Source organism: Chenopodium album, chromosome 4 (genome assembly GCF_948465745.1).
Source record: "Chenopodium album chromosome 4, dcCheAlbu1.1, whole genome shotgun sequence".
NCBI lineage: Eukaryota > Viridiplantae > Streptophyta > Magnoliopsida > Caryophyllales > Amaranthaceae > Chenopodium > Chenopodium album.
Window position 1 is genome coordinate 79378447 of NC_137837.1, and position 285387 is coordinate 79663833.

Below are 285387 nucleotides of genomic sequence, written 5' to 3' on the forward strand. Positions count from 1 at the left end.
GAGCTTTCCTCCTGATTTCAAGAGATTTTTCTAGGAGATTTTGAGATCGATTTTCATCACCCCACCCTTGTGGCTCTTTAAGCACCAAAAAAAAAAAAAAAAAAAAAAAAAAAAAAAAAAAAAAAAGTTTATTTGAACTAGGCTAGTAGTTCACATTAAAGTGAAATAATTCTCCTCACTTTGCATCATAGCAATACTTCATTCTCGACTTTGTTCAATATATATATTTTGAATTGTTTGCTTTACTTTTAGCCTCTAGTTTCAGATCATTCTAGTAAAACTCATGACAAATGCATACAAAATCTCATTCATGCTTTTTATACAATCACATAAATTATGTCAACCGTTAGTCCGTTACTTTATATATATAAATCATTATTTTTTTTTTTTTACAATATGCTTAACTTTTATTAAATATGGAGTATATATTAATATAAGGTTTGATAATATTAATTACTTTAAAATTGTTTATTTATTTAGGGCCAACCTTTCTTTCTTTCTCTTTTTTTTTTTTTTGAAATATTATTTAAGCCAAATTTATATTAATCATGTCGTTTATTATAAAACTAAGTTAGTAAAATAATATTCCATAAGATTATCAGTGTTTAAGTAATTATAATTACTTTTTCCATTTTTTAAATAAAAGTATCTTTAATACATCAAACTTAATTTTTATTTGCTTAAACAGCAGGATGGTAGGGATCACCTTTTTGATAAAATTCTGAAAGACAACAAAACGTTAAAGAACTCAATTAGGTGAATTTGGCTTCTTCTAATCAAACTATATACAAATATAAATGTATGATATAATAATTTCACTTTCTTACTCATGATTACCTAAAAAGTTCCTAATCCTAGTGCTTGTAATAATGTACATATATCACCTGGCTTTTAACAATAATGTATTCAATAAATCCACTTAACTTATAACTAATCAACATGTTACTATTTATACTTGTAATCAAGATAATTTTATAGAACCTTAAATAATTAACCAAGACTACTTAACCAATCTTGCAATAATCTTATTAAAGTTTTTGTTAATAAGATTCTTGTATAAATTTACATGCATCGATTGATGTCATTAATACTCGTAAGAGTCATAATATGAGGATTGTATAGCTAATTAACACGTATATAATCAGGCAAAGTAAAAGAACCTAAAATAATCAACCAAATCTTCAATAATCTTTTTTGAATTTTCAAATTTTGAGGATCCATAATCTACAATCTACTGCATAGATGATATAATTAATATTCGTAAGAGTGGTAACAAGAGGATCGTATCTACTTGCTTAGGGCAGGGGCAGGGCAGCACAAAAGATGAAAGCTAAAAGAAAAAAAAACAATCTTTATGCTATACTTGTGGTGGAGTGTTTTATTATATTCTTTTTGTATTTTTGGGGTACTCTTTAAATTTATGGCCTTGATTTCTGTTTAAGATGCCATTTCCACGTGATTTTGAGTAGTTTTTACTGTACTTTCCGAATCCTAAATCTTTTCTTTACAGTATATTAGTCAGCTTTGTTGGTTGGAGCCTTGGAGGTTTAATTGAATTAACTACAATCTTGAATATTGATTATTAACAAAGCAAAGTTCTTGATTTATTACAGTAATTGATTATTCCATTTAATTTACTCCTTTCGTTTCGAAAAATGTATTTTATGTCATTAATAATACGCCTTTGTTGCGAAAAATGTGAAACCAAGGAAGTATAAAAATTGTTTATGCTAATTAAAACACATGGTTAGCGAATTAAAATTGATTATTCTTGGTCTAAAAAGAGTTATTGAGGACACTTGAGTAAAAGTATCACGTATGAAACTTTAGGAAATCTTTGTCCACCATCAAATGTAATGTAGTAGCCATTAATGTAAATAACTACATACTAACCTGGTTTTCGATCATACTTTCATACTTTCAATCATATTTATGTATGATTTACAAGAATAAATAAACAAAATTAAATCCCTCTATATTTAATTATGGATTTATGGTTGAAAAGGACGTGTAAATCTTTATACAAATATAATCTCACCATTGATACATTTGCTCCACATGATTGGATCATCACATGCTACAAATCTAAATCTTGACCACAATTCCCTAATTAGACACCCTTGATAGAGTAGGAACGAGTTTAACTTAGGGTCTGTTCTCATTGACTGAACTCAGCTGAACTGAACTGAGCTGAACTGAACTGAGCTGAACTGAACTGAATTTCAACGTAAGAGAACATACCCTTACTCTAAAACAACAAAAGGTAACAAATCAACCAAGTAATACAGAGTATATTAATTCTTTTTTATTTGTGATGTTTCATTTTGAAACTCTCATAACAATTATATTTTGTATGTTATTGTTAACAATTATTAGTATGATTGAATCAGCTAGGCCGCTACTGTGATACAGGAGATTCTCTCTCCCTATAAAAAGTATACACATTACATATATACGAACTTTAATTGTTATGAGTATTTAACTGTCGTATAAAAAAGTGTAGTCGATATTTCTGATTTTAAGGCTTAAACAATGGATGAAAATTGTCATTCACAATAATCATCTTGGACAGCTTGATATTATGAGAAAGTAGCATAGTTCCATTTGATAACATCCGTCATACATTACCTTTTTTCCGCACTAATTAACAATGATCAATCCACAATTTTTATATTAGCACACAAAAATCAAACCAAATCCTCCTTATAATATATACTTGGGACAATTATTCAAACCTAACCCCGACATTTGTAGTTGTCTTTCAAGTAAATGATTCAATGGCAACTTGACAATTGTTCAACTTTGACACGTTTCCTTTTCATCTGTTTTATAGAGAAAATTCCATCTAATGTAAACAAAATTAGATAATGATAAATGAATTAATCAATAACTTATGCATGTAAATGTGGGCTTCATCACTACAATTAAGTGTATAACCATTAGTCAGCTTTAATTAGTAACTAAAATTATAGAGTTTTGGATCCTAATCTAATGTCACTAGATTCTACATTCATGCAAGCTTTGTTAATGGCGTAGATTGAAGACTAAAATATAGTCATGCAAACAACTGTTAACAAGAGAGTGAATCCATTTCTTCATGAATGCTACATGCATCACTTTCTCTGTATGTATACCATGTCAGCAATACAACCATATCATAACCCTTCAAATTATTAAATAAAATAGGAGAAATTTAGAAATATAACTATATAAATCGCACGTTTAATTTAGTCATTATGATTTATCAATAGCACATGATTATAAAGTGTGTAATCAACTTTAAATAACAACTTTGGGGTATAACTACTACCTCCGTTAATTGTTATCTGCAATTTTTGGGTATTATTGAGAGATATAAAATATTCCAAAGTTGCAAATAACAATTAATGGAGGTAGTATATAAATTGCACGTTTAACTTAGTCATTTTGATTAATCGAAAGCACATGATTACAAAGTGTATAATCAACTTTAAAGAACAACTTGATGCTTCTCCCTCTCCCTATTAATCTTAGCTAGCAAATAATAAGCAAAATCTCAATAAACTAACTCATAGTGGCTGAATTAGTAATTCAACCCCAACTCCAAACCCACTTTCCATCCAACTTCACACTCACTCTAGCTAGCTCCCACACACTCTCCTACTTTACTCTCTTTGTCTCACTTCTCAACACTCCCATTTTCCAAACCTCATTCATTTCTTCCTCACCTTTTCCTCTCCACCACATTCACAAAAAAACACAACCACATTCACAATGCAAACATCCCTCTTTGGAGCATTGCTCCTCCTCCTACTAGCAACCACCTCAAATGCACACAACATCACCAAAATCCTAGCCAAATTCCCTGAATACTCCACCTTCAACCACTACCTCACCACCACCCACCTCGCTCCCGAGATCAACACTCGCCAAACAATCACCGTCCTCGCGGTCGACAATGCCGCTATGAACTCCCTCATTGCCAAACACCTCCCTATCTCCTCCCTCAAAAATGTACTCTCCCTACATGTTCTCCTAGATTACTTTGGCGCCAAGAAACTCCATCAAATAACCGATGGTACCGCCCTTGCCGCCACTATGTTCCAAGCCACTGGTTCCGCCCCCGGAACCTCTGGCTTCGTCAACATTACTGATCTCAAAGGCGGCAAAGTCGGCTTTGCCGCCACTAAAGATGCCGACGATTCCGGCTCACTTTCCCTCGACGCTACATTTGTCAAGTCAGTCAAAGAAATTCCTTATAATATATCAATCATCCAAATTTCTCACGTATTGTCTAACCCTGACGCTATGGCCCCCGCGCCAGCGCCCGAGGCGACGAACATTACCGACATTATGTCCGCGCACGGCTGCAAGGCCTTCGCCGACACACTCAAAACCTTTCCCGACGCTCTCGACGTCTTCACCTCCAACGCCGAGGGCGGCTTGACGGTGTTCTGTCCTACCGACGACGCCTTCAAGAGCTTCCTCCCCAAGTTCAAAAACCTAACCAAAGAAGAGAAATCCTCTCTCCTGCTCTTCCATGGAGTTCCGATCTACTATTCAATGGCGATGTTGAGGTCCAGCAATGGAATGATGAACACTCTGGCGACTGATGGTAAGAAGAAGTTCGATTTCGAGGTTCAAAATGAAGGTCAATCGGTGACATTGAAGACGAAGATTGTGACGGCGAAGGTTACCGGAACCCTAATTGATGAAGAACCGGTTGCGATTTATACTGTTGATAAGGTTTTGAAGCCGAAGGAGATCTTTAAGAAGGCGGAGATTTCGCCGGCGCCGGCACCGGCACCGGAAGCTGAGGCGCCGAAATCGTCGAAGCATCACCATAAGTCGCCGCCTGCGCCGCCGAGTGATGATTCGGCTGATTCGCCGGCCGATTCGCCGGCTGACTCGCCAGAATCCGATGATACGGCGGATGATTCGAGTGAAGGAGGAGAGAGAGTGAAGAAAGGGTTTTGGATGATTGTTGTGTCGGTGGTGATGGTTTCTATGTTGGTATAGAAAAGAAAGAGATAATGTTGAGATGAAACGACATCGTTTCGTTCAGGTAAAATTGAGAAAAATAATTAATTTCGGTTATTTAAAAAAAAAATAAAAAAGAGAAATTGTAAAAGTATTTGATGATTTTTAATTATGGTGTGCCCAAATTGTTGCCTTGTAATTTTTTTGGTTTTATTTAGGATTTTGTGTGCCAAAATTTGTTTGTTTTTTCTTTTTTTTTTTTTTGAGTGAATTTTTATTTGGGGTAGGAGTTTGTGTTTTTTTTTTTTTTTTTTTTGTTGGTTAATTGGTTGTAATTTGTGTTTGAGAAATTGTAAACACACATAATTGAAGATAATTTATGATGATATATTAGTTCATTTATCAATTTGTTTCTTTATTTTTCTCTTAATGTTTGAATTTGTTTTTATATATACATGTTTAGAAATTATATGAATTGAACAAAGTTTATGAGTATAATGATGTCATAGATTCATAGAGCATAATGTATCAAATTGTGTTGTGCAATGTAGTTTGATTAGCAATGTTAGTTTAATGTTTTGTTTAAAGAAATTAGGTGGAATTTTTAAATATATAGTCTTAATTGCGACAATGTCGACAGATTAGTCAAAACTTACATTGACTCATTGATTTGCAAACTTTACGTGCTGATAACTTCAGTCGCATATACAAATATACAATAGTGTTGATTGATCAGGTTATTACAAGTCATTTGAGCTTGCGAATTATAATAATATACTCGTATTAATTTCAGCCGTAAATTGTTCTCTTCTCAAGCCTTTTCAAACTACATAATATTCCGTTAGATTTCACAACTATATTATACTCCGTAATTTATATGAAGTATTATTTAAATTCGAAGTAGTATTTTAGGCGTCTGTTCATAATTACTTAATTTCAATTCAGTTTAGCTCTAATCAGTTCAGTGCAGCTTTTAATTTTCCTCTCTCATAAAATATTTATTTTAGCTCAGCTCAATATAGCTCCAAGCCTCCAATAGTACTGGTCTAAAATAAATAAATAATTGTGACAAAAAAAATAAATTAAATGATTTATTATTAGAGAGAAAAGACGAAGTTATTAGAAGGCAAAAATAATGCTGAGGTGGAGGGTGAATGGGGTGGGTAGACATAGCACGTGAAAAAGCATGTGAGATGACAAGGCAAATGAGCCCACGAGAATTGTCCATTAAATACCTTACCAAATTATATGGACCATAGTAATATCTTACTTGTATTTTTTATTTTTTAGCCATTTTTAAATAATTAAGTAGGCCATATATTTTTTTTTAATTTCATGTTTATTCATTTATAGCCGTTATAACAGTAATCATTCAACTAGTGTTAAGAGCCTGTTTTGATTGACTGAAATGAGTTGAACTGACTGAACTGAATATCTTATGAGAGAAGGAAATTAAGAATTGAACTGGACTTATTGAAGCTAAACTAAAATAAAATAAATAGAAAATTAATTGAAGAGAACAAGTCTAAAAATCTAACAATTACTTAATAATGATTTACACAAAGTACGAGTTAAGTACATTGATAAAAAGTTATTGGAAATAATAACATAAGAGTTACTCCGTATTGGATAAATTTTAATAATGATTTACACAAAAAACGTAATAATTCACCACCAAGCCCTATTTGGTAAAAGGAGTTTAATTTTGTTTGATTGAATATATATTTACATGGAGATTATTATTTTTGGTTAAAACTATACTTCACGTGTATTCATAAATCAAACGAACAATACAGATAAGATTAACATCAACCAAAAGAGCATCATAGAGAGATCATAGAGCCATAGAGGGTAGATGCATGTATGCATGAGGGGAAAGATTAAAAAATGGCAATACGTACACATATTTATTTGCATAGAAGGAGTAATTCACGGCTCAAATTGTGGAATATCTGAGCCTTGGTGAGCTACATTACATATTTAATTTTATGTAATAGTCATTTTAAATTGTTAATGTCAAATGAATTGTTGCAATATGAGATTAAAAAGAAATTCATAACATTACATTAAGGGTATGTTCACATTTACTTAATTTCAGTTCAGTTCAGTTCACTTCAGCTCCAATCAGTTCAGTTCACCTTCAATCAGTTCAGTTCAGCTCCTAATTTCCCTCTCTCATAAAATATTTATTTCAGCTCAGTTCAGCTCCAATAAGTTCAGTTCAATTTAGTTCAGTTCAGCTCTAATCAAAGTTCAGTTCAATTCAATTCTATTCATCTCAGTTCAGTAAATGTGAACAAGCCTTAATTAAACTTCATATGTATAATGTATTTATCTAATGGAGTGGGTAATTTGTTTGAATAAAGCTAATCTCCTCTAATACGAAGTATTTTCATAATTTATACTTCATAATTAAAATGAAATAAACATCCCCCCTAGTTCGAAACACACGATGCTGAGTATACCAAGTTAATCTATTTTAGTTTGTCACGCTCTTAATCCTCCATTCTTCAATTATATGCATCTTTATTTACATTCATCTTTTGACTTAAATGAAAAATTTTTAAAAACCGAGAAAGTATTACAAGAATACGCTTAAAGACCCCCGAAACATTGATAAAAAAAATAGTCACAATTAATCTAGGGGGACCATTTGCTATTTATGCACCTAATAAGCACATATGTGGATAGTGAGCATGTGACCATGCCATTTATAAGGATATGGGTTGGCCTTAGGACTTGATTCACTGTCATTTAGATGAAGCTCTATCCTACTGCCAAATAGTAAGGTAAGCATTAGCAATGTTGTTGTACATTAGCACGGGATACATTCAATTTGCGAAAAAAAATAATCTTGACAACAAATGTGGGAATATAGAGTAATGGAAAGTTATTTTCGTTTAAATTAGAGTACACAAAATTACAAGAATAAGGATTTGGAATGTCATCAACAAAAATGGCTCCTCTATTAATGTATTATTATAGCCTGTTATAGGACCAAAGCAATAGAAGACGAAGAATAATCCATGATTCGTATTGAGACTAATGACTAATGGCCTAATTTAAGCACAACCGTGTTAGTTGTTACCTTTTCTCCTTGCAAACTACCTTGTAATGGAGTACGAAACACTAGCAGACGACGAGACTATAAGACATACTCTAATTGGTCTAAACTACCAAGTACCAAGTAATGATATCCGAAACACTAGCAGAAGACGAGACATAAGACATCTCTACTTGTTATACTATCGCTCATTCTCAAACATCAATGTTCTAATACTCAAATTCTACCATCAAGTTTCATGCCAACGTGCATTGTACATCCTTGAACTGCACTATAGTGCACAGCAGACTAAGCCCCTTCACAAAACGTCAACAGAGTCGTCAGTCGTGTCACAACACCCAAGCACGAACCCCCAAGCATCAGGCCAACGTCAATGTTTTCTTCACACAACCCACAAGAGGTTACATGCTACAGCCCCTACTTACCCCCTTCATCGTTCTGTCAAATTCTCAACGTAAGCTAAGACCTACGTCAGATCAGCCACTTCTTAGCTCAAACAAAAGCCTAACCCATATAACTTAGTAAAGACCGTTCTGATCCTTCAACTTCAACTGCATGAGAAAACCCCTGATTCCAGACCGAAACTAACTGAAATCAAACACTCCTTATAATTTAATGCCCTCTTTTAACCCCCATTTACATATTATCTTTGATATACTACTATATTGCCATCAAATAGAAAATAATACAGCAAAATTCCATGAAAAAACTGTCTACAAAGTACAAAAGAGTCTAACTATCTTGCATGATTTTCTTCTGAGGGAAAAACAACAGCTCATAACAGATACGAAGTAATATTAACAAAATATGCAGTAATACACAGGTTCGATAATAACTAGTATAAAAAGTTTGAAACGTTTAATATTTATTGCATCACTAGCACAAGAATTCATATTACAGCCAGTAGCCAGTGTATCCAAACTTATTCTGAGAACAACCATTACTGCCCAGATTTGTTCTGAGAGTATTATCTTAGATTTCTCTCAGCACTCATCTCATATGAAGCCAGAGAAATATGATCATTTTCTCCGATTACATACCTGCCCTCCCGTTTTGCATCCCATCGTATCCACTAGATTTCCCAAAGAATTTCATCCAGAGCTACATCTTGCTCTAACACAAAAGCATCGAAACTCTGGGCATATGAAGCAATTAAAATGCTGTTCAATGAGTAAAACAACAATTACCCAAATAATATTGAAAGTTAAACTGTGAACGATAGATACAATACGATCCAACTCCAATGTTTCACAGTTGACTTGTGGTTGTATGACTTGACTGATGCAGATCTCTGGTGTTCATGTATAAATAAGGTGGTTTATCGTCAGAGGATGACACTGACACTGGGGAAAACCCAGCATAATTCTTGTCCAACTTGACTAGACAAAGATCAATTATGCGCTTGAAAAGTCCAGACTTCTGGGCGATAGGTTGAGCTGCGAATTCTGGAAGCGCCATCCACTACAGAAAAAAGGTAGGAATTATGTTTATGTAAGCTGTTCCATTTTAGTGCCAGCATGGGGTTTTCCGGTTTTCCTTCCCAGCTGACATTACTAAAATGATAACGCTAGAACAACCATATTTAACTCTCAATTTCATGGTGGATCAATTGGTTATAAAATTCTGGAGTAAACAAACAAGTTTGAAGCACAAAAGATGGACAGTTTTGCTGAGAAAGCTCCACATGTTGGGCAATATCAGATTTTCTCAACAAATACTCCAATATGGTCCCATAATTATAATATGGTCCCATAATTATAAAAAGTACTCTTAGAAACAGATTTTCTCAACGCAAACTCCAATATGATCCAATTAAAATTACTCTAAGAACTAGAAGTTAGAAGTGTAGAAAGGCTTTAAGGGGAATCCGGAAAACAAACAATAAAGCAGCTAGCGCACTATTAATAATACATAGAACTACTATACATGTTTAAGTTAGTACCTGAGCTGCCTCAATCTCCAATTCTTGCCTCTGAATATTGAAAGATAATGGGCGCAAGAAGCACAAAAAGAAAAAATCTGACTTTTCAAAGAATGCTTTGTGAGTTTGCCTGCAAAATGATAAAAGCCAAGAAACTATAAATGCTTAAAATGCCTGGCTGTGTGGCCTTCCTCTGATAACTCTTTCAGCTAATATATGCACAATACTGAGCTGACAAGGCATAGGATAAACCTTACATTAAAACATAATGCTTCATATTTGTAAGAATGATAAGTTTGGGCTGAAAAAATCCATTTATGTTTTACAGGTTTATTCAGTGAATCAGTGAATCACCTACATACACTATATTCAGAATGCTCCTTTACAAAAATCCAGATTAGGGCCCATTAGGCACACCATGTTTGAGAATTATAAAAAAAATTTAAAAAAATTGGAGACAAAGCCTTGGGTTATCGATTTATTCCACAATGGCCAAGTGAAGATAGCATTATACAGTTACAAGGAAGCAGAAAACCAGGGAGCCAACATTTCTGAAGCACACTCGAGACAGTATCACATATCACAAAGTTCAAAGCGTGGACCACATGCAAGTTTACAAAAGCATATGATGGACATACCTGAATGCTACTACCTCGATGAATTCTGCATCAATCTAAAAAGGCAGAATCACATTAGCAAAACATTGGATGCATCCTCTTTCATAATTGGAATAAATGACATTGAGAGACCACTTACTCCTGTTTCTTCCTTCACTTCTCTGACGGCTGCTGCACAAATATCTTCTCCCTACATAACAAAACCTATAGAAACTTACAATATGCCTAACGCAGCAATAAAAAGGAAGCGGAAAGTAAAAGTCTCTTAGAAATATACTTCATCCACAACTCCAGTAGGGATCTTCCAGATACCTAATCCTCGAAATCCGCCACTCTTTTCCTGTACTACAAGCATCTATAAATAACAATTGATCAGGCTCTGTCAAACTAACATCAATGCAAAATATGACATTCAGAAAAGGCCAAAAAAGAAAAGGCAAAGCTTAATCACAGAAAACACATTTCTAAACTATGACTTATATAAAAAGCATTCGGCACTCAGCACTTCAGCAGTTGGACATTAAACGTTTAGAACCATATTCATGGAAAAATCAAATGTGCTACATCGATGTTGACCACTCAATATCATTATAAAATCAGGGGGATGAGAAATCAATCATCCTTTTAGCACACAATACACATCATATAGACCATTTTTTTCTGGGAGATGAATTTTAAGAAAGGAACTAAATAAGGGATTGCACAATTGTAAGGGACAAAAACAACAATATATGTACCTCTCTATTTTCTGTTAAGACAATAGCACCAACTCCTACACGATGGGTAGCATTTGCAGGGATTGTACAAATAGTTTCAGGAATCCAGTAAACCAGCATAAGATAATTCGGCTCTGCATGATGGTACCAAAAGCCCTCCTATAATCAACATAACATGAATACAGAATGAAAGCTACAAATTCACAAAGTAGATTAGAAAGTTGAGTGTCATATCTATGGTAGAATAGAAAGTTATGCAGGACTAATCGATGTTAATCTAATTTTCTTTTTCTTTGTGTGTGTGTGTGTGTGTGTGTTTTGGAGTACCTTGACCACAATTTCAATGAGGTTTGCAAGTCCAATGGGCAATTTTATCCACACACCCTTCTTACCCTGCCAAAGCATAGCGTGATCATTCATCAGCACTAATAACAAACAAATTGGTACTGCAGTGACAAAGTGAGAACTAACACAAATATTCGTCGAGAAGCCAATGAAGGAAGATACCTCATGCTTCCATTGAGACATTGAAGCTCTAAGTGCACCAACAAAGACTTTGGAATCCATTGGCTCCTGCACATCCACAATGACACCTCCATGGTCGTCGTTTACTGCAGGAAGCAGCCGGATCATATCTACTGCATCTATTTGATTGGTCAACAGTGAACGGTCTAAAGCATCTGACATGGATCCAACAGCTATACTAATAGTATAGCCTGGAGAAAAAAAAAATATTCAGAGAATTAGCTTCTTAGAGTCCAAGTGAAAATACATGATAGTAGGCAATATATAGAGATTTGCCAAGGAGTTGGTGACTAATAACAGTAAAAAGCCAGTAGTATAAAATACAAACTTAAATTCAAATTAATAAAAATCGCAGTACTCCACAGTCCACACCCCCCCCCCCCTTAAGTCTTTGCGATTTTGACAGATTATTGCAATTGGTTAATATTTATTCTATTTACCATAATGGACTGCTGCCAGAACAAAGGACATGTTTCTTAAACTAGTAACAATATATGATGACCTTTCCATAGTATAAATAACTTTCAAAAGACTAACAACAATTTGCTAAAAGCCACAGGCCTACAATCCCCACTCCCACAAAAGTTGCGAAGACTGAAGAATAGCACGGTTATTTGTCTAATAGTTAGATATCTAGTAACTATATAAATGACTTCCTCAGCTTTATGCTCACTTCAACAATCTAATATTTTTCAAAGGCAGTGATAACTTTGTGTAGTGTTAGATGCCTAAAAGTTAAATCTCTACCGTTTTTCTAAAGAAGACGTCACTTTGACTCTCTAGGTCACCCAACATCGCGATTCATGAACTAAAGTCGAGGAGATCCCAAAGAACACAATTTAAATGGACATTATGTGCGATTGGGGGATAAGGTGGCTAATCAATCAATAATAGTGAGCTGTTAGCCAGTATATGATCCTCAAGATCAATCAATTCACACTAAAATATAGGTGATGGGTCAATCAATCATCCTCCCTTAGACTAATACTACTGAAAGAGCAACTTTAGTGCACACATCACTATCTTGAATTAACACTTAATACAACAAAATGGGATGATTCTCATGTTCATACTATCAAATCGATTTAGTTCTCAAGTCAAGTTTTCACACTCAAATCCAAGCTACAAAATGAACCCAAATCACTCTTCCCCCCAATTATAAAATTAAACTAAGTTCATAACACCAATTATATTATAATTGATTCCTACAAAATAAGATAATGAAATAAAGTTGCCAAATTTAACAATGATAATACATTTATATTATTCAATTTATACCCACCAAGATAACAAATAAAGCAGCAAATTTAATATATACTGTAATTTTTTAAAAAGCTAAATCATCGTTTTGGGATGAAAATGAATTAAAGTCTGCAACTTTCATCCCAATTTTATCCAATATCATATTCATTTTCAATTCGATTAATTAAAATCAAGGTAAGATGATTAAATAAAATCAAGCTTAAATTCAAAGTAAAATCAAAATTAGATGTTTTTTTTAAAAAAAAAAAAAAATCTTTCTATAACTATAATTCCTCAAGAAATAATATATACCCAGATAAATTACATCACAATTTATACCAATTTAAAAAATAAACAAATAAATAACATTCAGAACTAAAAGAGGTAGCAAAATTTGAACCTGGGATGTCGAAGAAACGAAGAACTCCAACTGGCAAACAGAAGAGAAAATAAAAGGATGAGAGGAAAAAGAAAAGGAGAGATACTACTTGTTGTTGAGTGGGGAGCGTTGAATTTATTACTTGTTCATAAATTGTCAATTTAGATGTTCGGGTCGGGTTCATAATTGGGTTTGGTCAATTTTTAAAAGTTTATATTATAAGAGAAAATAGACATAAAAAAAAGTTGTGATTTATGACAGAAGAGAGAAATTAGCAACAAGACAATAACATTAAATTTTATTAGTAATCAGCTTAATTTCAGTTCAGTTTGTTTCAAAAAAAAAAAAAAAAAAAATATCAGTTCACTTCAGCTCCAATCCATTCAGTTCAGTTCTTTTCTTTTGCTAATTTATTTCAATTGATTTAAGTTCAATTCAATTTCAATCAATTCAGTTTCAATCAGTTTAGTTATTTTATGTAAATCGGAACAACCCCGGAGTATGTAAAGTTTTCTAATTCTAGACAATATATATATTTTTGAAACAAATTCTAGACAATATCATATTATTATAAAATCTATCTTAAAATATCACAAAGATATACTCCGTACTCATATTATTTTTTCCTAGATAATCTCATAAGATCAATAGAAAATATATCCGATAATTGAATTATATATATATATATATATATTCTGATTTTCCTAACAATTTACTTACTTTATAGGTAAAATTTCATATTCCTTTCCTCAATTTTTTTTATCCTCCCTAATCCCTATACACTTGAACATACTTTATTTCCTCTTTTTAAAACTTACTATGAAGTACTTCGTATGTATTACATATTAGGTAGTTTAGCCTGATAAAAAAAAAAAAAAAAAAATTACTTTGTTTCCAAAAAAAAAAAAAAAAAAAATCAATTACTTTGAGATTGATCGAAGAGCTAGAAAAACTAGTGACCGTGATGAAGAAAGGATATTATATTCCTAAGGAGCTTATCATTGAGATACTCTCATGGCTAACCGTTAAATCTCTTGGGTGTTTTAGGTGTGTTTCCAAGTTATGGTATGGTGTAAATCCAGTAGGGGTGTCAATTCGGTTAAACAGTTCGGGTTTGGGTTGGGTTTATCAGTTTCGGGTTATAACGGGTCGGTTTATAACGGATTGAAATAATAAACGGGTCGGTTTGGGTCGGTTTTGAAAATTATCGGGTTAGTTTGGTTTGGTTTTTTTAATAGCAGTTTCTATTCGGATCGGGTCCTTATCGGGTCGGGTTCTAGTCGGTCAATGGAGGAGTGGTGAATAGTGTAAAAGTCAAAGCAGGTCAAGTAAAAAAGAACAGAGGAAGTATATATATATATATATATATATATATATATATATATATATATATATATATATATATATATATATATATATATATATATATATATATATATATATATATATATATATATATATATATATATATATAAAATTCAGTGAGAGACAATAGGTTACTAATTTACTTAATAAATAAAAGGAATATATAAGGTTATAATGTGAAATTTTATACATTAATAAAAGTTGGTTGTTACGGTAAATGTATGACGTTATACATAATATCTTAGAGGTTACAAGTTGGAATCTAGCTGAAAGCATAATTTATTTTGTTTATCAAAATAAGACAATCTAATTAAAATAAAATAAGGCTAGAGTAATACATAATAAACTAATACTACTACTACCTCCGTTACAGGTTATGTGCAACGATTAGACATTTTCCCTCTCTGCTTTATGTCAAATCGTTGCACATAACTTGTAATGGAGGTAGTATTAAAGAATGAATATCGATCTCTCAAAATTCCAGGTTTAATTAGTGATAATGCAAGGGGTCTACAAGGGATTCCGCCCAAGGTTGTTTAGATGGCAACAACAAATCATCTGGTAAGTCCGGCATATAAATCCTCTTATTAGTAGATCCAGACTCCATTTCGCAACAAATCAACCCCAAATCTTTCACTACTTTTATGAGTACTTTCCTATCACGACGAATACGTGTAGTGAGCGCTAACATAATATTGCATCCATCTCTAAAGCAAGCAACATTCAAATCATGTTTCCAATTTTGATACGCGGCATTAGAATAGACTGATGGTGATGGCCTATTTAGGTTTCGAAATATTTGAGTCCAAGATGACTTGTTGCCATACTCTTTCATTACCCATATATCTAGATAGGTCGTCACTAGACACAGTTGTCCTTGCAACAACCCCAGTTTAGGTGCATCCCTCAAAATGTTATCTGGAAGCTGCGCCATCTCATAAAACTTATGTGTGAAAAGATCGAAACACTTTATCTCTTTACACTCAGGACTCAACCAATGGAACGAGTTGTTAGCAAAGATATGGCTATGGAGGTGCAAAACATACGAATTCCAAGGGGGGTCTTCAATGATCTCCCACGAATTATTTTTCAAGCTGTAGAGCAGCGATTTTTGATCTAGTTTATCCCTCCAACTTGAAGGTCGACACAAGTCCAAAATCTTTAAAACCTTATAATCATCGGAAACACAATCATAGCCAAGTGACAACGTTCTAATGCGTTCAACAAACTTAGCTTCTAGGGTGAACTTGAATACGGGTAATAATTTGTAAGATCGAGTGGCAGGATTATAAAGACAATGGTTAATGTCATATAAACCCTTATTATGCTTATGTGCGAATGCTAGGCAAAGTAAGCCATTGCACGAGCTATATAACCAACCATCAGGACGTATAAATTCTTTAGGGTAACAAAGTTGGGTGAATTGGTAATTGTTGGGATGTTGGTAGTTAACATTTAAAGAGTAGAACTTGCTTTGGCTTCCAAGTTTACGATTATTGTTAATCATGATAAAGGTACTATTAGAGTTTGTTTTGAGGGATCGAGCAAGATGGAGCTTGATAAAATACGGGTCGTTGATTACGCCACACCATGACTTGGAAACACACTTAAAACGACCAAGAGATTTAACGGGTAGCCGTGAGAGTATATCGATAATAAGCTCGATAGGAAAGTAACAATAACAATCTGATGTATTTGTTTTCTTCATCACGTCGTTCATGGTTTCATTATCAAGTAAGTTTTAAGAAGAGGTTTGATCAAAATTTTATATATATATATATATATATAGACACGCACTTTGAGTAGGATTTGAATACTTGGTGAAGTTGTATTGTCAGGCAAGTAGTAGTTTATGATAAATTAAAGAAAATAGATAACCCATTACTCATAGGATTATTTATGCGGAAAACCAGTAAGTTTTTTTTTTTTTTTTATGCCAATAAATCAATGAAAAAAATTAATAAATTAAAATACGTTTACAGCTGCTTTCCTAAAATTTCTATTCAAAATTTATCATTTAAATTTTCAGCATGGATAAAACTTGTACTCGTATTTATTTAAGTCTTATTTTATCTCTTGTCAAAACCCAAAAAAAAAAAAAAAAAAAAAAAAAAAAGTCTTATTTTATCTCATCAAATTAGATAAAAAAATAATACTCCGATCCGTATTAGGTAAATAATACGAGTAGAAGATACATAAATAAAAGAAATACCTAATATTCCATATCGGTTCAAAATCAATCAATCTATAACTATATACTGAGGGGGCGTTTGGTTCAAACAATGGTATGGGTTTGGAATGAGAAATGAAACTTGGGTGCTATGGGGTTGGAACTTGATACTTGATTTCATGTGTTTGGTTTTTATCTAGGAATGATAGTTTTTTTTTTAATTTTAAACCTAAAGGTATGGGTATGAGCCATACCCACCTCCCCCCTTGGGTTTCAAAAACCCATACCTTGGGGGTTTGAGGTATGAGTTTGAAAAATGAAATTTCAAGAAACAAACACAAGGTATGAGTTTTGGTCATTCCAAACCCATACCTTATACCTAATATGCTTGAACCAAACTGAAAGATCCCTAGTTTTTTTTTTTTTTTTTTTAAAAAAAAAAAAGTCTATTGATTAAAGAAACAAATTATTTACAAAAATAATATTATTTATATACATATTCCATTTAATACGTGGTAACAGACAACAGACAATTTCTCTAGAAAATTCAACAGACAACTAAGGCAGAAGTATTAGGTATTAAAGAACATGGCTATTAATCAATAATGTAGATAGACTAGCATATATTTCTCTCCCTCGGTTTCCTTGAATAGAAGTAAATTCTTAGTAAAGATCAACAGGATTTACAGGTAAAAATCTTACAATAAGTGTAGAGCTGCACCATGAGTCCATGACGAAACAGCACTATAGCTAAGGGATAATAGCCATCTCTCTGAGCAGTGTTGTAATAACCAGCAGTAAGTTCAGCAGCATGCGACGCTGTTTGGTACCACCAATATATTGCACCAATCTTTGCCACTAGTAGCACAGATGTTTTATCATCTTGTTGATATTTCTTCAACATGTCTGCTACTTTTCCAAGAATTGCGTCTGCATGATGAATCACTTTACCACTGTACCATTCCTATTAAAAAAAAAAGTCTTTGTCGATAGCTCCAATCTGAGGTAAAGACAGAGAAATGAGATTCATATATTTACAATTGTGCATATGAGGAAACTAAAACCACAAGGATGAGATCACGTCCCAATTTGTAGCCACATGATCTTTGACATTACGAAAACATAATTAGACAGATCCAACACATAACAGAAACAGATAATCCATGAGAAATGAAAAAAGGGCAGTCCACAAAAGGAGGACAACACCATTACAATGTCACATTGCTAACATTTCAATATAATCTCCCACAAACTACATGACATAAAAGATGTCTTCAAAACAGCTAAAATCAAACAAAGTTCCAGTCAAGCAACATGTTAAGGATAAGAGAAACAACCTTTTGAATCCAAAGTGGGAGGCTCACAGATACTTTCTGTCGAGATGACAAGTGAACATATGAATGGAAACACAATGTGCAACTTCAGATCTGCTTCAGATACCAGTTTAAAAAGCTCATCATAAAGAGACCAGTCATAAGAATGAGGAGAAGTGTGTTCCACAACTTCCCCCCAAACCTCAACTGCAATTCCATGAACACCTCTGCCAGCTTGAGTGCTTTTAGGGAAACAGACAAGGCCTTGATTCTGTAACAAATATTGATACAATGAACATAATATACTTATGAAGGATATTTACAAGAACAAATCTGATACTATGCGCAGGGAATCATACCTTTTTATCTTTGGAGCCCCAAGAGTATTTATGCCTAAGGAATCAACGGGCATCATCACAAAAACAGGCACTCTCTTCTGTTTCGATGACTTTAGAATCAAGGATTTTGACCTCTCTCAGGCATCCAAGCCATCCATACTGTAACATGAAGATCACTGGATATAGTTAAATTTTCAACACAATTGACCAAAACAGCTTTACAAGTACCACGCACATAATATTTATATCTACTTCATCCAATTTGCAACCATAAAAACACATGTAATTACAATATCCAAACCAAAGGAAAAACATATTTCTTTTATATGACTGCTAAAACCTGTAGTGTCCATGCCTGACATTCAAGGGTACATGGGAAAAAAAAATGTAAAAAGAGAGGGAAGGAAGACGGACTGAAAGTTATATGAGATATGCCTCACAGCTTAGATTAAGAAATTTTAATGCATATTAGAGGAGGGTGGGGGATCATCTTGAAACATGTGCAAAAGTAATTGCTAACAAACAAATATTTTGTAATGTCTAGTTGCATTACCTACAAGCACATACCTGTAATTGCGTAAAATACCATATTTATTAAGCCTTAAACAGCGCTTTAGGCAACAAGACCACTTCAACCACGCCCACTATCTAGAACATGGCATCAAGCCATCTGCAAACAACTCAGGTTGAGATAACCCCTGGTCTTTAGAATCGCATTCCACCAACATTTTCAAAAGTGTCCAGCACATCAGTAGAAAAAATCAGGAAGCTATAAGCTAATTTCCTTGCTCAACATGTAAAAGGGAGGGTAAAGTGGCAGTACATGATACAACAACAGACCAAGTTAATTCTTTTTGTGGTTGCTCAGACCTCAGGACATTTACTGAAGGGAATATTTGTTCCTGGCAAAACAGGGTCAATACATTTTCTGTGTAGATCATCTCAGCTTTGTTGTTAGGCAGCTTCTACACTAGCAGCTTAATGATATAGTAGTCAACGATAGTTGTCAAAACAGTAAGTTGTCTGGTGGGGCTTGTGGAACTGACAGCAGCAATATCAATCAATCATAGCCCTAATCCCATAAGTGGGGTCGGCTACAAGAACCAAAAGTGATTATTGCATGTAGCCCTCAGCAAAAATCTTTCTCCTCCATCCCTAAGTCCTTAACGATCAAAAGCCTCATCCTATACTTCATATCCTTCCTAACTCCTTCCAACCAAGTCATTTTCGGTCTCCCTCTCCCTCGTTTAACCCCTCCATGGTCCCACAGAAGCAATATCAGAGATTCAGAATTCCTAAAAGGATCCGACAAAATAGCTACTTCACTGTAATTGAAATTTTTAACACGAATTACCATTTTTCTGTCTATGTCAATGTGCCTTAAATACCAAATGCAAGGCAAGGCGGTCATTGTTCCCCAACACAATAATCTCTAGGGTATTTGAGAACAAACTGATGCAGCATTTCACTGGCTCGAAGAAAGTCTAGGACATAGAGAGAGATATGTTACGAATAGGGTGATGATCAAAGATGGGCCTTGCTTTCTAAGAAAGATTCACATGGATGGACAATGTGATAGTTGATGAGTTAACCACCTATGCTAGTGCATTGATGGAGACATTGGTGATGGCAGCCGAAATTGCATTAATTGGGATGCTCGGCAAGAAAGTTGATGATCTGCCCACTTGAGGCAGAAGTACTGTACACGAGGAATGGCAAAAGGAGTTAGAAGCAATTAGACAGGCTAATGCCTTAATGCCCCTGACCCTTGGATATTACCAGGTTATCCTAAGCTTGAATTCCAATGATTCTCTCACTAGCATGTCACATGCTAGAAACTACTGAAAAGCACCAAAAACATGAAAGTTATTGTAACATGACATAGTAAGTAGGTTACTATGATGGCCCAGGGATGTAAAAGAGGTATATAGCCATAAGCCAATGCTCACTATGCTAATCAAATAAGAAGCACTAGGAACAGGATTTACGACTAAATGGTTGTATCCAATGAAGCTACTTTCCCCATGTAGTCTCATTATTAGGTAATTTACAAGCTTGTTTGGCTAATAGTTAAACTTCCTACAATTTTGCTAACCAAACTTCACTTTGCTACACATCCTAGGAACTTCCACTTCCTACTTATTTTGTCATTAATCAAACAATGACATCGAGGTTCAAGCAACAATGAAATATATGCATAGTTTATAAGAGGCACCAACAACACACCTCAAGTAATGATCATTCATCCAAAGGGCAATTTCTAAATTCTAATTTCTATTCATCTAATAATTTGATACAAACTCTGTAACAGAGAAGATTATAAACAACATAATTAAATAAAAACAACAATAATAATCTTAGTGAAATGAAATTCAAAGGACTTGCCTCTCAGCAGCAGAAGATCAAGAATAATTGCTTGCATTATTAAACCTCGCATATTTACTGAAAATTTGATTTCTTACAACAACAAAATACAAGGTAAAAAAGACCAAAACACCATTGAGTGGGAAGCTTTGGAAGACCTTAATATCTGGAATTAGAGGTCGGTTAATGAGTTGAAGAGGGGGTGAATTGGGTAATTACATATTTTCCATATTGAATTCCATCAAAAAGGGGGTAACAATAGCAAATTGCTGAGATTAATCGATCTGGGGCATCAATATTTTCATCATTTTTCTTGGATTTGCAAAGGATTAATCTTTTGGTGGGATTTGGGGTAGTGGGTGTTGTTGTAAAAGAGAGAAATGAGGGGTTTATGATTTGAGAGGAAGAAGAGAGGTTGAGTAATGGGTTTTGGGGGTGAATTTAAAGGATGAGTAGAGTGTGAGGAGAGTAGAAGAACCTTGGGGAGTGATGAAGCGGAAATGAAGATAAAATAAAATAAAATTTAAATTTTTTTAAAAAAGAAATACTTAGTACATTTAACGATACATGTGCATGTAGCTTTTTAAAAGTTAACACTAGATTATCAAACGACATCACTTGTGTACAAAGTATATGAGATTTGTTGTAAAGATACATACACGGGTTTGAGGTTGTGTAGCTTTTTGAAAGTTAACACTAGATTATCAAACGACATCAATTGTGTACGAAGTATATGAGATTTATTGAATACCTTAGAACAGCTGATAGTTACCTATAGAACAATTAGAGCTGTAACTACTCTTTCACTAGAGGGCTATTTAGTTTTTACATCTGTAAAAAATAAAGAATACAAGTTGATGTAGTCACCTTAGAACAGATGATAGTTACCTATAGACCAATTATAGCTGTAACTACTCTTACATTGGAGGGCTATTTAGTTTTTACATCTGTAAAAAATAAAGAATACAAGTTGATGAAGTCAGTATGTTGAAATATCATCAAACTTTTTGAGTCTTTGACATTGGAGTGTATCAGACGGCAGGAGCAGCAAAACCACCTGGAGCAGCAGCACCTGGAGCTGCTCCTGCTGCTGCGGCGGCCCCTTCTGCTGCAGCGGCGGCCCCTGCTGCGGCGGCGGCAGCCCCTGCTGCGGCGGCGGCAGCCCCTGCTGCAGCAGCGGCAGCCCCTGCCACGGCGGCTACTGCCCCTGCTTCAGCGGCTGCTCCCCCTACTTCAGCGGCTGCTACCACAGCAGCTTCAAATGCGATCTCAGCAGCTTGAAATGCGACCTCAGCAGCGTCAGCTGCAACTTCTGCTGCAACCACTGCCCCTGGAGCGGCTGCAGCAGCCTGTGCTGCGGCCTCTGCAGCCTCTGCTGCGGCCTCTGCAGCAGCTTCTGCTGCCATTGCAGCAGCTGCTGCTGCCTCTGCAGCGTTTCCTGCTGCATTTTCTGGTCCTGGAGGAGCTGCATCTTCTGGTCCTGGATGAGCTGCATCCTCTGGTTCTGGATGAGCTGCATCCTCTGGTCCTGGATGAGCTGCATCCTCTGGTCCTGGAGGAGCTGCATCCTCTGGTCCTGGATGAGCTGCATCTTCTGGTCCTGGATAAGCTGCATCCTCTGGTAGAACGCCTGGATGAGCTTCAGCTTCTGGTAGAACCGCTGGAGGAGCTTCAGCTTCTGCTGGTAGAACAGCTGGAGGAGCTTCAGCAATGAATTGTTGGTTCCATTCAGCCAGCTCATTGTACTCATAGTGTTTAATAAACTCTATGTTTGGCTGAGGGGGGGCTTCAAGGTCTTCAACACCAGCAAAAATAACTGAACAGTACACAGAATAATTTAAAACTTTTCTACATTTCTTAACTTTAGAAAGCAATAAACCACTCTATCATAGAAAATCATCAAACAATACCTTGAAGACCATCAAATTCAGCATCTTCGGCAGGAGGAACAACATCACCTTCTTCATGCCCTCCTTCAGGAACATCTTCAAGTTACATGAGTTGATGTTAGAGAGAGCATGAAAAACATACACACCCAAAAAATTGTTTTGTGTCACATGAATGATTAATACTTGAATATTTGAATTACAGAGGCAATGCAGTAATGTCTAATGTGCTGCTAGCTAGCATGTTCAAACAAAACAAGCATAAATTATATAAAAGCTTTGAAACCAATCAATAATGGCGATATTTTTGGAATTTGACGAGTTCTACATTTCCTTCCCCGCCCTCAAAATCACCGCTCTATCACACCCACACCACAGAAATTCCCACCCCTCTCCCAACCCCACCACCAAAAACACAACTCCAACAGATGCAAGAAATCAAACCCCCATAGATCCTCAAATCAAGAACTCAACAAACTCAAATATACCCATACAACACATGTTTCACAGTGCTAAAAAATCAATAAACCACTCTATCACAGAAAATCATCGAACAATACCTTGTAGATCATCAAAATCAGCATCTTCGGCAGGAGGAACAACATCACCTTCTTCATGCCCTCCTTCAGGAACATCTTCAAGTTACATGAGTTGATGATAGAGAGAGCGTTAAAAGCATACACACCCAAAAAATTGTTTGTGTCGTATAAATAATTAATATTTGAATTACAGTTAATTACTTATGTGCAGGCAATGCAGTAATGTGCTGCTAGTTAGCATGTTCAAACAAAACAAGCATAAATTATATAAAAGCTTTGAAACCAATCAACAATGGCAATATTTTTGGAATTTGACGAGTTCTACATTTCCTTCCCCACCCTCAAAATCACCACTCTATCACACCCCCACCACAGAAATTCCCACCCCTCTCCCAACCCCACCACCATAAACACAACTCCAACATATGCAGAAAATCAAACCCCCATAAATCCTCAAATCAAGAACTCAACAAACTCAAATATACCCATACAACACATGTTTCACAGTGCTAAAAAATCAAATCAATACCTGGAAGATCAAGAACAGCATCTATCATGTCAACATCGCCTTCTCCTTCACCTCCTTCGGGTATCTCTGTAACATAAACCCAAACTATCATGTCAACATACTAAAAATTGGATTGGTCCTAATGAGGTCAGTAATTTTGGACTAGACCTAATGAGGTCAGTAATTCTGACCAACATGCTCATTGTGACCAATCTTTCTCATGCAAGCGAATGACTTCATGCGGCTATAGTATTTGTAATTTGGAGGCCTAAATGATCACAACTTATTATTATAATATATTTTTATATTCATTAATAAAATAAAGCACTTCATATTCATATTAAACAACACTCAAGATCACTTACAACTTGTAAAATTTATCAAGATGAACACAGAACAAGCATTACCTTCAAGAACATCTTCAACTACCTCGTCTTCAACAATTTGTTGAACATTTTCAAAATCTACGATAAAGATTATAATTAGCAAAGAAAATTTTGGTTCAAAAAGAAAATTAAAAAAAAAAAATTTGTACCATTGTTTCTACCATCCGCCATTAGAGCTAGTTTGTTAAGAAGAGTTAGAGAAGTTAATCTGTTAGTTCAGGAAGATTTAGTTACTTAGACAGTTAGACTAGAGTATTTAGAGTATTTAATGTATTTATAATAAGCTATTTCCCGAGTACTAATATAAAATGCCTCGTGTGCATATATTTTTTAATTAAAAAAAAAAAAAAAAAAAAAAAAAAAAAAAAAAAAAAAAAAAAAAACTGGAAATGGGAAATTGTTATACACTCGGGGCCGGAAAAAAGTGGGATGTGTTATATATCCCCGAGTGTACCGTACACCCAACCCAAGTAACCCGAGGTTAGTTTTAGCTAATGGTTGTATCGGTGCACCCGGGTGTATATAACATTCTCTTGGAAAAAAGGGGACGAAACAGGTTTCACTATATTTATATACTCGTAGTAATTTTTGGTTGAACCTAATGAGGTCAGTAATTCTGACCAACATGCTCATTGTGACCGCTTATTTCTGCTAGACATTTCATCGAACACCTACCGTGCAGATTGTTATAGTTTTTCCTACACCAACCATTAGGTTTTCCTACGATATTATAGCTCAAATCATCATATATTTGGTTTTGATTCGAAATCCATTCTACCGTTTTCCGGCAATTCAAATAAAAATCATGAAGCAGGCTTAATAATCAGATTTGTGCGAAAATAGAGAGTACCTGAAGAGTTTGATCGCAGTTGGACGGCGGCCGAGGACGGTTGAAAATGAGCTCACTGTAGCTCCGGTGGCCGGAGTTTGATCGGAGTTTGGTCATAAACAGATCATATCGTGTTAGATCTAAGTAAAGATGTAATTTCTGGCTTTGCGAATTGGTTGATCTACTACTTTTTGGTCGATCTAAGGTGGTTGTTTGTGAATTTGACGGAGGATCAATCAAGGTCCACATTAGAGGAGAGAGGAGAGAGGAGAGAGGAGAGAGAAAGGGAGAAACACAGAAATGAAATGGGATGGAAATATAGAATCATAGAAAGGAGGCGTAAGTAATTATCCCTCTTTTCTCAAAAAAATAGAAAGGAGGCGTATTCGAGAGTGTGGCAAAGGTAGGAATATAAATTCACGCCTCTCCCTCTTTTTATCATTAATATTTTTAAAAAAAATAATAATTTTTTATTGTCGAAAATTATAATATTACAATAGTAATGATAAATAGTTTTGAATAATTTTGCTTTTATTTCTAATATATGTATTTATAATAGAGGTGTCAATTCGGGTAAACGGGTCAGGCTTGAGTCGGGTCATCTCGGGTCGGGTCAATACGGGTTAATGTCATAACATATGTGGGTCAGGTTTGGGTTGGGTCATGCTTGAGTCGGGTCACGTTGGGTCATACATCTATCGAGTTTAGGTCGGGTTAGTAAAAGGTCGGGTTACATTCAGGTCGAGTGAAAAATAGGTCGGGTTAAATTCGGGTCTTTACGGGTTTAAACGAGTTAGGGTCGTTATCGGGTTCGAGTCGGGTTCGGTTCAAGTCAATTATTTACGAGTTATAATCAGGTCGGGTCATTCTTGGGTTCAAGTCGAGTTAAATTCAGGTCGGGTTAGGAACAGGTCGGGTTGAATTCGGGTTTTGACAGGTTAAAACGGGTTTGGGTCAATTTCGGTTCAAGTCGGGTTGGATTGAGGTTAATTAATAATTTACGGGTTACATTCGGGTCGAGTCGTCTCTAGGTCGGTTAATGTTCGGGTTTAGGGTTGGTTTCAGGTCGGGTTCGGGTCACCATTTTTTTTTTTTTGTTCAGACGGGTCAGTTAATAGGTCGGGTTAGGGTTGGTATTTCGGGTCGGGTCAGCTTTTGACAGCTCTAATTTATATATTTATGTGCATAATAGAACAATATTAGCTTATAGCTTAGATGATAATAAGTTGGTTTTCATTCAATGAGGTCTTGTGTTCAAACCTTATTGGATACATTTTTTGTTAACCATGACATGAAACCAAAATGTGCTAGAAGTACACGTGGTATATTGAATGATGATGTGGCATTATGCTGGTGCAAGAATGAGATACACGTGGCATAAGGAGCCTCTCCAAAGTCGAAATTATAAAAGGGAATATAGTGTACTTTGTATTACTTTTTACGTATAATTTTAAACACGTTTACCATCGTATTTACTAATTTACAAACTAACTATAGTAGTATTTAGCACTTGCATCTAAACTTTCTGATAAAATGTCTTCTTTTCTTTAATCAAAGAACATCTCATTCAGGGGTTACCTATATTGGTTACTAATAAAATTTATGGAGTATTAGTAGCTCCAGACTCCATAAAATCTAAACTACAGTAGTATGCCCAAAAAATTTATTAGTAGCTCCAAAATCCATTTTACCAGAGGGAGTATAAAATTGTTGATTTTTATGCATAGCCCTTAGGGCTATGCATAGCAAAACCCATATTTATATTATTTTCATTATTTTTTTTGGTGCAAATATTATGTTCATTATAAGTATATATTTATATTGGTTACTAATAAAATTTATGGAGTATTAGTAGCTCCAGACTCCATAAAATCTAAACTACAGTGGTATGCCCAAAAAATTTATTAGTAGCTCCAAAATCCATTTTACCAGAGGGAGTATAAAATTGTTGATTTTTATGCATAGCCCTTAGGGCTATGCATAGCAAAACCCATATTTATATTATTTTCATTATTTTTTTTGGTGCAAATATTATGTTCATTATAAGTATATATTTATATTAAGATCATTAGTGCGTTTCTGGTGCGAGGCCGCACGATGCGGCAAAGGTACCCTAAAAATAACCCCTCATGTAACCCCCTAAGTAACCCCACTTAGATAACCCCTAAAGTAACCCCTCAAGCAATCCCCCAAGTAACTCCACTTAAGTAACCCCTCTAGTAACCCCTGACCGGACCAAGTAACCCCTAATCGGACCTAGTAACCCCCCCAGTAACCCCCTTAGTAACCCCTAACCAAGTAAGTAACCCCTAATCCTACACCACCTCAAAGCCTTAAACTCCACCACACCACCACCACCTCCCGTACTCACTACCCCATGCCACCCGCCCCAACGCCACCACCGCAGTACCAGCCCTCAACCTAACACTGACCTAACCCGAACCCGAACCCGAACCCACACCCAAAACCCACCCTAACCACCAGCAACTACACTGCTGCCACCAAATCCGATCCCAAAACCCACCCTAACCACCACACCACCACCAACCACGCCCAGCAACCCACACCTAGCCCCGATACGCATCCACCCTAACATTGACCAAACTCGAACCCACACCCAAAACCAACCCAACCTACCCTAACCACCACGTGCAGCAACAAATTAATCCAAATCCAAATCCAATCCACCCTAACCACCACGCGCAACAACAAACCCAAATCCAACCCACCCTAACCACCACGCGCAGCAACAAACCAAAATCCGACCAAAACACAACCAAATCGGGAAAAAAAAACTAACAAATACTTTAATTATTAACAATGGCTTCAAATTTCACTTCAAATAGGCTAAAAAGGCCAAATTCGACCATGAAAACACTAGATCTAGAGTTTTCATGGCTGAATTTGGCCTTAAAAGCCTCTAAGTTGTTTTCCGGTGACGGAGTTGAAGAGCTTCACGACAACCATGAGCTAGGTAGAAGGAAGTCAACGACGATCTGGGTTGGAGCATGAAGTGAGTGCTTCAAGGATGAAAAAATGGAGGAGAGGAGAGGAGAAAGGAGAGAGAGAAAAAAAAATAAAAAAATTGTGGCTGGCCGTACGGTGCGGCCAGTCGCATATAAAACTTTGTGTAAGATCATTAGTTATATTTATGTTAAGTTATTGCTTTCCTTTTTGTTTCCAACTTCTGCCAAAATTAAAGATAAACTTTTTTTTTTTGAAGGGATATTAAAGATAAGGGCTTATTTGACATTGTTTTTTGTTTTCAGTTTCCATTTAAAATAAAAAAAAAACCAAAAATAGGAAACAAGAAAAAGTTGTTTCCACTTTTATGTTGTCAATTTTCAAAATTATCATGATTTTAATAAGTTTGACTAATTTTTTATTCATTATATGACATATATCATATGAGTTTAAAAAACAAAAAACAAGAAATAAAACAGAAAACCACAGTAATGCCAAATGAACCCTAATTTTATTTATTTATTTTTTTTTCCGGAAGGGAAGTAATAGGAAAGTTGCTTTACAAATTTTCGGCTTTTCTTTCCTCCCAAAATTGGAGAAATTTGACTGGAAAGAGAAAATAAAATCATATGTATTTTTTTTAATCCGTTCATTACCTTTCATTAAACAAACATTCGAAATAAGTCTCCTTCCTTATTTACTACTTCCTTCGTTCTTTATACTTGACCCGCTTTGACTTTTACATTATTCACCACCCCTCCTTTGACCGTCTTTTGTGAATAATATGTAAGGAAAAATATATTCATATATGATATTTTTGGATTTGTCTCAATAAGTAATATCATAATATATAACTCTTATAATTTAGGGAGGAAGTACCTCATTTTTCTTCTTTTCCTTTTTCATATTTTCCTTTACTAACAAATTAACAATGAACCAAACAAAGCATTAGTGTATACTAGTAGAATTTCAGATTTCTTGCTAATTTCGGCTCTTGGTTTCCCCTTACAACACAATTTGCCAAACAGGCCCTCAGAAAAAAACACTCTTTTGCTTATTGTCTGATCAAATATTCTTCTCTTTAAACCCTTGATCTGCAGATAATTTTAGAGAGAGAAAGAGAGAGATTCAGTAAGAGAAAGTACAGGAGAAAAAAGGGGGTGTTTTACAACTATGTCTTTGGGGTATGCTGAGAAGCTTTCGTACATTGAAGATGTGGGCAAAGTTGGGATGGCTGAATTTTTCGAATCACCTCGCATTTTACAAGAGAAAGTAAGGGTTTTTGATAACTTAGGGTTCTATGATTTATACCCTTCTTATTTGTTTGATTTATGCATTTATTTGGTTGTTTACTTGTAAAGTTTATGACTTTGATCTGTTTTTTTAGTGCCCATTAAATGCTATTAGGTTTATGGACTTTGATTGTGCGGAATTTATGTGATATAATGAATTTTGATGATTTGGTCATTTGGGTTTTTGAGATTAGTTCTGTTTAAATGAAACGAAATGAAATTCATTAGCTTCATAACCTGCATTGTTGGAGTTTGTAAGATGATAATGATGGTTAATTTGTTTAATCAAGTGTGATTGAGGTTTGATTGTGCGCATTCTTGTGGTTCGACCACTTTGGATGAATCAAGAATGATCTATTTTGTGTCTGTCGTTGTGGTATGTATATGAATTTGATTCTTGAATGGAGGTAAAATTGTGTAAGGATATAATAGCATGTTTATGTTTTACTGAAAAAGAGTTTGTTTGCATATCGTCATAGTTAGCATTGTCATGTAAATAATAGTGAAGGCAGGATGTTGTTTTTGGTGACTGAAAATTCGCCTTTGGAGCATTTGTGAGCAAATCTTGTTTTCATCATGAAAGCAGATTGTTAATACTTTAGGATTATTGCCTGCAATGGTATGTCACCACAAATAGCATGCACTTTCAGACACGAATATCTTTTAGGCTTACATTAGCCTGACATGAACAACTGTTTCTTATGCTTCCAAAATTATCTTTTGCAAGTATATGTATCTCTTGTAATATGCAACACTCACTTTAATAATTCTGCTCTATGGTTCTGGCAGGTAGGACAACTTGCGAATATGATTCGAAAGGTCTGAGCTTCAAATCTTCTAGTATATCATATATCTTTGATGATTCTTTCTATGTTTCGTTAAATTTTCTAAGCCTCATTGGTGTTCTTGCAGAGTAAGCATATGGTTGTATTTACTGGTGCTGGTATATCTACTTCTTGTGGAATTCCTGATTTTCGAGGTCCCAAGGGAATCTGGACACTTCAGGTAATGTTATTCGTTTGTGTCATTTCTGTTTGTTGATTGCAGTGGCATAAACCTGAAGAAAAAAAAGTTTAAAAGCTATGAAGTAGCAATTTCTTTTTGGTGAATCTAGCTGGATTGATGATTATTATTATCTCATGCTTAGTGGTTTCTACGACGTTATTCTTATTCTTCTTTTGCTTAGTCATTTAGTGGTTCATAAAGTTAAGGAAGTTATATTAGGAAGTATGTGTCTTAATGATAATCTAAAACAGATTTTATATAAATCATTTTGTTAGCTGTTTTTTCTGCTTTATGACAATTTATTCGGAAGATTCTGTAAGAAGACTTTTTACAAGCTGTGTCATGGTTGTTTTGAGTGGATTTCTCATGCAGATTGTAGAGTAGATCTTTCTTTTTTCCTCTTTCAATGTTTGGGAGCTTGAGACTTTGTGATTGAAGCATCACTTTTGATGTTGATATGCAAATCTAAACCTGCGGCTGTAATAAGCTTTTGGTTTGCAGAACTCTAGGGAGCAGGGCCGGGCTATGAATTCAATAGCATAAAGAAGAGCCCAGATTTTTTCCCCTCAACTCATCTGTATATGATAATTTCAATCCTTCATTTTTATATCACGCTCCAACTTTGTTATTGAAGTCTCTTTAAGGGATTATTAGGATCAACTTTATCAATTATATACTAGTGCGACTCTATATTGTAATATTGCCCTGATATTTTGCTGGAAAAAATCCCTTAAAATGAACTTAGTTTTTTGGTTTTCTAAAGTGATGGTTATAATCGAATTTGTAGTTTCTGGCTCTGTCAATTGAAATGTACGCATTCACTTGTCTTGCCATTGTGTCTATCTGTTGAAGACTTAAGTTAGAAATTCAAAGTGCTCATCATTTGTCATGAACCCTTACAAAGTGTTATTTGGAAACACATTTTGGTTCTTGCCCTCCCAATTCCCAATTGATTTATTGGTTCATGTAGTCAATTAGTTTTGGGCATGTTGCTAGATTATATATCTTTTACAAGATTGATATTCTGTTATGTAGACTTGCCATGTAATCTGCATATTTATCATTGCTTATGAATCCTTCAGAGTGATGTTTATTATGATTTCTTCTGGTGGCAGCGTGACGGCAAGGCATTACCTAAAGCAGCTTTGCCTTTCAATCGAGCAATGCCTAGTATAACCCATATGGCTCTGGTTGAGCTAGAAAAAGCCAGTATCCTCAAATTCGTTATTAGTCAGGTTTGTTCTCTCTCCAAGATTTTATATGTGTAGAACTAATGGAAGATTTGGTACAATGAAAGCGTGAGATTGTTTATTATTGGTTCTTGCTGGATAGAGTAAACCTTTCCTATGCTTTGTAATAGGTGGCATGTAGGTTACAATACTTACAAATATTTTGCTTGGGCATCAGTCAGCATACTTGTCTTCAGAAGGACTGTTTATTACCTCAGTTATAGTGTAGTAAAGAATTGGTGCCAAATTGTAGTTTTTCCTTAACAGGGAGTTTGGTTAAAGGGATAGGGGTAGGAAGGATAAGAGGGTGGGATAAGGATAAGGATAAATTTAAGTGTGTCCTTGTTTAGTAAGAATTGAGAATAAGATTAGAATAAAGGGCAATATACTAAAATACCCTCACTAACCCTTCACTTCTCTCTTTTACCTTCCTTTTTCACTAATGGTATAATGGTCTTTTAAGATCAAAATCCTCTTATACCACCCCCCTAGGTATAGATTTTGAGGGATAAAGATTTTTTTTATTTTATTTTTTTTTATCCCTACCCTTCCTCTATTCCCTATCCACCAAAACAAACACTAAACGTCACCGATTCCTTCTTTCTTATCCCTATCCCTATACCCTTATCCCTCCTACCACACACCTTGTGAAGTTACTATTAAGGTTTAAGGGTACTGTCGACAAGCTGTAGGCTTGACAAACTAGTTTCAGAAAGAGATTCTTACCAAATGAAGTAGTAGTTGGTAACAAAATTGGTTAGTAGGTCTATTAAATCTATATTTGTCACATAATTTGCGAAATTTTCACAAGATATATATTTTTTGAGGAAAGAGAGTAATAAACAGTAAAGATATCGTCGATCTTGGGCTGGACCCTTTGCTGGATCCTTATACTTTCATCTGAAGATATAAAGACTCTGCTGGAGACTAACTATTATAGAGAAGTAATTGTCTGTACGACTGTACTCTGTAGTACTACATTTCCACTTCATGAGGTTGTCCAGCAGCTCTAGAATCCTTCTTAATTATCAGAGACATTATACTGATTGTGTAATACTCATGGATAGGCAAATGCATTGCATCTATAGCTCTATACTTGGTCAATATGACTTCTTTTTCAATTTTTTTATTTTTTATTATTTGCCTGAAAAATACTGCAGAATAATTATTTACACATGATTAATTTTCTTGTATCAATCATTATGCTAAGTGATCTCGTTTTGAAATGCTAGAATGTTGATGGTCTTCATATTCGGTCGGGGATACCACGGGAAAAACTTGCAGAGTTGCATGGGGACTCCTTTCTGGAAGTTTGCTCATCTTGTGGAGTCGAGTAAGGCTTGATACTTGATCTTATTTTTTTTTTTTTTTTGAGGTTCCTTTCTATGTATTTTCTTTTTCTATAATGTTACTTTACATTTAGTGTCAGTTGGTAGTTGAGAGGTGCATTTTTTGCCTTTCATTTCTTATTGGCTGATCTTTATTGATACAATCTCTCTGTTGAATGTAAATTGGAAGATATGTACGAGATTTTGAGATTGAAACAATCGGATTGAAGGAAACACCCCGGCGTTGTTCTGATACATCTTGTGGTGCAAGATTAAGGGATACTGTTCTTGACTGGGAGGTAGCATGCCTCTTCTGATGCCATTTTCTTTTATGATAGGTTTCAGCTGTAAAACCTAGAACTCCAATTTTAAAATAATTATTTATAGAGCTATATGCTACTATCATGTTGGAACATTGCAATTGCAACAATACTATGGTTGGAAGGGTCATCATAATATCATGGACAATGATCCATGAGCATAAGTGTATAGAACACAGTTTTTTGTAGATGTTTCTTCTGAAAGTACTAGACCTTTTTACTCATCAATCTACCTTTCAGGATGCATTACCCCGAAAGGAGATGGATGCAGCTGAAAAGCACTGTAAAATGGCTGATCTCATTTTGTGTTTAGGGACAAGGTAATTATCTACTCTTGTCAGTTTCTGTTCATTTTCTTACTTGTATTTGTTGATTTATTAGCACGTTTCATTAATGAATGAAAGACAACTTAGTGGGGCTCTCTATTAGTGTCAACAAGACAACAACCCAAGGTATCTGAAATACAGGCTAAAGTAAATTAGTGAGCTTTTCTGTTCGCATATGAGAAAATGAGGTGTCTCAAGTTATATTTGTTGCCTTTCTCTCTTATTCTCAACTTTCCTTTTGCTGCTAAGTAGTTGAGATACAGTGGCATAAGGACAGTGTGAACTTAGGCCAAAGGGTTTCAACTACATAAGCTATTTATGGTAAATGTTGAAGCCATCTTGCCTGCATATTCTTATAGCTTATTTGGTGATTGTTTTTTAGTCTATTTTATCAACAAGTCATTTGCCATCATTGTCACTTCTTGATGCAGTTTGCAGATTAAACCTGCTTGCAACCTGCCTCTCAAGTGTCTTCGTGGAGGGGGGAAGATTGTTATTGTGAATCTTCAGGTACATATCTGATCCTAATGCCCCCTGCCTTTGAAAGGAATAAGTGAAAAAATGGGTGAATGACTTTTTTTTTTTTTTTTTTGAATAGAAAATGGGTGAACGACTTCGTGCTTTCATTTTTGCAGAGAGTTAATGAATTCCTGTTAATCATTGTGTGTGTGTCATTGCCCATTTCCTTCATCATGCAAACTCTTTGCAGAGATGTTAGTTATACATATCATGTTTGTATTATTTATTTATTATATATATATATATATATATTTTATTTTTGCAGAAAACTCCTAAAGATAAGAAAGCAAGCCTTGTGATCCATGGGCTTGTAGACAAGGTATGTGTTTTGTTCATGTTGCTCTGGTTTGGCCCTCAGTAGCTTCTGTTCCAACTAATTTATAATCTGAAACAATTTACTTATACTAATCTCAGGTGATTGCTGGTGTCATGGAAAGTCTTATTCTTCACATTCCTCCATTTATTAGGATAGACCTTTTCCAGATTTTTCTTAGTCAAGCTGTTAGCTCAGGTATATTAAAAAATGATTACTATTTCTGTGAATTTATTTATTTATTTTTTTATTTCGTATAACCTGTGAATTTTCCATGTTCATTTGATGTTGCTACTAAATGCTGAGTTATGAGCTATGGACATATTTTCTCCATTCTTTTTCAATCACAACGTCGGAGATTTCATTTTCAAGATTGCCAATGCACATTTTATAACATAAATATTTAAATTTGATTTTAGTAAATGTTAAAAAAAGTTGATTATTTGAAAGTCTATTTTGAGATGAAACTAACAAGATCCCACACGACTTTTTTTTCCCCAACGTATAAATCACAAAAAATGACCAAAGAAGTGTTTGTGAATTGTGTAAAATTTCAAATGTTGCGATTAACAAAGAACGGAAGAAGTATAATATTACAATATGTAATTATATCATCCAAAACAAATTATTTAGTGTAAGAATGTATTAAACTTTGTAACTCTCATTTTAAAATTTGAAAATCAAATAACTCTTTACTGTTCGTTTTTCACAAGTAAATTTCTGATGTATTTCTAATTGTCTTATCTCATGTAAGGAGGTAGTTTATAGCTTCAAAGGAAGTGTCAGCTATACTACTTGCTTTTGACATGACTTTTGTTGCTTCTTTCTTTAATTCATGTTTATAAGGTACTTGTTAGCATAGTTATTAGGGATTGGTTGCTTGTAACTTTGTTTTAGAATAAATTAAAATAAGTAATTTTTGTTAATTGTTGTCTTGATTATGATATTCAATGTGTAATATTTTTCTTTGATAGCCATTTCTGTCCATTTGGAGCAACAATGCTGTTTTTATTGTATCTTCTTATCGTTTGTGTGTCTGTAGATAAAAGATACATGAACTGGAACCTTAAGGTTGAAAGCGTACATGGAAACAGAGCTCCACTGCCATTTGTTAAAAGTGTTGAGGTAACTGTTCTGAAATCTCTTTTATCAAAGTTCCTTCTGTAATTGATCTAAAGTTTTACATTAAGTCAACTGTTGGAGTTGTTCAATAAGCTAAGAGGCTTTTTTTTTTCCTGTTCCGTTTCTGTTTAAAGTTATGGCGAATGGCATTTAAATTTAAATTAATAGTGGTAGATTACTGTCTATTGTTTTGCTGTTGCTTTAACTGTTGCAAGTCACTTGGATATTAATCTAGTGGTCTAACGAAGATATAAGTTTTGTTCCTAATGTAGGTTCTGTCCACTGTCCAGTACTTCTCTTGTGCTTACCCAAAATGTAGTACATGGAAAAGATCAAAAGTAGTGGTGTTAAATTACAAAAGCTAGATTACTAACATGTGCAATGTAGAAAAGCATAAGAAGTGGTGTTAAACTACAAAGTTTGCACACAAAATAGATTTGTAAAGTTGAAATAGTAGGCTGATGTTTAAAACAGCTCTAGGACTACCGCAAAGAGTGATTTGATGATCTCAGGAGAATGATATAGATCTATAAAGTTTGAGTTTTAATGGAAGGGGTGGGGGGGGGGGGGGTTTGAATGGTGTTACGCACAAACTTTTAGCATGATTGAAATTTCGATGACCAGTTGTTAGGCAGTATTAGTAATGAAGTATATAATACGCATAATTTTGTACTGAAAATTACTAAATTTTAAGCTGCCATGCCAATGTCCGTAGTAATGGAACACCATCCTCAAAACAAGTATTTTCCTTCATCAATTTCCAATATATAGAGATGGACATTGGATTAGCACTACAGACATCGGCCTGACATCTTCATTACAAAGTACACAAGTTTTTTGTCATTATTTTTTCTGCCTAACAAACTGGAGTTGTATTTCTGGTTTTCTTTGTTGGGAAGTTGATAATGGGATCAGTTATCCTCTGTTATGCGCTGCCTTGATGACATTCTTAGCAGAACATCAGGCTGTCTAATTTTACTGCTGGACTAACATGTTTGGCTTTTGCATCGTAGGTCTCCTTTGTTGACAGACAAGATCTGAAAGCTGCTGTGTTAGACAAGCAGCCATTTGTGCTCAAAAGGTATGAGTATATTTGTCAAAGTGTAGTGAGTCTCTGATAATGTTTCAATGCTAAACAAATGATTTACATATTTTATTATTATGTTGTGGTGTTCAGTGATTGCCAATTTGCCATAGAAATTTCCACGACTTATTATAATTATCTTCTTATATCAGCGTTTTAAATAAGTCTGGCTGGATTGTTTGAGTAAAGCTGGCTGGTTATCAAGTGATTACTTCTAATCTTAATTGTTGTTTTGTTTGGTATGCTGCCTTTTATTCTCAAAACAGGAGGTTTGTGAGAATTGTGGAACCATTTGAAGTGGTATTGAAAATCAACTTCATTGATGCCTGCCGTTGTCACTATGCACAAATTAAAATCCCCGTCAATTTCAAAGTAAGTCTTGAATATGATTTTTTTTTTGAGGGGAATACATTAGCCACGGAAAGAGGGCCTTAGTTTACAAACTGGAAAAATATAACCATAACAAGATGAGCTGATGTTAACTCAAACTGCAATTGATAGGTTTAACCTGACTTGGAAAGTAAAATGGCTAAAATTGATAAATATGTAATACTTCACAGTAAATTGAATTACTGCAATATGAGTTATGATCCTATTGGTCCACTCGAATCCAAACTGAAATACTTATCACTTGAATGTGCCCTGATCTAAACGACTTTTTTGCCACCTCTACTCACTAGAAGTGATCAATGTGCTGCAGTGTTATTTTATGCGGTTTATCTACTTATTTTTTCTAAATCTTTTGATGTATGAAATGGGGTATATGCAGGTTTCAAGAAAATGTCCCCAATATGACAAGGAAGCAATATATCAAAATTTAAGAGAGGCAGCTGCGCAAGATTCTCGCTGTGGGCAGTACGAGGTTATTCAGAGAAAGGCAAACTTATCCCCAAAATACGACATTACAGTGTATGCCATCGTGACCAACATTGCAACCTATGATAAAGCTGTGGCCAAAGCATCATCTGAAGGAGTCGTGTGTAATGGAGATGCGAAAATAAAGAGCGAAAGCTTGATGAATAACAGCTCAGAAACTGATAACAAACCACTGAGATTTCTCAAAAGGAAACACAGGCTTACTCACAGTCCCAAAACTGCTAACAAGCAACTGAGACTTCTTCAACCGAAAAGTAGGCTTTAAACTTCTGTTATCCCCAGAACTTCTGTAAATAAGATATCTTTCTTTCCCCTACTATCTTAGCGTCGTAAAAAGCATAGCTTTATTTAATGACAGTGATAAAGATAAGTTATTATGGTGGATATTATACAGAATTAGCGTTGCACATAGGAGGCTGAGTGAATTTTGTTCAATGTAACTCTCAGCCTTACCGGTTTTCGGATAGGTGTAAATTGGTGGTGATCGGTGTAAACTCTATCTCATGTACAGGCATTGCTCTAACAGTTTAACAGTTTAAGATTATCTTCACAAGTCACAACTATCATGAGTTTGTTTCCTGGTTTTTAGACACAGTCTAAGCTTTAACATAACCTTCCACTACACAATAATCTTATTGTCTCATTGGCCCTTTGATGTGGGACCCGTATTCTGGTACATGAAAATTTCTTTTTATACGGAGTATTTTTTTTTCAAAAATTTTCAAGTAGTTTGTAATTTGTATGATGACTATGATCCTATGGATTTTTTTATGCGCTATGTATAAGCTTTACCTTGAAAGATAACCATCATAATGTAACAGCTGCATGAAAATTTTGAACTATTTGGTGTTTGAAAATATGCACCAAGGATCTTACTAATTATGGTTAGTTTTTCTCCCAGATTTAATTAAACTTAGGGCCTGTTCTCATTCACTGAAGCCAGCTGAACAGAACTGAAATGAATATTTTATAAGAGAAGGAAATTAAGAGCTGAACTGAGATGAACTGAATTGAACTGAATTTCAACGTTTGAGAACTGACCCTTAGTAGTAACATGTTGGAAACTTTTGCAAATCTACCTAATCAAAAGGGATAGCTTGAACTATTTGCTAAATTAAGCATTAATATAATAGGTGTAACATTGAATTTCGGTGATAGACATTAGAAATGGATCATTACATAGATTTAATTGAAGCCAATAGCTCAAATGAATAGATAATAGGAATGAAATGAATATGATATTTGTATTGAACACTTGGCACCAAGATTCATAATATTAGAAAGAAAAATTAGACTTTCAATTTGTGAAAACACAAGAGTATAAACAAATTGATTCATAGTTATATTATTTTCAACATATTTTGAAAGAAAAATTAAATGCCTAATCTATACATATAGAGTAATCAATGTTCATTTTCCTCACGTGGAAGAATATAGCGTGTTATAGCTTTATTTTCTCACGTGGGACTCATTTTTTTTTTTTTACTGTTGCACACACTAAGCCATACTGATGCTGATCACACTAACGATACTATTCTATTTTCTTTCTTTCGTTTTACTTTTTAGTTTCCATAGATTCTCTCGCAAGTCAAATTAGAATGTGGAACTTTAAAATTTTCAAGTGATATTGATTAACTAATACAGTAATACCGAATACATAATTGCTATAATATCGTTTACCTAATTCGTAATTGAAATACGAATGAGTAACGAATATGAATTTTAGGATTAAATAACGAGAATCCTCATTACTTTATCCTACAAACGAAAATAAATCAAGATATTAGAAGGATAAAAACCTAGACTAGAGCCTAGAAGGAAAGAATTGAGCTGGAAAATAGAGCCTAGATAACGCTAAATTACTTCATGTACAAATCATTATTTACCATTACACTTATCGACTTGTACAAATCATAAAAATAACATTTTTATTCTCTCTTTCCTTTTGGTTGGCTTAGCTTACTAGCTAGATTATTGCCTTAACTCGATGTCTTGCATGTCGGATTAATTGAGGAATTTTTATAAAATATCAAGAAGCTAAGCATTAAATTGTTAATAACAAAATCGTCAAAAAGTAGTATATTTTCTTTTGATTAATAACTACGGAATAGGATATAAATGAATTCGAAATTTAAGATTTAATTACAAGAGATCTCATTACCTTAATGTGCAAATCAAAAGGAAATCACAGCATTTATACAATAAAAACAATTTGGTTTCCAAACTTTCAAAATATACAAACTTAAACAGATTGATTTGATTATAATACTTATTTCGTCTTATTTTTATATTATTTGAAATTTAAAAAAATAAATAAAAATAAAATAAAAATAAATAAATTCACACACACAAGCATTGAATTTATAATTTATATCAATCCCTCCATTTCTTAATACACAATGTATAGATTATCGACCTTCTTAAGTTATAACTCCGATAAGGCGTTAACCTCAATTTTGTTTGATTTGTAACTAAAACAAGTACTACATGTTTTTTTTTTTTTCCTTCTTCCTGGTTTTAGTGCATGGTTTTGGGTGGGGTCATGCATAAAATGACATTAAATCACAAGAATAACCCCTCGCACCCCTTTTGAAATTAAAGGACCATATAACGTTAGTTGCCACTTGCAAGATAATACAATGATATAAAACGTTTTATTGCGTAGTAACACACACACACTTCATAATAAATACCCCTTTTACGATTAAGTCATTCATGATTCATTCAAAAAAAAAAAGGTGTGTAGTAGAGTTGGTAAAAACTGACACGACACGTGATTCAACACACCTCAAAATAAATAACCAATACTTCACATAAATGGTGATATATTTTGAACGTTTCAATAAGACATTATACATTATACGAGTATTAATTAGGTAAAGTCAAGGCGTTAGGGCCTGCTCACTTCACCTTTCAAATTTGTAAATTAAAAATAATTTTAATTCAATAAAAATAAATTCAGTGCAGTAAAAGTTCAATAAAAATAAATTAAGTTCAGTAAATTAAAATCAGCATACCTATAAAGAAGAATTATAATAGAGAATATGTAAAAAAAAATAATATAAGCTCAGTAAAAATAATTTTACTACTTAAGTAAATTAATTTCAATTCATTAAAAATATTTTATGTTCAGCAAAAATAACTTCATTTCAGTAAAAGTAATTTCAATTTAACAAAAATAAGGTGAAGCGAATATAAATATTGTAAGAGTTAAGGTAATATGTTTATTTTACAAAAACAAAGGATCATAATAAAAAATATTAAAGTTTAATAATAACAAAGGGATTATTATGTACGTGCAACTTTGGAGTTTCTTATATCTCACAAATAATATCCAAAACTTGTACATAATAATTAACGGAGGTAGTATAACACTAAACTCAAAATATCAAACTTGAACAAAATAAATTACCATAGTGGCACTCACTACACTTTTTTTTTTAAAAAAAAAAAATTGTAACTAATAACAAAAATATTAAAAGATATATAAAAGAGGAAAGGTAAAAGATAATCAAATTTTCGAAGAATTTTGACTATTTATTTTCCTATTAAACACTAATTTTGATGAACCCTAGTGAAAAAGGAAGAGAGATTGAGGAGCTAGATATGGTGGTGGCTAGGGTTTTATAATTAAATTAGCATATACTTAAATAAATGTTCAACAATTTTCTCATGAAAAAAAAAGTATGACCAAGTTTCTATTTCCTCACGTGGGCCTCATATTTTACCGTTACACACGTTAAATTAAATCTAGGTCATACTGATCTCGTAAATGACACGTCTCTTAGCTATAGTCTTACTTTTAGTTAACTTTCTAGTTTCTTATCTTGCAAGTCAAATTAAGATGCGAAAGTTTATAGAAAATCCAAATTATTTCAATTCATCACTAACGAACTCATAACTACTAGATCATTCTATACCTAATTAGTAACCGGCAAAATGCATATTAAGATTAAATTACGAGAGTTCTCATTACTTTTATTTAGCAAAATATAATCATCATATATAAAATCAAGCTTTTAATCTTGAAATAAATATATTAGAATTAACCTATTCATTTTTAGTTTATAATATAATCTTCTCAATATTTTAAAGAAAGAATAATACGATTAATTAAATACTATCAATGCTATTACATTTTATAAAATACTTCAATTCATCCTTTTCTAAAAACTTGGACGTTCGTTTTAACCTAGCTTTTGCATTTCACATACGTAGTATTTATTATTTATTGGCATCATCGACATGTTAGTTATCTCTCATATATAACAAGGGATGCATATCTAAAATTATTATTTACATGGCCTAAACTTATTGGCCTGGCCTTGAATATTATACGGAGTATTATTTATAAAAACCTGTTATATTTGTGAATTGAACTTGGTAACTCTTATTAGTTAATGTCACTATTGAACTTGGTAAATTTAAAACTCGTGAAAATAAGACAGGAGATAGAGCCTTGATAATACTATATACTCCGTATATGAATATATCCCCTCATATGGATTACTGTTTAGTATTATCAAGACAGGAAATAGAGCCTTGATTAAATGATTGCAGGCAGCACCTCCAGCAGCTAAATGAAGTCGGATTGCTCTATGGAGAAAGGGGAAAGAACCAGGTAGCAGATGTCATGGCAAAGGAAGCAAGGAAAAATTTACATGTCATGAACCAAGTTTGCTGGCTGCAATCAGCACCAGACTTTTGTAATAGTTATCTAGCTACTGACATTGCAAATATGACTATTAATAGAAACGACTGTGATGTAATTTTTGGGCTATCCCAAGGGATGCCACAACACTTTATTCCTGCTACCTAATTAAATTTATCCCTTTTTCTTCAAAAAAAATAGAGCCTTGATAACACTCTATTGCACGTTAAATTAATGGATGAATTTTTTAATAAAATCTCAAGAAAAATTTGTTAATAAAACCAGAATAATATAAATTATTTTTAAGATTTAATTATTAGAGTTCTCATTACTTTAATAGGTAAACAGGAAGAACTTATAACATTTATAGAAAAATAATAGTCTGGTTTTCATACATTCAATATATACTTCGTATTAGCTTCAATTCATTCAATAATACTCCGTGTATAATACGAAGTAATTATTAAATTTATATTGTTTTAGATGAAAGAAATAATTAGCCAACCTTTTAATACACATATTTCAATTCCTCCGTTTATTAATACATTACTTAGGACCTGTTCACATTTTCTTAATTTCAGTTCAGTTTAGGTCAGTTCAGCTCCAATCAATTCAGTTCAGTTCAGTTCAGCTCCAATCAGTTCAGTTTAGTTTAGTTCAGCTCCAATCAGTTCAGTTCAGTTCAGCTCAGCTCCTAATTTTCTCTCTCATAAAATATTCAGTTCATTTCAGCTCCAATCAGTTTAGTTCATCTCAGTTCAGTTAATGTGAACAAACCCTTATTATTGACCCTTTCAATTTCTCTATTTCTTAAGACGTTTTTTTTTAAGTGCATGATATTGTTTAGGCTCATATGTAAAAGATGAGCACATATCACAAGAATAATCCCCATTCCGCCCTTTTAAGAAACGGCCAAATAGTGTAGCTGCCAGATTTCGTGTTTCCTTAACACAAACACACTCCATAAATACTCCCCCTCTAACAACTATTTCATTCACACCAAAAATAGATAAAAAAAAAAAAAAATTAGAGAAGAAAAAAGCTATGGAAGAAGGAAACTCAAGCAACAAGAATAACCTCACATCATCCATGAAAAACAAGTCTAGAGTATCAAAACTTGCAACTGGTAACAAAGTTTAAAGTTATTATTAAGTTTAAAGTTATTAAATAATTAGTTCATTAAATTTGATTTCTTTTTTTGTTTCGATCTTATATATGTGCATGTTTTTTGTTGTTTGCTTTTCTTGCTTTAATTTGATAGTAACAATTTTTACTATGTCAAAATGATATTTCATGATGTCTAACAAGCATCCAATCGTATACATTTGCACATACTGATGCACGAGCGCGATGAACACTCGGATTGTGACAAGTGCACCTAGTGTGACAGAATTTTAATTTCAAAGATTTGAAGTTAAGGTTATAACTTAAAATTATTCGGAGTATCTCTATAGTTTTGGATTCATCCGAGTGTACGTTATTTCTGTTTATTTAATTATTTATTTTTGAGGGTTCGGATTTGTTGGTAGATTGTGTAAATGATTTTTGTGGGGTTTTTTTTTCATTATTTTGAAACAAATAAAATAGAGTTGATGTCACATATTTGCTTGTGAAAAAAAATCCTACTGGTCTCTTATTATAGTCTTTTCATTTACTCTACAAATCTTATAACTCACCCTAAAATTAAACAACCAATAAGACACCTTATTCACAATTCCATTTTAAACAATTTGCATGGTAAATCATACATAAAATTTTGGTTACACGAATCTTTCTTAATTTAAAATAATCTTAGCATAATTTGTCGGGAGATATTAAATATCAATGCTTATAATTATCGAAATTAAGCATTTAAATTATTGCACCTTCTTGTCGTTGATTAGTTGTTAAAATCAGTTATACCTCGTTCAATTCTATTTCTCTAGATTCCTTTCTTTGCTTCATTTTGTGTCCAACATTGAATGTATGTAGATTAAGCAACATATTGCATGGCTATCAAGTCCAAATATGGCATTACATTATAAAAGAGGGGAGGGAGTGTGTAACTAATAGAATAAATCCAAAGTAAAGAGTAATTAATAAAGAATGAGATGCATGTGACATAACACTTATAACAGAATAATTAATTTCTTAAAAAAAAAATTCAAATTTTAAATGCGGAATTCACTTAGTTTGTAACTTATTAATTGTACGCGACATCTAACTCTTTAACACTAAACCAAGATACATACGTACCACTAGTAATGGTACTTAGCTACTCGTAGTTGTAGTTTATAATTTTATATACATGGATAGATTATGTTTTTTTAATTTTATGATTATTAATTAATAATTTCTTTTATGTTTTCAACCACCACAGGAAGTAACATACCATCACCACCTAATGGGAGCAACCCTCCTCCTCCTCCTCCTCCTAGGTCAAGATTAGGCCGCCCTCCGCTTCATCCGTCATCATTGACAAACGCAGCAGCTCCACGCCGCCGTCGTGAACAAGATCAACACATACCTATCTCCAATATAATCCGTGTGATGAGACAAATCCTACCCGCATCTGCCAATATATGTGACGAGGCCAAAGAAACCATTCAAGAGTGTATCTCCAAGTTCATCAATCATATAACAGAAGAGGCCAACAAGATACGTTCGGAGGAACAACGTAAGGTGCTCACGGCTGATGACATAGTAGCAGCCATGTTTAAGAAAAGGTTTGAATCGTATGCGGATCTCCTCTCGACTTACCTTTATAGGTACCGTGAGGCCGAGGGTAAGGACGACTTTATCCAGGTCCTACGATTGAGGTTGCTTAGGCCCGATGCCGGTATGGTCCCGCCCCCTGTCATGGCGGATCCCTATTTTTACCCTCATGATGCCGGTACTGTTAATAGTACTATGACGAACTTTGATGCTGGGAGTTCTAGCTTTGGTAGTACATTTAATAGTACTATGCCGAACTTTGATGCTGGGAGTTCTAGCTTTGGTAGTACATTTAATAGTATTATGCCGAACTTTGATGCTGGGAGTTCTAGCTTTGGTAGTACATTTAATAGTACTATGCCGAACTTTGATGCCGGGAGTTCTAGCTTTGGTAGTACTGTTAATAGTACTACGACAAACTTTGATGCTGGGAGTTCTAGGTGTGGTAGTACTGTTAATAGTACTATGATGAACTTTGATGCTGAGAGTTTTGGTAGTACATTTAATAGTACTATGACGAAATTTGATGTTGGGAGTTCTAGCTTTGGTAGTACTGTTAATAGTACTATGACAAACTTTGATGCTGGGAGTTCTAGCTATGGTAGTACTGTTAATAGTACTATGACGAACTTTGATGCTGGGAGTTCTAGCTTTGGTAAGACTGTTAATAGTACTATGACGAACTTTGATGCTGGGAGTTCTAGCTTTGGTAGTACATTTAATAGTACTATGATGAACTTTGATGCTGGGAGTTCTAGCTTTGGTAGTACATTTAATAGTACTATGATGAACTTTGATGCTGGGAGTTCTTGCAACAGCATTGGTGGTGGTTGTAATGAATATGATGGTCATTGGTATGGAGTAACCGGAATTGGTGGTGGTCGCCGCAGTGAATATACTGGGCAAGGTTATGATAGTACAATCAATCCTATGATGACGAACTTTGTTGGGAGTTATAACAATAACTTTGGTGGTTATACTGGCCAGGGGTATGATAGTACAATCAATCCTATGGCCGTCATTGATGGTGGCCGCGGAGGAAATGCTGACCATGGCTATGGAGTGGACATTGGTGGTGGTGGAGCCGGCGAAAATGTTGATCAGGGCTATGCTAGTACAACTAATAATTCTATGATGAGCTTTGGTGTTCTTGAGAGTTCTCATTATAATTATAATGCTAATAATGTACTATTAGAGTATAATGATGTATTTGATGGTCTTCTGGCTCCTAATAGTACTCAAAATGTTGAGTCAATTGATGAGCTTCAAGTGATGAAGTGATCATTTACAAACCTTATATTAAACATTGTAATGAATTTGATTGTTTGGAATTTTAATTCCTTTGAATTGAGTTCAATTTGATTTATACTGTTGTGTTTTATGTGTATTTGAATTCATACATTGAGGTTCTCTAGCTAAAATGCATAAAATAAATAAAAATAAAATGATTGCGTAAAGTACTTGGCTAAGATCTATGGTGCTTTTGGTATGCGAAGGAAGAGAAGCCCAAAGGTATGATGCTAGTCTGCGAGACGAAGGGTGGATTGGCCTTGGTGCTGTGGCAAGGAACGCAAGGGGAGAGGTGCTGTTTGCGGGGACTCGTAGAACACGAGGCAGTTGGCCCCCAGAAATAGCAAAATTTTCAATTTAGATAAATACAAAGTACTTCTTTTGTTCTTAATTTTTTGCTGTACGTACTTGGAAAAAGGCCTTAAAACATAGATATATCTAACAAGAACATAAATTTTGACAATTTTGATTTTTATTATTAAATTGTTAAAATAAATTGAATTACACTTGTTGTAAAATATATACGTAATCAATTTTGACCAATATTCGAAATCAATAAAAGTGCTCTGTAATACAGAGTAAGTTTAAACGATAGTAGAATAGGGCATACACTATTACTTTAGACACTGTAGTGACTGTTAAGTCGTGCAACGACTAAAAACACAAAAACAAGAATATTTGATTCAATACACACAAGTACACGTATTAGTCGTATATGTTAGACTTACTTTGTACTCCGTATGAGTTTCATACTCAATAAATAAATACTTCTTACAAACTTTTTTGTTTTTGTTTTATCAACTTTAAACATCAATTTTATTATATTAGAAAAAAATCACAAAAATGTAATTTTTTTTTTGTAAAATAAAAGAAATCTACTACGGAGTACTCTAGTAAATTACGAAGTAAATTTTTATTCATCAAATTTACCGATAATGTTGTAATGATAAAAAAATAAGTCCACCATTTGTTGATGCTCCGTAAAAAATTTGAAATCCTTGTCCGCGCTTCTATCCTTCACTTTCTCTCTCCTCCACACCAACGAATTGAGCCCTAAACATTCAAAAAATTTCCCCCAAATTCATGGAATTTCACTGAATAAACCCTAAAATGTCGACGATTGAGAAGCTGTTCGTGCAAATTTTCGACCGAAAGAGGCAGATTATCGACAAATTGAACCACCAGAAGCAACTCTATGACCAACATCTTCTTTCCAAGCTCTTAATTCAAGGCATTCCTCCTCCTTCTTGGCTCCTCAATTCCGATAATCAATCTTCAACTTCAGATCTCACTGGTATTTCATTTTTTTCCTCTATTTTTGGCGAATTTTATGGTTTTTTTTTTTTTTTTTTTTCCGTAATTTTGAGGTTTTATGCTCAAAATTTGGGGGTTTATGGTTTGCCGGAAGTGTAGTTCATAAATTAGGGCTTGAAATTTATTTATTCTTTAGCAATTTTAATGAAATTGTGTTAATTGTATGGTTCTAGCTTTGATGTTGCATTTGTTGCTGATTAATTAGGTTTTGATTGATTGTTCAATTGGCATCACTTTGTCGCCATTTCTTCAGTTTATTGAATCGCCTGTTTTAGTAAGTTTGAATAGGAAATTGGAAATGTAGATAGATTTATGAGTAATTAGCTAGGAATTTGTAGTCAATGCGACTGTTAAGCAGAGAAATAGCACTACATCAGTAAAAGGTGTCATTTTGAATGTTCTTTAGTCGTTTTCACTTCAAGGCTAGTTTCGGGTGTGATTGATATGAGTTATAAGAATACATAAATTCTTTCTCGAATCTCCGGTTTTATGGTTTTATACAATTGCATGGGAATTAGAGATATGAGTAGAGTTTTCATATACTAATGATAATATATAATATCGATCTCAAAACCTAATTAGCACCAGTCTTTTTTATTAGCTTAACACTTTAATCTGTTCCAAATATATACTAAAGTTTGTAGATGGTTCTTAAACAAATCATTAACAATGGTTTTCCTCAAAAAAAAAAAAAAATCATTAGCAATGGTTTATTTTAATTCATATTTATAAACCAAAAACTAGCTTATTAATTTAGTTCCCGTTTGAATTAGGAAATAAAATTAAGCTTCGGATTCAAGTAATTAAAGGTAACCGACTACACTAGAAAACTATTTTTGTAGCTCTATAGTACAACTTAATTCTAGAGGATAACTGAGCTCCATTTTGAATGTTTCCTGGTTTTATGTTTGTGTTTATGCAAATTAACCTGCATCAAGAAAAGCAATTCACATTATGTAGTTGATTTTGCGGAGTATGTATCAGGTTAGTTTGAATCAAAATCTGATGTTTAGTTACCAAATGCAAATATGTAAGCTCCTTATAAGTGTTATAACAGTTTCGGACTTTTCGTTATAATTGACTTACAAAATCATTTAGAAGCACTTTTCACTTGTTTTGAGAAGTTTTGGTGAAATTGATAACCTAAATTGAAGTGGAAAAATTGTTCCGTAATGGTGTATGATTGCTCTCATAGAACAACTTGTGTTCTACACTTCTATCGTGATAATTGAAGTTTGAAATTTTTTTATTGAAGAATGAAATTGTAGCAGATGTGTTATTATTGTTATTGGAAGATCGGGTTCTAATTAGATCAATTGCTTTCTAAATGAAGAACTTTTGGTTGTTTATCTTACTTTGCTTAATTATTTTTCAGCATTGAACAAGGAAGAGCTTATTTCAGGACTGTTGCTTCCAAGACAGGGACCTTTTGCGTCTTATACCAGTGGTCCTAGATTTTTATATGACCAGCCAGTTGTAGCAGAAGCAAATAGTGGTATACCAGATGAAACTTGTGCTGGAAAATGTGCCTCTAGCAATGGATTTGATGAAGATAGTGTTGCTCCTCCACATCATGTTGATGGCACTGAAGTCATGTATGGCATTGTTCCTCAGAGTCATGTTGATGGTGCTGAAGATATGGCTGACACTGTTCCTCCTTGTCATGTTGATGGCACTGAAGATAGGGCCGGCATTGTTCCTCCGTGTCATGTTGATGATACTGAAGATACAGCTGACATTGTTCCTCAATCTCATGTTGATGATGGTATGGACACATTCAGTTATGTCCCTATGTCTCCTGACGATCAGATTGATACGAGATTATCAAATGTATGTAAACCTGAGCAATCTCTTGCAAGAATACAGAGATCCAAGTCCCGTCAAAAGGCACTGGAGCTTCGGAATAGTGCAAAAGCAAGTACTAAAAGCCGTTTAGGGATGGAGAATGATGTTGGTTCTTTTCATGATGGAAAAATTTGTAGATATGATGAACAATTTGATTTGAAGAGATCTCTTGAATTGGAGGAGCCTTCTGCATCACCAACTGAAATTTGCTCCAATGAAAAAGTAGCAATTGGAAATTGCTCAAACAAAGAGGGTAGTGTTGATGCTTGTGGTGGCTTTTTGGCACAAGCTACAGGATTTGATCCTCTTATTTGCTCCAAAGAAGAAGCAGTAACTGGAAATTCTACACACAAGGAGAAAAGTGATAATGCCTTATATGGTCCCTTTACACATTCAGCAGTAAGCGAGGCAAAGGAAGTAGAATTGGAAGACAATCAGAAGATTGAAGAATGCAGCAACATTTATGGCAATAGGATTACTAGATCCAAAGGCAGTTGCCAACAATTAGATGGTTCTTTTTCTAATTCAACAGATTATGGGGCTAAGGAGGTAGAATTGGGAGACAATCAGAAGATCGAAGAACACAACATTGTTTATGGTGGTAGGATTACAAGATCCAGAAGCAGTTCCCAACAAACCTGTGATGGAGCTCACCCTCTTAATATAAAGAATGTTGATGTTTGTGTTGGTCGAATAACTAGATCCAAGAGTGGCCTGACACAGCAGGTGGAAACTTCCATTGGAAACAGCAACAAGCCTTGCAGTGGTGAAATTACAAGCTCTAAAAATAATGAAACAGAAGAAAAAGAAACAAGGTTTTGGAGAAGCATGTCTGGGGAGATGTCTGTAAAACCCAAGCAACTTGATTTTGATGAAGTTGAAGAAGGCAATTTAGGCGACATCCCCAGCAATTTGTCAGATTCTGTTAGTCAGGAGTCTCAGGACATATTAGAAGAGAGAACCAGAGCTCACACAATTGAGAATTCTAGCACTTATCCCGGTGAATCTTCTTCTGGAGCATGTCTTGAGTCATTAGAGTACGAAGCCCATGGGGTTCTAGATAGTGAAATTGCACATCAAGTTAATTCTAAAAGTGACAAAACACCCGGACAGACCTTGATCTTGCCACATTGTGTAGATGTGTTACAATCTTCTTTTGACACCGATGCTGAAGAAGTTGCTCAGCCAAGTCCTGGCAGAACCCCAGTTGGATCATTGAAACCAGTGACTGATGTTGCTCCTACTGTAGAGATGGTGAAATCAGGGAGCCTTTCTAATATTGCAGCTGTACGAGCTTTCTCCTCAAGCCATGAGAAGCAGGTTGGTGGCTCTAAACTATTTGAGCTTGGAGCTGAAGTAAACATGCTTCCTAACTTCAGTTGTAGAGATGACATGGATAATTCTTGGCCATGTTATAAGCGGAGGAAAATCGAATATCAGAACCCCAACAAATCTTCCAGCCCAACTTTTAGGACAAGTTCCTACAATGCTATCAGTGAAAGTATATCTGCTTGGGGTGAGAAAGAAAACATCTGTCCTATGCCTCAGGAACCATCAATTTCTCATAATTCAGGCACTGCTTTATCAGATTGTGCTTTCCTTATCAAGGTGACTGATCAGAGTGTCCCTTCTTTATCGAGCACAGAACAAGTGTTGACTCCTCAGGTGGGGTGTGGAAAGGTACTGCTTCACTCATGCTATCTATTGTTAACCTTCTAATATGAGATAGTACTTCATCACAACATGTTTGACATGAAGCATGTTCCATGCGTTATTATTATTATTTTTTTTTTTACCCTGATTCTGTTTGTATGAAATACACCCATCCCAAAATATATTTCTCACAAGTATGTACACTTATAAAGTGGATAGTTATTGTATTGATTTTTACACTTAACAAATACTGTTGCACTGGAATTCTAAAGTGATGCATTGATGTTTCAAGCATTAAATAAGATGAAAAAGTTCAGGTACTTAAGAGGGATAATTTTTTTTATAATGGAGTATGTAGTAAATACCTCTATCCCTACAATAGAATAGAGTTGACATTTTGTCTAACGTTATTTTACCTTGCCATGAGATTAATCTCTTAGTGTTTCATCTGGCAGGATAAAGCTAGCTTAGGAAGAATTGATCCGTCCTACACACATGATCACCAAAAACTTTCAAAATCTGATGCTTCAAATGTGAATCAAAGTATTATTGCACAGCCATCTGATTTGACTTGGGATGGAAAAGTGAAAACAAATGCATCAAGTGCTGAAACTTGCAGTGGAAGGGTGTCTGGTGGTTTGGTGAATGATCAAAATCTAGTTGATAGTGACACTATAGTGAAGTTGATGGATACGAAAATGGCTGTGGATCATAGAAACTCTCATCACAAAGTGCATGAATTTAAGTTATCTATTGGTTCTCCTCTAATGGAATGTATGAATGTGGCTGAAGTGGATCAAACTATACCGGAGTTTATGAAAGTGACTGAAGTGGATCAAACTATACCGGAGTTTATGAAAGTGACTGAAGTCGATCAAACTATACCGGAGTTTGATCGTTTTGTTATAGGTGAGAACACAGTTGATGCACAAAGTTACAGAGAGAAATTTACCCATGAAGAAGCTCCCATTCTGGATAACATAGTGGATAGGAACAGCTTGTCTGAGATAATTTGCAAATCTGCTACTTTTGGCACCCCTGTGTCTCCCTTTCCTAGTGGATGCAAAATGTACTTAGCACCAGGTATATACTCTTCAGTACCTAATGGGCTGCTAGAGAACATTGACCTACCAAGTAATCTGCTGCCCAGTGGAAGTGCTTTTCTTGGGAAGTCTCATTCCGATCTCTTTTCTTTTCCTGGTAGGCAATATGGATGGGAAATCAAGAAACCTTTTCTGTCACCAGTTGGGAAGGGCTTTGAAGGCGCTACATCAAAATCTGCTAGTTCAGATAAGCTAGGTAGCAGTAATCTGGAGCTTACTTGCTTCCCCATTCAGGAGGATCCTGAAAGTGGTGAGGAAGAAGTGAATGATGCTGTTAACACTGGTGTGGAAAAGAACACATCAACTATGAAAAATAGCACCAACATTGAACCACCTCTTGATGTTACGTTGCAGTCTACTAGTTCACTGGCTCCAGATCATGCGGATGAGAGAGATTGTTTAGAATCTGTGAGCACAGATGTCAAGAGAACTGATTCAAGGACAAGAAGTGGTGTGTACAAGGACTCATCTTGTGATATAGCTTTGCAGAATGAAAGCTTTCTGGCTCCAGATGATGCAGACAAAAGATGTAGTCAAGTATCTGGTAGCACAGAAATCGACACTTTCGAAACACATAATGATAGCAAGAAAAGTAGCATGGGTCAGAAAAGAAGCATGCAGACAAGGTTTGGGAAGGAGAACAATGGTTTTTCAGTTGGTGCTTACAGCAGCAAGAAGCACTCAAAACCACACAGTAGCAGGTTCAGCAAACCAAAATTATCAGGAAAATCGAGTTTAAGAAGCAGAGGACAAAGTTTGTCAGAGAAGGAACAGAAGCGCAATAATATTGTCTCTAACATAAAATCCTTTGTGCCACTTGTTCAACAAAAACAAGCAGCTACTATTGTACCTGGTAATACATCCATCCGTGTCCTTTTCATCGTCTTAATCCTTTTTAATGGCTTAGAAGTTGGAACTTCTTGTCCATATGTTAGTGCCAAAGTATTTACCCCATTATCCTTCTAAAAGTATTTACTAGAGAGGTGATTGGTTTTGGTCTTTTATCTTACATCTGGTCTTTTATCTTTTATCTTACAACTGATTGTATTGAAAGTATTTACCCCATTATCCTTCTGAAAGTGTTTTCTTTTCAGTTTGGTGCTATTATGAAGCATTCTGTTATGCTTAGTTCATTCATATGCTCTAGGGATCTAAATTCTAATGAGTATATTGAATTGTTAAACATTCTGACATAGGCTATTTGCTATTTTTAATGCTGATACATTGATCTCTTTGTATTGATGTGCAGAAAAGAGAGATGTAAAAGTTAAGGCTCTTCAAGCTGCTGAAGCTGCCAAACGTGCTGCTGAAATAAGAGAAAATGAACGCAATCAGAAGAAAGAGGCGATGAAGCTTGAACGAGCACGAGTGGAGCAAAAAAATATGAAGGAAATGGAACTAAAAAGAAAACTTAAAGAGGAACAAAGAAAGAAAAGGGAGGCTGAAAATGCAGCTAAGAAAAGACAGAGAGAAGAAGAAGAAAAGAAAGAAAAGGAAAGGAAAAAACAGCGTATTGAAGAAGCACGGTTACAACACAAGCAAGCAGAGGATAAACTTCAAGCTTGGAAGGAGGATTCAAGATGTGCACCAGAGGTTTGGCCTTGTCCTTGTATAGTCTCAAGCATTATTCATCTGTCAATCTGTCATTGTTGGCATAAATATTGTGATCATTATAGGAAGGAAGAGCTCATCAGAGAAAGGACTTTAATGAGAAAACGGAAGAACAACTTGACAAACGATATGAAGGAGAAGATTCAGAGAAGGCAGTGAATAAATTGGTCATTGTTGGGAGTGATATAAGAGAAACTGATGGTGTACTTTCAACCTTAATTGATCACAAGATGTCAACGGGATCTTCTGCCGTTGGAAAGGTTAAATCATTTTTCTGTTGCACTATGAACTGTTTTAAATGGTTTTATGTAATGTAGTAGAAAGAGTGGGGGACAGGGGGGATGCATACAGCATTAGGTTCCAAGTAGCATAATTTTTTGGGCTTATATGAATAGATATATATGGCTCATCTACCTTTTAGACAGCTTGGTTTGTGGTGAATCTCCCTTTTTATAAGCTGTAATGGTCTTTACAGGTAAGTGCCGTTGACGTGGTTGAAAGTTCAACACCTAATGTTGATTGTGATAAGCCAACACATAGAACCAGTGTGCCACAGTCATATGATATATCACCATACCAGTGCTCAGATGATGAAGAGGACGAAGTGGATAGAATACAAAACAAGAAGTTTGTGCCTGCATGGGCCAGGTTTGTATCTCAATTAAGTTCCTTGAAGTTGGTTCTCTTTATTGTAAGCTTTTTTATTCCTCTTTCTTAATGGTAGAGGTAATATCAATGTTTGGGGAGTTATCTGGTTAATCTGCTGCAGGTTGGGTTTTGGTTTGTTGCTATGGTAGTTGTTACATTTCACACATCTCCTATCATGTTTTCATGATATGATCAGTAGTCAAATCAGCTTCCATTCTGAATCTTGATCTGTTGCTTGTTATCTTCAGTAAAAGCTGCGTATCATTGGCCATATCATCTTTGCAACACGTAGATCCAGATGTGATTTTTCCTCCTGGATGTTTTTGTAGCTTGGAAGAAGGTAAAGTTCTTTATGTGCCTAATTAGTGATATACTTAATTAAACTGAACTATATCACACACCAAATAAGTTCTATTTTCCTCTCCCAGTTCTTATGCCCAGAAGATTACCACAGAAATAGAAGGGAGAACTGAGTTGGCAGAGAGTTGATTTTGGTTTGCGAGCAGGTAAATCCCCCTTCTCCGCTCTGGCCTTCTTTCCCTGTTAATATTCCTGATCAATTAACCCTTATTCAAATATTATAACTCTAGACCACAGAGGTCTTTCCTTATATTAGCCACAACTTCAATGAGTAGCAAATTAGCAATACTTGAATCTCTGGTACTTGGCCCAATGTAGTTTTATTTTTACACCCTTTTTTACTGTAAATTGTTGATTGGAGTTTGGGCATACATATAATCTAGTCAATTTTTAGATGTTTGATATAGTTATCTTTACTCATCACTTAATCTTGTTACAACAATATGCTGTTTTCCCTTTCTGCTATAGAAATCTGTTAGTAGGCTTTTTATCGTTCCTCTCAGTTATACTTAACCACTTGTGTGGTTCAGCAGATTTTTGAAGGGGCAATATACACCACTACCTCCACTCGTCAGCTGAAAGAAGACTTCTCACAGTCATAAATGCATTAAGAGACTCTTGGATAAAAGCTGTATATATTTCTGATATTTTACACTGGTAATTTTTTTTAACAACCCTTAGTATCTTAGTAGCTTAATTCTAAGTTAGGAATGATTGCCAGAGTCCACTGGCGTATGTAATATTTTAGATTTGAAGAGTTGAAGGAGCTTTCGAATTTCAGAGGAAGCCAATAGCTCAGATATTGATTAAGGTCTTAGGCGTCAAACTTTCACCAGTCTGATTAGCAACTCATGATATTCTTGCTGGATTAGAATAGTGAATATTGCCAGTCATCCAAGATTGTTTGGATGGAGGGATAAGAATAGTGCATCGCCTTTTGTTGTAGGAATTAATATGCCCTTGTGTTATTTATTTAATTTCTCTAACAGCATAAATTAGCAGTATGTAAATTCAAGGTTATGCAAAGTGATATTTTTTATCGAGATTAGCAACCTGTAATTGTTGATTTAGCGTCGGACATTTATAATCTATCTATGTCCTTTGCTTTGGGAGTTGCCTGGCTCTTTCCTTAAGTATAAGGGTTTAAAAAAGAGCAAGTTTCTAGATTTTCTGAGGAAAAAAAAGAAGGCATATTTGTGGATTTGAAGTTTTCATATTGCAACGGCTAGTTGTATCTGTGTAGACTGTAGTGTGTATGAAAAATGGTGGGCCTTACGTTTGGACTTTAACCTGTGTGGAGTGTGGGTCACATACTCTGATACTCACATGACCCTTTTACATTTTTACCCTTGTCAGAATTTTGAAAGTTTATTTTAGTATTTACTTCGTGTTTGACAGTCAGAAATTTAAATTGTTGACTACTTAATGTTTCCATATTGCTAATCTCTTACATTAAGCTCGAATTCCAAAGGCATCTCAGATTCTCTGTGTTTTTGATACTCTAGGTCTTACTTACAGACACTTACAATGATCAATTTGGTAGAGATACAAAATTCTATAATAGGGTAAAAGAAGTTTTAAGTTAACCTTAAAAACGATAATTGAACACTAAAAACTGATGCACACGTGATGTATTGAAATTTTGTTGTTCAACTTAAGTACTCGGTTTGTAGACTTTATAAAAGTGTTTTAAATAATAAATGTCACCTAATTGAATTTCTTGGTACTAATGATTTGTTCAATTTAGATTTTATTTATACTACAAAGTATTAGGTAGGATTTTCTTTAATACTATGATCCCCATAAACCTTGTATTTTTTCTCTTCTTATTATAAGTCGTATGAACCGTGTTGTTAATCTATATTATGAACCAAGATTGGTATGAATACCTCAATTAGAAGAATGGAGATCAAATAAAAAGATTTGCATAAATCTGATTAAAGTTGTGATTTTATAATTTTTTAAATGATCAGCTAGTGTGGCTAAGCCTAGTAGATCAATAATAAGGCCTTATCTATTCTCTACATGTTAAAAAAGGTGACATAAATAACTTTTTTAAGTTTATATTTTTTCGGATTGTATGTCGTCATAAAGTAATATTGTATTACATGAAAATGAGATTAGTTAGAATTAAAACTTATTTAAGTATAAAAAAACATTATAATTATGCTTTCAAAAAAAAAAAAAAAAAAAAAAAAACATTATAATTACATGCTATATATCTTTTCTCATGTTACATATTATTTTATCCTCCATATTAAATTCCCTAAATTTTACTCTTTTCATTTTTAAAAACTTTAGGGTTATGAAAACTTGCTACCTAATGCCAAATTCCCTACTTGATATTGTAGTACTTCGTTGTGGAGTGAGTGGCTGATATAATTAACATGGAAGCTCCTCCCATTAATTAATTTGGTCAAACCAAGACATTTTCAATCATTAATGTTAAATTTCATAATTTCCAAAATTTTATGTTACATTATTTGGACCCACCCACCCTCCTTATGACATCACCTATCAATAACACTAGTGCTAACAATCATATTAAAACGTCATTTTCACTCATAATAACAAAGATTAACCCTAAAAAGTTCTTAAATAACCGTTATACAATCCACCTACAAATATCACCTTTTTATTTTTTATAATTTTGTCCAAAAATTAAAAAAAAAAATAAGTAAATTTTTTGTAACCGACAACCCACGCGCCCATTTTCCAACGGTTTAAACCCCATTTTCTCCCTCCTTATTTCCCACTCTCTCTTTCTCTCTCTTAAAAATACAACTACTCTGTTTTCCCCTGTTTTTTCAATCTCTTTGAAATGCTAAAATTCTCCAAGAAATCCAATTTTTTTCGCAAAATTCAACCAAATTCTTCCATTTCTTGACCAATTTCCAAAAACCCACTTCGAATTTCATACCAAATAACCATGAATTCATCTTCAAGAACCTCAATTTTTCGCCTTGCCTTCGCAATCACCATCTTCTTCCTCCTTACAATCTCAACCTCTGCTTCTTCAATTAGCTTCCATTTCACATCGTTTAATCCCAGAAACTTCACTTTATTGGGTGATTCATATCTCAAAGATGGAGTTGTTGGTCTTACAAGAGATGCTACAGTTCCAACTACAAGTTCTGGATCAATCATTTACAATAACCCAATTCAATTCTTTGATTCTGAAGCTAATATTACTGCTTCTTTTTCTGTAAAATTCTCTTTTTCAATCAGTAATGTTAATCCTACTTCATCTTCTGGTGATGGGTTAGCCTTTTTTCTGTCTCCTGATAATCAGACTCTTGGAAGTCCTGGTGGGTATTTGGGTCTTGTAAACTCCTCTGAGTTAACCAAGAATCGGTTTATCGGGTTCGAGTTCGATACGAAACTTGATCCTCATTTCAATGATCCGAATGATAATCATGTGGGTTTGGATGTTAATAGTTTACAATCAATTAAAACTGCCAATTTGCTGTCAAAAGGGATTGATCTGAAAAGTGGGGATTTGATCAATGTTTGGATTGATTACAAGAATGAGAAAAAATTGGTGAAAATTTACATGAGTTATTCGAATACCAAGCCCACAAACCCGGTTTTAGATGTCGAAATCGATCTTTCGGAGAATTTGAAGGAGTTTGTGTATTTGGGGTTTTCCGGATCAAGTGAAGGAAGTACTGAAGTTCATCTGATTGAAAGTTTTGGTTTTCAGACTTTTGGATTTTTGCCTGTCAGACCTCATTTCAGGACTCATAATGTTTCTGACAGTACTGTGACAATCACTCCTGCTCCGAGGCTCGAATCGAGCTCAAAGAATCGTCGAAAGAGGATTGGATTAGGCCTTGTGATCGCTGGTCCGGTATTCTGCTGCATTGTTTTGGTTGTTCTTGGTTTTGTTTTCTCCAAGAAATGGGTGAAAATCAGGAAACAGAAGAGTTTTAAGGCTGAAATGGTAACTGGTCCTAGAGAGTTTAGTTATAGAGAGCTGAAGTTTGCTACAAAGGGGTTTCATTCGAGTAGGATTCTTGGAAACGGCGCGTTTGGGACTGTGTACAAGGCTTATTTCCTGTCTTCAGGAGTTATTGCAGCAGTGAAGAGATCAAAGCATAATCATGAAAATAAGGCTGAATTTCTTGCTGAGTTATCGATCATTGCTTGTTTGAGGCATAAAAACTTGGTTCAATTACAAGGTTGGTGTGCAGAAAAAGGTGAATTGTTGCTTGTTTATGATTATATGCCTAATGGAAGCCTTGATAAACTGCTGTATCCCGATACAAAAATCGACAATAACCTGCTTCCATGGCCTCAAAGATACAATGTTGTGGTGGGTTTAGCCTCAGTTCTGACATACTTGCACCAAGAGTGTGAGCAGCAGGTTATACATAGAGATATCAAGACTAGTAATGTGTTGTTAGATGGGAATTTTAACCCAAAGCTGGGTGATTTCGGGTTAGCTAGGCTTATGGATCATGATAAAAGCCCGGTTTCAACTCTGACAGCCGGAACAATGGGGTACTTGGCTCCTGAGTATCTGCAGTATGGAAAAGCTACTGAAAAAACTGATGTTTTTAGCTATGGTGTTGTGGTGCTTGAAGTGGCTTGTGGAAGGCAGCCAATAGAACGAGTCACGGGTGATCAGAATGTGGTTAATTTGGTGGATTGGGTTTGGAGGTTGCATTCTCAAGGAAGGCTCCTTGAAGCTGCTGACCCTAGGTTGAAAAGGGAGTTTGATGAGGCACAAATGAAGAAGCTTCTGCTTGTTGGGTTGAGCTGCGCGAATCCTGATTGCTTAGAGAGGCCTAACATGAGGAGGGTGCTTCAGATTCTTAACAATGAGGCCGGTCCTGTACTCGTTCCCAAATCGAAGCCCACCTTGATTTTCTCAAGCAGCCTTCCCCTCAGTATAGAAGACATTGTTTCTGATTATGAAGTTGAGAGCAAAGCGTCAGAAGATCTGTTTCAGGATACAGTTCAGTCTAGTCAGGATTTTAAAGAGATTTGTTGAACAGTTTTTACCACTTCTAGTTTCATTTCATTCTTTCATTTGTTTGTTTGATTTTTTTTTCTTTCATTCTTTCTGCACAGTGTGACATATTCTGTAAGTCTTGCAATCAATTATTAATATTGTGAGTTCAAGGTTTTAGTTGAACTATGTTGCACATCTCCCTAGTTTAGGCAGTATGAACTCTCACTTAGGTACATTACACAACAAATGTAGTTGCTGTAACTCAATTAAATGAATACACAAATTCCTTCCTTGGCATTCTTTCACTTTTCTCTTCAGACATGTATTATTACAAATAACAACAATGAAAGCAACTTACATGATTGCGCACTTGTGCTCAGATTTGACTATGCTGTGATGTATCTAATACTCGAAACTGCTTGGTCTGATAAGCTTGTCCACCTGGTTGCTTTTCTTCATTGCAATTTATAGTACTACTATAGAAATATATGACCCTATGAAATCTAAGTAAAATGCATGACACCTGATAACTTTTCATTAGATTAAAAAAAAATGATTAGTTCCTCTGAAATCAACATCTCTGCATAATTTAGATTTTTGAAGTAAATACTACCTGTAGTTCTTTCAGGAGTTAAAGCAGATCATAGAATTTTACCATTCTATTGTTATTTATAGGTTTATAGCTATATGTATATGATCTATCCAAGTGGTGCATACTGTTTTCCTATGACTCCTACTCTTACTCCATTAGTCCAAATCATGATATAAAGGTTTGCTTCTTTCTTGTAAAACTGTGTCAGAATTCAGAATGATGAACAAAGATTATAACAGTAGATTTTTATAATAAATTTAATTGTTTGAATTTTTACCTCTAATCAAATTGTGGACTGCTATTAAATAGGGACGAAAAGAGTATGAGATAAGAAGGACATACATTCACATGTATAAGACGAATATGATTTTGTTGACAGAAGAAGAGAAAGCACACTCCCAACACAGGTAAAGGCTTTTCTTTAGCAAATGATGGGTTGTGCTCTCTCTCTTCTGTCAACACTTCCATCATGCAAAATTGATCAAATGGACATGAATAGCCTTGTTCCTCGAGTCATTGCGACGATTAGAATGAACTACAAACAAGGCAGCAAAATGTACATTAGAATTACACTTTTATTAAGCATCACAGTATCACAAATATATCTATATTATGAACAAAAGAGAATATGCAAACACATAAACACACATTATGACAGAAACTTTAGTTAAATTTATTATAATATGGAAGAAAGTAATGGGATAAAGATTATCTATTGGATACATAGACTCTTTCATTTCACCAGAAAAACTCATGAGGTAAGTCGAATTCATGGAAATTTCAACTTAGGCCAAAATATGCAAAATTATAGATTTATAGGAAAAAAAACACTTGCAAATGTATCAACACAGAAAAATTGTAGTCGTGACACTCGTGTCCATGTAACATATAACATGCCAGAAGACATTTGAAGTTGCTTATGGCTAATCGATCTTAACTACAACCAAGAACAAAAAAACATAACCAAAATCGCGAAAGAAAGGATGAACTAACCTTCTCTAGCTAATGTTAGACATTTGAAGTTGCTTATGGCTAAATGTTTTTCAACATGTATAAATGAGTTCGAAGTTTAGCACATACATACAAACATACATACATCTACAGGATATGCTGAAATCAACAATATCTACTGTAATTTTTACCAAATTGATGGCTTACAACACTATGATACCAATCAAAATCAACAAAGATTCGAGAATATATACAAGTATTTGAATAATCAGAGAAAAATCTTTATGATAACATATACAATTACATAGGGAAGGAGAAAGATTTGCTGTTTTACAAAGGTTTTTGTAAGTCAACTGTATCAAGGTGTCTAAGGTCATCTATCTATATCAAAATATTTTAAGTCTATATTCATTTAAGTCAAGGGAATATTGTTATGAAGATACTCTATCATGTAATAACAAAAAGATCTATCAACAATTTAAGAATCTCAAGTTTAATGTTTTTTTTTTTAAAAAAAAGGCCTAGTCAAACTGTCTAAGTCTAGGATATATTGTTGGTACATACCCGCTACATTACTTGGATTATCCATGGTCCGTTCTTAATATTACATATTGCTTGATTATCTGGGGGGTATTTGTTAGCAAGATCCTTGTTATGAAATGTTCTTTCTTTAATTACATCGGATATTCAAATTTTTTTTTTTTTTTTTTTTTGAAAGAAGTATTCAAATAATTTTTACACGTATGTTATGTGTGATTTTTGCCAAAAAAATCAATAACTTTTGTTCATAATATACATACGGGTTATCCTAATATTTATGTTCAATAAATCACACATAAATTCTTTTAATTTTATCAATTAACATTAAGTAACAAATAAATTTTGTTTAAAAAAAAAAAAGTAACAAATAAATTTCACTTTTATTTTTAAAATAAGTAATAAATATATCCATATAAAAAAAAAAAAAAAAATCATTACGGAGTATAATTCTCCACCATCAACTTCATAATTCCTGAAAGTTCTATTATGTATTTTTTTTTTTAAACAAGTTCTGTTATGTTGTCCTTATGAAGTTACAATTTCTAGTGAAAAAATTAAAATTATTTCTCAAGTTTTATCTTAATAGAAAATAATTTATTTTTTTTAAAAAAGAGAGAAAATAATTTATTTATTTTCTTAAAATTTAAAATATAACAAAATTGCATTTTGACTGAAAATCAAATTCAACCCACTATTTAATTAATGAGCTAAAAACTTCCCTCAATCTTTCCCCACTTTTCCCTCCACTTCTCCTTACTTTGACCAACACTTAAAGTAACTACCTTAACTGCCACTTTTACTCTTCTATATAAACTGCAAAACTCGAAGTACTTACACTTACATTTGCTTCATTCTTTGCACTTCTTTTACTTTCTCTGCATAAACATATTCTGATTTCATCAACAAGAAAAGAAAATGACCGCGTTTTCTGCAAACAAAGCTTCAAACTTTTCTCTGATTTTCGCCGTCCTCTTTATCTCCTTGGCTGTCTTCCATGTTTCCTGCTTTCAGCTTCAGGTAGGAGGTGACAGCGGATGGGTTAAGCCTGATGGAAGCGAGTTCGAGACTTACAATGAGTGGGCTGAGCAACACAGGTTTCACATTGGAGATACTATCAGTATGTTTTCTTGCATATGAATGTTATAAAACAATCTTACTTATTTGAGTTTTGTATGTTAGGCTTGTTTAATTGTTGGATTTGGTAATTTTGTAGTGCTTATTATCTGACATTGTACTGTAAGTCAGTTTCTGACAATCTGTTTGTTTGTTTTTTACTGATAGATTTCAAGTATAAAAAAGACTCAGTGCTCCTGGTTGAAAGAGCTGACTATGAGAACTGTGATGTGAGCAACCCAATCTTGAAATTTGATGATGGGGATACTGTCTTTGAGTTTGATCGTTCGGGTTTTGTATACTTTATCAGTGGTGAACCAGATCACTGTCTAGCAGGTCAGAAGATGATCATCCGCGTCATGGTGCAAGCTGCTGCTCATCAGCCCACTGCCGCTTCCCCTGCCCCTGCACCCTCGGCTGAGGGACCAACTGGGGGTCGTGATGGCGGAGATGGGTTCATAACTGATTCATGGGGTCCTACCCCTACCAATGCCAGTGATATTCTGTCTGTCACGTCTTATTTTATGACGCTGTTCATGGGTGTCGTGATCGTGCTTTATCTGTTCATGGATTAAGGAAGTTCTTTGAAGTTAGGAATGTTTTTTTTTTTATTTATCGCTTTAGAGTTTAGACCTTTAGGGCAGAGTTCTATTAATCTATTTTAGTTGACTCATGTTGTTCTCCTCTGCTGTTTGAGGAATATTTGTTTTAATTTAGTACTATTGGACTTTGATTATGATTTTAGTATTAATATGAATTAGTGAATTTATTTTACTGCATGTCTGCATCCTTTTTCTGCAACTTCAGCTGTTCTATACTTCTGCTTACTTTTCCTGCAACAAGTGATGGTTTTTATGATGGACAAAATTAAGCCACAAAATCCATCTGAAAAATACCAAATTACATGAATAGTTTGCTGAATCTCAAATTTCAAGAGACTAAAAATTGAAAGTCAAGTCACAGACATCGATATAGAACCATCAAAATTTCCCTATATTATTTCCAAGATGTCTTACACTGAAATGATACAGGTTTATCTTTACTATCAAGTATGAAATTCAGAAATCTAATCAATTTGCTGAGATTCAAATGATTACACTAAATGGCCTATGAGCTACAAGAACTTGTGACTTTCAACTCTCTGTCGGCTTCAGAATCAGGAGAGTACAAAATCTTGTCAAATACATTCTGATCAGATATGCACTTATGAACATCTATCTTTGATTTGGTTGCTTTGCAAATCTCTGGTGATAGACTTGACCTTTCAGTTTTCTCAGTAATTTTCTCTGGTTCTAGGTTCTGGCAATCTGTTTCAATATCTATTAATTTGGTCTTCCAATTAATTCCAGTTGCCATTGCTTGCTCTGCAAACAAGACCTTTGAAATTGGGGAACTGCAGATATCCTTGTAAACTTCATATCCAGCAGCGCGGGTTTTTCCACCTTCCAACAACTTTGATAAAGGATGTAGGACAGAGATGGAATCATCACTTGTTTCTAAACCTTCCTTTAAGGCGAGAAAGCTAGCAGCCAAGTCTGCCGTACTAAACTGAACAAACACTGCAGTTTCATCCAAGTTATAGATGCAAGCAACTGAGTGTATACCAAACACTTTACAGATGCAATTTTTTATCTGACTTGCCCTGAGTTTTGGGCGAAATCCCCAGATCAATACGATGCTAGGATGCATTATGTTGAGAAACCTCCTTTTAACAGAATTGATAACGGGAATTTCATTCACATCACCAGTGCTTAGATTGATTACATCTCCTGAACTCCAACTGAGATAAAGCTGATTGACATATTTTTGAAGATTCTCACTGTTTAATACCTTCTCAGAAGAGAAATCAACACCCAGATGACTGCAAGCTTGAGCAAAGATACACCCGGTCATGAATGCGTCATAACCAGCTTCATGCCTTGCCCCAGAGTTCCAATTTGAGGACCTGGGAAAAGACTTTGGAATAAATTGGTTTCACATACAAAAAAGTAAAGTAGAAAGTAGCTATCAGAAACAATGTGAATAATTGCAATTGACACTGTCACACTGGTGCAAACAATGTCTTACTGAAAAAATGAAAAATTATCTACAATAAAAAGTCCATCTCCAGTTTGATTTACAGATTGCCCTCGAGAATCAAGACAGACATGTTGAAAACTTAAAAGAAGCATTTTATGGAAAATTAGATACAAGGCAGTTCAGGTGACAAACCTCATGTCATCCACTTGAACCTCCACCTTCACACAAGGCTGTATGCCCAAAACAGAGGATTTTCCGGAGGCTATCTCAGGGCACATCAGAGAAAATGAGGAGGCTAACGATGTGCTGGCTTTATTCATACATTTTTGAAGGCTTGCGTCCGCATTCAACAGTACTTTCGTGTCAACAATTTGTGAAAAAGAATTGTGGATGTTCAACACAAACTCTTCAACGGTTGATGGAAGAGGACCAAAGAATTTATGGTAAATGTGAGCCATATCTGCCACAATTACAATATGCCATATCTCAGATGACAAGAAATGACACTTGTAAGGACTTTAAGTGCAAACATTATAATATGGTGTAGGAATAATGCTCCCACCTCTCACAAAGTCACAATTAAAGTGGGGATGGTTACCAATTTTTTTTTTAATGAGAGGTGGGCTGTGGGGGTGTTGGTCCCAGACTGCCTGAGCATGTAAGCAAGAAAAATATACCTAAAAAGCAATTGTGACCTACAATTAGCTTATTTTCAGCACAGAGGAGGTCAATGACATGCCGGAATCCTGCAGCTGCTTTTACTTTTCGCCTTGCGTGCTGGTGAGACTCATCCTTTATCTCCTCCTGCAAAAGAAGGAAAATTTATAAATGTGGCAAGCAGAAAAGGCTGCACAAAGCTAGTTATGGGCTTACTTCAATAAACAAAAGCGATATCGTTTAGTAAGACGGCTAAGACCTAATCATGCCAAGCAGATTCAAAAAGAAACAAACAATCCTAATACAATGTCTGCAACAACCAACACCATCCCCGCATGTATCTCATCATGACAGGCTATACTGACCTACTAATTAAGATGGGCCAAGGAAAAGTAATTAATGTAGTAATTATCAGTGTAATTGACATTTTTCTCACCATAAGTTTAATCTTGTCATCGTCGGACTCTACATAAACAACAAGCTTCTGCAAGATGGAACTTTCATCATGAGCACGAACTAAAACAAGATCCTTAAAGTGCTTCCTTATGACCTGCGATTGCAGTGCTAAATTAGTGGAATTTCAAAATATAACCCAAAAAACAAAAAAAAAAAACTGTATGTAAGACTATGCAAGCTCATTTACATAATACTCCAATAGAAACAAAGTCTTCAAGAGAAGATCATCAGGATTCAATGTGCCAACTGTTACAGGAAGACAAAATAAAAGTACTCAACAAGAAACCAGGCATACTAGCTATGACTAAGGCATTAAGTTCTATGAAATGAACAATAGATGTCATCACACAAGTTACTATTGTATTAGCATCCCAAAGTTCAAAATCTGGTGCAACTTGATCAATATCAGTGTACTAACACTACTGCAGACAAGATATTCAACCTGAAAATTGAAATAAAAAGGCATGATGCATGTAAAAACTGTGATTAAAAGATTACCAATTCCATCAACTTCAACTGATGAGAGGTGAACCCGTTCAATCTAAGAGCAGGACGCATATTAAAAAATATGGTTTCAAATTGTTGTTTAGATTTTACAGCACTTGGAAGCACAGCATTTGCATTTCTGTTGAGTAGCAACATATCATGCCAACCGCTGAGCCGATTTTTCATCCGTTCTGAGAACAGAACATCAGCTACATTGCTCAAAGGTATATCTCTAACTTCATTAACATTTTGCCATTTCCCGTTATATATTGAATTCAAGCGACTCAAGGCCTCATCTTCCTGTCCTCTGGATAAATAAGACACTCCTGAGATTATGCAACGTGTAAATTTACCACAAAAAGTTGACATCATTGTGACTATAATTTTCTATGAATATAAGTCTGAATGATGAAACTGGCATGCTTGCATCCACCCAAAACCGGAACTAACACATACGTAAGAATCAAAAGAGTGATGAATCGCATATGTTACCTTCATGTATACATGTATTGAAGTCAAACTGATATTGTGCCAAAAAGTCAATCGAACTCGTCTGGCACAAAAATTCATATGACGGGCCATCAGTGGGAAGCTCTTGACGTGGAAATATGTAAAAATTATGCCTGCCAATGAGACGATATGACATTATTAGATGAAGTAACCCTTCATGTGCCTTTCAAATGATTGAGATTAACTTATTATTTTCATAATAACATTTGGAATAATAACATTTGGACTTAATTCTGATGCACTTGATTACCCATGTTCCAAATCACTTTGATTTATGTATGTCCAGCAATTTACAATAAAATTAACACCTACCTACCAAGCAGAGATATCAAATATAGGTAAATTAAAGCATGACAAACATCCTTACAAAATTGCAAGATTTAAGCACAAATAGCAGGAACAATAACCGCAGTTAGGACAATAACTATCTCAAGACCTTGATATTCAACAGCTATACTCGCTATTATCATGCAATGATGAGCACCATACCTAGCAGACAGACGAACTCGAGTTAGGGAGGGGGTCCAGATTTCCCTCCATCCGTAATAGCTATCACTCTTATCACTAATCCGGTTGTTACAAGCTTCCAATTTACCATTATTTAATAAGGTACCACATAATTTCCAATTTGTTATCCTCACACTCTCTCATCAATTCATCATTCAATTCAAGAAGGGGCATCCTAAAATATTCAATCACAAACCATTACCATTCGAGAAAAAGCAACATTTTTTCTCAAACATCCGAAAATTACGCAGTGTTAGCATAACCATAACCAATACCAGGGCGACGCATTCGACAAAACAAAGCTGCTAAAATACACTACTACATCCTCCATTGCAGCACAACACTGATCAAAAGAAGTCAGCATTTTTTGGAGCTCCTCTTCAACTAATATTCAAAGATTATCATCAATCCCAATACACTATACTTCTTCATTCAATCAGTTCAGCTAAAATTTACTACTAATTTCAAAATTTATGCACAAATTAATAACATTCCTAAATTAAAACTTCAAAAAACACTATAAATTAACAAATTCAATAGAAAATGAACAAGATAGAGAGATTACTAACGGATGAGCAATGAAGGAGTTTTTGAAGGAATCCCAGCGAAAGGGGCAAACACCAAACTGAACAACAGCAAATTTCTCAGCAGAATCCTTAATTTTAAGGTACCGGACATCGTACCGATCGAACTCGAACGATTCGCGCCAAGGAGAACTCGTAACTCCAGTCATCTCCAAATCAATGGCGACGAAATCAGCAGCTTTGACATGGGTAGTAAGGTCGACTAGGGTTTCTTCAAAATTGGATTTTGTTACATTTTTCAATGAGAAATTTGTTGTTGAAATTGAAGAAGAAGAAGAAGTTAGGGTTCGAATTAGGGCGGAGGAGAGAGAAATTGGGGAAACTCTAGTGAGCTTCTTCATTTCTTTTGTGTCTCTGTTTCAGCTCACTGCATTTCTTCTTGTTACTCCGTACTTTGTTTATACAAAATCTCACCTTTTGGTTATTTGTAAAACTTTGACTTTTATGTTTGACCATGTACAATTTCCAAATCGAAACCAACACGACAAAAAAACGAAGTTACTACTCCCTCCGTCCCTTTATTAGATTCTTATTTCTAACATTTATTCCTCACATAATAGAGAGAAGTAGGAATCTAATTAAGGGACAGAGGGAGTCAGAGAAAACATGAAGTTGATACTACACGATTTGAAACCAACCCGAACACGACCTATTAAGACAAAGTGGTCAAATTATGCAATTATCCTATACTTTAGTGGTCAAATTATGCAATTATCCTATACTTTACATAGTTTTAAATAGATTTTGTGAGCAACACGAAATTGACACGAGACTAAACATGAGCACCACACAACACAACTTTTAATCAGCTCTAATTGTAACTATATGTTCTTATTATAATGGGGTGAAGCCATGAAAGCGGTGCACCTGTCAGATACTTCATAGTTCCATGCACTATAAGACTATGAGAAGTTTGTAGTGGGAGGGGGAGATTTTACCATCAGGGTCAGATGTCACTTTGTCAGAATTCAGACATTCCAATAAAGCAGCAAAAATCTTCAAAAATTGATGAAGAATTAAGCTACAATGCTACATGAATGAATGTTGAGCGTTTTCTAATGCATAATCAACCATTCGTGTTGTATACACAATGAGTTTGACAAATCAGGTGTTATATATACCATAATCAGTGGTGCAGCTAAATGGGAGCCCAATCTAACTAACAGTACACCCCCCACCCCCTCCCCTCTATTTGTCTCTCTCTCCCAATCGTGTGCAATTTCATGCTACCAAATTAGCACCTATTTTCCCCATCGGTGGTTGTTCAGCAAGGTCTTGGATTGTTGACACGAGACACCCATATATGACAAGGGTAGAATTGATGTTCAATATTCCTGTCTCTGTCGCCTGACCTTCAAATCAGGACCAACAGCCTGCTAAATCTTCAGGCCTACCAGGATGTGCAGCTTGTTTAACTCGTTCTGGGACAAGTATTTGACATCATCCTGTATCAAAAAGGACAAAGCAATTGGCACGCCAGCTAACTTATCAGTAAAAAATTCATCATTATCCTACTGCTCAAAGTTAACAATTAAAGGAGAAAAGGTTGCATATTAGATGCAATAGAATAACTTTCAAGTTAACTGATTGAAGATAAATAGCAAGAGACTGCTTAGAAATGAAAAAAAATTGCACATAAGATTTTGTAAGTGTGGCATGCCTTCAAGAATACCTCATCAGCTGGTTTTCCTTAATTTTTTTTCATAAGTCAGTCTCTGGAGCTGCCACATCAGATGGCTTCTCCCATGCTTACTGTGATTGAATTAGACGTGCAGCAAATGCACCATCCATTGAATGCTTCACTGGACACGAGCGAAAGAATCCTTGTTCAGTTGAAAAGTCAGATGGAACATATCTGTGAACAGGGTCTATTTGGAATTCCTGTCACCCAGCAAATAACAAATTAACATAGAGACGGACATCCAGCCAACAATTATATAAAATGGAAAATACAAATTTTATAATTTACAGCTAATAAGAAAAACAGCTCCTACCGGATGTCTAATAAGAAATGCAGATACCCTGTCTTCATTTTCTTCAGGATCAATGGAGCAGGTACTGTACACAAGCACACCGCCTGGTTTGACTAGCCTGTGGATGTTAAACCAGACCGACAAAAGGAAAAAATGGAATATTATGAGTCCACTATTAGGAAAAAGAGCCATTTAGGACATGCTTGAATTGGGATTAATAAAAGTCAAACTTAGCAAATAAATACAAGGAAGGTGGAGATAGTGATGGTGTGATTGTAAGGAGATTTATGTAGTGGTAGTGAAGTGATAGGTGAAGAAAGGGGAACAATTACCCTCATTTTGGGGGTAATAATTACACTAGGGGAGGGTGGGTAACTATTACCCTTATTTTGGGGGTAATGATTTCCACCTCTCTTTCTTATGTTGTTCATTAACATCTTATCTCCCTACAATAATACCTCTAATCACCATTTTACCCTATTTTGACTTTTATTACCCCCTTAATCTATTACCCCCAAATCCCCAATCCAAGCATGGCCTATTTGAAAAGAGTCAATTATATGCACTTTCAGAGGCAGGGTTAATTTTGATCTCACTTGCAGGCAGCATCCAACAGCTCATCCTGCAACGACTTTAGCTCTTCCATATCCTCCAGCTTTCTATTCCAACGCAAATCTGGCCTCTTCCGAGAGAAAATAAAATAAAATAGATCAACGATTTGATCTCAAAAATAGTTTTGAATGGAAGAAAAGCAGTACCACTTACTTTAGATAGTACACCAAGGCCAGAACATGGAGCATCTAGCAGAACTTTATCAAACTTCAATTTGTTGCTGTCCTGATGCAAATAGAAAAAATTGCGGAAGTATTTTCTATAAGAAACAAGAGGGAGACAGCAAAGCTAGTATCGCACATTACAATGACTTACTGCAAAGGAGCGAAGATCAGCATGGATGCAATTGATCACACTATCAACTGACTGCAACTTGGCTGTTTCTTCAAGAATTCGTAGACGACCTTTATTTATGTCAACTGCTGATATCATACCTGAAAAGCTAGAGATTTAGAATCCAAAACCAGCATCAACAGTAATTAAACTGTTGCTAAAGATAAATGCCTACTTGCTCATGATATACCTCGGCCATTCAAGCGAGATGCCATGAAGAGTGTCTTCCCCCCAGGAGCAGCACAACAATCAATAATGCAATCATCAGGCTGTGGATCCAGAACAGAAACAGCTAGACCTGCAGCAAAGCAAAGATGTATAATAGTATTACGCTTAACGATTGTGTGAGATGATAAGGTCATACATTTTTCAGACATCTTATCTTCCTTTATATTCTTTTAAAGAATTAGAGAATAGAATGAATTATCTATCAATATGAGAACAATGGCATCAGATAAGATGGTCTTGATCCAAGGAAAATAAAATACAAGTATGAAACGACGAGATGTGCACAGTATGAACTGAATTGTGAATGTTTTCAGTGTCAGCTTATCAAATTACTAAAAGATCTAGAAGGCATTGTTTATGAAGCAATAAAAATAATTTTAAATACACTGACCTGCACTCTCATCCTGAACTGAGCATAAACCTTCTTTTAGGAATCCATTTTGTATCACACTCTGAGATATGAGAAAAAATCAGGATATAAATTGGTCCTAAGATATTAAACATTTCACAATAAACATAAGTTATTATGACAAGAGTCACAAGACAGCACCTGCATCCCTCTTCTGATGCGCACAAAATCATCCAAGTGCAAGGAAGGTTCATGTGGTACCTAAAGACAAAGTATTATGAATTGAAATAGGATGTCCAGTATATAAGAGGGAAGAGTCATTAACCTTCAGCACATTAAGCTTCATAACAAGGTCTTCTCGAGTTAATCCTTTTGCAATATTGGCCCTTGCACCAAGAAAAACAGATGCAGAAACAAGTAAATAGCGGGATTAGTATCACAACAAAGCCATAAGGAAATCATGACTAGGAGGATAATAAAAAAGCCAACCGCAAGCTGAAACTTGGATCAGTGTTATTCCATATCATTAATTTGATAGCTGCTTCTTGTCCAAGGTACTTGGTCCACCGTCTTACCATCCACTGGTGGGGAAGGAGGGGTTATGAGGAAAAGAGAGACTAGTCAGCATTAACGTACAATGGTTGTAATACCCTGAAAGCATATAGCACCGCTTCCAGGTCAACATATACAACTATCACACTCACAACTGGATTCATGCTGCTTTTTTTTTTTTTTTATGTGGTGGTGGGGGAGGGGGGAGGTGAGCAGGGAAAGCATAATATAAAACTACCATGAATATTGCCCCATATTCTCAAGTATACAAGCATAAAAAGTTTCAGCTGCTGTTTTAATATATTCATTGTGAACTCACCACTGGATGGGAATGAGTAGTAGCAAGGGCACGTGCTTGTGCACGGTCATTACCATCCAATTTAGGTACAGGAAGGGAATCTTTATCCTGTAAAGAGAAAAAACTTAAATGTTTTAAAATATATCAAGGATGAACAACTTAATTATAAACATCCACTCCCAGAAAAGAATGGTGGCTTTTTACTGGTTTGCCTCTCCAATCTCATTAAATTGCAAAGATTGATTTGATATCAAGAAATTTAAACCTTAAGAGAAACTAGTTTTCGGAGGATCCCATTCACCATGTTTCCTGCGCCTGGTCTAAGTGCAAACTTGGCAAGATTCACATTCTGCAATAAAACCCAGTGGTAAGAGTACGTATCTGAACCTAAAGAACAAATAAAATAAGCCTCCAAAATCTCAGAAATATTGATTTGGGAATATTAAATAATGCAACAGAATATTAAATAATGCAACCCTCTTCAGTTGCATACAATAGCACAAGTGTGCTCAAGTCACTGCAAATAAAGCCACTGGGAATCAACCATTCACCCTGCTAGGTATTAACATGCATCAAGTGACCATAAATATAGCAATATTTACATGCAAATGCTAGCTAGAAGGAAACAACAACAAAGAGAATTATAGCAAATAACTATGTACAGCAGTATGAAATCATGTGTATTTCATATTAATCCATAACAAGTATAAACTATATCTACGAGACATGACTCATGTAGCAAAGATGAGCAAAAACTAACCTCGTCAACAACAGCATATGGAGGCATCTCCCGTTTAAGAATCTCATAAAATCCAATCCTAAGGATCTAGAAAAAAAAAATAAGTTAGTATACGTCTCATAGAATTCTACAATGAATAATATAATTATCACTTTTTAAGGTCAAAGCTATCCAACATAACAGTATAACAACTACACCTTAATAAACCAGATAACAGCTTTTGAAACAATAAGGCATTTGGATATTTACTTACCAAATTAACCAAATTTTATATCTTTAGCTTAAAAGTGATACTTGCATCACTGATTTCCAGGGGAAAAAAAAATAGATTAAGCCTTAGCAGAAGCACTTTCGAGTGATATACCTGTAGCAGCAGAGGTTCCATGCTCCTAAAAGAGCCTTCATCATGACACAACGAAAGAATCAGATAGTCCAGATATTTTCTCCAGCGAATTGCACCGCCAACAATGTCAGTAACCTAAATATCAAGATAAACAGTTAGAAGCAATAATGCACTTCTATAGAACAATACAAAAAGTTTCATGCACACGTCTTTTATTTAGATTTATTTAGAATAAGTATCTACAAACCCTGGATGGAAAGTTGGTTAGAACATGTTCACTAAAGGAACTTATTTTAGTCCTAGAACCACTTTTTCAGTGCCATATCTGCATATCATTAACCTAAGTTTTTGTGAGCACTTGTACGAATACCACAATATTCAGAAGTACTCATTATGAGTCCAAGACTCACAACAAAAGGTCCTATACTTTCTTTACTCACCACCAAAGAATAAACATCATGAAGATACAAATATTCTGCAGATGAAAGATCACACATTTCCCACCATATTCCTAGTGGAGGGGTGTCCACCAATGGAGGAGGCATCCATGAAGGTGCCTCCAAGCAATAGGAGTAACTGTGAAATTATACCTATACATTTGCTCTTGTTTGCTAAGTTGCATCAAACTCAAGTCACAAAAGAGCAAAAAGAAAATAAGCAGCATCTCAACTATATTCAGGATATATTTGCTCTTAAAATTTAGCAATTGCCTTAAAGGGTCTAAACTCTAAAGTAGCTTTAAGACTCAACTTCTGCCATTAATGCAATAGAAAAAGATAGGATATGAACTATGAAATTTAGGAAGACAGAGAATAGAATAGAAGACCAATCTGAGATCTCTTTCTTCAAGGTCTCTGGTGCGAAATCCAAGAGTCCTTTCAACGTATTCCATCTCGTTGTTCCCTGAACCCTTGCCTCTCTCATTTAGAAGATCAGCGAAAGCACCACCAAACTCAATCCGCATCAACCTCACAGCAGCCACTGAATTTACACACAAAACCAAACCAAAAGACTCTTAAAAATCGAAACAATCTTCCCCATGACCAACATCACTTGCATAACCTATTGTGCTCAATATATATGAGCATTTGGATAATTAGACACGACGGCAACACTTGCATAACCTTGGCACATAAATGCCTTCCAAGTGTACCAACAAAGCATTAAAATTCCATTACTTTTCAACTCAATAATTTAGAATAGCAAGCTGAAAATTTTAACAAATCAGATGACAGTCCAGAAGAACTTTTACTTAAGTGTATTATAGCAAAGACGGCAAACTTGGTTAAACAAAAGGTTCAGCCCAAGTTTGATGAGAGTACAAGATATGCTATATTCTTATTTATGAAGAATACCAACATGTTGCCAGATGATATGGAGGGTAAATTAAAGGTAACCAGGTATTTCAAGTTTTCAACACTCTATAATTGAACTATGATTGTGATAATATTGAAAGTTTGAAACATAATTCAAACCACCCTATGGACTAAATCAAACTATAAAAGAATCACATGAATCATAAAATATTCCACCCACATTTTATAAATGCAGAATAGTCAAAATCATGTCAACTAAAACAGCTTAAAAAAAGTAACAGCAAAATTTGCAAGATGTATTAAGAAAAAATTCTCTAATAAACAAAAATTGAATAAACTTAAATACCAGCTCTATGGGGTGAAACCTCCAAATTCAGCTTCTGGGTTTTCATTGGAGAATCAAGAACACCTGAAAACCAGTCATTTAGAAGAAAATTTCAAAAAGTAGAAATGCCCATTTCTTCAATTGAGATTGAAATTGTTAAAATTGATGAAAATAAACTTAAATTTCTGAAAATTTGACCTGTCTTTTTAATCTTGGGTTTAGAAGAAGAAGAAAAAGGAGGGTTATTCTGATTATGAGCATGGTTGATAATTGCAGGATATGAAAGTGGGGAAGTAATGAATGAGGTTCTTGTGAAGTTGGGTTTAGTGGGATTGAAAGGGAAACAAAGATCAGTTTCAGAGAAGAGAGAGAATGGATGAAAGTTGGTGATGGTTGCCGCCATTGTTGGCGGTTAAGCAAAGCTTTTTTACAAAAAATTTAGTCGACTAGAACAGATAAGCTACAAAGAAGAAATCCAAAGGGTGCACTGATTTTTTTTTTTTTTTTTTTTTTTTTTTTTTTTTTTTTTTTTTTTTTAACTATTGCAAATTGATGCACCGGATGATCCGAGTTCGATTAGTTTGGACACGATGATTTAACAGAAGTTAAATTAAAATTAGACTTGACTAGATTTTATTGACCCCGACCAATAATCTAATTAATGATCCTAACCAACTAAGAGCATGTTCACATTTACTGAACTAAGCTGAACTGAATTGAACTGAACTGATTGGAGCTGAACTGAAGCTGAAATGAACATTTTATGAGAGAAGGAGATTAAGAGCTGAACTGAACTGATTGAAGCTGAACTGATTGGAGCTGAACTGAAGCTGAAATGAACATTTTATGAGAGAAGGAAATTAAGAGCTGAACTGAACTGATTGAAGCTGAACTGAACTGATTGAAGCTGAACTGAACTGAAATTAAGTAAATGTGAACAGGCCCTAAGCTAAAATTACTTATAGGTTTTTTAACATGATCGAAATAAAATACATACATAATCAACCCATAAACTTGTATACGTAAAAAAATCGTACAATCTAATATATATATATATAAAGGGGAGTTTTTTCCCGAATTTTTAGAGAGTCACGTAGGATCTAATTTTCTCAACGCGCCACGTAGGATTATAAATCTTAGTAATAGCTAATTAAATAAGAGATTATTAATTTCTTTTAGAATTAAATAATTTAAATGCCATGTAAGCAAAATTGGCGAATGAGATTTTTAAGTTTAAATTAAATAAATATTATATATTATCTTTTAATATTAGGAATTTTATCTAAATATATAACAAATTTTAGGCTCAAAAAAAAAAAAATTATTAAAAAAAAAATCAAACAAACCGTGCATCGCACGGGCTTCATCTAATTATATGTAATTTACTATGAACTTAAAAATTTCAGGGGTAAATAATGAAATTATCAACCCTTAACCTTGGTATATTTTAATCCCGCAAAGGTAAAACTCTAGGAGCTACATCATGTTTTAGATTGGGTCAATTTTACTTTACTGTAAATTGATTATATGCTTTTGTAATTCGGTTTTCTTAAATGTCATTGGTTTCAATGAACATAAGAAGTGATACTAATTCTTAAATCAAGAATTACAATTAATCCCCCTAATCAGACGAAATTTTGCTAAAATTAAAATTGTTAGATGATCTTTCAAATGAATTGGCCATTTATAAACCAATTTAAAGTGATTTTTTTTTATACGTATATTAGTTGGGCGCCTTATTTTAAGTCCTAATCTTAAAAATGAAGTTTGGACATCGGAGAGTAAATCCATATGAAAAGAAGAATAGATCCAGGCCCAAACAAAGAAAAAAGAATGCAGAAAAAAGCATCAAAATTTGAAATGAAGTTTGTTACGATAAAAATCCAAGTCAACATAAAGTTTGTTAGAAGAAATGTATATTAGGTGTGTTAGCATGAATACACTCCATTTATGATAATTATTCAACTTATTCAAAAATAATAATAATAATAATAATAATAATAATAATAATAATAATTTTTTTGATGCAAAAAATAATAATAATAATAATAATAATAATAATAATAATAATAATAATTCCACCCCCACAACAACAATCGGAAGGGGACTGAAAGCTAACCACCCAAACTAATCCTCGAATCCGGATTAGCCCTAAGGGTGAGCCGGGTGAAACACCCAAAAATAAAGCTATGCTTATTCTGATAATTTTATTTTAACTCATTACCGCAACATATCTTAAATTAATTACAACCTACAATAATTTTATCTTTCAAGATTACACATTAATGGAGCACTAATCATAGATCCCTTTTGCAAATAGGGATGTGCAAATCCAACCTTAATGTCCAAGCAATTATTAATCATAGCCTCTTTTTTATCAGTCATTGAATCAATATCCCATCTTTGACCTTGAACAATAATAGTGAACACCAAAGCATGATGTCTTTCTACATCTCTAGCAATTAAATCAGTAGTTAACTTATTTTCTATTGGTACCCTTAACACTTGAATTTCCTTGGTGTACGTCTTCTGGTTCTCCAGATAGAATGACTCTAGCTCAATTGTGGACAATATTTCTTGTTGATACTTAACCAAAACTACGACCGACTCGAATGCTTTGGCTCCTCTCAAGGCCTTCACGGAGAGGGCTAGCTTCAAATCCATGTTCACTGATGTACCCAAAAAGTTGTGGTCAATCCTTATTGAATCGATGTCAAAAGAATCGACTTGGAATTTGAAAGGAGGGGTTTTCGCATTCACGTAGATTATCCAACTAGTAATTAATAATGATGAGGTATACAAAAGAAAGAAGAAAAAAACACAATAATTAACATTATTTTTATGGTTTTTGACATAAGTTTGGGCATTCCTTGGAGGATTTGTTTCATCTCCAACATATGACATGGTAACAATTATTCTATATTAAATTAAAGGCTAGCTAGGTTTAGGGTTTTGTTCAATGATTCAATCTCACTGAATTATTTAGGAGTCATGGATTGGTGTAATAATTAATCAATCATCTCTATTTATATAAGGAAGAAGAAAGGAGGTGTTAAGATTTGAGATATATTTCAGAAATATTCTTGGTATATAATGAGATTATCCTTTTTTTATTTTGTATTTTTTTTTATTTTTTAGATAGCCACGACAAGGGCGAGAGGTGAGAGAATCTCCTAGAATCGGGAGGAAAACTCTAACCACTTGAGTTATCCCTCACATAGAGATAACACACAAACTCAAATTTCGATTTGTTTGGTCACAATGATTTAGCAGAAGTTAAATAAAAAATAGACTTGACTTGACCTGACCTTATTGCCCCTGCCCAAGTATAACACACGTAGAGTCTTGGTGCACTTGGTCAAATCAACAAACTATTCCCTAGTTAACTACGGAATATATGTTTTTATTTATTTAATACAATTTGTACACATGCACTATCCATCACTCACAGAAGAAGAGAGACTGTGTGAGTCAGTGAGTGTGTACAAACTGTATTAAATTTCGAGAAAATATCTCCTTAACAATCCTATCCAACTAAGCTATAATTAAGATGTAAAAGTTTCTCGGTATTTTAGAAATAATAATTGTAATTACGTAAATGAAGTGATCAACCCTTATCCCGTTACATATTTCAAAACCGCACAAATAAATATCTTATTTCGTATCAATTCAGCTAATAAAAAAAAATTATTATAAATAAATAAATAACCTCACGGGAAAGAGAGTATTGTATAATAAGTAAATTAAAAGCGCCAACTTTTAATAAGTTAATATAAAATACAAAAATTATACATTTGATGATGAAAGGCGTTTGGTGTCTGAAGATGGTTCAGTCGTTCTTCCGGCCGATACTACGATGTGGGTTCCCGATAAAATTCCTGTAAAAGTTGTAATGGTTATTGAATACGATAATTCAAGTGAAAAACCTATATTCCAACAACGAACACTATTGAAAATATTTGGATGATGCTGTTCATGGGAATTCAGCTTATTTTCTATTTAGAAAAAACCTTGTCTTTCTTCAGGTTATTTTCTATTTAATTTACACTGCATTTTTATTGTTATTTTTTTCAGAAAATGTTATGGGTTAGTGTTGAAATATTTTATTTAATTAATTTATTATGGGGTTGTGATTTTGTTGAAAGATGCTGAAATTCTATGTTTATTTTTGTAAGTAATTTTAAAATGGGTGAAAGGGGTTGTGTTTTTGTTGTAATTCATGTGAAAATCTGTAAGAAAAACTATATTAGTTTTTTTTTGTGGGTTTTACCTATATTTGTTTGATTTATGTGTAATATTATTAGTGAGAGAAGATACAAGTTTATCATGGAAAATGTTTCGCTTTTGATTGATGCTGATAATAATATTTTAGTAGGATGTGGAGGAGTGTATGTTGTTTGGACATAAAGTAAACCTTTAATACTCATAGATAATTCCTTAAAATTGATTGAAGTGTTGAATTGAAGTGCATGTCCATATCTATATGCTAATAGAGTGTTGAGGATCTGACACGAACACTGTTAGAATTTAGGTGAGTGGAAGTAGTGGTGGGATTAAATTGTAATGGCTTTATATTATTGCATGGGTTAATCTTACATTTGCATGGCAAATTGCTAGTATAGTGGTATATGTTGGTTTACTTGCTCCACCGACATACTACTCTACTCCTAATTTACTAGCTTTCTCTTTACTTTCTTACATAAACTAGAGTTTTCAAGATACTAGCCTATTCTAGAAATATCTAGCTAATTGTAGATATAACTAATTAGATTTTTCTAGATTACATTTTTAACAAACACATGACTACAGGTCCTTGAATTGAAGCTTCTAGCCTTTTAGGGACTTAGGTGAAGAACCCTTCCTCGAATGTGGCTTCACCTCTTGGATCAATGTGCTTGCATCGACGTATGTAAAGATGAATGTACATTGAACATGGGAACTTACAAGAATCATATAAAAAAAACGATTGTAGATATATTTTATTTAAGTTTATATAGTAACTTATCTTCAAAAGGCTTGTATATAACTCATGTTGCTGTGATTTACAATGAAGGTGTCTAAACAAAGAAATCTAACTTACACTTTTCGGGTTCTGAATACTTCTTGCATTGCCTACTGCTAGAGATTATGTCACTAATGTGTACGCGAAAATATATCACACATATATTTTTTGATATCGACCATATCTCATTCAGTCATTCTAATAGTTTGTATAAAGTAAATCCTTTCTACAATTTCAAAGTAAAATACTAGTAGTAAAAATTATGCAAATGCACAAAATTTTAATTTTAAGAGAATATATAGTTATATATAAGTATATAAGCATGCTTTCAAAAAAAAAAAAAAATATATATATATATATAACAAATACTGTAAACTATTAATGTTCAAATATCTTAGATTTTTGATCTTTTACCTTAATTCCAAGTTGAACATGAACATGGCGATTTTTTGCTTGTTTCTGATCTTGTCATCGATTAAGAATCAGTGCAAAGGGACAAGCGATTCGACCCAAGGTTGTACAACAGGCAGCATCAATGGATCATTTGGTAGTAAGCCAGACATGCTAATCTTCCTTATTGTCTCACTTTCTAAATCACAACAAATCAAAAATCTCCTTAGATTTTGTAAATAATCACTACTTGCTAAAATGATGTTATCACTATTATTGCTTCCATCTTTTAAGCAAGCAAAATTCAAGTATCTCCAATCTTCTAAGTCATCGATAATATTCAACCACCCACATTGGGTGTGAAAGATACGAGTCCATGAATAATGCTCGTGTTCGTGTTCGTGCTCGTGCTCGTTTAATATCCATATGTCCAAATAGAACGTCACTAGACACAATTGTCCTTTCAAAGTCGTCAATTTTAGTCTATTTATTGAAATTTCTTCGGGGAGAGGCATCGTGTAATACCTTTGAGTAAAGAGATCGAAACATTTTATGCGTTTACACTCGTGTTTGAGCCAATGAAAGGAGTTATTCGCGAAAATGGTACTTGTTCCTAGTACACTCCAATCCCACTCCCAAGGCGGGTTTTCGATTATCTCCCAAACATTACTTTTTAATCGATACACCAACGATTTTCGGTCTAGTCTTCGTGTCTCATCACTATTCCATAACTCCGTAAACTTTAAAATCTTATAATCATCGGATTTACGGTCATAACCAAGTGCTACCATCTTAACAATCTCGATATACTTAGTTTTGTAGGTGAAGTTAACTACCTCAAAAACCTCACTATACTTGGTTTTCAAGTCGAAATTAAATTGTGGTAACTTTTTAAGTACATTGGTAACAGGATTATAAAGTGAAAGGAATTTTTCAAATGGATGATGATTTGGAAGTGTATACAAGAAACAAAGTAAGCCATTGCACGAGGCGACTATCTTAGCGTTACGTGCAATGTCTTTAGGGCACGGAAATTGGGTCACGAGACGTTGGCACTTGTGGTGAATGTCTATAGAGTATATATTAATAGTCTCTTTTTGAATAGATTCGAGAACGAGGGTACTAGCATTGGATATTGTTTTGAGATGAGATCGACGACGAAATCGGAGTTGAATGAAATATGGATCGTCGATTAACTCGTACCATGACTTTGAAACACACTTGAATCGTGCAAGGGATTTAACGGGTAACCACGAGAGTATCTCGGAGATTATCTCCAAAGAAAAATAATTATGATATCTAGTCTTACCCTGATTCATCATACTTGCAACTAATTTTTGAACTCTCAATTCCGATCCTTGACAAAAAAATTTGTAAAGAAGGAATCGAATTGATAGAAATAAAAAATAAGTTTGTTTGAGAGATGTAACGTAACTCTTTCTCTTGTATTCATATATATAGGGAAGATTAATAGATTATTAATAGGAAAAGATATGCTACAATATTATTGTTAGGCAAAATATATTTATTTGTTATATTGTTAATCTTTATTTTAGGATAGTTTGATAGCGTTTCCTATTATTAATATGAAAAGATATGCTACAATAGGAAAGCTTGATAATTTCCAACAAGATATCTAGTTGCATATAAATAGGTGAATACTCAGGTTAGCTAAAGTCCTAGGGCATATTAACAAGCTAAAAGATATATACTTTGACTAAGTTAATGATAGTCTTGATAGACTATTAACAATTGATTTGGATTAAGTGCATAAAGGCTCAAAATTGAATATATTAATTTTGTGACGTATACAAAAGTAATCAAATTAACCGTTTAAAGGCAAAATAGATTTTTTCAACCACTCAAATGGTCTCTCGGGGTGTTATGAGGTCTTTGGAAAAAACAACAGCATATATGTGTTTTTTGCTTGGTCTGAAAAGGTCCAAAATCAATCAGCCAATTTTGAAATTTGTATCCACTGTTTTTGGGCAATTTTCGTAAAAGAATAAATATTTAAAATGAATACAAGTTGGTTAGGAACAAAAAAAAAAAAAAAAAAAATAAATAAATAAAAAAAAAAAAAAAAATTATATTCTTGGGTTTATAAAGACCGATAATAAGTATTTTTCAAATATGTGTTGTATAACAAAAGTTATAATACAGTTTAATTGACTGTTTAAAAGAAAATTAAATGGTTCTAGGCCTTCTAGCTACTTAAATGGCCTCAGATCATGGGGTGTTATGAGGTCCATGGGAACAACCCATACATTCCTTTTGGAGTTCGAAAAAAATGTCCAAAATTGGCCAATTTTGAAGTTTATAATCCATCATTTTTGGTCAATTTTTGTATTTTTTTTTTAAAAATTAACCTGAAAAGTCTCACAAAGTCATATAAGTTGGTTTGTAAGTTGTAACAAATGAAATTCTATTTATAGGTATATAAAGATATGTTGCGTATACCTAAACAGCTAAATTGATCGTTTAAAAGCAAAATATATGGTTCTAACCTCTCAAATGGGATTGACGAGCGACCATGGCACATTTTTTTTTTCTAGGTCTAAAAAAGGTTCAAAATCAGTTAATTTTACCTCTCACTCAAAATTAATCATTACATTCCAATATTTTGTAAGTAAAATAAAATTACTCCCTCAGTTAATAGTTATTTGTAATAAAGGGGATTAGCACAGACTCTTAAGCAAAACTAACATTAAAATTAATTAATTTACTAGAGGCCTGACTCGAACTTGACCCGATAAAAAATTCCTTCGATTATTTTAATATTATCCAAAAACCCTAAAAAATCGATGTGACATTCATTTTTGGAAAGGACTCCTATAAATACACACGTAATAAAGAGGCGGCACATCACTCACTACAAGCATCCTCCATTTTCCTCTCTTGAATCATCAAAAATGGCGGGTCTTGGTAAGAAGAAGCTTCAAAGGAAGGCAAAACAAGCTGAAAAACGAGCATCAAAGAAGGAAAACAATCAAGGAGAAGAAGAACAACAACCTTCATCTTCTTCCTCAAATCCTGGAAATAACAGTAGTATCAGTAAGAAGAAGCTTCAAAGGAAGGCAAAACAAGCTGAAAAGCGAGCAGCAAAAAAGGAAAACAATCAAGGGGAAGAAGAACAACCTTCATCTTCTTCCTCAAATCCTGGAAATGTTCAAGTTCTGCCACCTGATGAATGGTTTTCAATGCTGAAGAATGATGTTCTTGATTGTGGGCCCATTGGAAATGTTTTGGATGGTATCTTAAGAAATACTGTTCGTATGACTGTTGAATTACGAGCTCCTAGATTTGGTTCTCTTCCCTTACTTCTTGGCAAGAATCTCGTTTATATTCAGGTCCATCTTTCTTTTTCATCATGTTTTTGTCTTGATTATATTATATTATATCATATCATATGTGGGTATAATATTGAAGTTTTGAATCATTTTTTTTAGTGATTTTTGTTGGGGTTTTAGCTGATGTTACTATGGATTTTAGTGTTAATGCTCTGTTTTATTTACTATATATAGAAGAATGTTGAAATATTTTATAAGATTGATGTTATTAAAATATTGAAGTTTTATATTATATACGTATTAATTGTTAAGTGGGGTTTGATTTTGGTATAGTGGTTTATCTTTATCTTGGGGTTTTAACTAGTGATATTAAAAAAAAAAAAAATGGTGTTCTGGTTTGTGGGGTTTTAGAAAAATAGGTTTTGGGAAGTTGGCTAGGTAAATATTGATGTTTTGAATGATTTATCTTGGGTTTTAGCTGTTTTTGCAAAATGTTCTCTTGATTTATGTTGAAATTTGCTATAAAAAAAAAAAGGGTTTTGGCCCTTTTGAGGGGGTTGGTTTATATATTGTAGAGATTTTATATGATATTTAAAGTGGGTTTTGTTTTGGTATATTTTTAATTAAATTGGTTTTGTTCAAGCATGTTTTTCTGGGTTATATTTAGTCAAGATTGTAGTTGAATAGGGTCAGTTGGCAGGTGTTTGTAAAGATTATCAAATCAAATGCATATTTTGTTTTCCATTACATTGTTGCTAGAAAGTTGGAGATTAATAAAATAAAAACAAATCATCTTGCTGGTTTGGTAACTTCTTTATGTTTCTATAGTTGTGCAATGTGGAAAGTTTTGTTGTGATAAGAGTCATAAGAATGATAACAGCCAATCAAGGCTTAAATTTTTGGTTATGTTTATTGATTGGAAAAACTTGATCCTTGTTAAAGATTTCGCATACCTAGCATAGTAGTGTCTTGGTTGATATTTCACAAATTCGGAGCACATACTGCATAATGTGCAATTGTGCACTACTCAAAACCAATGTTGGTATACGTGGTGTGTGAGGATTATCAAGTCATTTACACTGGTTTTGACACTAGTGAATAACTTAATAATCATGCCAAAACAGAAGCAGCATCTTGATGATATATTAAAATCTATGTACTTTAAGTTCAATGTGAAGGAAGTGTGTCCTCGACTTTAGTGCAATTACTTAATATAATCATGGATCATATTACGGAGATAGTAATTCGTTTATTTGGGTTGTCTATACGTCTTGCTAGAGAATGCTATAGAACTTTGGGTTAGTAAGTAACAAACCCGAAGCCCGCCTAAACGGATCCTACAAGGTCACACATTAGGATTGGATCAATAAAGAAACCCGAAGCCCAAAGTGGGCCTTAGGGTGACTGGCCAAATAGGGAAAGGGGAGAGAAAACCCTAACCTAATTAATAATAATATGATTATATATTAATTAGTTAGGGATAATTAAAATACACTGTATTCAGTTTTCTGAAAAACAACGTAAGTTTTCTCTCAATATTTTCTCTCTAAAATTGGTTCTCAACTCCAAGAAAGGTGAAAGGTTTTCCCGTCCAACTAGCATTGGTGGAGTGTTGATTCAATCCGGTGGACCGAATAGAGGAGTTACAATTGAGGCTCTTTATCTCCGATAGAGAAGAAGATTGCTAAGAGGATTCACGCTTCAAAGGTTATTTCTAAACTGTTATGTGATCTTTATTTGTATATGCATGAGATCCTGTTTAGGTGCGTATGAATGTGATTCATGAAATTTCGCTTAGAGTACCTAAAACCTTTCAGTGGTATCAGTTAGCCCCTTGCATATAATTTATTGATCACAATAATATGATTATTTTGATGTGTGAATTAGGCTAATTTTAATTTGATTAAGGGGAGGAATTGAATTATGGATTAAAATAACCTTATTAGAATATGATTTTAATTGATTGGAATTGATTAATTTGTGAATTTAATTGCTCAATAGCCTCTAACTATTTTTTTAGGAACCCTAAAGCCCCAAAAAATTTCGAATTTAATGGTTATGAACCCTAATTTTCGATTTTAATTGTTAAATTTATATAATACAATCTATTTTTCATATTAAAAATTGTTTTGATATGATTAATTAATTCATGAAAATTGATTTTACATGAATTGGGGATTATTTTATATGAAAAGCCCTAAATTAATTAAAATGGAGATTTTGATTAATTTTTCTGAAATTATGCATAAAGGAGTTTGTGTTTAATTATAATTAGATCACCAAAATTAATTTTGCAAAAGTTGTGAAATTAATTTAACTCAAAAAAAAAAAAAAGGAAAATTAAATTGATGGTTGAGAGGAGCAGCCACGGCTGGGTGGCAGAACAGCCACGGTGGCTGCTCCGGTGGTCGGAGAGGGCGCAGGGGCAGCGGCAGGTGGTCGTGAGAGCAGCAGCAGAGCTGAACCTGCAACTGTTGCACGGTTTCAGCTCTGCTCGAGCTGATAGGGGAGCTGGGCAGTAGCCTGGTGCGCCGCTGTGGCTGGGCGGTTGCCTGGCTGCGGCGGGCAGCTGCTGCGGTGGCTGGGCTTCGGCCTGGCTGCTGCAGTGGCTGTGACGTGGCTGGGCAGCAGCTCAGTCACGCAGCTCTGTTTTTCTTTTTTAAAAAAAAAATAAAAAAAAAAAAAAAAAAAAAAAAAAGAAAAGAAATTCTGATTTTATTTTTTGGATAATATTGAAAAACTGATTTTAAGGGGATATTGAGCAATTCCAATTAAGGTTGTTTTGAATTGATTATAAGATAATTACATAATTTGATTTTTTAATCTAATTAAAATTAGTTGGTTAGCTTAATTTTAGGATAAAATCCTTTAGGTGGTTAGGATTTCAGTTTATCAAATATGATTTATATTCTAGGATTTCCTAATTAATTGATTTATCCACTTGACATAATTAAGAATATCTGATATTTTAATTATTGGCAAGTATAATATGTGATATTATTATGTAGCATTTTTAAATATATGATATATTATTGCTATAAATGACTAGTATGGCCCTAGATTTAAATTATAATTAATTACGATCTGCGTATCGTTATGTATTTTTGTAATTTAAATACGATCTGCGTATCGTTAAGTATTTTTGTAATTTTATTTAATTAGGAATTAGTTTAATTATTTAAATTCTTTATTAATCTAAGGAAGAGCCCAGATGAGAAGGCCCATGATGAAGGTGGATGGAGATCCATGAAAAGTCCAAGGAGGTGCCCTTTCAGGCTTAGTTCTTAGTATTAGGGGCCATACTAGCTCATATTTAATTTTGCATTTTATTATTATTCTTAAAATGCTTATAAGTTTATTGTATGTATGTTATCAATGCGCTAGAGTTCACTAATTAATAACGACATAATAAACTTAGGTCCCGCAAATATTGAGGTTTGCTTTTCCAAATATAAAGTACTTATTAACTCTTAATTAATAGTAATAGGTTATGCCTCCGCAGGGTATTGTTATTAATTTTGGGAAGTGAGGTAAAATTCCGAATTTTGCACACTTAATTTGGTTAACCTCAACAAAATCATCAAAAGCGTTTTGGATTTTGAAGCAAAGGGACAGTTAAGCATGAGATGTTTTTCTGTCTAACCAAGAATTACAAATGTTGTAATTAGTAAAGAGTTTACTTACCTTGAAAATGTAATTTTAAGAAAAGGCCTCCATCTGCTTAACGTTGCATGTTGATAGGATCTTGGAATCACTTATTCAAATAGGGACATTAAAATTGAATAGAGTGCTAAGTAACCTAGAAACTATTGCATGTTTTAGGTGCTTTTATAAACATAAAATTGAACTTTACCTTTTTTCTGTCTGTAGATATCATGACTAATAACATCAACAACTCGATTTTTAGCGTCCGTCCCTTCCTTGAGAAGGATAGGCTGAACGGAGAAAACTTCATCACTTGGGAAAGGACCCTAAGGCTTCTTTTGAAGTCGGAGGGTAAAGAGGATGTCTTAGAAAACCCACTTCCAGTAGTGACTAATGAATCTTCTGATGCTGATAAACGTCGTGCTAAGCAGGCTAATGATAGGTCTACTCCAATCACTTGCTTCATGGTGGCGGCTATGGAACCAGACCTCCAAAGAAGGTTTGAGACCAAAGATGCTTACACCATTATGCAAGAGCTTAAGGCAATGTTTCAGAAACAGGCCAGGATTGAGAGATATGAGATCAATAAGGAGATTTTGGAGTGCAAGATGGAAAATGGTGAATCTGTTCGCCAACATGCTTTCAAAATGATGGGTCCTTTTGAAAGCATGGAACGTCTTGGATTCCCTTATAGCCAACAGTTGGCTACTGATATCATTCTCCATTCATTGCCTGACAGCTTTAATCAGTTCAGGATGACTTTCAACATGAATGAGTCTGAAAAGACTTTGACTCAATTGCATGGGATGCTTGTCAATGCTGAAAGGAACATTCCCAAAGAACCAAAGAAAGAGGTTTTGATGGTTCAAAAGGGAAAGGGTTTCAAAAAGAAAGGGGCAGGCAAGAAAAACAAAGGCAAGCAAGTTGTCAAAAGTTCTGAAAAGCCTAAGCAGACCGCTAAACCAAAAGTTGCTGCGGAAAGCAAATGTTTCCACTGTGAGAAGATAGGTCACTGGAAGAGAAACTGCCCCACGTACTTGGAGGATAAGAAGTCAGGTGCTTCTACTTCAGGTATTTATGTTATAGAAGTTAATTTGACTTCTACTTCTTTATGGGTATTTGATACCGGTTGTGGTTCTCACATAGTTAATGATGTGCAGGGACTAAAAAGAAGTAGAAAACTAGCAAAAGGCGAGGTGGAGCTTCGCGTCGGAAATGGAGCAAGAGTTGCTGCACTTGCCGTCGGAAGTTATAGTCTGCATTTACCGTCTGGATTAATTTTAGAACTTAATAATTGTTATTTCGTTCCGTCAATTACTAAGAACATTATTTCTGTTTCTGTTTTGGATAATGAAGGTTTTTGTTTTGAGATTAAGAACAAATGTTGTTCCATTTCTTACAATAACATGTTCTATGCTAGTGCAAAATTGATTAATGGCTTATATGTACTTGATAGAACAGTACAAGTCTATAACATAAATAGCAAGAAACAAAAGTCGAATGATTTAAACCCAACATATCTATGGCATTGCCGGATGGGTCATATAAACCAAAAGCGCATCCAAAAGTTACAGAAGGATGGAATCCTTACATCATTCGATTATGAATCATTTGATGTATGTGAATCATGCTTGTTGGGGAAAATGACAAAGTCACCTTTTACTGGAAAGGGTGAAAGAGCCAATGATCTCTTGGCACTTATACATACAGATGTTTGTGGGCCTATGAGTTCAAAGGCAAGAGGTGGGTTTAGTTACTTCATTACTTTTACTGATGATTTAAGTCGATATGGGTATATCTACTTAATGAAGCATAAGTCGGAATCATTTGAAAAGTTCAAAGAATTCCAAAATGAAGTACAGAATCAACTTGGTAAAACAATAAAAGCATTACGATCTGATCGTGGTGGCGAATATTTGACCCAAGAATTCGATGATCATCTAAAGGATTGTGGAATAGTTTCACAGCTAACTCCTCCAGGGACGCCACAGTTAAACGGTGTGTCTGAAAGGAGGAATCGAACTTTACTGGATATGGTTCGATCAATGATGAATCTTGCTAATCTTCCAATTTCTTTTTGGGGATATGCTCTAGAAACAGCTGCACACACACTAAATAGAAGCCCGTCGAAGGCTGTAGAAAAGACTCCATATGAGATGTGGAATGGAAAAGTTCCAAACTTATCTTTTCTTAAAATCTGGGGTTGTGAGGTCTTTGTAAAACGTTTACTGTCAGACAAACTTGCACCCAAATCAGATAAATGTCTCTTTGTGGGATACCCAAAAGAGACAAGGGGTTACTACTTCTATAACCGTCAACAGAACAAAGTGTTTGTTGCTCGTGATGGTGTCTTTCTTGAAAAGGAGTTTATTTCCAGAAAGACAAGTGGGAGTAAAATAGTTCTCGAAGAAATTCGAGATGAGCAACAAATGGATGTGGATCAAACCACGTCAGAGGCGAGGGCGCATGACTCTGCTATGACAGGTCAAGTGTCGGAGCAAGCTAATTCATTAAGCGAAACTCCTGTCGTCCCACTTGAATCTAATTCATGCGAAAATCTTCAAGATGTTGAAGAGAATATTTCTATTGATGCTCAAGCCCCACGTAGGTCGAGTAGAACAAGGATCCCAAACAAGCAGTTGGTTGATTTCCTCTTAACAGAAGACTCTGAAATATTGATTTTGGAAAATTCTGAGCCTACTACCTACAAACAAGCTTTGACGAGCCCAGACTCTGAGAAATGGCTTGAGGCCATGAAATCTGAAATGGACTCCATGTCTGAGAACAAAGTTTGGACCCTAGTCGACTTGCCTGATGGGGTTAAACCTATTGGATTCAAGTGGGTGTTCAAAATAAAAACAGACAAGAATGGAAATGTCTATATCTATAAAGCAAGACTGGTTGCAAAAGGATTCAAACAAATACATGGTATAGACTATGATGAAACCTTTTCTCCAGTGGCAAAGATTAAGTCAATTTGGATACTTTTGGCGATTGCTGCACATTACAATTATGAAATTTGGCAGATGGATGTCAAAACCGCCTTCTTGAATGGGTTCTTGATGGAGGATGTGTACATGACACAACCTGAGGGTTTTGAGGATCCAGAAAATCCCAAAAGAGTTTGCAAGCTTCAGAGATCCATTTATGGATTGAAGCAGGCGTCTCGGAGCTGGAATCTTCGATTTGATGAGGCAATCAAACAGTTTGGTTTTCTCAAGAGTGAAGAAGAATCTTGTGTCTACAAGAAATTTAGTGGGAGTAGCTTAGTCTTCTTGGTTTTGTATGTAGATGACATACTACTCATAGGAAATGACATACCAATGCTTGAGTCAGTCAAGGAATGGTTGAGAAGTTGTTTTTCTATGAAAGACCTTGGAGAAGCTGAGTACATTTTGGGAATCAAAATCCATAGAGATAGGTCTCGAAGGATGCTTGGACTGAGCCAAGAGACTTATATTGATAAGGTTCTTGCAAGGTTCAATATGGAAAACTCTAAGAGAGGATTCATTCCCATGTCACATGGCATTTCGCTTAGCAAGAGTCAGTGCCCTTCGGAGCCTGATGAGTTAAAGCGAATGAGTAGCATACCTTACGCCTCGGCTTTAGGATCTATCATGTATGCCATGATATGCACTCGACCGGATGTTGCATTTGCTCTGAGCTTATGCAGCAGATTCCAAGCAAATCCAGGTGAAGCACACTGGACTGCGGCTAAGAACATCCTAAAGTACTTGAGAAGGACTAAAGGAATGTTTTTGGTCTATGGAGGAATAGATGAGTTGGTTGTTAAAGGTTATACTGATGCAAGTTTCCAAACCGACAGAGATGATTACCGCTCGCAATCAGGGTACATCTTTTGTCTGAATGGAGGAGCAGTGAGCTGGAAGAGTTCAAAGCAAGGCACTGTAGCAGACTCTACGACAGAATCAGAATATTTAGCGGCGGTAGAAGCAGCTAAGGAAGCTGTTTGGATAAAGAAGTTCCTAACAGAGCTAGGGATCGTACCTAGTGTTCTAGAAGGAATTGAATTGTTTTGTGATAATAATGGAGCTATTGCGCAAGCAAAAGAACCAAGATCAAACGACAAATCCAAGCATGTAATGAGGAAGTATTACCTCACTCGCGAGATTGTAGACAGGAATGATGTCAAGATCTGCAAAGTTCACACGGATGAGAATGTTGCTGATCCACTCACTAAACCTCTCCCTCAACCCAAGCATGAACGTCACGCTAGGGCTATAGGGTTGAAGCAAGTGTTAGAATGGCTTTAAATTGTTTTTGTTTAGAGAAACTTGTTACAAGTTAAAGACATGATTTCATGTTTTATGTTTATATAGTATGAATTTTTCATCTTATTTAATTTTGGTTTAGTATTAAATAAAATGTCCAACATATTTATTGAATTTAATGGGCTTGTCAAATATGTGATTTGATGAATGAAACCCCATAAGTGAACTGGATTCATAAAATATTTAAGTTCCTAATCTGAGTTGTTAATTTGGACATAAATGACTCAATAAAATGATTAGCATATAAGATTGATTGATGGTGCCGTTTCATGCGCTATAGAAACATGGAGATGTTTAGTCAATCATATGGATATGTATAGTCGATACATGATCGAACAGACCTACTTAGAAGTTTTAAAACTTCGCGAATTATATTAGCGGATTCCTTAGACATGAGTGGAACACTACTCAATTCAATGATTAGTGTAACCTTGATGTTGTCAAACGTCATGCCGTAAAAGGGGACTATAAAGGCGACACTCGGGTTGTGCTAAAAGTTGAGTGGGAGTTTTGGTTGCCACAAGATTGAATAGGTCCTCCTTTGTTAGATAGGATGGGTGTCTTGGCCTCTTGAAGAGTAAGAATTGAAAATGCATGGCCGTGCTCAAATGGATCATAAGATGATCATTTGTTTAGCAATTCAAACTCGGATTTCAAGAAATAATTTGAACGCTGGTATAGATAACATGGAGATGTGATCATACTATCAAATTAGACACTAAGAGACTTAAGGAATTTGAATATTGCATACTTGTCTCGGACAAGTGGGAGATTGAAGGAAGTGTGTCCTCGACTTTAGTGCAATTACTTAATATAATCATGGATCATATTACGGAGATAGTAATTCGTTTATTTGGGTTGTCTATACGTCTTGCTAGAGAATGCTATAGAACTTTGGGTTAGTAAGTAACAAACCCGAAGCCCGCCTAAACGGATCCTACAAGGTCACACATTAGGATTGGATCAATAAAGAAACCCGAAGCCCAAAGTGGGCCTTAGGGTGACTGGCCAAATAGGGAAAGGGGAGAGAAAACCCTAACCTAATTAATAATAATATGATTATATATTAATTAGTTAGGGATAATTAAAATACACTGTATTCAGTTTTCTGAAAAACAACGTAAGTTTTCTCTCAATATTTTCTCTCTAAAATTGGTTCTCAACTCCAAGAAAGGTGAAAGGTTTTCCCGTCCAACTAGCATTGGTGGAGTGTTGATTCAATCCGGTGGACCGAATAGAGGAGTTACAATTGAGGCTCTTTATCTCCGATAGAGAAGAAGATTGCTAAGAGGATTCACGCTTCAAAGGTTATTTCTAAACTGTTATGTGATCTTTATTTGTATATGCATGAGATCCTGTTTAGGTGCGTATGAATGTGATTCATGAAATTTCGCTTAGAGTACCTAAAACCTTTCACAATGGACATGCAAATCAATTCTGCTTGGAGGAATTTAGCTATGTGAATTTCATGCAATTCAGCTTCTTTGAATGCATTAGTATATCAACATGGTTATAAGTGCATTAGTATACATAATTGTTGAATTGAGTTGCTGTTTTAGTCTTATATCATAACTTCCTGCAAGTCAAAGAAGGAATTATAGGATAAAAATTGTTGCATTGAGTTACTCTTTGGCTTTCTTTGTGGTTTTGGTACTTTAGCAGCTTGATTCTCATATCACGAATGCATATTTAGATGTTTAATATGATAACTTTCTAGTTTAATAATCCTTTAAGAGAGAAGAAAAAAACAAATTCGAGTAACTTTTTTTTTACTTTTCTTGTAGCTTGTGGTGATAGATACTGATAGAAGCATTCAAGGGAAGCTGTATACAACAGGAGCAGAAGTAGAACCTTATGCTGTAAATGTCAGTGCACATTCCAGAAAGTTGTTCAAAGGTTTTGTAGCAAGACTCATGTAGTTTGCTGGCATTGCTATCTATTTGATTATGTGCTTATGTCTTATTTATTTGTCACAGATGCTGTTCCATACTTGCTGAAGGATACTGACCAATGGTTGTTCTCCCGTTCTTTGGTAAGGCATCGAATAATTTACTTAATGGTTCTGCCTGGAATATCGTTCTCATCAACACTGCTACACTATGTTTTCCCTATCCCTATAGAGTGATAGATATTAATGAATTTTAAAAGTAAAACTTTGAATCATAGCATGTAAACACCCCCACCCCCACGCAAAACCCTCAGTGATCTGCATATCATCTCTTGGTTATCACATAGTTCCTAGTAGACTAGTAGTGTTGCATAGATAGATGCCGTCCTTAACTCAACTGAACTTATTTTGTTAGTACTTTTGTGTTAGGAGTTAAGAAATTCCTTCCTTCCTTATAGAATCCTTTTAGAAGTATAGATCTTAAGCAGTTCATGTATAACTTGAATCATAGCATAGCTCCCCTCCCCCCAAAATAACCTTAGAGACTCGCATATCATCTCCTAGTTATCACATTGTTACTAGTAGTGTTGCATAGTGTCAGATAATATCAACTCCTTAATCAGAGTGATTTCCATTGATCAATATTTATAGGGTTACAATGAGAAACCTAATCATATTAGGTAACTATAAGATATGTACAGATATCAAAGATAATCTTATACAAAATATATCCTAAACCTAAGATGAGAATATTCTATAGATATTCTCTATCATACCCCCGCAGTCAGAGCGGGAGAAAATCGGATGCTCAGACTGGATCTGAATCACGCATCGAGCGGTAAGGATAGTATGGTAACCCATGATCAAAAGAGAAGTAGTAGACATGTGTCGGTGATGACGATGAGAAGCAACAGCCACGACCTACATAGAGTAGAGATAAGCACTGCTAGGCCGGAGGAGAAGGAGAAGGAGAAGAGCCGCACACAGACTTGGGCTAAGTTGCAGATCCAGAGAAGAAGAAGCTAAGGGATCAAACCATCATCGGGGAGAAGACACTATACTACTACGTGAAATCACAATTGAATAAAAACAAATAAAATAGCGCAAGATAAGATTAAATTCCACCGCTTGAAAATAATCCAAAAGAGAAACCCAGGTAGCAAGAATCAATACTCCACAAAGATTCCAAGTGCTGCAACAATAAGAGGAGCCAACTTGATAGCAAAAGAGATGTGCAAAAGTAGTTGACCTTCTTTTGATATACGACCACCAAAACAAAATCTATGTGATTATGTGTAGAAAAACCAATGGAACAATGTAAGAATCATTGTTGGTCATGAGGAGGTGGAAATAGAGTGCGGCACATGGAGAAGGTTGGCAGATTTGGTTACTGCCAGTAGTGGGAGGCGGTAGTATGCGATTGCCACCAATGATGGAGGCGGCTTTCGCGGTTGCTACTATCGGTGGGAGGCGCAAGGTTACATAAAGATTCTAAAAAAAACTTTGAGAAAAGGAAAAAAAAAAAAAATCTATATGTGTGTGTTTGCGGAAGCATAAAAAGTTTGTGTATATCCCGCCGGTGGGTTTAATTTTCCAACCCACCGGCAGGGTGAGAATTTTTATATATGATCCCAAGATCTCACCTAAGCTGTGATACCATGTCAGATAATATCAACTCCTTAATCAGAGTGATTTCCATTGATCAATATTTATAGGGTTACAATGAGAAACCTAATCATATTAGGTAACTATAAGATATGTACAGATATCAAAGATAATCTTATACAAAATATATCCTAAACCTAAGATGAGAATATCTATAGATATTCTCTATCAATAAATTTATATATAATATGGTTTGTTATAATATAATTAGATCATAATTTTCATTTGTTTGTGTTGTATTTCAGATGGGTATGACCCGCTTGATGTGAGGGGGAACGTAACGATTCAATGGGATGTCACACAGATAGATTCCGGCACTTACAATGTAAGTTGTGTCGATAATCGATAAGGAGTTTTTATTTTATTAATTTAGTCTCGATGTTTTCACTGTAGGTAAAATCTTGTATGAGACGATGTTGAATTTTCTCTCTTACTTTTTCTAGTTATAATTTTTCACTGGTAAAATAACTTATTATAGAAAACCGTGTCCTAAAGACAAATATAAAGATCCCAAAAAGTGTGATCAAGATCAGAAAGTTTACAAATCTCTGTATTGTTTTTTTTGTTTGGTAGGGTTTTGAGGTCAATTTTGTTGATTGATTAGTTTTGGGGTCCACTTTATTGGTTGTTGGATTATTAAATCATTTTCCTATGTCATCAATTTACTAGATAAATTTGTTAATGTAGAGTGACAAGATTTTGATTTGGTATTGATTTTATGCATGAATATAACCTTTTGGAGTTTATGTTAGGGACTAGATTTTGTTTGTGTTGGAGGGTTTGATGATTTCCTGAATGAAAGAGTAAATTTTCGATGTTATGATCGAGTTTAAGACTAGACAAGCTTGTAAGAATTTCGAGTTCTGTTGCAGGCAGACGTAACAATATATAATTATCAACAATATCGACACATTGAATGGCCTCCGGGTTGGAGACTAAGTTGGGAGTGGCAGGAGCGCGAAGTTATATGGAATATGCAAGGAGCAGAAGCCAAGGAGCAAGGAGTGTGTAACAAATCGTTAGGCACACCGCCTCCTCATTGCTGCTTGAGGCGGCCTGTGATCATTGATCTTCAACCGGGAGCTAAGCTTAATAAACAGGCAGCTAATTGCTGCAGAGGAGGAGTGTTAACTTCTATGACTCAAGACCCTACTAAGTATGCTGCACATTTTCAGATGAGTGTAGGGCTTACCTTGAGTGAGGACTCGAATCCAAAAATGCCAAATAATTTTAGATTTGGTACTCCTGGTTATACATGTGGTGATCCTGAGCTGGTTGTTCCTTCTACTAGATACCCTGAGGATGGTGGACGTCGATGGAGGCAAGCACTTAGTAAGTACTAATGTTTTTTCATCAGGTTTTGAACCAAGAAATACTATTTTTTGTTATTGTTTTTCTGGATTTGTACTTTCATAGACCAGTATAAGGTTAAAGTTTCTGTGATTTCGATTTTAGTCAGTGGTATAGATATATTTTGCAGTTGTTTGATCTAAATTTGTTCTGAAACTACATGCTGACTTATTGCCTTACTAGTGTATACTTGCAGAATAACCATTTTGATTTTTATGGGATTGATTGCAGGTACACACAAGGTCATCTGTACCTATTCTCAATTTAAAGCAGCACCTGCCCCTTCTTGTTGTGTTTCGCTCTCTGCATTTTACAGCCCAACCATATCATTCTGTCCTAACTGTAGCTGCGGCTGCCAAGAACAACCTGGCTTACTATGCGTCAAGTAATTCCTATTAAGTTCTTTTCACTGGGTTTTTATACTTGTTTCTTTTTGTCCATGATTCAATTTTCTGCTAATTTTGCAGGTTTAAAACATGTATATTATTTCTCTTTTGTTACTGTGAGAAAATTTTGCTAGATTTCGATCACTGACGCTTCATCATAGAAAGCAGCTAACATGTGCTCTTTTTTTGTGTGTATTATTCTGTTAGTCTTTTGACTGAATTCTGTATTCCTGAATTGGATCAATTTAATGTATCATTTGCAGGAAAGGGCAGACACCTCTAATTTTGCCAAAATCACAGGATCCAGATTATGTACCACCACCTCAGGTGAATTGCACTAGCCATATGTGCCCGATTCATGTGCATTGGCATATTAAGGAGAGCTATAAAGAATATTGGAGGGTCAAGATTACGATCATAAATCTTAATGTACGTAAGAACTACACCACATGGAACTTAGCCGTTGAGCATCCAAACCTCCATGATCTGGTGCAGGTTTTCAGCTTCAATTATGTGCCCCTTACTCAGGATCGCCCAACCAGTAAGTCAAATAAAATGTTCTTCTCTTAATGTTTACAAATATGAACCGTGCAACCAAATGTGTATAGAAAAATTAACAGCGTTTGCCAATTAACAGCATACTGGTAATGCAAATTACTGAATGGTCTGTAATCTGTAGAATTGGAACTATGGTAAAAATTGTAAAGCCAAGTTTCTGAGAGTTATTGCTAAACCTATAACTCTGAGTTTAGATTTGTGCTTTTTTTTTTTTTGTTGTTTCAACTGTGCCTTCTGATTTTCAGATGACACCGGACTGTTCTGGGGGGTACAGTACTACAATGATGTGTTGCTGCAATCAGGACTAAGCGGTAATGTGCAGACTGAGATGCTGCTGAGGAAAGTACCAGGGACCTTTACCTTTGATGCCGGTTGGGCATTCCCGAAGAGAATTTATTTCAATGGAGAAAATTGTGTTATGCCTCCCCCCAGTGATTTTCCCAGACTGCCTAAAGAGAGTCAGCCTGTCAGGCAATAGACAAGTCTAACTAATGTACATCAGTAGTGCCATACATCCAAATTTTTACTTCTCATGTCACATTTGTTTTTAGAATAGCCACATTCTATTTGTGCTAGTATTAAGAGATAGTTCTTAGCTTTTAATCATGATGTTTTTTATGTTCTTGTTACATTAGTGTGTAATCTCAGGTAATATGCAGGCTGTTTTAAACTGTAACAATCATGTTTGGAGGCCTGATATTTGGTTTATGACTTCATCAGCATGGACTTGTTTTTATATATGCCAACACCAGCCATCTTCATTTTGCAGAATGCCTAGTGTTAACAACTTTCAAAAGAACACCATTGGTTGACCTAACAAATACTCAATTAAGTGGGCATATTCTTAATATATAGTAGCAATATACAACATAAACAAACATCAAAACCATAATGACACAGATCTATTAGCCTGCTTCAACCCATCACACACTCGCACACCCACAGAAAGAGAGGGGGGGAGGGGGTGAATACAATTCCGAGGCTACAAAAGTTGCCATTTCTCTTAATTCTATGCATTTGTTGAATAGAAGAAACAAACTCAAGTACTGAGACTGAAGATTAAACCAAAGAACACAGTAAACTTACAAAGAGTCACTGTAGACTCCAGCATTACACAGGTCCCTAGCACAAAATTCTGTCAATGATCAAAATATAAACACCTTTTCATCTACCAAGTTCAGCTCCAATTCTTGTTTCTCTCTTTCCAACCAGCTACGTCAAAAATCAACGCCCTCAAGTCAATCTTAGAAGGCATTGCAGATTGCTGCAACGAAGCACATTATGTTTGGACTGGTACAATTTAATCAGTCAAATAAAGTATACCACACCAAAAGCTCACAATTCTCTTCAAGAAGCTGCAGTTCTTTGCATTGCAAGTTCCTCTAAATTTGTGCATTCCAGACACCAAGGAAATCCTACAAAGCGATGACCAAAAGGTTGCTTCCCCCATCAAAGTTGTAACTATGGTTTAGCCGCCTCTATAAGTAGCATGTGCAAAATAGATGCCATTAGGCTATTGCTGGTACATCACAAAATTGCAATAGCAGGTCCACTATATTGCAGAAATATCTCCTTTAGATTCTTTCAGTCATTGTTGTTCAATTCAAAAATCAAACTTCGAATAATTGACCCATCATCTGAATTCCAGAACTTTTTACCCTTGGACAAAGAGGATCTTTGAGAGCTCCCAAGATTATTTGAGGCCACTACTAATCGTTGACCAACCTCAGATCTTTCATAATTGCTTTTCAGGCTAGCAGAATTTGAGTCTTCTGTCAAAAGTGAGGGCAAGAATCTCTGGCATTTTGTTACAGAATTTTGCTTGTTGGAGCATTTCTTACCAAAGGAAATTTTCTCTGTATCACATTTTCCGGTTCTTGTGGCAACTACTGAGCTGGGAGAGCTTCCATTGTGATCAACCTCGATAAAATTTGTGAAGTACTTATCAATGATGCCAGACACTGATACTGCTTCAGATAAGCTTCCATGAGGACTTTCAGCTGTAACATTGAAGTCTGATGCATTACTCTGATGCAGTACTTCTTGTAGACCACTCCGTTTTCTCTCTACCTCACTGGAAATGTTTCCTTTTGGCTCTTGATCAAGTCTTTCATGACTAAATCTTTTAGGAAATTTCTTAACATTGGGTTTTCTTTTCCTCTTTTTCTTCTTCTTCGAAGGGAAAGCAGTTTTCGAGCCTTGATTCTGTTTGTTGCTCTTGATTTCAGACAAGTTCCGACGAAGTTTTGCACTGTTATTAAAATCTGGCAAAATTTTCAATCGACTGACATTTACATGGAGGAGCCAGGAATCTTGAAATCCCAGAAAAACATGCTTCAGGGGCAGCAAATCAGGCAGGTGGTAATAATAAGGATCCCGCTTCACCTACCAGAACCAGAGATGGAGGAAACTATTACAAACAATTTTAAAACATATAAGAGTCTACAGGAAAACAAGAGAAGTTAAGCAAGACAGGATACATTTACTCATAAGGTATATGGATGTGAGAAAAGAATTACGGGGATACCATCACCGCATCAATAGAGAGAAATCCTAGTTCAGGAAAACAACCAATGTGTGCTCTCTCAAATTCCCCTACAGAGAAAATTTGCATCCCGTTACTAGAGTGAAACAAGTCAAACAACCAATATTCATCAACCTCTATTTTTCTCAAGGCAGGCATTCAATTGATATTGATAGTATATATCCCAAAATACACAACCAAACTCCTGCCTTGCATCACGACACAAATTTTAGTAAGGATTGACTGCAAAGAGGGCGCACAAAAATAGTTTACTGGTCAGATAACTAGTCATTGGCCTAGCAATAGCAATTCCTATCGAAGTGCCAGAAAACGATCTCCACATTATAACACTTCAAGTTGTTCATCCTAATTGGTCTAAATAGGTTGGAAATACTTAGCTTTTGATACATGAACATTATATAGTTACCAAAGATAAATAACTTGAAAAACTAGATACTCTATATTTGCTAGAATTATGACCAGTAGTTGCACACTTAATAGTTAATATCAATATAGAGGCAATGCTTACTCACAGGTTAGCACCAAAAGACCAGTACAAAACAGAAACATTGCTCAAACAACTATGTTGTTATTCGAGCGTTTCATTCCACACCAGAGAACCTATAAGGTAATATCCCATCACCGAAGATTCGAATTCAAAACAACAATTGCGCAATCCGAATTCGATCAACACACTACATACATGTCAACATGTCATCAATAAATCCGAAATAAGCAAACCCAAATATCAAAGCTTGGCTAGAAATAACCAATAATCCTGTCAAGACTAAAGAGTACACAAATTCACATGGAATTCAATTCTCATTATCCTCTTCTGGACATCCAAATCTAATTATCTAAGGCATGCAACAAAATTTCAATTTTACAGAAGTTGAAAGTTCAATGTTAAATTTAGAATGGGATTAATTCCATACATCAAGCAAAAAAATTCAAAATTTTTAGTTCCCATTACTAATTACAAAGAAAATCAAAGAATTACAGTGAACATTAACAACACAGAAATTCAAGATTTCAACTTTATCATTCAGTTTGAAATTCTCTCCTTCAGACCAACAGCAAATTAAGTGCTTAATTACATTTTTATACAAGGTAGTTTCTCAAACAATCTCAATTTTATAGGATAATTTTGGAAAAAAATTCCCAAAAAAAACCCCGCAATATTTAAACAGGAATAGTAATTTTCTCTTGAATTATGAAAAGAATAAGAACCCAGAAAAAAAAAATTTAAAAAAAATTTAAAGTGGTAATTTATACCTTTGAATTTTCCGGCAGTAATCTCCGGTGAAACGGCGACAACAATCCGAGTACCAAGATTAGTTTGGGTGAAAACTGGGAGTTGTTCTTTAGACCCCATTTTTCGAGATGTTGAGAAGTTGTATAAGCCAAGAATAACAATGGAATTCAATTCAATAGAGGAAATGAAAAGACATGTTATATGCCAAGTTTTCCGTTGATCTTTTGTGATTTACTATTACAATAAATAAAAAAAAATTAATTAAAAAAAAAAGAAAAAAAAAAAAGAAAGAAAGAAAAATAGCGGTGTCCACTTCAGCTTAATTTTAGTTTAGTTCAGCTCTAATCAGTTTAGTTCCAATTAGTTCAATTTCAATCAATTTAGTTCCAATCAGTTCAATTCAGCTCCTAATTTCCTTCTCTCATAAATCATTCATTTCAGCTATATTCACTTTAACTCCAATCAGTTCAGCTCCAATCACCTCAGTAAACCCTTAGTCTTTTATAATATTATTACAATACTAAATAAAAAAAAAGGGTAATACTTCAATACAAACATTGATTTTTTTTTTATACATGTAAGTTTCATCCATTGATAATTAAACATGTTAACGTTAAACTTGTGCACTTGACAAATTAAAAATAAAAAATTCTAAGTCAACTAAAAAAAAGCGGAGGAAATATATTCCTCTATAGATATATTCGATATTAATTTTACGTATGATATCTTAGGAAGTACATCTTATACATAATCGCATACATTTATCATTTATGGTCTAATTAGTTCATTGATGCATATTGCATATGCACGTCAAATTATAGTAATCATAAACAAAAGTATATTATACGATAATAATACTAGTTCATTTACTCGAATAAATTGAAGCTCCTGCATAGTCTAGTGACTTAGTGAGGATGTCCTGTTCACTTGGATGATTACAAAGTTTTCTTGTAGCTTCATAAGCAATTGAATTTACTCCTATCTGATTAATCGTATCAGCACGAAAGTCTATCTGATTAATCGTATCAGCACGAAAGTCCCCCCTTTGCTCATTATAGGTACATCATTTTATGAACAATGCTCTACTATGGAGAATATGCAGGGAAAGTAGTTCATGTAGCATCATCAGAATTTGATTACAAACCATAGAGTAGAGAAGAGTAAATGACCGGAAAAATAGAAAAATGTCAAGCAGCCGACATGTACAACAGTCGAATATCACCAGAGGAAAGAGTTCCATCCCTGCACAAGTGCACATAGCACATTTCCACCACCTAGTCAACCAACAAATTCTTCACATAGTGTTCACCAATTTTCATTACAAAAAAGGAGCAATGCGCAAACAAATTTGTTACTAGAAACCAATTACACCGCTTCTCATGAAGTCATATGCTGATATGCATGTTTTTTAGTACAGCCAACTTCTCGGGGCTCACTTTGGCACTCCCAGACACCAAATAGAATCCCTGCATTGCATTGAGAAGAAAAAGTTACTGTAATCAAGAACGAGCCTTGGACAAATCCTGTACTAGAGTGGATAGGTAGTATTCGACGAGTATAAGCTATTTACATGTATTTTACGTATGCCCTCTGCAGTATTGAGCTCGTATAGAAGTCTTTGAACTGCCTCGCGACTGCTCAAGCCCCTTTCTTCTACAGCATAATCTCCAGCAATAAACATGAAGACCTGAATCAAAGTTCAATGTTGGGTAAAAAGTATTCAAGAAACCAAAAACCTTTGTTACTAGTTTAACAATTTAAAAGCCAAAAAAAACATAATCAACCACAACAACAAATGTGCCATCCCAAACTCTTGAGCGAATACAATAGCATAATTTTAACGAGTTACACTACACTCACCAAACCTTTGAATACAATGTGAGGCTCTACAAGTAATCAAACAGCTCATGCAAAAAATTCATGGAGTAAGGTTCGGCAGTGCCACAATAAACTAGCATAGAAGCAACAGCTACCTCAAACTAATGAGCTATAATTGCAACAAATGAACAAGTTGTCAACTAACAGCCCACCACCCCAACACCCAGTTGCTTAAATGCTTAGTAAGAAGGAAATTCCTAGGCAAAGGGACAAAGGGGTAACGAGGACAATTGTTGGTAATCTTGGTATGGTGCTATTAAACTGATAGAAGTAAAAGGATTCAGTAATTCAGTTGTCTCAACCATTTTTTCTACAGGCCATTCTGAAAATTTTATCTGGCCCAATAACATCAGTATGATTCTGGAAAGTTGGCTTGGGTGTTGGTGGCCAAAACCATCTCATTCATGCCTTAGCCCACCCCTCCTTAATCATTATCACGGCTTAAGATGGACTGCCTTGGCTTGGCCTTGTGTTTACTCGTGTGCTTCCTTGCAAATAAGTTTTAATTTAAGTATTACCTCACTCAATACTCAAGTATATCGAGCATAAGCAATTATAGCTATAGAACAACTTTGCACATGAAACTTGAATATGCGTGAGCAACATGCTGGTTAAGTGATTAGTGAATAATTGAATATCATCAACCAAAGGTTCCATGAGTCCCATAGAATTATAATAAAGTTTAACATTACCTCGGTACAACGAATGTCATATGGCATGTCAACATGAAGTTTATCCAAACCACCCAAAGGATCATAACCAGGAAACTCCAGTGCTTCTTCATGGATTGTACCGTTGTACTCCTTGAGAACCTTCACAGGAAACACAACATCAATTCAGAAATTTGCTTAGTAATTTTTGATAACCTTGCTTGAAACTTGAAAGTACTAGTATACGGCCCAACTAAGTAGTAACAAGTCATAGTTCAATTGATGAGGTAAGCCTTTAATATTGTCTCAAAATTGGACTAACTTAAATGGTAAGACAACAAAAACACTCCTCTTAACTCTGATCATAGGACATAACCAAGTTAAGAAAAGTCGAAGGTGCATTCATCTATACGATTACCATCATTATAAGTTTATAATCATTAATAATACAAACAATTAGTCTGCCTGCTGTAGTGTGTCTAAGAGAATAAAAGACTGGCATAAATTTTTCCACAAGTCTCAAAAACATAAAAGAAATATTTTGCAAATAAAATCATTAAAGTGATTCTCTTAAATTTTCAAAAACTCACAAAAGAGCGAGAGAAGACCCATTGTTCTGTATCATGCAGGAAATACGGAGCAGCCTCTGCAATAAACATATGAAATGTTACGGGTAAATTAGACAAGTATCATTGCTGAAACAAAATAGACTCTTTATGTCATAAAACCTCTGAACAGTTGTCTCGAATTTTCAGCAACATATAGGCTATTTGGGAACACTCTAGCAGCAACACTGTATAGATTCCCCTGGATGGATCTCTTATCATCTACCAAGACAAGCTACAAATAAGAAGAAAAGTAGGGTAAGTCGATTATCCTTTTCCATATTCATTTAGAGTTAGCTTAAAACATATCACCAAATACAGAAAATATGCACGATAATTGAATCAAGAAAGTGTCCACAGAACAAAGTAAAAGCTACAATGAAATAGGAGACATGTAAATTGGAATAATATAAAAAGACACTTACAAAACGCTAGTGATAAAAATATGAAAAATGTCTCAAATTCCATATTTATCAATAGGAAAAGTGACTTTCCAGCATAATAATTTATTGAAGCCTTTCTATCAATTCCAAACACATAAAACCATTAACAGCCCCATTTATTTAGCAGCAAAATTTTATTTATCCGTAATTATATAAGGAAAGTAACTAGTCAATGTCCATGGTATTATGGTAATGCTTATCACCTCCAAAAGGTCTTGCCTTCTTCATAATTTCTATTATTATCCACTCATTAGACTTAATTCTCCGACGTGGACATTAACATGGATGTGAACGCTTGACACTACACAAACAAGCTAAATTTCATTAGTTGACCAAGACTTACCCTCAGAAACAAACAATTTTGTAACTGAAAATACATCCAATTCACTAATGGATTGAGGCACCCCAATCTAAAGGAAACACATCATAATAATAGACCTGGAGATTATAACTTCCCATATGTACTGGTTGTATTCGGATTATGCAGCTCAAAACTTCATAGAATTACGTACATAAATTTTTTGTTATGAAAATGTACTAGGTGCACTTTTGAGCATATGTACAGCCAAGTGCCAACTATAACGGCTACCAATATTCTACGGATGGATGTTGTTAATATGTTATCTAGCGGGTGTACACACTAAGGTCCAATTCTATTGAAGCGCGACATTATCTAATAAACCAATTCTTCTACCAAATAACATATTAATAAAAGGGACCTTAGAATAGATACTCTAAAATGCCACCATGAAATTAGAGGTGTAAATTTTCACAATTAATAACAGTTATTGCCAATGATTTAAGCTACAAATTTATGTTAAAGCTAATTTATTACCAAAGAAAAGCTTAGATCCACTTGTTTCACTACACTCACAAACAATGTAGGAGTAAGACCACAACACATCAACACACTAATGGAAGTAAAACACCAAGTAAATACCCATTATTTTCACATAGATCTCAACAAAATCTTACAGAAATAAAAAAATAAAAAAAATTAACCCCACAAATTTATACACGTTTTCACATGATATTCACATAAATCTTGACAGACAAAATTAAAAAACAATATTCATACACGTTTTTCACATAGATCTTGATTAAAAATTAACAAAACCTAAAATTTCAAACACGTTTTTCTCAAGGTAATTAGACCATCCACATCAAAATTACACAAAATAGACTTACCTCACATAAATTAACTCAAAATAAACTAACCCCACAAAAATTAAGTCAAGATAAACTAACCCCACATAAAATTACTCAAAAAAATCATGAAATTTTAAAACTATTTTCATGCAAAATCACTAATTTATACCTGAAGCCAAGTAAGATTCTTTCCTAGAAGAGAATCAAGAGCAGCAAATTCATGAGTTCGTTGATCAGCAGTGAGTCTCATCGCATTCCTCATGAAACCATCCATAGCATTCTCATACTTTGAATTATCAAGATAATCTTCCTTAAATTTCCAGAACCATTTTTCAAGAGGTACAACTTCAACTACTTGTTCTTGTTCTTCTCCACTTTCATCATTTCTCTCTCCTACCACCACTTTAAAGCCTCGTTTCTGTTCAAAAAAGTTGCCATTTTTGAAAATTTGACTGGTTTTCCTTAAATCTGAGCTTAGAAAAGAGGGAAATGAGCTTACTTTAAATGGGTAAATTGGTTTAGTATTGAGTTTTGAACGGAGGTTTCTTGCTACTGAGAGAAGAAATGCCATTTTTGAGTAAGGTTAAGGTAGGAATGTTGCCGTCTTTCTCTTGTTATTACAAACTCTCGAGGTCTTCTGGCTTTTATTTATAGAAAAATCTCCCAAATTTCCAAAAAATAATGTCACCCTACATGTAAGTTTTAGGTCGTTTTCTCTCTATCTGAAATGAATAAGGTAATATTGAACGGATTTCTAACCAGTAATCGTGAATATTAGGATCATTAGGTTAAGTCTAGTTGGAATTTAAATGATGCTAAATTATTGTGTTCATATAATCTTAATCAGGTTACTTTAGACTAAGGTAGAACCGAATTGGTTGAAATTTCAACACCTCTAATAATAAGGGCACAATTGTCATTTAATTACTAAAATTGATTTTAGCAACTAACATCTCATATTTACATTATAACCACCTTATTTGCATAGTTTATTTTGGCGATTAACATATTTTTTTTTAGTGTTTATAAGCAAAAGTATGGAAGTATTATCTTCCCCTAACATTCAATACAATGTTGTAAATTTGTACCCCTCTAGTATAAGAAAAGAGCACATTATGCATTCAAGCCTAAAGTGCACAAACAAGACGCTTACCAATTCTCATACATTGAAATGCACATTATATACGTCATAGGTGTATGTTTTATGAAGCACAGGTTTAGTTTGTTAGTTGATGCTGCCTTACACAAAGAGGAACATGAGATTCATAATCGTAACTTGTAAGCTTCAAAACACTATAGGCTAGTGATGGCTGATAAGTGTGGGTATGTTGTCATGTTGAACCTATTATTAGCTTAGAGAATAGAAACAGACCCTGTGCTTATGTGCGTGTGGGTGTGCGCGTGTGGTGCATTCCTGTGCTTCAGTGCGTGTACATGTAGAAAAGTAACAAATACAGTTCGGAGTAAATAGACATCAAGCTGAAAACATCTCAGCACATTTTTGCATCACCTACCAAAGTTCCAAGTACCAAGCCCAAGCCCAAGCCATCCAGTCACAGTTAACAAGTTGCTTAAACACTAGTTATATTACACCACATCTGATATATTAGCAAACAAGTTTGTGTTAAAATTTAGTTACGGATGTTTCAAGCAATCAAACTCAGATGCACATCCTTCAGTCCCTCCAACTTTTCTTTAGAAACGACGACACTTGCAGCCACCACATCAAAGGCCTGCAGTAGCAGAAACAGAAACAAAAACATCAGGAATGGATACAAATAAATTTCACACTAGTTTTATGGGGAATATTATCCACAATATACACATATTGGAAACATACAAGTAGTTTGGAGATGCCCTCTTTCGAATTCAGTTCATGCAGAAGTTCCTTCAAAGCATCACGGGAGCACAAGCCATCCTCTTTCACATCGAAATCCCCAGCAACGAACAAGAAGACCTGGAAAACAGAAGTTGTTTCATGTTGGGTAATGACGAAAGCCCTTTTTTTTACTGTTTACAACTATAGATGTTGTTCATATGCTTTCTTTTGTTGTTTGGCTACAATGAGTCAATGATCTAAAGGAGTCGGTTTTGCTAAGACCCTTAAAATAAACTAAATAAAACAAAGCAAAAAGGTATAATCTTGCAATGACTCTAGGTAAAGAACCAATAATAATGTTGTGCATAGATTCATTCGAAAGGAGTGTAGATACAAGGCAACCAACAAGAGCTACTCAGTATCTGAGTAAGCAGCAACACGAAAGTTGGCTTATATGATATAAACGCACTACATAAGTAAATAACACGAAAGTAAATTAATCCAAGGCAAACTTAAATTGCGTTCTTTTAACAATGTAGTGATTTTCCTACACTTTAGGGTAACTTAAATTTGTTTCAAAACTTAAAAGGTTTAGCGTTTTTTTCTATTTTATTTATCTGAAAAGAAGAGAATTATTCATGAATCTAAGGCAATTACGTAAAATGTGTGATATAAAACGTGCTGTCACAAGAAGAAAACAATATATGCTTCACCAAGGCTTGCTAAAGCACCAAATTTAAGCCTATAACAAGTTGTGATAGTCCATTAAACATAATCTCCTGGCTCCTTATTTATTTCTAACCACCAAGAATCTAATTTTCCTAAATACATGCGCTATAGCTGAACAAGCTAGTTCATCCCTTTCATATACATAGTCTTATTCTCCTAATAACCGTCTGAAACTGCATCAGCCATCAGCTCATTCTATTTAACAACTGCTACAACAATGTTAATAAACTCAGTAAAGAGTATGCAGTTGCTCATTAGCCTCATTGCTATATCTATCCTGTCTTGTATCTAACATATTATTCCACCAATTCAAGCTAAATGAAAGAGTGGCATTATGATGAAATAGCTAAGAACATTAACACGAAGGCCACAGAAGATGCATGCAGGAATCTGATATAGTTGCACATTGGCGATAATAGTCTATAGAATACTATGACTGCACTAGGAACAGAACCCACCCTGACAAATAAAAATCTAAGCACCAATTTTGATAACATAGAAATTCTACGGAGCTAACTATGATACTTGGATAGAATAGCTCATTTTGATCATAGGCTTTGTGGCCTAAGAAAATAATAACTGCTCCATTGATACCATTGCCAACCATATACTGGCAATACAATCATTCCTTAAACCCGAAACCACATAGTACAATGACCTTAAAGCTGGTATACCACCCGGAACCTCCTTAGTGTGTCATCAATAGCGATATACCACCTAATCTTACAAACTCTGCACAAATGTATATAGCTAGTTTAATATTCAACCCTATGATAGTTTGATGTCACCCCAATGATACCATTAGCTTTTCTTTCATTCTGTTGCATACCAATATTTCCTCAAATTTTACAACACCCCCAGTTATCTTTTCTTCACAATAATATGATACTTGCATAAGATCAGTGTAAGTAGTAAAGAATTAAGCTACGAAATTCACAGTTCATGTATCACAGAATACCAAAGTAAATAGAAAAATCAATGAGACATCTCATAACCTTTCACTAAACTAATGAAATGGAGGATTAAGGATGTTATAAGACAGGTAAGGATGTAGGTCTGTAGGTCGTAGAAAGATCAAGGTCTTCAAGGAACTTCATTCATACTACAGAAGTATGGATTTATAATTGAGATAAGCAATTTAGCAGCTATACACAGTTACACACTACACACACAACAGTCAAACAGAGAAAGCTAGAGAGTACAGAGACATATAGCCTGTGCAGATACAATAGCATTCATAGCAATGACAGCAAAAAAAAACATCTGAAAACCTACTGGTCTAATAAAATTTAATCAACTCATAGAAACATAAGAAATTTACGAAGAGTACCTCTGCACAACGAATACCGGATAGATTCTTGGGTAGTTCTAGTAGGTCATCAGTAGGATCATAAGATGGGAACTGGACTGCTTTTTCAATCACACCATTATATCCTTTGAAAACCTGTAAAAGGACAAATAAGATGTTATTTTACAAATAGTTATTAGATATAACTAGTAATCACTTTTCTTTTCTTTTTTTTTTTTTTTTTCTTTTTTTAAAAAAAAGGGGGTTATCACTTATCAGTGATCTGGAACAAAAATTATTAATTCGGAGTCTAGATCCAAACAGCATAAATATACACATACGACTATACCAGTCAGGAACACCAAGTTATTAAAGCAAACATGTAACTCAGACGTGATGAAAGGGGGTGAACTAGAATGAATTAGCATCCTAGCACAAAAGTATTAACCAATTAAGTTCAGCTGAGGCAAGGGTCGCACCTATCTATGTGATAGAGAATATCTATAGATATTCTCTATCAATATTCTCTATCATTTATAACATCAAATATAAATAAGAAATAAGATCAATAAAAAAAATTAAAACTTTGTATTAAAAATAGAATGGAGATACTTACAACTGAGATTATACGTAAGACTAGTAAAGAAGATGAACAGACAAATATTTATCATAATAATATATAATTATGAAAATCAAAATTAATGACAAATTATGATATAAAATGAAAGGGAATAAAAAAGTTTTCCCTTTCTTTTTTTTTTGTTTTGGAAAAATCATAAAATTGAAAGAATTATTGGGTTTTGGAGATTATGGCTGGCTTTCTCATTTCTCACTACTATTATGGTAAGTATGAACGGAAATGAGTAAGCTAATTAAAAGCTTAAAAAGGTATTAAATGGTAATAAATGATATTGTTATATCTTCAAGATTGTTTACCATTTATGATGATTCTCTCCCAATAATTTTTATTAAAAAAATAAAAATTATAGGGGATTAATAGTTTTTTCTGTGTAAAATGAAGGGTTTAGTGAATTTATATTTTCAAGACATAATCCAAATTTCTAGGATCTTTGAATTTTTTCATCAATTAGTTTGATTTTTATTTTTATTTAAAATTATATACACCATGCAATATATTTTCTCCTAATTTTTAATTATTTAAACATTTTAAACAATTCACATTTTAATTATTTAATTTAATATAAACACAAGATAAATATGGGAATGTTGAATCTTGTTTTGTCTCATTATTTTATTTAAAAATAATATCAAGTATTCAAGTGTATATTTCCTAAAAAAAAAAAAAAATATTCATGCGTATATAATTGAGTCACTTATCAAAAGTTATAGTTATTAGTGGTGCAATTATGCATGTAAGCTATGCATGATAAGTATGTCGAGTCAATAATGGTACAAGTGTACAACCAAAACATACTTCATAACATGTGAAGTATTGTACTCGTATTATGTTGAACTAAAATAAAAGTAAAGAACCATACTCATAAGGACTAAAGGTAAACGTGTTGCATCAAATACATATACGAAATTCATATCATCTATCCCTGCATTGAATTATAATTAATTTCTCGTTTCTCAAATTGGGCCTAATTTTCAGTTTGAAGAGAGGTGCTTACAAAACTTGGCAATTAGAGATAAAAATGGACGGTTTTAATTCTAACCACTCAAATTCCATCCGTGGTTTCATGGAATTCATGAGAGGCACCCTTAGCCTTTTTTCTTTAGGGTTTACAAAGTAAAATAAAAAACTTGTTGAATAACAAAGGCTATCCACGCTTTCGGACTAATTTCGAAAAAAAAAAAAATTGAATTGAACATATAAGATATCCCTGAAAGTATATAATTTGGCTTGAATCTTAATAAGCCTACCAATAAAAGTCTATAAATCAATAAAGCCAGATAGTCAAACTAGTTAATACACTCGATAGCGGATAATACAATCAGCTAATCAACTCGATAACCGAGCCGATAAGAACCAAATACACGTCATTAACTACTTTGTATTATCTTTCTCTCTCCCGCCACCTGCGACAGACCAAAATTTTCACCAACTTACAAAAAATTTAATTTATTTTTTTCCAGATTTTTGGAAATTCGAATCCAAAATTCTTCCTTTGATCAATTGAAGTTTCCGCAATTCTGGTATGTTGAATTTCAAATCAATCCACTTAATTTTCTGTTTAAATTCATCCAATTTTTGTTTTCTTCTGCAAATTTTTAGCTTCATTTAATTTCTGGGAAAAATGACTCATGTTTCTGATGATCTTTTGCTTTTATTTGAAAATTTTGATTGAATTTCTTTTCTTTCTTGTGATTATTATGTGTACTTTGGAAAAAAAATTGTTATTTTTTTTTTGACATAACATGCAGGTTAAATATGGATCAGATTTCAGAAATGCAGTACAAATCAACAAAACCTCGAGGTCTGATTTTGGATTTTTGTTTTTCTACTTTGTTTTTGTTTGAATTTGGTATTTTATTGATTATTGTTGAAAATTGGTTTAATTTTTAGTTTCACCTCTTGCGCTGATAATTCGAGTTAGGGTTATCATCATCATATTTGATAGGGTTATCATCATCATATTTGATACTCCTGGATAGTTGAAGCTATTAGGCAATTATTACACTCTTAACAGTTAATTATATATTAGTATAGTAGTATGCTTAAGCCCGGGACAGATTTCGAAGTCTAATTATGAACCGATTTTAGGAAAGATGACAACTTTTTCCGAGTATATCAATTTAGTGAATTGACTATTCTTTAGGGTGGATGCTTGGGGGTTGTATCGATATGGTTTGATGAACATCAATTATTTTTGGTTAATGATGCTATATTAGGTGAAGATTGGACAGTTTTACTTTTGCCCCATTTATCGATGACAATAACAATTTGATTTGGGAATGGTGTATATTGGTGGGATTAATTTTGTTAATATTGTTGAATATGAAGATGCACTATTACTTGCTGAACTATTTATTATTCAATTGCTGATACAAGTAATATGCAATTTTAGAGTATGTAATAAAATCTCACATTTGGTTGGAAACAGATGTTTGCATTGTTGGTGTTGCACGTACGCCAATGGGTGGGCTTCTTGGTTCCTTGTCAACTCTATCTGCCACCAAGCTTGGTTCTATTGCTATTGAGTGTAAGGCCAGAAATTATTTGTGTTGGAACTATCATCATATGTGCAGTATAATAGTCCTATGTGTTGTTCGACAACTCCATGATGTGCAGTAATTATGTAGGTGCTCTTAAAAGGGCAAGAGTGGATCCATCATTAGTACAAGAAGTGTTCTTTGGGAACGTTCTTAGTGCCAATTTGGGACAGGCTCCTGCTAGACAGGCTGCTTTAGGCGCAGGAATCCCTAACTCAGTAATCTGCACGACCATTAACAAAGTATGTTCTTCAGGAATGAAAGGTGCGTACCTTCCCCCCCCCCCCCCCCTCCCGCAGCATATTTCCCTAATAAAGTGATTTGAAATATTCCTTTGAGATCTTTAATGAAATGGTACAGCAACCATGCTTGCTGCTCAAAGTATCCACTTGGGTGTCAATGATGTTGTTGTGGCCGGGGGAATGGAGAGCATGTCTAATGCGCCGAAATACCTAGCTATGGCCAGGTTAGCTCCTTGTTTTTAAATAATGATCTTTGATTCAAAGATAAGTTTATTAACTCAACTATATTGTCAAGTTAATCTATGCATGGGAGCTATATAAATCTTGTATCATCTTGTTCTAAGGCCTATAGAATTTTGATAGCTTCCATGTTGGCTTAGAGAGTCTGCAATTCATATCATATGTTCATGTTGATGCAATACAAGCTTTGTGATTTCTCTTTTTCATATGAGTCAAAACTCTTAAAGCATGTTCAATGAGAAGATATTAAGGACTGGAAAGTGGAAATTAACTGAAGAATTTCTAATATAGGCTGTTTGGTATGATGGGTATGGTAACAATGACCTTAAATACTTGATGGTAATAGACTCCACTCACTTGCTACTCTTTCCATTCAGTGATAACTGGTACATCATAACGTTAAGTCCTCAATCTCCCTCTGCCACTCATTTGATTTTATGTTATTTTAATTGTTATATCATATGATCAATACAAGTAATGGCTATCATTAACTTTTCCCTCTCTCATTTAATACCAATCTACATGCCAAACACATCATTACAATATCAGAAGAGGTTGGGTGGATAATCTTGCAGTTGCTGTTCTGCAGTTCACCAAGTGTTGAAGGCCCAGGAATGCTTATGTTTGTATTTGTGGCTGCTGCATCACTCTATGTAGCTTCCTGAATTTTGCTTGACGAAAACTTTTGAGCAAATTTCTTGTTATTCTCTATTCAATTGGAGCTCTTGAAGAACTATATGCTTATAGTTGCCCTATATTAATCATTAGTGATATATTGCTAGTATCAATCTATTGGAGGATACCAACTGCAAAATAGACTAGTAGAACTTTTACGCGACCTCCAGTATTATTAAGTATTTATATTGCATAATACTTTAAAAGTTGCTTACTTGATATTTTATTTTTCTTATAATATAGTTATTTCCATGTCTAATGTAATAGAGTTTTTGAGAAAATCCACAAATCCCCTTCTTGGACCGATAACTTACACCTTACCATGACATTACTCTATGCCTTGGTTAATAAGGGTCCTTTTAGGGTAGCTTGTCAAGCCACTATTATATACAAATTAGATCTATATGTACTACATGCACACATACATTAATTACTATATAAGTTAATGAATTATGGCCATAGACTCATTCAGAAATGCGTTAATGGGGTTTGTTTCACTTCTTTTATCTTTCCTTTCTAGTAGAAGAATTACGTTAAGAGAGTGTTTTCATATTATCTTGAATTCTATGATAATTTTAGGTTTAAATTGAATAAATAAAAATTTTGTATTAAAATGGTTATAAATCTTAGAATGAGTGCTTTACTACTTTTAAAATATGACTAATCAAGCTCAGTTAAGAATTTATGCTCCTGTTATATATTTCATAGAACTTGTTTTGTCATTATAATTTACGTTATGAAGTATTTTTACTTATTGGCAAAAGTGCCATAAAGACATGGATAAGGTATAATGGGATAGAGAGTTATAGATAATGACAATTTCCATACAAAAATGAATAAATAAATAGATAAAACTTTTCAGTTGGGCACTTGGTGCTCGAATTATCTAGCATAGTTGCTCATCTTGGTTTCCACAAAAACACTTCTGATTTACACAGTTATGCGAAATTGTCACAATCAGATGTGCTTTCCTTGCTTATATGATGTTATTTTACTATCCTGTTCTTTCCCTGTTATGAATTCTGAATATTAGCTGCTCTCACTTCATTCCATTCAGATAAAGATTTTGCCTTTTTGTGTAGTATACTTTAATGTCACTTAACCAATTGCAATATTTGTAGAGTAATAAGATGCCTCCACTAGAGTACTTTGTTTGACTCTTTCCTTGCTTATATGATGTTATTTTACTATCCTGTTCTTTCCCTGTTATGAATTCTGAAGATTAGCTGCTCTCACTTCATTCCATTCAGATAAAGATTTTGCCTTTTTGTGTAGTATACTTTAATGTCACTTAACCAATTGCAATATTTGTAGAGTAATAAGATGCCTCTACTAGAGTACTTTGTTTGACTTATATGATGTAGTGTAGTCAATTGCAATGTTTGTTCTCGTTTGTGGACAAAGTGAAAATGCACTTAACGACTTGTCAAATAACATTGCATGAGCTTGGATATAGTTTGTGTAAAACTAAACTGCAATGTTGATGGTAATTATAATAATCACTCTATTTAAATGTTTTGAAGAACCAATGTTTAAAATCCTTCATTATTTGCAGAACCGGATCGAGGCTTGGACATGACACCATTATTGATGGAATGCTGAAGGATGGACTTTGGGATGTTTACAATGATTTTGGAATGGGAATCTGTGCAGAAATATGTGCTGATAATTATAGATTTTCAAGAGAAGAACAGGTACGGTACATGTTGTATTGTTGTTTTATAGATTTTCTGTCGTTTGATAGAAATTACGTGGTAGGAGTGGTCTTTCAGTCACCTCCGTATGTGTGTGTACGCGTGCATGCATGTCTTTCCATTTAATTTCTTGCTAGTCTTTTAAAACTGCTATCTCAGCCTTAATATTTTGTAACAATAATTACAAAAATAATAAACAATTAATTATATAATTTAAGGAAACCAGATTTAGAAGATTTTAGGTGGATCAGAACTAATGTGTGTCATACGTAAATTTGTACAGTTGTGCTCTGTATCTAAATCACTATGAGCCATTTCAAAGGCGGTTGGGAACCTGTGCTCGAGTAATGATGCTCTTGCTCAATGTCTTAGTGACGAATGAGGACCTCTATATAAAAACCATCAATATAACTTTGTTTGATACGCTTGAATTGGGCATTATAAGTGCACTTATTCCAGTAGATGATTAGTACTTGCTCTGAAAAATTTCAATTAGTTTGATAACTTATGCTGGACTTAGTGTATTCTCATATTACCTTTCTGCCTGTTTCATATTGAGTTATAATGTAGCCTTAAAAGATTGAGAATGTAGCTTTTTTCTTCCTCGAAGTTGCGATTTGTGTAGATTGCATGGTTGATAATTTTTGTAATAGGTAGTTTACGGTTTTCAGCTTTATCCTGACAAATTCATCGTCTTCACAAATGAGTTTAACCAGTAAAATTTAGTCCTTTGGTTTCTTTGCACCTTTTAGAAGTTGATTTTATCAAATCAGACATGGAAAATTATTGAATCACAAGATATCTTTAAGTTTTTGCATTCTCTCTATAATACACTCCTTTTAGGTATTCCAAGAAGTCAAGAACCACAATACATATATTTAGAATTTTTTTAATTTTATCCATTTTGGGAAAAGAGCACCTCATATTTTTGGGTTCGTTGAGTTTAACCCATAATGAAACGATTACTTGAGTGTAGAGCTATCAATTCAGGTAAACGGGTCGGGTTTAAATCGGGTAAGAGTGGGTCGGGTCAACTCGGGTTGGGTCAATTCGGATTAAATCCATAACCTATGCGGGTCGGGTTTGGGTTGGGTCATGCTTGAGTCGGGTCATGTCGAGTCATACTTCTTATCGGGTTTGGGTCGGGTTAATAACAGGTTGGGTTACATTCCGGGTGAACAATAGGTCGGGTTTAATTCGGGTTAAAACAGGTTAAGGTAATTCTCGACTTCTCGTGTTCGAGCCGGGTTCGATTCAAGTCAATAATTTATGGGTTATAATCAGGTCGGGTCATTTTCGGGTTTGAGTCGAGTTTGGTTCAAGTCAATAATTTGCGGGTTATAATCAGGTCGGGTCATTTTCAAGTCGGGTCATTCTCGGGTTTAAGTCAGGTTCGGTTCAAGTCAATAATTTGCGGCTTATAATAAGGTTGGATCATTTCCAAGTCGTGTTATTCTCAGATTCAAGTTGGGTTATGTTCAAGTCAATAATTTGCAGGTTACAATCAGGTCGGGTCATTTCCAAGTCAGGTCATATTCGGGTTCAACTAAATATAAATAGATAATTATCATTTTTATCAAGCTAATTATTTCCTTTGACTATAATATATAATTTAGGAAGATAATTATCTCCTTTGACCATACAACAAATATATTATATTATTATATTTAACTCTTAAATTTCAGGATGATGCTCCTTTGTTTTTGCTGGCGTGGACCGACTTGGTCTCCCTAGACAAAATGCTTTGATCAACAATAATAAGATGGTCTAAATTGCATTTAAGGTGATTTGAAATTGGGTCAGGAACAATTTGGGTTGAATTTAGGTCGGATCAATAACAAGTCGTGTTGATTTCGAGTCGGGTTAGTAATAGATCGGGTTGAATTTTTGATTTGGTTAAGTAATAGGTTTGGTAAAATTCGGGTCGGGTCGGGTCAATAACAAGTCGAGTGAATTTGGTCAGGTCAATAACAAGTCGGGTTGATTTCGGGTCGAGTTTGTAACAGGTTGGGTTAAATTCGGGTCGAGTTAGGAACGAGTCGGGTTGAAATCAAGTCAGGTTAGTAACAAGTCGGGTTTTGACGGGTTAGGGTCAATTTCGGTTCAAGTCGGGTTCAATGCAGTTTAATTAATTGGCTGTTGTAAACCGGTTAATCGGTGTAAGTTGTAAACCAGTACATTGGCCATTTAACAACAAATTGGATGGTTCCACACACCCAATTGGACTCCCGTAAAAATTTCGGCAATTTTTATTAAAGGGTAAAAAAAGGTCAAAAAATTCCAAAATTGAAGGCTAATATCCACGCTTTTTAGAACTTTTGGATGTTTCGGGGAACGGTGTCGAAAAGTCTTGAAATTTTTTGGGATACATCTCGGGGTAATATAATGCCGTTTGGAACCATATATGATCAGTATTTGTTGTCATAAATGTTCGTGGTAGGCTTGCATTAATGAAATTGTTGCAAGTTGTAAACTAGTAAATTGGTCGTTTAAAGGCATATTGGATAGTTCCACCCACCCAATTGGACTCCTGGAGAGTATTAGGGACCATGGTAAACATTTCGGCAAGATTTATTTCCTGGCCAAAAAAAGTCAAAAAATTCCAAAATTGAAGACTAGTATCCACGTTTTTTTAAAAAATTTGGAGGTTTTAGGGCCCAGTGTAGAAAAGTCTTGATATTTTAGGGGATACATATGAGGTCAAATAATGCCGTTTGGAACCATATATGATCATTATATGTGATCATAAATGTTTGTAGTATGCTTGAGTTAATGAAATTCGTGCAAGTTGTAAACTAAAAAATTGGCCGTTTAAAGGCAATTGGATGGTTCCACTAACCCAATTGCACTCCCGGAGGGTATTAGGGACCATGGTAAACATTTCGGCAAATTTTATTTTCAGGCGTAAAAAAGGCAAAAAATTCCAAAATCGAAGACTAATATCCACGTTTTTTGAAAAATTTTTAAGTTTCGGAGTTCGGTGTCGAAAAAGTATTGAAATTCTAGGGGATACATCTCAGGGTCATATAATGCCGTTTGGAACCATATATGATCATTATTTGTTGTCATAAATGTTCGTGGTAGGCTCGAGTTAATGAAATCGGTGCAAGTTGTAAACCGGTAAATTGGTCGTTTAAAGGCAAATTGGATGGTTCCACCTACCCAATGGGACTCGTGGATGGTATAAGGGATCATGGTAAAGATTTCGGCAATTTTTATTTTCGGGCGAAATAAGTAAAAAATTACAAAATTGAAGGCTAATATCCACGCTTTTTGAAAAATTTTGGAGAATTCGAGACCCGGTGTCGAAATGTCTTGAAATTCTAGGGGATAAATCATGGGATCATATAATGCCGTTTGGAACCATTTATGATCATTATATGTTGTCATAAATGTTCGTGCTAGACTTGATTTAATGAAATTGATTCAAGTTGTAAACCGGTAAATTGGTTGTTTAAAGGCAAATTGGATAATTTTACCCACCCAATTGGACTCCCAGAGGGTATTAGGGACCATGTTAAAAATTTCGGCAATTTTTATTTCCAGGCGAAAAAGTAAAAAAATTCCAAAATTGAAGGCTTATATCCACGTTTTTTGAGAAATTTTAGAGGTTTCGTGGCACGGTGTTGAAAAGCCTTGAGATTTCAAGGAATACATCTCGAGGTCATATAATGGTGTTTGGAACCATAAATGATCATTATATGTTGTCATAAATGTTCGTGGTAGGCTTGATTTATTGAAATCGGTGCAAGTTAAAAATCAGTAAATTGGTCGTTTAAAGGAAATATAGATGGTTCCATCCACCCAATTGGACTCCTGGAGGGTATTAGGGACCATAGTAAACATTTCGGCAATTTTTATTTCCGGGAGAAAAAAAAGTAAAAAAATTTCAAAATTGAAGACTAATATCCACACTTTTGAGAAATTTTTGAGGTTCCAGGACATAGAGTCGAAAAGTTTTGAAATTCTAGGGGATACATTTCCGTGTCATATAATACCATTTTGAACCATATAGGATCATTATTTGTTGTTATAAATGTTCGTGGTAGGGTTTAGTTTATGAAATCGGTGCAAATTATAAATTAAAAAATTGGTCGTTGCAAATTGGATAGTTACAACCACCCAATTGATTGCCCGGAGTGTATTAGAGACCATGGTAAACATTTCAGAGATTTTTATTTTCGGGCGAAAATAAGTCAAAAAATTCCAAAATTGAAGTCTAATATCCACGCTTTTTGAGTAATTTTGGAGGTTTCGGGGCTCGGTGTCGAAAAGCCTTAAGATTTTAGGGGATATATCTCGCAGTTATATAATGCCGTTTGGAACCACATATGATCATTATATGTTGTCATAAATGTTCGTGGTAGGCTTGTGTCAATGAAATCAGTGAAAATTTGTGAATTGGTAAATTGGCCGTTTACATGCAAAATGGATGGTTCCACCCACCTAATTGGACTCCTGGAGGGTATTAGTGACCATGGTAAACATTTCGGCAATTTTTATTTTCGGGCGAAAAAAAGTCAGAAAAATCCAAAATTGAAGTCTAATATCCACGCTCTTTGATAAATTTTGGAGGTTTCGAGGCCCAGTGTTGAAAAGTCTTGGAATTTTAGGGAATACATCTCGGGGTCATATAATGTCGTTTGGAACCATATATGATCATTATTTGTTGTCATAAATGTTCATGTTAGGCTTGAGTAAATGAAATCGTTGCAAGTTGTAAACCAGTAAATTGGTCGTTTAAAGGCAAATTGGATGGTTCCACCTTGTCAATTGGACTCTCGGAGGGTGTTAAGGACCATGGTAAGCATTTCAGCAATTTTTATTTATGGGCAAAAAAGTCAAAAAATTCCAAAATTAAAGGCTAATATCCACGCTATTTGAGAAATTTTGTTAGGTTTCGGGGCTCGGTGTCGAAAAGGCTTGAGATTTTAGAGGATAAATCTCGGGGTCATATAATGTTGTTTGGAACTATATATGATCTTTATATGTTGTCATAAATGTTCGTGGTATGCTTGAGTTAATGAAATCGGTGCAAGATGTAAACCGGTAAATTGGTCGTTTAAAGGCAAATTGGATGGTTACACCCACTCAATTGGACTCCCGTAGGGTATTAGGGACCATGGTAACCATTTCGGCAATTTTTATTTACGGGCGAAAAATAGTCAGAAAATTCCAAAATTAAGGCTAATATCCACGCTTTTTGAGAAATTTTGGAGTTTCAAGGCGACGGGGCCCGGTGTAAAAAATTCTTTAGATTTTTTTGGATACATCTTGGGGTCATATAATGTCGTTTTAAACCATATATGATCATTATATGTTGTCATAAATGTTCGTGGTATGCTTTAAGTTAATGAAAATGGTGCAAGTTGTAAACCGGTAAATAATTAGTCGTTTAAAGGCAAATTGGATGGTTTCACCTACCCAATTGGACTCCCGGAGGATATTAGTGACCATGGTAAACATTTCGGAGGCAACTATTATTTCCGTGCGAAAAGTCAGAAAATTCCAAAATTGAAAGCTAATCCACGTTTTTTGAGAAATTTTGGAGGTTTCAAGGCCCGGTGTCGAAAAGACTTTAAATTTTAGGGGATACATCTCGAGGTCATATAATGTCGTTTGGAACCATCTATGATCATTATATGTTGTTGTAAATGTTCGTGGTAGGCTTGATTTAATGAAATCGGTGCAAGTTGTAAACCAGTAAATTGGTCGTTTAAATGTAAATTAGATAGTTCAACTCGCCCAATTAGACTCCCGAAGGGTATTAGGGACCATGGTGAAAATTTCGGCAATTTTTATTTGCGAGCGAAAAAAAGTTAAAAAATTCCAAAATAGAAGGCTAATATCCACGCTTTTTGAGAAATTTCGAATGTTTCGGGGCCTAGTATCGTAAAGCATTGAGATTTTGAGGGATATATCTCGGGGTCATATAATGCCGTTTGGAACCATATATGATCATTATAAGTTGTCATAAATGTTCGTGGTAGGCTTGAATTAATGAAATCGTTGCAAGTTGTAAACCGGTAAATTGGTTGTTTAAAGTCAAATTGGATGGTTCCACCCAGCCAATTGGACTCCGGGGGGGTATTAGGGACCATGGTAAACATTTCGGCAATTTTTATTTCCGGATGAAAAAAGTCAAAAAAAAATTCCAAAATTGAAGGCTAATATCCACGCTTTTTGAGAAATTTTGGGGTTTCAGTAGAGCTATCAATTTGGGTAAATGGGTCGGGTTTGGGCCGGTAAGAGTGGGTTGGGTCAACTCAGTTTGGGTCAATTTTGATTAATTCCATAACCTATGCGGGTCGAGTCATGCTTTATTCGGGTCACGTCAGGTCATACTTCTTATCGGGTTTAGGTTGGGTGAATAATTGGTCGGGTTACATTCGGGTAGGGTGAACAATAGGTCGGGTTTAATTCGGGTTTTCACGGGTAAGGGTAATTCTCAGGTTCGAGTCGGGTTTGGTTCGAGTCGGGTTTGGTTCAAGTCAATAATTTGTGGGTTATAATCAGGTCGGGTCATTTTCGGGTTTGAGTCGGGTTTGGTTCAAGTTAATAATTTGCGGGTTATAATCAGGTCAGGTCATTTTCAAGTCGGGTCATTCTCGGGTTTAGGTCAGGTTCGGTTCAAGTCAATAATTTGCGGGTTATAATAAGGTTGGGTCATTTCCAAGTCGTGTTATTCTCAGATTCAAGTTGGGTTATGTTCAAGTCAATAATTTGCAGGTTACAATCAGGTCGGGTCATTTCCAAGTCAGGTCATATTCGGGTTTAACTAATTGTAAATAGATAATTATCATTTTTATCAAGCTAATTATTTCCTTTAACTATCATATATATGGCATTATACTAGGGAACTATAGTCTATAATTTAGGAAGATAATTATCTCCTTTGACCATACAACAAATATATACTATATTTAAAACTTAAATTTGAGGATGATGCTCCTTTCTTTTGCTGACCTAGACCGACTTGGTCTCCCTAGACAAAATGTTTTGATCAACAATAATAAGGTGGTTTAAATTGCATTTAAGGTGATTTGAAATCGAGTCAGGAACAATTTGGGTTGAATTTAGGTTGGATCAATAACAAGTCGTGTTGATTTTAAGTCGAGTTAGTAACAGATCGGGTTGAATTTTTTGGTCGGGTTAGTAATAGTTCTGGCGAAATCCGGGTTAATAACAAGTCGGGTTTAATTTAGGTCAAGTCAATAACAAGTCAGATTGATTTCGAGTCGGGTTTGTAACAGGTTGGGTTAAATTCGGGTCGGGTTATGAACGGGTCGGGTTGAATTCAGGTTAGGTTGGTAATGAGTCGGGTTAAATTCGGGTTTGGGTCAATTTCGGTTCAAGTCGGGTTCGGTTCAGGTCAATAATTTACGGGTTACATTCGGGTCGGGTCGCCTCTAGGTCAGTTCATGTTCGGGTTCGGATCTCACATACTCGAGTCAAATCGGGTCTAGGGTTGGTTTCAGGTCGGGTTTGGGTCACCATTTTTTCGGGTTCAGATGGGTCAGTTAATAATTGTGTTTGAGTCGGTATTTCGGGTCGGGTCAACTTTTGACAGCTCTACTTGAGTGTGGAGACTGGTTATTGGTTTATTTATGTGGTGGTGTACCTTTCTTTTGTAGGATTTTAGCATCTTTTATCCATTAGTAGCATGGGAAAAAAAATAAATGATCATTTCTTTTTATTTGTTTTGAGAAAAAGAGAGTGCTTGAGCCTCTAATTGTGCAGGGTTAAAATTCACTTATGTAGTTTATTGCCTTAACAAAAACCAACATAAAATAAACCATTCAAATTCTGTGCTGAATATTATTGCCATGCTGCTAATTTGTTCTTGCTTCCCCAGGATTCTTTTGCTATAAGGAGCTATGAGCGTGGTATTGCTGCAAAGAACAGTGGCGCGTTTTCTTGGGAAATAGCTCCGGCAAGATTTGACTCTGTTTTAGATGCATATTTGAACCAGAAAATTTTCTTTGTACTTACTAGAAAGCATGAAAAGCCAATCCAAAAAAAAAAAGAAACAAACTTTTAGTGTTTAGGTTGCAGGAGGCTAATGAATTTTTGTATGCAGGTGAAGATTTCTGGAAATAGGGGAAGACAAACCACGATTATTGACAAGGATGATGGTCTCGAGAAGGTACAGCAAATTCTCCTTATCATGTCAGCCTTCTATCGGTGTTTTACTTAATCACTTTGTGATCTCGGTTTTGATGGGCATGTTGACAGTTTGATCCTGCCAAACTTAAGAAACTTCCTCCCAGCTTTAAAAAGAATGGAGGCTCTGTCACTGCTGGAAATTCTTCGCTTATAAGGTAATGAAATCTAAGGCTTCTCTTTTCTTTTCTCTGATCCCACCCCTTCCCCTTGCCCCAAGTAATTCAGAAGACGGGGGTCAGGGGGGTCATAACATACTAACAAAATATACGATTTAGATGTTTTTTTTTTTTTTAATGATGTTAAACTGGTTATTCTAAAGCATTTATATTAATGAAAGAGAATTAGAGATAGATGTGAACATCCTATTTATCCCAAGTTATTTATTAGATGAAGAAACCTCTACATTCATTTTTCATTTTGCTTAATGTTGTACGCTTCCTTTTATAAGAGCTCTGAGATTGTCTGAACTTGCTACAAACAGTGATGGTGCTGCTGCATTAGTATTGGTCAGTGGAGAAATGGCCAAAAAACTTGGACTCCAAGTGATTGCAAGGATCAAAGGTTTTGCTGATGCAGCTCAGGTTTAGGAATTTCTACTGCTGGCCTATTTACATCCAAATTTTTTAAATGCTCATTGAGAAAAATATTATTTTTTATCCCGCAATTGAATTCTTATTAACATTGGCCAGGCCCCTGAATGGTTTACTACTGCTCCTGCCCTTGCAATCCCAAAAGCTATTTCAAATGCTGGTTTGGAGCCTTCTCAAATTGACTTCTATGAAATAAATGAAGCCTTCTCTGTAATATTCTTAGCCTTAATCTTAATTTATTTAATTTTTCCACTTACCTTTCACATACATGATCCTCCTTATCTACCATTTTTGACTTTTTGGATCGATTCTAGCTTAACTTAATTTTTTCCATCCATCCACTTACCATTTATCTTATAATTTTCCTTATCTGCCATTCATACTCGTTTTCTGCAGGTCGTTGCTCTTGCTAATCAGAAACTCTTAGGGCTTGATCCAGTAAGTTCTGTCATTTCTTGCTCTGCTCCTTCTCAGATTACAATACTATTAGTACAATTCATTTTGCTGATTACCCTTCCCTTCTAACACTTGTTTGTGAAGGAAAATGTCAACGTGCATGGTGGAGCTGTGTCCCTGGGACATCCATTAGGTTGCAGTGGAGCTCGAATTTTGGTCACATTGCTTGGTGTATGTTAAATTTTCACCTTTTTGAATTTTCTGAACTTCAGTCTGATTTCCTCTGTATGTAGCGAAGACCCTTTCTTATGCATTACTATACTTTATTCTCAATCTCTTATCTTATTGCTGATGCACTGGCATCCTCATTCCTCAATATCACATCTTTCTTTCATGGAGACATGTAAACAAATGTTCAGTTCTCTTCAATTTACAGAGATCATAACTTTGTTTAAATTTGTAGGTTCTAAGGCAGAAGAGAGGAAGATATGGTGTTGCTGGCATCTGCAATGGAGGAGGCGGCGCATCTGCTCTTGTCTTAGAGCTCATGTAAGCCTCTCAACTTCAGGGTGATATTGCTTTAGGAGCTACTAATGATTTAAACCTGTCCTTTTCTGTCCTGCTGCAGATCAACATCAGGGAGTGTTCATTCAAGACTTTGAAAGTTTCTAACTGGAGTAAGACATTATGGTGGAAATCCCAGGCAATCATTCAAAACTATAAATTCAGTTCTTTGAGAAGTTCCTTCAGCTGCAAATTCATCGAGATGTCATCTTGCCATTTTATACATCATGAGACAGATAAGAGGCACACTGCTATCCGGAAATCAATTAGATATTTGGGTGATTTATGTATAATATATACTAGTGGAAATGAGTAGGCAATACTCCTGGGCATATCTGCAACACTGGTGGTTGATGTATGACTATATACTTGTAGAAATTAGTAGGCAATACACCTTGAACATATTTGCTCGTGTTTAGTGACATAAGTAGGCATGTATATGCTTGCGCTGGTCCATGATATATAACCTGTACTATGCAAATAATTTGGGGCTACTGTATTTGTTTAAAGTTCTGCACTAGGCAAGTGTGTAAAACCTGTGATCTTTGCAGAGCTTAATTATTCAATATATTGTTTTTCTGCTTATCTTAGGGTGTTTATTGAAATTTGGGAATACTACGAAACAAATATTGTATAGAAAAAAAAGTGGTTTTTTTGCCCAAAAAAAAATGATTTTTGAAAGTTATACAAGATCCCAGGATGAAGATTGATGACTTTTAATCGGCCTGACCTTGATTCTTGTCTCTGTTTCAAAGTTTCTCCTCGAAAAGTTAACTGGAGCATTTTTATTTTTATTTTTATCATTTTTTGCTTGATTAATTTCCCCAAAAGCCTTCTCCAAATTTACTTTGAATTGAAGCCTGTTGCCAAGTGTAATACAATCAAATTAACTGCAAATTAACATATGGTGCACACTTCAAATGAACTGCAAATTATATATGCATAATTTATATATATTCTTCAAGAGCCAATTAATTCTACAGCCCAGAGAAATTTATTTGAAACCCAATAGCCAATTGGCCATATACACTATTTTCTAAACAATATTACTGGCGGGGTAAAAAAAATCTGCCTAATTGCCTACTATAGACAAAATTAACCCCTTAAAAAATATGAACATCTATCCGAAAAAAAGAAAGAAAAAAAAAAAATCAAAAAGCTAGTTATGTATATTCATGGCCTTCCAAGTTCCAAGCTCCAAGTATCTGAGGACAAAAAGGTGATGATAAATCCCACAGCTCAGCAAGGCTACAATTCCAGAAAGGCATCAGCTTAATAGAGCTGAAGCGAAGTTCTTATGTATATCCCTGAATTATGCCCTTCCAATTTCAAAGTACCCAAGGACAGGTGAAGTTCACCCCACAGCTCGGCAAGGCTACAACTCCAGACATACGTCAGCTGATAAAGCCAAAGTAAACTTCCAACGCCAACCATCATCAACCATTCAGCCTTTCAGATTATGAGCTTTACTGGTAAATCTGCATCCAATGTCATAAATAAAGCTTTTCTTCAGATGACCGAGCAAAACACTCCAATTCTAGGTTTACATGAATTGCAATAATATTTTGTGTGAAAAGATGACACAACTAAGCCAGGCCAAAGCCTTTTTTCATGACTTGGAATTTAAGTATTTGGCAAAGTAACAGCTAAGACGGCACAATTTTTACAAGTGCTTTCATCTGATTACATAAAAGTCCATACCATCTATACCATGCAGGTAATGTGAACACAAGTCAGGCACAAATTTTCAATTAATTTATAGTATAGAACATAACAAAAGGAGATTTGAAACTAGCAGCAAAAGAAAAACCAACTGTTCTAATATAGCTCAAGTATAATATAGCTAATAGCAATAAATGAAGTGACAAGCAAACTGATAATATAAGCCAGCACAAAAAACTAGCCGTTTTATTGTAAAGATGGAATTCATGTAGACTTACATGTACAAAAATATTAGATGGGAACTTGAAGGTGCTTCTTTCAGGCTATATGATGCAATAAACAGGATCAGCCAAAGCCAAAGCCTTCACTAGCTTCATGAATAGCAAGCAGCAATCTTTCTCGAAGCTGCTCCTTTGTAGAATATTCAGGAAGGTCCAATTGATTGAAACTAAAAAGCATAACAAACCAATCAATGACAGTTGATAACAAGTCTATTTGTTTGCCTACTATGACAAAGACTTGTCTGTATCCTCACCATGTATGGGCAGATGGAAGCCGCTCCGGAGCTCCATATGCTTTGTGTATCTGGAATTTTTGAGGGCCAGAGATACCTTGCAATGCTTTGAAACCCTCCAACGGTACCTACAGCCACAGAAACCAGGGACTTATGAATCAACACCAAATCGGGTTTTTTTTCGTTCTTTTTTCGAAAAAGAGTCGAATCCTGTTCTACAGCACATGAAGACCAAAGTACGAGATTATAGCAGTGTAATGCTAAAAATTGCATGCTGGAATCATCCTACCAATTTTATCAAAGTAAAGCTTTCATTAAGACAATTATAAGGAGATGGAAGGAAAGATTTCGCACCAATAAGATCTACTCCCTCCATTCCTTTTTATTCTTTACATTTAATCATGCACGGTGATTAAAGAATTTTTAAAGTGGGACCTAATATTTTATTTTATGTTTTAATTTATAAATGATATGGAGCACATTCTATTTTGGGAAATTCTCAATGGAAACACTAAACTTTTTAATTTTCTAGTGGTAAATTGCAAAAATTCTTATTATCATTGATAAACTTTAATTTATTATAATTTTCAATGGTGAACTTAATGAAGCAATTTAGTTAATATTAAACCATGGTTAACATCTTTTTGGTTAAAATCATAAACCATGGTTAGTTTTTTTTATTTTTTTAATAATTAACTTAAATTTAAAAATTATAAAAAAAAAAACCCCACCCCCTTCCCCGAACAACATTCACCACGCCGGCGCCGGCAACCTACCTCATGCCCCAACCCATTCCGACGCCCAACCACCTCCCTGACCGGCGCCTCGGCCTCCCCAGCCCGCCGCGCCTATCCCCTATCCCTGAAACCCACCTCCCTTTTCCCCGAAAACCCTAGAAACCACCCTCGAAATCCCCCATCCGACTAATACCTCACCATCAAAAACGTTAATCGGGCTTTTCCCACCTTCGAAACCGATTGGTTTCAAAAACCACGGCCTTTGTCTCGAAGCAGCGTCGTTGAATTTCGCCACAAAAACCGATGATTTTGTCCTGATTTTCGCCGGTGAGATGGTGGTTTGGGTCGTGAGTTTGGGTCCGATTTGGCGAAGGAGAGGGAATTGGGAAATCAGGGAAGGGGAGTCCGATAGGAGAGGGGTTCCAGGTGTGGTTGCGGATTTCAGGGATAAGGAATGAAAGGCTGGCGAATTTCAGGAGTGGGGGATGAGCGGCTGGCGGTTTTCAGAGGTGAGGGATGAAAGGTTGGTGGTTTTCGAGGGTGGAGGGTGAGCGGCTAGTGGTTTTCGGGGGTGGGGGGATGAGCGGCTGGCGGTTTCCAGAGATGAGGGATGGTCGCCGGCGTTATGGGGTTTGGGTGCCGGCAACGGTGGGTGGAGTCGGCAATGAAGTGCGGTGGCGCTGGCGGAGGGGAGGGGGCTGGGGTTGGCTGGGGTTGGGTTTTTTTTTTAAATAAAAATAATTTAATTATTTACAAAAATATAAAAACTAACTATGGTTAATGTGTTTGAATTAAAATAAGTATTATCTTTGGTAATCAAAACTTAGGTTTACCAAAGATAATAAAATTTTTTGTAATTCAGCACTGAGAAAAGTAAAAAGTATGGTGTTACCAAAGAGAATTTCCCTTCTATTTTTATCATTATTCTTCAATAAATGAGAACCTTGGGAGATGCAACAATAATATTGGATGAATATAAAGTTGATGACAGGCACAATTTTATTTTATTTTTGGAAAAAATAGAGACAAAGTAGGAATATTAAGTATTTTATTCAAGGAAACATCAAAAATAAAGGGGGTACGCCCAAACAGAATACGTAAAGAATAAAACGGAACAGATAAGATAGGCTAACAGCACTCGTATTTAGTCCATATGAATATAGGAGCAAACAGCATTAACTCATGACACAAGTATTACGAGAAAAGTAGAACTCAATCGTGGACCCAAAATGGACAAAAAATTGAAGAGAGGAAAAGCATGTTGGCTAAATTTAAATCATGTACCTTCGACGTTCCAGTAACAAATTGTAGGAGCCTCGCCATGTCTTCCTTGCTGAAACTACTCGAAACCTCCCAGAACCACTGAATGACATTGGAAGCAACTGTGTAGCCAGTATACTCTGTGTTGACCTTCAAATCATCCACTGAAACACATACAAACATATAAGTATCCAATAGTGGAAAAAATGCTACAAATGGAGTAACAGTGAATACATGATCAAGCTCACTCACAGTCAATTTCTGGAAGTCCACTTATAAGGAGTTCAAGCTCTTTATCATTGAAAATAGAAATCAACTCCCGAGGCACCAATTCATTAAAACCTTCAAGGAACGAATTAATTTGGGGACGGATAGCATTGGTCAAAATATGGTCAGCAACAAGATCAACATACTCGTGCTTTGTTTCCTCTGTAACCCTTATATTTCTGCCTCCAGGTTTAAGCTCGTAATCAGTGACCTTTAACAGCCAACAGAAAAAGATTGATTAAGAAAAAGAATTAGTTTAAGCACATCAAATTATATTTCAATTTAAGTAGCCAGGTATTGGAGTATAGGTTTGTACTTCATCAATACAGCAAAAGAGCAAAAATTACAGTTCCTAAGACCAATTATACTGGGAGCATAACAGAAAACAAAAGTCTGTACCTGTGTTTTCTCATACAGAATAAGTTTCTCCTCATCTGCGTCCATGCTAAAAGTAAGGTCTAGAATATCATTTACATCATTCTGCAAAACCAATAGATAAAGTGAGAAACACAAAGCCCAATCAAACAAAATAACCATAACGATGACCGAGTAAAAGCAAGGCAGAACACATTATAAAATACTAACCTCCAGCAACCACTTCAAATTTTTATAGTAATCTGGATCAACTGCCTCAATATCATGATAGGTCACCTTCACGCCCAAAATATGCTTGTAGAAGGAACGGGTGAAATACACATCTAAAAGTTGCCCGTCGAATAAGGCCTTGGCAACCTATACATTTCTCAAGAGATGTTAAAGAAGGAATGAACCAATATAAGACATGAAATACATTCCAGTTCTTCCCCGTTGTTGCCTGGAAAATTAAAGAATCAATATAAACTAGGGTGTTCAAGAAAAATTACCACACGACCAACAAATTTGAAGTAAGATAGATGTTCAGTCTGGTAGACAGAATTAGGATTCGGCTGGAAGGTTGCATTATTCCCAACTGTGGTGAAAAGTAGCGCTCCCTTATCAAAGATAACCCTTGACAACAACTGGTACCACTCTCTTGTGAGACCACCAGCATCAATTCCCTCTTCACCTTGAAACTGCACGTTCAAACGCCCCTTCAGATCCTGATTTGACCTCATTCGCAGCTGATTATATGAGTCTTCAAGAACATACGCTCGACGAACACTGATTCTGAGTGGCCCGGCAAGGTGTTGCTCATGCTGATGTCTGATTCTAGAACGAAAGTATGCCCTCTTGTTATCAAAATCAATAAGACGAGGAGCTTTCAGCATCATAGAGAGTGACTTTTCCAACAACCCAGGATTTTGCCTGATAAATGCATTCAAGAGTCGCCGATGCTTGTCAGCAAACCTTGAAAATATGACTGCGCTATCATATCTTCTCTGAGAATCAGCACCACACTTCGACAGGGTTGAGGAAGAAGCGTCAGCTGATTCTTTTACTTCTTGAGCAGTTACATTGTTTTGATCCTGCTGAACAAAAGAACTGCTTGACTGCAACTTTTCACACAGAACAAAGAAAGACTCGATGAAAGGCAAGAGCCTTTGTGTCCCAGGAGGAAGGGGAGGGGATGAGAGAGTGGATCCAACACCATCCTCGGAATTCATAGAAGCCTCAATTGGTGGTAAAGTGCTTTGTCCTAGCTCTAACTCAGTTGTGCTAATACAGTTGCTAAGCTCCTGCCACAGCGGCTCCAGAGCAGAATTCAACTTCAGCAATATGGCTTGCTCTTCTTCCTCACAACTCCCTTGACAGCTAGAGCCATCAACACCTTGAGATATTAATGAGCTAAGTGCTTGCAGTACTCGAAGCATGGCAGCACCAGCCATAGAACCAGCACCAAGACCCATCATCCGCGTATTCTTCAGAGTATTGAGCTCAGACACGGCAGCACTGCTCAAATCCTGAGCAAGATCTGAAAGCTCTTGCGTAAAAAATTTACGGTGAGAGGCAATCACAGAAGCCAACTTCTTTAGCACCTCACCAGCAAGCATGTACACTTTGTCTGATAGCCTACAGTATAAGTAAAATACGTAAATCAGTCAAGACTGTTAGCCAGAGAATATGCTGCATAATAGAGCAATATGGGTCCAGATAGAAGTGATGAAAAGTATAGGAACCGGGGGGAAGAACACCCTATAAGTTGGTTTTACTATATAGCATGTTGATAAGCATAGAACCAAATTTGTAGACATAATGACATGAAGCAAATTATACATAAAAACATAAGTAAATTAAAAAAGTATTAATTATACCCCTCATAGCCAAGAAGACGGGAAAGATTCCGCAAATCAGATCTTGGCAGCTGCGTGAAGATATCATAGACGTTATGACCTCCTGTCTTCTTATCAGATATAGAGGTTTCCCCATTTTCAACTTCATTCTGTTGGCTAGTCTCTGTTTCCACCACGGTAACATCTTTTTCTACCTCATCAGAAGCTTTATCAGTCAAATTCTGAGAAGCATCCATGACCTGCTCAGGGGGAGTCAGGCTCTCTAATCTTGAAGCTGCAGTATAGACCACAACTTGAAGCAGACCCATAACCTGTTTTACAATAATAAATATATAAGATTATACATACTCATTATGAAGTAATGTTAGCATAACTGTATCAAAGTTCATCAGACCTACCTGCTCAACATGAGCAATGCTACGCCGGAAAAGGGGACGATTCAAAAGCTTCAGCAACAATATTAAAGGAGTACACCCTTCCTCATATTCCTGAACAGAGTTAGAAGACGCTCCAGGTTCCCCTACTTTTTCTTTTCCCTTTCCCTTTTTGGCTTCTGCAATCTTCTGGGAGGAATCAGGCAAAAGCGATGGCTCAAAGTAGAACAATGTATTCGCAACAGAAGAATGATTGGTAGCCAAATAATTCAATATCTCAAGAACACGACGCAAAACCAAGGGTGGAAGACCTGTGAAATAGTTTTGTCAGAAGAACATTAAATATGCAAAACACAACACCGTGCTGGGAAAGTGCATACCCTCTAACAACTGAGATTGACCATGGACCATATTTGGGGAGCAGCCATAGAGCCTCTGGGGATTAATCATTGAAAGATTTCCAGCTACACCTTCAGCCTCAGGCTTGATCATCTCGAGCAATAGATAAATTAAGGTTGCTCTAGTGACACTATGAGCACACAGGTTTAACAGAAGCCTCTGCAAAAGGCCTTTACCAAGAGGCTACCATGAAGAACAAAAATGAATCAGATTAAAGGAAAAAAAAAAGTTACATCTTTTTGCAATGTAATATTAACCAAGACAGGGTCAATTTTGTCCTGCGGTTACAATATAGGATAATGCATAGATTCACAGCAAAAGGCAATCCTGAATTATTATTTAAATGAAGAAACTTCTACACCAACAATCACACAAGATCACACTAAATTCAAATAGCTAATCATAATACCTGTGCTAAGCGTAAGAGCCTTATCAGTGCCTTCAGCGCATTTCCATCCAGAAGCGGCTCACCTTCAACTTCTTTCACTTTCAAGACATCTGAAAGGGCAGCACCTGTTCTGCGTCCAATGGTTACTCCAACACCACGGTCCATGACAGACTGTCGATCAAAGCCCAAACCATTCCTGCGATTAGGCAGTCTATGGCTGCTTCCAAAAAGGCTGCGAGCCTGATAGTGACTCATTGCTCTATCCCTAAGCATTTGAGCTTCAGCGAGTAATGGAGAAGGCAAAGCTGATAAAACTGCTTCAGATGATGTCAACAGCACCTATCACAAATGAAACATATATACATAAATAAAATCATAATATTACCCAACAAATGTTCTGCATGAATTTCAGAACCAAACCTCCTCACGCAAATCAGCTGGAAGAGTAGCTATTATAGAAGCATTATCCATGTCAACTGGTTGTCCTTCACTCTGCTGAGCCAGCCTCTGTACTCGTTGCTGGGCCAAAACTTCAGCTTGAATCTCAGGAGGCAATGCAGCAAGAAACTCGGGATCAATGTCTTCCATTGAAGGTGGAGTATATGTAGGCGGTTGAGTTGGCTGTGATTGCTGAGAAGCTAATACTTCAGCTCGCAAGTCTTCAGGAAGCGCTTCCAAGAAGGTTGGATCAATTGCGTTGGGCCCAGAGGGCTCAGCATTAGCTTCAACATGTTCAGATTCCATTGAATTTCCATTAACAGGAGCATTCTGATCAGCTACTGGCTCATTACTCTCAGCAGGCAGGAGTTGATTGATTTGAACAGGCTCCTCATTTGTCCCAGCCATCACAATATCAGGGTTAGCATGTTCAGATTGATTTAACATCGCAAGATCAGGATTATTCACATCATTATTAAGCTGGCTATCAGTTCCTGAAGATACATCAGCCACACGAACCTCCATTTGATCATCACGTAGATTATCTAGGTCACCAATATCTGCTCCATGCTGCAGATCACTAACAGGGTCTGCTGATGGCAAAGGCTCTTGTTCTATTCTCATCAAGTCATCAGAAAGGTCGTTGCCATCCTCAGATTCCATGCTATGATGTGCTGTATTACTTGACAAGGGTTCACTCTCATGGACTGCTGCTACCTCTGTCACAGCCTGTGCATTGATACTATCCTGATTAGAAACAATGTCCTGTGAATTTGTTTGCTGAGGTTCAGTTTCACCATTTTCTAGCTGCACCTCACCCTGCCCATGGACATCGCACGAGGGATTTCCCTCCATTTCCAAATTACTATCGCAGTTTTGTCCAGCATCCAACTGTTGTTCCGGTTGACTCGTATTCTGAGACTGTATTCCAACTGGAGTCTCAGTCGTAGATGCACCATGTAAAACAGAAACAAAAACTTCTTCTACAGCCTGTGCAATGGCAGATGCTTGATTCCCTGCTTGTGGCTGACCATCATCAGCCCATCGACCATCACCAGGTCCTCTTCGCCCAACTAGCTGCGACGAGTCCATACCAACCGAGTAATCAGTCAATGGTGGTGGTGCTGTTCCACCTGAACGGTCACCAATTACACTACCTGGTCCAAAATCATATAGAAAAGGAGGAGTATCAAACATGTAAAATTGAGATACATCAACGCCCGCTCCTGACAAGGATTCTGAATCCCTAGATACGTTGCCAGCTGATGACCACAATGAAGCATCACCTGATTGAGGTGGCCTCGAGAGCAGAGGATGCTGGAGACCACCATCTGTATTATTTCGATCAAAGGATCTACTAGTCTGTCGACGTCTATCAAAACCTAAGGTTCTTCGAAGCCCAAAAAGGTCATCCACATTCACCCCTTCAAAGGGCTCTGAAGGAACATCTATGAGGCCACTTCCAGATTGGGCAACCTGGAGATGATGAAATCCACCCAAGGCCTCTCTCCACCTTACCTCTATAACTCGGTTCTCATGATAATCATCCTCCTCATCATCAATCATCTCATCATTGTAATCATCTCCAAATCCTGCATCTTCATGGTCATCAACATCAGTATCTGCGAGAGACATCAGAGCAGTACCATCTTCAGCAATATCCTCATCTTCGTCCTCACCATCATCATCTTCTTCATCCTCCTCCTCCTCGCCTTCACCCCCCATGTCATCATCTTCATCACCAACACCCTCATCAGCTCGATGTTCAATATGGAATTCCATACCAATCCGGTTGCTGTTATGAATTAGATCACCTTCTTCCATCTCATCACCTGGAAACTCCATAGCAAGCTCCACAGTTGCATTTGTAACTTGCATTCCTTCTCCCTCAGCCCTCACATCTTGATTATCTGATCTAACCACATCAGTTCCATGAGTATTTTCTGTGAATCCAGCACCTTCATGAGGGTTGGCTCCATCAACCTGTGCATTCCCTGCTTCCTGCTCACTGATTCGGTTGTCATTGTGCTGAGTATTATCATTGACTACTGCATTTGTTGTCTGATCATCAGATCTTCCTTGTGAACCATTAGACTTCTTTTTGTTCTGGACATCAGATTTATATGATTGCTCACTTGCATTAGCAGCCCGAGTTAAGCTTTCCAAAGCCTTAAGAATGAGATTTGCAATTTTAGAAGCATCTGGATGGTCCAAATCAATAGCTTGAAGAATGCTGGACAAACATGGCACAATTCCTCCATCTATCAAGCCTCGTGCTATGTCTGGTGAATAGCCAGAGACAGATAAGCTACTTGAGGAAGCATTCTTTGACAAGACAGAATATGCCAATTCCACAAATGCTGAAACCTTTCTATCTGGTAGCAAACTGCTTTGAAGAGAGTTGCTGTCCAAATTAGTGTACAATGATAAGGCCTTCACAAGCTCACTGATGACACGTCTGCGCCCTTCACTTGAACGTCCACATAAAACTACCAAAAACCATGAAGCCTTTTCAGATAACTTTGCCCTCAAATCACCAGGCTTACTAGATTTATCAGAAGAAAAAGGAAGAAGTTTATGTAACACATGGTGGACAATGCCACCCTGCCCAGGAGAATCAAGCTGAGAAGAAACCCGCAACTGACAAATCTCTGAATCCCGTTTTAACACAACACTAATTGCATGAACATACATCAAAAGAATATCGCTCAACAATTTCAAGACAAATATAACCTTAGCAAGAGCTGCTGAACTTTCAGGTAGGACAACAGAATCTCCCTTAGTTGCCTCATCAATCTTTGATTTACCTTTCACACTTGTACCAGGTTCATCTACCTCCATAGCAGCTTGGTAGCTTGAACAATCTTCCTGGCTGTTTGAACAAGGGAATTGCAAAATTATTTCAAGAAGCTGGTCTATTACTTGAGCAAGATTTACAGGAATCTTTTTATGACCTTTTGAACCTTTTCCTGGCCCATCCTGAACCTTCATTTCAGGAATACGAATAGGCTCGTTGGAAGACAATGCACCCTCAGTGGCACCAGTGACTTTAGACCTCTCCTTTTCCTTCTCTTTTTCCTTTGACAAAACAACAACAGTCCTCCCAGCAGATGACTCCAACTGACAAACTGCTGCAGCAGCCTTGGTGAATATTACAGGATCTCTAGAGATGACAGGTGCCATCGATGTCAAAAATATGCGAGTAGGAATACGTCCAGCATGACGACCTCCACTCAATGTTTGCCTAATTTCTAATTCCATGGCAGTTTGCAGAGTTTGAGGGTCTTCAAGCAAATGCCTGACAATTGCAGAAGCTAGAGTATCATAACCAGCAAAGAAACAACTTCTTGGCAAATCAAACAGAGCAGCCATGCCTCCATTTTCAAGAAATTGCAAGGCTAATGCATGCGTTTTGGTCAACCGAGCACATAGTTGTAACACCGCCTGCATAATTACCGCCGGAACCTGTTGTTTTAGCATATCACATGCAATCTCAAGTACAGAATGACACTCATTCATGGAAAGGTGACCGGTTGATTTTCCAAATATTTTCTCAAAAGCAAAGACAGACTCCTCCTCGCAAGCACCTGATTTTAACTTTTCCTCATTCTCAGGAACTGAAGCTTCCACAGAAGCATGCTCTTCAGATGAATCAGGTAGTGGATCAGTCGAAGCTACCCCTGAATTTGCAGAGGAAAATTTGGGCCTGGATTGTAACAAGTTATCCAATATAAGCAGCAAAGCACTAGTGTTTTTAGTGCTCAAAACATCCTTCCCAAGCTGATCACTTCTCGAATTCTTCAAGATATTAATAGCAACTGAGACGATACCATTTTGAGCAGCAATTTCTCGAGCATCTGCATCTTCAGAGAGAAGCAATGCCAAAATATGTGATATAGACGACACGGCACTAGAATCCTTTGACAAATCAGAAGAACAAATTTTCAGCTGCTGAATTAGATAAGATGCAACTTTAAGACGATCTTCACCCTTGTTTCGATTGCAAAGGGTTGCAAGCAAATCAGTCAAGGGAAAAGCCAAAGAATCTCCACTCTGAAACAACTTCATTGCTGCTCCAAGTATATCATCAACAGGAGGGACCTTCATTTGTCCCTCTTCAGCCTGAACATCAACTGACTTATCATTGTTATCAGACTTAGAGGTTTCTGCTGAACTCCCTAACGACAATGCAAGAGCCTGTGCCAGTTCATCCTCCTCGTGCACAGGATCTTCAGCATGAGTGCACAACCAATCCATTGCCATCTCCACGCTATTACTCTCCACTCTTCTCAGAGCTTCTTCTGCTCTTGCCCTTGAAAATCCCATCTCAACAATGGTAGATATAGTAGCTTCATCAGGTGGTGGAGCTACACGCTGATTAGAACTCCCTGTAACACCACTGCGATTCCGTTTTAGGTCCCCAACTCCAGAATATATGTGTGTAACAAGTGAAAGAACAGAAGTAATAAAAGAAGCGCTGCAATGAGGAAACATGGGGTGGTTCCACACAGGAAGTATCACATCAAGAACCTGAGACTGGAGCATGCGGACAAACACTTCTGGATCTCTTGGAACAGGAAACAACCCGATTGACAGACCAACAGCAACTGGCTGAACAAGCAGCTGAGCCTGGGATGGAGAGGTTGGCGAGAGAAGTAGGGAAGAATTCACAAAGTACTCTAGCAGACGACAATAGCACTGCAATGTATCAAGCAACCAAGAGTTATGATCCAGTTTGCTTCCTTCACCTACCTTACCTGGGTCTACACCAGATATTGGAATTGAGTGCGGTAGTGACCATAACAATTGACTGGTGGCTTCAAAAGTTGTCAGGAGTTCCTTGAAGGAACCATTAACATAGCAATTATTCACCATTGCTGTGTGACATATACGACGCCTGCTGTCAAATGTGAGAGCTGACATATCATGTACAACTTTTCCAAGATAACGACATTTAACTGACAATGACATTTCAAGTCCTGTCGGACTAGAATATCCAGAGAAACTAAGGGCCTCCAGAAATATTTTGGCAAGAACAGTTCCAACGTTCTTTGCAACAGAACTCACCACTCCTGAGTCAGCTCTACGTCGATTTGGTGAACTGATACCCTTTATGAGTGCAGTGTAGAATGAACGCATGGTAGCAGAAAGCTTAGAGAGGATATCAGATGCAAGAACATCAGGGCTTTTCTTTTTGTGTTCCAGTGAGGAGGATGGCTCCTGCACATTTGCTGAAACGTCTGAATCCATGTTAAAAGAATCTAAATGCCTGCCAGTCCTCCCACCTCTTATACGTGTCAAACCATGTCGATTACGACGACTTAATCCCTCACCAGAGCGAATGACCGACAAAAAATCACGCTCTCCAGGCCACTGAGATTGAGAACCACTCCGGATACTAACAGGATTCATATATCTGACCACTGGAATGCCAGCATCTTCATCACTTTCTCTCCCAGCTGCAGTGGATGAAGCTGCTTCCGCATTTTCAGTTTCTACTTCAACATTTTGTTTCTGTTCTGCCTTTGTATCGCATGATAAAGAGATTTGCCAGAGCACTTCCCTATACACCCTACCAATATCTTTCAGCACATCAGCATCTCCAGCTCCCAGCTCTGAGACAAGTGTTGTAGTCCCTTTTAACAAGGAATTTGAAAGGGATAAAAGGCCTTCCAAACTAGAAAGACATCTCGTGACTTTGGTCTGTTTTGCAGATTCCAGAGAAGCAATAGGAGTTCCCTCGATTGAGTCTATCACTTCAATTGTTGTATTCAAATGCTCCTTCAGAAATGCACACACAGCCTTTGCCAGAGAAGCAGAATGCTGTGCTGAAAAGTTTTTAAAAGCAGTGGAAACACTCTGACCAACCGAAACTGAAACAGGCAACAATGGCAACGTAAACATCTGCAGAACAGCTTCAACTCCTTTCTTATCAATGAATAGGCGACATGCATCAGAATTCTGAAGAATGGTCTCAAGAAGACGACAAGCATTACTAACACAATCTGGAAGATACGACTCCAAATTGACAACAGTAGCATCAGATGACAGATCAATTAGATCAGTACTTCCTGTCTTCTGTGATTCCCTCTCATCAGGTGAAGACAAGCTCCTAACATCTGAATCTGTATCCATTGGAACGGGAGCTGGGCAGGGTAAAGAATCAACCGAGGGTGAAGAATCATCTGCAGATCCAAGTTTTAAGATTGTATTCAATATCTCAATCAGTATATCAACCCCCGGCTCACGCAGTGTGGCAGCATGGCGCATAAGTTCATCCAGTCCGCTGGACAAGGCCCCTGGAGCATCCCCAGCTAGGGCACGTAAATATGCCTTTGAAGTAAATATTTTAACAAAACAACTCAAAGCATTGCGATCTTTAACTGCCTGAAGACCATTGTTGTTTAGGCATAAGGCATCAAGGCATTGAGGTATGCATGTTATGGCATCTGCAGAGCAAACTACACCATCCATTATAGCATCCATAAAAGCAGATGGTAGGCCAGCAGCATCTAAAACAGAAAAACAGGTAGGATCCTTATGAATCAAATCACTCATAACAGTGGCAGCAAGTGAGAACACCCCACCACCAAAATCTTTTGCTTTTCGAAAAATAATGCATAAGCATTGGGGTAACAGGCTTTCCTCGGAACCATAGATACGATCAGTACTCCCAGGAGCATAGGTTCCAAGATTAATAGCACGAAGCAGAGCTTTCATTAGCAGACGTCTATGATGAGCGAGCAAAGACTCTGAGTAAAGGGGTTGAATGTCATCTAGAACAGCTGAAGTACCTACTATAACCTCAGTACTCGTCCTGCTACTATCAGAATTTCCACATGATTGCTGTAAACCATTTTCTATCACAGACACCTCTACCTTTAGGCGATTAATAGTTTCATCTAAGCCCCCCAAGTCTCTAAACAACGCTGCAGCTGGATTACTATAATCCATGAAAGCCTCGAGAACATGTACAGCAGTACCAACTAAATGCAGGTGTTGAGGATCTGTATCCTTAAGAAGGGGCAGAAGAGTTGGTATAAATCCAGCTTCACGCATTGCAGAACAACCAGATGACGAGGAGACTAAAATAGTGACAAGTGACAAGAGAGCCTCAGCAAAAACAACAGACCACTTTGAAGAGCCATTGGAGACTGAGTCAATTGCCTTTTGCATGAGGCTGGAAAGGATTCCACGCTGTCCGCCAGAGGTCACAGCAGCAAGAACAGTAGGCTGGCGGGTCCTATCTTGAGAAAGAGCAACTAAAGAACGCAGACTCAATGTTCGGATTTTCTCCGGAATCAAATCCTCATAACTTAATAATGAGACCAACTCGTTGGTGAATTCAGGTTCAGTGTTGAAAAAGGACGTCAAATCATCAGCATCACTGCTTGCTTGAATGAGAACCACAAAAGCATACAATCGAATGCATGTATATTGCTGCCGTGATGCCAGAGACCCAAATGCCCTCGCAAACCGCAGTCTGGTGAATAAAGAAAATCTTAAGTTTGAAGGAACTCCATATTCTTTAACTAACATGTTCAAAAGCTCAAGATCACTTTCTATGCGGCTAATAACATCAGGTACATGAATAATTTGAAGCCCTCCTGTAGCTTCGTACTCTGTAGATGATTCAGCCACTCTATAGAATTCAAAATGAAGGGTACGCCCTAACTCATATGCAACAGTATCACATCCATTTTCCAACGTACATGCAGTTAGCCCAAGTCCTTCTTCCTTGCAACCCCATCCTTGTGCAAAAGAAAGCAACCTAGAACTTAGAGAAGCATCTCTAATTGCATACTTGCCTACTGTCTTTTTTAAAAAAGTTGCTAGAGTCTGCAGGCTAGCTTCAACAACATCAGCATCAGCAGAAGCCATCAAAGATGATAGATGCTGCTATGTTAACAGAGAAGTTGATCAATAAGTCGCAATTAAGATAAGTTAATAGACAATGTAAAGATATTAAACAGAAATATAAACTGCAGGAATAAAAATTACCTCATAACAACTAAGAAAATGTTTATTAGTGCAATTCTCCAAAATGATCCTCATAACCCGGAGTATCTGAAGAACAGCTTCTCTAGGGAATGGAGGATCACACTCCAAAAAATCATCCTCAAAGCATAAATCTTTCCTAGGTTTTATGTGCTTCTCAAAATATGAGTCAAAATGATTAAAAAGATCCACCCAGTGGTGGAAATCCCCCTGAAGCACCAAAGCAGCAAAGATCAGTGAAAGACAGAAAACAGCATAATAAAACGTGATTTAAAGACTTCGAAAACACACCTTATCAAAGTCCCATACAAAACCTTTCAGGGGCTCCTGAATATTCTCAAGGGGAGTAGATGTAACACTGTTAATGAACAATCTGATCTTTGGAGGCTGCATTTGGCATAGTGTACAGAGAGCAAAAGTTACCATCACAAACAAATAAAATATTCAGCATATAAAAGAGTTTCAAATAAAATAAAGGATTCAACAACTATAGAAATGAAACTACCATTACTAACACTACCAAGACATGATGCATGCATTTCCAACGTATTGATTTTAACTAAACATGGAAGACAAGGTGAGAGAGCCTAACTGCCTACTAAAGAAAAAGTGTGTAACAATCATATGGACCAAGATAAAATCTAGAATACGAGCCAGAAAATAGACAACAATCTGAACTTTATAACATAAAGACAGGGGTAAGACTGCATCCCACTATCCATACAGGATTTCACACTAGCCACGGTTTTGACTCTTTATTGGACTCTGATCTGCTCATCACAGATCAAAGCCCCTCAAGGTCATATAAATAGGCATCTAGCTTAAAGTGCCCATCAAATATTAATGTCCTTTGCTGGTACATCTTGATAGGTATATAACATGTTAACTAGCAAGCCATTCTGAAACTATAACAATAACACTATTGACTTTCCTAACACACGCACACACCTACAACAACTTTGAGTTGCTAACCTATAGGTCCAAAATAGGAAGGGAAAAAAAAAAGTGTTTCGTTCAACGGCAAAGAAACACTAACTGCTGATAAGGAGACGTAATGATAAGTTGCTTGTTAAAATACAAAGTAGATCAAGCTGTGGCAGGGTGTAGGAACGTCAAAATGAACACCAACTCCAAGAGGAAGATTTTATTAAAAAGATCTTCATTAATAAAATAAACAATTTCAAATCAGTCTTGAAGTACACTATAATGATCATATCATCATTCCTTCACTGCCATTAACGTGATAGTATTCAATTGTGGAGGGTGATTGATCAAGTGTGCCATCGCTACAATGTCTCCCAAACCACAAGGTGGATATACAATGAAATTCCGCTAAAAGAGAATATCTAACATCGAAGAAGTAGATAATCTAAGGAAAAAAGTAATAGCATAGCACTTAGCATATAACATTGTGACAAATGAATAATGCAAATGCAATATTGCTTGAAAATCAAAAGCTTTCCTTTTACAGTTGTCCAAGTACTTCTCAATTTATATCCAATTTCTAAAGATAATCTGATACAGATAACACAGATGTATGAAATGCATCAAAACAGAAAATATTAGACATCTCATTATAGAATCAACATGGAAACCAAAATCATAATTATCCCATCAATCACAGTAAATCATTACATAGCACTATTTACATCCTAAGTCAATAAGATGTATAATGCCACAGATGCCTCTCTTTTTTTTTTTTTTTTTTTTTTTTGACAGGGCACTCCTTGTTCGATACTACATTTTACAACTTCCTAAACTGTACAATTCTTGCATTTATGATTCCAAAACTTCATAACAAAAAGCAACAAGCCAAAGAACATGCGATAAAGGTGCAACTTTCATGGTGCCAAGGCAAACGACCATACCATCATTGATCGAGAATCGAAAAAATACAGCTCAACACAAAAATTTCTACCCTACTAATTTAATCAACAACTATCTATAATTATTTGTGCTGTCCAATTCGAATGTCTGGAAAGGAGATAATTAAGAGCACAACAGAATCAAACTTTTCGCATACTTACAACAATCAAATACAAACATTCAATTTCAAAAAAAAAAAAATCATAAACAATCCTTCCCAATTCCATAGAAGATGTCAATAATGCAATTTGAATTTTAACTGCATGAAATAATTTTCTTGAAAAAATAAAAAAAAAAATTAAACATATTAATTGAAACAAGAAACCCTAGAGCACGATTAATTGAAGAAACGTCATACTAAATTCAACGAAAAATTAAAAATCAAAGATAGTATGAACTAACCACTTCAGAAGCCCTCCTTCTTTTAAGCTTCATATTGAATTGAACTTCACGCTAACCATTTACCAGCAAAAATTGCAAAAAATTAATCAAAGTATTCCAGAAACTAAAACCCTAACAAAAATTGAATTGAAATTCAATAAAAATCTCAATTCAAGTGTTGCGGATTATGTATGTAAATTGAAAAAATCAGCAGAAAAAGAAAAGGAAAAGATTATAAGAATTAGAGAAGTTACTCAGAAATCATCAAAATCAGATAAAATTTAATTAAATTTGATTAAAATTGATAGTATTTGCGATCAAAAGGTCTAGGGTTTTCGGGTGAGGTTTTCTGGAAAGAGATGAGATCGCAAAAAATATTGAGAGTTTAGAAAGAGAGAGAAAGATGAGGATTCTTTAGTAAGGTTGTGCTAATAATATGTGTATATATACGTGTGACATATTTGGGTTATGAAACATAGGAATTTGATTTGATTTTATCAGATTTTGCAAAAAGATTTATCTTAGAAATTAGAATTAGAATTAGAATTAGAATTAGAATCTAATCTAATATATATATATATATATATATATATATAAAGGGTTCCCCGAGTTTTTAGAGAGGATTTAATTTTCTTAGCGCGCATGTAGGATTATAAATTTAAGTTGTAGCCAATTAAATAAGAGATTTTTAATTTCTTTTACAATTAAATAATTCAAATGTCACGTAAGCAAAATTAACGAATGAGATTTTTTAAAACTAATATAATAACAATTTTAATCACATATATAAGAAAAATATTTTTTTTAACAAAAAAACTAACAAACCGTGCATCGCACGGGCTTCATCTAGTATCTTTGAAATTTGAACTGATATCATACTCGTAATATTTATCTTCTTAAAATAAAAGATTTTTAAAAATCTCAAATATATCAATATTTATGCGTAGTCGTAGTACAATACAATTAGTACTGCACATTACAACAATATAAATATATACTCTCAACACCATGAAGAACTAAAATTTCACCAAATAGCTTTGAATTTTTTTCTCCATTATTTTTTAGTTGATCAAGATGAGTTCACATGTCAAGGAGATATTACCAAGTATGTCTTTTTGTCTCTCCTTTTTAACTATATTTTCTGTATTGTATTGTTGAATTTCTTCTTACTTTTTCGTGTTATTGTTGAATATTTTCTTTTATTATCAGAAATAGACACTAATGAAAAAGGTAACACCAATGAAGAGGCCGTACGTAAATCCAAATTATTTTGGTTTTTCATTCTCAAGGTATAAACATAAATCTCTCTTTTATCTTGAAATTTATTTCAACAACGAATTACATTTAACAACACTATTATTATAACCTGATAAAAAGTACTCCGTATTATATATTGTTTTGGTTGAGTCAAACAAACACCCGTTGAAGTGTCGAAGTATATACTAACATGACCCGATCTTATATTTCATTCGGTTTCTTAGTTGACACACTTTAATTTGATTTTTGCACTATTTATAAATTATACTTTGCATAGCTTTTATGATTTATAGTTCTGGTGCTATATAGTTAGGTGAAATTAGAGCTTTTATGATTTATAGTTTCGGTGCAATCGTTTCAAAAGTTAACCTCCAAACTAACCCGAAGACCCATTCGATTTGCGTGTTGACCCACTTAATTAAGCGTAGTAGAAATCTTTGACATTAACCCGCTTTTTCGTGTTGTATGAAAAATTTATAATTACACAAACTCAATTTTTTCGTATCCAATTCGTATTGTATATTGTCATGTCATCTTTTGCAAAATCTTGATAATTTTATTTATTTGTGTCTTCCAATTTGTACGTAGGGTTATTAATTTCGAATATGAATTTTGATATGGTCTTGCAGAGATTCATTCGAGCGACGATTGCTGTAGTTATTAAACAACGTGTCTTGTCCAAAAAAAAAAGAAAAACCCAACGTTATGGTGCTGATGTGTTTTTACTTTTATCTATCAGCATTCTCGAAGTTCTTGCTATGGTTCTTGGAGAAAAAGGTGAGTATGCTTTTTTTTTTTTTATTGTGAATTTGACATTTTTTTTTTTTTTTTTTTTACATTTTTCTATGTAATATAAATTATATAATCAGTGATTCATTATGAAAATTATATAGTACAATACAATTAGGGTTACACATTACAAAGATTAATATAAATAACCCTTTTTCTCTCTTTTTTTTTTATTGTTGAATTTCTTCTTACTTTCGTGTTATTGTTGATAACTTTCTTTTATTATCAGAAAGCGACACTCCGTTAAAAAAAAAAAGAAAGCGACACTAATGAAGAAGGTGACACCAATAAAGTGGCCAAATATAAATCAATATTGTTTCGGGTTTTCTTAGTCCAGGTATAAACATAAATCCCTCTTTTATCTTGAATTTTATTTCAACAACGAATTACATTAAACAACACTATTATTACAGCCATAATAAGTATCATACATTGTTTTGGTTGAGTCAAACAAACAATACCCGTACAATAATATTGTAAATCCTATGTATACTAATATGATCCGACCTTATAATTCATTCGTTTTCTTAGTTGACAAACTTTGATTTTTACTCTTTATCTAGATTTTATGATCAATAGTTCCAATGAAATATAGTTACGTGAAATTAGAGTTGGCAATCGTGTCGAAAATTAAATTAGTTAACCTCAAAACTAACCCGACTCATTCAATGGGCTTGTTGACCCATTTGATTAAGCATGTTAGAAATCCTTGACATTAACCCACAATTTTTCGTGTCCGGGTTGTGTTATTTTGTCTGAAGAAGTATTAATAACACTAACTTGATTTTTTCGTTCTGATTTGTATTGTATTCTTATGTCATGTCCGCTTGTGTTAGGTTTAGGTGAAAAAAAATGATTTTGTTTTATAATTTTATGTACTATGGGTCTGTTCAATTCAATTCTTATAAGATTATTTTCAGTTTAGTTCATTTCAGCTTTAATAAGTTAAGTTTAATTCAGTTCATTTCAGTTCAGTTCCTAATTTCCTTCTCTTATAAAATATTCAATTCAATTCACCTCAGTTTAGTCAATGAGAACAAGCCCTACGTATGTCTTTTTGTAGGTTTATTGTTTCCCAATATGAATTTTGATATGATCTTGCAGATTGGCCTTCTAGCGCTGATTAATGTAGATGCTATAAAATTAATCCAACGACATGGTTATTGTGCTGATGCGTTTTTACTTTTATTCATCACCATTCTCGGTGTTCTTGCTGTGGTTCTTGGACATATAGGTGAGTATGCTTAGTGAACCTGACCTTTTTTTTTTGGACATGTTTCTATGCAATATAAATTATATAATCAGTGGTTGATTATAAATAATTTGATTGATTGCTTAATTCATGTTTGGTTTATTATGAATAATGTGATGTTTTGAAGGTTCTAGTCAAAATCGAACACTTTACTTGAAGATATACTTGATCTTGACGATAATATCAATGTCCATTCGTTTTGTAACGACAGACGATAAACTATCAGAGGTAAGAGTAATTTCCAAGCTTTTCTTTTCTTTTATTGATCAAATGTCGAGCCATAATAGTTAGACTCAGTATACATTATTTTTGTGCAGGTTTTTTATAATGAGGATGTACAGACATACAAAATTTATAAAGCGATCTTAGGTATCTATTTTACACCGTCCTTGTTACTTGTTTATACAACTTGTTTACTCACTATACAGGCAAATAAAATTGCCAGAATTTCTTACTCCCTTAACTTTTCCTCCCTCTTTACTGCCAATCCAGGCAACACCTTATATTATTTATATACTACTGATTATCCTTATACTTGGTTTAATGATACAGAAACATTGATGCCAATTTTGGCTACAATATTCACATTACCTCTGATTCGCAAACTGTCGTCTTCATCAATCTGCCACTACTACAAGAATGAATGAATGGTACAACAGAGGCCGAATGATACAAGAAAATAAAAGAAAAACTCATTTGAGTGCTCTTCTTGATCTACAAGAAATTTCCAGCCGTCAATTCCACTAGCTTTCGTATGAGACATGAAGTCCAGGTTCCTCATTAAAGAAAATTAATTTGCTTTTTAAAGCTTTCAACTTTTCTTATTGTAAAATCTTAATCTCAAAGGAAAAATAAAATAAATTTTTAAAAAAACTCCTGCTTTTCTTGTGATGAAAAGTGTACTAGGTGCAGCACTAGAAAGCTCATCATAGCAAAGTTATTCCTTTCTTAGAGCTCTATAGTACGGAGTATGAATTTTGTTTCACTATATACAGTTTATGGGCGACTTTTAATTATTGTTAATATAACTTTCGATTACCAATTTACTATTAATCGACTTTTAACCGTTGACTAGATAAATATTCATCTTTTATACTACGTATAATAATAATGATAATGATATATATCATTGGTTACTATATGTTTTATACAATACACCCGTTATATTCTATACTTTAAAACTTTATGCTGCATATTAAATTGTAGGCTAATGCATTATACTTGTATATGATTAATATATGGACATTTGAGACCAATCAAATAATAATAAAAAAAAAAGTCAACCTAGAAGTTTCCTCAAACAAATAATTGTATAATGGAGTCAATTTTTGGTTATAATATACAAGGAAGTACTTTGTAGTTGCCAGAATGCCAGATGATGAATTCTACCATATAATACAGTCCTAGGAACTTTAAAAACATAGTATAGTATGAAATGATTTCATCACTAAACTTAACGATCAGCTTAATGATTGCGGCAAATATTTTATTAAGAATCGGCTTTGTCTCTAATCATTCAGTCTATTTCCGCATGGTTGGGTAAAATCTTGCTTCCTGTCAAGCCACGTTCAACGAGGTTTTTGACGTTAAGGACAGCTAAAGCTTCTAACTGAGCGGCTGAAACACTCAAGATAGTACAGATCCTTGCTTGGCAATTACTTAGCTTGTTGCTGCTGATCTGATTATACATACTATCCTTTCTCAGCTGGAACCAAGACTGAAATTACTAGGTTTCCCAGAAGTATTAACTTCCTGTATTGAAGCCAAAGTACTAGCACTTGAATCCATGAATTGTAGGCATGTAGCAAAGGCGAATTCCTCTATAGCTTGGCACTGACGCTGGGCTGCATTGCGACAAAAAAGCTCAATTGTCAACAAACAGTAAGCAACTCTATTATGTACAATGAATCAACATTTAACCTTAAAACAACACGAGCTGCATAATATGCTAATTTTATACTACGTTCTTTTAAAAAAGAGAACTACATACAGAAGGTTAATTATAACATGAATAAGTTGGTAACCTTACTATTTTTGGCAGTCAATGGGAAGTTGGGAAGTCAGAAGTCAATATACCAACTGGCATAAGATACAGCAAAACCAGTGCACACCTGCCATCAACAAAAAAAATAAATTGACTTAACTTACGATCAGATTAGATCAAATACAGTTGATTGCTTTAACTATATTGTGGCTATAATGTTATAAGCATTCTTCCAAGCACCTAGTTCACTTCAATGAAATACAATGGACTAAAATTGTGTCTCACTAAACTGTCATATTTCTGCTAAGTAGCAGGCCGATTTATTCCTTTATTTTTTTCCCGGATAAAGGGTCTAACAGAAATGGAGAGGTAATGAAATTGGATCCCCTTTGGAACTGTAGGGGTAAGATCTATACATGGTACATCGATACTCCATCCTAACCAACTTGGTCCTAACTCCTAAGCATGAACCTCATTATACACTTCAACTTTTCAAAGTGAAATTTACAAGCAGGTTTTCATAACAGACTATATAGCATTCATAGTCTTACCAGGACTTGATAATGTACCAATCCCATATGAATATAGGAGCAAACATACTCATTTAATCCCATATGAATATAGGAGCAAACAGCACTAATTCAAAAGTCATGACACAAGTATTTTTGAAAGACATTTTTGCCTTGAATAATACGAGAAAGTAGAACTCAATCGTGGATAAACTGCCTAAACCAAAATGGATCCAAGATTAATGAGAGGAAAAGCATGGTGGCTAAAAAATAATCATGTACCTTTGACGTTCCAGTAACAAATTGTTGCAGCCTCGCCATGTCTTCCTTGCTGAAAGCCTGAAACTGCTTGCAACCTCACAGAACCACTGAATGACATTGGAAGGAACAGTGTAGCCAGTATACTCTGTGTTGACCTTCAAATCATCCACTGGAATGCATATGAACGAATCAATATCCAAGAGTGGAAGCAATATTACAAATGGAGTAACAGTGATCAAGCTCACTCACAGTCAATTTCTGGAAGTCCACCTATAAGGAGTTCAGGCTCTTTATCATTGAAAATAGAAATCAACTCCCGAGGCACAAAATCATAAAAACCTTCAAGGAATGAAGTGATTTGGGGATGGATATCATTCGTCAAAATATGGTCAGCAACAAGATAAACATACTTGTGCTTTGTTTCCTCTGTAACACTATTACATTTCTCCCCTCAGATTGAAGCTCATAATCAGCGACCTTTAACAGCCAACAGAAAAAGACAGATTAAACGAAAGAATTAGTTCGAGCAGATCCAATTATATTTGGATTTATAAAGCGGACAAGTATTAGGGTATAGGTTATCATTTACCAATACAGCATAAGAAGAAATTCTTCAATTCCAAAGTTCAATTATACTGGGAGCATAATAGAGAGAGCTCAAGTCTGTTATAAGTTTCTCCCCATCTGCATACATGCTAAAAGTAAGGTCTAGAACTATCATAAACATCATTCTGCAAAGCCAATCAGAGATGACGTGAGAAACACAAAAAACCCAATCATACAAAATGACCATAATGATGTCTGCGTAAAAGCAAGGCAGAACATATAATAAATTACTAAACTCCAGCAACCACTTCAATTTTTTATTGCAATCTGGAATCAACAGCCTCAAGAATCAAACAAAGTACATGGTGTTCTAAAAATTACCATGCTTCCAACATAGATGATGTAAGATAGATTTTCAGTCTGGGAGACAGAATTAGGATTTCGCTGGAAGGTTATATCATGCAAGACGCCAAGAGCCAGAGTAAAGCATATTGGAAGAATGTCATCTAACAGAAGGTATCTGTCAAGTCTTCAAGCCATCATATAGCCATCATATTGTAGCAGTGCTGTCTCCACCTGAACCGTACAAAGCAGAAGATTAAGTACCTAAATTGTAGCTCCATTATACATTAAGTTAACAAGCCAATTGACATATACACACATGATTAACGCACCGCAAGAAAACCAATATGGAAAGAAAGCCTGATCAGCTTGAACTCTTGAAGAGAACCAATATGAACTTGGACAAATATTTGTAATCAGGCATCCTGTTACTTAATTTGCCCAAGCCTGATTGTTAATAAACCTAGCCAATATTTGCCTTTTTTCGCAGCATTTTCAGGGTGTCCAGAGCAGATATCAAAAGCTGCTGCATGTCATCTGAGCTTCCAATTTGAGATATGAATCCCCTTTCTAGCATATCCATCAAAAGAGTTTCACCCTTTTCAAGATCCTTACTAGCAAGAACGGCACTGATGAGAATCTCAAAAGTAGTAATGTTAGCCCAAAGACCCTTTTGTTTCAACTCTTTATACAATTCAAAAGCCTCATCATTATCACCATTAGCATGAAGACCTGAAATAAGCACATTGTACAAAATCACATCAGGTTTTAGTTTATATTGTTCCATAATTTCCCGAAATTTTAGAGCCTCTGTGACCCTGGCCTCTTTGCAAAGCCCATGCATCAAAGTTGTAAAAGTGAGAGCAGATGGAACCAAATTGTTCCGTAGTATGCTATCAAAAATCAATTTTGCATCATCAATCTTTCCACATTTCACAAGTCCCCTAACCATAGCACTATCAGCTACATCAGAGGAGCTCACGCCAAGGGCCTCCATCTCATCTCTGAGCCTGAATGCACCCGCTATATCTCTTGCTCTAAGTAAACCTTTCATCAATGTTGTATATTGTCTGCGTGTAGGAACATAACTCTTTCCCAGCATTTCATGAAAAACCATATGCACTTCCTGGAAAGCTGACTTTTTAGTGAGTCCAATGATGACATTATCATAGGTAGTTCTATCAGTTTGCACTCCTATTTTCAGCATCACATCAGTCAGTTCGAATACCTTCTCCATCTCACTACTTTCACAAAATTTCCTGATAAGCATGTTAAATGTCGACTGATCAGGTATACTTCCCTCCAATATCATCTTCCTCAAACATTTCACAGCAAGCTCCACTGCTTGTGTCTCACAGAGTCCTAGAATGAGGGAATGCTGTGTTAAATTATCAGGAAGAAATCCCTTGCTTTTTAGAGAATTGTACAAAATGAAGCATTTTGATAGTTCCTGCATCTTTGAATACCCATGTAAAAGGATGTTATAAGAAGCCAAATTTGGAAAAGAGTTTCCACTCATCCACTGCAGAACTTCATGTGCCTTAACCATTTGTCCCTTCCTAGAATATCCATCTATAATAGCATTTGCAGCAACTACATCAGGGTAGACCTCTTCCCTCACCATATTATCATATAAATAGGAAGCAGCGTCTAGATGGCCAGCCTTAAATGAAGCATCAATCAGTATTGTATATACCACTTGGCAAGGATATAAAATTCCTCTACTAGTCAAATTTCCAAGAAAGAGAAGTGCAGCAACAACTTTCCCCTTTTTACACAAACCACTCAGAAGAGTAACATATGTGTGATTATCAGGAAGAATATCATTTCGGATCATTTCATTGCAGAGGTCTACTGCTTCTGCCAATCTGCCTGATTCACACATGGCAGCGATCAATGTATTGTAGGCAAAAGCATCGGGCATACCAGAAATATTACGCAGCAACTGGAAAAATCTTTTCCCTATCTTGAAGTTTCCACCCCTACAAATTCCTTTCAGAAGACTTCCATACGTGGAAGGGCTTGGATCATGACCAAGATTAATCATCTCATCAAAGCAAGAAAATGCTTTGGACACTTTGCCTAAATTTGAATAACCATCAATCATACAATCAAAGGTTACAGAATTAGGTCTGGCACTTGGTTTAGTCATATGTTGCACGAAATCCTCAGCCTCCTGAAACATTTTACTGTTGCAAAGAGAGGAAACCAACAAATTGCAAGTTTGAAGATCAGCTTCGTGCCCATCAAAGTTCATGGCTGCATAATGTTTCAAGGCCTCATTAACTCTTCCTTGTTTGCAAGCATTATAAATCATTGTTGCATATATGACCCTGTTAGGTCGGATTCCTGTTTTGTACATCTTACATAATATTTCCTTCGCATTATGCATCTTTCCTAGCCTATAGAATCCATTGATTAGCACAGAATATGTGATCACATCAGCACAAGCGCCGTCCTTTGAAATTGCGGCTAGCAAATCTACAGCTTCAGTGAGCATCCCATTTTTACAAAACCCATCCATCATCATTGTGTACATGGTGCAACTAACAGTGATACCTTTTGATTTCATGCTCTCTAATACACTTCTTGCAAGTTCAAATTTGGCATGCTTGCATAGCCCATTCAACAAAGTCCCATAGCTGACTTCGTTAGGTGCAAGCCCCACAGCGTCCATTTTACAAAGAACTTTGAAGGCTTCCTGAAAACTGCCATGACTGCAATGCCCATCAAGCAATGTATTATAGGTGATATGGTTCGGGTTAAGATCAAGCCTCGCCATATCCTCAAAAACTTTATCAGCAACTTCAAGCTTCCCTTCCTTGACAAACCCATTAACAAGAGTATTATAAGTCACCTCATTGGGTAGTATCTTCTTCTTCCTCATCCTTTTCAACAGTAGATACCCCTTCGCACTCCTATTATTTCTACATAAACTATTGATAAGCATATTATACGTATATGTGTCAGCTTCAATACCTTTACAAGTCATCTGATCCATAAGGTCACAGACAGCTTTATACCTTCCATTCTTACAATACCAACCAAGCATAGTGTTATACGTAACCACATTTGGGACGTAACCAGATTCTTCCATCCTCCTGAGGAGATACTCAGCTTTCTTAAGCTGCCCCTCAGCACATAAAATGTTCAAGAGCACATTAAAGGTACTAACATCAGGGCAAATCCTTCTCGCAAGCATTTTTTTAAAGAAGGCCCAAGCCACCTGATGCTGCCGTATTGCAGCTAAGATCACATTGCAAGTATGAACTGATGGAATAAATCCCCGAGAAGCCATCAAATGAAATGTCTCCAGAGCATTATCTACTTGTCCCAATTTCAAATAAATTCTCATTAAGAGATCAAAGACTGAAGGATTTGAACGGCAAAGTCGATATGTTCCCATAAGAGCTCCAAAAATGAAACTTACATCAACATCCAAACAAGATACACGCTTTAAGAGTGACTTTGCGTAGTCATACATCCTAGCTCTAACTAGTATGTGAATTGTAATACTATACATATGGAGCATGTGATTCAACTCCAAACCCGGCCTTTTAATGACCCAATCGAGAAATTTTAAAGCTAATTTTCCATGAACTGGTCTAAGTGAAGCTAATCTATATTCCATGTGGTTCAGTGACTCCCACCGATCAAGCGTGAGAATAGCACAAATGCTATCTTCCAAACCTCCTGTAATCATCAAATGATAATAACATCACTACAGTATAAAGCAGGCACTTCAAACACTTCATTCAGAATATAATCAGACCATCAACTCCGGTCAAACAACAATTGGTTCATCCCATAAGCCATACTCCATGATTTGATGAATAGTATAATCAGGAAAATTGGAAAATATTCTTTTTTGCATATTCTTTACCCCCATTACCTAAAATTTTTGAAATTTAACAACAGCACAAAATGGGTATTTTTTTAACTTTTGGAAAAATGCAACACCATGAATTTTTCAGGCCCTATGAAATTACTATACAAATTACAGGCAACCCAATATTGTACCATAAAAGGAATACAACAAACAATAATCAAAAGTTACAAACTTTAACAGAAATATGATATTTTGCATACTCTTAGCACATAAGAAATTCAATACCATGACGAAAATTCAAGAAATTTCAGTAAGTCCCATCAAATTACAAATAGGATAAAAGCAATTTCTACATGAAATAATAACAAACTTGTCATATTTTCAAGCAATTTGAAGAAAGAAAATTACCAGGAAATTTGGAGTTGGTGCATGTTGTGGTGGAAGTAACAGCAGTTTGAGAGCTTGAATTATTTCCCAGAAAATGGGAAGAATTTAAGCTCGAAAAACCTCGAAAGGTTGAGAAAATTCTGGGAATTAAAGTGGGTTTCTTGATTGTTAATGAAACTAAATATGAAAACATTTTTTAATTTATAAGTAAAATTCTAACCATCTGATTTCTGGGCAGTTTGCAGAGGTTGAAGACCAAAGTCAGGTGAAGAAATTGAAATGGGGTTTTGGTCTAGAACTCTAGAAGGTACAACAAAATATTTATTTACTGGAGTACGTACTAGTATTTTTTTTAATTCTTTTTTACAAAAATTAATTCTTTCCCTCTGTTTTTGGAAATTATTCTGATCAAACCCAGTCAAGATCAATATAGGATTAAAGTAAACTTCACGTTTAGGTTTGGTTCTTGTCAATTTCAATTTTGTTGTGTAGTATTGTTTACTACGAAGTAGCTATTTTCGTATTTCGGATATGAGTTGGGGTTTATTAACGTCAGATTCAATTTTAAGTTTAGGCATATACCGATTAGGTAAGGGGTGGGATTATTGAAGTAAGTTGAAACTTGGTCGGTAATTTATTGGGTCTAATCAACATTAGGTCGAGTTATTCTTACGCTCAGGTCAAGTTTAATGTCATGATTGTTTCATACCAAAGTAGATCAAAAATATTGTTTCTTACCCTAAACCGTTTCCAACACCCGAAACCGTTGGAACCGAGATTAAAACAGTTTTTATCGAACCATTAACTAACTGCAACCCGTTTGCACCGAATCATTTACTATCCGAATTGTTTACACGCCAAACTGAATTTAAACCGCTAAGGAATATCGAAACTGAAAATTATTTCAACCGAACTAAAATGACCCGTAAGACACTGAAATCGATTTTAAACCATTCCGTTTTTAAATCGAACCAAAATCGAACTGTCAAATCGTTTTGACAGTAATACAAATTGCCAATGTTACACATTTAGGGGTTGTTTGGTTCATCAAGGAAGTGTAAATTCCCATGAAATTTAAATTTGTGGGAAATAAATTCCATCATCAAATCATGGGAATTTAACAAATTTGTTTGGTTTAGAATGGAGGAAGTAAATTCCCATCAGAATTTCAACTTACCAAGGGGGGGTAAGGTAAGTGAATTCCCATGTTTTGTGGGAAGTCAAAATTCCCATGAATTCTCATTACCCCCATTTTCACTTTTTTGTGTTAACTAAACAAGAGGGTGAAAATGAAATTCATGGGAATTTTGACTTCCCACAAAATATTTAGCCAACCAAACAAGGCCTTAGGGCCTGTTCTGTTCCGTTGAAATTCTGTTCAGTTCAGTTCAGTTCAGCTCAACTCAGCTCAGCTCAGTTCAGTTCAGTTCAGCTCAGCTCTTAATTTATGTCTAATGATATTGCTAATGATATAAAACCAAATTTCATTATTTTAAACTCTTATTACAACGACAACATCAACAAAAACAATAATAATAATAATAATAATAATAATAATAATAATAATAATAACAATAATAATAATAATAATAACAATAATAATTGAAATAATAATACAAATAATAATAATCATCATCAATAAATAATAATAATAAATAGTATATGTGTTTAAAATGTTTAGAGGTTTCAAGTTTTTAATATATTTTCCATACATTTTATAATATATTTTCCATACATTTTATAATTATAATTATATAGTATATTTTTCGTAAATATTTTAATATGTACATTTGTATATACACATATGTATAGTAATAAATAATCAATAAATAATCAAAGATTACTAATCCATAGTTAAAAATCATTAATTAATAAGTTCAGTTTAGTTCAGTTCAACTCAGTTCAGTTCAGTTCAGCTGAGTTCAGTCAATCGAAACAGGCCCTTACTAGTACTTTACCAAAGTTTTTTAAACATGCACATAAGTGACATAACTATTACGGAGTACAATATTCCAATTCACATTAGACACTCCCAAAATCATGGTCCCCACCTTCAATTGAAACAAATAAATATTCCAACTAGTTGCATAAAAATAATTTTAATAAAATAAATAAATAAATAATGGTAATACTATGTACAACGGTACAAGTAAAAGACTACAAAGAAAAAGACGTTAATTCTCCTTTCAATCAACAAATAATTATTATCCAAGTACTGTAGTGTTTTATGTTTCGTACTCGTTAATACGCTAATCACTTAGGGAGTGTTCCACAAAATATATTTGTGAAATGTGAAGTTATTTCTTAGCTCTGTAGGAATAATCTATTAACTAAGGAGATAGATGATTTAAGTATGAGTATTCGATAAAATAATTGTTGATTAGTTATTACATATAAAAATATTTCTCAATTTAAATAAAAGTTACCTCCACTATCAAAAGCTCTGGGACCGAGAGGGAAGCTCTAACCACTTGAGCTGCTATCCCTCACTCTCACTATTGTTCGTAGCTACTCGTATGATAGTTAGTTGTTACAGTAGTTGTTAGCGGTGAAAATAAATAAACGGCGTTAAAAACAGCAAGCAAACGGCGTTGTAAGAGAGAGAGAATGAGCTCTGAAAAGTCCCCACGTTCACATGCCTATTTCTGGCTTTTCATACAAAAATTCTCTCTCCTCCCCATTTCACATTCACAAAACTTCGTCATCATCAAAACCCCATTTTCTCTCTCCTCTTTCTCTCTCTACTTCTTTCATCTTCTTTCTCCCCTTTTCTTTTACCCCCTTTTTTTTTTGTTTGTTCTTCATTTCATTCGAATCTCTCTCTTCTTTCTCTCTCTTCCCCCTGTTTCTTCCTTTCCTCTCTGTATTCATGACGGTAAGTCAAAATTCAATTATTTATTTTATTATTATTATTATTGAAATTTATCATTTTTTGTTGATTGTTGTTGTTGTTGTTGTTTGTAACCCTAGATTCATCGCAATTCAGCTTGATTTTTTGTGTTTTTCATGTTTTGTTTGATTTGATCTGGTTTTGTTATTGGGTTTAATTCTTCTGTTTTTCTGGGTTTTCTTGATTGATTTGATTTCTTGTTTGACTCTTCTTTTTTACAATTCATCTTCTTTAATTTCCCAATTGATTGATTTTTCTTTTTTTAATTGATATGTGTATTTAGCAGAATTATCATATTTAGCTTCCTGATTCAGTCTAGATGATTTTTGATTGTTATCATTTAAAAAATTTTAACCCTAGAAATCTCTTTAGAATAGGAGTTGATAGTTTTGAATTGGGATTTTTTTTTTTTGAATTTTTGGTTTTTTTTTTTTTTTTCCTTCTCATTTTATGGAAGTTTGATGGGTTGGGTTGGTTTTACACAATTTGAACAATTGTATTTTTTTTGGGAATTTTGTTTTCTCTTAGCTTTCAACTTGAAGTATTGTTTTTTTTTTGGGTATTTTGTTTTCTCTTAGCTTTCAATTGTGGTTTTATTGGAAATATCATTGTCTAGAAGTGATTAGAAGATGTTGACTTAAAACTTTTTGTGAAAGCTGTAAGGCACTGATATATTTTAGCTTAACTTGGCATTTTCAAGAATCCTTGTTTGAAAGCTAAGTCATTGCCAACCATGGATTTGTTTTGTTTTACTTGTGTTTTCGACATGTCATAAACATAAATATTTTTTCATGGCATGAGTTCGAAGGAGTGTAAGATTGACCTAGTTATCCAAAAGTATTTCAGCTGCCTGTAGCTGATTGATAACTTCATTGAGTGGATTTTAGGCCATTTATCATCCTACCTTGAGTGGTTATATAGATATTTCTGAATTCCGATGATCGAACACTTAAAGTGTGAGTTCTTGAGATTAAATTAAAGATAGGACTTCAAATTTTTTTTTTTTGGATAACTTTTTACTACAGCTTATTTAGAGTGTTCTGGTGATGGATATTTAGGAGTGGTGGATGATTTCATAGCCCATGATATACGAATGTGTGAGCATCTTGGTTTATTTTGGCACCCTTTGGGTCCATTTGATGAACGATGCTAGCTTGTGTCTTTTCTTATGCCGCGTTGCAGGGTTGGCTTATGGTTGATAAAGGGATAGTATGTAGTAGAGATTTGAGTATGCAGCTAGTCTGTGGAAGCGGAATTGTCAGCTGGCAGCTACCTTGCTGCTGTCATCCTAGCTGAGCTTAGCCTTAATACAACTTCTGCTTGCTTTTGCTTGGGCTGGCTTTATCATATGCTAAGTCAGAGTCTATGTGCAATTGCAGGCAATATCAGAAATGTTCTTAGACCCGGCAAAATGGATCCTTGCTTGTTGAGCACTGGTTTGAATCTAGTTTAGCACTTGCAGTTTATATAAAAGCATGAGCTGAGGTGAGGTGCTGAGGGTGATAGGCTCTCGGACATAATCCTTGAGGGCCTTAGAGGCGCCTTTTTATTTTTATTAAAATTACTGTTTGTAGGTTCCCTTTTTCTGAATCTTTATTGTTCCCATTTTCTACAAGCCATAGAATATGACGTGCTACTATTAAGCATCCAGTGATTTTATAGCTTCTTGTTAATATGTGTGGTTCTGGGTTGAATGCGTTTTTTCCCCTTTATTTAGTTTTTTAAAAGTATACATAGACCAATGATGGTTGTCCTGCATATAGTATACATTCACTATTCAACTGTTCAATAAGCTTTGCTGAGCTTCTGGATTAATCTTGCTTCTTATCTTAATTTTGGCTTTTCACCCACTCATGAGTTCACCTACTTTGTCGATCCTTAATCTCCACGCCCTTACCCATTTTACTATAAGCTATAAACATGTAATGGCTTGCTTCACTTTGTCTTCCTTTAATAGCTACCCCGGATATCAAGATGTCCCTCAACTAACTGAGGGCGCCTCATGCCTTTGAAACACTAAGTAGGAAAAAATCTAAGTAGAAATAGTTGCATATTATGTGTTTATCCTGTTTACTATTTTTTCAAATTTGGTGATGATTTGACTGAATTTGTACAATTAATCCGGATTAACTTTTTCTAATTTTCTTAGCTTAAGAATTGCATAATTGGAGGTTTAATTATGCTGTGACCAGCTTTCTTAATTTTGCTAGAGATTCAAGTCTCAACCTCTTTGAATTTTGGGAATATTGTCTTGTAGGCTTGCACACTGACAAGAAAAAGCCAATCGAAGCTATTTCAAGCGACGTGGGGTCAGAAATTTGTTACCTTTTGTTGCTGTTATGTCTTTTAGGGCCATAGAGTTTTGAAGTTATTTTCCAACTTCTTTCATTTCTTTCGTGCATTATGAAATTTTATTCTTGTTTTTGCCTTATTTTAAAATAATTTTTTTCCAGTGATCTTTTACTGTGTAAAATTTCTGTCAATGTGTGCACAGACCTATATTACTGATTTAGTGAGCTCCCTAATCTGATTTTGCTGACTTGGTATGGTGGTCTGTTTACGAGTAGCTGTGCTTGTACTTCCTTTGCAAAGTGTATCTACAATGTTGGTGAAAACAGAAATTTTATTTCTATGATAATAATTAGAACTTCTATATCCAGCTGCTGTTTTTATTGCTATAGCAAAATTTTCTCGTATTGTGATTTAGATCTGGGGATGAGATGTGGGATATCATATGCAAAGTTGAATTATGATTTTTAGTTGATGTCAATGTTGCATGGTAAGCTTTGAATAAAGATGTATGCAAATGCTTTTGACTTTTATTTGGGTAGTGAGGGAGGTTGGTAGGGTTTGTCCAGCAGGACTTGGAAATGAACTCTGGTGGTCAACATCCTGATCAGAGGATTATTTATGTTTTTCCCTCATTGGATATTTACTTTTCTCCGGTTCCTCATGGGAAGAATGCATCACACAAATTCTTGACCCTATTCTTGGCAATTGTCAGGACAAGGGAAGGCCACTGCCCAAATTTGGTGAATGGGATGTCAATGATCCAGCTTCAGCGGAGGGATTCACTGTGATTTTTAATAAAGCCAGGGATGAAAAGAAGACAGGTGGGAAACCTGAGTCCCCTGCGAAGAACCAGCCCACATCTAGGCCTGGAATGGAGCCCACCAAGTCTCAGCCTGTAAGTTTTCTTTTCCTCTTTCTGATTTGACCACTGTCGCATCTGCATCATTTTGGCTGTCTTTAATTGCTTGTTTGAGAGAGCACATTACGTACGTGTTCCTTCTCATTTTCTAGTCAGTAGCTAACTTGGTTGTTGGCCTTGTGGCCAATTCATTTGGAGGTTTTTTGAGACACAGAAAATGCTACATGCCTGTTGCTTTACTAATCTGTCATATCCTTTGTTTTCTGCTTTTTGGGTGTCATCTTTTGTTTTTCATGGTTGAAATGGTGAATGGCTGATAGAAGTATGTGTACAAGATCTATAGTAACTTGTGCATTCTATTGCAACCCATCTGTTTGTTTGACTCCCAGTAAAATATTAGAATATTTGCTGATTAATCATATACTCCCTCTGTTTCAATGGAGAAAGTAGGGTTGGTGGGTATGGGTAGATGATTAAATAAGCAAACACAGAGATTTTAATTAGCTTTGAGATATTGTTGAGTTTTAACTAGCTTTGAGGTAGTATATTAGGTATTTAGGTAAAACTTTGTCATGATCATAGGAAAATAGCTTTTTGAGGATTGATATCTTTCTTTTCTATGACATTTCCATTTTGAAAGCTGAAATCTACGACTGCCATTTGCCATAGAGACTAGAGAGCATATGCTATCATGTACAAATGGCATTGTTTCAATACTTTAAGAATTATGTCAACTGTTTAACCATACTTTATTGACAAGAAAAAATTGAGGTCGCCTCAATTCAGATGATTAAACCTGGACTTAGAAACTAATTTGATTTCATGTCCGACTTATTTCTTGAATTTCTTGGACTCTGCAGAAAAAATGGCTATGCTGTGTACAAGCCCCAGATGTTCATTCTTAAGGAGAGTCTCTTCTCGATAGACTTGATATGGAAAGGGATATTTGGCTGAGATCCCACTCCAACACGTTTCTCCCAAAAGAACAAAAAATGTAAGAGTTGTGATAGGGTGCTTCAAAACCTGGAACAACACAATTTTTTTTCTTTTCTCTTGTGCTGTTGGAATGAGTTGGTGTGGGAAGGAAACATGGAAAGAAGACTCTTATATTGTATTTATATGTACTGAATTGTGTGGGTCATTATTAAGAAAACCAAAAGTTTTCCTTTCTTACTATCCATTTCTTGTGCTTTTGAGTTGTAAAGCTTTTTCATTTGTGATATAACTTTTGGTTTTTGTATCCATTAAGTTATAATGGAGTGGTTGTGGTTTACTTGGTGATTTTGCTTCATGTTTGCCTTTGATATGTTACTTGGTCACTATTGACATTGAAGTAAAGCACTACCTCTCCGTATTGAATTATTTGCATAGTTGCACAGTTTCTAGAAAAAAAAAATCATAAAAGATCATTAGCAAAAAGAAGAATAGGTGATTAAGGGTAAGAGAGAAAATGGGATCATTAAATTAAGTCACTCACCCTAATAAGAGTATACTGTCAAGAGACAGAACCTTATACTTCCTTACAAAATCCACATCAACACTATGTCTTACAAGGTGATCAACACCAAGCATACTCTCATAATATCATAGCTTAATTCATTCATTTACCTAGTCTACAGTCTAAACGTGATGAATATTGTGTAATTGCAAGTATTAAAAAATCGAGGAAATATTTTACAAAAAAATTTAACTCTTTCTCTAAATTATCGATAATCAGGATTGAAGAATAAAAACACAAATAAAAATTAGAACAATCGGAAGTCAAATTATTTAAAGTAAATTAGGCAAGATGGGATTACATATTACTAATTACTAATTACTAAAGTGTATTTTTTTTCTATATTTTTATCAGCTTTATCAATGTAGTCAGAATTGAATCCATTTTTTTTTTTTAAATTTCCTCGATTCTTCAATGATGTAGATTTGTTCTGTTTCTTATGGATTTCATCTGTGATTCATAGAAATTAAATATATTAGTATGATTCAAAAAATACTGATAAATTTGTGATGATGTTGAAGTTTATGGTTACCCTTTTGATGAATATGGGCTGATTGGAAATTTTGATAGGTTTTTTGGATTTCTTAAAAAAGGCATGATTTTTATGTTTTAAAAAGTTCTTTTCCAATAATTGAATGCTTTATATTTTTATGACATTTAGAATCCAAAATTTAAGGGTTCGTTTGGCATTGTTGTGGTTTTCTGTTTTTTGGTTTTTTGTTTTCTAAAAGTATATGATATGAATCTCATAATTAATCAAAAATTATATAAACTTATTAAAATTATAATAATTTTGAAAACTGACAACAGAAAAGTGGAAACACCTTTTTCTTGTTTCCTGTTTTTGGTTTTTGGTTTTCAAAAAAATAGGAAACTAAAAACCAAAACAAATGCCAAACAAGCCCTAAATAATCTGAATAGAGAAATTGTTGAATTCGATTGGTTACAACCTTACAGGCATTCTTCAAAGAGAAAAAGCTCCTGACATTAGAAATTAGAAATATATTGATGGCTTATATTGATGGCTGGTTGATACTTGTTTAGTGCAACTTTTTCTCTGAAATTTTAAGAGTTTTCCCAGTCACTGCGCAATATAAAATTCCTTGTTAGTTGGCGATGATATGTAGTTATTGTGATCATTTGAACAAGTAGAATTTTAATCTGCATATTACAGTCAATCAATACTGGCTAATATATATTCCAAAACCACAAATCTATACTCTGCATCTCTAAATCTAGTACCCATTTTTATGTGGTTTTTTTTATTTCTTTAGCTGATTTTGATGCTTCTGGCAATACTATGGACATTGAGAAGCTCTATGAATATGGTGAGCATCTTATTGATGCCAAAGACAAGTCTCAGGTTGCTCACCATTTTCTCTCTTTTCATTTTTAAGCGCACACTATATATATATATATATATATATATATATATATATATATATATATATATATATATATATATATACACGAATTGCTTTGATAAACAGAACTGTCACGAAATGATTTTCCGTAGTTTTCATTAGAGTATAGTCGAAGTGGTAGCAGCGGCCGTAGGGAAGGGTCGCGGGATATCCCTGCGGCTTGGCAAATTTGTCTGGCTTGTAGCAGTGCCCGCGGGATAGGGCCGCAGGCTGTTCCCGTGGCCTGGCGAATGGTGCGGCAGTGAAAGCGACGAAGCTGCAGTAGTAGAAGAAAGAGAGACAGCAGGCAAAGAAGCGGCAGCAACACACTTCGGGGAAGCAATAGACGAAGATGACAATCGGCCTTTATTCCCATATTTTTCCAGCCACCAATCGGGTAGCCCGTGGACAAGAAAGCAACCACCATAGTCATGACCCGATCGATTGCAGTGGGTACACCATAATTGTGACTTAGCATTCACCATTGTTGATAAAGAATTGTAGAGTAGAAATTCAGTATGGTAGAGTAGCAATTTAGCAATAGGAAGTCAGAGTAAAATTGCAGAAGTTTAGAGTTGAATTGGTAGAAATTTCAGAAAACAGGGTCGCGATTTCAAACTAAAAAAAATAAATAATTCAGCAATTTAGAGGAGAAATTCGGGTTTAGCAATTTAGAATAGGAATTTAGAGTAGAAATTCAGATTAAAAAATTCAGAAAATTAGGGATTAGAATTGGATTGGCTCTGATACCATGTCACGAAATGATTTTCCGTAGTTTTCATTAGAGTATAGCAAGCGTATATATACAACCTAGCAAATAGATTAGGGCTCATGAGATAGGCCCGATAACTATACACTATACACAATAATAGGCCCTAACAAGAACATATATAGAACTGGTAGACAATATCTATATATGCTGATACATGTACTCTAGTTAATGGTGACTCTATTCAATTCATTGGATGTTGAGGGTAGGAAATAAATAATAGGGTATAACAGAAGCGCTGTTATAGGAAGGAGATATGTGGGATTGATTGATGCTAAGAGGTAAAAGGCACATGCAAGACTAGTGTGAGTGTAGAAAGCAGTTGATTTGTTAATTAGATGGGAATCGGAAAGAATATATACAGGGGAAGTGTTTGTAAAATGTAAAATAGCAGACTAGGGTGAGACTGAACTTGTTGGAAAACTAATGCTTCCATTAACACTCATCTGTTTGGAATACTAAACAATTTTTGTATGGCCATAACAATAGATGATGTGTTTAGTTGGTTTAAAGTCTACATATCAAGTTTAAGGATAATGAAGCTTGAACTGTTTGATATTAGGATCTATTATACTGCCACAGCCTTGTAGTTCTTGTAAAATTAATAAATTCTGAAATTCAATTCTATAAATTGTGAAATTTAATTCTATATTACTATACATGAATAAATACAATTGAAGGCTCAAGTGATTTCCCACCATCTATTACGATCTTGCTCGTTGCTGGAAACAACAGACTGGAGTCAACTGATACCCTATCAGTCAAATCGTAACAAAATTCCAGTTCTTTTACGAAGAAACCATGTTGACCGTTCTTTGATTTCTTTGAAAAGATTCTCAATATTGGAATAAATCCGTAGACTTCATGTAGTCTTCTAAGCAGCTCAGCTCCCAAAATAGTGTACCAAGTATTGCCTAAGTCATCTCCTCATCACTGATTTTGTAGCAATTATCATAAATTGCCGACTTAACTCCCAAATCCAACTCATCTTCTGGTAAATGGAAAGTCCGATAGCGAGATCTAGGAATCTACGGGTGCAGACGCAACCCGTGAATTGACATGTAATTAACGTTTCAATAGTTTTGCCAAAATTGGTATGCAGCATGAATCTTGTTGTGCTTAAGGATACATCCTTTAGCAATATGATCTGCAGCATTTTCATGTCACATAAACATGATAATCGGATATTAGTGTTATTAAAAAGATTAAATTTCATGTCTCACATCTAAAGTAATGCTAACAATACTCCTTATTAAAAAAAACATGACAAATATCATGTCAAATTTGTTGTTAGTATTATGTTATTGATGCCTTTTGAGAATATAATTATCATTTTATAATTATTTATCCTTAGTGGCTAAGCTTTTAGACGTACGACCTATAGAACAGATTCTATAACTATGGTTGTAAATAGCTAAATAATATAAAGACTTTTAAATATGAGGATATATATTACGAAGGACATTCGGGATATCGTCTGAGGTTGGTACTAGTAATTATATGTGTCAGTGATGTGCAATATAATATATACATAATTTCATGTAATTTGTTAATTTATAAATAATTTTAATATAATTTATTTGATTTTGATTTAATTTGAACCCCTGATGAATCGTATTTATATAGGTTTTCTAGGCATGTTCATGCTAGTTTTATAGCTTTTTCTTAGTCTTCTTGGTCGTTTAGGGTCGTGTATGCATAAATTACCATATGTCGCTTTTATTACGTTCCGTTTGTGATTTTCTTAGTGCAGGTGATTTAATAGTCATTTGGACGCTTTAATTTCAAAGTATTTGGAGATGGTTCAAATGATATTCAAATGGAAATCGATGGATCGAGTACATTAATAGAGGGATTTATGCTCGTGGATGTTGCTTCAAGCTAGGGGTAAGACAATAAGACATGAACAAAGTGAAGCAAATCATCACATGTTTAAAGGTTATAGTAAAATGGGTTAGGACGTATAGGTTAAGGATAGAGAAGCATTAGACATGAGAGTCCATTGGAAAGAGGACATGAGAGTCCATTGGGCCACTGTCACTCAAATCAAAGCAGAATTTGATTTCTTTCAAAAAGAAACCATGTCGATGCTTCTTCTGGAAAACGATCAGAGTTGGTGTGAAATCACTACAAGAAAATAACCTTTTCGTAGCGATTATTTTAACCTTTAGTATCGATTGTAATTGCAACAATAAGCTTTCCCAACGAATGGTCATTCGATACAATATCCCCCATTGCCTTAGCCTTTAGTAGTGGTTTTCAATATCGCTGGGGTTGGCCTCAATAATCGATACGAAAAACTACATCCAATCGTGGTTATTATTGTAGCGATTACAATCGCTATAAATGTTTAACTCATTTTCTATAAAAAAATAATAAAAAAAAACATGCGTATGATCTTTACAAGATTCGAACATGCAACCTCAAACTCTTATATTTAATGTTTCACCAATAAGCTATGACATATTTTATGTATTCTTTGTCAAACAATATTTATATATCTAGTGTTAAAAAGGCTTTTCGTATCGATTTTTAGGATTTAGTGGCGATTGTAAATGTTACGAATTCTCAAAATTATATCAATGTGTAAAAATAGTGTTGATATGTATTATTATGTTTTCCGTATCGATTTTATATGGGAAAACCATGGCGATTATAAAAATGATAAGACATCCTTAATTATTTCACAAACATACTTGCATATTGTAGCGAATGTACAATCGCTACGAAAAGACATTTTTCTTATAGTGAATTGTCTAAAGATTAGGTAAAAGCATACTTATCTCCATCAATCAGGACATTAGTAATTGATGCTGGCGACACTGAGTTGTTGTTGTCACTTGGTCGAATATCACCAACTCATGATTTTTGTGGACGACCGCTACCACGATGTTGGGATGACATATAGTTTTTAAATGGATGTAGATATAGCTTGATGATGGGAATGTGTTTGAATGTGTTTGGAAAGGAACTTTTGTAGGGTTGATATTTCAATCTAGTTGTAGCCCCACGGTGGGCACCAAATTGTTTATGCTAAATTTTGTCAAGTAGGATTTGATGTGGGATACGGGCTACGGATCAACTAAATTAAAATAAGGAATGTTGGATGCGGAAAATAAATGACGGAAAAATAAAGAAAGAGAGGGGAGACATGATATGGTGACGCGGAAAACCCCAATGAAGGTGGGTAAAAACCGCGGGTGGCAATGAGGCCACCAATTAGGGCTGGCAAATGGATCAGGTCAGGTCGGGTTCGTGTTCGGGTCAGTTTAATTTCGGGTCGAATACCCCTAACCTGAACCTGATCCATTTAACTTTTCGGGTCAAAAAGCTCAACCCTAACCTGATTTTTTCGGGTTCGGGTCAACCCGAATCTGACCTGATTTTTTTAGATCATTTTTTTTTCCGATTCTGAATCTACTTAAAATTTCAGATCTAATATTTCCCATTTCATTTTAAATATTAAATCTTAATTTTATAAAGAAAATCATTGATAAATAATCAAATTGATACCAAACAAATTAAAAGTGTAGATCATAAATAGTCTTGGATGATAAAATACCAAATTAAATTACATTACATAAGATCTAAAATTAAAAAAACATAAACATGTCTCCAATTTCAATGATTTGCGGAGAGGTTGATGCTTGCTGTTGCTAGATCGATCGAGCGGCAACGATGAGGTGAGGCCGATGAAGCAAAGAAAGAGTGATGCGATGGTGGTGGAAAAACGCCGAGGGATTAACACAACTACTGCCATTAAAAATTACACAACCATCATTTAACACAAACAATTATTTAACACAAACATGTAAAACAAAATTTAACAAAAGAAATCAGCAACAACAAATCTACAACCAAATAACAATTCAACATAAATTAACAACCGTAATTAGCATGTAAAATTGTATTCTAACATGAACAAACTGTATTTTCAGAAAACTAATACATAAAAATAAATAAAAAAAAAAAACCTTGAATTGATGAAGGAGAGGTTGAGATGACGTGAGGAAGTGTAGATTGATGAAAATAATTCAAGGATTAAATCGAAAATAAGGGTTTGAAAAAGGTTGGAGAGGGTTTTATGGAATGAAAAGAGAGAAAATTTAAGAGAGAGAATGGAGGAGAACTGAGAACGACTGAGTGAAAGTGAGAAAGAATAGAGGAGTTTAGGGTTTTTGATGTTATAAGGTGGGCTCATTTCGAATTTGGGCTGGGCTTATGATTTATGTAGGCTTTTTTTTTATTATTTTTTTTTGGGTTATGTGGGTCAATTTCGGGTTGGGATTTTCAACCTTAACCTAACCCATTTAAATTTCAGGTCGGGTTCATGTCAACCCATTTAAGTTTTTGGGTCAAAAACCTCAACCCTAACCCGCTATTTTTTCAGGTCGGGTTCGGGTCGGGTCAGCTTTTGCCAGCCCTACCACCAATCCACTATAATATGGGCATGAAGCCAAACATTACAGTTACAATGTATACGATAATTATAGAAATATACAAAGCTAATTACAAGTAAATAAGAAGTATGGACTTTGTACGTAGTATGGAAGGGTGTATATGGCGTAATAAGCTAAGTAGTATTGTGGAAATACATTGCAGTAGTGGTCTTTTAGGAGAGTGGTATTAGGATTAAAATATAGTAGTTGAGCAATGGCACTTTTAGTGGAAGGTACATGTGGATGGAAGTTGGAGAAATTGCATGGGAATAAAGGAGTAGTATGTTTAGGAGGAGGTTATGTACGTGGGATATGTCGATCTCTTAACAAGAGGAGGTTTTTCCCTATTTATAGAACTTCAAGCAGTAGCTAATAGACGGTTGGAGAAGGATGAGGATGCCCTCCATAAAAATAGGAGATAGTGGTTATTCACTCTTTACTTGGTCTTCCGGTGAATGTAGACGACTTGGAGTACACATACGTGTAACAACTTCAATGGACTTGTTCTTAGTGGTAAATATTTTCTCCATAACTTTAGAGAGCATCCATAACCATCTTGACTCGGTGTTGTATATCTTGGTCTTGAATGTCAACGTCGGTCAACAGTTGTACAAAATGTCCCATAACAAGTATCATACTCATTCTGTAAAAATTCCAATATAAAAAAAAAATAATAAAGATTAACACCATTTTAGATGAACCTGAAGATCTGTAGAAGTTAAGAAATCGACGCCAACACAATATAAAGTTCAAAAACAGAGGATGACCTAGTTAAACCTAGCTAGAAAAATAAATTTCAAATAATCAATCAAAAGCATTAATCGATGAATAAAAGCTAAAATTGAAGGCTCAACGAAGTTGCAGAGATAATGTTAGAGAAAAATGTTACCATATCTATTCAAGTGGAGCTTTTCGAGCAAGCAGTTGATGAGAGTGGAAAATTGTTGCTAAATCCAGTTTTAGTTCATCATAAGAGAGAAGAAGATAAAGATGGAGGAGGTGACCAGCTTTAGAGGAGCTTAATCGGAGCTTTAATGGCGGAAAGAAGAGAGAGAAATTGGAGAGAGAAAAGAAGGAATGTGTGTCAGAATAGTACGTAGCAGAATCCCCGCCAAGAGGCCAACGGTGGAAATTTGAGTGGGAGTGGTTTTTATTTTCACTTTTTTCAGTGTTAGCAAATGCATTTGCATATGGTTTATACTTTGCAGCTTCATTTTTGTGTAACTTGTTTATATCAAAATCAATAAAATATGCAAGTACGATTGTACGAAGTACGATGATACAAATACCGTTAATTTCTAATACAATTAAAGATTGTACGAAGTATGGTGATATAAAGACCGTTAATTTCTAATACAAATTATACGTGTATCAGAGTTGGTTTGTTTGCTAGCAAATGTATAATATGAGGTTCTTAAAGTAAAATGAGATTTCTATACGCATTGTATAGCTTAAATGAATAACTTCCTATGTGAATTGTGTAGCTTAAATGAATAGCTTCGTATGTGGTTGGTTGGTTGCGCTTCATGTTGTGCTCCTAGTCAAATATATTGACTATTATTATAGATATTGTTAATCTGTTATACTGTACCACATTACCCATCTACCAGGAATTCTAGTTGGTGCAAGTTTGCAACATTGCAAGTAAAAAATGTTTATCTTTTAATATGTTATACTATACCACATTACCCTTCTAACTTTTAGGAGAATTATGATTTGCAGTAATATTTATGATTTACGATTTTCTAATAAAGATAAAAATAAAAAAATGTCATTCGTGAAATATTTTGAGAAATTAAATTAAAATACGGAGTAGTATCCGTACTTGCTAATAAAATTGGTCTACAATTAATATGTGACAAAAGCCTTAGAAAAAACCCCAAATTAAAAAAATAATACTTTGTAGTCCATTCTACTTGCTAACTAAATTGGTCTAGAATTGAATTGTAACACTACACAATAATTAACCTTAGGAAAAAAAAGCCTATTTATAAAGCTTTACAATATTTATACTACTACTAAAGCTATGCAAATAGGGGAGGTTCTGAGGCCTTAATTGCTATTTGTACAATTTACTACTAGTGTTATTGTCTTCTTCTAAAATTACTACAGTAAAAGGTTAATAAGCCAAAGATGTTTGACTGCAACTTTCAAGTATCCCCTTACTTGGCCATGTAGTGGGAAAGTGCTGCTGTTGCCCTGCTGCCTTTGTATTCTGCAGTTTTGCTGTAGTAAAAACTTAGGATGATTGTGTTGAGGATAAACACACCTCTTGCGGAATAATCAAACGACCAAACAAACAAACCACAAGCACACACAAGCTACTAGTTTGTTCAAAGGTCACACTTAAACCAAGCTATATGATATATCTCCAAGATCAACACACAACCAGCAATATTAACACACCAAAGGCAGAAATATATGGCAAATAATGAGCATAATTGTAGACACCCATTTGTGTCTCCCCAAAACCAAACCTGGTGATGAGTACCTTTCACGTTGAATCATAATCAAATGAAACGAAAGTGTGGAAAGGTCTAGTGTTGCGGAAAGTTTTATTTCTTTTCTCTTCTCCCTGTTTTGGAAAACTTTATTTTAAGAAAACAGCCAATCCAGTTTGTTTGGTCCATGATATGGGTCCAATAGTGGTGTAGTTGGATGAGGCTTGCAAAGACCTTTCCGACGATATATTATAAGCCCAATTCCGATGAATATTGGGGAAATTATGGCCAATTTACTAAACTGGGCCCGGTTTGAGCTTTATGTACGGCCCAATGATCTAGGGGAGGGCCTAATATGATTTATCATTCCTAATGCAATTAGAAATGGTTTTGGTCTTCTAGAATCTTCTAGAAGGTTCTTTTCATTCCTAATTCAATTAGCATTGATAAGTTGACTTTGTTGACTTTTCAAAGTTTTAATCAAGATCAAATAGCATTTTCAAAGGAATTATATTATTTTATCTTCCAGTACGGGAAATTTATCAGATTTTCGAAAACGCGTTGAAATCCAGTTTGGCGTCCAACCCCAGGCCTTGGCGCCAGGCGCTAGCCACTGGTGCCTGGCGCCAGCTAGCCAGGGTTGGCGCCAATCCTGTTTTGCGATCTTCAGACTCTGTTTTGTTAAATTATCTTTTTTGGCTGATTTTCTCTATAAATATCGTATCAAAAACTCCGTATTCATGGATCATCTACATCTACCAATTCACCAATTCTCTCATTCTCAAGTATTCTTTTCTTCAATTCTTTCTTGCTTTTTCATACAAAATTTCGCATTCACAAGATCTGGAAACACCTAGCCATATTCGAAGTTGCCTTCGCCCTAGACGTGAAAGGTTTTAATTTCTGAGGGTTTGGTCTCAAATCTCTCTTTCAATTATTTAATTTAATTGTTTTGATTATTATTTTCCTTGAAGTTACTAACGTGTGTATTTTGTTATTAGAAAGAGGTACGAAGCATCAAAGTAAGTACTTTAATTGATTAATTGATTTATGATGTAGATATCATGTTTAGATTGTTATTATGATTCCTAGTATCATATCTAGGGTAATTTTAATATTAAATATGATTGTTATGATGCTTCCTATGTTCTTCCTAATATTTATGATTGTTAGTATCATGTTAGGGTTAAAGATTTGATTTTTATTGTTTAGTGACATGATAGGGTTTGTTATTAATCTTGTTAGTATCATGCCTAGGATCTTGCTATTATTATTATGCTTTAACATGATCTATGATTATTTTTATAATTGTTTTGATTATGATTATAATTTTATTATTGTTATAATTATTATATTGATTATTTATTCTTTGTTGCTTGATACATTATTTATTATTTATTGCTTGATCACCTTTATTGCATGTTTAAAGGGAATTTGTACTTGTAATCACGCTTAATAAGATAATTAATAATCTTGTTTAGGATTAATGTGATTATAATTCAAGTGATCGCCAATAATAGTTTGTTTGTGCATTAAATTCAACCAACATAGATTAAACAGGTTTAGGGTTAAACCTATTGATTGCATGTTAATAAAAAAGCGCACATGAATACGATCAGAATAAAGTAGAGGCCTATTATTAGGGCAGGTTCAATCTCTTTTAGGTTGGATTTGTACCTTCATCCCCGAACCCTTATTTGATTCTAGACCTTATGAAGTTGACGATCTCTTGGATCGTTAAGGGGTGTAACCTTCACCCTGTGAACGGTTTACAAGTTCCTAAAACTTGTTGGCGACTCTTTTGCTCTATCTTCTTCCCGTTTGGACGCCACCGTACTTTAGTGTATGATCACAGTGGGGTTCAAGGTAGTGGGATTTTAAAGGCTTGAAATTATTCCCTACAATAATCAACCAAGCAAGGACACACGATCTTTACGTGGAAAACCTCTTCGATGTGAAGAGTAAAAACTACGGGACTTTAGGAGTCCACCCAAATTGTTCTTATTATGATCAAAGGAATGTTACACAAACACAATTCCAAGTCTAAAAGATGGGTACTCAATTACCCAACAACAACAATCATAAGAACAAAACAATTGAGGAAGAAATTGAGAGATATACCAGAAAATGGAGCTTCTGTCCTGAGGCCTTATCTCACGAACCAGAGCATAAAATGACAATCCAGCCGTTGAAAATAAAGCCCTAGATGTCCCGGACAAGCTGTCAAAATTTGAGCTAAATCGAACCACGGATGAGCTTTGATCGGGGCTGATTTCTGAGGCTGCGCAGTGAAAACCGTGAGCTAGGCTACTCTTGTGAACTCTCTGTATTTTTTTTTCACACTCTCAACTAATTTGCTTCCCTCATTTTACTCCTTATGCTGGCAGCAAGTGATTAAGTCCCCAAAGACTTTGTTGTCCCAAAGGCTTCTACCGTAAGACACCCACAAAGTCAAGAAAGGAAGCTTCTCTTAGAAGACTTCACATATGGACCTTAACTACACTACTTGCCCTAAAACTAACACAACATCAAATGGGCTTTCTCCACATAGGAAGGGACCCATAGCCCAACAGATTGGTGGTTGGTTTATTCCATAATAATAACAAATTCTACATATCGGAGGTACAAAAAAAAACGTGTTCATTAATTTTATTTTTTTGAAAAGCAACGTGTTCATTAATTTAGTTTAATTTACATTACTTAACATTAATAATTAAACAATTCCTTCTCTCCCCTGCATACTACTGCCTGCCACCACCATCATCATTGCCCACCGCACCGGACCACGACCTCCCAACACCAAGTAGACCTTCGACATAAGCCAATCAAAATTAAGGCCACCATTACAACACCATCTTCTTCATTTAGGTTTATCGATTGTCGCCGCCATTACCATCGTTGGGTGGTGGGGTTTTGGTGGGGTGGGCGCGGTGCGCCGGGGGTGCATGGGTAGCTCGCTGGGACAATCTGCGGTGGTGTGGGTAGTCTAGTGGCCTGGTGGGTGGTTTGTGGGATGAATTAGTTAATTTTGTACCATGTTCACTTTATTAATTTTTTTTTTAATTTTGTTTTTTTGGTTTTATTTTAATTTTTTGTATTTAGGATTTTTTTTAAGTTGGAAAATTTAACAACATACGGAGGACAAATATACTAATTTTTTCGTCTAGATCGTATCAATTAAATTTGGAATTTTAAGTAGTATTGTTATATCTACACTATCGCAAATTTATACAATGATAATTGATAAGGGTTTTTAAGGTATTGTTCAGTGTTTTTTTCATACCTATTAATTGTATATTCTCTGTTAATGTCAACTTTTTGAATATTTTTTTGAGTTTAATGTGTATAATAGATCAAATTTAAACATAGTTATGTGATATATAATGGTAGACAAAGCTATTTTTTTTTTTATTTATTTATTTATTTATTTTTTTGGAACTTTGGAACAATTTTTTGATTTTTTTTTTTGGCCTATTTTTTTTTTTTTTTTTAAAATGCTAATGCTTGCACCTTTGAACAAAGTAGAGTCTCTAGAGAATTGTTGCAACTATATTATGTTGAATGTTATTTTCCAAATTAATGGGATATCTTTTTTTGGTGCAAAAGTGGGGGAGAACCGGAGAACCCCTAGCTAACAAAAGAAAAACACACTAACAAAAATTAAAACAAAGAAAATAAAACAAACAAAACATAAAACTAAAGCACACCTTACAAAAAACAAGCTAGCTACCCTCTCATCATTGGATATCTTAAACTATGGCATTAGAATCCCCCCCCCCCCAAAAAAAAAGGAAAAAAAACTAAAATTTTTTAAAAAATCAAAAAATACCCATAAAGTGAACCAAACTAGTTCAAAGAAAAATAAGAAATAAATAATTTTCTTCCAACTTAAAAAGTTAGCTAGTTTTGGACTTAATATTGATAAGTAGCCTCCCGTAACAAAAAAAAAATATTGATAAGTAGCCGTTTTAGTAAATAGTTTTGTAAAAGTAGCCATTTTGGTAAAAGATCCTTTTTTTTTCTTGGAAATATACACACCTCTTTGTTGCACATAATGTGTAACAGAGAAAGTACATACTACCTCCGTTAAGTTTTATTTGCAACTTTTATTATTTTCGGATACTTAGTATTATTTGCAACTTTTCCAAATATTTCCATTTATAGTAAGTAATTTTAGTGAAAATGTCAATATTGTCCTTACTTAATAGATTAAACACTCACTTAGACAATTAGCTAAAACACATTATCATGCTAATCTAATTTCATTAATTTAATAACTCTCACCAAAAATTAAATCATTCTCCCACCTACCACATTAAATGGCCTAGATTATATCATCAATTCATCAGATCTAATGAATTGAAACCCTAGTTCTTGAAGTTTCTTCATCTTCCTCATTTGGGTGTTTCTCTCTCCTCTTTGAATCGACATCTCCTTTCTCTTTTCTCTTCTTCATTCTCTTTCTTCTCTCTCATCTGCTCTCTACCCCCTACAAAACAAAGTCCATTGAGAATGGATTTAACCTCACTACACGAAGCTCTATCCGCGACTGATGATGAAATCGAAAAGGGTTTCATAGATGCTCTGATCGAAGCTTTTGAACAACGGGCGTCGTGGCCTAATTTGTTCTTTATGTCGGGCAAAGGTGGCGAAATTTTCAGCCAACAAACCTTCGATGTGATTGGTAAATAGCTTAGATCTATTGAAGATGAGGAAGCCGCCCAAAAATTAAGTACTGTCAGCACGAATGTTGGGGAAGGGGAAGTGAAAACCAAACATATTGGGGAAGGGGAAGTAAAATGCAAACCTGTTGGGGAAGGGGAAGTAAGATATGACTCTGAGGGTGGTGGATGGTTCGACACAATCCAGATGTGTTTCTGAGATGGGTGGAAAGTTAAGGTCGGGTCGTGGAAAAAAACCCAAAACGCAGCTTCGTACCAAACCTAACTACTATCCTAAGATGATACCCAGGGTCTCTGCGGGCAAGGATGAGAAGAATGTATGGGTTTGGTGCTAAGATCACACCAATTTACGATGATGATGACAAACATGAGTCCCCCCCCCCCCCTATTGTTGGTGAATCTGATGCTGAATCTGCAAGTAAACGACTGAAATTTGGCCTTCCCACTGATTGACCTGTTCAAGGTAACAATTTTTTATCCCTAATGTATATGATACCTCAAAATTTCCTCAAAAAGCGTGGATTGTAGCCTTCAATTTTGTAACTCTTTGACATTTTTTCGCCCGAAAATTAAAATTGCCGAGATGTTTACCATGGTCCCTAATACCCTCCAAGAGTCCAATAGGGTCGGTGGAACCATCCAATATGCTCTTAAACGGTCATTTTCCCGTTCAGTACTTGTATTGATTTCGTAAACTCAAGCCTACAACAGACGTTTATGACAACATATAATGATCATATATGGTTTCAAACGGCATTATATGACCCCAAGATGTATCCCCTAGGATCTCAAGGCTTTTCTTCATCGAGCCCCGAAACCACAAAATTTCCTCAAAAACGTGGATTATAGCCTTTAATTTTGTAATTTTAGAACTTTTTCGCTCGGAAATAAAAATTGCCAAAATTTTTACCATGGTCCCTAATACCCTCTGGGAGTCCAATTGAGTCGGTGGAACCATCCAATATGCCCTTAAACGGTCATTTTATTCGTTTACTACTTGTAGTGATTTCGTAAACTCAAGCCTACCACGGACGTTTATGACAACATATAATGATCATATATGGTTTCAAACGGCATTATATGACCCCGTGATGTATCCCTTAGGGTCTCAAGGCTTTTCACCACCGGGCCTTCAATTTTGTAATTTTTCGACCTTTTTTCGCCTGGAAATTAAAATTACCTAGATGTTTACCGTGGTCTCTAATACCCTGCAGGAGTCCAATTGCGTCGGTGGAACCATCCAATATGCCCTTAAACGGTCATTTTACCCGTTCACAACTTGAAGTGATTTCGTAAACTCAAGCCTACCACGGACATTTATGAAAACATATAATGATCATATATTGTTGTAAACGACATTATATGACCTCGAGATGTATCTCTTAGGGTCTCAAGGCTTTTCGTCATCGGGCCCCGAAACCACAAAATTTCCTAAAAAAGCGTGGATTATAGCCTTCAATATTGTAGTTTTTTGACCTTTTTTCGCCCAGAAATAAAAATTGTCGAGTTGTTTACCATGGTCCCTAATACCCTCCAGAAGTCCAATTGGTACGGTGGAACCGCCCAATATGCCCTTAAATGGTCATTTTACCCGTTCCCAACTTGTAGTGATTTCGTAAACTCAAACCTACCACGGACGTTTATGACAACATATAATGATCATATATGGTTTCAAACGACATTATATGACCTCGAGATGTATCCCTTAGGATCTCAAGGCTTTCCGTCAACGGGCCCCAAAACCTCAAAATTCCTCAAAAACGTGGATTATAAGCTTCAACTTTGTAATATTTTGACCTTTTTTGCCCGGAAATAAAAATTGCCGAGATTTTTTATTATGGTCCTTAATACCCTCCGAGAGTCCGATTGGGTCGGTTGAGCTATCCAATATGCCCTTAAACGGTCATTTTACTCATTCACTACTTGTAGTGATTTCGTAAACTCATGCCTACCACAGACGTTTATGACAACATATAATGATCATATATGGTTTCAAACGGCATTATATGACCCGTGATGTATCCCTTAGGGTCTCAAGGCTTTTCGCCACCGAGCCCCGAAACCAAAAAATTTCCTCAAAAAGCGTGGATTATAGCCTCCAATTTTGTAATTTTTTGACCTTTTTTTGCCTGGAAATTAAAATTGCCGAGATGTTTACCATGGTCCCTAATACCCTCCCGGAGTCCAATTGGGTTAGTGGAACCGCCCAATATGCCATTAAACGGTCATTTTACCCGTTCACAACTTGTAGTTTTTTCGTAAACTCGTACTCAAGCCTACCACGGACGTTTATGATAATATACAATGATTATATATGGTTTCAAACGAGATTATATGACCCTGAGATTTATCCCCTAGGGTCTCAAGGCTTTTCGCCACCGGGCTCCGAAACCTTAAAATTTCCTAAAAAAGCGTGGATTGTAGCCTTCAATATTGTAATTTTAGACCTTTTTTCGCTTGGAAATAAAAATTACCGAGGAGTTTACCATGGTATCTAATATCTTCCAGGAATCCAACACGGTCGGTGGAACCATCCAATATGCCCTTAAACGATCATTTTCCCGTTCAGTACTTGTATTGATTTCGTAAACTCAAGCCTACAACGGACATTTATGACAACATATAATGATCATATATGGTTTCAAACGACATTATATGACCCTGATATGTATCCTTTAGGATCTCAAGGCTTTTCGTCACCAGGCCCCGAAACCACAAAATTTCCTCAAAAACATGGATTTTAGCCTTTACTTTTGTAACTTTTGATCTTTTTCACCCGGAAATAAAATTTGCCGAAATTTTTACCATGGTCCCTAATATCCTCCGGGAGTCCAATTGGGTCGGTGGAACCATCCAATATGCACTTAAACGGCCATTTTACCCGTTTACTACTTGTAGGGATTTCGTAAACTCAAGCCTACCACGGACCTTTATGATAACATATAATGATTATATATGGTTTCAAACGCCATTATATGACTCCGAGATTTATCCCTTAGGGTATCAAGACTTTTCGCTACCAGGCCCCGTAACCTTAAAATTTCCTAAAAAAGCGTGGATTATAGCCTTCAATTTTGTAATTTTTCGACCTTTTCCGGAAATTAAAATTACCTTTATGTTTACTATGGTCTCTAATACCCTGCGGGAGTCCAATTGGGTCGGTGGAACCATCCAATATGCCCTTAAACGGTCATTTTACCCGTTTACATTTTTGTAAACTCAAGCCTACCATGGACGTTTATGACAACATATAAGGATCATATATTGTTGTAAAAGACATTATATGACTCCGATATGTATCTTTTAGGGTCTTAAGGCTTTTCGGCATCGGGCCCCGAAACCACAAAATTTCCTCAAAAACATGGATTATTTCCTAAAAAAGCGTGATGTTAGAGATATCGGAAAATATATGTGATATATTTTCCGTATAGATATTGTTATGATAATAATATATTTAGTATTATCTTATGTTAAGATATTATTTAGAGAATATATCATTAGGTTATATGGTATATCTTGTAGGAATATTGTTTCCTATCTTATGTTCGTAAGTTTTGTATAAATACTCACCTATTGATGAATAATAGACAAGTCATTCTATTCTCTAGCTTCCCTCTAATTTGTCATGTTATCAAGAGCAGGTTAAATCTTGGGACCGTTCATAAAAAATTTCCCCCCTACCGGTGGGTTAGAAATTAAACCCACCGGTGGGATGATCCTTAAGCAAAAATTACCAAATTTTTTTTTTAGTTTATTCCGATGTGCAAGTTAGTGTTGGTGCAGAGTTTGAGTTGATGACTTGATGTATACATTACATCATGCGTGGCTTTTCTAAGCATTGAGATCAAAATAAAGTTGCTGGTGTGTCTTTGACTCTCAAAGATGAAAAAAAAAAAAAAAGTTTTCGGCTCTCTTGTGTCGTGAGACAAGAAATTGGTTCTCCTTGTGCCGCGAGACAAGGTTTGTGAGTTGATTCGAGCATAATTTTGCTCCTTTGGATTTGAGTGTGGTTTACTCTGAAAGACCAATAAGAAATTTGAGTGTGGTTTACTCTAAAAACCAATAAGAAATTTGAGTGTGGTTTACTCTGAAAGACTAATAAGAAATTTGAGTGTGGATTACTCTGACAAACCAATATTTGATTGGAGCTCGGTTTTTCTCTGGAAAAACCAAAAATTGTTATATTTGCAGGTTCGAAAAGAATGACGTTCCTGTTTGATTGATGACTGATGAGTTCAAAAAGATGAACGTTCTCATCGTTGAAATTAAAAAGAAGAGACAAAAATTGAAGGCGACATCACAAGAGTGTGCATCTCGGCTTCAACAAAGTGAAGAATTTCCAATCGCAACGTTCGTGTTACTGCCGATACGATTGCGGGAGGGTGTTAGAGATATCGAAAAATATATGTGATATATTTTTCGTATAGATATTGTTATGATAATAATATATTTAGTATTATCTTATGTTAAGATATTATTTAGAGAATATATCATTAGGTTATATGGTATATCTTTTAGGAATATTGTTTCCTATCTTATGTTCGTAGGTTTTGTATAAATACTCACCTATTGATGAATAATAGACAAGCCATTCTATTCTCTAGCTTCTCTCTAATTTGTCACGTGGATTATAGCATTCAATTTTGTAATGTTTTGACCTTTTTTCGCCCGAAAATTAAAATTGCCGAGATGTTTACCATGGTCCCTAATACCCTGGGTCGGTGGAACCATCCAATATGCCCTTAAACGGTCATTTTCCCGTCCAGTGCTTGTACTGATTTCGTAAACTCAAGCCTACCACGGACGTTTATGACAACATATAATGATCATATATGATTTAAAACGAAATTATATAACCCAGAGATGTATCTCTTGGGATCTCAAGGCTTTTCGTCACCGGGCTCTGAAACCTCAAAATTTCCTCAAAAACGTGGATGCTTTAATTTTGTAATTTTTGACCTTTTTCGCCCGGAAATAAAAATTGCCGAGATTTTTACCATGGTCCCTAATATCCTTCGGGAGTCCAATTGGTCGGTGGAACCATCCAATATGCCCTTAAACGGTCATTTTACCCGTTTACAACTGGTAGTGATTTCGTAAACTCAAGTCTACCACGGACGTTTATTACAACAGATAATGATCAGATCATATATTCATATATGGTTTCAAATGGGATTTTATGACCCCGTGATTTATCCTTAGGGTCTCAAAGCTTTTCGTCACCGGGCCCCGAAACCTTAAAATTTAGTCAAAAACTTGGATTATAGCCTTTAATTTTGTAATTTTTTGACCTTTTTTCGCCTGAAATTAAAAATTGTCGAGATGTTTACCATGGTCCCTAATATCCTCCGGGAGTCCAATTGTGTCGATGGAACCGCCCAATATGCCCTTAAACGGTCATTTACCCGTTTACAACTTGTAGTGATTTCGTAAACTCAAGCCTACCACGGACGTTTATGACAACATATAATGATCATATATGGTTTCAAACGACATTATATGACCCTGAAATGTATCCCTTAGGATCTCAAGGCTTTTCGTCAATGGGCCCCGAAACCTCAAAATTTCCTCAAAAGTGTGGATTATAGCCTACAACTTTGTAATTTTTTGATCTTTTTTCGCGCATAAATAAAAATTGCCGAGATTTTACTATGGTCCTTAACACCCTCCAAGAGTCCAATTGGGTTGGTGGAACCATCCAATATGCTCTTAAACAGTCATTTTACCCGTTCACTACTTGTAGTGATTTCGTAAACTCAAGCCTACCACGGACGTTTATGACAACATATAATGATCATATATGGTTTCAAACGACATTATATGAGCCCGAGATGTATCCTTTAGGGTCTCAAGGCTTTTAGCCACCGAGCCACGAAACCTCAAAATTGGGTTATAGTCTTCAATTTTGTAATTTTTTGACCTTTTTCCGCCCGAAAATTAAAATTACCGAGATGTACCATGGTCCCTAATACACTGCGGGAGTGCAATTGGGTCGTGGAATCGCTCAATATGCCATAAAACGGTCATTTTACCCGTTCACTACTAGTAGTGATTTCGTAATCTCAAACATACCACAGACGTTTATGACAACATATAATGATTATATATGATTTTAAACGACACTATATGACCCCGAGATGTATCCCTTAGGGTCTCAAGGCTTTTCACCACCGAGCCCCGAAACCTCAAAATTTCCTCAAAAAGCGTGGATTAGAGCCTTCAATTTTGTAATTTTTTGACTTTTTTTCGCTTGGAAATAAAAATTGTCGAGATGTTTACCATGGTCCCTAATACCCTCCGGGAGTCCAATTGGGTCGAAACGCCCAATATGCCCTTAAACGGTCATTTATCCGTTTACAACTTGTAGTGATTTCGTAAGCTCAAGCCTACCACAGACGTTTATGACATTATATAATGATTATATATGGTTTCAAACGACATTATATGACCCCGAGATGTATCCCTTATGATCTCAAGGCTTTTCGTCAATGGGCCCCAAAACCTCAAAATTTCCTCAAAGTGGAATATATAGCCTTTAATTTTGTAATTTTTTTTGACCTTTTTTCGCCCGAAAATAAAAATTACCAAGATGTTTACCATGGTCCATAATACCCTCCAGGAGTCCAATGGTTCAGTGGAAGCATCCAATACGCCCTTAAACTGTCATTTTACCCGTTCACAACTTGAAGTGATTTCGTAAACTCAAGCCTAACACGGACGCTTATGACATCATATAATGATTATACTTCCTCCGCCCACGATTATCTGCACCAAACGTCCTTTTTGCTAACTCCTAGACAAAACTTTTAGTGTAGTTTAATTAAGTTTAGTTGTGTTTAATTTAGTTGTAAAAAGGAGGGAAATAGGAGAGAGAAAGTGGTTCAATATATTTAAAGTTTGTTAGTGGGTTAAAGTGAATGAAAAAGGAGAGAGAAAGTGATCCCATATGTTTAAGTTTGGTAAAATGATCTTTTTACACTTCAAAATTTACTAAAAGAGGAAAAATAAAAAATTGTTGCACATAATAGAGAGCACCCATTTATAGCAAATGTTGTAGATAATTGTGGGTGGAGGGAGTATATAATATACCAAATTTAATAATTTCTTTGATTCACCCAATTAAAAACCTATACTTCAAAGATTCTTTGTTACACACACACAAAAAAAAAAAAAAAAAAAAAAGGAAAATCCATTAATATCCTCTTTTAAAAAAACACAATAGAAAGATCCTAAAGCAAAACTAAGCTATTTCCCAAAACAGTGAAACACAAAGATTATGAGATGTTAACAAATCACTAATGTGATGAATATTTTAGACTCTTGAAGTCCCAAGCTTCCTTTCAAATAATCGCCGCAATAAGTATATCTGCAACACGCTTGCACCAACTAGAGCAAATGATTCCATAACGGCTTTATGGATTGCTCTCTTGCTCATAGCTTCATTCACTGCATTGTCATACAGATACGAGACACAATCAACACAATAAGAGTTTATAACGACACTTGAGAGATATTACTACTTATGGCAAACCATTTTTAGGCCCTCTAACAGATGAATTCAACGTCATGTAGAAGTGACTACAAGGAGAGTTGGTATTAGAAAGTACTCTAAAATTCAAGAAGGCATCTGAAATGGTTGAATTCTAAACTCGAGAGGAGATTAATAAAGTACCTAGTGCTTGTCGATCAGTCTGTGCCTCTAGCCAATGCTGTTCAAACTGAATGTTGTAAAGAGATTGACCGAGCTTTTCAATCTGCTCTACCAAGGGTTTCACATGCTCTGCAAACATGTACATAAATTTGACAAACAGCTATCTCACCTTATATCAATATATTAGAAACCTCTTATGAAGCTAAGATAGGGAAAACTGTTGTCTTACCATCCTTTGCATGCTGGTCATAGTATGTAAAATGTCCGACTTGTACATCGAAATCAATGGTTTCATGATAAGGTGACTTATTGGTGAAGCAGAAACTGAAAGGTCCTTTTTTATGAGCAGTAAAGTCGAATTTTTCACTGATCTTATCATGGGTGTCATGGATCTGATCGCCTTCAGGTCCCTTCACCTGTAAAATACAGCAATAAAAATGTTCCATTCATATTAATCATATTGTATGGGTACTTATCACAAAATAATAGGAGTAATAAACCTAACCCCTAGTACAATTCAACCAATGGAACCACCAAGAGTTCCATGTTCCACGTTCCAGTAAACTTATAGATCAGTCAAAGACTTTGCGTATTATGAAACAAGAAAGTTTTTACTAGAAAGCAACATGTTCTTCAATGCTTTAACACTAGAAGAAGGCTACAAAATTCCAATTAAAGGCAATGCAAACTGCCCAGAGATGAAGAATAATGAACCAACATTACACAACTACCGTCCAATTCATTTCAGAAATCATCTAATAACTTAAATTTTTTTATTATCGAGCTGTTTCATCATCCGCATTCAACCAAATATTACCATTAGACTCAACAATGGCATCAGGAATCCAAAGTGGCCCAATTAGACCCCTAAACAAGAAATATTACAATATGGTCCAAGACATATTGGTCTTTCAAAAAAAAAAAACATTTTCTTTTGAGTTTCCAGAGGTTTCTGAGTAAGGACCAGAATATCCTAAATGTTGTTTTACCATGGGAGAAGGAACACAGATGATATGGTGTTCATAGACCATTGAATACATTAATCCCTACGCACGAACGAGTAGGGAAAATTCTTCCTATCCGAACTTCACCATATTATACCACAATCAGATCATATGTTGTGTTAGTTCTGACCACATTTACATTCCCCCCCCCCCCCCCCCCCCCCTTTTAGCGTTGGTCTGTACATGTTGTGGAGACTATCGCGTATATATATAAGCCAAGAGAAGGTGATATGGATAGACCATCAATATTACTTGAGTCAGGTTTGTTCAGAACTTAAACTATGCAATTTAAACAAAGGACAAGTGGTACATTATGAAAGCCTTTAATCCAAAACCTTAAGCATATAGGAGAAAGTGATCATAGAATGTCGACCAGAGCAAATAGCAATACAAGTAGTTTGTTAACTGAAAGAAAAGCATAAATAACTAAATATTATGCTGGAGCAGTTTCAACTCACCACTAGATCAACACCATCGTCTGAGCGCCAAGGAGATTCGGACTTAATCACAACAAATGAGACATGGACTGTATCCCATTCAAACTGAACATTATGGGAAAAACACTCTGCTCTATCAATTACAAACCTAAGGCCAATTGCCGGTTGCAAGCTGGATAGAGCCAGTAGCAGGATAGATATTAATGTTGTCCAGCAAGAGATTTTCATCTGTATTTCCAATCAAGTATAGAGTGTGTCATAGGCCGTAAAGAGCAAAACCCCAACGAAACGACAAAAACTATGAAACCAATAAAACTCTTTTGGTTGACAATCAATGGAAGTAACACATGCTATGTCACTTGGACATTACGTTAACTTTGATAAGCTTGTTCGGTGTATAGCAATAGATGAATAATCAGTAATTTAATTTGTGCATGCTAAAGAAACTACATGAGATTGAAGCTAAAGAGAAATGATATGCACCGTTTCATGCCATAAGGAGAGCAGAAAAAATAGTAATTCTGAGAAATCTTATAAAGTTATAATTCACTCTAACCAAAAAAATCACAGAAAACATAGTTTGCCACAAAATTTGCAGCCTTATGTTTCCCAACTTTCATAAAGATCTAAACCGGCTAAATCCAAGATACTGAAAACCTGTGCCAGAGATAAGCTTCCATATCACGATGCAAGAACTAGCGAATAAGGAGACATTGACAAGTAAAGATCTTCAAAGAGCCGAACAATCAGAGTCTCCTAATCTGGGAGGACAACAAATGAATAAACACAAGGATACACAACGAGCTACTGTAGTACGCTTCTACAACTCCAACCTAAGCTCTTGAAGGTAAAGTTTCAAGAAGAATTAACCCAAATGCCCACTAACAGGATGAGATAGAAGTGAGCTATGGAACATCAGTAGATAAAGGGTACTACAGGGTTCTATCCTGCCTAAGAATCCTTTTCAGTAGATAGAGGATCCCCATTACCTACCTTGAAATTAATTGACGGGAAAAAGAGCAATATTTGAAATAAACTTCCTAGAGCTAGAGTAGACAGTCAGTGTAAAATTACTATCTCTACTATATCGTTTCAATTTGTTACCTCGTGGAATCGAGCCTTCAACTACTTATGTCAAATACTTTAAATCAAGATGAGTAAGGCCACTTGGATTTGCATACACTTCAATAGTCCATGTTATCTTTTTATCTACAAAGCTAAACAAATCCTTCGATCATCAAACAATCAATCAATCAAACCCTAAATCCTTCAATCATAACAAAGTATATGTCTGTCTCAAGAAACAAGTCAATCCAAAAACTATAATCTAAGCCACATTTTTGACCTTTTACTTTCACAAACCAAGCTCATCATTGCTCAACCTATGAACTCAAGAAGACACTTTGATGATACATTAGTAACATTACTAGTTTAAATTACGCTCCAACTTCCACTCTTATAATCCGGAACAACAATTTGAGAACGAAGGGAGTATAATTCGTGCTTAAAACAACGAATTTACCATTAGTTTCATCACCCAATTATAATTTACAAGCCAACCATATCTTCGTTAAATTACAGCATATATCAATCATAAGAATCATATAATCATCCAAAAACAATAAAGCTTGAATATTTCCTCATCATACTAGCATAAATTCAGTTTTAAAATCTGAAAATAGTATTCAGCATCGAAAATGTAATTTTTAAATTAAAAAAAAAATTGATATCCCATGAACAGAAATTATTAAATCTAATTAGTAAATTACCCCTGATTTACCAAGCCAAATTCCCAATTCCTACAAAATTTCAATTAAATAAAGAATTTGCAGCAAACAAATTAACTAGATCTTTGGGCATAACATAAATTAATTTCACAAATTATTAAACACACAAACAAAAAAAGTATATAAACAAAACCCAGAAAAAAATTAATTGAAATTAACGATTGCAGAGAAAAGAGATTACCTTTACCAGAAGAAGTTGATGTTGATAGATTAATCCAAGATAATCATGAAAAGTATGAGAAAAAAAAAAAATAGATAGGCAGATTTTTTTTTTTTTTTAAAAAAAAAAATTTATTTATTTAATTGAATACGAATAAAGTAAATTTACAGTAGTCAACAAAAATTCGAATGAAAAGTCGTACGATGATGGAAGTTGTAGTTTTGGGTTTTGATCTACTGTTTCATAGGAGACCAACTAATTAACTGACCCATGTCACTTACTTTGCTGCTCACGTGAGGGCCCACTGGTATAAACTCCACGTACTTTAACCAATCTCTGACTTCCACGTAGGCAACCATTTTTTTTAATTCTTATTTTTGATGTAGTAAAAAGAGTATCTGGGTTATAGACGATTTTAATTAAAATTTTGTAAGTTAAATTCGGGATAAATTCAATTAACTTAAGACAAGTTCAGTTAATAAAAAAAAGTTTGATAAGGGTTAGTCAAATATAAATTACAACTAAAATAAATTTAGTTAAATTTATACTTGTATAAGTTCATATAAGTGAAAATCCGATGAATAGAATACGGGTCTATTCACATTTACTTAATTTCAGTTCAGTTCAGCTCCAATTAGTTCAGTTCAGTTCAATTCTAATCAGTTCAGCTCCTAATTTCTCTCTCTCATAAAATATTCATTTCAGCTCAGTTCAGTTCAGCTCTAATTAATTCAGTTCAGTTCAGCTCCAATCAGTTCATTTCGGTTTAGTTTAGTTCAATAAATGTGAACATGCCCTACATCTGAATTCATAAGGAAACTTCGTTGTTTTCATATAAAAATTGGTGATTTTGTTTGAAATTTCCAAAGTCTAATACGTATGATTTATTTCTTTATTAATTTTGGTTTAATATGTTTGTCTTAATTGACTGAAATTTAATGTATAATTAGTACATTATCAAGCGGAATTTTGTTAAAAAAAACTTTATATCTTATTTTATAAGTTTTTCTAACCTAGTCTAATATGATCAAATCTAATTTTAATAAGAATTAAGTATTATTAGGTAATACAAGTAATAATTTAATAAAGTAAAGAAAAAAGCATAATATAAGGCTGACAATTTCAACCTAAGTTGATAGTAGTCTAACCTACTTGAACTAATAAGGATTCTAATTATTTGATTGGTGAAGCCTAATATCAATATATAAATATACTTTTAAAGTTAAGTGCAAGTATCACTAAAGTACAGAAAGGTTAAGATAAATATGTTACATGACTAGATTAATCGATCATACGTGTACTCTTAACTCAATTAGAGCTTAAAGACTTTAAAAGTAAGGAAACGATATCTTCAAACTTTAGCAAGTTGGAATTGAGCTCATGACCTCAATTCAAAAGCTCAACCTCAAAACTTGATAATAAGTACAACTAAAAGTGTAATAAAAATTGATTTTATGGTAACAGAGGTGGGTACCTTACCCTTATCCTTCCTAATCAAGATACCTTTGTACAATGGTAGATTAACAAGAACCAAAACTACACATAGTAAAATTTGCAAGCCCAACTTATTAATGATTCCATATCCCATCTTCAAAGTAAAGATAAGGGTAAACAAATTCATCAATGCTAGGGTTTCCAAGATAACAAACATGGGAGAAGCAACTCCAAATTCCATTATCTCCTTTTCATATCTTTGGGACACATCCTCATCAACTACTTTGGATGTAATCACAAACTTCATGTTTGATATTCCACATAGCTTTAGAAGAGTATCGATGGAGGCGAGGAGGTAGGCCGATGTTCGCTTGTAGAGCCACATCCTTTGTTCATTCCACCAGCCTAAGGCCGTGCCACCATTAGATATGAATTCTCCTAAGCTATAGGAGTACTTGGCAATTATAACATAAACAAAGAACAGAAACCATGTGCTTGTCACCTAAGACAAAAAAGGAAAAAATATCATTAGAAAAAATGAATCGATCATTTATCATCACGTGAAACATGCAATTGAATTTTTTACATCTCACAAAAAAACAACAAAGGAATGAAGTGGCGAGAATTGATTACAATAATAATAAAAAAAAAATCATAAAATTAAAATTACCTTTGGAAATAAGGAAATTCCTTTGAGCATATAAAGAGAAGGAATAACACAATAATAGAGGGTTGACCAGCAATTGCAAGCCCAAAGGCAGAAGTGACAATAACCCAATCGATGACCCAAGTTCATTCTTGGATGTCCATAAATCAAAGGACAATTATATAGCATGATTTGAAGCCAACCTTCTGACCATCTATTGTGTTGGACTAATGTATCGATTAATGTAGTTGGTGCCATTCCTATGAAAGCTTTCCTTTTTGGGTTCAAGAACACTGATTTCCAACCTCGACTATGGATTGACAATCCTGTTAGTATATCTTCAACGGCGCAACCATATCTTAAACCCATCTACAATATGACAAAATATACTATCACTATAAAATAAAAATATTTTAGATCTATATATACGTAATGCATTTGTGCCTTAAAATTCAAAACACATGTATGATACTCGATATTGGTGTGCTCAAAGATCTTCTTATGCTACATAATTAATTGTGGTAGATTGAAATAAAAGAATAAAGAGTAAGAAAAATTTACCTCTTTTCCCCATTGAGAGTTCATTTCACAAGTGCAACTAGCAAGAACCTTGGCTTTCTCTTCCAATTCTTCCACATTTTCTTGCTCCTTTGCTACATTATTATCTTGCATCTTCCAATTAGCCTTATAGTCTAAACTATACTTCTTCCCACACAAGATCTCTCTTTGGTGGAAACAACCGGTTCCGATATAGCACGTACCTCCTAGGGCATCCAAGCCAGGTGACTCCACCTTCATGTATACATACATACATATTATTGTGAATATGTGACATAACATAATCGATCATAATCGAAATAAAAACAAAATTATTAGAGTACGTTTAGTAGATCGAATATATCTTAATTTTTGAAGATTTTTATATACATCACCCAGGTGCAAGGGGCATTTAAGGGTATTTTTTTGCTCATTTAATGTTTTTTGCTCATTAAAATTCAAATGAGAAAAAAATATATTAAATGAGCAAAAAACTTCCCTTAGGTGCAACTATATGCAACTACCTCTATATGAACACGGGGTATATAAAAGGTTTTCTTATAGGTTTGAGTCTTTGTTTGGGAAAAAAATATAAGTTAAGTTAATTGGTAATAACATATAAAATCTTACATCAGAGATCACTCTAAGAGAGGCACCATATATATCATTCTTGGTAACGTTTTCGAAAGCTTGAGGAAATTGTACAAAAGCAATGTCTTGACTCTTCTTCTCATCCATGAAGCAACAAAGTGCATCTCGAATTGATTGTGGATTGTTTGAGTACATATCACAATCCACGTTCAGGATTATCGGTCCATTGCTAATTTTTGATGACACCCTAATCTGCATGTTACATAGTATAATTTTTCATGAAATCACTGAATAAAAATTTATGGAAGTTCAAATTAATTATATACATCCCAAAGTAGCTATAGTCATTCTAGTGTTCAAATCGTGAAGCACACATCGCATGCATTTAGATCAATCTGTATATGTTACATAGATCGACGAAGAATTCTTAATAATAAAGCATTTAAAAGTATTAAGTAAAATTTAGATAGCTTACCAATGCATTCATAGCTCCAGCTTTGAAGTTATGAAAATGTTGAGGTCTCTTCTCCCGGGCTAAGTAAACAAGAGTAGGTAAAATACACCCCTTAACATTTTTTGCCTTTGAATCTCTTCCATCAATTAATATCTACACCCATGAAAAACTAAGTTAAGCTAGTAAAATACTAGATTACTAGTAATATAAAGTAGAAATAAGTACGTAATTATCATTAAAGCATGATTTAATTTAAATACTTTTGGTATCAAGCTTTAGGATAAATAATCATGTCTCATGAGTGTTCGTTGATTTACTTGACTTGTTTGACAAACTGATAGTTTATCTTATCTTATTTATTTATATACCTAGCTAGTGATATATATGTTGCTTTTGTCCGTTAAATGTTAGCAATAATTGTGTATAAAGATGTTTGGCAACAATTTTTGAATGTTAATATAATACTTGAAAACAAAATTTCTTTAAATTATAAGCTAGTTAAATCAGCAAGCAAATAAAAGAGTGATATATGTATAATAATAACCTGAAGGATAGTGTCATGATCATCTTTAGAAGTGTATGAACTTTTCCATTCAGAAAACCCTTTATGTTGATCATGCACTTCCCCCGGGATTCGACCAAGTTTAGTTGATGTCACAATCCGATGTTGCATTTCTTCAAACCTTTCCTACGAAATGTACTTGTGAAATTGTTAGTAAATGCAAATAATTCTACAGTGGTCGTTTGAAATATGTTTATGTATTTCATAATTGTTTAAATCTCACGAATATAATTAATACTCGGTGATTTTCCACTATTTTCCTAACAATTAACTTTTAGAGAACTGAAGAGTAATCAATAATTAAACTCACCTTAATAAATGCAAAATCACTAGAATGATAGTGATTAGCATCTATAGGCTTATGCATGGAGCTAAAATAAGCAGCGGGTGACCGAGACTCAACATTATATTTTCTACAATAAGGCAACCAATATTTAGAGAATTGGAAGGCCTCAAAGAGAGAATAAAATGTTATGATTGAGCAACCATCGTCGGATAAATAAATGCTGAGCTTCTCCGGTGGGTAGTCGTAGGCCATGACCGATAAAACCGTGTTAATCACCATTATTGGTGGCTCTCTCACTGGATCAGCCGTACATACAAAAATGTCCACCTTAGGTAATTCAGCCTCATACCTATAAAATTCAGAAAAATAAAAGTGTACCTTGAAAAAAATGGTATAAGTTAGGAATTATGATGATTATGTTAATTAAATTATCTCAATCTCAATAAATTATCGTACATTTTTTTTGGAGGAAATTATCCTTGTACATATTTATGCAATAGCAAGGCTAAAACATCAATAAAGAAATAAGAGGACTATATTGCTAATAAGCTCCTGTATGTATTGTTTACCTAATCAATCAATATATAATCATCATTTACTACTTCGAAAAATTAAAGTAGTAAGATCTAATCGATAGTTCTAATAAGAGTTAATAAGTTAAGATACTTTAGGAAAGTAAGTTTTGATAAATGGTTAATAAATTAAAGGCTGATCAAGTTTAATTTATAATTAAAATAATTTCATTATAAGTGAAAATTAGCTAAGTAGAAATTCCACAACTACTTGTTTTTCGTATATAAAAGGTAATAAAAGGTGACAATAAAATGAATTTGTTTCTGTAAAAAAAAAAAAAAAAAAGAATTTGTTATGATGTAAACTCATACTTCTATAGTCCTATTTAGAAACTAGAAATTTAAGTTAGATTAGCTTGGCTTAAAATAAAACCCGACCCAATAATTAAACACCCGACCCAACAATTCATGTCAAAAATATGTGAAATTGTTCAAAAATAATTATTAACGGAGTTTATTTTCATAAAATTCGAGGAGTAAATTATCAACAAACATGTCCATATTGACCATATATACAACCTGACCACAAATTAACCAAAAACAAACAACCCAATAACAATAGAGTTGTATTAACAAAAGATTGAATAAAAATTACAAAGTGAGCAAATAGAGTTTACCTATTTGAAAGCCGATTTTTGTAAGTATGACGATAAATAATATTCCAACGAAGAAGTTGAGTAAGAATCCAATAAAAACTAAACCAAATTTCAGCACCAAATAATCCAATCCAAGCCCATCTTCCTTGGTCATTCTTTTGGGGTATATGAGTTGCTCTATAAACCAATATCATACATATAGCCATTAAAATTGACCCTGAAAATGCCCTATATATGAACCTTCCCTTAGCTTGCCTCGTTTCAAACAAAGGTACATACCCTTCATTTTCCATCTTTCTTTACAATTTGGGTCTAAATTATTGTAATAAGATAACAAAAATTGAACCCTTAAGCTAAGAATGGCTCAATATTTAGTTAGTTGAGTTACTATTAAATTGTGTGAACCAAAATCATTTGTAAAGATGGTATATCCTAATTTGGCATGAACCAATAAGACAAAGTCGTCAATGAACTTTCTCATTAACTATTACTCTTTTAGTTATATATGTATATAAAGTGTAGATGCCAATTAGTTTAATTAAATTTTAACGATAATATATATTTTAAGATAATTTGAAACCGAATTTTATCTTTACAAATCTCAAATTCTACATTAACATAGAATATAACTAGATGAAGTCCGTGCGATGCACGGTTTGTTTGAATTTTTTAAAACATTTTTTTTTATTTATTTATGTGTTAAAATTTGTTACATATTTAAATAAAATTTCTAATATCAAAAGATAATATTCTATATTTAATTAGTTTAAATTAAAAAATCTCATTCGCCAATTTTGCTTGGCATTTGAATTATTTAATTCTAAAAGAAAATAATAATCTCTTATTTGATTGGCTATAACTAATATTTATTATCCTACATGGCGCGCTAAGAAAATTAAATCCTACGTGGCTCTCTAAAAACTCGGGAAAAAACTCCCTTTTATATATATATATACTAGTTTTGTGCCCCGGCGATACCCGGGTAGTTTATGGACTTTAAAGATAAAATTATATTACTTCCTCCGTTAACTATTATTTGCAACATATACAATAAATGGATGCTAAGTATTATGTGCAAGAAATGTTTTATTTCTTTTTTAGGTTATCATCTCTCTCTATCTCTCTCCTCATCACATGCACCAACTTTTTCTCTCTCTATTTTGCACTCACAAACAAATTTTTCTTAGGAGTCCGCAAACATCCCCTTTGTTGCAAATAATATTTAACGGAGGTAGTATTATAATTCAATTTGATTGAAAATAGAATTCTAAATTAACTATTTTTGCTACAAAGTCAATCTATATATATCCAACGTGGTACGATATTTGGTGAAAAATTAAAACACTAAATGATGTTGTCTTGTGGCCTAATTATAAATTTATTATTTGATATTTTATCGAAGAAATAACTCTAAACTAATAATCTTATTCTAAAATTCTATCATGATTTGATTGAAAATAGAATTCTTACCTAATTTTTTTTTATCTTATGAAATCTAACCAAGGTGGTGCGACACTTGACGGTTTTTTTTTATCACATGAAGTCTATTTAAATTTATCCAAGGTGGCGCGACACTTAGCGAAAAGTTAGAATGCCAAGTGTCGCTATTTCGTGATCTGGCTAAAAGTTTAGCTTTATATATTAGTTATATGATATGATATGATTAGATTGCATGCACACATAAGGATGTCCATGTGAAACAAAATAACATTAAAATTTTTTGGATTATAGCATGATATGATATCTCTAGAAATCATGATGCTGTTATGAAATATATAGAAATTAGAGGATTAAGAGAAGAAGGTAATAAGAGAAGTATTACTACTTTTATGTATTACTCTTGGTAATATTTTTGTGCATCATACAAGTGAAATTACATGGCTATTTATAGTAGTAAGAACCACTATTACATTGTGGGCTATAACCTTAGAGGGTGGCAATTAGGGTTGGCTACTACATTAAATGCAATGAAGAATTGGAGTGTGGACATTCACACCTTGACTAATTTAATTAACTCTTAACACTCCCCCTTGAATGTCCATACAGAATAGGGTATATGTTGCCTCGTTAAAACCTTGCTAGGTAAAACCCTTTAGGATAAAAGCCATAGCTAAGGGAAAAGAGTACAACAATACATTACTATATGCTTTAGTGTACTGCCTCATTAAAAACCTTGTCAGGAAAAACCCATTGGGATAAAAACCTGATCGAAGGGAAAAAGAGTGCAGTGCATATAATGCTCCCCCTGATTTTAACATAGTTTATGAAGACGACGCATCCCAATCTTGTGGACCAACCGCTCAACACTCTTCGAAGGTAGGGACTTTGTAAACAAGTCTGCAAGATTATCAGATGATTGGATCTGTTGGACATTTATCTTCCTTTCCTTCTGCAAATCGTGTGTAAAGAACAGTTTTGGGGATATATGTTTAGTCCTATCACCTTTAATATATCCTTCAGTTACTTGTGCGATACATGCAGTATTATCTTCATAAATGATGGTTGGACTTTCAGTTACTTCTTTCATCCCACATTCTTCTTGGATATTGCCGATCATTGACCTTAGCCATACACACTCACGTCCTGCTTCATAAAGGGCAATCAACTCAGCATGATTTGATGATGTCGCAGTTAAGGTTTGCTTTGTTGATTTCCAAGAAATTGCAGTTCCACCATAGGTGAACAGATATCCAGTTTGTGACTTGGCGTTTTGTGGGTCTGATAGATATCCAGCATCTGCATATCCGATGAGGGTGGCATCTTGCCTTGATTGATAAAACAAACCAAGATCTTTTGTTCCTCGTAGATATCGTAGTAAGTGTCTTACTCCTTTCCAGTGTCTCTTCGTTGGTGCGTTGCTAAACCTGGCTAACAAATTCACAGAAAAAGCTATGTCTGGTCTAGTATTGTTAGCTAGATACATTAGAGCCCCAATTGCACTTAGATATGGTACTTCAGGACCAAGGACATCCTCGTTTTCCTCTCGAGGTCTAAATGGATCATATTTCATAGTCAAAGACCGAACAATCATCGGGGTGTTTGTTGGGGTCGCTTTGTCCATGAAAAAACGTTTTAACACTCTTTCGGTGTAGTTAGACTGATGGACGAAAATACCATTATTTAAGTGCTCAATTTGCAATCCAAGGCAAAATTTAGTTTGTCCAAGGTCTTTCATCTCAAATTCTTTCATCAAGTATTTTGCAGTTCTTTCAAGTTCATTTGGGGTTCCAATGATATTCAAGTCATCAACATAAACTGCAACAATTGCAAACCCTGATTGTGATCTCTTAATGAAAACACAAGGACTGATTTGATTATTCTTGAACCCTTCTTTCATAAGGTATTCACTAAGACGATTATACCACATCCTCCCAGACTGTTTCAATCCATAAAGTGACCTTTTTAATTTTATGGAAAGTAAATGTCTAGGCTTGTGGTTTTCTGGTAATTTTAGTCCATCTGGGACTTTCATATAAATATCTGTATCGAGTGACCCATATAAATATGCGGTTACTACATCCATTAATCGCATCTTTAGTCCTTCTGAGACTGTCAAGCTTACCAAAAATCTTAACGTAGTTGCATCAACTACGGGAGAATATGTCTCCTCATAATCAATCCCTGGAATTTGAGAAAAACCTTGGGCTACAAGTCTTGCCTTGTATCTTACAATTTCATTTTTCTCATTTCGTTTTCTCACAAATACCCACTTGTATCCAACTGGCTTTACACCTTCTGGTGTAAGGGTTATTTTTCCAAACACTTCTCGTTTTTCGAGTGACTTTAACTCTGTCTGCATTGCCTCTTTCCATTTTGGCCAATCATGCCTGCAACGACATTCTTCCACTGTTCTTGGTTCACTATCATTTTCGTCAGATGCCATTTCAATTGCAATGGAATATGCAAATATTTCATTTACGATAACATCATTTCTATTCCAATAATTCCTGGTAGAAACAAAATTTATTGAAGTTTCATTGTTATCGATGTTATGGTCATCTTGTTCATCCCCTTTCGGATTATCATCTTTTTCTCTATTCTTATCTGTACTTTGTCTTTCTTGACCTTCTGTAAGGGGAATATTGTCGATCTCATCAGGTCTTTTTAATTTTCTTGGTTTAGAGTCTTTTGAACCAAGTGGTCTTCCACGCTTTCGGCGTGCTAGAGATTCATTTTCAATGATCTTATCACCAGAAGGAATTTCAATTCGTGCAGGGGCATTTTCAGCTGGTATATGTGATTTTGTCACTTTCTTTGCATCTATAAATGCATCAGGCAGCTGATTTGCAATGCTTTGTAAATGAACAATTTTCTGAACTTCTTGTTCACACATATTTGTTCGTGGATCAAACATTGACAATTGTGTTGCATTCCAAATGATTTCTATTTCTTTCTTTCGTGGGTCCACTTTCTCTCCCCCTAAGGCTGGGAATACTGTCTCATTGAAATGACAGTCGGCAAATCTGGCCGTAAATAAATCACCGGTCATTGGTTCAAGATATTTAATTATGGAGGGTGATTCAAACCCAACATAAATTCCCAGCCTTCTTTGTGGACCCATCTTTGTTCGTTGGGGTGGAGCAATAGGAACATACACCGCACAACCAAAAATTTTTAGATGTGAGATATTAGGTTCTCGACCAAAAACTAATTGTAGTGGTGAGAACTTATGATAAGCAGTTGGTCTCAACCTAATTAGAGTTGCCGCATGTATTATGGCATGACCCCAAGCAGATGAAGGCAATTTTGATCTCATCAATAATGGCCTTGCAATCAATTGTAGTCTCTTAATTAATGACTCAGCAAGTCCATTTTGTGTATGAACATGAGCTACAGGATGTTCTACAACAATTCCAATCGACATACAATAATCATTAAATGTTTGGGATGTAAATTCCCCTGCATTGTCAAGCCTTATTCTTTTTATTGTATGGTCTGGAAATTGTGCTCTTAGTTTAATAATTTGAGCAAGGAGTTTTGCAAAAGCAACATTTCTACTGGATAAGAGACTTACATGTGACCATCGAGTTGAGGCATCAATTAATACCATAAAATATCGGAATGGTCCACATGCAGGATTAATTGGTCCACAAATGTCTCCTTGAATCCTCTCTAAAAATGTTGGAGATTCAGTAGCAATTTTGTTCATAGATGGTCTTATTATTAATTTGCCAAGTGAACATGCAGAGCATGTTAATTCATCTGATCGAGGGATTTTAACATTCCTAATTGAATGTCCTACTGAATTTGCTATAATCTTGTGCATCATTCCTGTACCAGGATGACCCAAACGATCATGCCATAAATTTAGCAGATTCTTATTATCTAACTTCTGGTTAGATATCAAATTTATTTCAACTGGTCGTATATCTATATGATATAACCCTGAAGAATATGCTGGCAATTTCTCATACACATGTTTCTTGCCATGTTTTTCTGCCGTGAGGCATAAATATTCTTTTTGATCCACTATCATTGTTTCTAAATGAAAACCATTTTGACGCACATCTTTAAAACTTATAAGATTTCTTCGAGATTTACTCGAATATAAAGCGTCAATAATGATTAATTTTGTTCCATTTGGGAGTATTATGCAAGCTTTTCCAGAACCTTCTATTAGCTTGGCTGACCCAGAAATGGTATTAACATTTGCTTGAAATAATTTTAACTTTAAAAAATATTTTCTATCCTTCAGAATAGTGTATGTTGTTCCACTGTCCAAAAGGCATTGAAATTTGGAACCAACTTCGGGCAGATCCATATCTTCATAAAATAATAAGTATAAGATTAGTTTAAGATAATTAAACTGGACGTACTTTATTAATAATGAATAATTAAGAGTACATAACTTGAACATGAAAAAAAAACATACAAGAAAAGTACATAATGAAAACATAATACATATCATAGTAATTGATGAATTATCTAAACATGATTATTCTCTCCAAAGATAAATTCACCACTAGCTTCACCATTGTCTATGTGGAAATCAGACACATCAAGGCTAATTCCAGGGACATTTTCTTCATTAACATAATTTGTTTCGGCATGTTTTTCTTTCCCTTTAATGGAAGCCTGGTATAGTTCTACCAGATGTTTGGCCGTACGACAAGTACGTCCCCAATGTCCAGTCATGCCACATCTATAACATGTGTCTTTTCCTTTTGTGGTGGCTTGATTTTTGTTTCCTTGTTGATGCCCCCTTTGAGTGTTGTTTCTAGGGGGAAATTGGCCTCTACCACGGCCATAACCACGTCCACGGCCACGTCCGCGGAAATTTCCACGACCTCTGCCACGGTTATTATATTTTCCACGTCCACCTCTATGAGCAACATTTGTCTCGGGTGGATTTGAGCTTTCTACAGCATTTGTTTCATTGAATGCTTGAGACCCAGTTGGTCTTAGGTTGTGATTCTTCAACAGAAGATCATTATTCTTTTCAGCAACCAATAATGTAGAAATAAGCTCAGAATATTTTGCAAAGCCTCTTTCACGGTATTGCTGTTGCAATACAATGTTGTTAGCATGGAAAGTAGAGAGTGTTTTCTCTATCATTTGTACTTCAGTGACTGGTTGATCACAATATCTCAATATTGATACGATTTTATATAATGATGAATTATAATCACTGACAGATTTAAAGTCCTGAAATCTCAGGTTTGTCCACTCAAATTGTGCTGAAGGAAGGAGTACCCTTTTATGGTGGTCATATCTTCCTTTCAAGCTATCCCATAGTTCTCTGGGATTTTCCACCATTAAATACTCAGTTTTCAAACTGTTATGTAAATGATGCCTTAAGAGAACTATAGCTTTTGCTTTCTCTTGATCAGTTGGAACTTTAACTTGAGCAGGGGCATCTTTTTCGTTTCCTGGGATGGTAATTTCTTTGATTGTATGTTCCAATCCCTGAGCCTTCAAATTCATTTGGGCATCAACTGTCCATTCAAGATAATTATGTCCAGACAAGTCTAATACGTCAAATTGTCTTTTCATCAAGTCTCCCATTTTAACTACAATCAAATAGGTAATTATTATTAAGCCAATTAAGCAAGTGATAATTAAAGTAATCAAATTGTAATCATAATAATAATCCATTTAAAACATATTTGCTTCTCCCCCTTGGGTTATTATTATGATTTACATAAAGTTAAGCTAAAATTAAACATGATAATTACGTTAGTTAAACAATGACAACAACAATAATAACAATAACAATGATAATAATAACAATAACAATAAATACTACTACTATCACTACATCACCGACAACGACAACAACAATAATAATAATAATAATAATAATAATAATAATATTAATGACATACATTAATGATAAGACAAAAGAAATATTTATTATAACAAAATGCACTTATAATCTACCTAGAAGACAAAAAAAACTTGAAGTACTACGGAGATTACATGCATGAATTCTCTTTGTCGAAAAATCGAGCGCTACTTATGTAAAATGATGAAAATCATCATTGCCATTAATAAAACTACTAGGGCCATAATTAAAACTAAATATAGTTTTAATTTCCTTAAATCTTCTTCGAAAGTAAAGGGGTGTGGTGGTTGTCGGTTGTCGACGGGGAACATGGTGTATGACCGGTGTAAATGGAGGAAGAAGAAGAGGAGATAATTTGGGTAAAGTTTAAGGAGGGGATAAGGTTTGTATGGTGAAATAAGGGGGTGTAATCCGCCTTTTATAGGGGGGTAAATTATCCGTTTCAGCTTTACACTACTGTAAAAATATCATACAATGTTCTAGTAGACTGGTAAAATAATCGTAATCAAACTATTAATATTTACAAACGTAAATAAGTATCACACTGGGATGCAAGCCGTAGTGGTCCGAGAACCCTAATCTATTCATGAGGTCAAGGGTTCGAAAACTGAAAGAAACATAAAAGTGTGTAATCTAAAAAATTAAATAAATATAAAGGCTGCATCATTTTTTTCATTTTAGTAATTATGCACAAGTAAGTAAGTATAAACATGATTTGTGTGACCATGAAATTTACTCTATTAACATGCATACAACAAATATTTCCACATGCAAAAGTAATTATATATTACTTTCTATAACCATGCATGAGAGTTACCAAACTAAGTATCATAAATAAGGTATGTATTGATATCCTCATTTTTAATCAACATGGCTAATAATGTGGAGTAATTTTGTGGAGAAATATATTGTGAGTTTCTGGTATAGAGGATCCCATATGGGCAACTATAGAGCATACTCCTCAAAATATATTTTGTGAAGGAAATTGAATCTTTGTAAAAATTGGATAATCGGTATAAGTATACCTGATTGAAGATGGTGCTGATAACGTGTTATGAAATATATAGAAATTAGAGGATTAAGAGAAGAAGGTAATAAGAGAAGTATTACTACTTTTATGTATTACTCTTGGTAATATTTTTGTGCATCATACAAGTGAAATTACATGGCTATTTATAGTAGTAAGAACCACTATTACATTGTGGGCTATAACCTTAGAGGGTGGCAATTAGGGTTGGCTACTACATTAAATGCAATGAAGAATTGGAGTGTGGACATTCACACCTTGACTAATTTAATTAACTCTTAACAGATGCCAAAATATGGAGAAACGTGGCATCTTGTTTGTCATATTTTGGGAGTATTGATTATTTATTGAGGGATTGATTGATCTCAATAATTTTGGAACTTAGTCTGCCTACTTTTATTTGCCGACATCCGGAGTACATTATATACACATAAAAAATAGGGAAGTTGAGCTTGTATTATGATTTATGATTTTATGAACCTATACAAATTCACAATAAAACACAAAATATGTACCCAAACTGTTTATGGTTCTTCCCTTTTTCTCCTCCTTTCGGAATATATTTTTCTGTACTAAATTAGATGATATGTTTTAACTTTTGATATTATTTACAAACTCTACTTTAATCGTGTTTTGTAATTTATAAATAAGAAAATAAAAAATATAATGTGATAAAAAAAATGAATTATCTTATTTGAAAGGAGGTAGTATGTTTTTTCCCATACCCTTATAATCTTATATAGTAAATCTCTTTTCCTCATTTTAGGAATGAAAAGACTAAATAAAATAATAATGAAAAAAGCAAAATTATTATTATGCATTAAAAAGACAAGTCCACTGAAATTTTTTTTAGAATAGAAACCATATGCAAGAAAATAAAAAGTGCTTTATTTATTCCTATTATCCCCTATTTTACAACAAATTCCTTCAAATTAAAGAGAAAAAAAAACCCTAGTAACAAAAATAAAGCACAATTATAACAGATACAACGGAAGCCTTTATAGTGACAGAACTAGGCATCTTACCTTTGTCCTTCCTTATAAAAACAGCCTTAAACAATGGATAATTAATTAAAATCAATACAAAACATAACAAAATCTGCAAGCTTAATCTTTCAATAATCATTCCCCTAATTATTTCCCCTCCTACTAATAACTTTTTAATTAGGACAACAAAGGTGAACAAATTTATGAATGCAAGAGATGTTAGCATGGTGAACATGGGAGAAGTTACACCAAATTCCATGATCTCTTTCTCATATCTTTTAGACACGGCTTCATCGGCCACCTTATTCGTGATCACGAATTTCATTTTCGAAAATCCGATGAGGTTCAACATTGTATCAATGAGGGCAAATAAGTACGAGGATATTCGCCTATAGAGCCAAATCCTTTGTTCATTCCACCACCCTAAAATCGTGCCTCCGGTGTATACGAATTCTACTAAGTTGTATGTGTACGTGACAATTATAACGTAGACAAATGGAAAAAACCACGGGCTTGGCAACTACAACACCAAAAAAAAAAAAAAAAAAAAAAAAAAAAAAAAAAAAAAAAAAAAAAAAATCATGTAAGATTATTATATTATTTGTACGTCGTAGCATAAAAAAAACTTCAACTCGAAAGTGATGAAAATACCTTAGGGAACAAGGAAATGTCTCCGAGCATGTATAGAGAAGGTACGGTACAATAACACAAGGTCGCGATGGAGTTAACTGCCCAAAGACTATAGTAACAATAACCCGATTGAAGGCCGAGGTGGATCCTTTTATGGCCGTACCATAAAGGACAATGTGTTAGCATGATATGAAGCTGACCTTCACTCCATCTTTTATGTTGCACTAGTGTATCATCCAAAGTTGTAGCTGCTAAACCTAAGAATGCACTCCTTTTTGGATTCATGTACACTGATTTCCATCCTCGACATTGTATTGCCAACCCTGTTATCACATCTTCGATTGGACACCCGTATTTCAATCCCATCTAAAAACTCGAATTTATTATTCAATTTCAAATAGATATAATTAATAGACGCGATTTGAAATATAAATGATTGAAACAGATGTACAATATATGATATACTAGTATAGTTCCTATATTATTAATCATCAATTATACAATTAAGGGCATAAATTATATTACCTCTTTTCCCCATTGAGAGTTTAGCTCATATGTGCAGCTAGCAAGTGATTTGGCACTCTCTTCCAACTCGTCGATTGTTCCAACCACATTCGAGTTCTTCCAATCGATCTTGTAATCCTTAGAGTACCTCCTTCCACATAATATTTCTCTTTGATGGAAGCAACCAGTTCCAATATATAATGGACCTCCAAAGCCATCCAAACCATGAAATTCCACCTATTTATAATTCAAAGAAAACGTGCATTTTAAAACTATGTATTTTTCAAACAACAACTTGTTCAATTTAGGAAGTTATTATGATGTACTTCCTTTGTTTTTTTTTTTACTTGACCTGTTTCTTTTATCACGTTTGCCAATGCAAAACTTTAATGGTCAATAACTTTAATTCTCCATGGTTGAAAAATATAAAAGTTATATATTATGATAGTACTTATTGAGACGAATTCAAAATGATCCAACATGAATATGTTTTTCTTTACATATTATTCACAAAATACGGTCAAAGGAGAGGTGGTGAATAGTGTAAAAGTCAAAGCGGGTCAAGTAAAAAAGAACGGAGGAAGTATATACTAGTAACTTACCTCATAGCTCGTTTGAAGGGCAGAACCATATATATCATTCTTGGTGGTATTTTCAAATCTTTGCGGAAATTGCACAAAAGCAATGTCTTGGCTCATCTTCTCATCCATGAAGAAACAAAGAGCATCGCGAATAGATTGTGAATCATTCGAGTACATATCACAATCAACGTTGAGGATAACCGGTCCATTGCTAATTTTAGATGATACCCTTAGCTGCATAACATGATGTATATATATCCCAAGATCATACAATTAAACTTATATTATATAATGAACAAAATTAATTAGGCATTGACCTAACTAAAAATATTTCATATAGAAGTTTGATCGATTTACCAATGCATTCATAGCTCCGGCTTTGAAGTTGTGAAAAAATTGAGGCCTCTTCTCGCGAGCTAAGTACACAAGTGTAGGCATTTGACAACCTTCAACATCTATAGTCGTTTTATCTCTTCCATCAATCAATATCTACAATTGTACTCGTGTAAAAAGAAATTTTAAGAATACGAAAACAATAATTTATACAACCATACATATATATATGTACACACAATTACAATTTATTGTTCAAATTAAGGATCAAGAACAAAGATTAGGCCGAAATAGTTGCTACATACTTGCTAGGAAGTATGAAAAATAGATTAACCTGAAGAATGGTATCGTGGTCACGTTTAGAAGTATAGCTATCGTTCCATGTGAAAAATCCTTTGTGTTGATCGCGTACTTCCTCTGGAATCTGGCTAAGATTTGATGCCATCTCAATCCTGGTTTGCATTTCTTCATACAATTTCTTTGATTGGTTTGCATGAAAAAGAATGTACCAAATGAATTTTGCAAATTAGTAAACTTTTTAATTAGAATGAAGTATGTGCAATCAATTAGTAACATAATATATACTTCCTAACATTGTTTGTGGTCGAGTTATATCTTAAGTGTATTAATTATCAGCAATAAATATATAATCAACAAATCATATACTCAAAAAGAGTTGTAATTGTACAGTCATATAACCAAGAATTGGGTTTTGGTTTAGTACCTTGATAGATGTGAAATGGCTAGAATGAGTAGCATTAGTAGGCTCAAGCATTGATCTAAAATAAGAAGCAGGGGATCTTGGTTCAACCTTATACTTTTTGCAGTAAGGTAGCCAATTCTTAGAGAATTGAGAGGCCTCAAAAAGAGCATAAAATGTTAAAATCGAGCCACCATCATCGGATAAGTAGATGCTAAGCTTTTCCGGTGGGTAGTCATAAGCCATGACCGATAAAACAGTGTTGATCACCATAAGTGGTGGCTCGATTAATGGATCCGCCGTGCATACGAATATGTCCACCTTAGGCAAGTCATTCTCATACCTTGTTCATAAATTAACCAAGAATATTAGTGAGAATTCTTTAAAGGGTCAATTAATAAGGGCTAAGGTGCAATAGAACAGTGGCGAAACCAGAAATTTATCATTAGAGTCTATTGTGAATATATTGCTAAAGTCGATTAAGAGTTTTAAGATAAATAGGAAATACTTTGCTACACCATGCATTTCAACATCCTACATTTAGGGTGACAAAGTGACAAATTAAATAATGAAGTTACATAAATTTGATGCTATATCAATTTATTTTCAAGTCTTGATTGACATATGGTTTTTATGCAACTACACATTAGAACTAGACATAGGAAAGACAAAGTATATGACAACAATTATCAACTTCCAGCAAAAAAAATAAAAATTGTTAACTTAGTGGGCCACTTTCCCATAAAATGTCTAACAAATAATGGCTGTAATTTTTTTTTTTTTTTTTGGACAAGTACAATCGTATCATTGCTTTTCAAAATGGCCATGTTTTAGCACGTGATCATAATATTTAACACATGTTTGTTGAAAGTAGAGGTGTCAAACCCGAACCGACCCGAAAAAATTATCCGTTTCGAACTGTAACCGATCCGATTTTATCCGAGAAATTCAAGACCCAAACCCGAACTGTAACCGAACTGAACTCAACCCGAATCCGAACTTGACCCGATCTGAACTTAACCCGACACCGATTTGATCCGACCTGAACTCAACCCGAATCCGATTTGACCCGACCTGAACTCAACCCGAACCGATTTGACCCGACCTGAGCTCAACCCGATCCGAAATTGACCCAACAAATAACCGATCAGATTCGATCTGTTTTGACCCGAACTGATATTAACCCGACCCGATTTTAACTCGATTTGATTTTACCCGATCCAAATTTAACCCGACCATAATTGATTATTGACCTTTTTATTCAAGTTCTTATAAAATATATTTACTAATTATTAATAAGTTAACTTTTTTACTAAAAAAAAATAGTCTGAAGTCTTAAATTTACTACAAACCCATCACGTGAGAATTATAGGCATTATACATCGTACGGTTATATACACACTACATACATATGCAATAATTTATGCTCAAATAAAAAGAATGTACATAGTAACAATTAACTATCAATATGTATAATGTCAAGTTTTTAATATAAAAATTGAATTAGTAATAAAGTAATTCTAACAACTCTAACAAATATCTTATACAAATTGAACTAGTAATAAACTAAACTAATAGTACAGTACTCATAACCTCGTAAGATTGTACAATTGATGAAGAGTTGTAACCTTATAATAACCTTAAAAAATTGATATTCTTTTTTGTATATATCACCATATGTAACTATTACTCGTTAATAACTTAATATATCACTAGCTTGGTCTCACTTATATAAGTATGATAAGTTATCAATAATTATTCAATCTCAATTTTTCTTTAAGATAAAAATTATACATAACTTGATCAAATGAGAAAACTAAAACTTCGTGCTTCGTAATTAATAATCATATTGAATCAATAATAAGGTAAAAACTCAATAATATCTCTAGATTAAAAATAACCTTATATGGATATGAATTTGGTCAGCTCGACCAAAATCCAGCCAAACACAAAAAGGAATTGAATTGAAACTGACCATTTAATGAATCAACGGATCAACCTTATCTTAATCAAACCGAACTTGACCGAACCGAAATCATCCGAACCGTAATCAACCCGACCCAAATTCATCCGACCCGAAGTTATCCGGTTAAACCCGTTTTAAACCCGATCCAAATTTATCCGATCCGAAAGTGAACCGATCTGGAGTTGACCCGACCCATATCCGACCCGGACTCGATAGACCATGACCCGAATTTGACCCGACCCGAATTTGATCTGATCCGACCCGACCCGAGTTAAAAGGATAATTTTGATCCGAACATATCCGACCCGAACAGACCTGACCCAAACTCCATCCGGTTATCCGAATTGACACCTCTAGTTGAAAGCAGTGCTAGTTTGATCATTATCAACATTTCACGAGAAATAAAATGAATAGGAGTAAATGATACGGAGTACTAAATAATTATTAGATTGGTTATAACTCTTATAAGGTCTATTTTTGTACCAGTAATATTCTAGTATTTTTTTCACAATTTTTACTATGGAGTAATAGAAATTAAAGTCATCACTAATCAATATTATAGGAAAAACAAAACAATCATTAATAATAATTTGCTTCTATAAGCTACTCTACTCCAACACTTTAATATATTGACCCATTTATAGATATCAAAATTTCTATTTCTATATGAATTAGATTATTATATCACGATCTTTACAAGAAAGCATTCCTAATTTTCGAATATAAATTTTTTTTCAAATATGAAATTTTTTTATATGATTTAATTTCTGAATTTAACCAAACTTTAACTTTATTTGTACGATAATCTGTTAAATAAAATTGTTTGTTATTGTATTTGTATCAATATGTACTTTTCGAATATAAATTTTTCATAATTTTTAACAAGTAAAGAACAACGATATTTAATGATAAATAAATACAAATAATCTGATTTATTTATGAAATAAGCTAATATAAACTTAGATAAGTTAAACTGAACATGTCTAGACTAAATTTTGGTTGGTTAGGGAGAAGGACCCTCCTAAAAAGCAAAATTTAGACAATTTTTTTCTATAATGAGCCCGGTGAGATTCAATTTATAACCTCGTGCCGAAAGATCGAAGAACTAGCCAGCTACTCTATCCAATTATCTTGTTTAGAACCATGCTTGATACACTACTACTACTACTTAATTAGTTAACATATGACTAACTCTATTAAAGGAGGGGAAACATTAAAAAAAAGTACCTGTTGGAGAGTCTATCTTTGAAAGAGTAACGATAGATGCAATTCCATCGAAAAACTTGAGAAAGAATCCAATAAAAACCAAACCAAATTTCAGCCATAAACAAAGCAACCCAACCTAATCTTCCCTCCCCAACTGTCTTGGGTATGTAAGAACATCTATAAACCCAAATTACACAAATTGTAACTAATATAGATGTTGCAAATACCCTGTAAATTAATCTTCCCTTTGCTTGCTTCGTCTCAAATAAAGGAAAGTATTCATCTTTCCCCATTTTTTCTCTCATCTGTTTTGGTAATTATTGAACCAATTTTTTTAAAGGGTTTAAGCTAGTTTTCTTCTTCAGTTGGCTGTTTATCTTCTTTCTTTTTTTTTTTTTTTTGATGCAAACCTTCTTTCTTTATCTTTAAATCTTAATGTCTTGTCATATTATCTCCTTTGTTTTTTAGTTGACACACCTCTTATTATGCAATGTACGCATAAGTATAAAATCAATATAGTATACGTTTATAAATACAAGTATAAAATCGTTAATAATTTTAATTGATTACGAATTTATTCAGTGATATAAATTTAATATCTTGGAACTACAATAGACTTAGGGGGCATCTAATTTGAATATTAGAAATGGAATGGAAATGAAACAGATAAGGAGAAGGAAATGAATTAGGCCCTATTCTCTTCACCTTAAAAAAATAATATTAAGTAAAAATAATTTCAGTTCAGTAAAAATAAGTTCAGTTCAGTAAAATTAATTTCAGTTCAGTAAAAATAATTTCAGTTCAGTAAAAATAAGTTCAGTTCAGTAAAATTCAGTTTTCTTATTGAAGAATTATAATAGAAAATCAGTAAAAATAATTTCAGTTCAGTAAAAATAATTTCAGTTCAGTAAAATTAAGTTCAGTTCTGTAAAAATAAGTTCAGTTCAGTAAAAATAATTTCAGTTTAGCAAAATTAAGGTGAATCAATCAGGGCCTTATTTAATCGTTACCTTTTCATTTGTTTGGTTTAAATATGAAAAGGAATCACCTAAACCTAGTTCAATTTATTTTTGTTAGAGGAGGGTAAAGGTAATTGTTGCTCTATGAGAGGAAACCATTATCCTAAGGTAATGATAATTATTACCCAAACCTTGATAACGGTAATGGTTTAATTGAATCCATTTTCAACCAAATACTCTTATTAAATGACAAAAAAAATCTACCACCACACGGTCCCAATATGTATACAAATATGTACGGGTTTAGCCAACTTTCATGGGCCCAAATTTGTGCTCATGCTTGATCAATTATATTGATTTTAATTTTTTGTGGGATGATAGCAGCTTAAATTTTAATTTTAAGTGCAAGTTTCGCTCGGCCTAAAAAACCCACTATTTTTAACACAAAATAGAGAGTTTGGGACAAATAAACCACTCCAAACTTGGACCCACCCTAATCCAACAGGAAGCTATATTGGTGATTGGAATCATCTTTTGCTTGTCTTTATTTAATTTCAAGTAAATTCGTATAAAATAAAATAAGTTTGGATAAAACAATATCAGATTTGATTTTTTTCCCCTCTTTTTTTCCTTGGTGTAGAGAGAGCGACAAATGGTGTAGACGGAATTTGATCCCAAGCCATAACTACCACCTTGTTTATGATCGATAATGTAGTACGAGCAAATGAACTACCATCTTTTTACATTGATCGAAAATGTAATAATTAAGAGCGAATGTTATAACTAATTGAACAAAATGGATCAAGAAAAGAATTTTCCTTGTGATGAACTTTATAAATTTGGTATAGTCACATATAAATACTTTCTATATAATCATTTAGGGAAGGAAGGAATAATTCAATACTAACAACAATAAATAAAGGCTAAGTCATATGTCACCCCAAAAGACAAGTCAAATGCATGTACTATTTCTCCTTTTATTACTCTCTTATAAATTACAATCAATCTTTAAAATTAAAGGTCCTAATGACAAAAATAAAGTACAATAATAAAAGATACAACTATTGCTTTCATAATCACAGAATTTGGCATCTTGCCTTTGTCTTTCCTAATAAAAACAGCTTTAAACAATGGAAAATTGATTAAAACTAACACACTACATAGCAAAATTTGCAAGCTTAATCCTTCAATCATCAATCTAACCTCTTTTCTTACTAACAAATTTTTTATTATGACAACAAAAGTAAATAAATTTATCAATGCAAGAGAAGTTAGCAAAGTGAACATGGGAGAAGGGGCTCCAAATTCCATAATCTCTTTCTCATATCTTTGATACACATCTTCATCGGCTACCTTGTTCGTGATCACAAATTTCATTTCCGAAAACCCAATGAGTTTCAAAATCGTGTCAACGAGGGCAAACAAGTATGATGATGTTCGCTTATAGAGCCAAATCCTTTGTTCATTCCACCACCCTAAAATTGTACCTCCGGTGTATACGAATTCTATTAAGTTGTACGTGTACGTGGCAATGATAACGTAGGCAAATGGAAGAAACCATGAACTTGATAACTAACATAACAAAATTTTCACGTATAAGAATTGTTTATGTCATAATAGATAGCATAAAACTTCAACTCGAAAATGATAAAAATTACTCCGTACCTTAGGAAACACGGAAATGCCTCCGATCATGTATAGAGAAGGGACGGTACAATAACACAAGGTTGCAAGGGAGTTGACTGCCCAAAAACAGTAGTGACAATAGCCCAATTGAAGGCCTAGGCCAATACTTTTATGGCCGTACCATAAAGGACAATGTGTTAGCATGATTTGAAGATCACCTTCACTCCATCTTTTATGTTGCACTAGTGTATCTTCTAAAGTTGTAGCTGCTAAACCTAAAAAAGCACTTCTCTTCGGATTCAAGTATATTGATTTCCATCCTCGACATTGGATTGCCAACCCGGTTATTACATCTTCAACTGGACACCCATATTTCAATCCCCGCTGAAATTAATTTCCACAATATTTAATTATAAGAGAGAATTATTGGGGTGTTACATATAAGATCATTTTTTATTTTTATTTTTACCTCTATTCCCCATTGAGAGTTTAGCTCATATACGCAGCTAGCAAGCGATTTTGCTTTTTCTTCCAACTCGTCGATTGTTCCATCCACATTCGAGGTCTTCCTATCGATCTTGTAATCCTTAGAGTATTTCCTACCACATAATATTTCTCTTTGATGGAAGCAACCAGTTCCTATATATAATGGACCTCCTAAGCCATCCAAACCATGAAATTCGACCTACGTTTGGAAAATAATTTAAGTCGAATAAAATGTACATTATTTAAACCACTAGTACATGTAATTTGTAATCAAAACTTGGAAAATTATGATGTACTTACTTGACTGATAACTTGAAGGGTTGAACCATATATATCATTCTTAGTAGTATTTTCAAAGTTTTGTGGAAATTGTACAAACCCAATGTCCTGGCTCTTCTTCTCATCCATGAAGAAACAGAGTGCATCGCGAATAGACTCTGAGTTATTCGAATACATGTCACAATCAACGTTGAGGATTACCGGTCCATTGCTTATTTCTGATGATACCCTTAGCTGCATAAAAACATCATAACAACTAATCGCTTTTTACCAAACACTTTTACACCAACAACTAATCCCAACCAACTAGTCAAAATAATTACAGTAATACAAACAACTAAAAGTTAATTGTCAAACAGGACCAACGACATGTTTATCAAATAACAAAACTGTAAATAAAAGGTGATCGATTTACCAATGAATTCATAGCTCCAGCTTTGAAGTTGTGGAGATATTGAGGCCTTTTCTCACGAGCTAAGTAAACAAGTGTGGGCAATTGATAACCTTCAACATCTACTGCCTCTTCATTTCTTCCATCAATCAATATCTACAAACGTACACATAACAAAAAAATTAACATTATACAAATATGAACAAGTACAAATTCATTCACATAACATATACTTGTAATTCATAGAGCAAACTAGGCCAAAATTGTACAAAACCCGAAAAATTAATGGATAAAATGTTATAGTAATCAAGTAGTTGAGAAGGCAATTAACCTTAAGAATGGTATCATGATCATGTTTAGAAGTATAGCCATCATCCCATATAGAAAACCCTTTGTGTTGATCGCGTACTTCTTCTGGAATTTGACAAAGGTTTGTTGCTATCTCAACTCTGTTTCGCATTTCTTCGTACAATTTCTTTGGTTTGAATAGAAAATGAAATTACAAATTAAAATGATACTTCATATTTGCAAGTAAATAAGTAACTTTTAGCTTTGTTGTTCTACAATGATCAAGAACGAATATTCAATACCTATACTTCCTTTGTTTTCTTTTAAATGCAACACATCTTCTTGACACGCTTTTTTAATTAGGGATTAATTGCCAAAAATAATACAACCTGTGGCCCATTTTTTTTAATAATACAACCTTTGAATTATTTTGTAATAATATAAAGTTTAAGGTGTGTTAATTTTAAACAAGACAAAATTGAATTTTTAGTGGATTTAGAAGTAGGAGAAGGGGAGGGGATATTCCCCCTTTCCCCATCCCCACCACCAAAACTCATCCCCTCCCCTTTCCTAACCTTAAAATCCACCAAAAAATCGATTTTGTCTTGTTTAAAATTAACACCCCTTAAAGGTTGTATTATTACAAAATAATCCAAAAATTGTATTATTAAAAAAGAACAAGCCAAAAGTTGTATTATTTTTGACAATTTTTCCTAAATAATTTTATACTACTAGCTAGTATAAATTATTTTAAATAATATGTCCATTAACATGGCTTAATCCCTTTCTTAAAGCGTTTATAGGAATTATTAAATTAGATAAAGTAATTTCAGATGAATAAACAAATCTTATACTCCGTACAATACTTTAAATATATATGCATAACAAGGGTACCTTGATAGACGCCAAATGGGTAGAATGAGTAGCATCAAAAGGTTTAGGCATAGATCTAAAATAAGCAGCAGGTGACCTTGGTTCAACCTTGTACTTTTTGCAATAAGGTAGCCAATTCTTAGAAAAAAGGGAGGCCTCAAAAAGAGCATAAAATGTGAAAATCGAGCCACCATCATCGGATAAGTAGATGCTGAGCTTTTCCGGTGGGTAGTCGTAGGCCATGACCGATAAAACAGTGTTGATCACCATTAGTGGTGGCTCGATTAATGGGTCCGCAGTGCATACGAATATGTCCACCTTAGGCAAGTTATTCTCATACCTTGTAACAATTCAATTAAGCAAGAATAAATATTAGCAAGGATGCAAATTGGTCACATTGCTAATTTATTATTCGGAATAATACTTTAAAGGGTCTTTTAGTCGGGGTAACTAAGTAAGTAAGGGGTAATAAAACAGTGGGGAATTCGGGAATACTAGCAAGTCATTAGCTCATTACCTTAGGCAAGTCACTCATACATTGTACAATTCCATCATGCACACAAGAATATTAACAAAGATGCAAATTAGTCACTACCTCTGACCTCACTACCACTATTCTAAAGGGACACTCAACAAGTCAATATAATTATTACTCTTTTGACCCATTATATATTTAATTTAAAACAAAAATAAATTTTGATAAAATTAACCAAATACAATATTTTGAGCTTTAAAAAACAAAATAATCCTTACAGTTAATTAAGCATGAGATGCAAGACAGCATAAATGAACATAAAAATTGGTTAAAAAAAGAGAGTTACCTTTTGGAGAGGCTATCTTTGAAAGAATAACGATAGATGCAATTCCATCGAAGAAGTTGAGAAAGAATCCAATAAAAAGTAAACCAAATTTCAGCCACAAACAAAAGAAGCCAACCCAATCTTCCCTCCCCATTTTTGCTGGGTAAGTGAGAACCTCTATATATCAAAATTACACAAATTGCAACAAATATAGATGTTGCAAATACCCTGTAAACCAATCTTCCCTTTGCTTGCTTCGTTTCAAACAGAGGAAAGTATTCATCTTTTCCCATTTTTTCTCTCTCCTCTCTTTTGATAATTGAGCAATCTAAATAAAATATGGTATAGGCTATAATCTTCTTGTTGGGTTGGTTGTTTTATTTTGTTTCTTTCCTTATTTTTAAATATTTTTTTTGTAACAAACTCTCTACTCAATAATTACTGAAGAGCCGTCATTTTGGACATTGTTAAATGGATGTCACAATAATGGCACTGCTAATACTCCCTGAGTCCATCTGTATTTAAGTAAGTGAGACGCTTCTCTTGTGTACGTATGTCGATACAAAATTTTAATTGATACTCGTAATATATTTAATTAGCAAAAGGAAATTTTTTTTATAATTACCCCTTAAATCATCTAAAATTGATTATACCACTTCTATTTTTTGATTCACTTAGATAACCACCCTTAAAATAAAAAATTAAAAATGAAATCACGGCCACAAACTACATCGTTTTTATTGGAAAAAATAACTCAATCCGTTAGTTTTTAGTTTTAATAAAATAATATTTTATATCCAACAAATAATGCCTTTGATGTAACTAACTAACTACATTCTTTTACAAAATTACAATTAATGGAGGTGGTATTAGGTACTAAAACTATTTTGAAATATCAAATTAGATATTTAACCCTCTAAAAAACTTGGCCCATCACTTAAAGTCCATCTTCTTCAACCCAGCACAAAACCCATTTTAGGCGTTACAAGTTTATTAGGTGTTACAAGTTTAAACTTTAAAGTGTACTTTCTGACTTTCTTGTGTGTCACTCACTTACTCGTACCTAATAATCTTATGAGTTTTGTAGGTGTGTAGTGTGTTGATGTTTTTGAATTTTGATGATGGTTTGGAATTAGAGTTGTGGATGTAGGAAGACTGGACATTTTTGTTAATATATTTACAAGTACAATTTATTCACTTAATAAATAATTTGTTTTTTTTATCAGGGAGATAAATTGGGGCTCCCACTGATTAGTTATGTTTTAATCCATAAGAATTTTTGAAGAAGAGACAACAGGTAGTTCTATATATAGCTGCCACAAAATTGAGATGATAATCCTTAAATATGAATTCTTCATTGAATATAAGTAAAAAAACAAAAACAAAAATTGTTATATGATACTCCCTTCATTTAAGTGTTCCCTCTAAAAGTTACATTTCAATAGATCAATGAAAATTGTTTTACACATTTCTCCTCATACATGCCTAATAGCCTACTTCCAATGCAACTATTTGTCTATTCGGCTATTCCCATACATTACTAAAATAGTTATCTATTTCCAATGCAACTATTTCTATATACATAAATATTTACCTCTTTATTAAAGTAAATATTTACCTATTTTCAACGCAAATAATTATTCTTATTTCCAATGTTAAATAATTGTCTTAATCAATTTTCACATACTCATGTGATATCTAACTATTCACTATCTTATTTTTTTAATAACCTCGTAAAATCACCAAATATAGCTTGAATTTAATCTACTTATTTTTGGCCTTGACCATAATAGGACTTCTAACAACATGTTTAGCATCGGACCATACCAAGCTTCCAAAAATGTAATCGGTTGAGAGATGATTGATATCCGCTGTAAAGATAAGTTTAAACATAATGGTTTGATCTTTTTGGGAGAACACCAAAGTTTTAGGCTCCACCACAATTGAGACCCCGGGTGGTGGCTCAATGCGTGGAACGTAGGTTCCTGGTTGTCCAACATTCTTCAACTTCCGAGTAACTATCGCATTGCCGGTAAAATTCACGATAGATATAGAAGGATAATTGAAATCCAAGATGTTGAAGGAGCGCGGGCATTTGTAAGAATGTTGTTGGCTGAATTCTTTAACAGTTGTACTATTATGACGATATGCACATAGGAAATTTAGGTAATCATATTGGTTCATGTCATAAACCAACCCAGGATCCATTGCTGCATTGGGTTTAACGTGGTCCGACCCGTATGCAAATGGGGTAGCATCACTTATCTTGTCACTGTCACGTATAGGCATCCCTTCATTATCAAGGGGACTTGCTGCATTATAATTATTACATGGTACACAATAAAATGTTAGGTTGCTTACACATACAATATACCAAGTATAAGGCCAGGTGTCAAAAAATCACCCTACCCGACTTAATCCAATTCAACCTGATCTACTAAAATATTATGGATTCAAATTTTGACCTAGCAGATGCATAAAGCGTAATTGCTACCTTATAAATATATTTTATATTTATATATATGTGGTTCGTGTACACAACATACCTGTAGTCATGATTGCAGATTTAATAGCTGCAGTACTCCAATCAGGATGTAGCTTCTTAATAAGAGCCGCAATACCAGTAACATGAGGAGTTGCCATTGATGTTCCGGTCAACATGCAAAACGGATTTTTATAGATATTTGGGGGACATGCAGCGAGAATATCTACCCCAGGAGCTGTAACATCAGGCTATAATAGATGAATAAGTACAAGGTAAAATTGCTTTAATTAACTATATTGTGCGTGGAAGGAATCCATTTTATGACTGAATTTATTATTGAATCCTTTTTTCTCTACTTGTTTGCCCCGTATTCAATTCCTTTCTAAGATGGCCTTTAAAGATTTCTCTGTTTCCACCAATAACCCCACTTGTATACATTAATAAAAGTATAAAAGACAAAGATACTCTTACCTACTTCCTAGATTTTGGTTCAATCCTTAATAAAATACATTTCGAAGAGACAAACAAATAAGGATAAAGAACTACTAATTAGATAAAAAAAAAAAATGACTATGCATACCTTTAAAATACCAGGGTTATTCTGGTTTGGACCCCTCAATGAGAAAAAGCCCATGATTGGAGATGGCTTTACTCCTAATGTATTCGTTACGCCACTGATTAACGCGGTTGGAGTCCTATTACAAATTGCAATCTTTATTTCTAAGATATTGTTATGTTATTTACAAAACTAACACTACTACAAAAAGCGTAATTTTTAGACGCTTTTCAGCCTTTTTTTTGACACATAAAAGCGTCACAAAAAATTTTCCCGACGCTTCTTAAAAGCGTCGAAAAATCGTGAGTCGAAAATTTTGCTAGACACCAAAAAGCGTCGCGAATTTCGACGCTTTATTGTGTCCAAATTTTTATACGAAGCGTCGCAATTTGCCACAATTGGCGCACTTTCTTAACTTTGGCGACGCTTTTTCACGTCAAAAATCTTAAAATTGGTGACGCTTTTCTATGTCTAAATTTTCATACATTTGCTATTTAACATTTTGGCAACGCTTTTTCCTATCCATATTTTCCAATTTTGGGACGCCTTTTCTTGTCCAATTTTTTAATTTTTTTTTTAAATGTCAAGAATACCAAAAAACAAAATATGTCATTCACTAATAATTATTTCTAATATACTAATATTACCCAAAAAAATAAAATACATGTACAACAATTATGCCAAATTTTTTTATTACATATAAATAATAAATTATAGCATATGTACAATATCTCATACTAATGGATTTTCTATTACAACTAGTACCATTCCAACTCCCCTAAAAAAAAAAGTAAAGTACAATTCCAACTTTAATAGCTTAAATATATCTTTCTTTCATCCTTGAAATATTGCAGCATTAGTTGTCAGCCCTTTTTTACCGTTTCTCAGTACTTATACATTTATGTCTACATAATCTTTTAACCCTGCAACATATTTCAGCATAAGCATCGATTAATACATCAACAAGATACTAGGGAGCCATCTGCCAAAAAATACAAAGAATACAATCTCTGAAAAATATTTTCCACCTAAAAATTTAAGCAAACCAAAATCACAACCAACCTTCATAACAATTTATGGAGTAAAAAACTTTCAAAAAGTAAGGGTTTCCATACACTCAAAAGAAAAGACGTTCATTTGGATGTGTGATTGCACGTAGTAGTGGACCTATAGAAGAAATGTGATGCAAATAAGAAATAATTATAGTATTATATACAAGAGTAACAAAGTATAGAAGTTAAAAGCAGAGAGATCCTTTTAAGCCAAGCAATATGTTTTGAACAATCACAACATTACGCCTTTTTTGGCCAAACAGACAAGATTTTTCCCTACCATTCCAAGCAGCATGCCCGAGTGTGGTGTCAAATGAGCAAGGGCGTGCCATTGGGGCGTTCCCTACTGAGCGACGCGCTGCACTTCCCAGACCCGGGTGCAGTGATAAGTATGTAAGGGTTGCTAGGTCGTCGCCCAGAAGCGACGCGCCATATTGCCCAATTGTGGTGTCAAATAATCAAGGGCTTGGAGTTGGGATCAGGAGGGAGCGTGGGAGAAAAGAATTTAGTTTGCGGATTGGTTCTTGGAATGTGGGGTCTCTTACGGGAAAATCAGCAGAATTGGTAGAAGTAATGAAAAGACGACGCGTGAACATCATGTGCCTCCAAGAGACAAGATGGACAGGAGAAGGAGCTCGAGGCTTGGTTTTGGGGTATAAGGTATGGTATGTTGGGCAAGAAACGAGCCACAGAACAAGGAATGGTGGAGCTAGGAACGGAGTTGGTGTGGTTCTCGATGAGAGGTTGGCAAAAGAGGTGATCGAGGTCTATCGGAAGAACGATAGGTTGATAAGGCTGAAGTTGCTATGTGGCAAGGAGATTGTGAATGTTATCAGTGCTTATGCTCCCCAAGTGGGTTTAGATGCAGAAGAGAAACGACAATTTTGGGAGGACCTAGACGAGGTGGTGCAGGGTGTCCACCACTCAGAGAAGTTATATATTGGAGGGGATCTAAATGGGCACGTTGGGGCGAGCCGAGATGGCTATGAGAGTGTCCATGGAGGCTTTGGGTATGGGCAGAGGGACGCCGGTGGTGAAGCTATTATGGATTTTGCCCAATCATATGATTTAATTTTGGCTAATACTTGGTTTAAGAAGAGGGATTCACACTTGATAACTTTTCGGAATGGAGCAAATGCAACTCAAATAGACTTCCTGCTCACAAGGAGCATAGATAGACAAAGTTGCATAAACTGTAAGGTTATCCCAGGGGAGAGTGTGGTCACCCAACACCGGCTATTGGTAATGACTATTCGTCTGAAAGAGAAGGCGAAGAAAAAAGTTAGACAAGAAGAACCAAGGATAAGATGGTGGACCCTAAGGGATGCAAAAGCTAAGGTTTTTACAGAAAAGGTAATTGAAGAAGCGGATTGGGATGGAGAGGTGGATCCGGACATGACTTGGTTACGAATGAAGAACTGTTTCCTAAGAGTGGCCAAAGAGGTCTTAGGGGAAGTAAGGGGAAGAACTTCGGTACAGAGAGATACTTCGTGGTGGAATGAAGAGGTGAAAGCAGTAATTAAGCAAAAAAGGGAATGCTATCAAGCCTTAGGAAAATGTAGGAGTGATGAAACCTTTGCAGCGTATAAGGAGGCTAAGAGTAAGGCAAAGGCAGCTGTTCGCCAAGCAAAAGAAAAGGCATATCAGGAGGTTTATGAAAAGCTTGATTCCAAGGAGGGAGAAAGGATCATTTATAAGATGGCAAAGAGAAGACAAGAGGCAAGGAAGGATATTGGCATGGTGAAGTGTGTCAAAGATAAGAACCAAATGGTCCTAGTGCAAGAGGAGGGCATCAAGGACAGGTGGAAGGGGTACTTCGATGAATTATTTAATGGAAGTAATGGAGTTGTGATAGGAGATACCTCTATGAGTGATGAAGAAATCAACATGGAGTATGTGCGAAGGATTAGGAGAGTAGAGGTGGAGATTGCACTGAGGAAGATGAAACCTAAGAAGGCGGTTGGCCCTGATGGGGTACCGATAGAGGTGTGGAGGTGTTTGGGTAAGATTGGTATTGATTGGTTAACAAACCTTTTCAACAAGATATGGACGGCTACAAGGATCCCACAAGATTGGAGGAAGAGCACCTTGGTCCCGGTTTATAAAAACAAAGGAGACGCTCAAGATTGTTCTAACTATCGAGGAATTAAGCTTATGAGCCATACTATGAAGTTGTGGGAAAGGGTGATTGAACAAAGGTTGAGGGCATGCACAAGCATTTCAGATAACCAATTTGGTTTTATGCCTGGGAGATCTACTATGGAGGCAATCCATTTGATAAGACAAATGATGGAGTTTTATAGGGTAAAGAAGAAAGATCTTCATATGGTCTTTATTGATTTAGAGAAGGCATATGACAAGGTGCCAAGAGAGATACTTTGGTGGGCAATGTTGAAGAAAGGTATCCCACGAAGGTATGTAGACCTAGTTAAGGATATGTATCGGGATGTGTCAACAAATGTGAGGACATGCGGAGGGTTGACAAAAGATTTCCCTATTACAATCGGATTGCATCAAGGGTCTGCATTAAGCCCTTTTCTTTTTGCAACGGTTCTAGATGAAGTAACTAGACCAATTCAAGATGAGGTTCCATGGTGTATGTTGTTCGCAGATGATATCGTTTTGGTGGATGAGACTAAGGATGGGGTTAATGTCAAGTTGGAGCAATGGAGGCAAAGGTTGGAATCTAGAGGGTTTAAGCTAAGTCGGAGTAAGACTGAATATTTGGTATGTCGTTTTGGCACTCAGAGGGGGACAAGCAATGAAGTGGTGAGTTTGGATGGAAAGGATTTGACCATGAGTGAATGTTTTAAGTACCTAGGGTCGATCATCCAGAAGAATGGTGACATTGATCAAGACGTGACCCACAGGATTAAGTCAGGGTGGCTTAAATGGAGAGCGGCCACGGGAGTGTTATGCGACCGCAGCATTCCCTTAAAGTTGAAGGGAAAATTCTACAGGACTGCCATAAGACCAGTGTTGCTCTATGGTACAGAATGTTGGGCTTCTAAGAAAGAGCATATTAAAAAGATGGAGGTTACGGAAATGCGCATGTTAAGGTGGATGTGTGGAAACACTTTAAGAGATAGAATCAGAAATGAGGTTATTCGCAAGAAAGTAGGTGTGGCGGGCATTGTAGATAAATTAAGGGAAAATCGTCTGCGTTGGTTTGGACATGTAAGACGGAGACCCGAGGGTGCACCGGTGCGAAGAGTGGAAGAGTGGGACCATGGAGGGATTAAACGAGGAAGAGGGAGACCAAAGATGACTTGGTTGGAAGGAGTGAGGAAGGATATGAAGTGCATGGATTTACGTGAGGATGAAGTTTTGGATCGTAAGGGATGGAGGAGAAAGATTTATGTTGATGACTACACGGAATAATCAAATTTGGTTCATGTTAGCCGACCCCACTTTTGGGATTAAGGCTTTGATTGATTGATTGATTGATTGATTCCAAGCAGCATGCCATGGCAAGAAACAAAGAACCTATCCAGGAATACCTAATCTTACGATCAATCATCAGTAATTTAGAACAGTTTAGTGAAGCTACAAAAAAAAAAAAAAAAAAAAAAAACTGCCGGACTGCCCGTGGAACATCTTGTGTTTCTAATCTCAGTGACTAATAACTCAATTCAACTATATACATCAATGACTCTACCAGGGAAAACAGAGTTAATCCAGAACATTAAAATAGCCAAAGTCCCAAACCATGAAGCATTAATCATCCACGAAATTAAATCAGTCTAATGAAGCTACACACAAGACAATAGCCCATGGGACATCTTGATCGCAGTTCAATTATTTAATTAAGTGTCGAAATTCAATTCTTTTTTTTTTTTTTTAATTTTTTTTCTTTGTAATTATCGTAATGCAATAGTTGACACTGCAAGAAAAAAGATACATATAACGCAACTCAATCCCCTAATTATCATTCAACACACTTTCTAAATGGTTAAAAGGGCCAAAAAGTGATTAACTTATGGATGCTTTGTCATATGTACTATGCCCCACACCGACAACAATAACAGGAATACCCTAATAAACAAATAAACCACCTTCAGATCATCAGTTGAAATAATATAATTGCAATTATGTATTGAGCAGTACCAGAAGCCAAATGCACCAAGAGGATATAGATGAAGGTAGTTTACCTCTTTTGAGGTGCTTGAAAGTCATACTGTCTACACCTTACCAAGATCAGCCTACAATCAGACTCAAGAATGAGCTTGTTAAAGCCCGAGTCAATAGCAATAACAACCAAGTGTCTAGCAGCTAGGCTTCAGCAACATCAACCCCCATCTCGCCTTGGATCTTCAAGCAAGTAGCAACCAACCTGTTGTCATTACAGCCACGGACAACTCCTCCAAGCCCCGTAACTCCATCACCACAGCAGGAGGCGTCAGAATTCAACTTGAAAAGACCCACAGAAGGAGCAGCCCACTTGTGACGAGTAGTCAACCTATCACAAAGTCTCAGAGGGAAGCTGAGCATTTGCTTTCCCAAACTCCCCAACACAGGGGAAATTAAGCCAAGCTAAACAATTAATGAAAAAACCTTTACCTTAGGCTGAGAAAATTTAGAATATCCAAACAAACAAGCCATATAAATTGCCATAAAACAAACAAACGACCCATTTATAAGTAAGATTAATTAAATACAAGCCGAGAAACAAAAATTATAAAATACGAAAATTGTAGTAGTGAATTGAAATACAAAAATTGTAGTAGTGAATTGAAAGTAAGACTAATTAAATACAAGCCGGGAAACAAAATTATAACAAAGTAGTCTAACTTAAAATGAGACATAAAAAACTCAAAATCATACTACATACTATGTATAAGATAGAAACACCATTGCACGACAAGAATATGGTTTGAAAAAAAGTTATAACGTTCTATATAGTGAAACTAAATAAAAAAATAAATAGAGATTGAAATTGAGAAAGAAAAACAAGAAAATATCCACATGGTCATAATCAAAGGCAAAGAAGTGATTTGGATCCTAATCATATATTCTAGCAACTAGGTTAAATCCACCCGTACTTTTTTCAAATGGTTTAGCGTTGAATTAAGCTTGGTATCTGAACAACCATTCAACCATAATGGTGAGGCTTCATTCCTCATAGTACACATGCATCCTAATTGTACATCAAAATGAAGTACATAACAAGTCAGCAAACATATCACTTTCATCACCATTAATCCAAAAATGACCATACATAGGCAATAAGATTGCAAAAAGAAGATATAAAAATCTCAAACAATATTAGAATGCAATAATTAGCTTTTGTTTAATAATCAATTTTAACTCATGAAAATCTGAGAAAAAGAAGCTCGTCTAAATTAAGACTGACAAAATTTTAGACATAATTAGCTTGCAAGCCCAAGGCAGCAATATGAGATGATTGGAAATAGATCATAAAATGTTTAATTTATAAAAAAAACCCATAATCATAATAACCCATTTGATAATAACCACAATCATAGCAGCCTAAGAGACCGAATCACGATTGGGATTTTGTCGAATAACAAAATTACCCACTCCCAATTTCCCCCCTTTAGCATACCCTAATACAACAGTGTTTCAAGAAAACATATTTTTTTACGGGCATTTCATCAAACAGTTGGTGGGCAATTGCTGTTAACTCGCATTTAAGATACACATTAAGGAGATTATTTGCAAGCTAGTTTGAAGTAAAGTAGCATAGTAATTAGAGGAGAGGTTAGATAATGTGGAGCTGAACTCATGGTTAGAGTGAATCCCAAGAAGTTTAGAGAAACCAAAATATACCTGAAATCTGTGGACATTGAGCAAATTGGGATTAGTCGTCACAGATTTAAACCATTGAGCACGGCGAATTGCAAGCCTAAACACAATTTCAAGAAAAAAATCCCCAAATGGATTATGCCCAAATGCTAAGATAAATCTTAATGAATAACATTAAAATTACCCGAAAAATGGTATCAACATCAAAATTTAACTAATCACCTGATTCAATTCGTGATCTTCAATTAGGAATCTTCTACTGCTCCAAAATTTTGACTCAAAAAAAAATCAATATCCCAATTCAATTTCAATGAAAAAGAAACGAAATTTTGATGAGATGATGGAAACGAAACGAAAATCCCAAAATAATTAATAAAATCGATGGAAAAGTAGAGAAATTTCAACAATTCAAAGCCGGATTTGATGAATCTATTGCGGTTTTGGGAGATGAGATTATGGAGGACGAAAAAAATTAGGGTTGGCTGACAAGTGGTGTTGAGATTCTTCAGAACTTCAGTTTATACGGGCTGTCCATCAGGTCACGTGCTTGGCAAGTGGAACTCTCGACGCTTTTACCTGTCGAAATCTTATTTCGACAAATAAAAGCGTCGACAAAACACGGGATTAAAATTATCATGTTGACGGCTTGGGCACAGCGTCGAACATAAAGCGTCGAAAAAACAAGGAATTTGTAGTAGTGTAAATATAATCGTCACCTTCTTAATTATTAATTCTTTATTTTTATTTACTTGCAATACAGCCTTGTTGCATGCATTTTTAGGCCAAAATTATATAATGTAAACAAACAAATTAAATCAATATAATTTTTACACAAGGTACCTAACCCTTCACTATTCTCCCTATTAAAATGATTATTTTGATTAAAATCATATGTTTACCTTCATTAGTCACCTCCTAAAAGTGTCTTACTATAAGGTAAAATATATCATGCATGATCTTCATTCCACCGTACTAGCATCAATTACATACATATCCAAGAGCTAACTTACCTCATGGCTCGATTTGATGTAAATCTAAAGTGAAATAAACATATATAGCTTAAGTTGTAACACCATATCTTTGCACAAAAACAAGAAATGAGGTAGGCGTTATAAATTGATCTTACCTTGTAGAGTTAATATAAGAAAAAATAGTTTCGCCGTCTTTATAGTTAAGAACTATAGTGTTGAGTGCATGAAATTGGTGAAAGACATCTCCATCTCCTCTCTTCTCTTCATATACAAAGATCATCCCAACAGCCCCAGCATCTTTAGCTACAATACTAGCCAATGTTTCATCTACTTTTCCAGCCATTCTTCCATCGTTGCGACACACCAAAATCTTTCCCGTCACCTTCGCAACATCGATACTTCCTTCTTGACATAATGATCTACATCCAACGTCACATGAATATCATATCGATCATAAAAAGAAATAACATATGCTTTTTATTAGCAATTTTAATAAGTTTGTTGTAATCTAGCTTAACAATAATCCATTAATTATACAATGTGATACAGTATAAAATCCATTACATGCTAGGCCTCAACCATCAGATTAAGTTTTTGATTGAGATTATCCTTTAACAAAGTGTCAAAAATAATGTAACAAGAAGGTTACAAACTCGAGTCTCATCCACCACCTCTTTTCAAAATGAAATGTTAAGCAATTGGTATGTTAGGGACTCAACCAACAACTTTTTTTTTTTTTTTTTTGTTTTTTTGTTTTTTTGTTTTTTTTTTTTTGTTTTTTTTTTTTTGTTTTTGATGTGGTTTTAACATAATTATTCAAAATTATAGAAAAAAATAAGGAGATTAATTAAACTTACGCATTGATAACATTAGCACTAGATATGCGAGCATCTACACCAGTAATTAGTGGGTGCAGTTTACTAGGATCGTCGACTTTTTCTACAAAATCATAAAACCGTGTACCCTGCAGTAAATAGTTTAATATTAATTTATTAGTCCATACTAAATTTTGGGAAAAGGAGTTTAGAATAATTATATTAACCACTTGATACTATGATTCTATGATTGTCAAAGCAAGTTAGGTAATAAGAGGCTTAGAATTTTATTTTATTTTTAAGTTGACACGTTTTTTTTTATCATGTTTTTCTACGGGTAAGTTTAACCATCACATCAATGAGTATATAGCATATTATGTGCATATATATACATACACACCTTGATCTTTTGATGGTTGCCGAGTAAAACGTGAGCAGAAAAAACACGATCAGTAGTAGACGCACCAACAGATAGCACCCATGGATAATTATTTGCAGTAGTCCCGGCATTCGGCCCACTATTTCCTGCACCAACAATAGTGAGAATGCCATTCTTCATGGCATGGAAGGTAGCAATTCCAGTACCATCATCAAGTAAAGCACTATTATTTGATGCTTGAGAAAAATTAATAACATCAACGCCATCATCAATAGCAGCTTCGAAAGCAGCCATTATATCTATATCATTGCTTCCCGTGATTTTAAATGTAGGGCATTGAACGTTCCACATCGTTTTGTAGGCCACCAATCGAGCTTTGGGTGCCATTCCTTTAGCTGTCCCATTCGCGAGTCCTCCCCAGCTCGCGAATGGGACGATACTCCCTCCCGCCGTTGATAGGGTGTGGGTACCATGCCCATTTTTGTCATCTCTAGGGCTCAACTTTTCATTGAAGGTACAATTTTTTTGTAAATTACTATCCTTCTCCATGGCTTTGTAAAAATATCTAGCCCCTATAAGCTTCCTGGATTTACATGAAATTTTTTTAAAAAATATAAATTCAAAATGAGACATTATTTAAAAAACGAAAGGAGTAAAAAGTGAAGTTGATGATATAATAACCTATTGCACTTGAATGTCGGATCATATTTATTTTCGCAGGCTCCTTTGAACTTTTTGGGAATCAAGCCATAGCTTTCATCATCAGAAAAGCTTTGAATTTCCGGCCACACACCTATCTCAAATTTCAATACATAGTACATAATTACTAGAAGTAAAAATAAAGTGTCATGTATATTGTTAACAAGCGGAACTTTTACCAAAATGGCTAATTTTACAAAAGTATTTACCAAAATAAATAACTGTAAATTTTAATTCCAAAACTAGCTAAAATGTTGACATGGAGGAAAATTATTTATTTCTTATTTCCCTTTGAACCAATTTGGTTCACCTTTGTTTTTTTGGGTATTTTTTAATTTTTTTTTTTTGGGTTTTTTAGGTTTGAAAATTCTAAAGCTATATACATATATAAGTAAAGTTGGTCATAGGAACCCTAGTTTCAAGATCACTAAAAAGACCAATTTTTTGTCTTGATCTACGTGATCGTATCACAAAAAATGAAAATTTAAAATACTATTGTTCTATACTTCTATCAACACAACTGTAAATTTATACGACAATAAGTGATTTTAAGGTATTGTTCATCTTTTTCGTATTTGCTAATTGTATGCCCTTTGTTAATGTCGGCTAATTTTTGTTAATTGGAACTTTGGAATAATTTTTCGAGTGATTTATTTATTTTATAAGGCATTTTTTTATATTTTGTGTAACTTTAAAAAAAAATTGAGAATTGTTGCAAATATTTTATGTTTATGTTATTTCCCAAATTAATGGATATTTTAAACTATGACTTTAAATTTCCCAAAAAAAATCAAAATAATTTTTTTTTAAAAATCCAAAAAAGGGGAAATGTTGGCAAATCGGAATTTAAAGACCATATACTACGTAACGTACAAAATTACTTGCCCTTAAATTTTCCAACTAAAAAAAGAGCAAATTTAAAATAAATCCAAAAAAAATAATTAAAAAAAAACCCCAAAAAATTGAACCTTTTTGGTTAAAGGAAAATAAGAAATAGACAATTTCCTACCAAGTAAATAATTTAGCTAGTTTTGGAATTAAAATCTATAATTAGCCGTTTTGGGAAATACTTTTGTTAAATTATCCATTTTGATAAATGATCCTTAACAAGCGCTCTCAATAATATACTTCCTACTAATTAAAATGGTATTAATTTTAAAATAATATATATTAAAATTACTCGTCAATCGCTGTAATTAATGTTTCTTCACATACGTTAATATTTCTACTTTTAGTAATCTTATCTAACGCCCTTGTGCATTCATTAGATTTTGCCTATGATTTTATTTATTATTGCAAAAATAGTTATGGTATTTATTACTTTATACTTGTATTTAATTATGCAAAATAGTTATGGTATTTACTTTACGCTAATATTATTGCTATCAGTTTTTTTTTTTTTTTTGACTTGTATTTACATATTTTACAAATTAAAGTTGTACTGTGTTGCACTTCCAAAATCAATGATTACAAAACGAATCATGTAATATCAATCAAATATTTCTTTAGAAACTTTTTTTCATATGCTCTCAAAACAAAAAAAAAAAAAAAAAAAAAAAAATTTGGATCAACACAAAACATACCGGAATCTATGTTTGCTAAAATGATATCATCTCCTAAGTTTGCCTTATGCCATATTGAATCTTCAAGGTTGGAAGGTGGATAATGTAATCCTAAGAAATCCGCTGATCGAGTCGTTGTCGATTCAAGAATTCGACTTTCAAATATTGATACAACACTTGGATGCTCTACATGAAAGTTAAACCATGCATTAATAAATTAGATGAAAAATATTTTTAGAATGAGCTTAAATTAAATAATTTCTATTTTTTTTTTTTTAATTTTACTATCTCTGTTTGATTTGATGTAAAACATTTTCAATGATAAATTAATTTTTATGGAAAACACATTTTTAAGGAAAAAAAAAATTGTAAATTAGTTTTCCTTTATTTAGTTGCATACAAGAAAAGTTCAAGGAAAAAAAAATAGGAGTAGGAATTTTAGGATAGATGAGAGGGAAATAAAAAAGATGTATAAGGAGGGATAAGGGAGGAAAATGTGGCTTCCCTTGTTTTGTAAAGGAAATATTTTCCATCATTAAGAATACAATTTTCCACCATTGAAAAAATTGTTTTTCACCCCTTCACAAATCAAAAGAAAATGGAAAAAATATAGGAAAATATTTTACATCAAACCAAATGGGGCTTTAATATACCAATAGAAACAAGGGGAGTAAGGCGTGAGGAGAAAAGAGAGAACTATTAGATTTAAAGCAAAAGTAGGATGATAAAAAAAAAAAAAAAACTTTTTAAAAAAAAAAAAAAAATACAAACGGATGTTGTATGCATTTAGATTCATCTATGCCTTACTTGCGAGTTCATTGGCCTCTTCTTCGTGTAATGTTGTAGCAAAGCCATTATATATCTTATTATAAGAATAAATTATCCTTTCTGAAGATGATTCAGAATCACTGTTCCATGTACGCAAACATAATCAACCAAAGGATAATTAATTGAAGTTCAAAAAAAATTTCAAGTACATAAAAGATATAAGGCAAGATACAACTAATAAATATGACACATTTAAATTATACGGAGTACCTCCTTAATACAGAAGAAATCAAGTCATGATGGGACTTTGTAATAGTCTCGGGACTGGCTGATAAACGAGGTTCTGCGTGGTGAGAGCCCAAGTAGACTATATAGTGCTACATGCAAAAAAGAATATAATAATGATCAAAATTAAATTTACATTTTTCTTTAATCGTCACACTTTTCTTTTACGTATGTCTCAGTTTGAATTCAATCGATATGCTTAGTCAAAGATCGAAGATGAAGATGATTGATCAAGGCAAATTGATGACTTACCTTAGGGGCAGCATAGGTAGGTAATTGTTGTAATGAAAAAAGAAGTGACGATAATAAGAGACAATGTTGTAAAAGCATTGGAATTTGCATTGTTGAACAAAATCCTTGTTTCTCTTCTTTCCCTTTCTTTTTCAATCGATCTAAAACAAATGAGGATGATTAATATTTGTACCTCGTTTAAATTAAATTTCTCTTTAAAGTTTTGTTTAGATAGTAAGGAGCATATTAATTTATAGATAGCTTACCAATGCTACCTTCATTACATTGCATAGAAATTAGCAATGAATGGGTGGAGAAATTCTTAGCTATTCTAAATTATTACAAGTGGGTGATTATATTGACAAATTATATTATAAAGACATTTTCAACTAAATTTGCAATTTTTATCCACATTTTTCTCCTCAACATTCTATATGTGGTTGGTGTAATCGTGTAATTATATGAATAAACTAGTTTGTGATCAATTGATAAAAAAAAAAAATAAAAAATAAAAAAAATAAAAAAAATAGATTTTGTATATATAAGGCCAATGATTTGCATTGGACGTTATAAAGGAAAGAAATTTGAAGGACTTGAAATGAGGTATACCGTACGTCTATACAATGCAACATTATGAAAATTACGAGTAAACCCGGCTCAAGATAATACATACATGACAATTGTCATTGTGACTTAACAAGCCACGCCATGCCATGCGCACGCATATCCAATATTTCCCAATATTGTTTAAAGCATGTGCTTTCATGTCGTCCTTTTAATATGTCAAAAGAATTTATACCCAAATGTATATTTATTGAGAAAATATTTATGATAAATAAAAATTCTTAATTATTCTTCATTATTACCGCTCTTTTCGTTGTCATCATATTTTAAACTTTGAAATTAGACAAAATCAAGAATAATAAAAAATTAAAAAATAAAGTTGCACTACTTTTAGTAGCTAACCAATCGAGTATATATATACGATGAGTAATTTGTAGTTTCAAAAATATTCTTATACGGAGTATTAATTATACAAATCAAGTTTCAGTCCCCCTATACCCCATGCATGTTTCAATATTCTATTTGAAAGCAGCAGTAGATAAGATTTGAGCCCGTAATTTTTGTGTTACGCTAAGTTGAGACTTTTGTGTTACGCTAAGTTGAGCTGGTCCTTTAACATCATCTGCTAATTAATCTTATATGATTATTGCATATGTACGTACGTCGAGCCACCTTCAAGCTGTGCATAACACTGCCTAATGAGAACAAAGTTAAATCTCGACAACACTTGAACATGTAGCATGCACCTTTGATGACCAAATTCCCTACAAAAATGCAATAATAGAGTATTAATGAGGGTGAGAACACTTCAATTCATACATTGTTAAATTATTACTCAAAAACACTACTTGCTAAAAAAAACTTGTGTTTTCAATATCCGAGTTCCTACCATCTTTTTTTCGCTAAGATCTTTCAAAAACTTCTTAAGTTGCTGACTATCAGAGATGAGTTTATCATCAATTTGACCTTCAACGAGTGCAAAAAAAACCACCTGAAGTTCAAATAAAGAAAAGGCTCTCATCATATCATCTTGTTATATAATGAGTCCAAACTAAAAAAAGAACGAAGAAACGAAGTATATAATCACCTCTGCATAGCCACTGCTTGATTGATTGCTTTCTTCTGAATTTCTACCACAAAGATTTAAAAAGGGTGTCTTCTCATCCGATGAATTTACGGGTTCATCGGTTAGTACCTACGTTACAAAAACCAAGCCTTAACGTCTTTAAATTTGCATTATAAATGATGCATAATAAACTTTAGCCTTTAGGTATACAAAATGCGTCAATGTTATTCAAACGGTGCAATAATTTCTTAAATTTACTCTATTAAGCTATTGTATCAAGTATATGGATCATCAACCTTTTCAATATATTATCAAATCTATTGACCATAAAACTTGAGTTATTATAGTAAGTCATAAACGTGCCTATTTACGTGTCATAAACTTGATGTTGGTTGATTAATTCAAACTTAGTTGGAGTATTTTTAGGAATATTGTTTTTAGTGTTTTTGGTTATGTACGTAGTGGAGTAATGTTACTATGTTAGTGGGATAATGATCCTAAATTATAGGACCCATTAGTTAGGTTTTTCATTCTATTTAAATGCATTATGTAAGTTGATTTCATTGTGTGAATATATCAAATTATCAGTTTTTATCTCTCTCTTTAGTTTCAACACTTGAGTTATTGACCATAAACATGCCTATTTACTGTTTGTATTCTTTTTTTTTTTTTTTTTTTTTTTTACAGTAAGGAAGATCTATCTTGACCTGACCTCAACCCTTATTTTTGGTTCAGTATTTGCGAATTAGGCACTTGGAAGTTGGGAGTAGAGGGGAGGATAAGAGTTGATTACCCTACCCGACCCCAAACACCCTCAGCTCACTAAGTAAGATTCAAACTCCTACCTTTAGTTAACACTTTATTGGTACGTGCCTTTGAGTTAGTTTACTATGCAATGGCCACTATATATCTATGAGTTATTATGTGTTGATGAACCTATAGGTACGTATACGAAATATTTAATTAAGAGCGAGATTTAATGTTTAAACCCAAAAATAACGGAAAATTAAACCTAATAAATTAAATGTGGACAAAATCTTCAACCAAAATCAAATTACATAAAGCTCAACTTACAGAGGAGCAACTATATATCCAAAATCCTGCATAGTCCAAAATTAATCCAATTGCATCTGCAAGCAACAACAAATAAATATAATTGAAATCCTTCTACGCACACCTTTTATTTAATTGCCCCTTTTTCTTTTAAGTTTGCCTAATAACATATTGTGTAAATAAAAATACGGGGTCACAGAAAATTCTACAAGCTAAAATACGACTATCACAATTTTTAAAATTAAACGGTTGTGATTTAATGATTTTGAATTATTTATTAATGTTAAAAAAAATTAGACGAGATCACGACTTTACGTACTCTTAAAAAATAACAAAACTCCAATGTGATGATCGAACTGAGGATGCCCAAATTTCTCATAGTAAGAAACTCTACACATGGCATTTTCGTAAATAAGCCAATAATTTTTTTCAACTTTTTCAACTTTATACAATTGTGAAACCCACGATAATGAAAAAGTTATTGATTTATTCACAGAAATGTCATCATGAGAAACAATATATTTACGGGTTCATCGGTTAGAGAATTTCCCCTAATAAAAGAGATAGAGGTACTAGCATTTAGAATTTTTAGATCGAACCTTCGGCTTCCAATTTATATGTTGGAGATTCATCGCAAGGTGTTGCTTTGGCTGAATCTTCAAGTTCCTCTTGAATTTGTTCATGATCAATCTCCAATATAACCTATAATTAGTTGTTTCGCATTTTAAAGAACTCAAGTCAAATCTCGTATATGAATAGTGTAAATGTCAAATGGCGATCAATTACAATAACAAAAAATTTACCTTTATTCCAAGAGAGGTATATTGACTTTTGTCATCAACTTCAGAAATTAAGAGCTGAAAACCAGCTTTCATGATATTAACCAACTTTGTCCTTTCATATTCATCATCAAACTTACGGGCGATAGAATCAGACTCAGACTCAGACTTGGACTCGCACTTAGACTGATCAATAGTCGAGGGATCAGTCGACTTAGAAGAAGGTGCGGTAGGTGTGATGAAGAAAGGTAAACATCTTGAAAAGGAAGACAAAATGGATGTATTAACAGAAGTAGCCATAACCAAGTTCGGAGAACAAGCATTAATAGCATATGCTGTTGTATTTTCGACGTCGGTCGAGATCAGATTCTGGTAGAGATCAGAGTCTGAAGCCATTTGAATGATGCTGGTCTAAGGAAATTCCCAGAGTATAGTAGGTAGAACTAGAAGGAATATAATGAATGTGTGTTGAGAAAAAAAAAAATTAATATAAATTGTCTTAGTTAATTTTTTTTTTTTTTTTTTTGACAAGAAATTGTCTTAGTTAATTAATACTCCGTACATATGCTAATTAATCTATGGTAATTAGAGAAAATAAATAAGTTAATTATTGTTGTATTATTAAAGATCTAATTTTTCATCCAAAATTTTCAAGAGAAAAAGTCGTGCATGTGAATGCAACAACCATGCAAGTACAGTACATGTTTAATATATTGCCTGATAATAATGGAAGGGTTTTTTTTTGTTTTTTTTTTTTTTTTTTTTGAAGGATAATAATGTTATTTAAAATGTCTAATTTTAACACATTAATGAATTTAGCTTCATTAAGAAGTCAACTAAAATAAACAATTCCAACTAGGCTACTAATTCCCCACCCGGAACGGATTAAGGATCTAGGTCGGGATTATGGGGCACCTTGGCTAAGAAATTTTCAAAAATCAAAAAAAATAAGTTCATAAAAAAAAATTTAAAAAATTGCCTCTACTGTTTCAATTAGGGGTATTTATATTAAAATCGGTTCATACCGGAAAGTTGAACATTGACAAATGTATTAATTAAAGTAACGTACGTATGTACTTATCAAAAAAAAATCAAAAAAAAAATGTCCAAAATGCTTTAATTTTGTATGTTTCTTTGGATTTAGTTTAATTAAAACTCATGTGTCTCAAGTACCAAAAACCTAATGAAATGACCATACACAAGCAATCAAATATGCGAGAGGTTTTAGGTTTATGATGTCATAAACTCAGTAAATATATGAGTGGTTTTAGTTATCATCAGTGGCAGAACCAAGGGGGGTTGGCGTAGCTCATGACCTCCCCCTTGCTGGCTGTTTTTATTTCTTAGAAGTAGCAATAAATTTACATGTTAAGTTGTACAGAGTAGTAGATTTAGTTTGCAAAATTCATACTTTATTTTTCTCATCGTGGGATTCGAATCTATTGCATTGCAATTTTTTTAATACAAATTTGTTTTAGCGCACTCAGTAAAAGCATTTGTCACCCTAGCTCGCTCGCTATTTATTTATATATTGTACTTAACTCAATTATTGATTTTTGTTTTAATAATTGGGTCTCAGTCTGGAGATTTTAATAAATATTACAACGAAATATAAATAATCGTTTTTATGTTTTTTAACGAGATACAAGGTAAAAAAGTAAATAAATAAATTATGGTTCCACCACTGAGTTTATGACGTCATATATCAACTTACTCGAGACCTCTAAATACCGACAACCTTAAGAGTACTAGAGTAGTCATACCAACCAAACACAAAACAAAAAAGTCAGGCCAAATAGGTACTTCCCGGAATCTGTTCCACCTTATCTTGTAGATCTAATCACAAATAAAATATTGCTACTTCTTACAAATTGATGATAATTTTAAGGTTGTTGAAGTCATCTTAAACCAACCCCCCCCCCCCCCCCCCCCCCCCCCCAAAAAAAAAGGAAGAATACAATAACACCTAGTCATCTTTAACACACCAACCCCCCCCCCCCCCCCAAATAAATAAATAGTCATCTTAAAATATTACTTGTAAAATCTAGAAGAATTCAATAATACCTAGTCATCTAGCTAGCTAGATGCCCTTAAAAGACTTTTACTTCATTGACCATTGTATTAATTTAAAGATCTTGATAACGAAGGTCTACAGAGTGTCAGATAATAGGTCGGGATTATGGGGCACCTTGGCTAAGAAATTTTCAAAAATAAAAAAAAATAAGTTCATAAAAAAAATTTAAAAAATTGCCTCTACTGTTTCAATTAGGGGTATTTATATTAAAATCGGTTCAGGCCGGAAAGTTGAACATTGACAAATGTATTAATTAAAGTAACGTACGTATGTACTTATCAAAAAAAAATCAAAAAAAAAAATGTCCAAAATGCTTTAATTTTGTATGTTTCTTTGGATTTAGTTTAATTAAAACTCATGTGTCTCAAGTACCAAAAACCTAATGAAATGACCATACACAAGCAATCAAATATGCGAGAGGTTTTAGGTTTATGATGTCATAAACTCAGTAAATATATGAGTGGTTTTAGTTATCATCAGTGGCAGAACCAAGGGGGGTGGCGTAGCTCATGACCTCCCCCTTGCTAGCTGTTTTTATTTCTTAGAAGTAGCAATAAATTTACATGTTAAGTTGTACAGAGTAGTAGATTTAGTTTGCAAAATTCGTACTTTATTTTTCTCATCGTGGGATTCGAATCTATTGCATTGCAATTTTTTTAATACAAATTTGTTTTAGCGCACTCAGTAAAAGCATTTGTCACCCTAGCTCGCTCGCTATTTATTTATTTATTGTACTTAACTCAATTATTGATTTTTGTTTTAATAATTGGGTCTCAGTCTGGAGATTTTAATAAATATTACAACGAAATATAAATAATCGTTTTTATGTTTTTTAACGAGATACAAGGTAAAAAAGTAAATAAATGAATTATGGTTCCACCACTGAGTTTATGACGTCATATATCAACTTACTCGAGACCTCTAAATACCGACAACCTTAAGAGTACTAGAGTAGTCATACCAACCAAACACAAAACAAAAAAGTCAGGCCAAATAGGTACTTCCCGGAATCTGTTCCACCTTATCTTGTAGATCTAATCACAAACAAAATATTGCTACTTCTTACAAATTGATGATAATTTTAAGGTTGTTGAAGTCATCTTAAACCAACCCCCCCCCCCCCCCCAAAAAAAAAAGGAAGAATACAATAACACCTAGTCATCTTTAACACACCAACCCCCCCCCCCCCCCCCAAATAAATAAATAGTCATCTTAAAATATTACTTGTAAAATCTAGAAGAATTCAATAATACCTAGTCATCTAGCTAGCTAGATGCCCTTAAAAGACTTTTACTTCATTGACCATTGTATTAATTTAAAGATCTTGATAACGAAGGTCTACAGAGTGTCAGATAATAATTAATTTTAAAATTTTCCTAACATATTATTTTTCAAAATTATGAGTTAATTAGTGTAATTAATATTTATTTTAATTTAATATTTTTCTTCTTGTCAAAAAAAATTTAATAATTTATTTTAATTATCTTATCTAACACCACATTTGTTGATGTTTGCATTAATTAAATGTAAAGTAGTACGGATTGAAAATTTTTAATTATTTTTTACTATTCTATTTAAATTTTAAACAGGCTATTTTGTCTCATGTCGTGCATTAAAGACATCCTATTATAATAAGTTATCTATTTCACAACCTTTGGAAGTACTCCACAACTCCATAGTTTTTAACCTTTGCAAATCTTGTAACAGTTAGTTGTTGGTTGCTATAGATTTGGCAAACATATGAAAAAGATAGCTAGGTATATAGTTTGTTTTACCAATACATTAGATTAAATGATTTGTTAAATTTGACTTGAAATATATTCTCAATTTTCTAGATTTTTAACTCGTATTATACATTATTAAATGTATACGTGGTAAAAAAATGTGTGAACTGTAAAATTTAAGCGTAAATAAAAATTAAAAAAAAAATGGATGAGGGTTTTTATTTTTTCCGAAGAATGGATGAATTTTATTAAAGAGAGTTTACTAAATCAGATTTTCCGCCAAATACACTTACTAATTACATCTACGTTTTATAAACTATAAGGAGTAATATTTTTATACCCTTAATCACGGTGGCTTAGGATATACGAAGTGCTAGTTAATTAAATAATTAATAAATGAAGAGCTTTAGGTTTTTTTTTTTTTTTAATTGAAGAGCTTTAGGTATATAATTGTAAACTTAGGCATAATTTATTTATTTATCCCAAGGAAGGTTTTAATTTGGTTACCTTTGGATTTGGGTAGATGTTATTTTTTTAATCAATATTGAATAAGCAACTTTTAGAGGAGAGTCATGTTAAATTCTTCGTAAAAATCAATTATAGTTAGTTGAAATTTATGAAAGTACGTAAAATAGGAATAATTCTTCATTTTCAATAGATGGATCACATTCACATATGCATTTCCCTCTTATAGACATTATTTTTTTAACCATTGACTAATTTTTATATATAGAGTATATACTTAATAAAAAGAATAATTATTTACAAAGCCCTAATTTAAAAACTACGGAATACATAAAAACAGTTAAAATTGAAAAAGATTATTGAAACAATCATTCATCACTAAAAAGTAAAAACTACATACAAAGAGTAAAATTGAATTTATAATGAACCTTTTTTTTTTTTTTTTTTTTTTTTTTGTACAAGACAAGAAATTAATGCTAGTTGTGAGATGACAAACAAAGTTTGACTTTAAAAACTAGATTAATTCTAATTAGATGCTTCATACTTTTTTTTTTGATGCAAATTAGATGCTTCATACTTTTTTTTTTATGCAAATTAGATGCTTCATACTAATTCAACTAGTTGTATATAAAATTTTAAAAACTCAACTAGTGTATTTATAATGTCTTATACTTTTTAATTCCAAGTTACAAATACAATACAACTACTACTCCAAGGCTCCCCAAACCTAACTAGCTAGAGTAGTATGTAGCTAGTTTATAAATGCTTCTTTTGTCAAAAAAAAAAAAAAGTTTATAAATGCTTCTATGCAATTAAAAACATATACAAGTATATATATACATACAACCAACTCAAGATCGATCCAAAATCTGATCTACTCTCTCACTAAGCTAGCAAGCTTAGCTTCCGATCAACTGGCCGACGAACCGGTTTAGCCCGGTTTAAACGACATACGAAGTATATATTATACATCTACAAATTTCCCAGGTATATTTTCTTTCTTTCCTCATCTATTAATCTTATTTAAAATATGAATATTTTTTATACTACATTTTTAATAATGAACTGCTTGATCTTCATCCTAATGCCTTAAAATTTTCAAGAATATAGATAAGATTCAAATTGTGCTAGTAGATTGTAAGTTAGATCTTTTTTCGTGTTGATTGAAACTCAATTTTTTAGGAGTACATGATATATATAGATTGCAACGTGAAGTCTAGGAATGTCGTATGCTAAATTTGATATGATGAATGTATTTTATTTTAATTTCAAGTCTAAGAAAAATTAGATTATAAGGCCATAAACTATACCAAATTTTTATGTAATAAATTGTACATAACTCACAAGAAATACAAAAACATATAAATTTCATAATACTATGTGAAGCAAAAACATATAAATTTCAGAAAATTTTCACATTTGCTACCACCTAAAATGCCTTGCTTCAGATTTGCTACCTATTTAAATTTTTTTTTCCTTTGCTACCACCTAAATCAGACTTTGTTAAAAATCACTACCACTTAACGGAATCCGTAAGGATTTCCATTAAGTTTATTTAAAAAAAAAATTAAAAAGATTTTAAAAAAATTAAAAAAAAAAAAAAACCAGCAACCCCACCCACCACCTCCCCTAATCTGCCACCCTCTCCCTCCCCCCTTCCGGCGGCCGGCACCTAAAGATTCGGCCGGCGCTGGCGACCTCACCCCCTCCCTTTTCCCCACCCAAAATTGACAATCCTAATCCTAAGCCGACACCCCCAAACCCAGACCACCACCGCCACTGTAACCCCCAAAACCCATACCAACACCACCGTAACCCCCTTTCCCCTTCCCTCCACCAAAAATCGGCCCCCCTCCCCTGATTCCCCCACCGAAATCGACCCCCCTCCCCTTCCCCTACCCTTTTCGGCCGTCCCTAACCCTAAACCACCACCCCAAAACCACCACAACCGAAACCCTAAAATTCATTTGGGGTGGTGGTTTAGGGTTAGGGACGGCCGAAAAGGGTAGGGGAAGGGGAGGGGGTTGATTTCGGTGGGGGAATCAGGGGAGGGGGCCGATTTTCGGTGGAGGGAAGGGGAAAGGGGGTGGTTTTCGTTCGGGGTGGGGGTCGGAGCTCAAGAACGGGAAAGGGAAAGGGGGGATTCGATGCGCATAAGGTGGGGGAAAGGGAGGGGGTGGGTTGGCGCGGCGGCGCCGACGCCGGCAGGGGGAGGGGGGAGGTGAGGGGTGGCAGTGAGGAGGAGGGGTGGCTACAAGGTGGTTGGAGGGGTGGCTAAACGGTGGAGTGGGCCCACTAACGGAAATAGTAACAGAATAAGGCATGTGGTAGTGATTTTTAACAAACTCTGTTTTAGGTGGTAGTAAAATAAAAAAAAAATTAAAACAGGTAACAAATGTGAAGCGTGGTGTTTTTAGTGGTAGCAAATGTGAAAATTTCCTAAATTTCATATTGGAAATAGGAGTGGTGCAAACAAAAACTTAGGTACTTAAAAGGTGGTTTTTTAAAAATAAAAAAGGTGGATTTTTCAAAAAAAAAGTTTGACAAAAAAAGGTGATTTATACCAATTTTACCTTTTATAAATTTTGATGGTGTCAAAGGATATCATGCAAAATGAAATAGACACCATATATTTTGGGATAGAGGAAGCCCAATAAAAAGGCCAAATAGGTCTCACAATACATCTCATTTCCACAATTTCATTTGCAATTCAAATTAAAGTTTTAAAAGAGAAAGAAAGAAAAATAAAATAAAATAAAAGCTAATAAACATCCGAAGAACGTTGGATAAGATAACTAAAAGTGAAAATATTAAGTTGAAATATAATTTATTAATTACAATCCAATACCAAGAAAATTGCTAAGTATCCTCTAGAATGTGTTTAAATTATATGAAAGTTTGTAATATTTTTATATGTTTGCAGAGAAAGTTATGGCTCTAGCAATACCAATACCAGAGAAATTGCTGAGTTTTCTGATGGAGAAGGTTGTCCCTGTACTACAGGCCGAGACGCGAAAGTTTCAGAGTGTCCCGGAATTAGTAAGTGACATCAAAAATGAAATGGAGATCGCTAAAGATTACTTGAAGAAAGTCGAGGTAAAGGTAGACAGAATAGAAGACAGATCAAAAGATAAGCTCAAGCAAGTGAGTAAGTTAAGGTCATTGGTGTTTAAGATTGAAGATATCATAGATGACTGCGAGCTGATTGACCAACAACAATCAGGCCACCAACGCGAAGGAGATGACAAAGGGTGCATGACCGGAATGTGGAAATTATTAGATAAAGGTTCTAAAGATGTCGAGGGTTACAAGGACAAACGTGGGATTGCTTGCTCGATTGTAAGGATTAAAAATGCAATGGAGAAGATAAAAGGAAATGGAAAAGGTTATGAGGAAACGATTTTTGCTCTTGGTGAGGAAGATTCGGGGGAAAAGAAGCTTGACCCTGGAACTTGTCCGCTTTATAAGGATGAGGAAAATTTCGTAGGGTTTAAGGAACGTGAATCGATTGTAAAGAAGAAATTACGTTTGGAGGATGAGGAGTATGACAGTAAACAGTTTGTGTTAGCAGTTTGGGGTCAGCCGGGACTTGGGAAGACAACGCTTGTTCAAAAAGTGTACGAGAATGAAAGGAAGAATTTCTCATACTATGCTTGGATCACAGCAACCAAGCCTTACTCAAGTGTTGCTCTACTTAAGTGTTTGTTTAAACAGTTCATACATAGTTATTCTTCTGCAGACAATGTTTCTGCTGACAGTATTTCTGTAGACGAAGTGCAGAAATTACCAGATAATGAGGCGACGATCACTGATCGTTTAAGGAGATACCTAATGATAAACGATGCCAAAAAAGGGTAATAATTTTTGCAGACTTGATTCATAATTCTATTCATGAACATGATTGCTGATTCTTTGATATTCAGTTCTTACTCGTATGTATTTGACAGGAATAATCCTAACTATTGTTACTCTGCTAATAAAAATGTCAGCTGTATATACCTGATAATCAAAATAATGATCCAGGGACTTGCATCAAGCAGTTCAGTAAATCATTCGAGTCACTTGTCGCATTGCAATGTGTAAAACATACTATTACAGCTTATATAAGTCGGGTTACTATGTCTGAACAATAGATAAATATGCAACGTTACTCGTTTATAGATGTACTGTGTTAACTATATACCTTCATTGATTCAAACAATAAGGTTTGGAAAAAATAGCTGAATAAGTACCGATGTTTGTTTCTGTTTACAGGTACTTGGTGGTTCTTGATGATGTTTCGGAAATGGAGGAGCTGTCTAAGATCATTCAGGCTACTCTGATACCTAGTTACAGCAAAGGAGGTCGAATACTGATGACAATGAAAAGTGAACACATTGCAAATTATTGGAAGACTTCAAGTACTTACGGTGAAGCCTACAATCTGCAAGTTTTATCTGAAGAAGAGGCCAAGCGTCTCTTCAATAAGAAGGCATTTGGGAACGAAGGAAAGTGCCCTCGGAAGCTAACAAGTTTACGGGACAAAATTGTGAAAGAATGTGATGGTTTGCCCTTCCTGATAGAGAAACTAGGGGCAATTTTCTCAACCACGGATAAGTGGATTGAGTTGTATCAGAATTTCCAAATCAACCCTGTACGGCCGGAATGGAGCAAGAACAATCTACTCTTCAGCGGCTACCACGAGATGCCTTATCATCTTAAGCCTTGTTTCCTGTATTTATGCATGTTTCCTAAAAGTTGCAAATTCAAAAGAACGAGAGTAGTTCGTCTATGGATTGCTGAAGGTTTTGTGGAAGCCAAGGATCATAGCACTCTCGAAGAAGCTGCAGAAGAATATCTTAATGAACTAGTTGAAAGAGGTATGGTTTCGAAACAGAATATGTACTTAGGTTCCATTCTTCCATATCAAATCTAAATAACTCTAGGATATAAGGCTCTATTCTATTTTACTTATGAAATTAAGTTCTAACAAAACAAGTTAAATGTTAGAACTCCTTCTGACATACAAATATGTATCTTATAGGTATGCTTCATCTCTTGAAAAGCGACGAAACAGGAAGAAACAGGACATTAATACTTCCCTGTATGTGGCAACATGTAATGTTCCAAAAGTTGGCAGACTTGAGTTTTTGTCAAGTGTTAACGCAAAACAGGTTAAGCACAAACAATCAATGTCGAAGGCTTTCGATTCACAAGGATGCACCAAATACAGTCATTGCCTCAAGTGTCCGCTCAATCCTTTCATTTGTCCAACTTGAAAAATTTCCGATTGCATGGTCATCGCCATTCCAGGAAGCTGAATTCCGGCTAAAAGTACTTGACCTTCAAAATGCCAAGTTTGTTGATGTCCCGAGAGTGGTGGGAAAGCTGCATAACTTGCGTTATCTAAGCATGAGAAATACCAAGGTTAATAAACTGCCGGAAACTATAGGTGGACTCTGGAACCTTCAAACCTTGGATCTCAAAAACACTGATGTAAAGGAGCTACCAATAGGAATAAATCGCCTTCACAAGCTCCGACATCTTCTTGTATGCCATTATAATGAAGACGAGAAGATGGTGCCAGTAAAGATACCCGAAGGGGTATTCAGTAACTTCAAGGACCTGCAAAAGCTAGCATTTGTGGATGGAAGTCTCTATTTGCCAAAGGAGGATCCTCAAAAGGAGGAATTACAAGAAGAAAATTCACAGAAGGAGGATGGCAGTTCCAAACCTATTGTTGGTTTAGTGCCTGGTTTGGACAAGCTAACACAATTGAGAAGGTTGGCAATCGTAAATATGAAGAAGGAGAACATAAAAACTTTGTGCAAGGCATTAGAAAATATGAAACAGCTCCGATCATTGAGTGTAAGAATGCTAAGTGATGAAGATGTTCTTGATTTGAGCCACATCAAATCTCCTCCTGAATTTCTAGAGCGGCTTTACTTAATAGGGCCTTTGAAGCAAAAACAATTGCCAATATGGATACATAAACTCAAGCATTTGGTTAGGTTGCTGTTGAAAAACTCAGGTTTTGAGAGCGATCCGCTCGAAAAGCTCAAGGTGATGCAAGAATTGCTAGTGCTTGAACTTGATAATGCATATGACGGTAAGGTCTTGGATTTTGGTTACAAGGGGCTGAGGAAACTACAAGTGTTACGTATCAGACGGTTAACAAATTTGAGGACAGTAAAAGCCGGAAAAAATGCTCTACTTCAGCTCCGTCTGGCAGTACATAGAGATTGCCCGACGTTGAAGTACATTTCCCTTCCATCTCAAATAAATGAAGTTATTCAAGAGTTTAAACCAAGTAAGTCTCCCAAGCAAAGGGTCAATTGATTTATCTTCCAAGCTTTTTTTTTATTTTTTTTTATTTTTTTATTTTTTTATTTTTTTATATACTTTGTTAAGTATATAGTATTACAAAAGATTGAATTCTAACCTTCTAATTCATAGGACGGTATCATGATTCTTATATTTAATACTTCCTCCACTTTTTTTTTTTTATTACTTGCAACATTTCTCTAATGTAAACTATTTACATACTTTACTTCAATTACACAAGAAAATGTGATATTTTATTTTTGATTATATACATTTGAGTATAAATCCAACAGCATTTATAGATTAGTAAAGTAATAAAAAAAAATTAAAAAATATATTAAAAAAAATTAAAAATTAGTTTATGAACAATACAAATAGTCATGAACTCAGGAAGATGCATTATCATTGACATTGACATGAGAATAGGGGGTATTTAGAACCTCAATAAAGAAAAAAGCCAACTACGCAAGGGACATACATTATTAATTAGTTACGAACACTACATAGTATTAGGGTACTCAGAAACCACACGTGACATCATCTTGAGGCTACTCGTAGATTCAACAGATTAACAGGTTGTCTCACAAACAATCATAATTAGAATTGATTTATGTTCCTTATGTCTCTATCAACGGTTCATATATCATAAATCACAATAAGGCCGACAAAAACAGGGGAGACCTATAAGATATATTCATATATATGCAAAGAGAGTACTCCGTATGTACTGATCTAGATTAAGAGCTTCAATAAATCAAGAAATGGCTTCATGTAAACTAATTTCATAATTACAGAAGATGTGATAACTTATCTGACGTGCACTCCAACCAACATGTGCAAGCCGAAGCATATAAAGGGCATTACAATATTTTCAAAAGCTGCACCTCAAAGATCAAAGGCTCATTTGCATGGGACAGAAGGCTACGTCGAGGGCCAAACTGCAATAAACTACCATAATGAGTTACATGTCTAGAAACATCTTAGGCATATATGAAGGAGAAAAGGAGAAATAGACAACAAGTCTACTCCATCTAAGAGAAAAATAACCTCCTCTGGGATGGGTTTCAAACTTTCATTTACATATCCTGTTGATGGCGGAATCAAGGCTCTTCTCTTCCCTAAAAGTATTCAATGAAGCATATACTCCAGTTAGTTGACCAAAGGAAGAGAAGCCAAAAAAAAAAAGGAAATATAACGTGCAACAAGATCAAACCACATCAGATGCAATAAAGAAAAATCAACAGGGGAAAGTCTGCAGTATTATATCAAGAAATAAAAACTAGCAGGCCCATAGATAAGGGTTACAGCTTAACAACAAAGTGATAGCAAACATCTACAGACTCAACAGTGAATCCACGTACCAAACTATTAAAAATGAAATTTCACAAGCAGCAGTAAAATTATGTTGCAGGGATTTTTATAGTTGCACCAAAAACCTTGGAATTTCACCTGGGACTCTTTAATTATTCCTTTTTAGTAGGCACTTTGGGGTAGAATTTAACATGGAAAATCTCAATCTAAAATAGAGTGCTGTATCTGTACTATTTTGGTAGAATTGACATGGAAATTCAAGAATCCTCAAAAGTTCAACTAATATCATATTATTTTCTGCCACTACAAAAACCATGAGCAAACATCGTAACCAGTCACTGTTACTCTTATGAGACTCAATAGGATGATTCGAGTCACTGTAGAAGCATGAGAAAGGTAACTATGGTCTCTGAAGAAGCCTGTTATTCACACTTTCTTCTATTAGGCTTTTTAGGAACATGTGGCCTAGCTGCTAAACAGGCCTATGAAATTGAATTTACGTGATGAACCTGTATTTTATTCCTTGAATTACGGTAGGCTCACACAGCTATTTCCATTTCTTGGCCAGCAACAAGAGATTAGAACTGAAGGGATGCAAAAATCTAGGAGGATGAAATAAGAAAAGAGATGTGGAAACCTAGGCAACATGAAGCAGATATCATAGATTGAGTTGCAACTTTTCCAGAAGAACGACAGAGGTTTATACAGCAAACCACCTAAAGCTTAAGATTAGCCCCGTACTAAATCATTTGCAATTTCAAGATTCAACCTAGGATACGATGATACGAATAGATGCTTCACATATGCTCAGTAATCAACCTTTAGGAATTAGGATTTCTCTAATTACATACGGAGCATGTCACTACCAAGATTTAGATCTAATTAAAGCAATATGTCAATCTGTCACATGGAATTCCCCTTTAGATAAAAAAGAGTGAATCGTTTTGATAAGAGAAAAGAGGAGTGAAACTGATCCAGGATCACAGACTAAACTGTGTAGTACACCTTTTGGAATATCCATCCATCCAGGTATTACAGTATAGTATCACCTTCAGCAATTTAAATACATGCACCAAAATAAACATCCAAGTGAATATAATCAGCTTCGAAAGGGGTCTCAAAACATTTAAATAGTTTGACACACTAATAAGTAGTACCACATGTGGCTGTTTTGGTATTAGGTGCTCAAGGCTCAAGCAATAATACAGAAGCCTAATACTAGACAAGTAACACATCTTCATTAAACAATGCAGATATTCACCCAAATGCCATTCAAAATTTACCTCCAACTTTCATGCCAATTAATACATCCTTCAAGCCTTTTATGATCTGTTTACACAACACGATATTAGTTACTTACTTACTTACACATCTCAAAATTATAACTATTTTCCAAAAGCAATCATAGATGCTCACGCTACCCAAGATGTATACAATACGTCCTTGAGCATCAAGAAGCACCACACTGTACCATGACCCCATACCTCTCAAGAGGCTTCTGCCTATGAAGAGGTTAAGTGTGTAGTATATATACATATCTAAGTCCCAAGAGGCACAAATTAAGAGAAAATGTTCTTAAGCAATAACCCACATTGAAAAAAAGGCATTGGATGTTTATTAGTTCACAAGAAAATTTAAATTAGACAGGATCCGTTCGATATCACTGTAATTTTTTGTTTTTGAAAGTCATAAGATATATGCCATATAAAGAATCAATGCCTAACCTATTGATATCATGATTATTTAGAAAATTGAGAACAGAAAAGTGAAAACCACTTTTTCTGATTTTTCTGTATTTGTTTCATTGCTTTCAAAAAAAGAAGGAAAAAAAAAAAAAAAAAAAAAAAAAAGGGAAACAAAAACCAATAATGAACAGGCCTTTAAAGAGACTATTTATTGACTCATTGCAATTTAAAGCAGAAAAACAATGCACCAACAAGCCATTGCATCAATATAAGAGTTAGGAGTTACTATTAAAGGAGCAATCAGAATGAAACTATTTCCTAGAATTATGTCCTTACTTTTTAGAGCTCTATTTGCACGGGTTATTTACCTGTTTTTCATCCAGAGTTAGTGTAACAGGCATGGCTTCTCCAGTAAATTGATCTACTGTGCTGAATCATATGCATCAAATAGAATAAGCCTGGGAACATAAAGGTGATTTGCACAAATATGGGAGAAGGGAAGTGACACAACAAAGCGTAGCCAGAACTTGATAAAGAATAAGATTAAAGAAAGAGATTAAAAATTATAGTAATGGGAATCAATAAGCCAAAGTTATTCCAAAAAGAATAATAGGCGATGAAATCATGGCATAGCAGTATAGCACAAAGATTAGAAAAGAAGGAACATGCTGGAGGGTGTGGGGGATGAATTATGTAATTCGCAATTTCGCATACCTGTAAACAAAATACCCATTTGATCGCCGACAAACATAATTAAATGCTACAACATCACCTTCCTCAGCTGCTGGTCCCTCTCCATCAACAATATCTGAAATAGACCACAATCAACTCAGAAAATTTCTATGATTGAACCATGCACAGAGCATAGCCATTATACATGAGTGATGGCATAGATGATATCTACAAGTTATAGGGCTGTATAGATTTCACCTGAGGGTCAAGGATTGATGCTAGTGTGAATCTTCATCCTACTTGAATGTATTTAGGAGTTATTTAACTTAGTCTAGAATTTTCACCATGTTATCAGTACTTCATGCTCAAAGAAAAAGAGCTTGCAAACATAATAGGTTGGAATAGTCCATCCCCTGCCTCCATCTTCTAATTTTTGACAAAAACTAACACTATGCTTAAAATTCTAAATAGCTATAGTGGAAGGAAAGGGGAGGGAAGGAGAGAGAAAGGAAAGGGAGGGAAGAAGTGATCTTGCCTTTTCCTCTCTTTTAACATTGAAAGGATTTGGCTTATTAGAAAGGAAGGAAAATTAATCCCTCCAATTTCCAATTCCAATCCCTTCCCTCTTCACCAATTTTATCCAAACAAGGCAGTTTCTCTTCCCTCCCCCTTCTCTTAATATTACCCTATCCAAACACATAATAACCGATTGAGTCAAGACAATGAACAGGTATTGTACCTCTGCTGATGGTACCAATCATCAGCAAATAATGGACTTACTTAGTGCTACACACCCTTCATTCTCTCACAAACTTCTATGCTGCTGTTATCTCTTTGGAGTACACTGGATGGGCAGCACATAAATTACTCTAGACAGAAAGAATGCACATCTTGTCTGAAGGGAAAGGTAGCATACAAAAAGGCAAAAAGCCAACAGACCATAAGGGTGATACTCTAGGAATATGAAAGCTACTCTTTGCAGCAGAAATTTTCAGTATAAAGACTATGAACAAGTTAAATGTTATAATACATTAATACACGGGGAAACATCAAGTTCAGGACCATAATTAAACCAGCAACCTTGCAAGAGAGAATGATGTCCAATGACAAATATACCTTGAACCCTTACTCCACTGGGAAGCTTCCTGGTACTGGATACTTCAAACATCAAATGTCATTCGCACAGAAGATGAGTTGAGTAGCATGCCAGTTATAGAAAAAGAGAAATGCTAGAAAAACTTGGCAATTTACCGAAGTATTTCAGGCTCCTCCATCTGAGGGATTGGTGCACCAAGAGCAAGATTTACATTATACAAGATAGGTACAGCTCCCATGGAAAGTAACATCCTCCTTGAAAGGTTTCTAGCAGTCAAAGAAGCAAAATCGGAAACAGAGTAATTTGCAGTAACATTCAGTTTTCTAGCTGTACCACTGTAAAAGACAACAGAGATTATAAGTTAGACTGTAAAAGTGTTGAATTACACAGTAATTTTCAAATTATAAAAAAACGTACTCAAATTAACTAACAAATAAAACTGTCACTGAGCTAAAAAGCTTCTGATTTCAGCAAAGTCATAATTAGTTTAATATGTTGGGATGTTTTCACAATTTAAACGAGAGAGACAGAGAGTATAAGTATTGTAAGGAAACTGTTGGCAGCAAATGAACAAGAAATTTCTTTGCAAAAGAATGGTGCAATATTCTCAAACAAATCTCAACCTCATGTTTCATCAATTAATGCATGAATTTTGAGAGAAATTTCTCAAGGTTGTATTAGATTTAAGGAAGTTTTTTTATTTGTATATTATGTTTTATAGAACTTTAATCGGCTTTTAAACTACTTTGTATTTTATACATAGGTTCCTTGCTTTAGTGAGATGGAGAAAACTAGGGAAAGAGAGAAGAAAGTAAACACAAAATGATTAAAATGCAACATTTATTTCTAGAGTAGATTCTTCTCCTGTCTCCGTATCTACAAGAGAACGGAGAAGAATAGGAAACTAACTTCTTGCGGAGAGGATAATTCCACCCTTTCTTACCCCGAAAAACAAATTATAGCATGACATTGGCAATTCTTATACTAGCAAATTCCTTATAAAACAGCTTTATACTCTAGGTGTATAAATGTATATCATATCACATTTTCCCATTATTTAGGCCAACTAAGCAGCTACAAATTATCGCCCGTTCTAACAAAGGACATGAGTTAATGTATGACAATTGACAACTACATATCATTGCCAACTAACAAGGATTTTAATATTGCTAAGTGACTAGCAAGCTATTATGATTTCAAAGAATAAGTTGCATTATAGCAAAGTGTTAGCCAGCCATCAAATATTATGTCCTAATTTCTAATGTCAAGTAACTTTCTTTTCTGTGAATGACTGTATTTTCCAATCATATGCAACAATTTCTCTAACCAAATATTTAGTTTTTGATTCTAAATGTCATAAAGCAACTATCGACACAAAAAAAATCATTTCTTTTTCATGGAATCCAAAAAACCATATCAAGATTTTTATATAACCCAAGTTCAATATGGTAAACAATTCACATTCAAAGCATTACATATTCATATATATAATCCTATCAAATTAGCCATAATCCATAAAATTCTCAAATTGCCTTCAATTTGTTAAGACTTCACTCCAAATTGTAAACAATTATTTCAACTAGCAACATTCGGAAAAAAAAAATTATATACTTCTTAATAAAAATAAATATAATAAAAAGAAAAAATAGATGATATTGAACACTGAAACAAGCTTAAATTTGATTGGGAATCAAGAAAAAAGAGTAACCTAAATTAAATAAATGTAGAGTTTTGAATAAAATATTACCGTGGTAGCAATGAAGGGCGAGGAAGAGAAATTGAAAGTTGCGGCAAAGAGACAGGTGTGAACGCCATTGTTATGCAGGCTCAATTTTTGTTGAGCTTTAAAATGATGAATTGATGAGTGTGACCAAAAGTATACTACAGTAGGAAGTAAGTATAAAGGAAATCAGAATGAAAGGAACTAAAATAGTAGTAGTTTTTTGAGTAAGGATATCTCAAGAGAGTGTGGGATTGCTCAAGTGGTTAGAGTTTCCCTCCCGGTTTAAGGGGATCTGGGATTGATTCTCTCCCCCGCCCTTGTGGCTCTCTAAACACCAAAAAAAAGTAAGGATACCTCAAGTGGTTAGAACTTTTCTGCCGATTTGATGCTCGTTGCTGTCCTAACACCAACCAAAAAAAATAAAAAATTACCCCATCTTATCACAGGAATGGGGGCTATGAAGAATCGAACCTACATCACTTTCGGAAAGATGGAGGGACTAACCATTCTTTTATTCACCTGTTTAAACTAACTTCCACCTTAATTGCTTACCCGAAAACATACCCAAAAAAATCCAACACCACAAAGGTGTTGGAGGTCGTCATTGGAGGCTTGGAGCCACCACCATGCTAGAAGACTAGAAGGCTCAAAATATTCTTGTAAACGACTACTAGTACTTTTAATATCTCAATTTTTTTATGACTTTCTGAATGTTTACTCTTGCATGACCTAGATTTATCCTTATTTAAGTTTATTATAACATTATACCAAAAAAAAGAGGCGACTCCATTGATCTTATAGATAAACGGGGAGTAAGTATAGACCACTACCAGGTATGGATAGTTGGAGTCCATACCACAATAAAAAAAATACGTAAAAAAAATTGTAAAATTTTAAAAGCTAAAACAAAATGGAAAAGGAAGAAGGATTATAGGGTGAAAAAAACAGGAACTCAAAAAACTACTACTCACGAGAAAAAGCTCCGGTGGTCGGAAAATTAGTCCCACAAAAACCCCATCAAAGTTGCAGTAATCTTCCCTTCAAGGAGCGGTGCTCGATGTACTGAAGGTGAGAATTTTGTGGCTGATTCAAATTAAAGGAGTTATTCGAAGTTTGGTTGATGAAAGATGATAGTCGAAGGTTGACGAAGAATGTTCAAGGTCTATACTTACAATTGCAGCCATGAAACGGTGGGTTCAATTCCCAGAGATCGAAAGATTTTGGATATGAGGGGGTAGAGGTTGGTTGTCGGTGCTCCGTTATTATTGACTTGTATACTGTTATTATTGAATTGTATACTGTTATGGTTAATTTTAATACAGTTATCATAGAGTTGAATACTGTTATTGTAGAATTGTGAGAGGAGAGAGAATATTTTTTTTACACCATAGCACAATCTGATGACTTACCATGGAAATATTGTGCAAAATTACATATTTGCCCCTGGTATGGACCCAATGAGTCCATACCTGGTAGTGGTCTATCACTACCCGATAAACGGGTAATGTTTATCTATTGGCTTTGTTTTTTTTTTTTCATCAACAATGTTTTTGACATGTCATATGCTAGCTGAAGAATGATGTCCATGTCCAGTCATACTAAATGTAACGTTACTATGGAGCAACGCATATAAATGGAAGGACACCCACACCACCATTAAAGCTTCCTCATCGTCATAGTTATTAGTAATTGCAATGGAATCGGTTTGTCAAATGAGTTCATTGAGTTGCTCAATGTTAGTTTTCATCACAACGAATGTATGAAATATAGTTAAAAATAACCAAATAACAAGTATAGCATATGAAGCTAGCTATGAACAAAACCTATGACCGGGCAAAAATTAGTACATGAAATATAGTAAAAATAACCAAATAACAAGTATAGCATATGAAGCTAGCTATGAACAAAACCTATGATCGGCAAAAATCAGTACATGAAGATTGACAAAACATTGAACAAGGAATTTCCTTCTAAACTCGAACAGATAAAGAGCTTAATGTCTGTCAACTACGAGTACAAAATTCAAACAAGCAATATACAATCAAAAAAGATGGTAAAACATAAGCTATCTGTAGATGGACCTGGTCTTTATACATCCAACTTGAAGATATGGTAAACAGGACGACCATGCATACCGATGAGGAAGACTTGATAGATGATAGAGGACCTCTCACCTCTGTTCATCTGTTGATTCCGTTTGAAAAAATCATCTTCATAATAATGAGTTAATACAATTTAATGCAGGATACATTTTTCTATCTACTACTGGTAAATTTAAAATGGCTGGTAGGACTGTAGGAGAGATCATATCATCCTTTGGCCAACTTCACATGCCACTCCTGTAATTGCAGTTATGATGAGGCACACAAATTTCTGCAAACAAAAAAGATCAAGTTATAATGTAGCCTAGCGTGATGAATTTCCTTTTACCCTGTTTCTGAACCTTATACCCTCTTTATATGTTATCCTAGAGAAGGCTTTTGTCTTGCAATCCATCTTCCAATCCTCAAAAGAGGTGCAACTGTTGGAACTTATTTGGCAGATTCTAGATTTTGGATCTAGAACAACCACAATGCTATCGCCAACACTTCAAGGTTAATGGATCAGTTTTGGTTCAGTTGATCTTGGCGCAACAAGTTAGGCACTAACCTCAGGTATGAATGCTTTTTAGATTATAAATTACTATTGCTACCTGTGTAGTTGAAATGAGTTGGGTAAAGGCATGATTTTGGTTTAGATTCTTTTAGCGTGCAGAGGTAAAGACCGGGCTAACTTAGAAGGTAATCCTTTATGGGACAACTATCAATAGACATTTTTATTGCAGTGGGAAAAGCTTTACCTCAAACACCAGATAAATCATTATACTGCCAAGGGTTGAACTCCTTGGTTTTCACATCTTCAAGCTCAACAATATCGGAGCTATCTATAGCTGCCTGATGCTCAGTGTATTTACCATTGTACTGGTAAATCTCCATATCACCCCAGGGGGTAGTTGCAACATCTTCGGTCAAATCAAACCATCTTGGAGTGAATTTGTCGCCCTTGGTTTCTCGATTTCTCTTTTCTGCTCTTTGTCTCTCCTCCAAACTGAAATAGAATATAATCCAAAACCTTAACGTAAAAGGACATAAGCACATAGCAGCACAAAATTTATTTTACCATAGAACAGGAACAAGGATTTTTCTGTATTAAGGTACAAAAGCTTCTCAAACATGTTTTCTTTTCTCTTTGTATTAAGTTTGCGTTGTACAGCTTGTACACTAGAAAGCTCATGCAAAATTGACAAATCACTAATTTATGTGTGTTGTATATGTCAGGTGATGGCCATAATAAAAAAAATATCCTTGCTAACTGTTCTTCATCATCACATGAATATAATAACACTGAATGAGTGTCAAAGCAGGACACTAACATGAATGTTAAATAATGTAACATCATCAAGACTTGTGATACTTCTATCTTCTTGCAAGAAAAGACATGTACAAGGGTAAGACCAAAAGCAACAGCACAGGATCAGTCTGACACCAGCCAAGATAGAAACATAGGATGGAAAATGAAGCGGACATTTATATTTTTTACAACCTGCTGAAGCAGCAATATTCAGACACTCCCAAACAATCAACATTGTTTAAAATATCATAGTTACCATATAGTCAAGATTAGAATAGAGGCTATTTCTCAAACTTACAGCACAAAAAACAATGTTCAGATCTTGATTAAATGGTTCATAGCTTTAATGACACATCAGGGAAATACCTCCACATTATTGGAAAATTTCAGAATAGAGTTCAGCACAAAGATTAAGAGTAGTTATTATGAAAATGGGGGATGGAGATAGGAAAAAGAGTACAGGTAAGTGTTGTGATTCTTGTGAAAAGAAATTAATTGCAGTGGAGAGAGAATAGGCAAAGCAATTATATTTTTTTTACAGAGTAGTGTACTTGAAAAAGGAAAGGTGGAGATCATTTCTGAGCATCTAAAAATAGTATCTGCAAAATATCTTTTAATTTGGAACAGAAAAGGTAAAAAAAAATCCCAAAATATGAACAGGCACTGATCATATTTGCAGGCTTGCAGCATAATGCCATATCCATCAGCCAACTTTCACATTGGTCACTCATTTCATGGAACAGTCCAAAAATGTAGAAACACGGCCATATTTTCAGCACCAGACTTGGATAAATCGCCCATCTCAAGAGCATATCTATCAGGCCGTAAACGTGAATCTGATGCCAGTAACTTCTTGGGGGCTGTATCAAAACTGTTTATCTTGTGGGCAAAGTATGTATATTGATATTTGTCATTTTTCGGAGTATCAAGATGACAAGCCTGCAAAATGTATACATAAACAACAGTCATGATGAGGGTGTGAAAACTGAAACCAAATTTAGCAGAAATTGAAGATTACATAAAGGCGCGTAATTTGCTGATGAACTACTGACCTTATATTATTTCAAACCAATTAAGTTTAAATAAGTTTAATGAGTTCAGATAATTTCAGACAAGTTAAAGCAAATAAGCTCATATAAAATAATTTTAGACATAATAAGTTCAAACAACATGAAAAGAATAGAACAGACCCTTAGTTTTGAGACTTTAATACTTTATACTAGATATCATGCAGAATAGAAGAATCCTATCTTTTTTTTTTTTTTTTTACCCATAGAAGAATCCTATCACTGAAAGAGAATTAAGCATCATTTTTTATTTTTTTAAATTTCATCAGATATTCATAGACTATTATAAATCCATTAAGTAAGATATACTCATACATTCATAGATTTATTATAGGAAAGATAAAGAAACACCAAAACTGACACATCTAAGTTCTAACAGTCATAAGGCTTAAGAATAAGCCAGTCATCATGTTCAATTCCATCCGCGTATCCACCCTTATGCTCAAAATATTTCATTGAATGGTTCAAGGAGATTAAAGCCATAAAGACATATCAGAGAAAAACTGAAGTTTTTTTAGATATGAACCTCTTTCAGTTCTGTGCCAGGTAGAGGTTCCCCTTCCACATCACATGGTTGATAACTCATTGACTCGTTCCATTTTCCGGTCATCAATATTTTAGGCTCCTCATTAGCATCATATACATAACCATCCACCTCATATCGACTAGCTCTACAAGAAAATACAACCTTAAATAAGCCAGAATAAACCTTAAAGAAAAATGAGTGCAGGGAAATAAAATAGTCTTCAAGCCTGCAGACTTGAAATAGAGTTGCCACTTGCCAATCTAATGACATATAAAAACAAGCAACACTGGATAAGCCATGTCAAATACCCATCTAACTATTCTAAGCCAAAATAGGTAAGAATTATATAAAAAAATAAATAATAAATAATAAAAATAAGTAATAAATTAGACTTATAGCAGAAAGCCAGAAACAGGAAGTGCACGTAACAAGTGCACTCTGCATGGGCTTAGGGCTAACAAATGGTACTGGCAAATCAAACTTGGAGACACACATTTGACTACAGAATGCCATGGACTAAGCCAAATGTCTTACTAAACAATCCTCTACTTATTGGCTGAGAGCTAGCATGTTAATTGTCTTTCAAACATTCTAATGCAAGTCTTATTAGACACTATGATGATGGTATTGTATGTCAAAACAAAGGAATAATAATAAAGAAATTAATAATAATAATAATAATAATAATAATAATAATAATAATAATAAAACAAGAAGATAATCAAGCAGAGAAAATACTAAGCGCATCATTGTCTGGAATAAAAATTTTGTAATTAAACAAAATCACTACAAACCCAAACCAACCACATGGTTGAAAATACAGCACAACTTTATCTCCAGTAGTTAAATTGGTCAGTATCATCTCGCCAGGTGAATCCACCCAAGTTCGGCCAAATATTAGGTTATGAACTTTTGTAGGAGGTGGGACCAAATCCAACACTACACCACTTCTTTTGAGAGTGACACGTGTCCTGCATTCAAGATAACCATGATTAATAACACGGCAAACTAAAACATTATGATGTAGTAAGCTTCACTGCCATATACTATCGGACTATCCATCACAGCACTAATTCACATGAAAATAAATGTGTCAAGAATCAAGAGATATAGAATTATTTTTTAACATAGAGTAATAGTAATAGTGATGTCAAAGCACCCACTTTGGATAGAGATAAAACAGAAATGAGAGTCATGGGTCTAAGTTCTGGTTGTTTTCTGGTCATGCTAGGCATGACTCCTACATGCCTAAATAAAAAGCTTCTAGATCATACCAGGGGCTGCACAGCCGTCATACGAGCTCACACTACTCTGTTCATTAAAGTCCAGGAAATAAAGAGCCCCAGAATGAGGCAAGAAGCAAGCAACACCACTTCTACAATCCACACTGAGCTAGCACAACCATTTCATGTCCCCTGATGCTCTTGTGCTGTAGCTTTCATCAAGCATTAGCAATAGAATTCTTTTGATTTTACTCATTAGTGATGCAAGCATGATGCTGATAATAGTTAACGCCAGGAAATATGTGCTTCCACATAGGGTTCAACAAAAGAGAGAGATAGAGAGAGAGTGAGTTCTTTAGCTTGTTAATGATATTGCCTTAGTGATTACATTTTTCCTTTTGTGACTTTGATGCTTCGTTAATCCAAGCTTGTTGCTAGTTCATTGGAGTATTTTTACTTCCTTGTTTAACTGCTTTAGCTTTTCTTTCTCTAATGTGAGTTCATATCTCTATTTTCCCGTTCAATGTCAGAACAAATAACCCTGAAAATATTTTCTTTTAAACATTAATTTTGGAAGATTTTGATTCAAATCATCAGAATTCCAAGGGGTCTGTACACATCAACTTTTGGTATGCATGTCAAGGATACATATATCATCAAAGCTGACATCTGAGCAAAAATCTTATTGGGTTAGCAAAAGCTTGAAATTTTAAACCCCCCAATCATTTTACGTCCTCCCTTTCTTTCTCCACAGTACACCTCAACGCATATTCTGAAATTATCCTTTTCTGCCTATAGTTTTTCAAAATCCTCAATTGTCAAACTCTAAATCCACATATGTAATTCCTCAGCTTAAACTGAGGAAGATAAAAAGAACTCATTTCATGATATATCCAATTCCAACTTCCAAAGGAACATGTCAATGAAGCCAACGTCTTAAACAAGTCTTGGGTAAAAATTAAATTGGCAAGCTAAAGATAAAGTGGCATACCTACCCCAAAGAAAATTTGAAGATGGCAGAGCTTTTGGAGATGAAAGAAAGATTCCAATGAAGCAATAAAGGTACAACAGAGATGATGATTAGGATATCAATCATCAAAACAGAGCTTCTATACTTGGAAGGTAACTATAACCCTCTTGCATCCTTTGAATGGATTGAGGAAAATAACATCTTGACAACAAAGATTGCAATGATACTAATGTAAATTGGCCATTCTCTAGTTTATGAATTACAGAAATGTGCTTAGCAGAACGAAAGGGAAACCTGTAACTTGAAAGGTGCTTGCACCAAAAACAATTCATTAAAGTAAAGGCTCAAGCTCCATGTCAATTGCACAATGCACTAAGGAACTTGAAAAACTAATGTTGATGATATTTAACTTGAATGGTATCTTTTGAGCACAAAACAATCAGGTAAATCGTTGGTTTTGACCCTAATATAAGGCAGACGATTGCCATGAAACCACCTCACTTTTTGAGGATGTAGTACAATTGGCTTAATGTGTGAGAAACATAGCATGACTAAAGGATACTTTTTGCTCTTGTAGTTCACTAAAGCTAATTTCAAGGCCTCTAGAATGGGGTCTATCAAAGAAATTACTGACCGACAACTATGAGCAAGACTCACATACAGTTTTCATTTAAAAATGATCACCACAAGTCTAAAAGAAATTACAATTTTCCCAACCAATGTATCTTCAAAAACCTATTTTATGATCATTTTAAATTGGCATCACACCACAAAAAGGCTAGGCATACTTTGCACCGCATACATCAAGTGCAACCTTAACCACAAACACCTACTAGGAAATTAGATAGCACCATAAAAGATTAAAATAAATACATTACTTACCTTCCCATGGGATAAACATCAAGGGAGTTGCCTAAAAATTTAGTCTTCAGCTTTGATGTCAGATCATATGTAAAATGCTCATTCTCACAATGTCCAACACTCATAGGAGGATGATGACTCACCTAAAATATACAGAAAATGCAAATCATCAACACTACCTAATTAAATGCAAGAATAGCAGTCATGGTAAAATTGCTAGATTAGGTAGAAAGAGAAATTAATGTCCAGATTTATTTCAAAGTCCTGTTCCAAAAGAAGCTACAAACATGTGTTGGTTAAACAGAAGTTCAAAGACAGACAGACCTGCTCTGAAATAAAAGTAATCCCATTATGATTGACCATTTCATAGGTTTCACCAAGGATGGGATTAAAAGGCTTCCAGGTGCGCTGTAAAGCATAGTACGTACACAGATATTGCCCAAGATGCTGCAACCAATACATGTATAGATTTTCATATCAAATGAAACATGAATTTGCCTCAGATTCTATCAGAGAGTCTGCTCAGTTGCTCACCAGCATAAACCAATCGCAGATAAGGATCTTCACATTCATCAGCCTGATCTAACAGGTAACTGTACTCCATTATCTGTAACAACCATACACCATTTCCAAAGTTAAACCCAAATCACAACATCTATATACTGGTAAGCAAAAATATCACTGCACATGCATCAATGGTAAACAAGAGACGACACAAACCTCTGCCATTTTCTGCAGCATAGTCATAGGCTCGAAGATTATAACTGGTAGAGTTACCATTGATGTCACATCTGACCCTATGTAGTTCTGCATCATTTTCCAGTAGCTATCTCTCTCCTGTAATCACAGAATTTAAACAAATGAAGTAAGCAATATTAATATTGATTTAGAACAGGCCTGAAAGCTTTTGAGATCAATCACTCCAAGGTTTCTTATGGTGAAGGTCAACTTATACCAAAAATAAGCATACTCAAAAGTCTGAGTTATCGAAGCAACCATACATTGTTACATGAACTATCCCCAAAAGCTACTTAGTAACATGTATAATAGGTAAATTATACTAGAAAGATTCTAATATAAGTATGAAGTTTCTTAATTTGAAACAATCTGATCTTAGTACAAACATAAACATCAAACATAACTTCCATGATTCCATCCCAATAAAATACAAACAAAAATTCATAATTTAGTACACCCAAAGCTATTTTCTGTTCACGGAAGCTCTTCCATTCCGCATAGGTACACCCGGGTGTATAACGAAAATTGTGCGACAACAAGTCGAATTTTGATAAATTCAATCACATAAATAGCAGATATACAAACCTCTTGTTTCCACCTTCCTCTCTGTGCTTCTTCTTCAGCATCATCCTTACCTCCCTCAGGATTTACGACTTCCAGATTTTCATACCCTATAAACCTAAAGATCACATAAAAATTCATAACCAATACTTAATAAAAGGAGAAAATATTCACCAAAAATCAAGCATTAAATTACATTTTTAAAAATGGTTTGATTGAAAACAATCATCATAAAAAATTGAAAATAACCAAACAAAAAAATTATCATCAAAAAGAAAAAATAGTGGAGTAATTCACTAATTAACATTAAAATAATCAGAATATAGAACAACATTCAAAAGCGTAGAAATCAAAAAAATGCTTGAAAAAGAGGAAATACCCATTGACAGATCTATGCATGGCGTTACTGAACATGGATAAGCTGGAAGTCATAGAAGAGAAAAATCCCTTATTTTCCATATTCTTCTTGGGGCTTGGCATAATTGATTGAAAATTTGTGATCAAATTGAATGATTAAGATTCAAATCGGAAACCCTAATTTATGAAATTCGAAGCAGATAAATTTATGGGATCGAAGGAGTGAGCATGACAAAGTAGACTATGCAGGAGTCAGCCAATATTGGTCGTGTTTATTTGACTTTTTTTTTAAACGGGTATTTATTAGACTTTTCATTACCTAACTTCCCCATCAAATATGTTACTCCGTCCAAATTTTATTTTTATTTTTCCTATGTGATGCACGGTTTATAAAAAAATTACTATGTATTTTTATAATTTATACAAAAAAAAAAAAAAAAAAAAAAGAATATACGTAGTATATAAATAAAAATTATGCACTATGTATAAATATTTTTGTAATTTCAAAATTTAGATTTTCATTAAAGTTATGATAGGATACTTGTTTAACGTAGTCTAATACGGAGTATATATTTCAATTCAATGTAGGAGTCTACTTATTAGTGTGCTATTTACAATTATTTTATTTTTATGATAAATTAATAGATTGTGGACTTGTGGTTGTGGTTGTAATGTAGAAGCTTCTAATAGTGAAATTTCAAAATTGTTAAATATGGTAGATGTACAAAAAAAAATGACATCATTCAATTCTTTCATTTATGCGAAAACTTTTTTTTTAGAGCGGCATGTGGACAATAATAACGTCAGCAATTAGTTGTGCAGATTTGAACCCACAACCTGAAAAATTGATAGGAATAATCTCAATTTTGCCTGATTCGCTGAAAATAATCCCAACTATCGATTATTTATAAATAATCCCAACTTTATACCCCGATCTTTTTTAACGATCTCGAGTGACTTAAAACCTATTAAAACGGTGAAGTCTTCATTTGTTGACTGTTGGACTTTAATATCTCTCCTAATTAATGCCACATCATCTCTTTCTCCCTCCCAAGTCCCAACTACCTCAAAGATTACCTCGCCAAAATTTCTCACGAAATGCAAAAAAAAAAAAAAAAAAAAAAAAAGGCAGCCATAATTTGTTTCAACCATAATTGTACTTCCTCATACATCACAAGGTCTAATTACTAGATTACGGTGGTCTAGGAGGCAAAAGTTGTCAACTTTTGAGTGGAAACTAGTGTGCACCCCGGGCGATGCCCGGGTTGCTATTTTGTGTACTTCTTGCTTTAACTTAGCAATTTTGTTCGACTATTTGTATAGTAAGTGTGTGAGTGGTTCGGGCGTTGCCTCGGATGTCACTTTTTTTTTTTACATTATATATTTTTATATTCTAATCTTGTGAAAAATAAATAAATTATATTTACCTTTATTTTACTTAATAAATGAAAGGAGTATATAATATTATGTGCAGCTTCAAACATTAATAATAGTTTGTTGAGATGGTGAATGTATTACTTCTATGTCTTTGAGGTTATGGGTTCGAATCTTGTAGCACACATACTTTAATTTGAAGAGTGCCACGTGGCACCGTTCCTTTAAAAGGAACGCCTTTTAATATATAGTATAGAAGATTACTTCTTTAGGTAAGTAATAATCCACTAAAAATTTCACAATTAGTCTCTTGCACATTAAATGCCCCAAATCAATTGCAAACATAAACCCTAGTTTTAACCCAATTCAATTTTTTATGGTCAAATAAATACTTAATTAATTCAATTATTTAACTATAATTAAGAACAAAAAACACACTTATCGGCAATTCTAGACAATCGTAGAACTTCATTCTAATATTTACACCATTTTTCACAGTTCGAACTTCAGCGTCATGTCCACAATTGCAGTTCAAATTTGGTGAAAACCCCCCAACAATTCTTGAGGAAGAAGAGCCACTAGAACATGAATGCCTCCTATATAATTGATTAGGAAAAAGAAAAACAAAAACAAAGAAAAAGAAAAGGAGAACATAGCAAAAATGCAAAAGGTTGGAGCAAACAGAGAGTCTGAGCAAATAAAACAAATAGGGGGGTTGGTTTTTCCCAACTAACGTGTAATTAAAGGGAAATTAATCTAGGTTTCAAAAAAAAAGGGAAATTAATCTAAATTCCCCGGGTCATTTTTTGTATATAAAAAAATTATAATAAATTAAAGTGAAATTTATTGGTGGTTTTATAATTTTTAAAAAATAATTTTTTTTGATAAATATTATTAAACGTTATCAAAATTCATTAAGAAATACGAAGTATGCAGTAACCTAACTTTTGTACTTCATTTTAGTTTGTTTTATTTGTTAAAGGAATTTTATCTATCATTAAAAATTTCTTCAAGGTAAACACATGTTGTGGTTTTGAAATTGCTATGTACTTTTGTGTTACATATTTTAAATATATAAAAGTTGTATGAATTATGGATGGGTAAATAAAAGAATGAGATTATATTGAAGTATATACATACATTATTTATCAAATCATGATGACACGTGACAAGAATAACGACACGTGGCATGATGACAATTCTTGTCGTGACTTTTAATAGATATATAGATATAGATATAGATATAGATTCTGTTTCGGGTATATTTTGGATTTCCTGGGATACTGGTCACGCTCTTCTGGCAACGAGACATTCCAACCTGCGCCTCCGATGATCAAGTTAGTGATCGGAACGGAAAAGGCTAGAGAGAGAAAGTAGAGAGAAGTTGGAGCTATTTAATGCTCTGTTGTTTGTAAATGTCTTATTCCACCCCTCCCATCATAAATGATTGGGGTATTTATAGGGGTGGGACTCGTGCCCCTTTCTAGGGTTTGTACCCTAGATCTATCTGACGTGATTGGTTACGCAATAAGCAGATGCCACGTGTTACTTTGGGGGCGCCGCTTTGCGGCTTTCATTGATATCTCTCGGGATTTGGGCCCTGACGTTGTTAGGCCTCTTTGGCGTGCTGATAAAAAGGGAACATATGCCCTAAACACGTGGCGTCTTCTCATGATGACACGTGTCACCCTCTTACTGGGCCACGTGTCACTACGAGATTGGCCTGAAAACCTTGGGTGCTCTTGAGCTGAATGCGTGACATCTTCCTGTGGTGACATGTGTCACCCTATAACTGGGCCACGTGTCACTACGGGATTGGTCCACGTATACGAGGTATTTTTTCCCTCAACAGATTCAACTTCTTATAATTGTTGGGTTCCACGTCAGCTACAAACAGACTATAATAGATGCATTAACTTGTTGGGACCAATAAAAAAGATCGGGGTATAAAGTTGGGATTGTTTAAAAATAATTAATAGTTGGGATTATTTTGAGCGAATCGAACAAAATTGAGATTATTCTTGTCAATTTTTCCTTAAAATTAAATATAAATAACGATTTCAGTTATGGAATTAATGCATTACCTCGAAGCATCGCTCGAGCCTTAAAACTAGTTCAACTATTAAAAGTCACCCCCACTATTACTTTTTTTTTTTACCAAATAGAGCCTTAGTTTAATTTTGCATGGTTAATGTTTTTATTTTTGTTTTTATTTATTTTTAATAAAACCCACAAAGGGGAAAGCTCAATTACTTAAATCAGAAATAGCAAGTTCAAGCACCTGAGGTGGAATTACATCATGCCACATTCTTTGGTCAATCACCCATGGTTAACAATGAACCAAATAGTGAGCAATTTTATTCCATCATATCCTCTTCTCACAAAAGACCACTTAACATAATTAAAACTACTGCTAAGAGCTAAGATATCATCTACAACTAAATTAAAAGATCCAGACCCTGACAACTCATCTCGCAAAGCTTGAATAACTACCAAACAATCACTTTTCTATAACCAGCTGCTGCACACCATGATCATTCGCCAACCTCAACCCTGCAAGAACAGCCATAGCCTCCGTAATATTTGGCTCCTAAGTGATTGGGTAGTCGAACACGCACTAACAACCCCATTATCATTCCTTAGCACTGCACCCAAACCAGCCCCCAAGCCATGCATACTACCTGCACCAACATTAACTTTAAGGTACTAGCAGCAGGGGGTAGCCACGCATCAGACCCAGACAACACAACATAATTCGCCTTATTTGACAGCCCACTAAGCTCTTCAATCACCTCACCACAAGTTTTCATCGCATAATTGGTAGAAGGAATAATCGGTCGTTGGACAATCACCCTAAAACCAAACAATATTTCTACCTAAACTAACCTAAGACAAGTCTAGGGTAAGTAGAGGATCGTATCCACAGGAAATGGGTAAGTACACCGAGAGTATGAAACGGTTGCAATCTAGTTTGGTCACAAATTGGGGGTTTTGATTAGGTAACTACTATGGAGACAAACACTAGGGGGAAATGGGGATCGACTCCAACCAAACCAACGAATCAAAACAATAGGCAAGCATGAACACAAATTGGGTGATAGAGAGAGCACTCAACATTGCCTTCTTTCGAAGCCACAACACTAAGCATTCCTAAACCAAACTCAACTAACAAGATAGGCCAACCAAGTCTTAACAATGAGAAGTAGACTACTAACTCGGGTTTGTCTTTCGATCGGTCCAAGAAAGCATTAAGGCACAAGCAATTGGGATTTCTCACCTAATTGTTGCAACTAATACTACCACATCATTCAAACAAGGAACCATAATCAAGAGGAATTTAGCATAATCATATAAGAAAAGGCTCACAACTAGACTCCATCTCTCAATGCAAGCATAAAAGTGAATACATGAGCAATAAGTGGCCATCCAATTACACATGCAATTAACCAATTCTTTAACAATCAATCATCAACCCAAAATGAACATGCAAGCACAAACATCAATCAACCCATGGCTTGGTTGGGTCTTCACCCAACCCCTAGCTAATTAACTACTCACTAAACATGGTGAAGGACATCAAAACAACAAGTTCCAATTCAAACATTAAATTAACAAGTTGAGAGGAGTAGTAGGAATAAGGTAGATTGGACATGCAACAACAATTAAGCAAGATCAAGAGAGGAATTTAACAATTCAAAGTAAATAAAAACTGAAATTAAAGAGTAAAAGATAGAGGAAAGAGATTACTTAAAATGCTTCAAAGTTGAGAAATTGTTGAATTCAAGAGAACAATCTTCAATTAATCTACTACAATGATTGAGTTTGAGAAGATCTAAGCTAATTAATGAGGGTTGAGAAAAACTAAGGGCCTAAGAGAACTAAAAGGGAAAGAAGATGCCAAAATCTAAAGTCAAGCGTCCTATTTATATGCCCAGAAATTACATCGTAAAATCCGTCAAAGTCGGGCTTCAGAACAGGAGGAGCTCCCGCTCCTGGATGTGGAGCGCCCGCTCCTGGGCTCTCTGCATGCCCTCTCCTCTTGCAGCAGTTTGGGGCAGAATGTAGGAAAACAGGGAGGAGCGCCCGCTCCTTGAAGGCTGCACGCCCGCTTCTCTATTTGCAGGGGGAGGCAGATTGCGGTGTTGGGATGAGGAGCGGCCGCTCCTCTAAGGGTGCACGCCCGCTCTTGCCTGATAATGCTCCCTCGAGAAAGTCTTCATGCTCATGCTACTTAACCATAATCTCATTGCACCTACAAACACGAGCACACACATAAACAGAAACGGGGAAGCCAAAAGATGCAAGTGTGTACAAAAAGAGTTAGAAAAAGGGATTGAAGTGGGGAAAGAGTACAGAATCGTGTTTAAAATGCCATGATAAGTGGACAAATAAAACACTTATCAATAATTCACTATATTCTACAGCATAGGTTCAAGACCTTCCATCATATACGAGTTCCTGCCACTCCAAATTGCCCAACATAGAGTAACAATAACAACAGTCTCTACCTCATCAAACTCAGCAAAGCCCCCTCCCACCAATCAATAATGTTGTTCGTCCTAGACTTGACCACATGAGCAAAATTTTACTCCTCTTCCAGACCTCTTTAGCAAGCTTACAGTCCCTGAGTGCGTGGATAGTAGTTTCATAATCCCGAAGACAAATGGTACAATCTGGATCATACTCCTTTACTCGATACTGTATATTATGCCTAGTTGGAAGCGCATTAGCCCTCCAGACAAAGATTTTAATTTGACCCGAAGAAGGACTTGAAACTTCCAAAGTCTTTTCCAGATAGTACGAGCATCAGACGATGCAGCCTCCTCAATATTCCAATTATATCAAAAATCAAACGGTAGGCTGATCTTACAGAGTACACACCATTCTTTTCTAGATCCCAACACAAGCTGTCATCAGGATGCCTAAAACTGAGGGGAATATTGAGTATTCTGTCTCATTTAGATGGCAAGAAAAATTGACAAAGCTTATCCACATTCCAACAAATAGCCGAAGGGCTAGAAGAAATAAACTCACTCATCTTCATATCAGCAAGAACATCACCACGCACGGAGATAACCATATGTGATTGAGTATTAGGCATCCATGGGTCATATCATACTCGAATTGACACCACATTTCCAACCCTCCACCTCATGCCTAATCTAACCACCCACCTAGCCTATGCAATTCCCCTCTAGGTATAACTCGGATTAGCCCCTATATCCGCCTCCATGAAAGTAGAGTTTGGATAGTATCGACTCTGCAAAATCTGCTCCACTAAGGTACCCGGTTGCATCATTAATCTCCAAGCCTAGCTACTTACCCAAGAGAGCCCAGTTAAACAACTTGAAGTCTCATAAACCTAAATCTCTTTTTTTCTTTGGTCGACAAAGTTTCTTCCACGCAAGCCAATGAATCTTTCTTTTCCCTTGTTTTTGATCCCACCAAAATTGCACCACAAGAGATCTTAACTCCTCACAAAAAGAAGATGGTAACTTAAACACACTCATCGCATAGGTAGGGAGAAATTGGACCACCGCCTTTATCATAACCTCCCTACCCGCCTTAGACAGTACCATCCCTTTTCATCCTTGAAGTTTCTTCCACAACTTCTCTTTCACACCTTTTGTTATCACTTTTTTTAAATGGTTAGCATTTGTTTAACAATCATCAACAAAAAGGCTAAGATTATGGATTAAGGACCAATTTAATACCCAAAAAATGTTGTATACATATAAAAGTATATATACATATACATATATATACACGAGATTAAATCAAATTAATATATTAATTGTATATAATATGAATTAAAAATTGTGAAATGGAGGAACTCTACGCCAATGATTACTCTTTCCTACATGTCAATTACAATTGTTAATTAATATGGTTAACTTTCATGTAAAATATTGTGCCGAAATTAGATCTTACTGTAAGATTTTGAAATACCTAAGAAACTTTTTTTTTACTAAGCACTTGCTATTGTCATTCATATAAGAAATGTAATCATTGATAAGACAACCTCATCCTGATGGTCGATTTTTCATCAAAAGATAAGAAAGGATGAACTACCTATGAAGCAACCTCATCCCCAATTGAATCAATCATTTGTTCAATTTGCACTTTCTTTTTTCCTTTTAAAAAAAAAATTAATAATGAGAAAAATATCCAACCATCACCTTCTTTCCATCACATCAACTCTCCCCTAAAAAAAAAAAAAAAAAAAAAAGAAAAAAGAAAAAGAAAATTCCGCTCCGAGATTTCCTAAGCTTCACGTTCAAATAGAAGGATCTAGAAACCCTAATACTTTACCCTATAAAACGAACTGACTCTCCATTCTTATTCCGCCTCCTACTCCTTAAACCCTAACTTCTTATTTTCTTCAATTTCTCTCTCTTCATTTCAAATTCGATCTCGAGGTCAGAGAAATCTCATCAATGGCGGAAGCTGAGACGTTTGCCTTCCAAGCTGAAATCAACCAGCTTCTTAGTCTCATCATCAACACTTTCTACAGTAACAAGGAGATCTTTCTTCGTGAGCTTATCAGTAACTCTTCCGATGTATGATTCCATTTTCTTGCTCTTTCTGTAGATTTAATTGTTAATTTCACGGTTTTTTGATGTGCGATTCATACTATATGTTGTTGATTCTGGATTGTAGTGTTTTTCGATTTTGAATTAGGTTTTGATGTTGTTGTATGATGCTGTTTTTGTGTTTTTGGAGTTGAATTTTCGCTTTTCATTTTGCTTTTATGCGTTTATATTGCGAGAAATGGTTTATTTTGTGAATGTTTGATCTCATGTAGTATTGATCTAGATCACTGCAATCGAGTAATTGATATCTGATTTTATGTTAATTTCATGATTTATGATGCTTTTTGTTCGATCCGTGAATGTGTTGATGTAATTAGGTGGTTGCGGCAACAGCCACAATTAGAATTTAGTGATTGAATTGATTTAAATTGTATAAATTAAGAAATTGCAAACAGAATTAGTATCTAAATTCAATTGTAGTTTGACCTAAGATTTGAATTCATTGTATCAGTGAAGATTTAGAGTACAGTGTTACAGCTTGATTTAGATTTTCCGAGGCACGATGATATTTGAATACATCGTCTGATATGATCATGATGTTAATGCCTTTTAATGTTGTTCTGACTGTGTTTGTTATTCTGATTGCCTTTAATTGTTGTTTTGATTGTATTTTGTCAAAATTCATTAGTGCAGTTCATGTTATATGATTGACTGGAGCTTTCTTATATGACAGCATGTTTTGGTTTATTGTTATGTAGATCTCTGCATATTGTTTTGTAATTCTAAATTGTGAAAAATTTATGTATAACCTCCAATTATCTATCGGAAACTTAAATGTTATTACTCCAATTGTCTTTTTTCTTGTATCGTAGCTTATTCAATCACATACTAAGTATTGTTCTGGTATGTTTTGTAAATCGCCTATAATTGTGAGTGATGATTAATTGTTTTTGCGTGGTTGAGAATACTTTTATTCTAGCTGTCTGAGTGAAGTTCAACTTTTGATTTTTGCAGCATTTTGAGTGATTGTGTTTTAATAACTTGTTTATTAAATTGGTCCTGTCCTGTTTAGTTTTTGTCCAAATTGTGCACTATAGGTGCTGAATATAAATCTAATGATTTTCTTACCGTCTATTTAGGCTTTGGATAAGATCCGTTTTGAGAGCTTGACAGACAAAAGTAAGCTCGATGGACAGCCAGAACTCTTTATTCACATCGTGCCAGACAAGGCTAACAACTCCCTGTCAATCATTGACAGTGGTATTGGAATGACCAAGGCTGGTGAGTTTTAGTTAATCCTATTTGTTACTTGTATAATTATGCTGTGGTTTGTGTTAATTCTATTAGTTTGTGTGTTTGACTTACTGTTGTACTGATTGTGAATTTTTGTCTGTAGATTTGGTGAACAACCTGGGTACTATTGCCAGGTCTGGAACCAAGGAGTTCATGGAAGCTTTGGCAGCTGGAGCTGATGTGAGTATGATTGGTCAGTTTGGTGTTGGGTTCTACTCTGCATACCTTGTTGCCGAGAAGGTTATTGTCACAACAAAGCACAATGATGATGAACAGTATGTGTGGGAGTCCCAAGCTGGTGGTTCCTTCACTGTGACCAGGGACACAACTGGTGAGCCCCTTGGCAGGGGTACTAAAATCACTCTCTACCTTAAGGAGGACCAACAAGAGTACCTTGAAGAGCGTCGCCTCAAGGATCTAATCAAGAAGCACTCTGAGTTCATCAGCTATCCCATTTCTCTCTGGATTGAGAAGACCATTGAGAAGGAGATTTCTGATGACGAGGATGAAGAGGAGAAGAAAGATGAGGAAGGTAAAGTAGAGGATGTTGATGAGGAAAAAGAGAAGGAAGAGAAGAAGAAAAAGAAGATCAAGGAGGTCTCCCATGAATGGTCAGTTGTTAACAAGCAAAAGCCCATCTGGATGAGGAAGCCAGAGGAGATTACAAAGGAGGAGTACGCTGCTTTTTACAAGAGCCTTACCAATGACTGGGAAGAGCACTTGGCAGTGAAGCACTTCTCTGTTGAGGGTCAGCTAGAATTCAAGGCTGTCCTCTTTGTTCCCAAGAGAGCACCCTTTGATCTCTTTGACACAAAGAAGAAGCCAAACAACATCAAGCTCTATGTTCGCCGTGTCTTCATCATGGACAACTGTGAAGATTTGATCCCTGAGTACCTTAGCTTTGTGAAGGGTATTGTTGATTCCGAGGATCTTCCTCTTAACATCTCCAGGGAGATGTTACAGCAGAACAAGATCTTGAAGGTTATCAGGAAGAATCTTGTCAAGAAGTGTGTTGAGCTATTCTTTGAGATTGCTGAGAACAAGGAAGACTACAACAAGTTCTACGAAGCCTTCTCCAAGAACTTGAAACTTGGTATCCACGAGGACTCAACCAACAGAACTAAGTTTGCTGAGTTGCTGAGATACCACTCAACCAAGAGTGGTGAGGAGATGACCAGCCTTAAGGACTATGTTACCAGAATGAAGGAGGGCCAGAATGAGATTTACTACATCACTGGTGAGAGCAAGAAGGCTGTTGAGAACTCTCCCTTCCTTGAGAAGCTGAAGAAGAAGGGCTATGAAGTCCTTTACATGGTTGATGCTATTGACGAGTATGCAGTTGGTCAGCTTAAGGAGTTTGAGGGAAAGAAGTTGGTCTCTGCCACCAAGGAGGGTCTTAAGCTCGATGAGAGCGAGGATGAGAAGAAGAAAAGTGAGGAACAAAAGGAGAAGTTTGAGGGCCTGTGCAAGGTCATCAAAGATGTTCTTGGAGACAAGGTTGAGAAGGTTATCGTCTCTGACCGTGTTGTTGACTCTCCCTGCTGTTTGGTCACTGGTGAGTACGGCTGGTCTGCTAACATGGAGAGGATCATGAAGGCCCAAGCACTTAGGGACTCTAGCATGGCTGGTTACATGTCTTCCAAGAAGACCATGGAGATCAACCCTGAGAACCCAATCATGGAAGAGCTCAGGAAGAGGGCTGATGCTGACAAAAACGACAAGTCTGTTAAGGACTTGGTTCTCCTCCTATTCGAGACTGCCTTGTTGACATCTGGGTTCAGCCTTGACGAGCCAAACACCTTCGGGAACCGCATCCACAGAATGCTGAAGCTTGGTCTGAGCATTGATGATGATGCTGGAGAAGCTGATGTTGACATGCCAGCACTTGAGGAAGTCGATACTGAAGGATCCAAGATGGAGGAAGTCGACTAAGCTTGATGGTTTCTAGCTTTATTTGATTTACTTGGGTAGTAGCAGTAGTTATTAGTTTTCGTTCCGTCTTTTTAATACTCTTATTATCATTTTGCCCCTGCTTAAATGTGAGTAGTCTCTTTTGAGTTTTGAACTATGGGAATTTTTTTTGGGTGGTAGCTGGCTGCCATGTTTTGCTTGGGGCCTTTTGTTTAGATTTGAACGGAAGACAAGTGATTAGCACAGTTAATTGAATCTATATATTTTGCGTAAATCCGTGTTTGCATTTCCTCTAATTATTTCTACAGCTTTTTTCTGTTAATTGAACTGAGAATGTGATAACTTTGTATTTTTGATGACTTAGGCAGGTGAAATGTTGAGAGAAATCAGCAGTATGTTGGACCTGTTTTTATAGAGGTCATTAGATATAATACAAAGTAGTTCATTAGTGTGCTTAATTATTTGTATGCTTTTGTTAAGCAGAAATCTTGTTGAGATTTATACTTCCGTGGTTAAGCAGAAAGTCTTACAGCTCTGACTGTGGAAACTAAGTGCAGATTTACCAAGTCTTGCTATCTTGGATGATAATGTGTAAACTTGGTTGTCTTTGCTTTGATCTCAGAACTTGTCAAATGGAAGACAAGTTATTAGCACAGCAATATGAATGTGAGCATTTCGCGTAAATCTGTGTTTGCCTTCTCTACTCATCTTTACAGTCTTACAGAAACTTCTGTTACTTGAACAGGGAATATGTATGAAATAAGATAGCAAGTAAGTGTAGATCAACGACACCTGAATCTGTTACAATTAATTTGGGGTTAAGTTGGACTGGTAGACCAATGATGCCAAATCTCAAGGGGTACATGGAAAATCAAGTGAATAATTTTGGATGACGAATAAGGAAAATGCAATTAGACCAAATGCAAAACTACTGGCTTAACCACATTCCCTCTAAATACTTTGATACTTTGTATTATGAATGTTATTTTGTAATGGATCGTGATAAAAATGGTACCTATCAAATGCGAGTATGGTTCTTATCTTATCGTTGCCGGAGTCAAAAGTAGTAGGGGTTATGTCAAAAGTAGTAGGGGTTATTAGTATGATTATTATCCAATGGAAAATGCCAAGGGTGAGGCGGATCTAGAATTATTAACTTGGTGGAGAACTACTAATTGTCAATTAGATAAGCTGATTTGGGGTCTTAAATTTGTTGTAAATAATACGAAGTCTTTTGGAAAAATGCTGGGGCATATGTCACTTATAAGAAACACACTATCCATTCACAGAACTTGAATTCACAACGATCAGATTAAGAAGAGTTTACAGCATAACATATCTTCGAATGATTACATGTTTTAGACAATTACATGTAGAATGCATTTGTCTATCACTGGAGTATGTATTACATGTCTTAAATAGGCTTTGCAATTTATTTTGTTCTTCAATCCATTCATGCTATGGTTATACAATTACTATAAAGCAAGGCATTCATGCTTGGCAGCTCCATCAGACCATCAACCTGCATGAACACAATACAGAGCATAAGAATCGGTTGACAGATAAGATCCATCTTCTGCACAATATAAGACAGCCACATCTTAATTAAGGCAACAAAATTATTGAATAGACTACAATTAAAATATGGGTTTTAGCTTCTAAAACTAACAAGAATCCTAAGCTGCTTCATTATAACTTGCGACGAATTTTAAACTCATTATCTCTGTTTCAGATAATCTGATGGGTAATGATCCAAATTTGTAATAGCCATGTACTAATTGTTCCAATTGTCCCAAAGAAATCCCTCATACTTATTTTTGCACCCGTCTTGGCCTTCCTTTTCCATTGTCTCATCTCCCACTTATCGACAATTCCATCCCAGCTCTTTCCCTTGCAGCTGACAAGAACTACATACGTATATTCCTGTTATGTAACGGATTGCTGGTTTTCATCACAGACTACTCAAGTCACACTGTTGATACTAGCCCACAGCGGCACAGCCACCACTACCACTACCACTACCACTTCTGCCTAAGACAAGTCCTGATAACGACTCATATTACAAGGCAGTCAGAGTATGCAATCCTATCCTGGGTAGGGAAATCAAAATTGGAGGCTTGGAGGGCATCGCCACCAGTGATGATGAAAATGATAATGGATTAGAAAGAAACAAAGTCGTAAACAGAATAAGAAAATCAGGAAGATCTGATCATTGATGATGATAACCAAGAGTACAAGAAGAAATTTTTTTACTGTTAGTCTTATGAAGAGCCATTAGGACGAAAAGAAAAGTGATGCATTTAAATTAAAACTCTTTTTAAAAAAAGTGATGTATGTAATAAAAAAAATGGAGGAATTAGGACCTGTTCTAATAGACTGAAATCAGCTAAACTGCACTGAGCTGAACTGAAAATAAACGTATGAGGACAGACCCTTAGTAAGGCTATAATAGTAAAATTGATTAATTTTTTATGTAAAAATACATTTGCAAATCAAAGAAAATTGGCTAGTTTTTTTTTTTTTTTAATCATGTAAAATTACATTTGCGAGTCAAAGAAGTACAGATCAAAACATAGTAATATATATATCTTATTGTTTGTGACAAGGGGACTATATGTTAATGCCATTATGATGCATAAATCAGTTCATCGTCATTTCATTGCTATTAGAGCTTCCACAAGACCAGCAACTGTTTAAAGGATCATATACTTCAAAAGTACATTTTAAATACGTAGTGTATACAACTAATACAAGGCAGAAGGCAGAACAAATGACCAAACCAGTGTTCTCCCTCAAACCTCCACAAATTCCCTTCAAAGTGTGAAGAGTGAAAGGAATGTCCTTTCAAGCTAAGCCTCTCTATCTCCCGCTCCCCAACCCACACACACACAATTGACAAAGGTTGGGAGAGACACCGATGCTAAAAGAACTAAGGTTTCAACTAGTCACGAGCACAACAAAGGATGAGCAGCATAAATGACAAGAAATACAAGTACAATCTATTGAGGGTGATATGGTGTATCTTAAATTCCAACCATGTCACCAAAAATCCTTGATAAAATGACTTTTTGAAATCTTGTGAGAGGGGAAAGGGAAGGGCAGACCCAAATTTTCAAAAATGAAAAAATTCTACAAACAAGGAAAGACAAATGAGAAAAAAGTACGCAAAAGAAAGAGATTACATTATTTAAAAGCTAATCATAATTCATAAAGTATATGAAGCAATTCTTTCAAACCTCTGTAGTCTGTACAAAAGGGTTCCATAAAGGAAAAAAAAACCATACTGGAATATTTGTCTGGTAAAAGCAAAATCAATCAATAAATCAACAGATGAAACGATCCAAAGATCAAAACTTGAATGGAACTCAGGTATCATCAACTTGAGAATGGAACACAAAGCTCGGAAATGTAATTGTAATTTCCCTGCCAAAAACAAATAAGAACATCAGGAAATTAAAAAAAAAAAAATGACAATTCTGCTATCCAGCAATCAAAATTGAAAATTTTCTTTCCTTGAAGTCAAGGGACCATCATAGATTCATAGTATTATGATTTATGAGTAGCAATTGAGTGGACTTACTGCAAATATTGAAGGGTCATGTTCTTCAGCAGTGAAGGATGTCGGTAGACAAGGGTTCTCCATTCTTCTTTGTCAATCTTACCATCTTGTTTGGTATCTGTTTCAGCAAAGGTCTGCACGAAGAATCATGAATTAGTTATAGTCCCAACAAGTCAAAGACTAAAGTCCACACAGACTTCTTTAAGCACATAAATTTGTCACCTAATTTATAAAGGGGTAAAAGGAAAAATTGTTTAGTTGTAAATAGTTTCCCAAGGGTGGAAAACATTTCGGTTAACACATTGTTCACAAGAGATTACACCTTCCTCTACTCCTCCCTTCCATCCCTTTGTTTCCACTTCCCTTCTATCAAGGAATTAAACAAAGGAAAATGAAATTTAAACCTGATTTATTTTGATTCTATCCTTAATAAATACACAGCCTAACCTAAATGACAATCAATCAATCAATCAATCAAAGCCTTAATCCCAAAAGTGGGGTCGGCTAACATGAACCAACTTTGATTATTCCGTGTAGTCATCAACATAAATCTTTCTCCTCCATCCCTTACGATCCAAAACTTCATCCTCACGTAAATCCATGCACTTCATATCCTTCCTCACTCCTTCCAACCAAGTCATCTTTGGTCTCCCTCTTCCTCGTTTAATCCCTCCATGGTCCCACTCTTCCACTCTTCGCACCGGTGCACCCTCGGGTCTCCGTCTTACATGTCCAAACCAACGCAGACGATTTTCCCTTAATTTATCTACAATGCCCGCCACACCTACTTTCTTGCGAATAACCTCATTTCTGATTCTATCTCTTAAAGTGTTTCCACACATCCACCTTAACATGCGCATTTCCGTAACCTCCATCTTTTTAATATGCTCTTTCTTAGAAGCCCAACATTCTGTACCATAGAGCAACACTGGTCTTATGGCAGTCCTAAAAACCAAAATTTTAAAAGTACCTAAAAACCAATATTTTAAAAGGGAAAAAAGAGGGAGAGAGGGGTTGATGTCGCACCTTGGTGATGATTTCTTCAATAACATGGTCTGCAAGATTCATACCAGTTTCAGCTAATGTAGCCACAACCATTTGCTTCACCTGTATAAAAAACATGTTTGCAAGAACGCTCAGAGGAGACAAATCAAGAATAACATTTGCTCAGAAAACAGTAGCAAGGGTAAGCCAGCAAATTTCAATATTTGATGATGCAAAATCAACAAGAGTATTGGGGATGGTTTCTGAATAATTATACTGATATTCTGTCACAAAATGTGAGTAGAAAATACCACCATGATAGGACATAATGATTGAAATAAGAACTGCTACAACATGGACTTTTGCGATATGATAAGTTTAATAATAGATGTCACCATAGATAGTATGGTATCCAATTGAGGAACTTTTCACAAATATCCTGCCTTCCAAAAAGAAAGCATCATTTTTTATCAGGCTAAGTTTCAGTAAATTCAAGAGATTTCAATGATGTTATTGACTGCACATTCAGTTTGATCAGAGTCAAGAGTAACATCATTCTTCTTAAAGCAACATTGCATAGGTGGAAGGGAAACATAGACCTTCAAGCAATTTAACTAAGTTGATAGAGGAGAATCTTGTCAGAGTGTTTAAGCATTTAGTCACCAACTGGACAATTGGAACTGAAGTACTAAGCGGTTTGCATTATGCACGTTTTGGAAAAAGGAAAAAAAAAATATCAAGCTTGATTGTTTAAGGAAAATGCTCTTAACTACATAAGGATCACAATAATTTCAATTAGCATTAACGGCCATGACTGAAAGGGACTAAGAGCAAGGTCTGGCAGGACCAGATTGAAATCATCATTAAATGGCTCACATGGCCAAAGTGTACCAAGTAACTAGGGTACCGTAGGGAGTCTAGGGACCAGAAGCAACCCTAATTTTCTCGGACTTGGCAGGTGACAGACTGGTATGTAATGGTCCCAGCCCTTGGGAATTGGCCCTTGTCATCAACCTCAGCCAATTCAAGAAACTTGGCTCTTTTATTCACTACTATCAGCAAAAAAGTTTCATACTTGTACAGCAAAACCATACTTTGAGTTCTTTATTCTACCATTCCTTTTTTATTTATTTTTTTCTTATTGGGGAGTGAAGTCGGGAAACTGAAGATGTAGGGAGTTCTGTCGGGGAAAGCTCTAAGGGAATGTTTGGTTCAAGTAATTGAGTTGGAGATAAGCAGACTCAGGTATAAGGTATGAGTTTAGAAGCTTTAAAAAAAAAAAAGGTACGAGTTTAGAATGGATAAAACCTATACCTTGTACTTGTTTAACAAAATATTAATTTTCATACCCATATCTCAAACCCACAAGATATAGGATTTATAAAACCAGTGGGAGGTGGCCAGGTGGGTATGGCTTATACTACACCTTTAGGTACAAATAAAGCCAAAGGAGTGTTAAATTGAGTGCAGCAATGTCACTTATTTATTTGATTTTACTTGTGCTCCTTATCAAGGGCTCAAGAATTGGTTCCTCTTAAAGTAAAGTAAAAAAAATACAGACCAGCTTTGATCAACATATACTTAGGACATCATGCTAATTGAAACCTAACATAGATCTTTCAACATTTATATCTCTCTCCTACCTGGGTCACCTTTTTCACCTAGGGAGAATGCCTAGATGCCTAATCCATTCATATTTTCAAGCCAATCGCTGGTCCACGCATAAGTAAGCTACGAACAACTCCTATTGTAGCATGAGTTTAATGAACTAATGAATGAATGCCATATTGTCATGCTTTTGGGGTGGGGGTGAAGGGGATGGGATGGGGGGGGGGGGGGGAGGAGTAACACATAAGTTTTTATTATGCATTAATCAACAATTCAACAGCCCATATTCAGCACGTCAGTATTTAGTAATCAATGACAAAACAGATGGAATTACAACTCACCTGCTCCCTCTCAATGTAACCTTGTTGCTTGAGATCATAAAGCTTAAAAGAAACTGCGAAAAATGGGTAAGCTTGTGTTATTAGAATCACACAAGAAAATCTATTGATGTATGGAAATGCACAACAAGGATTCACCCCCTACTCTCCACAATTTTTGCTCTATATGGCAATTCATAATAATAAGAACAATAACAATACATATTGAAAAAAAGAAGCTGAAGAGAGCCAGTGGGAAAGAAAAGTATCATTATAATGCTATAAAATAGGATGGCAACGGACATGACAAATCTATAACCATCTGATGACATGCTTTCAGAAAATTAGATCCCTAGATTGGTGGTGTTCATAATAAATAAGAACAATAACATATACATATTTTTTTTTTTTTTTTTTAAAAAAAAAAAAAAAAAAAAAAGAAGCAGAAGAGAGCCAATGGGAAAGAAAAGTATCATTATAATGCTATAAAATAGGATGGCAACGGACATGACATATCTATAACCAGCTGATGACATGCTTTCAGAAAGTTAGATCCCTATATTGGTGGTGTTGCAAAGCAAAACTAAGATCTACAGCTTTTGACCTTCAGGCTTACTACCCTCAGAATTCTCTAATTTAGAATTGGAAGGACAACAAATTATCAACCAGATAAAGAGAGACAGAGACATACAATCGATTTTTTGTTCGATGGGAGCTTGTGGATGGAATACAGAGAGTCCACGAGCGAACTCCTCAAAGCCTAAAACTCCATTATGCTTTGTATCAAACAAGTCAAAGACCTGCAAAAAAAAAAAATGGTTGCCATAACCGAGAACCCTAAGAGATGTATCATCAAATTATGCTCAGAAAAATTAGAAATTGGCAAGCAAAGAAAAAGTATTCAATCCTCATGCGGCTAGACAATGGAGAGGACGCATTTGGATAAGAAAGAGTGTTCCACAGTTCATGGTTAGGAAGTATTTAACTTTCATGCAAGGGCACCTTCAGTTTTACCCAGAGGACTTACCCTATCAGCAAACAAGCTCTCCCTTCTATTGGTCCTAAACAAGGCCAATTGAAACTCTTCCTGCAAAGTACAAAATAAAATTGGACTCATTCTCATTACGCCAGGTTAACAGGAAAAAAAAAAAAAATAAATAAAGCCAATATGTCTCCCACTATATTCTTTCCATCATGATTCATGAGACATCTTGATTTATATCTACTCCCTCCGTCCCTTAATTACGTCCCCGTTTGAGTTTTTTACGGGAATTAAGGAAATTGGAAATTCCTCAAATCCCATGATATCAAGTACAATTGTGCATGTGGGGTTGAAGAGAAAGAAAACGAGAGAGAAAAACAAAAGTTGGTCAAAAAATAATGAAGAGAGAAAGAAAAAAAAGTGTGATTGGGATTTGACGTCAAAAGGCATCAATAGTACAAAAGAAAAGAAAAAAGACGCCACCTCAGCAAAATTAAGGGAGATAGGTGGAATTAAATAAGTTTTACTAGGGTAATATTGTCAAAAAGTACAACCTTTAAATAAAAAGATTCACATAAAAGCAAAACATTTTGAGCTCTCCTAAAAGGAAAACAGGCGCGTAATTAAGAGACGGAAGGAGTACCTTTTTGTTTTTAGTGACATTATTTGACACGTTTTTCATTATACTCATCATGCAAGACATTTAAGAAGTTTTTAAACAAACTCATAAATAGGAATGAGAAATTTTGTATTATTGGTGACTGTAAAGTGAGCATTAATTATAACTCTGCCAGATTTACATATTTTAATCAATCCAGAAACAGTTTTACATATTGAATAGCAAAGACTAACAAATGAAATATAGCCTTCAAAAAAAGGGTGTGCAAACCTTTTGGATGAGGCCGTCATCAATCACAGCACTGCTGATTCGTTTAAAAAGCTCATAAAGTGCCTCTATCTCACTCACACTAACTGCATTGGAGAAGTTAACTCAATTAAGGAGATGTTATACCAGATCATATATCAGAGCACAGTGTGGTATAGTATACAGTAGTAACTAGACAGTGCACAGCCTTTTAATCATATAAATTTTATACACTTCATTTTTTTATTTATCCTAAATATTCATTTTCCAAGGATTTTAAGGTATGACTAAATATTTGGATACTGTATTTGCAAGTGAATACTACTGAATAAAGATCACAGAAGCTTAACTTATAAACCATTCAGAGTGCGGTTAAATATGTTAATGATTCACAAACTAAAGGCACAGGTCAATTGTTTCTTACAGACAGTCTCCCTCGCTAGACGCTCAGGATCTTCAAGACCTCGCGGCGGTTTAGTACCATCAATTTCACAGCACCGCAAAATGGAAAGAAATAAATGCTGAATTCCATCTATACACTGCACCATGATAATTGCTGTAGATCAAAAGTCTCCATACCTGTTGGATTTAGCCAAAGGTTTAAGTAGTTTGAATTATACTGGTATAAAATTTAAACCAGAAAAAAAACATATACAACCTGTTTGGTGGGCAGTAATAAATTAAGATAAAGATAAAGATGATAAACAGTACGCTGTTTTGAAATAAAATCCCATGTCAAAATTGTCAATGTCCACGGTAAAAAATTTCCTAAATACCCCTAACTACTCAATATTACGTCTAAGGTAGTAATGAATGGTAATAGAAATTCATGAAGAAAATAGTTAATAAAGGAAGGACAAACATCGCCATGAAAATCAGCATGAGACATACCATACAAAATAACATAAAAATTCTATTCCTTTACCATCATTTAGAAGCATCGACCAAAAGATCTGTTCGCTATATACTATAACGCACCTGTTTACCATTTCCAAATATTGCTGCTGGCTTCAGTTGAATAAGATATTACACTGTGGAGCTCTCCAACTGATCTGTTCCAAAAATCAACCACAAGTTTATCAACCACACCAAATAGACAGTAAAAAAGAAGACGCCCAAAGAATAGCACTTTTACTAAAGTAAGCTGCTCTAACTTCACAGTAAGTAAAAGCATGCCTTTTATTATTACACTTTGTTTACAGAGTAAAAAAAAAAACATCTTGACTGATTTTCCTCCCTCAAGCATACTTCTGCCTCACAAAAAAAAAAAAAAAAAAATCTACATCACAAAAAACAATCTTGTCAAAAGATATTGCTAGCGATATTGGCATAGGATGAAAATCTCAGCCTACGAGGGGTGGATACCAGTGGACTAAACGGTTCTAGTACCACAGATAGATGCAGTACGTTAGGTTACTCCAAAACAAGGAGGGGATTTAAATCATTCTCTTATATTTACAAACAGATTACTTATAGAAATGATGGACACTTGTACTCTTTTAATCATAACTTCTCCAAAACTATCCCCAAGCCCAGTAGGAAATCTTTAGATGAACAAGCAAACGTAATCATGGTGGACTCAAACAATCTCTCTGGCACTACAATCTACGGAAAGGAACATAAGCCTGAACAAAAGCCCAAGGAGTCTTTGTTGTATAGAATTGTGTTTCTTTTCATTTTAAGGTACTTCTCTTTGAAAGGATCTAGGATTAGGTTTTTCTACTACTTAACATGATTTGTATATCATATTCATGCACTAGCTCGTAGCTCCTTTATGATGTATTTAATACCTGAATTTCAATAAAATCCAAGAAGAGAGGCAAATTATATGTTTGGAAGCACAAGCGTGTTTCTATTAGGTATTGACCCAGGTTTCCATAAAATATGAAGATTTCAAATATCTAGTTACCAAAATATGACTTGCAATTGCAACAGTCCAACTCCTCCTCCCACTTTCGTCCTCCAACGTACATACCTGATCTCATAGAATATTTTACCCCTCCCTGCAACCTATATATCAACTTGCTAAACCTTCCTACAGATAACCTCCATTTTGCCTCTCTCCTTTCCTCTACTAAACCTTGGCTGGAAACAGGCGCCCACACCAACTCTGATATCAAAATTCCAGAATTGAATTCATAATGCATACAAGCAATTCAACGGGGATTGAATTACAACATTTAAAACTATTAAATCCAAATTCTGATATTTTAATCAGAGCTTTCAACCCAAAAGCAATCTAAGAAGACTACAATTACATAATTCCGAATAGCTTCTTGTCACCACCCCGCCCCCTTCCCCCAGCAAAAGTGAAATGAAATCATATCCGATAATCATAATCAACACCCCAATGCCTACATTTCTACTTCCACAAAAAAAATTCAAACTTTTAAAAGGTGGCATTCAACACACTCACTCAATCCATATCTCCTGATAAACCACAATCTTCTACTACTCTTTTATCATTGTAGTGTATGAGTGTATCAAGCATCAATGCCACAACATATAAGTATCCTACCTCCTGCCAAAACGTGAATATATCCCAACACACCAACCGGAAAAGCCGAAACCCTAACTCTTTCATACTTTTCTTGCTGGTGTCTATACTCTTAATCACACACAACAAATTTGCATACATTGATACATATATATAAAAAAAAACAAATAAATAATTAAAATAAGGATTAAAAAAATAATCTGAATTTCTGACAACGGATACCACTCTCTTTGTCATTCAATTCATGAATCATTGCAACAGCAAACAATGCTCGCTTTCTTATTGATTATTTTTCAGAAAAGAAAATCACTTGCAGAATTGATTCAATCAACTAACGACAAAAGCAGAAGAGAAAAAAACACAACCAGAAATCCAGAAATCTCTAATTAACATAATCAAGATCTAATCTTTACACAATTCAGATAAAAATTTAAGAACTGAATGATTGAATAAAAACCCACAAACAAAAAATCATCAAAATTCAATCTTTCTTACAAAAAACCAACAATTTTGATCTCACAACAAATTCCCAGAACTTCAAATAAATCCTTCAATCTGTAAAAATTCAATCAATCCAGAAAAAACAAAAGCAATTACAAGAAACAGAAAATTCTCACCTTCCGATGATGAAGCAGCAGAGTCTCGAAGACAGGTAGGAGAGAGAAAGGGAAGAGAGAGAGAGAGAGAGAGAGAGAGAGGGGGGCACAACAACAGAGACAGACAGCTAAGTAGAGAGAGACAGAGAAGATGGTAGTGATTTTTTTTTTTTTTTTTTGGAATAAAAAATAGGGTATTGCTTGAGCTTGACTGAGTTGGATTTTATACTGTTGATTTGGTATGAATCAGGGTTAGGTTTGGAGGGCCGGCAGTTGTACGAAGGGGTGTACTCCTGTACTCTACAATTTTGGAGGATCCCGATTGAGGTTGGATTCTTGGTGGTTATAGACATTAATAACGAATGTGTTGTGACAAATCGTTGATGCAGGATATAAATAGTTTTTATATCGTTATCTGTAATTACGGCGAGAATAACTAATGCCGTTTTAAATATTGATTAGTTTGTTTTTGTGGTATTGATTATTTGTCATGTGTTTTTAGTGGTTTGAAGTTGCGTTATTGTACACATAATGGACTTCTGTAGCTATACAATTGATACAGTTGGGGACTAAAACTACTTGGGCAAGAGACATTGGATTCTTGGTGGTTATAGACATTAATAGCAAATGTGTTGCGGCAAATTGTTGATGCACGATATAAATGGTTTTTGTATCGTTATCTGTAATTATAACGATGATGACTAATTTCGTTCGAAATCTTGATTAGTTTGTTTTTGTAGTAACGATTATTTATCTTGTGTTTTTAGTGGTTTGAAGTTGAGTCATTGTATGCATGAATGCAAAATGGACTTCTGTAGCTATACATTTGATACAATTGGGGACTAAAACTACATGGGCAAGAGACATTGGATTCTTGGTGATTATGGACATTAATAGCGAATGTGTTGCGACAAATAGTAGATGCGGGATATAAATAGTTTTTATATCGTTATAGTATTTAGATGAGGATGACTTATATATACCATTCTAAATGTTGATTAATTTGTTTTTGTGGTAATGATTATTGTCATGTGTTTTTAGTGGTTTGAAGTTGAGTCATTGTAAGCAATAAGCATGATGGACTTGTGTAGCTATATAATTGATACAGTTGGTGGGGATTAAAACGACGTGAGCAAGAGACATTGGTGTGATGAACTACTTGTAATCTGTTTATGGTGCAATTTAGCAATTACATATAAATCTCATGCAAGATCATGTCACTAAATTATCGAGTAATTGATGCCTTATGAATTTGTTTATTAAATTGATCAACGAATTTCTTAATTGCATACTGATCATGTTTGTAATAGTAGCAACATCTCTAAATGTTAGCAACGGTGATAACTTAAATGTATCTTTGAACTTTGTTGTACAATGTGCGTTTAAGATATATATGTAACATAAGAGATATGATTAGAGAACTAGCTTAGCTCACATGACCGTCCTAATATATATAATCCTAATTAAAATGTGTATTTGTTAAGATAATTGATTACAAGTTCACTTTAGATTTTAAATCATTCATCTTTTTTATTACACGTGCAGATGTTTCATTATATATTAGGTATGTCATTCTAATGAGTGATGAGTTGTTTTGTAAATATTATTCATGTATATTACTCGTTTTTTCATTTTTAAGGTAGCTTATCAAGTATACTAGTGACTTTCCAACCTTGTATCTATGACTTTATTAATAAAAAACGGTATTTTTAACGGTATATTTCTGTAATAGTGTAATATTAATTATACGATTTAGAATACTATATCAAGTTCAATAAGAATGGATGCTTAGTACGTAAATATTCAAAACATATACATGCATATTCACATATTATAGGTTAAAAAAAAAAAGTTAGTATTTTTGTTATCTTTTTTAGTTCTCTTGTCTATTCCCTCGTAAGCTTTCTTTAACAACTTCTCATGTCATCCTTAAAGGAAGTTCTTGTCAAAAAAAGGAATTAAACCAAGTACAATATAGTTATATAGTAGATAGGGAAGTGGATAGAGAAAACCAATACTAACAAAGGTAGTATGTATTTTTATTTTTACTTTTATGAATGTAGGAGTAAAGTCCAATATGACCTCAAAATTTTTCATTGCCTCTAAACTTTTAAATAATTGGGTTTGAAAAAGTACCAAAAGTTATGCTAGGATTATCCAAGCACCCTTTCAAGCAATTAAGAGATAAAGAGGTTTTCTTCTTTAGAAAAAGTCTTTCTATCTCTTTTGAAACATCTTGAAGGTTAGTTGAGATACTACATAGTGATCTCCTAAACTATCTTACACAATTTATAGATGTCATACTTTCTTGGGAGTGTCAGCTAGATTACCCAATTTGAGTAACAAATTGTGTTACTCAAATGACAATATCTGTAAATATTGCCTCATATTTCCCTTCTTTCTCCTCCCTCCTTACTCAATTATAATTGCAGATAGGAGGATATGTCCACCACCAAGCAAGAGTAAACCCACAGCATCACCATAGTAAGAGTAAATCCACCACAAACACAAGCCCCAACCTCACCATTTTCGGTGTATTCCTGCCTATCTAACCATGAAGTCCTCGCCACCCCCCCACCCCATGGTCTCAGTCTAATTGTAAAGAATGTAAACTAAAGCCATATCAATCCTTTAGAGAAATTTTATATTTTGTGGCAACAATTTTAACCACCATAGGTGGTGGTGCAGTTATGGTGTCGTGGAGGAGGAAGGGTGTAGTTTAGCTACTTGGCTATGATGGAGGATTGCAAAAGGGAGGAAGAAAGACATTTTTATCCCAATCTTTATCGAGGAATAACTTGGATTTTCTCTACTTTGTTCAATCTAATAGTACTTACTTGAGACACATACTCACATCGTTAAATCTTATCAAA

General features: G+C 34.7%; 26 protein-coding genes, 4 long non-coding RNA genes and 4 pseudogenes across 43 annotated transcripts; 11 read left to right on the forward strand and 23 right to left on the reverse strand.

Moving 5' to 3' along the window:
* Positions 1-3692: 3692 nt before the first annotated feature.
* LOC145629469 (fasciclin-like arabinogalactan protein 1) lies at positions 3693-5194 on the forward strand. Its single transcript, XM_081682076.1, has one exon. It carries the CDS (start codon positions 3754-3756, stop codon positions 4996-4998), a length of 1245 nt encoding a protein of 414 aa, XP_081538202.1. The 5' UTR covers positions 3693-3753; the 3' UTR covers positions 4999-5194.
* Positions 5195-8859: 3665 nt separating this feature from the next.
* On the reverse strand, positions 8860-13622 carry LOC145629470 (nudix hydrolase 10-like). The gene is made up of 9 exons (XM_081682077.1): positions 13445-13622; positions 11785-11993; positions 11605-11670; positions 11299-11436; positions 10839-10916; positions 10701-10751; positions 10583-10617; positions 9966-10074; positions 8860-9484 (listed from the first exon to the last, which is right to left on the reverse strand). The coding sequence occupies exons 1-9, from the start codon at positions 13605-13607 to the stop codon at positions 9272-9274; spliced, it is 1062 nt and encodes a 353-aa protein (XP_081538203.1). The 5' UTR covers positions 13608-13622; the 3' UTR covers positions 8860-9271.
* A 1656-nt stretch (positions 13623-15278) lies between these two features.
* LOC145628321 (F-box protein CPR1-like) lies at positions 15279-16508 on the reverse strand. The gene has a single exon (XM_081680604.1). The coding sequence runs from the start codon at positions 16506-16508 to the stop codon at positions 15279-15281; it is 1230 nt and encodes a 409-aa protein (XP_081536730.1).
* Positions 16509-17553: 1045 nt separating this feature from the next.
* Positions 17554-21442, reverse strand: LOC145627466 (uncharacterized). Its single transcript, XR_014111395.1, has 4 exons — positions 20995-21442; positions 18631-18768; positions 18296-18542; positions 17554-17958 (listed from the first exon to the last, which is right to left on the reverse strand). It is a non-coding gene; the product is annotated as an uncharacterized LOC145627466 (long non-coding RNA).
* A 338-nt stretch (positions 21443-21780) lies between these two features.
* On the reverse strand, positions 21781-25447 carry LOC145627467 (uncharacterized). The gene is made up of 6 exons (XM_081679853.1): positions 25143-25447; positions 24314-24370; positions 23928-23993; positions 23420-23494; positions 22884-22958; positions 21781-22789 (listed from the first exon to the last, which is right to left on the reverse strand). Exons 3-6 carry the CDS (start codon positions 23953-23955, stop codon positions 22005-22007), a joined length of 963 nt encoding a protein of 320 aa, XP_081535979.1. The 5' UTR covers positions 23956-23993; positions 24314-24370; positions 25143-25447; the 3' UTR covers positions 21781-22004.
* Positions 25448-29015: 3568 nt separating this feature from the next.
* Positions 29016-38053, forward strand: LOC145627468 (NAD-dependent protein deacetylase SRT1-like). Its single transcript, XM_081679854.1, has 14 exons — positions 29016-29357; positions 30167-30196; positions 30290-30382; positions 31498-31617; positions 32844-32944; positions 33130-33238; positions 33500-33579; positions 34017-34095; positions 34370-34423; positions 34519-34615; positions 35460-35542; positions 36553-36620; positions 36890-36995; positions 37393-38053. The coding sequence occupies exons 1-14, from the start codon at positions 29259-29261 to the stop codon at positions 37762-37764; spliced, it is 1491 nt and encodes a 496-aa protein (XP_081535980.1). The 5' UTR covers positions 29016-29258; the 3' UTR covers positions 37765-38053.
* Positions 38054-47129: 9076 nt separating this feature from the next.
* LOC145628322 (uncharacterized) lies at positions 47130-55962 on the forward strand. The gene is made up of 9 exons (XM_081680605.1): positions 47130-47428; positions 48824-50973; positions 51402-52902; positions 53299-53642; positions 53726-53920; positions 54136-54308; positions 54557-54648; positions 54737-54814; positions 55202-55962. Exons 1-8 carry the CDS (start codon positions 47245-47247, stop codon positions 54766-54768), a joined length of 4671 nt encoding a protein of 1556 aa, XP_081536731.1. The 5' UTR covers positions 47130-47244; the 3' UTR covers positions 54769-54814; positions 55202-55962.
* A 1598-nt stretch (positions 55963-57560) lies between these two features.
* Positions 57561-59730, forward strand: LOC145627469 (putative L-type lectin-domain containing receptor kinase S.7 pseudogene; annotated as a pseudogene).
* Positions 59731-62579: 2849 nt separating this feature from the next.
* Positions 62580-63954, forward strand: LOC145629473 (early nodulin-like protein 6). Its single transcript, XM_081682080.1, has 2 exons — positions 62580-62825; positions 62990-63954. Exons 1-2 carry the CDS (start codon positions 62624-62626, stop codon positions 63394-63396), a joined length of 609 nt encoding a protein of 202 aa, XP_081538206.1. The 5' UTR covers positions 62580-62623; the 3' UTR covers positions 63397-63954.
* On the reverse strand, positions 63839-68661 carry LOC145629471 (poly(A)-specific ribonuclease PARN-like). Its single transcript, XM_081682078.1, has 7 exons — positions 68026-68661; positions 66932-67062; positions 66452-66765; positions 65934-66047; positions 65518-65644; positions 65033-65300; positions 63839-64766 (listed from the first exon to the last, which is right to left on the reverse strand). The coding sequence occupies exons 1-7, from the start codon at positions 68379-68381 to the stop codon at positions 63929-63931; spliced, it is 2148 nt and encodes a 715-aa protein (XP_081538204.1). The 5' UTR covers positions 68382-68661; the 3' UTR covers positions 63839-63928.
* Positions 68662-68819: 158 nt separating this feature from the next.
* Positions 68820-75597, reverse strand: LOC145629472 (uncharacterized). The gene is made up of 18 exons (XM_081682079.1): positions 75307-75597; positions 75130-75192; positions 74294-74448; positions 73489-73602; positions 73146-73211; positions 72651-72734; positions 72407-72493; positions 72025-72116; positions 71861-71921; positions 71737-71796; positions 71578-71638; positions 71149-71256; positions 70941-71059; positions 70779-70850; positions 70610-70695; positions 70035-70131; positions 69713-69921; positions 68820-69485 (listed from the first exon to the last, which is right to left on the reverse strand). The coding sequence occupies exons 1-17, from the start codon at positions 75509-75511 to the stop codon at positions 69790-69792; spliced, it is 1662 nt and encodes a 553-aa protein (XP_081538205.1). The 5' UTR covers positions 75512-75597; the 3' UTR covers positions 68820-69485; positions 69713-69789.
* A 4995-nt stretch (positions 75598-80592) lies between these two features.
* Positions 80593-81822, reverse strand: LOC145628323 (F-box/kelch-repeat protein At3g06240-like). The gene has a single exon (XM_081680607.1). It carries the CDS (start codon positions 81820-81822, stop codon positions 80593-80595), a length of 1230 nt encoding a protein of 409 aa, XP_081536733.1.
* Positions 81823-83373: 1551 nt separating this feature from the next.
* On the forward strand, positions 83374-93852 carry LOC145628324 (uncharacterized). Its single transcript, XM_081680608.1, has 3 exons — positions 83374-83850; positions 93512-93623; positions 93704-93852. Exons 1-3 carry the CDS (start codon positions 83413-83415, stop codon positions 93850-93852), a joined length of 699 nt encoding a protein of 232 aa, XP_081536734.1. The 5' UTR covers positions 83374-83412.
* A 2207-nt stretch (positions 93853-96059) lies between these two features.
* LOC145628325 (COBRA-like protein 6 pseudogene) lies at positions 96060-97019 on the forward strand (annotated as a pseudogene). The gene is made up of 2 exons (XR_014111420.1): positions 96060-96612; positions 96862-97019. The product of XR_014111420.1 is annotated as a COBRA-like protein 6 pseudogene (transcript).
* A 1382-nt stretch (positions 97020-98401) lies between these two features.
* Positions 98402-101822, reverse strand: LOC145627470 (uncharacterized). Its single transcript, XM_081679855.1, has 3 exons — positions 101374-101822; positions 100102-100169; positions 98402-99959 (listed from the first exon to the last, which is right to left on the reverse strand). Exons 1-3 carry the CDS (start codon positions 101471-101473, stop codon positions 99159-99161), a joined length of 969 nt encoding a protein of 322 aa, XP_081535981.1. The 5' UTR covers positions 101474-101822; the 3' UTR covers positions 98402-99158.
* A 458-nt stretch (positions 101823-102280) lies between these two features.
* On the reverse strand, positions 102281-106704 carry LOC145629476 (uncharacterized). Its single transcript, XM_081682085.1, has 5 exons — positions 106248-106704; positions 104610-104721; positions 104472-104527; positions 103924-104043; positions 102281-103040 (listed from the first exon to the last, which is right to left on the reverse strand). Exons 1-5 carry the CDS (start codon positions 106647-106649, stop codon positions 102882-102884), a joined length of 849 nt encoding a protein of 282 aa, XP_081538211.1. The 5' UTR covers positions 106650-106704; the 3' UTR covers positions 102281-102881.
* A 914-nt stretch (positions 106705-107618) lies between these two features.
* LOC145629477 (uncharacterized) lies at positions 107619-110071 on the reverse strand. The gene is made up of 3 exons (XR_014111683.1): positions 109957-110071; positions 107919-108035; positions 107619-107811 (listed from the first exon to the last, which is right to left on the reverse strand). It is a non-coding gene; the product is annotated as an uncharacterized LOC145629477 (long non-coding RNA).
* A 1842-nt stretch (positions 110072-111913) lies between these two features.
* Positions 111914-126243, forward strand: LOC145629475 (acetyl-CoA acetyltransferase 2-like). Its single transcript, XM_081682084.1, has 15 exons — positions 111914-112074; positions 112303-112355; positions 112983-113081; positions 113182-113355; positions 113452-113557; positions 115804-115942; positions 123798-123875; positions 124023-124088; positions 124178-124263; positions 124590-124689; positions 124798-124908; positions 125095-125136; positions 125239-125325; positions 125558-125643; positions 125723-126243. Exons 2-15 carry the CDS (start codon positions 112310-112312, stop codon positions 125754-125756), a joined length of 1254 nt encoding a protein of 417 aa, XP_081538210.1. The 5' UTR covers positions 111914-112074; positions 112303-112309; the 3' UTR covers positions 125757-126243.
* Positions 126244-126579: 336 nt separating this feature from the next.
* On the reverse strand, positions 126580-144551 carry LOC145629474 (E3 ubiquitin-protein ligase UPL1-like). 3 transcript variants are annotated; one of them, XM_081682082.1, is made up of 17 exons: positions 144407-144551; positions 144174-144224; positions 142197-142292; positions 141909-142115; positions 133890-141806; positions 133491-133808; positions 133063-133264; positions 132707-132993; positions 132330-132619; positions 130962-132087; positions 130684-130830; positions 130498-130578; positions 130084-130309; positions 129856-129995; positions 127856-127962; positions 127599-127768; positions 126580-127136 (listed from the first exon to the last, which is right to left on the reverse strand). In XM_081682082.1, exons 2-16 carry the CDS (start codon positions 144204-144206, stop codon positions 127666-127668), a joined length of 11280 nt encoding a protein of 3759 aa, XP_081538208.1. In that variant the 5' UTR covers positions 144207-144224; positions 144407-144551; the 3' UTR covers positions 126580-127136; positions 127599-127665. The 3 variants fall into 3 exon arrangements, with proteins under 3 accessions (XP_081538208.1, XP_081538209.1, XP_081538207.1); XM_081682083.1 differs by having other exon boundaries at positions 133890-141803; positions 144174-144551; XM_081682081.1 differs by having other exon boundaries at positions 144174-144551.
* Positions 144552-148741: 4190 nt separating this feature from the next.
* On the reverse strand, positions 148742-155567 carry LOC145627472 (uncharacterized). 4 transcript variants are annotated; one of them, XM_081679859.1, is made up of 8 exons: positions 155330-155567; positions 151425-154785; positions 151132-151326; positions 150794-150888; positions 150454-150681; positions 150226-150373; positions 149480-149561; positions 148742-149294 (listed from the first exon to the last, which is right to left on the reverse strand). In XM_081679859.1, the coding sequence occupies exons 1-2, from the start codon at positions 155499-155501 to the stop codon at positions 151556-151558; spliced, it is 3402 nt and encodes a 1133-aa protein (XP_081535985.1). In that variant the 5' UTR covers positions 155502-155567; the 3' UTR covers positions 148742-149294; positions 149480-149561; positions 150226-150373; positions 150454-150681; positions 150794-150888; positions 151132-151326; positions 151425-151555. The 4 variants fall into 4 exon arrangements, with proteins under 4 accessions (XP_081535985.1, XP_081535983.1, XP_081535982.1 ...); XM_081679857.1 differs by having other exon boundaries at positions 150794-150935; XM_081679856.1 differs by having other exon boundaries at positions 150794-151326.
* A 2410-nt stretch (positions 155568-157977) lies between these two features.
* On the forward strand, positions 157978-162630 carry LOC145629478 (protein NOI4-like). The gene is made up of 3 exons (XM_081682086.1): positions 157978-158183; positions 161203-161385; positions 162210-162630. Exons 1-3 carry the CDS (start codon positions 158178-158180, stop codon positions 162252-162254), a joined length of 234 nt encoding a protein of 77 aa, XP_081538212.1. The 5' UTR covers positions 157978-158177; the 3' UTR covers positions 162255-162630.
* An 8623-nt stretch (positions 162631-171253) lies between these two features.
* On the reverse strand, positions 171254-174487 carry LOC145627473 (uncharacterized). The gene is made up of 2 exons (XR_014111397.1): positions 174021-174487; positions 171254-171684 (listed from the first exon to the last, which is right to left on the reverse strand). It is a non-coding gene; the product is annotated as an uncharacterized LOC145627473 (long non-coding RNA).
* Positions 174488-183619: 9132 nt separating this feature from the next.
* LOC145629479 (cellulose synthase-like protein E6) lies at positions 183620-193797 on the reverse strand. The gene is made up of 12 exons (XM_081682087.1): positions 193320-193797; positions 192155-192479; positions 191827-191970; positions 191304-191435; positions 190868-191080; positions 190262-190492; positions 189725-190069; positions 189033-189556; positions 185695-185845; positions 184462-184648; positions 184254-184361; positions 183620-184027 (listed from the first exon to the last, which is right to left on the reverse strand). The coding sequence occupies exons 1-12, from the start codon at positions 193589-193591 to the stop codon at positions 183894-183896; spliced, it is 2766 nt and encodes a 921-aa protein (XP_081538213.1). The 5' UTR covers positions 193592-193797; the 3' UTR covers positions 183620-183893.
* An 8679-nt stretch (positions 193798-202476) lies between these two features.
* LOC145629480 (cellulose synthase-like protein E1) lies at positions 202477-208911 on the reverse strand. Its single transcript, XM_081682088.1, has 8 exons — positions 208538-208911; positions 205369-205687; positions 204979-205122; positions 204669-204800; positions 204333-204545; positions 203752-203967; positions 203248-203592; positions 202477-203116 (listed from the first exon to the last, which is right to left on the reverse strand). Exons 1-8 carry the CDS (start codon positions 208819-208821, stop codon positions 202562-202564), a joined length of 2208 nt encoding a protein of 735 aa, XP_081538214.1. The 5' UTR covers positions 208822-208911; the 3' UTR covers positions 202477-202561.
* A 1534-nt stretch (positions 208912-210445) lies between these two features.
* Positions 210446-214703, reverse strand: LOC145627475 (cellulose synthase-like protein E1). The gene is made up of 8 exons (XM_081679862.1): positions 214240-214703; positions 213440-213758; positions 212589-212732; positions 212282-212413; positions 211888-212100; positions 211571-211786; positions 211141-211485; positions 210446-211047 (listed from the first exon to the last, which is right to left on the reverse strand). The coding sequence occupies exons 1-8, from the start codon at positions 214509-214511 to the stop codon at positions 210499-210501; spliced, it is 2190 nt and encodes a 729-aa protein (XP_081535988.1). The 5' UTR covers positions 214512-214703; the 3' UTR covers positions 210446-210498.
* Positions 214704-215982: 1279 nt separating this feature from the next.
* LOC145628326 (subtilisin-like protease SBT5.4 pseudogene) lies at positions 215983-217337 on the reverse strand (annotated as a pseudogene).
* Positions 217338-217926: 589 nt separating this feature from the next.
* Positions 217927-224639, reverse strand: LOC145629481 (uncharacterized). Of its 3 annotated transcripts, XR_014111686.1 has the most exons (5): positions 224300-224639; positions 224102-224177; positions 222463-222770; positions 218322-218426; positions 217927-218182 (listed from the first exon to the last, which is right to left on the reverse strand). It is a non-coding gene; the product is annotated as an uncharacterized LOC145629481 (long non-coding RNA). The 3 variants fall into 3 exon arrangements; XR_014111684.1 differs by lacking the exon at positions 218322-218426; XR_014111685.1 differs by having other exon boundaries at positions 217927-218426.
* Positions 224640-225136: 497 nt separating this feature from the next.
* On the reverse strand, positions 225137-226791 carry LOC145628327 (subtilisin-like protease SBT5.4). The gene is made up of 4 exons (XM_081680609.1): positions 226264-226791; positions 225906-226012; positions 225204-225467; positions 225137-225155 (listed from the first exon to the last, which is right to left on the reverse strand). The coding sequence occupies exons 1-4, from the start codon at positions 226789-226791 to the stop codon at positions 225137-225139; spliced, it is 918 nt and encodes a 305-aa protein (XP_081536735.1).
* Positions 226792-230741: 3950 nt separating this feature from the next.
* Positions 230742-233682, reverse strand: LOC145627476 (uncharacterized). The gene is made up of 6 exons (XM_081679863.1): positions 233274-233682; positions 233070-233172; positions 232492-232547; positions 231439-231546; positions 231241-231342; positions 230742-231115 (listed from the first exon to the last, which is right to left on the reverse strand). The coding sequence occupies exons 1-6, from the start codon at positions 233643-233645 to the stop codon at positions 231062-231064; spliced, it is 795 nt and encodes a 264-aa protein (XP_081535989.1). The 5' UTR covers positions 233646-233682; the 3' UTR covers positions 230742-231061.
* A 6761-nt stretch (positions 233683-240443) lies between these two features.
* On the forward strand, positions 240444-244088 carry LOC145627477 (disease resistance protein RPM1-like). Its single transcript, XM_081679864.1, has 4 exons — positions 240444-241366; positions 241767-242371; positions 242536-243134; positions 243207-244088. The coding sequence occupies exons 1-4, from the start codon at positions 240444-240446 to the stop codon at positions 243828-243830; spliced, it is 2751 nt and encodes a 916-aa protein (XP_081535990.1). The 3' UTR covers positions 243831-244088.
* Positions 244089-244565: 477 nt separating this feature from the next.
* On the reverse strand, positions 244566-250532 carry LOC145627478 (peptidyl-prolyl cis-trans isomerase FKBP16-1, chloroplastic-like). 4 transcript variants are annotated; one of them, XM_081679868.1, is made up of 8 exons: positions 250327-250532; positions 248735-248845; positions 248564-248634; positions 247526-247619; positions 247180-247240; positions 246410-246455; positions 244863-244933; positions 244566-244753 (listed from the first exon to the last, which is right to left on the reverse strand). In XM_081679868.1, the coding sequence occupies exons 1-8, from the start codon at positions 250392-250394 to the stop codon at positions 244676-244678; spliced, it is 600 nt and encodes a 199-aa protein (XP_081535994.1). In that variant the 5' UTR covers positions 250395-250532; the 3' UTR covers positions 244566-244675. The 4 variants fall into 4 exon arrangements, with proteins under 4 accessions (XP_081535994.1, XP_081535991.1, XP_081535993.1 ...); XM_081679865.1 differs by having other exon boundaries at positions 248735-248914; positions 250327-250515; XM_081679867.1 differs by having other exon boundaries at positions 248600-248628; positions 248735-248914; positions 250327-250508.
* A 1908-nt stretch (positions 250533-252440) lies between these two features.
* LOC145629482 (oxysterol-binding protein-related protein 3C-like) lies at positions 252441-260266 on the reverse strand (annotated as a pseudogene). The gene is made up of 11 exons (XR_014111687.1): positions 260018-260266; positions 259663-259756; positions 259060-259176; positions 258874-258946; positions 258664-258786; positions 258361-258482; positions 256080-256256; positions 255286-255430; positions 254453-254631; positions 253142-253389; positions 252441-252675 (listed from the first exon to the last, which is right to left on the reverse strand). The product of XR_014111687.1 is annotated as an oxysterol-binding protein-related protein 3C-like (transcript).
* A 7433-nt stretch (positions 260267-267699) lies between these two features.
* LOC145629483 (heat shock cognate protein 80) lies at positions 267700-271380 on the forward strand. Its single transcript, XM_081682089.1, has 3 exons — positions 267700-267929; positions 269042-269183; positions 269299-271380. The coding sequence occupies exons 1-3, from the start codon at positions 267807-267809 to the stop codon at positions 271125-271127; spliced, it is 2094 nt and encodes a 697-aa protein (XP_081538215.1). The 5' UTR covers positions 267700-267806; the 3' UTR covers positions 271128-271380.
* Positions 271381-274267: 2887 nt separating this feature from the next.
* Positions 274268-282699, reverse strand: LOC145629484 (calcineurin B-like protein 2). Of its 2 annotated transcripts, none has more exons than XM_081682090.1 (10): positions 282536-282699; positions 280400-280473; positions 279846-280000; positions 279446-279528; positions 278602-278661; positions 278266-278374; positions 277599-277651; positions 275692-275772; positions 274687-274799; positions 274268-274529 (listed from the first exon to the last, which is right to left on the reverse strand). In XM_081682090.1, exons 3-10 carry the CDS (start codon positions 279967-279969, stop codon positions 274472-274474), a joined length of 681 nt encoding a protein of 226 aa, XP_081538216.1. In that variant the 5' UTR covers positions 279970-280000; positions 280400-280473; positions 282536-282699; the 3' UTR covers positions 274268-274471. The 2 variants fall into 2 exon arrangements, with proteins under 2 accessions (XP_081538216.1, XP_081538217.1); XM_081682091.1 differs by having other exon boundaries at positions 280400-280468; positions 282536-282697.
* Positions 282700-285387: the final 2688 nt, after the last annotated feature.

Excerpts from the sequence above, each read along its gene's own strand:
- LOC145629479 (XM_081682087.1), bottom strand. The coding sequence starts at position 193,591 with ATGGAAAATGAAGGGTATGTACCTTTGTTTGAAACGAGGCAAGCTAAG. Across the intron at positions 189,557-189,724 it reads GAATTTCCTTATTTCCAAAG|GTGACAAGCACATGGTTTCT; the intron begins GTAATTTTAATT and ends TTTTTGTCTTAG. Across the intron at positions 185,846-189,032 it reads TTAGTTGTACTTATTATCAA|CTTGCAACCGGCAATTGGCC; the intron begins GTTTTGAGGTTG and ends GGCTCTATCCAG.
- LOC145629483 (XM_081682089.1), top strand. The coding sequence starts at position 267,807 with ATGGCGGAAGCTGAGACGTTTGCCTTCCAAGCTGAAATCAACCAGCTT. Across the intron at positions 267,930-269,041 it reads TTATCAGTAACTCTTCCGAT|GCTTTGGATAAGATCCGTTT; the intron begins GTATGATTCCAT and ends CCGTCTATTTAG. Across the intron at positions 269,184-269,298 it reads TATTGGAATGACCAAGGCTG|ATTTGGTGAACAACCTGGGT; the intron begins GTGAGTTTTAGT and ends TTTTGTCTGTAG.
- LOC145627476 (XM_081679863.1), bottom strand. The coding sequence starts at position 233,645 with ATGGCTTCAGACTCTGATCTCTACCAGAATCTGATCTCGACCGACGTC. Across the intron at positions 232,548-233,069 it reads ATATAAATTGGAAGCCGAAG|ATGCAATTGGATTAATTTTG; the intron begins GTTCGATCTAAA and ends TGTTGCTTGCAG. Across the intron at positions 231,547-232,491 it reads GGATATATAGTTGCTCCTCT|GTACTAACCGATGAACCCGT; the intron begins GTAAGTTGAGCT and ends TTTGTAACGTAG.
- LOC145629469 (XM_081682076.1), top strand. The coding sequence starts at position 3,754 with ATGCAAACATCCCTCTTTGGAGCATTGCTCCTCCTCCTACTAGCAACC.
- LOC145628322 (XM_081680605.1), top strand. The coding sequence starts at position 47,245 with ATGTCGACGATTGAGAAGCTGTTCGTGCAAATTTTCGACCGAAAGAGG. Across the intron at positions 50,974-51,401 it reads CTCAGGTGGGGTGTGGAAAG|GATAAAGCTAGCTTAGGAAG; the intron begins GTACTGCTTCAC and ends TTCATCTGGCAG. Across the intron at positions 54,309-54,556 it reads TTTGTGCCTGCATGGGCCAG|TAAAAGCTGCGTATCATTGG; the intron begins GTTTGTATCTCA and ends TGTTATCTTCAG.
- LOC145628324 (XM_081680608.1), top strand. The coding sequence starts at position 83,413 with ATGGCGGGTCTTGGTAAGAAGAAGCTTCAAAGGAAGGCAAAACAAGCT. Across the intron at positions 83,851-93,511 it reads AGAATCTCGTTTATATTCAG|CTTGTGGTGATAGATACTGA; the intron begins GTCCATCTTTCT and ends CTTTTCTTGTAG. Across the intron at positions 93,624-93,703 it reads TTCCAGAAAGTTGTTCAAAG|ATGCTGTTCCATACTTGCTG; the intron begins GTTTTGTAGCAA and ends TATTTGTCACAG.
- LOC145629478 (XM_081682086.1), top strand. Across the intron at positions 161,386-162,209 it reads AGCCCACCAAGTCTCAGCCT|AAAAAATGGCTATGCTGTGT; the intron begins GTAAGTTTTCTT and ends TGGACTCTGCAG.
- LOC145629474 (XM_081682082.1), bottom strand. The coding sequence starts at position 144,206 with ATGAAGCTTAAAAGAAGGAGGGCTTCTGAAGTG. Across the intron at positions 132,994-133,062 it reads TCAATCTCAGTTGTTAGAGG|GTCTTCCACCCTTGGTTTTG; the intron begins GTATGCACTTTC and ends ACTATTTCACAG. Across the intron at positions 130,579-130,683 it reads ATTTGAAGTGGTTGCTGGAG|AATGATGTAAATGATATTCT; the intron begins GTTAGTATTTTA and ends TTGGTTTTGCAG.
- LOC145627470 (XM_081679855.1), bottom strand. The coding sequence starts at position 101,473 with ATGGGGTCTAAAGAACAACTCCCAGTTTTCACCCAAACTAATCTTGGT. Across the intron at positions 100,170-101,373 it reads TACTGCCGGAAAATTCAAAG|GGGAATTTGAGAGAGCACAC; the intron begins GTATAAATTACC and ends TTTTCTCTGTAG. Across the intron at positions 99,960-100,101 it reads TCTCTATTGATGCGGTGATG|GTGAAGCGGGATCCTTATTA; the intron begins GTATCCCCGTAA and ends TGGTTCTGGTAG.
- LOC145627478 (XM_081679865.1), bottom strand. The coding sequence starts at position 250,394 with ATGGCGTTCACACCTGTCTCTTTGCCGCAACTTTCAATTTCTCTTCCT. Across the intron at positions 247,620-248,563 it reads ACATCATTCTCTCTTGCAAG|ATATTGTTGATGGAGAGGGA; the intron begins GTTGCTGGTTTA and ends GGTCTATTTCAG. Across the intron at positions 246,456-247,179 it reads TAACTCTGGATGAAAAACAG|ATCATAAAAGGCTTGAAGGA; the intron begins GTAAATAACCCG and ends TTGTGTAAACAG.
- LOC145629480 (XM_081682088.1), bottom strand. The coding sequence starts at position 208,821 with ATGAGAGAAAAAATGGGGAAAGATGAATACTTTCCTTTATTTGAGACG. Across the intron at positions 204,546-204,668 it reads CCGGAGCTATGAATGCATTG|CTAAGGGTATCATCTAAAAT; the intron begins GTAAATCGATCA and ends CATGTTATGCAG. Across the intron at positions 203,593-203,751 it reads ACTCTCAATGGGGAAAAGAG|ATGGGATTGAAATACGGGTG; the intron begins GTAATATAATTT and ends TCGAGTTTTTAG.
- LOC145627467 (XM_081679853.1), bottom strand. The coding sequence starts at position 23,955 with ATGATAGATGCTGTTCTTGATCTTCCAG. Across the intron at positions 22,959-23,419 it reads TGATTTTGATGATCTACAAG|ATGTTCCTGAAGGAGGGCAT; the intron begins GTATTGTTCGAT and ends TGTAACTTGAAG. Across the intron at positions 22,790-22,883 it reads TGAATTTGATGGTCTTCAAG|TTATTTTTGCTGGTGTTGAA; the intron begins GTATTGTTTGAT and ends TGTACTGTTCAG.
- LOC145629484 (XM_081682090.1), bottom strand. The coding sequence starts at position 279,969 with ATGGTGCAGTGTATAGATGGAATTCAGCATTTATTTCTTTCCATTTTG. Across the intron at positions 278,662-279,445 it reads ATGACGGCCTCATCCAAAAG|GAAGAGTTTCAATTGGCCTT; the intron begins GTTTGCACACCC and ends TGTACTTTGCAG. Across the intron at positions 278,375-278,601 it reads AGAGCTTGTTTGCTGATAGG|GTCTTTGACTTGTTTGATAC; the intron begins GTAAGTCCTCTG and ends TTTTTTTTGCAG.
- LOC145629473 (XM_081682080.1), top strand. The coding sequence starts at position 62,624 with ATGACCGCGTTTTCTGCAAACAAAGCTTCAAACTTTTCTCTGATTTTC. Across the intron at positions 62,826-62,989 it reads TCACATTGGAGATACTATCA|ATTTCAAGTATAAAAAAGAC; the intron begins GTATGTTTTCTT and ends TTTTACTGATAG.
- LOC145627472 (XM_081679859.1), bottom strand. The coding sequence starts at position 155,501 with ATGTTTTCATATTTAGTTTCATTAACAATCAAGAAACCCACTTTAATT. Across the intron at positions 154,786-155,329 it reads CACCAACTCCAAATTTCCTG|GAGGTTTGGAAGATAGCATT; the intron begins GTAATTTTCTTT and ends TGATGATTACAG.
- LOC145627477 (XM_081679864.1), top strand. The coding sequence starts at position 240,444 with ATGGCTCTAGCAATACCAATACCAGAGAAATTGCTGAGTTTTCTGATG. Across the intron at positions 241,367-241,766 it reads ATAAACGATGCCAAAAAAGG|GTACTTGGTGGTTCTTGATG; the intron begins GTAATAATTTTT and ends TTCTGTTTACAG. Across the intron at positions 242,372-242,535 it reads TAATGAACTAGTTGAAAGAG|GTATGCTTCATCTCTTGAAA; the intron begins GTATGGTTTCGA and ends TGTATCTTATAG.
- LOC145627468 (XM_081679854.1), top strand. The coding sequence starts at position 29,259 with ATGTCTTTGGGGTATGCTGAGAAGCTTTCGTACATTGAAGATGTGGGC. Across the intron at positions 33,239-33,499 it reads ATACTGTTCTTGACTGGGAG|GATGCATTACCCCGAAAGGA; the intron begins GTAGCATGCCTC and ends TCTACCTTTCAG. Across the intron at positions 33,580-34,016 it reads ATTTTGTGTTTAGGGACAAG|TTTGCAGATTAAACCTGCTT; the intron begins GTAATTATCTAC and ends TTCTTGATGCAG.
- LOC145629471 (XM_081682078.1), bottom strand. The coding sequence starts at position 68,381 with ATGAAGAAGCTCACTAGAGTTTCCCCAATTTCTCTCTCCTCCGCCCTA. Across the intron at positions 66,048-66,451 it reads AGTTGAAGTTGATGGAATTG|GTCATAAGGAAGCACTTTAA; the intron begins GTAATCTTTTAA and ends CTGCAATCGCAG. Across the intron at positions 65,301-65,517 it reads AGGTCACAATTGCTTTTTAG|ATATGGCTCACATTTACCAT; the intron begins GTATATTTTTCT and ends TAATTGTGGCAG.
- LOC145629470 (XM_081682077.1), bottom strand. The coding sequence starts at position 13,607 with ATGAACCCGACCCGAACATCTAAATTGACAATTTATGAACAAGTAATA. Across the intron at positions 10,618-10,700 it reads AAGTGAAGGAAGAAACAGGA|ATTGATGCAGAATTCATCGA; the intron begins GTAAGTGGTCTC and ends CTGCCTTTTTAG. Across the intron at positions 10,075-10,582 it reads ATCGAGGTAGTAGCATTCAG|GCAAACTCACAAAGCATTCT; the intron begins GTATGTCCATCA and ends ATCATTTTGCAG.
- LOC145628323 (XM_081680607.1), bottom strand. The coding sequence starts at position 81,822 with ATGATGAATCAGGGTAAGACTAGATATCATAATTATTTTTCTTTGGAG.
- LOC145629472 (XM_081682079.1), bottom strand. The coding sequence starts at position 75,511 with ATGGCGGCAACCATCACCAACTTTCATCCATTCTCTCTCTTCTCTGAA. Across the intron at positions 71,060-71,148 it reads ATCTCGCTTGAATGGCCGAG|GTATGATATCAGCAGTTGAC; the intron begins GTATATCATGAG and ends CTAGCTTTTCAG. Across the intron at positions 70,696-70,778 it reads GCCTTGGTGTACTATCTAAA|AGGCCAGATTTGCGTTGGAA; the intron begins GTAAGTGGTACT and ends TTCTCTCGGAAG.
- LOC145628327 (XM_081680609.1), bottom strand. The coding sequence starts at position 226,791 with ATGGAGAAGGATAGTAATTTACAAAAAAATTGTACCTTCAATGAAAAG. Across the intron at positions 226,013-226,263 it reads GCAACCATCAAAAGATCAAG|GGTACACGGTTTTATGATTT; the intron begins GTGTGTATGTAT and ends TATTTACTGCAG. Across the intron at positions 225,468-225,905 it reads AGTGCTAATGTTATCAATGC|ATCATTATGTCAAGAAGGAA; the intron begins GTAAGTTTAATT and ends CGTTGGATGTAG.
- LOC145628321 (XM_081680604.1), bottom strand. The coding sequence starts at position 16,508 with ATGAACGACGTGATGAAGAAAACAAATACATCAGATTGTTATTGTTAC.
- LOC145629475 (XM_081682084.1), top strand. The coding sequence starts at position 112,310 with ATGGATCAGATTTCAGAAATGCAGTACAAATCAACAAAACCTCGAG. Across the intron at positions 124,264-124,589 it reads GGAAATTCTTCGCTTATAAG|TGATGGTGCTGCTGCATTAG; the intron begins GTAATGAAATCT and ends TGCTACAAACAG. Across the intron at positions 124,690-124,797 it reads GTTTTGCTGATGCAGCTCAG|GCCCCTGAATGGTTTACTAC; the intron begins GTTTAGGAATTT and ends AACATTGGCCAG.
- LOC145629476 (XM_081682085.1), bottom strand. The coding sequence starts at position 106,649 with ATGGCATTTCTTCTCTCAGTAGCAAGAAACCTCCGTTCAAAACTCAAT. Across the intron at positions 104,528-104,609 it reads TTCGAGACAACTGTTCAGAG|AGGCTGCTCCGTATTTCCTG; the intron begins GTTTTATGACAT and ends TGTTTATTGCAG. Across the intron at positions 103,041-103,923 it reads ATGACATTCGTTGTACCGAG|GTCTTCATGTTTATTGCTGG; the intron begins GTAATGTTAAAC and ends ACTTTGATTCAG.
- LOC145627475 (XM_081679862.1), bottom strand. The coding sequence starts at position 214,511 with ATGGGAAAAGATGAATACTTTCCTCTGTTTGAAACGAAGCAAGCAAAG. Across the intron at positions 212,733-213,439 it reads CCCATTTGGCGTCTATCAAG|AAATTGTACGAAGAAATGCG; the intron begins GTACCCTTGTTA and ends TTCAAACCAAAG. Across the intron at positions 212,101-212,281 it reads CTGGAGCTATGAATTCATTG|CTAAGGGTATCATCAGAAAT; the intron begins GTAAATCGATCA and ends GTTTTTATGCAG.